The 221,232-nt window shown below is 44.5% G+C and overlaps 9 protein-coding genes and 1 non-coding gene across 21 annotated transcripts; 5 read left to right on the top strand and 5 right to left on the bottom strand.

The window, feature by feature from the left end:
* The first annotated feature begins 6,835 nt into the window (after window positions 1-6,835).
* LIMD1 (LIM domain containing 1) lies at window positions 6,836-41,069 on the top strand. Its single transcript, XM_049816804.1, has 8 exons — window positions 6,836-8,091; window positions 17,490-17,591; window positions 28,851-28,918; window positions 30,216-30,278; window positions 31,755-31,885; window positions 33,009-33,060; window positions 33,751-33,819; window positions 34,793-41,069. The coding sequence occupies exons 1-8, from the start codon at window positions 6,927-6,929 to the stop codon at window positions 34,928-34,930; spliced, it is 1,788 nt and encodes a 595-aa protein (XP_049672761.1). The 5' UTR covers window positions 6,836-6,926; the 3' UTR covers window positions 34,931-41,069.
* Window positions 41,070-41,923: 854 nt separating this feature from the next.
* Window positions 41,924-41,996, bottom strand: TRNAR-ACG (transfer RNA arginine (anticodon ACG)). The gene has a single exon. It is a non-coding gene; the product is annotated as a tRNA-Arg (tRNA).
* A 329-nt stretch (window positions 41,997-42,325) lies between these two features.
* SACM1L (SAC1 like phosphatidylinositide phosphatase) lies at window positions 42,326-74,262 on the top strand. 3 transcript variants are annotated; one of them, XM_049816533.1, is made up of 20 exons: window positions 42,326-42,537; window positions 50,154-50,251; window positions 51,928-52,002; window positions 54,492-54,619; window positions 55,598-55,747; window positions 58,299-58,358; window positions 59,973-60,006; window positions 62,754-62,855; window positions 63,666-63,751; window positions 63,941-64,027; window positions 64,487-64,555; window positions 64,665-64,744; window positions 66,743-66,841; window positions 69,505-69,643; window positions 69,870-69,939; window positions 70,029-70,101; window positions 70,560-70,653; window positions 70,736-70,828; window positions 71,484-71,541; window positions 72,221-74,262. In XM_049816533.1, the coding sequence occupies exons 1-20, from the start codon at window positions 42,485-42,487 to the stop codon at window positions 72,355-72,357; spliced, it is 1,785 nt and encodes a 594-aa protein (XP_049672490.1). In that variant the 5' UTR covers window positions 42,326-42,484; the 3' UTR covers window positions 72,358-74,262. The 3 variants fall into 3 exon arrangements, 2 of the variants coding, with proteins under 2 accessions (XP_049672490.1, XP_049672491.1); XR_007508080.1 differs by lacking the exon at window positions 72,221-74,262 and having other exon boundaries at window positions 70,736-71,017; XM_049816534.1 differs by lacking the exons at window positions 71,484-71,541; window positions 72,221-74,262 and adding an exon at window positions 70,999-71,017.
* Window positions 74,263-74,615: 353 nt separating this feature from the next.
* On the top strand, window positions 74,616-80,897 carry SNRPD1 (small nuclear ribonucleoprotein D1 polypeptide). Its single transcript, XM_049816508.1, has 4 exons — window positions 74,616-74,808; window positions 75,283-75,359; window positions 77,814-78,005; window positions 80,446-80,897. The coding sequence occupies exons 1-4, from the start codon at window positions 74,795-74,797 to the stop codon at window positions 80,520-80,522; spliced, it is 360 nt and encodes a 119-aa protein (XP_049672465.1). The 5' UTR covers window positions 74,616-74,794; the 3' UTR covers window positions 80,523-80,897.
* Window positions 79,838-101,016, bottom strand: SLC6A20 (solute carrier family 6 member 20). Of its 4 annotated transcripts, XM_049816504.1 has the most exons (13): window positions 99,270-101,016; window positions 98,721-98,881; window positions 98,424-98,634; window positions 90,440-90,580; window positions 89,747-89,838; window positions 88,922-89,149; window positions 87,505-87,615; window positions 86,875-87,116; window positions 85,799-85,961; window positions 85,118-85,322; window positions 84,177-84,336; window positions 82,971-83,136; window positions 81,284-82,025 (listed from the first exon to the last, which is right to left on the bottom strand). In XM_049816504.1, the coding sequence occupies exons 4-13, from the start codon at window positions 90,552-90,554 to the stop codon at window positions 81,876-81,878; spliced, it is 1,632 nt and encodes a 543-aa protein (XP_049672461.1). In that variant the 5' UTR covers window positions 90,555-90,580; window positions 98,424-98,634; window positions 98,721-98,881; window positions 99,270-101,016; the 3' UTR covers window positions 81,284-81,875. The 4 variants fall into 4 exon arrangements, 3 of the variants coding, with proteins under 3 accessions (XP_049672461.1, XP_049672462.1, XP_049672460.1); XR_007508077.1 differs by lacking the exons at window positions 98,424-98,634; window positions 98,721-98,881; window positions 99,270-101,016 and adding exons at window positions 79,838-79,849; window positions 94,464-94,930 and having other exon boundaries at window positions 81,424-82,025; XM_049816505.1 differs by lacking the exons at window positions 98,721-98,881; window positions 99,270-101,016 and having other exon boundaries at window positions 98,424-98,695.
* A 704-nt stretch (window positions 101,017-101,720) lies between these two features.
* Window positions 101,721-112,500, bottom strand: LZTFL1 (leucine zipper transcription factor like 1). Of its 2 annotated transcripts, none has more exons than XM_049816506.1 (10): window positions 112,379-112,500; window positions 110,746-110,870; window positions 110,074-110,268; window positions 109,521-109,581; window positions 108,601-108,669; window positions 107,158-107,223; window positions 106,944-107,021; window positions 103,466-103,639; window positions 102,904-103,007; window positions 101,721-102,089 (listed from the first exon to the last, which is right to left on the bottom strand). In XM_049816506.1, exons 1-10 carry the CDS (start codon window positions 112,379-112,381, stop codon window positions 102,071-102,073), a joined length of 894 nt encoding a protein of 297 aa, XP_049672463.1. In that variant the 5' UTR covers window positions 112,382-112,500; the 3' UTR covers window positions 101,721-102,070. The 2 variants fall into 2 exon arrangements, with proteins under 2 accessions (XP_049672463.1, XP_049672464.1); XM_049816507.1 differs by having other exon boundaries at window positions 103,466-103,624.
* Window positions 112,501-121,990: 9,490 nt separating this feature from the next.
* On the top strand, window positions 121,991-123,669 carry CCR9 (C-C motif chemokine receptor 9). Its single transcript, XM_049816871.1, has 2 exons — window positions 121,991-122,008; window positions 122,506-123,669. Exons 1-2 carry the CDS (start codon window positions 121,991-121,993, stop codon window positions 123,667-123,669), a joined length of 1,182 nt encoding a protein of 393 aa, XP_049672828.1.
* Window positions 123,670-130,664: 6,995 nt separating this feature from the next.
* Window positions 130,665-182,326, bottom strand: FYCO1 (FYVE and coiled-coil domain autophagy adaptor 1). Of its 5 annotated transcripts, none has more exons than XM_049816465.1 (18): window positions 181,649-182,326; window positions 171,557-171,741; window positions 169,921-170,027; window positions 168,655-168,780; window positions 164,883-164,989; window positions 163,875-164,018; window positions 163,017-163,110; window positions 159,982-162,603; window positions 158,831-158,923; window positions 157,681-157,799; window positions 156,096-156,263; window positions 155,515-155,664; window positions 153,836-154,041; window positions 153,347-153,491; window positions 136,211-136,306; window positions 133,923-134,133; window positions 132,513-132,622; window positions 130,665-132,086 (listed from the first exon to the last, which is right to left on the bottom strand). In XM_049816465.1, exons 2-18 carry the CDS (start codon window positions 171,609-171,611, stop codon window positions 132,011-132,013), a joined length of 4,629 nt encoding a protein of 1,542 aa, XP_049672422.1. In that variant the 5' UTR covers window positions 171,612-171,741; window positions 181,649-182,326; the 3' UTR covers window positions 130,665-132,010. The 5 variants fall into 5 exon arrangements, with proteins under 5 accessions (XP_049672422.1, XP_049672425.1, XP_049672426.1 ...); XM_049816468.1 differs by having other exon boundaries at window positions 161,551-162,603; XM_049816469.1 differs by having other exon boundaries at window positions 161,719-162,603.
* CXCR6 (C-X-C motif chemokine receptor 6) lies at window positions 142,565-148,706 on the top strand. Of its 2 annotated transcripts, XM_049816470.1 has the most exons (3): window positions 142,565-142,899; window positions 145,695-145,762; window positions 147,061-148,706. In XM_049816470.1, the coding sequence occupies exon 3, from the start codon at window positions 147,084-147,086 to the stop codon at window positions 148,119-148,121; it is 1,038 nt and encodes a 345-aa protein (XP_049672427.1). In that variant the 5' UTR covers window positions 142,565-142,899; window positions 145,695-145,762; window positions 147,061-147,083; the 3' UTR covers window positions 148,122-148,706. The 2 variants fall into 2 exon arrangements, with proteins under 2 accessions (XP_049672427.1, XP_049672428.1); XM_049816471.1 differs by lacking the exon at window positions 142,565-142,899 and having other exon boundaries at window positions 144,920-145,762.
* Window positions 182,327-191,974: 9,648 nt separating the features above from the next.
* XCR1 (X-C motif chemokine receptor 1) lies at window positions 191,975-192,991 on the bottom strand. The gene has a single exon (XM_049816751.1). The coding sequence runs from the start codon at window positions 192,989-192,991 to the stop codon at window positions 191,975-191,977; it is 1,017 nt and encodes a 338-aa protein (XP_049672708.1).
* Window positions 192,992-221,232: the final 28,241 nt, after the last annotated feature.

Below are 221,232 nucleotides of genomic sequence, written 5' to 3'. Positions count from 1 at the left end.
TTTAGCGACGTTGCAGAGAGAAGTCCTGTTGGCTTTTGTTCTACCTGCCAGCCTTTATGTTGGCCATGGGACTGGAAACTCAGTCAAGGTCAAGCAGATGCTTGTATTTGTTGTCAGATGAACATGGCCCAAACCTGTGAGAGATTGTGATCACAGGAATCTCATCAAAAGTACGCCCCAATATTGAACACCCAGGACGTTTTCTTGTATGCATGTCTGCCTGCACCACAGCAATTTGCTCTCAGTTTTAGGCTGCCAAATTGCTGGCTCAGCAAAGGAACATGTAAATGGGAAAAGCTGAAGTATAATGAGTTTAATATTCACATTCTTTCTGGTTGCACTTGTGATACTCAGCCTGGGACATTTGGGGCATAAGAAGTTCTTTTATTTGAAGAGCCTGGTCTTCTTCAGTATAACTCTAAGCAGAACATGTACATGTACATGAACAGAAATGTGTGCCTTTGTGCTTGCTCTCTCGGATAGAAACATGCTGTCTGGGCTGGCTGCAAGGGGAAGGCTCACACTCACATCTAAGGCTCTGAACTTCCTTAGCTACCAGTAGTTTTTTACACATGGCAAAACCAAGCGTAAAAGGTCCAAGGTTCTCCCCGTACACCCACCTCCCGCTGCCAGAAGAGATGCGCAAGCTGCCGAGCAAGGAGAGTTGCTCTCCAGTAACTGCACTTGGTGCCAACAGTATGTGAAGCGAAATACATACAACAGCTGTAGATGATCCAATGCACTGATCAGGAATAATAAACACAGGAGACATAGCAGGAGCAGAAAGAGAGCGGTTTAATAAAGGATCGTGACACATTACTGGCAATGGCAGCCTGGGTTTGTTTCTGATGAAGATTAAGAGAACTGGCTTAACAGGAAATTGTTTTCTGCTACAAGGGGAAATCAATTGTCTTTAAATACACAACAGTGTAATTAGCAAATCTTACTAATTGCTGCAAAACAGAAATACAAATGTGCATTGCCGGGCTGGCTAAGCCAAGAAAGTATTGTGAAAAAACTCATAAAAGCTTTTAGAAATGAATATTTTTCTTAAGTACGTCTCTGTCCCTGGAGATCCACGTGGCTGGATGAAATAGCAAGGGTGCAATAAAAATACATACTTCCCAATTTTCCCATGTGAAAGAGCATTTAGGAACATCTGTTAGTCAGAAAGCTGCTCCTAGGACATGCACAGAGGAATGGGGTGGATGTACTGACTGCATCTGGCAAGTCCACTTGAAGCCCACCAAGCCACCTGAAGCCGATGATTGATGGCAGGATGTCATCTGACCTGCGGAATGCTTCCAGCCCAGGATTACTAAAGGCCATGTATGTTGGTTAAACAGGTCATGGTAATGTTTGCGTTAATGCGCTGATAAAGAGGCAGGGAAACGGAGCTGGAAAATTCTCCAAGCAAGTTCTTGTCCTGATAAAAGGCTCTTTTTAGTAGAGAACAAACTGTCCCGTGGTCTTTTGAGCAGGAGTAGGAAAACCACCAAAGCCGCCTGCGTTATTTTGGTGCGACTGCAGCCACTGAAAGCAAGTGTTTGGCCCCATGAAGCGACGGTGAAGGAGACCGGGGTCTCTGCCACCACTGATGGCACCTGGAGAAACTGAAGCGAGGAAAACGGAGGGCATCCTCTGCCCTGGAGCAGCTTGGCACCCGGCTCTGGCCTTCCTCGGGGAGACCAAACCGCTGCAGCTTCGGGGATTCGCAGCCTTTTCTCTCGCTGCTGCTGCCGCCTGGTCTCCTGTTTGGGATCTCGGTGATTCCCCAAGGCTCCTCCCGCCTCCCCAAGGTGTGCTCTGCCAGGTAACCCTTCCCTGCCTCAGTTTACCCACCTGTGACCCGGGCCCGCAGCATCCCCACTGAACTGACACTGCAGGTACAGTTATTTAAGGAACATGGCCCTGAAAGCCTTTCTTGTGAAGCATCTGTACCACTCTAGAAAGGCAGTTTGCAAAGCTGTCCCAGTGCTGCCCCGGCCCTTCTGTGCCGTTTGCGCTAATTAAATGACTCTTACTGTAGTTCCCTGCAGAGATCGTGCCCCGCAGCAGGCAGCCGTACTGCAACAGAAGCAAAACATCCTAGTCTGGACCCATTTCTGCCCTGACCCCGGGGGCAGGGGATGCACGCTGTACAGCGGAGGGCACCGGCCTGCCCCTGCACCTTGGGAGTTAGAGGTGCGAGCAGCGCAGGCAGCAGGCAGGGCAGGCCTCCCGGAGGAATGCAAACTTTTTGGAAGGCGGAGGCTGAGGTTTGGCCTCTCCACCTCCACAGCGGCCCTTTCAGCAGCCCAGCCCCCCTGGCTTGAGCCCAGCTTTCCTGCCTGCAGCCGCCCCAGGGCTCGCCTCCCGCTGCCGGCTCCTCCATCCCTCCCTCTGCCACCCTCCTATGTACCCTACAGCCCTGTGCATCATCTTCCCGGCAGAAAGCACCCAGCTGGTGCAGATAAACTGCACGTTTATCAAAAGCCTCTTTAGAAAACTGGAAGGGGAGTGTTCATCGTTTCCCCGTGCAATTCCCTGTCAAGAGTTCGGGGATGCTGCGGCACTGCCTGGCGAGAGCCAAGAGATGGGTTTGCTCCTGCAAAAGAACCAAGCCAGGCTCCATCCCGCAAATACTTCTGCCTTATAAATTGTGCGCTCTATTTTATATCCTAGCAACAAAGCCTTTATTACTTTCCTGCTAAAACGCACCAGAGCACGTATCTCGGGCACTGCAGAGTGGCCTGCGTGGTCCAGGCTCCTGCGGGAAATGACCTGCCTGGGAGAGCTACGGCCCAGGGAGGCACAGGCACCAGGGATTAGACCTGGAGATGTTCACAAAGAAAGTGGTATGCTGCCAGCCACTGGTGCCTTGCACTAGTTTGGTTGCAAATAGGTAGCATGAGTATGTGGTAGTTGCTTTTGGGGAGACATCTAGCTATAAATTGTCACCCAGACACCTCCTCATCATCTTTGTCCATAAACTGTACAGCCCCGTGCTGTCACCATGCTTCAGAATCTGAGGGCATTTTCTCCCAGACAGAAAAATGACTGGGGGGGGTGGGGTGGGGTGTGGATTTCTCCGCATTTTCTCCATCTCTCTGCAACGTGAGCGCAGAGCCAAACATGGCAGCAAGACAGACAGACAGATGATCCCCTCCCCACTCTCGTTCACAGCTTCCCTGTTTACCCAGGCAGGCAGCCCTTCGCCCCAGCCCACTGGCAGCCGCAGCACAAGGCGATGTGCCCGGTGCTCCCACCGAGATGGGGCCGAAATGGGGGAATACAACGCAGGGCCGCATCTCCCCAAGTTGCTGCCTCCCTCCGCCCAGCGGGCAGCTGTGCTCGCCACGTGGAGCAGGGCTGGGTTACAAGCTGTCAGCGTTATTTTGCATGAGTAAACACAGCGTGTAAGCCTTGCCCACAGGAGCAAAAACAGATTAAATGAGCAATGGTTTCCTTCTTCAAGGGATAGGGTTTAGAGTAAGTCACTTCAAATTGGCACGTAGATTTTGGTCCTGTGCTACGACAGCAATCGTGGACCCCTTAATTTCTTAATAGGCATGGGCTGTAAAACTCACAGGAACTATAAAAATGTGGGACAATATCTAATCGCAGCAGAAGGGTCTGCAAGTCAGTGTAGTATTACATCTCCAGTCTAATAGAAAGTTCAAGTTAATCATCTGCTCGCTTGGGAACACCCCTAGCCCAAGTCCCACAGAACGAGTAAATCCAAGCACAAAACTTCAAAGGTATTTTGCTGCCTAACGTCCACTGAAAGCATTGCAAATTAAACACCAAAATGCCTTTGAATCACTTGGCTGTGATTCCCCTTCGACGGAGCTTGCCATCAAAGCCTCTGCTCATGCGTGCAGAACCTGGAAGGAGGCCAAGCCCAGCGCGATGATTCCCTATCCGAAGGGCTTTGGCAGCCTTTTCCACGTCGTCCGCACAAGCATTGTTCTGCAGACAGCTGATTTGATCCTTTGGCATAGGAAGGAAATGTACTTTACAGAGCTGGTGAAGGTCAGCAGCATCCAGAGTGGCCATTTGGCAAAAAGGCTGCTTCCCCCCCCCCCCCCCCCCCCGCCCAAGGTGGTGAGCTTCTGCAGGCCTGGCTGTAAAATGACTTACAGATGTTAGATAAAAAGTAATGGCAGAAAATGTATGCATGACCCTTAAGAAAAAAAAAGTCAGAAAAACCCCATGGTCTGAGGGAAGTTTCTTCCTTGGTTGGTTTGTTGAAAGCTGAAAGCAGAGATGTCTATTCCCAAATATTTCTGTTCCGCCAGAGGGTTTTGGTTTCCTAGAGGTCTGAAGAGCCTCATCTGAGTGTGTCTGAAGAAAAAAAACCCAACAGACACCACCTGAGCCTCTGATATGCTGGATAGGAGCATGCCTCCCCTTGATTAACTTCACAACCTTTGGCGAAGAGGGGGATGAAGATGTGAGAGTGCTGTGTAATTTCCTTTTCGATTGCTCTTTGTCCGCTAACGTCACAGATTCCTCCCATGAGTAAAGCAGTGGTGGAGTTCACGCTCCCATCCTTACCTACCTGCTGCTCTCTTTCCTTTCTGTCATTCTTTTGGGCCATAAGACTATGGACTCAAGCAATCCATTGTTTGGTCCCAACTTTGTTGCTCATCATTTTAATGTTGCACTCCCCCCATTTTAAGTGAAAGTGGTGATACTGAAAACTCAGCATCTCTGCTAACCTGGTCTCCAAAAGTACCCCGAAGCCATCGGGGAGGAGGAGGCACTCCACGCTTCAGCCACTTGCCGTGGTTCCCCTCATCAGCCCAGGACATCGCCAAAACCGGCCTTGCACTGCACTAGCCCTTTCCGAGGATGCTCTTTAGACATTGAGACTCAGTTTTAGCTTTCACTGCCCCAGCGGAGCTTAACCACAGACTCAACATTTTCGCTCAAGTCCCTCAAAAGAGGTAGTCGCTCTCGGTAACTGGTGGCCTGAGTGTACACCTGCCCAGCACCAAGCAGCTGCTGGGGACCACCATGGCCTCTCCCAACCACAAAACGAGAGGCAGGCCCTTTCCACTCCAGCCAAAAGAGCCCTGGCATGGGCAGAGGCTTGCTGCCCTTTGCATGACGGACATCCAGGTGCAAGCTAAACCCTCCTGAACTGCCAGGGCTTTTGCAAAGCGGGGTTTAGCCCCCAGGCACCCAGCTTCTCCCAAAGTGAAGCAGGGCTTGTGGGGGTCAGCCTGGGGAAGCTGTGACCTCCTTCATTCCCTCACCCCCACGGCAGAGGAAGGCTTGGAAAGGTCTGATAGATGGGATTCCTTGACAGATGGGATGTTTTCCTGATACTGTGTGAAAGCTCCAGCACTGTTGATCCCTTAAACACTCGGCAGGCGACGGTTAGTGACAGCACGTGCTGGGGTCCCCCTTCCCCGGCTCCAGGGGACTGGGGGAGTTCCGCTGCTGCACTTCGCCCTGTGCTGGGACTCCCGCCCACCCGCCTCCCCTAGAAACCATCAAACCCCTCATCTAACTCTCTGCTGTGGCCAGGCTAACTTCTGCGAGTCTGAAGTTCATCTGCTCAAGCTCGAGCTGAAGGCTGTTGCTGCAGGGACGAGCCACTTGGTCTCGCCTGGAGCCTCTCCGGAGGCTCCAAACCATTTTGGAGGTTGCTTTGAGAGAAGACAGGCCCCTTTTCCAGGGGCTCACAGTGCTGTGATTTTTAAGCGTGTTGGCCAAAACTTGCTGGAAGAGTCAGGCTGTTTTAGATCTGGCCTCAGTTGCTCAGCAGTGCCTTTGTAATGGGCCTGGTCAAAGACGACAGGGGATTTTTTTGGTTTCTGACACGTTTTGGTCGCAGTCCAATTCATGATTATTAAAGGCAGCGAATTTCCATGTTCCTTAACACCTGGCCCTCCCTCCTGGAGCCTGGGGGAGAATTAAAACAAGTCCTGGGAATGCAGGACACGTGGCTGGGCCCATAGGATCAACTGCACCCATTGATTTACTCGGAGGTGCCACGGCTCCCTACAAACCGGCCTCTCCCCCGAGCCTGGCAGGGATCCCCTCGCAGCCCACCATGACCTCCGGGCACCCCCAGCTGGGTTTTGCCACGGAAATTAGGCAACTGGGCCTGTGCCGACAGAGGAGAGAGGCCGGGACGCGAAGTATAGGATCAGGTGGGTAAGTCTTTCATCACACGCATGAGGTGTGCTGGTCACATTGGAGCACCCCGAATGGGGTTTTACAGACGGTCCTTGCACCTTTCAAGCACTGAGGTACAACACGATGGGACCAATTGCTATGTAACACGCCCACACCGCCGTTTGCCAAAGCAACTGTCCTTTTATGATGTCATCACCCACCTGCTTCTTTCTTGATCTGAATTATGCTTCGGGCCGGGGGCTGACCTTCTTGCAATGAGCCGGGGTCCTTCAGTCACGCCGACTTAAGCATGACTACGCCGCGTACAATATAAAATACATCTAAACGAAGAAAATTCGTGCAATTTCCTGCTATAATGGCTAATTGGCACGATAGTTACGGCGCGGCAGTTTTTCATGGGCAGGGGCTGGTTTTTTCACAAAGGTGGTTTGGTTTGTTGTTGTTTTTTTCTTGCTGGGTGCAGCGCGCTACGTGCGCGCGTTACGTCGCCGGAGCCGCACGTGACGCCTTTCTCCCGCCCCGCTGACTAGTGACGCTTAGCGCAGCGCGGGGGCGGAGTCAGTGGGGCTGGGGCGGGGCCGAGAGGCGGGGCGGGGGCTCTGCCCCCGCCCCGCCTCTCGGCCCCGCCCCTAGCCCCGCCTCTCGGTCCCGCCTCTCGGTCCCGCCCCCGCCGGGAACGGGCGCGGCGGGAGTGAGACGGCGCGGTGGGACGGCCGGCAGAACCCGGCGGGAAGGAGGAGGAGGAGGAGGAGAGGAAGGAGGAACGCGGGGGTCAGCCCGCTGAGCCGGTCAGGATGGAAAAGTACGACGATCTGGGTCTGGAAGCCAGCAAGTTCATCGAAGACCTCAACATGTACGAGGCTTCCAAGGACGGTCTCTTTCGGGTGGACAAAGCCGCCGGCAACAACCCCGAGTTCGAGGAGACCAGGCGGGTCTTTGCCACCAAAATGGCCAAGATCCACCTCCAGCAGCAGCAGCAGCAGCAGCAGGAGGAGATGCTGATGGCCGCCCTGAACGGAGGAGCTGCTTTCAACCCCCCCCGGCCCAGCCCGCCGGCAGCACGGGGTGCCAAACCACCCCCGGCCTCCGCCGCCGAGGGGCCTCGCACGAGGCCGTACGATGGTGGGGAGCGCGGCTTTGGCGAGAGCGGGCCGCGCGCCGAGGCCCCGGGGAGCCAGGCCGGGCGCCGGGGCTGGGAAGCGGAGCCCGACAGGATCCCCAGAGTGGGGGGCTCACGTCCCAGCGTGGGGCATGGGGAGCAGCAGACCGGGAGCCCCGGCAACCCCCAGCCGTGCCGCGGCGGGCAGGAGAACGGCAGCGAGGGCAGGCGGTGTGGCGGGGGCCGTGACCCGACGCCAGCCGGGCAGAGGTCCTCCTCCTTCTCTCATGCCCGGACCCCCCCGGCACCCTCGGCGGGTACAGAGGAGGGGGCACTGCCGCAGCAGAGGTCATCCTCCTTCTCGGCCCCCTCGGTGCAGCCCACCCGGGGGTTTTCGGGCCCCGCCGAGCCCTGCGGTCCCAGGGCCGGAGGGGACGGCAGCCAGCTGTGGTACCAGGGTGTCCCGCTGTCCTTTTCCTCCAGCTCTGTGCCCGCTGCCCCGAGCGTGGACTACCAGCACACCACTGCCTACCCCAGCCCAGCTGGCCACTTCGTGGCCCACGGTCAAAACCACCGGCCCAACGGCAGCGGTGCGAGCCCAGAGCCGGGCTCCTCACGCCTGGCTTCGTGTGGGCTGACGGCTCCGGATGCTCCACAGCCGCTTTTCCCGGAGGGTGTGAGCGGCCCGCGGTCGGACGCCGGGCACCCGGAGGGCTCCAGCACGGCAAAGGTGAAGCTGCCCTGCCAGACGCTCCTTCCGCAGCCAGAGCAAGGGCCGTCGGCGGCTGAGCTGAAGCTGGAGGCACTGACCCAGCGCCTGGAGCAGGAGATGGATGCTCGGCCAAAGGCCGATTACTTTGGTAAGGAGGCAGTCCGCCAGTCGGTGTGAGAAGCGTTCGTTGTGAAGTGTCACTGCAGGGTTTGCACCTGCAGGGTTGCCTTTGCCTGTACGCCTGCTTCATTTTGCTTTTTCAGCTGCTCAGGTGGGGGTGGTTGTTGTTTAACTTTTATTTATCACAAGGACTGGAAGCTCTTCCTCCTCCAACATTTTTTTCTTTAATCCTACTTCTTAACTTTTAAAGCAAAGGTAGTTTAGCAGCTTTGGAGAGGACAGCACTGAGAAGAAGCTGGAGCAGCATCTTTCAAAGTGAGTGCCTTTCGCTGCCGGCAGGGAGGCACTTCACTTTTCTTGACAGTACTCCTGGTTCTATGCGTCTTAAAAGTATGCTGCCTGACCATGTGTGGGTGAGAAGGCAGCCGTCCAGCCTGCGTACGCTGTGGGCATGGAGAAGGACACAGAGTTCAGGGGAGGCTTGGTGGTAGCCCCCCCACATGGAGGTGGCCGTGGCCAGGTGTGCTTGCGAGATCTGTTGAAGAGAAGTTTCTTGGGGATGGGAAGGGTGGTGGTTTTCCAAACTTGCCAGGATTTCCCCCAGCCTCCAGTGCTGGTCCCCATCAGCTGTGAAAGGATGGGTGCATCCTGAAGGTGGCAGAAAAACAGGCCGTAGGCACATTCCTCCCTAAATCTTGGGTCCGTGAGTATTCCAGACCACCAGAGGTTATCACCGGCGCTTGGCCCTGAAAAGGGACCGCTTACATGCGAGGATCTCCCAGTGAGGATATTAAATGTCCTGCTGGATTAAAACAATTTACTACCCCAGGATGGCAGAAGGTCAGGAGCAAATTGAGCGTTTCCTTTCCCTGTCGTGCCATTTTGCCGTTTCATAGCAGGTGAGATAGTTCAGCTTTTGGGAGAAGGAAACCCAAAGTTGCTGGGAAGGCCGAGAAATCCACCATTAATTTAACAAACATCAGGAGCAGATCTAGTGCATGGATTTTCCTCATGATTTTAAACCCACGGTCACAGAAGTAGAAGCAGGGGCAGATTAAACTCTAGAACCTGGTGTGGAGGAAGGTGTTGCAGCTCGGGCTGCACAGGTGCCGTTGCACAGGGTCCTGTCCGGTGGGGTCGGTGGGTGGCTCAGCAGTGGTCTGTGCACACAGAGGCAGCCGTGAGCTTCACGCCGAGCTTCAGGGACATAGCTGGAGGGACCACCGAGTGCTCAGTTGCAAATTGCATAACCAAATGCATTTCTTGGCATCGGGCGGTGGTACTTGCCCGCAGAGGGCTGTGCTGTGATTGTTTATCTTAGTGTCTGAGACTGGATTCAGCCTTGTGGCAGGGCAGACGTGTTTTTATTCTCTTGCAGAAGAGTGATGTGTCGAGTTGCTGTACTTGGAGTGTTTTGGCCCGGAAACATGTTTTGGCACTTTCTGTCCTGCGCGGGCGGCGCGCGGTTTGAATGAGCTCAGGGAGCCTCATCAGAGCGGGGGGCAGTGCTGAATGCCGTGACAAGGAGCTGATAACGAAAATGGGGTTGGGACAACAGTCTGGTGGGAGGCGGTGCTCAAAAATGGAAATATTTTGCTGGAGGCGGCATTCGGTGTCAGGGGTCTCTCCAGCAGACCCTGCTGCGTGTGTCTTCTCCTCACGGTGCAAGTAAACCAGCTGGACCACCATACCTCATCCAAAACGTGCATGGGGATGGATGCAGTGAGACAGCAGAGGGACCTAGTAGGTGGTTGGATTATTTTTACATTTTTTGTCACAAAATAGGGCGTAGCGCCAGGGGGAGGCTTTCGTCCTGTGGGAAATCTGTGGTGAAGCAGGAGTAATTCTGGCAGTGCGGAGAATGCTGCTGGTCAGGCGGCTGAGGTACTGGTGAGCCCGGTGAGGGAGGGAGGAGAGATGGAGGCTGCCTGGTCCCCAGTGAGGCCTTTTGACATCGTCCTGGCAGGAGGTTTTACACCAGGGTGTAGCATCTGAGAAATTTGGGAAGGAGGAGAGGGGAAAACAAAACGATGCAGTTGTGGCAGAGGAAGAAGTCAATTTTTATGGAGCCTCAGCTCTGTGGGGGAAGGCTCAGCAGATCTGGCTTGTGGAGGACCGAGGAGCAGGAAGGGGCAAGTACCGAGGCATTTTAATTCTGGGTCTCCTCCCCTTTTCTTTCTCACTTTTATTTTCATTTTTTCAGTTACCTTACTTCCTTTGGAGGAATAAAGGACCCGGCTGGTCTTCTGAATCTATCTTGGCTATGCCCTACCCTCAAGCTAGCAAACTTTAGGATGGAAAACAAATACTTTTATGCAATAGTGATAAAAAGGATCAACAGCTTGTTTTGTTGCAGACTTTCCCCCAGTGAGGGGATGGCTAGTGTAGCAGCTTTGCGGTACATCGGAGCCAGGAAATGAAACCAGGACTGAAGTGCAAATGACCAAAGTATTCTATCTAAAATGCTTTCACCTCTCCTAATTTTGGGTGCTGCTTCTGTAACAAGGGGATTTTTTTTAAGATGGGTCTGTCTGTCTTGTTAACATACAGTCCTTCAGTCTGTCTCGGTCTGGACCAGTTGTTTATCACAAGCAACTAATTCTGATCACAGTAAAAGAGCTGCTTTTTCCTTCACTATGTGAAAATGACTGTTTGTAAATGAAAGCCTAGGAAAGGATAAGCTAGGGACTAGGCATAACACAGGTAGGATCTCTGCTGAGGAGTAACAGACGGTCTGGTTATCTGGCAGCACCAGTTGGTGTACAAAATACTTTTGTCTGCTCAGAATATGTGTAGTAAGTGAAAGGAAAGAAGCAAACACAGCCAAGAATTTTCTTTTTTTTTTTTTTTTTTTTTCTAAATAGTGGCCTATGTGCGAGCAGCATGGGCTGCATGTGTCTCTGGAGGAATTTGGGCTCTCCAAGAGTGCTTTTGAAGTGCTGACTTGATTTATGTGGGCTGTCGAGGAGGGTGTAGGGAGTCTCAGGTATCACCCAGGTCTTAAGCTTGGGGAGGGAAATCCTGAAATCACTGCCTAGAGGGGCTGGTTCCTGTGAAGCAGAGAAGGGGCCCCATGTCCCTGGGAGGTGTCGCCAGAAGCCAGCTTAGGTCGTATTCAGGTGTTTGGTGTACCGTTTCCAGGGAACGTCCAGGAGTGAGGTGCCTGAACCCCACTGATGTTCTGTGGTGTTCTTTGGATGCACCAGCCTTCACCTCCACTTGGTGAACGGGAAGATTCATTGAACAGGAGTGAGTGGGAGAGCTGCAACTCCTCCGCTAGCAGCACCCAGTGCAACACAGACGTTTTGGGTTGGGTGAGGCGGCACCATCCTGAGGAGTGGTGCCGGATGAGTTTTCGGGTGAGAGCTGGGCAGGTGCACAACCAAACCAAGCGTCTGCCTGCACTGTCTGGAAGTGACTTGGTAGGGGAGAGGCCTGGGGTCTGCAGGGAGGTTTTACCATTCCTGTTTTAGCAGAGCCTGTGGTACCATGCAGTTCCTTGGTCTGCAGGCACAGATGGGTGCTTTTAGAGGTGTAATGTGTAGCATCGTGGTTTTACCAATGCTTATTTCATACAGCTAGGTGGAAATCTCCATCTGATGAATGCTATCTACACCCTTACCAAGAGCTTTTTCTAAAACAATTTTTATAAATGGTTTTCTTGTTATAAATATTTGTTAGGTGTTAAGTTCTGACTTCCTTATTATTTCGAGCAGAGCTGATAAGCTGCAGGTATTTTAGGAGAGCCCCAGGCATCTTGTTTTGCAGTGAAATACTGGGATGCTTCCCAGCAGTCTGGCAGAGAAGATCTCATGGCTAAGTCTGCAGATTTCTTTTCCCCTTGCCAGAAGCAGAGCAGTAGCTGAATCGCTGAACTCTGTGGAGACCTGGAATGCCAGCACGTTTGAATGGGTGCGATCGGCTTGAAGGCCAGCAGCGCTTTTTTGAAGTCTAATGCATAGTGAAGTTAGTGCTTTATCATTGCCAAAACCACAATTTACTTAACTTTCAGGCTGTACGCACCTGCAGACTTTACTGAACCCTGCTGCTGATGGTGCACCAGGGTGCTTCAGCAGCAGCAAGAGTAATTTCAAGGCTGCCAAGTGGAGAATTTCTGGTTAAAATGAAAGTTCTTCTGAGGTTTGTTTTGTATGTGGGTGATGATAATGGCGTTGTTTCCACCAGGAATGAGCAGAGGCATCCCTTGCTGCCTGCTTCTGGGAGAACACCGCAGCTGGAAGGAGATGCCTGCCTGCAGCGGAGAGGAGCAGGAGGCAGGGCGAGATGGGTCTTGGTGGAACAAGGAAAGCTGGAAGGATTACGGCATGTGGACTAGTGGGTGTGTGCAGATTGCAAACCTTATCTCGCTGCGAGAAACCAAGCAAATAAGTATTTGCCTGGGATACAGCTCTTCAAGATTATAGCAGCGTGCGCTTCTCCTCCCTTCCTCTTGGGAGCTCAGCTGCGTTTGCAAGCTAAGGAAAAATCTACGAAAAGGAAAGAAAAAGGAAGGAGTTGAGGCAGAGAAGCAATAGGTCATTCAGCCAGGATACTGTGGCAGTGGAGACTGAAAGGAATAAGGAGCCTCATTTATGTGGCACTGGAGTTAACGTAATCTCTGACATTGCTATAAGGTACTTAAAATGTCACTGATGTGAGTTTGATGGCATTTTTGTACTTCGCTCGCAGCGTGTACACGACTGTCTACAGCAAAATCGGGGGTCAAGAACAAAGCATGCAAAAATGATACAGAAAAATTTACCAGCTCTCTGGTTCTTTGGGCAGGGAGTACCTGTACATGTTTGCTACCATTGAGTCACCCAGTCACCCAGTGGAGAATGGGACCAAACTACCCAGGTTTTCCAAGCGCTCAATCTCACCCAGGCCTCCAGATCTCCTTGAAATCAGCTCTCCAGCAAGAGCAATTGCACAGTAGTGGTTAACAGCATAGCGAGACGCACCATGTGTCTAATTTAGAGTTTGACGTAGAAAGTACTTGGTTAAGGTGAGCCACGGGGAGGTGGCATCAGGTTCTGGAGAAGGTCTGAAGTAAAACCTGAAGAACTGAGCATCACGTTGGGTATGACAGGGCGAAGTCTTTTTCTCAGCGGACAGTCTTTGAAAAATGGGTGTCAAAGTGGAGGACTTGGTTCTGCTGTTATGAGTAGGTGAGTTGGAAATGCAGAAGCTGTACCTTCACAAGGGTCCTCCCCATCAGAGCGGGAAAAGAGGAACAAGGTAAGAGTTCCCCTGCCAGCTTTCCTCTTGCCCACTCTGATGGGGAGGACCCTCGTAAAGCTACAATTTCTGCCAAGAGGCATCAGGGTCTACTTCTGGACTTAGCCACGTGCGTGTCTGGGCAGATGGGAAAGATGATACCAGAGGTATTTACGTGCAAAGGCGCTGGGGGTTCTTCAGCATAAATCCAGCCTCCTGTAAGGAGGGGGCAAAAACCAAGTTATGTGTGATGGAGAAGAGTCAAGCTGATCATGGAAATGTGGCTTGCCTGGAGTAAGTGGAAGGGGAGGACAGACTTACTCTTCCAAGTGCTGTTTCTGCATTAGCTATGTATGCAGACCCACACCACCAGAATCATCCTGCTGCTGCACTGCTTTTATCTGAGACTGGATTGACATGGCGAGGAAATCTCACCACTGAAGTAGCAGACCGTCACATTTGGCCCTCCAAAATTAAGTGACAGTCTTAGAAAACCCGACCAGGAGCATATGTAGGAAAGCTTGGCTGTCCTGGATGTTGCTAGAAGGGGGATGCTGCTGAAAAAAAGGGGGGTGCTGCTGGAAAAATCCACAACTGTGTTCCGGGTTTGTAGACAGATGATGTCTGGCATATGGAAATAAATCATACCGACCAGTCCCAGAAAATGCTGCTCTTCAGCATGGTTTGCGTTGGATTTTTAGCGAGTGGGATATAGTAAGTAACTGAGCTCCTTCTGGTAAAAGTGAAATAGCAACACTTAGAGGAAAAAATGTCTCTCTAAAGGCTTTGAGTCCAGCGGTAAATGGAAATGCACTTGTTGGACTTTGAGGGTGGGACACACATTTCAGACTGAGCACCAGGTTCACTTTCATTTCTGACAGCCCTTGAGGTCTGCATCGGACCTGTGAGCCGAGGCTGTTCCCGGTGGCAGCCCTCCTTCTGGCTTGCAGTGCCGAGATGGAGTACAGCGAGCGCTGGGAAGTGGCTTACAGGGCATGTTTTCGGTCCCAGTTCTGCCCCAAAGGTCCCTTTGTTCAGGCGCTCAGCTGCAGCGCGGGCGGTTGCTTGCCGCATGATGCGAAAGGGAACAGAGATTTCTTTGTTGTCAGGGGCCCGGCTGCCCTGCCGGCAGAAATTGAGCCGAAATCAGCAATTTCCATCCCTTTCCCTTTCCAAATCTGGCTACCATTCTGCCGGTGCGCTCGAGCGTGAATTTACCAGCGCTGCACATGTGCGGTACTTCGGGCTCGTCGTCCCAGTGGCAAAAGAGAAACCTTTAATTTCTCCTTAATAACGCCTTAATAATGTCATCTGAGGTTAAAAGTTGTAATTTCGGAGGGGATATCTGCTCAAATCGGTGCTTGCATAAGCGCTCATTATGTGCAGCAAAGTAACGGAGTGCAGGAATTGGGCATCTTGCTGAGCTGTGGCTACTTGGGATCCCTCTGCTTCGAGCTAAGGACAGAAGTTCTTGCTAAAAGCTGCTCTACGCCAAGAAAATTACCCAGAGCTGCTGACTAGTGTCAGCGGCATGTGAGGCTGGACTGATGCTGCTGACATTTTAACTCTACACCCTGGCTAGCAGAAAGCACGCTCAGCACTGTTGCGGGAAATAGTCGTCGGAGCTGGCGTGGAGCAGGGCGCGGAGCCTGTTTTGCTGCGGGATGGGGTTGGATGTGGCCTGTGCTGCGCTGCTTTCCTTCAGGCTGGCTTCACACACGTGTTGCCGAGCTCAGCGACTGGCTGCTGTCAGCAACAGGTATCGCTTTTTCCTTGCGTAGCCTAAGCCGAAAGAACAGGATCATTGTGGCAGCAGGAAGCGAATGGGAAAAAGAAAAAAGTGGAAAGGAAAAATCAATAAAAAATCACTTTTTCCCCCCCTTTCAGGCCAGGTGTGCTGAGTCAGAGATGAAGGCTCAAGCATGTTGCTTAAAATACTTCAGAATATTATATTTGGAAGAAGCAAAGACTTATTTCTAGAATAATTCCAATTGCTACTGAGATTTAATTGGCTTTCAAGTAAAATTTAGCAGATACAAGTAAAAACATGAACTGTACACAGATTTGCCATAATGCCATTTTCCAATTGTCAGCCTTGCCACAGGACAGCTATAAATATTTATAGCATGGTTATTACATAGTTGGGTAATTTAGCACATTATAGTTTTTATAGACAACATTGTCAATTTATTTTAAAGCCCCTTTCATTCTGTGACTTTATTTTCCATGTTTTAAAGGCCTAAATATTGAAAGAAGTGGATAAAAGGGTTAAGCAGGGGATGAAGTGGAACATGTACTGAAAGCAGGGAGGAAGGATGGGGGGGTCAAGGGGTGGATGATGGAAGAAGGTTTGGGTACAGATGCGGGTGCGGGAGCCCGGGCAGCTCCTGCAGGATCCGGCCGAACTATCATCTGTCCCGTTGGGGAAACCACAGGGGCAGTGCCTACGCTCTGAAGCTTAAATGGGATGGACAGGAGACAGCAGAAGCAATTTCTGCCCTCCATGGGATTTGCGTTCCAGTATTTTGTAGTGGCTTTAGATGCCTGCTGACAACTTTACCAAGTGCTGTGCCTGCACTCAGCTGCTGTGCCTTCTCCCTCCTGCTTCTTGCTGCTCATCCATATTCAGTGTCACCCGGCTGCTTTCTGGAAAGGAGGAAATCGGAGCACGCTGGTGATTTTTTCTGGAGCAGCTGCTCATTGGCACAGAGAAGGGGAAAATGCAGCACTTGCAGTGCGATAAATACATTGGTTCTATGGAAAGCCTGGTGAATATCGTGGAAAGAAGGCTTCAAGCAGCAAAAATTGGCAGGTTTTCCATTCTCAAAACTTTCTGCTCAGCATTGCTGTAGTCGGGAGGGAGTTTTGCAAGGTAGCCATTAGCTCTTGTGTCAGATGATTTGCACAGCATCTCAGGTTGCCGCTGAACGTATGCATTCCTGGGAGGACACATCCATTTGAAAAGCCAAATGCTCTTATCTTTGTCTTGTCCTTTATTTCCTTTTTTTTTTTTTTTAAAGCCTGCATGATTTATCTTTTGCTTTCTTAAAATCTTTCTTTCAATAAATGAGATAAATCTGCTTGGTTCAAAGAGAACCAGCAAGTTTTGCTAACTTGTTGCCAGACTGCGTGCTGGGGTGGACCCGCAGCCAAGCTAGCATTTTAGTTCAGGTCAGATTTGGACAAAACAGAGCAACTAATTATTCTCTGCAGCCTTCTCTCCAGGTTTGTGTCAGTTTGGACTCTGGCTCTGAGTGCAGAGGGCTTGGAGCAGCGCTAGGATGGCTTTCAGCATGCTGGTTGAATGCATGCAGGCAGCTGCAGCACAGAGAGCCAGATCCGCCCCGGGAAAATGAAGTGTCTGCTTTTCAGCAGCCAAGTGTGCACGGCTACAAAGGGCTCCTGAGCATTTTTATCCCTGTAATGTGAAAACTGGCGGCTGCAGCTATCTGCTGCAGGAAGAAATTGTTAACCACCCTGGGAGTGCCAGTGTGGTGCTGCTGGAGTTGGGAGTTACTTTTCAGTGCTGTCGTAAGTATGTTGGGCTTCTTCCTAGCTTTCACCAGACCTTTCCAATTACTCCAGAGCTTGCGGTGCCCCCAAAGAAGTGAAGTTTTGTTAACCACGGCATGACTAAGGATCTCCAGCAAGATAATGCTTGGGTAGATCTGTGTTTATTTGCTTAAACACAGATTAAAGTTGCTCATTTGGAGTAGTTAAAGGGTGATGCTGCTTTAAAACCAGTCTGGCACAATCACAGGGTAATGCCTGAAGTACATACACAAGCTTGATGTGTCATTTTCCTTGGACAAGGACTTTCTCTCCCCGGCCACTACTAGTGGTTGCCACTACTAGTGGTTTTGGGCAGCCTCGCTGCGTTTCTGCCTGCATATATAAAGGTTGCGGGGAAGGTTGGGAGAATGACGGAGATGTTGCTGTAGCCAGACACAGCTGTTCTTGTTCTTGTGCAGTTTACTTTTTTGCAAAAGGCTTTCACCATGGAGGTTCGATGGCCGTCGTGACCACTGTTAATGGCATCTCTCAGGGTGGGTGACGCTGATGTCACCTACATCTCATGGCTTCAGTGAACCGCCTGGTCCTCAGCTGCCAAGCCACCGTGCTGAATTACAGGTGTGGTCGCCCAGCCATTGACCCCAGCTGTCCCGCCAGGTCCTGCTCCTCACCTCTGTCTGCTTCTCTCTCTTCCAGGCACCTGCGTGAAGTGCAGCAAGGGGGTGTACGGAGCAAACCAGGCTTGCCAGGCCATGGGCAACCTCTACCACGACGGCTGCTTCACCTGCGGAGCCTGCAGTGAGTACCTCCTGCTGCCGGTGCCACCAGTGCTGCCGGTGCAGGGCCCTGGGGCAAACTCTTCAGGCTTAGCATTTTTCTGGCGTAAAGAGGGAAAAGAAGGAGGTGGTTATTGAATTATCTGTCAGCTGGAGTCTCCCACAGCTGTATGTCTTGGTGGCGGTGGTTGCTGTTTGTTTTTGAATGGATTCTTGCAAGGCATGTAGAAAAGATAGTTTGGACTGTGCCGGCCGTCTGCCTTCTGGTATGGGGGACGGTTGTTTTCATTCCTCTGCCTCTCAGTTACAGCCACATTTTCTTACTTACAAGAGTATTTTTTTCAAAGTGGCCGTGAATATGCCTTAGCTAGCATGTAGAGGGTTTTTTATTGGTCAGCTGAGACTTTCCAGCCTTTCTGGCCTTTCAGTCTGCAGACCCCAGGGAGAGCCGCTGGGTCGGCACCGTGCCGAGGACGCAGGCAGGGCGCGAGCATCGGCAGCGGGCTCCGTGAGTGCCAGAGACACCTTTTCACATGGAGCTGCTGCACGGTCGGTCCGGTGACGGTGCTTTCACTGCATGCGTTAGTTTTACGTGCTAAAATGATTTTGCCCTTCTGAGGGACCTCTCGTCAAAGCATTTAAGTGCATGAATGACCCAGGTTACACATCTTGCTTGTTCTTTCTCTGGAGAAATGGAGAGATGCCCCGAGATGAGGGGCATGTCTCTGCCAGCTTGCTTTCTGGTCACTGCAGGGAGGGAGCTGGTTATTGTGCCAGAGGTATCAGGCTGGGAGCAGCAATGATGAGCCCTCTGAAATCTGCCCAGGAAGCAGGGTAAATAGTTCAACTGGCCCTGCTGAGCTCCCTGTCGCTTGTCAGACCCACATGTGAAGGTTGCTGGTGCATACAGCATGCTGCAACGTGTGGATCCTCCTAAGCGGCTTTTCAAGGAGGTCTATGATGGAGCTGGGGTGAGGAACAGGCCACGTGATTTCAAATCATGGCTGTGTTTGTAAAACAGTGGTTTTTCTATTTTGTTGTGTTTAACTCTAGGGCTAGTAGAGTATTTTTAGAAATGGAGCTGTATATGTGGTGGCAGAAAAAATAGTAATAATCCTTCTAGCGCCTTTGTATATATGAGTTTGGTTTTCCCAGATGAGTCTTAGGGTTTTTCTCCTGCGTTGTATTTAGAGTTGTAAACTCATCAGGACTGCATGTGTTTTATTTGGAGCTGTAAAGTGGGAATAAATATAGAAGGATGTGTATGCTTTTTAATAATAGCTGAACCTTGAACTCTGCTCATTTCCCAGCTGTCCAACACCAGCTGCTTGCCTCACCTATGTTTTCAGTAGAGCACTTCACCGTCATCTGACCGAAGACAGAAAAATGGCAAAGAAAAAGTGGTGTTTGCACGTGGTGGCAGTTGCCTAAAGGCGCAGAAGTCAGCAGCTCACTCTTTTGTCTTCTCTTATAAATTAATTTGAACTCTTCTCCCGCAGAGAGGATTCCTGGCTGCAGCCGGGGCTTTGCTTCAGGGAGCTCTTGCCCTCCATGGCTGGGCAGCCTCCGAACTGCCCTTGCACACAAAGCTCCTGTTAAAAATAATCCAGCAGCAGGTTTGAGCTGTCTTAAATTTCTAAAATTACTACTGTGCAGCTGGTGCTTTAGAAAGAAACACTTTCAATCCCCCTTTTAGAATGGATTTTACCACCTTTATTTGGAGACAAGCGCTAGAGAAGTATTTGCAGTTGCAGAGGTATCAGCGGTTACTTCCGTTTGTCTTTGTTTGTGTTTGGTTAAAAAATAGCTTAATCAGGTTTCTGATGAGGTGGGTTGGTGAAGGCTGAAAGAATAGTTATTTGCTGCTTATTCTAAAAGGCAACCCTTTCCAAAGATTTCCAATGCAAGATGAAAAGGTGTGGGTGTCAGATGAGACTTAAAAAGATGGAAAGAAGCTAAGTTTAGCAAAGTGAAGCCCATTTTCTGTCTTACCCAGGCTGTAACTTAGAAGTGTGCTGAAGAGATGTGCTGGGGCAAAGGGTTTCAAACGGAAAGTAAAAAAAAAAAAAAAAAAAAAAAAGGCTTGTAAAAACACTGTGTTTCGATACAAGATAAAAAAGGGGAACGCAAGTCACGGGAGTATAAGCGAGAGCCTAATTCGGCTTGTTACGCGCGGGAGAGTAGTCGCTCCTGAAAGCTGAAGTCCTTCCCGTTGGGGCAGCGGCCGTACTAAGGCGGAAGCTGGACGCGGCGGCGGCCGGCAGGATGGCGCGGATGGATGGAGGGGCTGGTGGCGCGGGATTCCCAGCACTCGAAGGAGAGCGGCCCCCGCAGTAGCGGCGTTTCCCTCACACGGCACGCGCCTCTACGAGTAGCAAGGCTGGTGAGAAACCCTCCAGCACAGGGGGTGGTTTCCTGCGCTGCCGCCCCTGCGCTCTACAGGGGCTTCGTGCACCAGTCGCTTGCTCCGGGGCTTCGCTGCCCGGCTGCTTGTGCTGGTAAAGGTGTAGCTGGCTGACTTTTCACGAAGCCTCTTTGCGTCGCAGCTGCTTAACTGATGCCTGGGGTGGTACGTGCCGTCCTGCCCTGCGCTCGGGGAGGACACGTACCCGAGGGGAATCCCCCCCTTTCACAGACTGAGGTCATTTCCCTGACCCCCCCCCCCCCCTCCCGGACCGTCCGCTGCTACGGGGATGAAGGGCACGCAGCCCTGTCGTTTGCCCGGAGAGAGCGCGTTGCCTCTCTGCAGGCTTTCTGTCATTTGGGTCGCTGCGGTAAATAGGATGAGACCACTTTATCTGCCAGAAAAATACCTATTTGTCTGGACGGTGTTGTCTGTCTAGCTGGAAAGCACGTCTTTGAGCAGTCTATGTGGAAACTCTGATTTCTAGCTAAAAAGTAGGTAGTGCTTTTAAGGTCAAGTGGAGTTCATCTTGAACGCTATCCAGTACAAACTTGTCTTTGAGAAGTCAAGGTCGACCACAATTTCAATCCTAAAATTTCTGCTCTGGTGGAACGCTGAATATCTCCACTCCAATAAATAAAATACACAAAATTACCTATTAAGGTAAAGCATATTGTCCTCCAGATATTTATATCCGCTGTCCTGCTGTTTTCATTTTAGTGAGGATTTCTAATTTTGCTCGTAGTTGGATTTGTGTCCAAATGTGCATTGGTTTCCCAGATACAGAAAACTGAGAGGGTCTAAAGGGGGCAGGGGGTGGTACCTCATAGTGCCAAATTTCCTACACTCTCTGTTTCCTGATACACATATGTTCAAGATAAATGATAGAGCAATTTGTTGAGCAGAGCTGCGCATACGTTACAGGGTTCAGTTGTCAGGAAAAAAAATGTACTGTTTTATCTGAGACACTGGCATGTAATGCAGAAAATTTGGCTTAGAGGTCAAAACAACAGATTTAGAATGATTACTTTGGCATAAATGTCTCATTTATCTTCTTGTTTGTGACAGGGCAGAGACACAAACAAGGCAGCTTTTTGCAGAGGAGGAGAGGAAAAAACTTCGGGCTCTTTCTGCAGGATTAGTAATTATATTTGCTTTACAGGAGGGCCATGAAAGTAGGTTAAAAAAAAAAAAGTCCTCGAAACTCATACAGCTATTTCCTGCAAGCTCAAGGTGTCCGTTTCTGTCTTGAGGTTGTTTTTTTTTCTGGGGTTGGGGTTTTTTTTCAGTTTCTTGTACAAACAGTTGTAGTTATCAAATGGTTTGTTACATATTAACCATTTAAGTTGAATCACTACTTTATACCTCCTCAGAACACAAAAGATGCAGGTGTTGATACTTATTATTTAGGTAGTAGGGAGACCTTATAAATGATACAGATTTAACTAGACAGTACCACCCTAACCTATTGTGGTGTTTTAGTGTTTTCTCTAGGATTCAGCCAGGCTTATATCCGACTGCCGCAGGTTGCCTGGAAAGCAGACCTTTTTAAGCTCTGCTAGCAGCATAATTTAGAGCATAAGGGCCTTGTACTTGAGCCTCTTGGTCCTCAGAGGAAATCTGAAAGCTAAAAAAGTGCAAGGGAAGCGTTAGAGATGACTGAAGGAAATCAGTAGGCGAGGAAGGAAGTCTGAAAGAAAGAACTGATTGCAAGGTGGCTTGAAGGAGCATTCAATGTTGAACTACAGCAGAAGGGCCAAAACGACGACCAGATTTTGGCCCCTTATTGCAAAGAGGTGGAAACCTTGCATATTTACCAGGTTACAGAATTCGATCTTTGACATGTCTGCATTACTTTCTTTTTCTTTTTTATTCTTTTTTTTTTTTTTTTTTTTGTAAGCTCAGATTAATGTTGATGTCTACATAAGGGTAACAGGCTGCTGTTCCAGTGTCAGAGTTTGAAGTCACACGAGCTGGCTGTCTCTTGCCACCCTCTGGGTATATATATTTTTATTTAATATTTCACAATGTAGTTGTGTTTAGAGGTATCAAGGGTCGTTTACTAAATGAGGTAGCTAAGCTATCGAAGCAGTATTGTCTGCGAGCATAGCCCTCTGCTTGGGCTAATTAGTCTTGCTGCAGTGCTTATAAAGCATGGCTACTTAGAGCAATGCAGTTCTTGGCGTCTTTGGGCTAATTATGTTCAATAAGCATGTCCTGTACTGGTATATAACCCCTGGAACAACAAGGCCATGGTTTTTATTGGCACCGCTAAGTAACTCTACTAGTAGAAAGTCACCTTTTTCTGCAAGCACGACTTAATCCCAGACAGCAGGACAGCCAGCCTTGCCAGGTGAATTTCCCTGCAACACATGTGTCTGTATGGTTATCTTCAGATGTAGAAACTGCCAGCTTTTCTAGTGGAGGCAGAATTTACTGCCTGTAATTGGATATAAACCCACTACATGGATTGACACGCGTGAGAAACATGCAGATCATCACAGTATTGCCAGTAATCCTTCCTCAGCATCCCTTTAATAAAATTATCATGCCAGCGTCCATGTAGTAAATAATATATATTTTTTTAGCAAAAGTAATGTCAGAAAAGATTCAGATGTACCTGGCTTTACAGTTTGGGAAACAGGGAAAGCATCAGTGTGTGTTTCCAGCCCAAATTGCTGCTTTGTTCTTGCTGACTTTTTGTCTTCAGTCTCTCAGCTCACTGGTGAGAAATCCCTGCTGTTTGGCACAAGAAGTGCTTGCCGTAGACGAGAAAAACCAGGGCAGCTTTCACAGTAGGATGACGGTACTTGTTCCTCTCCTGGCCAGATTTCAGGGCAGTAGTGCTTTGGGGTCTGAGCTGAAGGGGCTTTGGCATGGTCCAGGTGTCCTCAGTAGATATCCCTGCTGGAAAGCTGCAAGTGTTTAGCTCACACAACAGGGGATGCAGTCAGGGCTTTATCAATATGCTAGTGGTCTGAGTTGATTGCATGTGTTTTAGAGCTGGCTGAAAGTCTGAAATCATTAGGATAATGTGAGAAAAAAGGTTGAAACCTTTAATGGAATATATTTCCAGTCTTTCTAGTCTTTTTATTTTATAACGTCATCTTCAAAGTACTGGGTTTTGTTAAGAACAGGCATAGGATTAATTGTGCTGTAAAGATTTTAGAGGGTTTCTTGTGATGTTTTAATGGTACCTGAGAGTAATTTCCTGAGTAGTGGCTTAGTAAGCACTGAGGCCTCTTCCATACCTAGAGAAATTTAAAAATTGCTCTCTCTTATAGTTTCGATGCAGAGTTACATTCACCGAGGACACAAAGATTGCCTCCCCCTCCTTCCTCCTCTAAGCCTCTGGGCATTTTGATGACCGTCGGTGGGTGATGGGGTGGGAGGCCAGCTCCGACAGCCGCCTGGTTTTGGTGCATTTTGGGGAACAGGGCAGCCGTCCCCGCAGCGATGCAGAAAGCGGCTGGGCACTGGGTTGAAGACCACTCCCTCAGCAGGGACTGCCTGGATCATAGCACTGCTTTGTCCCAGGGTGACTTTATCTTACCTCTGAATTTTGAAGCTTCTAAGGGGTTTTCCCTAAAAAGAAAAAAATTTGAATATCTTCTTGCGACGGTTTGCCATCAGCAAAGGAGAGGTGTTGCTCAGTTGTGTTGCCTACTGTGGTTTCACAATGTTTCCCTCTGAGGAGCCATTTCTGCCTTCGCCTGTGGTTGCTTTGCCGTTAGAGGCGGCTGACCTTTTCTTACGTGTGCCAGAGCATGCTTTTGGCTTCCAGGCATCAGGTCTTTTTCTCAGAGGTTTTTGTTTTTCCGCCTCAAATGTTTGGTGAGAGCGCAGAGGGTGTTGTTTGCAATTTTACAATACAGCTGGTACAGTTGAGAGACAGGTCCTAGCGCAGTTTCTTCTAAGAGATATCCTATCCTCCAGCCCATGGTTTCAGCAAGACTTTGGTCTGACGTGGGGTGTCTGCCAGTTGATTGCAGTCTGAGTTTACCTGATTTAGAGGACGTGCAGGCATCTAAGTGACCCTTTTGTGGAGCCCCAGTTCAAGAGCGGGTTGGAAATATTGACACTTCTGTGTCAGCCTCAGTGCTGCATCCAGCTTTAAGGGTGGCTGACAGACATGGGACAGATGGCAGAAATGAAGTAGAGCTCTCTGATGCTTTACCTAGTCTGCCACGCATGGCAGGATGCCACACTGCTTGTCAGTAAAGTATCCATGGAGGGCTCCAAAAATGCACGTGCTGGGCAGGGACCGGTGGGTCTCACGTACTGCTGAACTGTGGGCAGCAGGGACTTCTGAATGGTACAGGGGAGCCAAGGTCTCTGGGCTCTGCCTGTGCCCGTCTTACTGCCAGACGGACCAGCATAGGTTCTTCGATCCGAACCTCCTTGCGGCTTTATGTGGTGGAAGTGAAAACTGGGGAAAGGACTGCAGCTTGAGCCAGAGCCACCCGGGACTGAGGAGGAGCTTGTTTCAGTCCTTAGCAGCTAGATGGATTGTGTTTCCAGCCTGCTGTCCCACTGGTGTGTCAGGAGGTTACATCCAGTGAATCCAGAAACTGAAATCCTTTTGTATTTAACCTGCCATTAATAATTGCATGTCCAAATTTATCTTACAGCTGTGGTGCTCTAAGAAGGACAATTTTTGTAATGACAGAGGCCCAGGGCTGCCAGCGCGGAAGGGACCCAGAAGCAGCTGCCAGTCTGCAGTGGTTCTCGCCCGTCTGCTGTGCAGATACCACAGGGAGCTCTGCAGTGCCTGGAGAAGTGAGGTCCACGCTGCCTCCCCGGCGATGCTGGGTCCTGGTCACGTGTCCCCGTAGAGCCATGGGATCCTGACCTGGCCTTGTACCATTATATGCCTCGAGAGCAATATCTTGTCTTTGAACATGGGTTTGTGACCCCATTGTCCTTTTAATAAGTAATGGAAAAGCAACTTCAAAAGAGAAAGTTGGGTCCGGCTCCCCAGCAAGCAAATGATGCATCTCCCAGCATCCTCCTTGGCCGTTGTGAGTCCCTGGTAAACCCCTCTCTGTATGAACTTCAAAAAGAGAGAGCTGTCGTTTGAGAAAATTACGGACAAAAGCACTGGCATCCTGGGAGTGCAGCCTGATGGTATGCCTGTTATCAGCTGCTAAGCAAAGTGTGTTTATTTTAGCACAAAGGCACTAGTGACTAAGCTTGAAATATTCTGAAATTGGTGCTGAAATGACCTCGAGGTCATCCTGAAGGTCCCACAGCTAAACAGATTAGACAGATTTGTTAGGGATGAGCCATACATAAAAGCTCAGGGCTCAAACCTCCTGGCAGGGAGAGGAACAAGAAATCTTCTAACAATGACTGAAGACAGTACGGTTGAAATGGCGAAGAATTTTAATTGTCTGAATTTTTTCAGGTGAGCGGTTAGCTAAATTCAGGGTGAAGTGAAAGTGAAATATGGTCAGGAGCCAGCAGCTTAAGACATGTAGTAGAGCAACTGATCCTGAAAGCAGCAAGCCACGCATTGATATTCCTGGGTTTATCAAAGGATTTTGCCTCTGTAGTCACCATGATGCATATTTAAAGTAATGCATGTTTAAAGTAGGCAGTGATCAATGTGTGATTCCTTATATGCCATTTAATTTCTCAATCCCTCCTTTTGGTGAAAGTATGACAGCATCTCTGCGTTAAAGTGAAACCTGTGCCAGCCTCTGCAGGCACGCTGTCAGAAGTATCGCTTTTGAGAGGGACTTGTTTAATTTAAGGCACTGTCCTGTAGCAGGGAGTTCAGCGCAAGGACAGAAGCTGCGGCCGTCCTGCTCTGCGCTGTGGGGCAGTCCCAGCGCTGTTTGTTTTACTTCTGTGGCTGCAGCCAGAACATGCATTTCCCAGCTCCACCGGGATGGTCCCCAGCACGGTGTGGGGAAGTGACCTTTTCCTGCATCTTGCTTTCCCATGTGTAAGATGAGGAGATGCTTCCTCGCCTCAAAGAGATGTTGGGAGAAGTCCATCCCGATGTGGGCAGGGAGAGGCTGAGAGCAGCAGAGGAAGAATTCGGTTCTGTTTGCGTGCACCACTCCCACGGTGGCTGCAGGGGCACCTGATTATTCCTGGGTTTTGGCAAATTTCCTTTTATACCTTTCCTTTTCTGCCGGAGGCTTAAAGAGAGTCATGGAGAGGAGCTAAAAATAGTCAAAATGACCACCTCTTCCCTAAAGAAAGTAATTAAATCATCCACCCCCGCCCTCCCTCAAAGTGCTTTTGGTGTCAGCACCTCTTCTTCATGGACCCACATAATGCCAACAGCCAAATTATAAATCCTTTATAAAGGGGTTTATCCCTCTGCTGAATGAGCTTGCAGCAGAAGCCCAGACACAACGTGCCGGCTGTGGCACCTTCTCTGAAGGTCTGTCGCCATCAATCTTGACCTAATGTTAATGTCACGGTGTTAAAAATACACTGGGTGCAAATGGCCGGTAAATGCTTTTTTTGTCACCGTGGAAGAATGATGTGGTGGCAGTGATCCAAACCTCATCTCTTCTACTGGAATGGCTGCTTATGCACCGGCCAGAGCCTTCATCCGAAGAAGTGTCTCCTCATTGCATAGCTCCACGTATATGTTTTTCCTCACCACTGCCAGCTTGTCTTTAAGGAGAGACATTGCATACAGGTGGAAAGTCACTTGGGCACCTGCCCATTGCACTCAACTGGACCCCATGCTACCACGTAAATTAAAATCAAAGTTAAATGGGTTTTGTTTGGTTTTCATTTTTAGGAGTACCAAATCCCAATGCTGTATTTAAATCAGCAGGAGATTTTCAGGGGTACTTCTTGCTGCATCAGGCTTCTTGTTAACTTGCTTAGGACCACTGTTGACAAGGGTGCTGCAAATCCCAGGTATCCCCATGCCTCTCCTTCCCCTCCTCAGAAATTGGGGCTCTACAACTGCTGGCGAGCATGCCGGGCTTACCTGCAGACAGGCAGGCACGCAGGAGGGGGTCATCATACAAGTACGCACCCTTGGTTATGGGCCACAAAGCTAACGTGTCCAAGATCAGATACTTTTTATTTTGGGCTCTGGGTCCTGTTTTGGTGTCAGCAACCTTGGCAAAGCATCAGGGTGGGTGAGAGAAATCAGAGTGAGATGCTTTTGGGTTTGTCAGGTTTTCTTCCATGTCCTGTCTGATGTCTGCATTGGTGCAAGGATGGGCTGGTGCCCTGGCTCATCTCTGACCTCCGGGTAATGCAGTTATCCCCATCTGGGATTAGAGGAGAACAGGGGATGATGAGCGTGTTCGGGCAGCGTGCGTCTGGCTCCTACGCCGCCCACTAAACACGCAGCTGAGCAACGCCTGCAGCTTCACCACGAAGCTGCTGCATGTGCAAACTGGGGTTTGTTCCTCGAGAAACACGCTGCCACGTCCTCCACCTGCCTTCCTGGCTGAAACCTGTGCAGGGTACCAAGGGCTACTGGTGAAATGTTGGTCTGCCTGAAACTTCAGAGCTTCACTGGAGCATCTCCATTTCCCAAGGAGGAGCGGGAGTTGTTTCCCCGTCTGAGAGTGCCCTCTGGTGTACTCAGGAGACAGTAAAGATTGTAGTTTATTGAGGTGGTTTTACTCGGCTTCCTCCTTTTCTTAAAGCTTTGCAGCCATCATGGTTATTCATCGAAGGCTGCCAGGTAGGCGCATGCCATGAAGCACCAAGATGTGACCTCCAGACCAGTGCCCTGTGTCGTCCGCATTTATAAACCCAGCAGCCGATGATGGCTTTTTTTAACGATACTTGCCACGTGCAGCATATCAAGCAGGAGGCTTGATTTTCTTCCAGTGATGCCTGGCAGGTCCCTGCAAGCAGCCTGTAGCAGGTCCTGCTCCAGCTGTGCCTGGGCAGCGCTGCTCCCCTGCCCCAGGCGCTGCCTCCGGGCACACACCTGGGGCTCCCTGACCGTGCAGCGCAAGCAGAACCGCTCCAGTTCTAGGCTGCATTTCAAACCCCTGGGTGAACAGGGAAACCAGGCTGCAAAGACGTAGGAGCAGCTTTTTATAAATAAATAAAACCTAGCCCTGTTCTCCGGGTGTTTAAAAGTGGTGTCAGCAGGAGCATGCATTGCCTTAGTTACGTGGAACTGAAAACAGACAGCAAGCATGAGGCATAAACACAAAAGCTGCAGTAAATATAAATCTTCCCCCACATGTAGAGTCCTTTCTTGGAAAAACTTTTCATCTTGACTCTGTTACAACATTCTGGTTTGAAAAAAAAAAAAAAAAATCTTTTTTAAATGGTTTCAAACTCATGTTGGCAACTGCAGTAGCAAATGTGCTGGTAGGGAGCAGAGGAGCGTGTTGAGCACTCCGGCGTTGCACTCTGCTGGGGACAGACCAGGTGGTTGGGTATTGCAGTGGCTTACCTGGCAGCTGCTAGTTGAAGGCACCTTCTAGCAGAACAGCACAGGTGTGACGTTTTGAGGAACGCTGTCCAGTATGGATCACTCTTTGCATGCCCTTTCTTCTTTCCTCCTTGCTCCTCTCCTGGGGTGTTTTCCAGCATGAGTCAGACTACCCTCACTCGCTCTTGCCTGGTTATTTTGTGTTGTAATCTGCCAGGAGGTGGTCCAGGCTTGCAAAGCTACCTCCTCCTGCCCGGAGGTGGGACTGTTGTCTGGATCCAGCTATTGGCGTTCATCAGTGACTGCCGGTGGAAGAGGAGATGGGGTTAGTCAGGCTGGAGGCTGAGAAGACCCATGCTGGGGTTGGGTGCTCATCTCCAGCTGTGCGGCGGCCATGCTCGGATGTCCTAGTTCGCTTCTCAGCAGCCAGTTTTTGCTCACATTTTCTCCCTGCTCTCTGCTGACCTTACTCTTCTCTCCCTGTTTTTTTTCCTCAGGTCGAAAGCTGAGAGGAAAAGCCTTTTATTTTGTCAACGGCAAGGTGTTCTGTGAAGAAGATTTCCTGGTAAGCACACAGCTGACCCTTGTGCTGGCACGTCTCAGCCTCCCTGGCAGACACGCAGCCTTTCTGCCTGTCAGCTTTGCATGCATTTTGCACAGCGCTGGTCCAGCATCCTGCCTGGCCCTTCTGCTCCACCGTTTACCCAGGATCAGCCCCAGCCATGGTGGTTGCCCACACGTGGTGCTGGAAGTCACCAAGTGAGAGGCCACGGTTTTGCAGTGCAGAGCACCTAGTCGAAGCCGTGATCTCTTGCAATGGCTCCTTCAAAGCCTGTCTCTGCGGCCATGCTGTGGAGGCTGGAGCGAGATGAATGGCTACAGAAGAATGCATGAGTGAATTTCTCTTTCCAGTGAACTGGGTTTGCTTGGGCATCTTAATGGATATCTTTGTGTTGCCCTCAATGGATTCTGTGTGAACGTACCTGAGCATGAAGCAACCCCACGGTCCTCTCCTTGGCTGGTGGCGATAAAAAGCCATATACCATTCTGTCCCTGAGTCCTGAGAGATGAAGCCTTCATTGAGACTTGAAAAAGTCATAGTTGCCGACTTATTGGGGAAGTCTAGTGATTTCTGTCAGAGAGAAGTGAATTAATCTTTGCTCTCATCAGTATATTCTATTCAGGCTGAAAATGGAAAGATTGGTTAAATGCATCTAAAATATTTCATTTTTCCTGTTTGCATTTCCACCATTCAGATAGGACTGAAACCTTCGACAGGGTGTTGTGCCTGAGGTGCATGTTGTGGATGTGACAGGCAGTTCCTTACCATTAGATCTCAGCAATAGCAGCAGAAAAGTTGCTCTGGGCCAAATTTGATTGTTATACTAACAGGGAGCTGGGACAATACCACTGACCTCGAAGAAGCTTCAGTAGACCTATAACAGTGTAACCAAAGGAAGAATTTGGCTTTCCAAGCCTATATATACAGATACTGTGATGTGATAAACACAAGTAAGTTCCTGTCTTGTAGATCCATGTGATCAAATAAGCATGTAAGTCTTAGTAAATGCCTTATTTGCATGTGCATTTATGGTATTTACTGACATACTCAATTAAACTTAAATTTAGGACTTGGAAGTTACAGGAACTTGTACTCTTTCTGAACCCTGGAAGTCTGGTGTCTTATTGAATATCCTCTGGGAACCCATCCACAGCTTCATGTGCTGAAAAAAGGCACTGGGAAGTTTAGCTTGTGTAGAGAGTACAGAAAAAGGCCATGCAAATAACACCCCACAATACATTGTTGTTTATGCTCGACTAGCCTTCTGAAATTTTAAGCCAATTCTTTTTTGTCCTTGCAGTATTCTGGTTTCCAGCAGTCAGCTGACAGGTGTTTCATTTGTGGTCATTTGATAATGGACATGGTAAGTGATAATTGCTTTAGGAGAAAAAAATCCAACAGCTTTTTAGAAGAATGCATCAAAAGCAAAATATATTCATGTCCAGTACTGTCTGTGATCAGCTGGTAGTGTGCCTAGTGTTAGATTGGTAGCAAAAAGAAAATCCACTAAGCCTTTTGTTGATTTTTGCGAGGAAGTAAAGCTGGCACCCTGCTGTGTGTGGTGCAGAGACTTTGCTCTGCCTGTTTCCAGTGCACATTGAAAAGCAGAGCCTTCAGCTCCTTCATCCTCTTTCGGGCTTACCCTGGGCAGTGTATTCATAATCCTGTCGATGCTTCCTGCTCAGAAGTGCCATGGTTCTGCAGTGCTCCGCAGCTGTGGGGAATCGGTGCGGGTCTGCTGAGCCTGTCTTTCCTGGAGTCACGCTGAGACTTCCCACATACCTTCAGGATGAAGCTACTGTCTTGTTGCTGGTTTTTGTGAGTGGTGATGCTCTGGGGAACAGGTTTGACCCAGAGTATGTGATCCAGACCTCAGTTCAGATCTGCTCAAGTCCTTGCAAACTCTTCAGTAGATGCGTGGACATCCTGCTGAAGCAGGCAGCTCTCATTAGCCTACAGCAGGTACTCTCCATCCATTCAAGATGTGCATGGAGTGGGTCATGGCTCAGGGGGTCAGCTGGCCTTTAGCCAGCACCGGGCAGCATTCAGCTGTGGGTGATTCAGAGGGAGACAAATTCATGATCGTGTAGCTGGTGGTGTAAAACTACAGCTGAGGCAAAGAAATTAGGAATTTCTGGGTGGTCAGTTCACAGTACGCCTCCCAAGATTTTCTAGTGCTTATCGTTAATTATCTTTGCTTGCCTGCTTACACTGGAAAGCACTAAAATTGGAAAAGCTATTTCATACTCGGAAGTCTGATTGCTTGGCTGATGGACCATGGTATTCCAGGTAGTAATTGCTGCCCCAAAGCCAGCAGGTGAATTGCAGCTGTTGAGTTCAACGCAGTTTCCATAGTCTGTGTTAGTTAGAAAGCCAGGCTAGTGAGTACAAAGCTTTTGGATATCTAAGGAATTATGAAAACTTAGCAATAGTATTTGTTTCAGCCTCTCATGGAGATTATGAAGATGTATTTCCTTTTGTTGTCCTGCTACATCTTGCCTTGTGATCCTGCTAAGTATTCTCTAGCTGTTGGCTTCAGAAGTTTTCTTTCCTTTAAATTCTGTCACTTCTGTGTTTTGTAATGCTAAATACCTTGACTGAGACTCTAAGTTGTTTTCTTACCCATGCTAATAATTAATTTCTCTGGAACCAGGTGATATATACTGATTCCAGCTGCCCTTTCCATCCCTGTTAGCACATTTTTCAGATGAGGTGCCTGAAAAAAGACACAGGCCCACTGATGAATAAGCAGCATTGCCTGGCATAAAGCTGTGTGTTTATTATTTTCACCTTTATTGGCTGTTCACATGCATTTTTCCTGTCTCTTCATTTGTTGCAGATCCTGCAGGCTCTCGGGAAATCATATCATCCAGGCTGCTTCCGATGCGTGGTCTGCAACGAGTGTCTGGATGGTGTGCCATTCACTGTAGACTCTGAAAACAAAATCTACTGTGTCAGAGATTACCACAAGTAAGGACAAAATAAACAGCAGAGATGCTCCAATCAACAAGTCTCTAATTAGCTTTTCAGCTAGTTAGGGAGTGTGGATTAGTAAAATAGGAACAGGGTTAGAAGCTAGAAGTTTGAGGATGGGACTAGATCCTAGAAATCCCCAATGTCTCTCCTCTTGTCCTGCTGTTGACTCCTGTGTAACTCTGAGTAAGTCACTTAACTCCTGGGCTTTGGCTGCCCCTTCTGCAAAGCAGTGATAGTGAGAAATACTGCTCATGAAGTGTTCAGTAATGTAAGAAATCAGTCCACTCTAAAGAAAGACTGAATGCCTGTGGAAATCAATGTGAGTTACTTTTTGAGCAGCTGAAGGGCTGAGTTTGACTTTCAAGGAATCGCCACTGAACCTGCAAAGCAAAAGTTACCCAGCTCTAAATTAAACAACTGATAAATCCACTTAAAAAATCACTTGGCATTTAGACAGTAAAATAAAATGGCTGTGCTCTTAGCTGGTAGTTATAATACTAGAGCTGCATACATTTTGAGTGTCCTGGCTTGCTTTGCTCCTTGCTCCGTTTTCCGAGCAGGCAGAGCATTAAGTGTTGCTCAGGCAGCCCCTGGAATTGTTCTGTGTTGTGCCAAGATTAGAGTTGCCTCCATATGCCACTGTTGTTCTGAAATGATGCATATTTCCTTGCAATTTAATTTAATTTAATTATTTATTTATTGTGTTATGTTGTGTTACAAGGCCTTAAGGAACCATACAGTCTCACGGTATTTTCTCTGAGGTTTCCTGCCCCGAGGCTGCCAGTTCTTTTGATGTGTTTTTCTGGGGAGAGTCCTGCTCAGTTTCTCCTCATTCTCTTTTCCAAATCTCTCAGTAGCAGCCAAGAATTTTACAGTGGGTTTGGGTTTTTTCCGGCACTAAGTGTAAAACATAAGGTCTCTTTTTGCCTGATTGAGCAACGTGTGCCAAGCATTACTTACAATCAATGCTAAAATTAATTTTTGATCTCGGGATGCAAAGCTTTCCTGTGGATAAGTGATTTACAGCTGCAGCTTTTCATCTTATCACCAAGAACTTACAGGCCTCTCTTTTTATGTTGATCTATAACTTGCCTTCAATTTCTCATTGCTCTTCCAGAGTTTTAGCTCCCAAGTGTGCAGCGTGTGGACTTCCCATTCTGCCCTCCGAGGTGAGAGCCTTTAATTCCACATCCCCTCAGGGGAGGGAGCATCATGTCTCAGGTCTTGTTCTCTTTCACACTTGACCCTGTGCCAAGACGAATGTCCTTGCGGATGGAGAGAGATGATCGCTTCCTCTGGAGTGCAACCTTTTGACCTAAACTCAAATGCTGTTCCTGAGATGTGACCCTTTTGCTCGATAATGAAGCTTATTCTTGCTGGGCCAGGCTGTTTTTCTCACCTCCTGCACTGCTGCTAGTTTTATTTTTGGGATACCTTTCCTCCATGTCAATAAATGCTGGTGGCACTCATGAATGACTTCTGTGTGACCCCTCTGGGACTAACTCATTTTAATACTTGCAGGAGATGCATCTTGGGCAAAACCAATTTAAAATGCTGAGAAATGTGATATATTGAAATTACTAAATCATTAATGCATGACTGGAGATAGATGTGACTGTTAAACAGAGAGAATTTTACATTTCTGATGTTACATTTTAGAGGATATCTGCAGTCAGTTGATGATGAAGCTTTACTGTAAAAATAACTGCAGGTGGCAGGATTTATTTGTGCTGTCCAACCAGCAGCCCAAATGCATTTCCTCAACGTTCACGTTCTTGCAGGAGGCAATCTACAGAGAGTGCATGTGTCTGATCCTGCTGTAATCCTTTGTCACTTCTCTTTTGCTTGAATGCTTACAGGGTTCTGATGAGACCATTCGGGTTGTGTCCATGGACAAGGATTACCACGTGGAATGTTATCACTGCGAGGTGGGTCAGCAACTTTCTCAGGGATTGGGCACTTAACAGTGAGAACTAGTATTATTTTTAAGAGGCAAATAAATCTCCGCCCTTTCAATGGCAGCAGATGAGCAATTCAAACTTTGCATTGTGCAACTCTTTCTATCCGTGGCTGAGAAATTTCCAGTTTGAGGACAAAAGTTTTTGCAGCAATGTGTCTCAGCAGTTTCATTTGCTATCCGTGAAGTTATGGGCAAAGAGTTAATTACCACTTCTCAACTTGGCAGTTTATTTATTAATGAAGGAAACGTGGTGACTTAGTAAGGTTTATTGCTGCCTTTCAGAAGCCTTGAGCTCCAGATCACATTACTGTATCCGATTTCCAAGTCAGGTTGTACAAAAATGCTAAGGTGATGACTGAGCCTGTGCAGTGTAAGTTACCGTCACTCTCATGGGAAATGAATGTGTCGTCAGGGCTGGAGGAAGGATATGGCTGCAGAAAAAAAATCCCAAGAGGTGCCAGCTCTTAAACACTGTTTGATCTCCGTGCAGGGCTTCCCAGAGAGCCTTCATACTTCTGTGCTGTGAATTAAAATAAATAGATGGCTTCTCTCACTGTGCTCATAATGCAGTGAAAAGAGGCCCTGACCCAGCAGGCTGGTTTCACATCAGTACAGCTGCAATTAATGTAATGTGAAGAGGTGAATCCTACCTGAGAGTGTAAGGAGACATGAGCACATTTAAAATACATAGGGTTGTACCTCGCCACGAGATAAAGCTTATTCAGTAAAACTGCTTAAGACAAATTTATACAAGGCTGCCCCTCAAAATGCCAATGTCGGATGCTTTCCTTCTTGTGGCACATGTTGGACTTACTGGGAAGGAGCTGTTTGGCTGGGTGTCTTCTGTCCTTGTCACAAAACCACCTTCCTGGAAGCCAGACCCCAGTTGACACTGGAAGATGAACACATGCTCTAATAATTTGCACGGCCTCTCTTTGCAGGACTGTGGGATGGAACTGAACGACGAAGACGGGCATCGCTGCTACCCACTAGATGAACATTTGCTTTGTCACTCCTGTCATCTGAAACACATAGAGAACGGCACAACCCCAGCAGCTGCGTACCAGCACCACTACTAGCCAGCGTGGCCGACGTCAGAAAGCCGGGACAGAAGACTTGTTATATGATCTCCCTCTCCCCACCCTCAGTTGATTTCCTGTGCATGTTTTTCACCAGTCGACAATGTTCCTGTAAAAGGATATGAGAGATTTTTGCTGGATTCCCAGAGTTTGTATGCTTGTGAGTTCCAGCTGTATCAGACCATGTCTACTTGACCAAGTATGTGGCATGTTATCTAAACTGATAGGTTTACGTGCCTTTTTCTGCTGACTGGAGATTCCTCTTGGCTCATTTTGGAGGATTCTTCAGTGAAAGCACAATTTGCTGTCGTGCCTATGAACTCAGATCGTGCCATGCACAATTAAAAAGCCAGAGGCTGGCCTGCCTGCCTGCTGGGGACATCCCATCAGTCTACTAAGTGTTTCCTGACAAGCACATTTCATCAGATTCCCTGAAGGACATCAACCTATTAATACCAGTTTTTAGACTCTCTCTCTCTTTTTATTAATTCTTTAGGAAAAGAAAAGAAAGGGGTCTGTGCAAAATGGCATACTCAGACCTTCCAGTTAATTCCCCGAACTCCGGTGTCAGGTCTGCTGTAAAAGCACCAACTCTTTGAGCACAAACCAGGCATGCTGGCTGGCAGCTGGAGGCCGACATCCCATTTCAAACAGAACAAAAAACTGGAACAAGCTAGGCTGAGCTACTGCGATGACTTGGGGCCTAGGTTTGCGTGTCAGCGTGATACACAGGGCCCAGTCTGCTGTGTCAGAGTCTGAATAGTGGATCATATTTGGAAAGGAAAGGTCGGGATGCTGAAAGCGTGGACACGGGGGAAATCAATCTTCGTTCTTGCTTGCAGAGCTCGCTTTGGAAAAAAGCTCTCCCTATGCAGAGACTTGCCTGAGTTTTCCAGTTTGTCCCCACAGCTCAGCCCCCAGCCTGGCCACTCCTTCTTGTGGTGTTTACCCAGCACAAAGCCATTTCGTAATGGTGCTTATTTAGAGCTCTGGGAACAAACTTGAGATCGTTACAAAGGCTTTGTTACACAGGGATTTAGAGCCCAGCTCCACAACCTGTACTCAGATGAGTATGTTGGTATAAACAGATTTGCTCCCATGAACAATAACAGCTTATCTGAGCAAGGGGTTAGAGAGTTTGACCCTTACTTTCTGTTCTGCTGAGAAAGCAGGCAAATTGTTTCTCTTTTTGACCCCTCCCTGCTTTATAGTCAAAGAAATCTGCTCCCCCAGTATGTGTTACATGTATGATAGGTGTGCCTGCAGTGCATGTTCTGCAGGTACCAAAGCTGTGCAGACCCTCATGTACAGGTACAAAGTTTTTGTTTAAGAAAAAGCTCTTAATTTAAAGCCTCAGATGCAGCTGGGGATCTTAACTACCCTTTCCAACATATTGTGGGGAAAACTAGTTAAATCCTCATGTATCTACGCTGAAGACATAAGTTTGGTTCTGGTTGGTAGAGGCTGCAATGACATTCTTGAAAATCTTTTTAGTGAGGTAACTACAACAAAGTAGTTGAGCAGTGGCACTGGGACTCCTGAAATAAGCCCATGTTGAGAACTTGCTATGGTTCAACCAAACCTCTTTTCCAGTAGCAGGGATGTAGCTAGGCAGCTGCTTGAACTTCACACCATGTAGTCAGGCTGCCTAGTGTACCCATCGGGACCAGCACAGGCACCGGGTAGCAGCAAGCTGCTTGTCTCTGCCCATGCTAATAAATACCCCAGGCTTCCATTTTGCGTGGTGCAAGTTGCTGCACTAAGTATTAAACAGAGGCACAAGCATCTGCTGTAAAACAAATGGAGACCAGTGGCCTGTCAGCACCCTCCTGCACATCTGTATCAGCCTGCCTTGCCTGAAATGTGAACGTCTGAAACTGCCCAAGCCTCAGGAGCTTGGTGGTTTTGGCATGGAGTTTCATGGGGGCGACAGACCATCCAGCCTGCTGCCCCATCCAGCCGTCAGTGCCTGCGCCTGTTGCTGCTGCTCTTCAGGATAGGGACAGCAGTACATGGCAGGAGGTCAGTCCTGCGCTGGAAACCATCCGGAGCTCCAGCTTTGCTGTAGCTTGGCTCTGCCGCGCTGTTTCTCCTGGGGACATGCAGCCCCTCAGTGAGTGACCGAAAGCTCCAGGCTTGGGGGGAGGGGGCTTTCCCACTGCAGTACACATGGCTCTGAGGCATATATATCTTTGGAGAGTTTTACCTGTGATTTTAGAGGAGGTAAAATTGACCCCAAATACATGGGGTCCCTCGAGCCTTAAATTTAGCCTCCAAATGCTGGATAGTGAAGGGATGGGAGCTGACGCAAAATATAACTGGTGCTATATCCAGGCAGTATGGATCGGGGGCAATGAACCAGCTGGGGCAGATCCTGCAGTGCTCTCACCCCGGAGCATCGCATCAGCTTGTGTCCTGCAGTGCAGCTAGGCCTGGGGCAGGGGCGTTTCAAGGTATGACTGTGATCTTAGTACTGTCTGCAGGGACTGAAGTGGGAAATAATGCCAGCTGATGTCCCTGGTAAATAATTCAGGGAATCCTGGGCAGGTGGTTCCTCTCCCTGAGCTTCTTTTGGCAGCAAAGGCAGCAAGCTACCAAAGTGGCTTCTGGAAGTAAGCTGGAAACACCAGCCTTGCTCATCTGTTGCTCCGTCTCTGAGAGATCAGCTGCTGTGTGGCTCAGGCTTTTGGTAGCTCTTGATTTTTAGAGCAACCCCTCACGCACGTTTTCTGGCCTTCATTTTGGAAGGAGCTGAAAACACTAGTGGGATTGCTATTTTCCTTTTAAGCTGCGGTTTAAACTACTGTTTCACTCTTGCAGCCTCCCCCAACATAAACAGGAAAGAAGGGGAAGGGGAGAAGGACAATTTCCCTTCGTGGAAAGCTTTGAGCAGCCTGTTTGTGGCGAGCTGTCTTGCAGGAGCCTCCTTTGCATCACCGGAAAGTTTGATCTCTGCCCCCACAGTGTCTTGTTACTCCTGTCAGCCGTCCCGTATCCCTCAGCTCTGGGGAAGTGAAGGCTGCCCTACTTTCAGTTTTGAGGTCCCGTATAAATTATTAAGTACCAATGCTCTCCTTTCCTGTATTTACGAAGAGCTAGAAACAACAATGTGAAGCTATTGAAAACAGACGGCATGAGTTTGTAGATTTGAAGCTAAAGCATCTACTGCATTGCTCTGCTCCCCTACGCATGCTAACTCGCACTGCTTTTGTCTTTGGGAGCTTGAATTCATTTAAGCTCATTATTATTTCTCCTAGGCCGTGGGTGTCTGAGTCCCTGTTGATTGTCCCCAGCTTGTCCCTGGCTCTGCAGCTGCCTGACGGTGGGTCCGGGCTTGAGGGGGAGGCAGGGGCGCCCTGCACAGGGGAGGCTTCTGCTCTTCCTGCTCCCCCGGCAGACATCTGTGGAGCTGCAAGCCCTCACTGCCTGCCTTCAGGCAGCTCCCCCAAAGAGAAAAACAGGCAGCCAGGCACCCCTAGAGCTGGAGGTGCAAGGCTTTGTGTCCTCTGCGGAAGAATTTCAGAAAGCGTGTTAAATTCTGCCTATCTCCTGGCTGATACGCACTGGGTTTTGCTGTTCACGTGAACCTTGTCTATTTATTGAGGTGCTGAAACGTGCTATGAAAAGTTAGTCTTAGTTCCTCCCCCCCCGCATGCTCTTCTGACTGGTTTTAGGGTAAGGGAGCCTTGGAAGTCCCATTGTGCCGGTAATGAGTAACTCGGATGCAAATAGTTAAGTGAATTCCCTGAAATTTGCTTTCAGGACCTGAGCTTAATAGATTTTTTCATTCAGATCATGCTGTTAAATTTCTATTGTTTAGAATACAGAAACTCATTTAAATAGAGATGTTTGCATAAAAGCAGGGGAAAAGCCCCAGCTATAGAAGAAGCAGATATTTTCGTGTAATTTGAAGTGTAAGAAACACCCATGATCAAAGTGATTTAGGAAACTGCCCTGATGTTAAACACGGGGAACAGCAGTTTCAAACACCCCAGTGAGGAGCATTTGATGAGGTCTGTGGCTCTTCAGTTTCTGAGTTTCATTTGGGGGCTTTTAAAATGTTTTCCCAGTCTTCCAGGGTTTAAATGACTTTTTGATAGATCTTTTTACTACAGAGTAAATAGCACCTTGGTCTGGGAGTGGTGGAGTTTCGTCAGCATCAGGTGTGCTATGGAAGCCTTGAAAGGAGAAACTGCGCTCGTAAGAGCTGGTATGGGTCTGGCTGGCCATTCAAAAGAAAGGGTTATCTTTGGCTGCCGAGAGAAGAAAGTAAATATCTTCCTGTGCTTTCTCCTTGTGCTGATTTTTTAGCACTGGGCAAATCTTTGGCATCCCTGAATTTCAGTATTCGGGTCTGTTCGTAAGCGTTGCTGTGACTTCCACCTCTGTCTCCTGTGAGTTCACAGCCCTGGGGAGAATCGCAGGCACAGGCTTCTTAATGAATTTAGTCCCTATTTTAAACTTCCCTGGAAATTTTACCACTTTATTATTTCAGCAACAGCAAAACTGAGTCCTTGCTTCAAGGAAAATTGACGCATGCTCTCCATCCTTACTTGAACGCTTTGACCTGATCCTCCAAATTACCTGACTATCAGCCTGCTGCTGGTCGATGCAGTGGCAGCTTTGTACTCCGCTGCTGTTGCTGAGAAAATCACATGAAGGACTCCATCTGCATTGAACTTCAACTGCGCCGGCAGTCCCACTGAAACCAATAAGGCTGCGCATGTACATGAAAATCAATGTGTGTGTGTAGGTCAGTGTTGGATCAAGGGCAGAGTGATGTTATTACAGACAAGGCATACCCAAGGGTGAATCTGTGGCAGTGTGCAAGTTGTCTTGAAACGATGGCTGAAATGGACTGCCAACTTTTTTGTTCAATAAACAAAAAGATGTACTGAAGCAGTGGAGGTGCATGGAGAAAGAAGGATGTGACTCAGAAGATAGAGTAGCTGTAGGGAAAAGAGGGCAGGTGGTTACAGAGAGCAGGGGAGAAGGCAGCATGGAGGGGATTTGCTTTGGTTTATTGTATTTCTGGACATTTATTAGAGGGGGTTTTGAGGGGTAGTGCACCTGCATGCACCTGTCTGGACTGTGCTTCTCCCATGTCAGCCTTGGCTGCGTGCTCTGTGTTTGCTTTTAGGATGATGCATGCTGTCTTGCCTATGCACATGGACGTGCGGCACGTGCTGCCTGCGAGAGACCTGCCTTTCACACTTCTGTGCCCGTGCCAAGTATTTGTCGGTGCATTTGAGCAACTTTTTGTGCGTGAATATAAGGAAAAGTTGACCCAGGCTTCATCTCTGGGGAAACATCTCTGGAGTCAGTACCTGCGGGCAGGGAAGGGCTATGTCCAGATACACATCCCTTTTCCCCCATCATCTGACAGGGCCCAGTGCCTGTCTTGCTGGGAGGGGGTTTGCTCCTCTCATCGCATAGTGTTTGTGCATTCATTTCTCTTTTCCGTTTCTGTGTCCTGCTGTTCGCTGGCTGCAGTGGCACTACGTGTACTTACCGGTGCCAGTTGGGCAGGCATCCTCCTGCCATGAGCCCAAACAGAGCCTGGAGCTGCTCACCCACCCCTTTCCTAAGGAGAAGCAAAATTAAGATTTTCTGAGCAATAAAAATCCTCACACCGCTTTCTTCCAGGGCAGCCAGAAGCTTGCATGGCAATATGCATCAGTAGCCCGCTAAGACAAGATGAGAGTTGGGAAGAAACTATCCCCACATGAAAATACATGGCATAGAGCTCCCAAAGGCACACGACAAGGATAGCCCAGTGGCAGGATGACCAGGCTGCGGTTCTCAGCCCTCTTGGCATTGACCCTCGTCCCCACGCAGCAGGTCTGCGGTGCACAGCCGGACAGGGACCTGGGCACATACACACGCAGGCTGTGGCTTTCTGTATCTGGAAAGCAAATCCAGAGCCTGGCTAACGATACTGAATGGTACTAATACTTTTATGTTTCCTTCAAAGCTCAACTCCAGGAGAGAGTATTTTAGGATTTGTGCTGGTGTAACTAACCTTAGCCACCTGTGAACACAGCCCTCTTCTTCTGTGCTGTTAAATATTTATAAAGAATGAAGGCCGGCAGCAGGGGCGAAGCCTCTGGCCTGTTGTCATTTCAGTCATTAAAGACAGTATCGTAAAGCAATGCTCAGCATCAAGTCTTTCCTAAAATTATGATCGTTGTCATTGCCCCGAGTCCACGGGGAGGGAGTTACGCTGTGAAATGATGGTTTCCCAACCTCTGCCTTTCTCGTCTCCCCCGCCTCAGTGGCTGAAGCAGCAATGGGCGGGGGGAACCTCCTCGGTGGGGTTCACTGGGGGTTTCCAGTCCTTCGCAGGCGGCTGGTATTTGCTGCAGTCCCATCGGAGGCCGTCCTGCTCCGGCGTCCCTCTGGGGAGAGCAGGGTTCCCGGGGTGAGGAGCTGAGGAGGGATGTGGTACGGGTGGAAGCAGGCTCCCATCCCAGCATGGGCGTCTCCTGTACAGCGTTGGTGGGGATGGCTTCCTTAGAAGCTTTTGGGGGGAGTTCCTGGGGCTCTGGGAGGCAAGAAGCTGCCCAAAACCGGGGGATGATACCCAGAGTGCTGGATCCAGTGAGAAATTGGCCAGGAGGTGCCCCAGGCCTGCTCCGTGCCAAACCCCCAGACCTGGGACCCCCACTACAGCCCAGACAGGGTGCCCAGGTGGGCACCAGCCTCCCCTCCAGCAGCCGTCCCTGAGGTGGTGCGCATGGTGGGGGGCTGCCAAGGGCCATGCAGAAGGGCACGAGCTCCTGCAATGCCACCCAACCCCGGGGTGCTTTGGAGGCCCCTGCACCTGGCGGAGTCCCACACTGGGGGCATGAGGGTGGCCGGGGTGGGTCTGTGCAGGAGTAGGGGAGCTGCCCAAGAGCAGAGGTGGTACAGGCAGCACCCTCGGGCTGGAGACCAGGAGGAAAAAAAGAGAAGGGGGCGGGGAGAAGGTGGGAAAAAAAAAAAGTGAGCAGCCGAGCCAGCCAGGAGTCGAACCTAGAATCTTCTGATCCGTAGTCAGACGCGTTATCCATTGCGCCACTGGCCCTGCTCGTGGTAACTGTTCTTGCCCACACTCACTTCACCGCAGCTGTCCCGCCGGGGCGGGGCCGCTAGCCGGAGAACAGCCAATCCAGCGCAACCTCTCGCCGACGCTCCTCCTAGCGGCTCTCCTGAGGCGTGCCTTACCCCTCCACCCGCGCGCTGGCCAATCCCCACCGACTTCCTTCGAACGTCTCCGCCCCTCGCGTCACCGTTTCGCTGTGCCCTTGTGGCCCCCGGCGCGCCGGGGGCGGGGTTAGAGGCCGTGGCTCAGCCAATCGCCGGGCCAGAGAGTCAGCCTAGGCCCGCCCCCTTCTGCCATAGGTGGTGCCCCGCCCTGTGGCTTTCGCTAACGTGCCCGAGGAGGTTTGTCCTGTGTGGGCTCCTGTCCCTCACGGCCGGGGGCCGCGTCAGTCAGTCAGTCCGGACGGGAGGGAGCGGAGGGGGCGAGAACGACGCGGAGCCGAGCCGGCGGCGGCCGGACGGGGGGGACGGATGGCGGCGGCGGCAGGAACGACGGCAGCGGCGGCCTACGCCAGCCTGAAGCTGTGAGTGACCTGCCGGGAGGGGGGGCGGGGAGGCGGCTCTGTCACCGGCCCTACCGGAGGGGAGGGGAGGGGAGGGAGGGGCCGGCCGTTGGAGCAACGGTCGCTTGTCCTGTCCCCTCACGGGCCCGCACGCCGCTCCCCTCACGGTGCCCCGCGAGGGGTAGGTCCGACCTCCCTTTCCCGACACCCTTCCCCCCCCCCCCCCCCCCCCCCGCCGTTCGTCGGCCCTCTGATAGCGTGGTTCCGGGTAGAAAGGCTACCGGCGGCTGGCGTGTCCGTCCCGTTTCTCTTCCACGGGTACGGGAGCGCTGATGGGTGCGGGTCTGCGCCGGTGACCAGCCTGGGGCCGCCTGTAAGGGGCTGGGCGGGGGGGTGGCGGGGGCCCTCGGCCGCCTTGTGCTCCCTTGAGGTGGGGGGGGCCTCCCGTAGAGCCCCGAGCACCCGTGGGGCGGCGTGAAGCTCCGTGGTAGCATGTATCTCCGGGCAGCAGAAGGTTCCATATCCGTCAGTCTCTTGAGGCACTGGTGGGGGGTGGGTCGGTAAGGTTTTGATGCCAGTTCATGGCTTTTTTTAACTTTTGGGGTCTCTCCTGCGTAGTGCTTGCTGGGTCTTGTCAAATAAATCCTTCTAACCTCTTGCCATAGTTTTTTGGTTTGGTTTTTTTTCCTTTAAAGCAAAGGTTTTAGGGGAGACTGTAACCTTTTGAACTTGTCTGTGCCAGATGTTTGCTTGCTGCCTTTTATATAGCAAAAGAAGTATTGCATAACCGAAGCAATACAAAGTTAAAACTGAAGAGGTGTTTCCGTTGCAAGCCCTCATGCTGGCCAGTTGAAACTCCTGAGAAAACTCTGAGCGTGAGACTCTTCATGGCCGTCTGAAGCCAACAGTGAAATGTCCTTGTGTGTCCTAAAGGTGTTCCCAGGCTTTTGACCTCTAAATATTAGCCTGAAACGCTAATTGAGTTACTGATGCCATTTTCAGGCAGCAGTATCTGAAAGTGATTTTTAAGCCTGATTTAACTGTACTTAATGCTCTGTTAAATTTCATTTGACAGTCCTCTTTTGGATTCAGAGCAAACATGCTTAGATCTGTCTCGGAGATCTGTATCAACAGTTTCTCGTAATGCTGTTACGTGTTTAAAAATCACTGGGCTTCTTTCCTTATTTTGATTAGGTAGCTGTGTGAGGGTACACAGACACTGTAGATAATTGTGTATTACTGAAGAGTAAGATCATCAGTGGTGGCTGAAAGACTCGCTTGTTTGGCAGAAATCTTTTTTTTTTTCTTTCCCCCCTCTTGTCACCTAAACAGTATTTGTCTTTCTTTAAGCTGAACTTGTGATCTTTTTGCCTGCAGAGGAGAAAAGGTGAGTTATACGAGTAGCAGTTGTGTGGCTTGTAGTACACAGTTGTTCTTACCAAGAGTTTTAAGTAAAAGCACTTTCTGGATACAGGCTAGTAAAGAATTCTCTCATTTAAAGTTTAATCTTGACTAAAAGTAAGCCTTGATCTTTTTAGAACAAGGCTGTCTCAAATGTTGTTTCACGCAAATTTTTTTTTTATAAACTTGAAAACAATTGGTTTGCATTCTGAAAAACGGGCTTTTTTCCTGTTATTACACCAAGTTGTAGTAATGCCTGTGGACTTTCTACCAAGCATTTTAAGATATAGTGCCATAACTTGGGTCATGAGTCAACCCTAGTAGGTTGGCAAGGTCAAAGGAGAATGTTCTGAGGAGTTCAGGCTAGGCTTCACCTTGGGGATTTAGTGGTAACAGTGTTTTGGTTTGTGTTTTTCGTTTTTTTTTTAACTGACTTCTCATTCTTGCTACGAAAAGGTCAGATTTGGCAACCGTACTTCTTCTGGTGGCCCTGTATGGAGCTTCACTGATTGTAGCACTCTGCAGGGTCCCATTCTGTACCTCCAATTGCAAGTTCTAGCTTTGAATGCAAACCTCTTGTGTTTCTCATGTTATCAAAAGTAGCGACTCAACCGCTTTGTGCCTTGACCAGTGTCATCTGTCAGGTTCAGGTGAACCAGTGAAAACGCTGATGTCTAGTGTCTGTGCTACTGCTGGAGCTAATTGAGTTACACCAGCAGTTATAGGGGAGGACTATTAACGTGAAAACCACTATCCGTAGTTGTCATCTGCGTCACTGCTGTGCTTATTTAACTTCCTCTCATAGCCTCAGGAATAAATTGTAAAATTCAAACGGCTATTGCAGGTAGCAAGCTAGTGGATGGTGGTAAAACTACCAGTCCAATCAATAAAAACCAATTGGTAAAGCTGTCTGCAGAATAGAGAGAATCCTGGCTGTTATTTTGGCTTGCTCAAAATCACTTTTTTCTTTGTGCTTGGGTGAAGGCTTAGCTTGTTGATAGCCTTCTCAGTATCCTGTGGGTCTCTGACAGTAGCTGTGTTTCAAATTTAACTCCTCCTGCCCACAGTTATGCCTACATACTTTTTGAAAGTACTTGTCAGTTGTTAGTACACAGTGCCTTCCGCCTGTCTGTATTTGGGGACAGGCCCAAAAGTGTGTGTTGTCTTTGTGGGTTTTTTTTCCCACTTGTTTTTTAAATTGAATTTTAAGAGTTTGGGTAATACTTCTAGAAAGAACAGCTATACCTCCTTTTTTTTTTTTCTGCTTAATCTAAGTGGCTGTCATGGTGAAGCTCAGGAGGGCATTAACTATGCAGTAAATTATTTGTCATCTTAATAACTATTTCCAGTTCAGCTTCACTAATGAAGCTATGCCTTTAATATGTGCCTTTTTTTTGTTGTTTTTAAATGATATTTCCATTTGTGTTTTTTTTAATCCTGGGATTATACTCCCTTTCTTCTCCCTGCAACAACTACTGCTCCATGGGACATGTTCCAGTTCCTTGAGCTGTTTCTGCTCGAGGAGTAATATTTATTGTAGATGTATAATTAGCACACTTGCTCACCTAGAAAATCTGGAATCTCTGGAGTGTTGAAACCATCAGCGTGTTAGCACTGTTACTTAACACGCTGTTGGGACTCTGTGCATATACTAACATCTTTCCTATATCTCACTGCAGACCACTTTGGTATCATGAGTACAGCAGATGCATTGCTGCACAGTACAGGATGTGCTTTTGGCTTGCTTTATTATGGTATTTAGAGGCTGACATCAAAGAGTTTCCTGCATTAGAGCAATGTTAAGTATTTATGGTGAAATAATCAATTACTGAAGTAAGGGTTTGGCTGTTGAGGCCCAGAAGGCTTAAGTGATATTGAGTGAACTACTATCTTTAGTCGCCACTAGAGCATGATGGGTCCTCTTCCATGCTGTATCTGAACACAGGAATAATCTTGTCTGTAAGATCAACCTAATTAAAATGTGGGATGCAACTCTGCATCATCTTCATGATATACAACACTGCTTTATAATATAACTAATGAAGAGAAACTTCACAACAAATATACCAATGAAAAAACCACCTATCTCACTTAACTGTAAATGAAGCTGACTTTACACTTGGGGTGAGCAAGCAGTGGTTTGGTTGGTTTAGGGGTGTTTTTTATGTTTCTGTTATCTTGGGAATCAACACTTTCTCAATCTTGAATTGTATGAATAAAATCTACTCAGTTGCTTTATCTCTTGGCAGCAATCCACACAGTTTCAATTGGAGAAGATTTTCAAAATGAGATCCAAGTTACCTTCAGCAATGCTTGAAACATTAATTTGGTGGTTGCAGTTCTTCAATAACTTTCCTTTTCTTGAGTATCATGAGTTATACTATCCATGTCAAATGTTTCCATTTATCACTCCCTTTGTTCTTTAGCAACACTGAGAAATAGTCCATGATAATGGTGGTCAGGGATTTTTTCTTCATATTAAAAAAGTAAATGAGAGGAACTCAAATTTTGTGAAGATTTTATGTGCTGTTAAGCTGTAATGAAAGCAAGATATTGCTGTTAAGAGTTCTTGATGGTTTGGATGGTTATAGGTGGTAGTAACGATGTAGCCAAGGAGGAGGCAGGCTCCAGTGTCAAATGTGAAGGTTATACAAAAGCAGAATATGGCCTGGTATATGAAAACCAGTTTCAAAAGTAACTACAGACATGATGGGCTTCTAGAAAATACTGATTTCTTTATTATTATTTTTAATATAATAGTAGCACTACAACTTTCATCTGTTCCTTATTTCATTGAAAGAATAGAATGAATCTGTCTGCAGGTTCCTAGTCATTGTGAATGATCCTTCTTTCAGCATTTAATCAGATCAGTAAAATAAGCATTTGTGTTATCTTTCTAAGTTTGTGATAGACATACAGACTTGGTTCTGAGTAGAGTCTGTGGAAAAACGTTCTTGCATGTGATGTTCATCAGCTTCCTTCCTGAAAGAGAAGTGAGAGGCAGTCATCTTAGTTATAGCAATCTTACAGTTGAAAAGCTCATCTAAACAAGAGTGAGACTACTAGCCTAGTTCTGGTAATCAGTAAGTTGGTAAAGCAGCATTTGGGCTGAAACCTATTTGAGTCTTGGCCTCTTCCCCAACTATATTTATTTTAGAAAACTTTCAGCTATTTACACAAATGAAGCAAGGACTAAGTGAATCATCTTTCTGGTAAAAACTTTGAAGAGCACTAATTCTCCCACTTCTGAAGCAAGGATTTAACATTCTGCAGGGCTTTAGGCTTTTCAGTTTGTTTTGGGTTGTGCAGTTGTATTTTGGCAGTTTTTAATGGTGATCCCAACAGAGAAGTATTTAAGTTCTCTCAACTTCTTAGACTGGCAACTTGAGTTCCTCCTGCCCCCCTGCAAAAGACCTCCAAAACAAAACTACCCAAAGCTCCAAAACAGTCAACAAGAAGACTGTTCTCAGTGTGCTGCAAACTGCTGAAGCCTAGAGCCAGTTGGGTCCATTGAGCTGAAAACGGGGATCACTTGTCTTGTGTTCTCTGTGACACTTTTGTCACCAAATCTGGTTTTGGAAAGGACCATGGGAAGGAAGATTTTGATGGCAAAGGTTTTTTGTGTGTGTGTCCAGGGTGAAATATAGTTTAAGAAAAGTTAGAAATGCACAGGCATTGTGTAAGACGAGATAAAGGTGATTAAAAAAACCTGTTAAAAGGGCAATGGTAGTGGCAGGAGACAATATATGGTCTAGGATTTGAGAGAGAGAAATGCTGGGGGCTGATCTAGTGAGGCAGGGTGTATGACACATACTGAGAGACCGGGTATAATTTGCACTGGCAGCCTTAATTCTCTCATTTTTCTTAACTTGAGGATGATGAGGGTAAAAGACTTAATGTTCTTCAGGGAGAAAATATTATTCTTGAGTGCAGTAAATAGAAAATTTGTTTAAATGACAAATATTCTACACCTGTAAGCTTTTTCTCAGCTGTTTGAAAACAGGCTTTAAATAATATGCAAGTGAATCTCACTGCTGAGACTACAGTACAGTCATGGCCATGTTGCACTTTATATTGAAAAGAGCAGCTTTTAAAAATACTGATCATGGATGGAAATGCTCAGTTGTGCTTTGTACTGTCAGTGTAGGTGTGTGGTCTATGTTGTGTTCTTTATACAGAGTATTCAAGAACTGAAACTGTCATTTTCACTACTTTGGACACTATTTTACGACCTGCTATATTCAAAGATTTCCTTCCAGCTTATTTTGCTTAAGATAGATGAGTAAGAGGGCATAAGGGTCTATGTTAAAGGTCCAATATTGAACTTTGCAGTGTCTTTTCCCCAGTTTTTTTTAGCTGGAGTCTTGTGTGTCAGCTGACCTCCCAGAAAAAGCTGGCTGTTCAACTAAACCAACAGAAGTTAAGTAGCTGCAGTTATCTCTTGTGAAAAAAATGCCTACTTCTGTCTCCTGCCAACTAGCAATAGGTTTCTGACTGTACCTTAAGTAGTACCTCCTGATTTCTTTTTAAGTTCCTTAATAAACAGGGCTTATAAATGTCCTTAAGCTTGTCTTGCCCGTTCTATCTGTGTAAACTTGTTTGCTCTTCACCATTATTGTGATGAACCCCCTTAGAGAGCCATGGGTGCACATGTGCGCTTTGTCAAAACCAGGAGCAATGAAAGCAGAGTAGAGGCTTTAAGGCATCAGTGTTCAACAGACTGCATGTTTGTATTTCTGATGTTTTTAGTTTCAAAGATAAAGCATTTCATATGCTTTCACATGAAGGCTGATTTACAAAGGGAATACTGTTGAAGTGGTTCCCACTTTAGGACCCATAGACTAATTTTCCTTTAAAGAAGATAAATTACCTGATGAACAGTTAACTATTGATTGCTTTATGGTTTGTTATGTTATGTTGGTTTTGGGGTTTTTTTAGTTCAGTTAAGCATTTGGTCTCCTCTGGCTTTCCTCTAATTGCCCAGAGAAGTTGTAGAATCCCCATCCTTGGGGAGAGTCAAAACACACCCTAAGAAATAGGGTTTAATTTTGAAGTCAGATAAACTTTGAAGTTGGCCCTGCTTTTAGTGCATGGAAGGTGGGGTGTTAGACATGTTAAAAGATGTCTAGCAGACCTCTTTCAAAGGGCTCTTCTGATCTAAATTAGGATTCTAATTCAGCTTTCTGAAGGATTAAAAAAAATACAAAAGATGTGAGGAAATGCAAGATCTATTTAGGGAGAAGCAGCCTAAAAATATCTATCCTGTAGAGTAAGTTTCCAGAACAAGATGTTTAGAACTCTGACCCCTGGTATTGTCAAGCCTTAAACTAAGAAAAATCATTATGAGAGTTAAGAACTAGTTCAAGAGTGTTTGGGGCTCTGTTTAGCATTTCCTACCTACAGCTACAAGTCATTTCTGCATACCTCTTGCATTGCTGCACAGTGCAACATGCTTGGCTTCTTGCAAGTATCTCAGCAGGTGTATTTTTAAGGGATATTTCTGAAAACTATGTTTAATTTTATGGCTAGTGTTGTACTGCATACAGTTTTTCTGAAGGGAAAGAGCTGTGAAGTCTGAACAGGATGTCAGCATGTGATTTGGCTGATGTGTCAGATGGGGAGCATACCGGTTACCCCATGCATGTCATGTAGACCTGGCTAACAAATCTGGGGAATGGTAATGTTGAGGCACCTGCTTCAATAAATTTGTCTGCCACTTTTACTTTTCCATTTTTTCTGTGTTTGCAGTGGATTCTTACAATACTTGTAACACTTGTGAAACAGGTGTTTTTACCACTTTGGATATTATTTTTTCCTAGACTTGCATCAGCAATGTGGTCCTTTATTTTCTGATATATTAGAAAGTGTTTTGTTAAAAAAAAAAATTCTGATTTTGAAGGTTGGTTTTGGCTTATCAGACTTCTAAGTGACATAGTTCAAGCTTACATGAATTAGAGTGGACCCCTTTGTACACAAACTCACTTTCATGTCTCTAACTTACAGTAATAAACAAGAGTTAAGATTGTTAAACAAGCCATGGATTTTGCAGTAACTGATTAGCTTGACTTGCTTTCTTTGCACTGTTATCATTACTGTCTGGGAAGTAATCAAGTGAGAATTTTGGGTTTTGCAGATGAAATAAGGTTTAAAATTGGTTGATTCAGGTAGTGAAGAATAAACAAACCCCAAGTAAGTGTTGCTAAACAAACTCCTTTTTCCTATCCATTCTCTTAAAGGCATATAACACCAGAGAAGTTCTATGTGGAAGCTTGTGATGATGGAGCAGATGATGTGCTTGCAATTGATAGAGTCTCCACAGAAGTCACTCTTACAGGTACTCTCCTTGCCAGTATTTCTCAATATAGCGTTCCTTGTCCTTTTTGTCTGTTTTGCTCTAGGCACCCCCAGAACATCTTCAGAGCCTTAAGCTGATACTGGGAAAATTGTTTTCATCTTTAGTTCCTGTTTTTAAAATAGTGCTTTGTGTTCTGTCCTACAAAGAACTTTGAAATGCCTTTTCACTGTGGGATTGGTGCTGTGGGTAACCAGGGTGATAGTGCTTGCCTCTTTTTGGCAAGACTGCCCATCACCACAGTAAAAACTGACTCATCCACGCTAGTTGGGGTTTGTGCTACAACTCCAAGATCAAACATGGAAAGGGTTGAACACTGGGCTTCTGCAGCTTTTGCCAAATTGTCCCAGTGCTGTCTTTTATTTAATACTGAAACCTGAATTTTCATAAAGCCTCTAGAAACAACAACAGAAAAAAAAAAAAAACAAAACAACAACCTACCTCACTGTAAACGTAGTTCTGTGTTGCAAATCTGGATTCAAATGTCAGTGCAAGTAGTTTTAAGCACGCTGATGCTGAGATGTTCAAAATTTTACTTGAATTTTTTTAAGAATTTGAAATTAATGCATAAAAACAAAGTACTTGCATTAAATGACAACATGAAATGAAGGTGATGGGTGACTTCTCTTTTGATACTTCAGGAGTTTGTATCTCAGTATTACTAATCTCTAAACAGACAGAAATGCTGCAGTAATATTAATATAAAAGCTGACATTCTCTTTCTTTTATTAGGCCTCTTGCATACTTCAGGTAAGAGCAGTGTACCCATCCCACTGACACTTTTGGTGTAGTACAACATTTCAATTTCTATTTTAAAGTTGTCCCTTCAAAACTGTAAAGATAGCTATCCCAAGTCTTTTATTAGTCTACATCTGTTCTCATTGCTGGTGTTTTATCAGATGAACCTGCAAGGTGTTTAAAGCAGAGGAAAATTCAGGTGCTATCTTTTTCTGTTCTCTAAGCTCTGGGGAAATGCTTTACTCTGGTGTGGGTGTTTTGTGGTAGTTTGGGGTTTTTTTGTTTTTTGTTTTTTTTTAAAAGTTCTCCAATATCCCTTCTGTTATTCTAGAAATGTGGATAGATGAAAGTTTAACATGCTAAGACTTCTAATTGATATTTGGATACCTTTTGGATTTCTTGGTATGTTGCTTGGAATACTGTATCCCTTGCCACATCTGTGCTGTTGTTGGTAGTGTTGCAGAGATAGACCAAAAAGTGAACGAGGTCTTCTGAAATGGGAATAGGTGGAGGTTCAGAAGAAGCAGTCAAAGTGGGAGGCACAAGCGTTTATGGTTTGTTTGTCCTTGATGTCTTGATGGCTTCAAAATAAAAAGCTTCTGGAAGCTGACAGGACAATACATTATTGAGGAGGCTACTTGCCATATTATCATGTGAATGATCTTGAATTTATTCAATTGAATGAATGACTATTTTGATTAAACATGAGCAACTGGGTTAGAATGCTTCCACATCCTTCCCCCTCAACCCCCCCCCCAATCAGGCTTTGAAATTCTGATGCATTCCTTCTTATACTTCAGACTCTAGCAAAACTTGAGGTTTGACCAAGAAGCTTTGACAAACTTAGCTTAATAGTTTTCCAATGTAGTCATGAAAGAAGCAGTCTGAAATCCTGGTGTTTTTTTTCTTCTGCTTTTCAGTTAAGAAAGATGTTCCCCCTTCAGCCGTTACAAGGCCTATTTATGGTATTTTGGGAACAATCCGATTGGTGGCAGGTAAGGAAGGCAGAACTATGCTCTTTAAAAATACTTAGGCCAGCTGTATTGCTAAAGTGTCTGAGGTTTGCAAGTGTCTGAGGTTACACTTTGATCACTATGATGGACTTTCCTTATGGCTGCTAGAGGATGGAGGTATCCAAATACAGTTTATCCTGAATGTTCATGTATCTCTTAAACCTGTAGTTGCTCTAAAAGTAGGGTTAATTGACAGCTTGTTGAGTTTTAAGGAATGCATTTCAAATGTGTGCAAAGAACTTCATCTACTTACTCTTCATAACTGTTTTAATCTTAGCTGCAGGATTTGATGCAACAGTCAAATACAGGGTTGTGAAGTTTGACTTTAAATCAATAATCTTGGTACACAAATAACTGAGAGTGACAGGGTGCTAGATTAGTAGATGCAGCTGTTCAAGTAATGATTGTGTTCCAACTATCCTACAAATAAAAAGAAAATTCAGTGTTAAAAGGAAAAGGACAGACTGGGACTATTATGAATTTCAGGGAGTTGTAGGATAAGGTAAGAATAGGCTGTCTGCTTCTTCCAAGTATCTCAGTGCTGTTCAGATCTAAACAGTCACTGCCACAAATAAACCTGATGTGTAAAGTCTAAGCTTCCAGGAAAGTTAAGTGTTGCTATTCAAAAGATAGAATTTATTAGAGTTTGGAACTAAAGTAGTCTGAAAAATGATGTAATAAGGAGCATGCATACTGAATAGAAGTCTCCATACATAGAAAGGGTTTAAGTTCACTCATGGAAGTGTTCTCAACTGAAGCAAAGTGTCATTGTGTTAAGTGCAGTAACTTCTGGCAAGATCTTAAACTACTGAATTTTATATGCTCATATTCTAAAGAATTGTGGATCTTGCAGAGTAAGAGCAATGTAATGGACACCTGTGTCTTAGGTACTTGACAAGCCTTGACTGTTTTAAAACTGAACTGCCCCAAAGGGGAATTTTCACAGCTTGGAGGCTTGGCAATGACTTTTTGTTCATCTGACTGAATATTAGATAAAATATAGAAGTATGTAACTTCTTTTAATAGCCTGGTTTTTTTCTTTCCACCCCCCACAGCTTTGCACTGATAGTTAGTATACAGCTGTCAAATAAAGATTGTATCAGTTAAAGTAACTGTTCAGCTAAGTTGTTAGGCAGTTCACTGTTACCTGTTAACTGTAAAATTGGTTCCATATATAGCAATGCAGTGTCTTTAACAAGCACAAATATTCTTCGCCTATTAAAGTATTAAGGGGGGAAAAAATTGCTGAAGTAATATCTGAAGCTCTGAAATCTCAAGCAGAAGGTTGCAAGATTAAACTTATCTATTTGTGCAGCATCTTTTTGGTATAGTTGTGAATGTAATGTGCTGTTTTTATAACGTATGTGGATGCTTCTGACATAGTAACCAAAAGCAGTATTTTAACTCAAGATGCAAACATGCTAGAGCATTCTCAAGTGCTTGAATATTCCACCCAAATAAAAAGTATAACACTAGAGCTGCAGAGGTTAAAGTGGGGGTGGTACCTGTGACTAACTATAGACTAGATACCCCATATAATAAATCACCTGTCCATAAAACTTGGGGTATATCTAGGTATAGTAGTAAATATAAACAATGGGTAAACTTACTGCACACAACATGAACTGTTCCTGCTTTGGCATTTATACTTCTTTGAATGCTTTAGTATAAAAATGTACTAGATTTGTGGTTCTGTGCTTCTGCATGGCCTGCTCATTGCTTTGCTCTATTGAAGTTGTAAGTAAGCATATAATGGTTATAAGATGTAGATGATAACATATTTTTATCCATCAATATCCAATTTAATAAAGTAACCTTTTTAATCAAAACAAAGATGGCACTGAAATACGATAGGCTTAGAAATAAGGCATGTTGTTTTTACCAACAAGTGTAAATTAATTCTTTTGAGTGAACTGTTAAGATTATGGATTTTTTGCTTTGTTGCTTATGCAACCAGGAAAACAACAAACTTCCTGTCTTAAATTATTAAAAGAAACCCCTTCTCTTTGCTCCATTTTGAACCTGTTAGGATAAGCATTTTTTTCAGCATAAGATGAATAGGCTTTTTGGATTCTGAAGCATGCTTCATTTCATGTATTTCAGACTTGGTCTGTGCTTTCCAAACCACATTCAAGACCACTTGCCTCTTTCTGCATTTGCAAGCCTAAAGACTTTCAGACTGTCTCGGGTCTGAAGTAAGAGTAGCTGACACTATCTTGTCCATTTTTTTAATTCCTTAAACTTATCGAGTACCTCAAGATCTGTGAGCACAGAGAAATGGGTAGCTTAGCAAGTGCATTTTGCTTCTGTTCCAGCCCCTTACTGTTAAGAACATAAAGTCCTAGGTGTAACTTGAAGAAAACTCACTCTTTCCTATTGGTTTCAGTTTTCTGGTATGGTGATAAGCTGCTTTTCTTAATATGCATGTCTGCTTTGGTTTTTTTTAAAGTTTGCTTTTTTCTGATTTACAGGCACATATCTTATTGTAATAACAAAAAAGAAAAAAGTAGGTGAGATTTTCAGTCATGCAATCTGGAAAGCAACAGACTTTGACATCCTCTCATACAAAAAGACCATGCTGCACTTAACTGATATTCAGGTAGGTGGATTGATTAGGGGAGTGTGGGGGAATGTTACCTTATGTTAATGTCCATTACCACAGGACCTAATTTGATGAAACTATGAAATTTTTTTTAAGCAGCTCTTTGAACTATACTTTTTTCTTTGATTTGTTCAGGCTACTATACTTGATGTAATATTTGGATATAGATGTATGTTAAGTTATGTCATTCAAGATAAGAAACTCACACTGTGCAACTTGGAATATCAGCCCCAGAGTTTGATCTGCATATTGTGCATTTTTGCTCCTTTATAGATGGCATACTCTTCCCAACACTCTTCCCCTTAAGTCTTTCTCACAGCTTTACTATTCTGATAGCCTCTACAATAAGCTGCCTTGTTGTCTTCTAATTATCTGTCTTAATTTATGCAATTGTTCAATTACATAATTACCCAGCAGGGAAGAACTAAATTTTTTTGAGGGAGGGAAAGGATGATAATTGCTTACAATGGATGTGTTGTGGATTGATAAAGAGTAGTAGATAAGGGTGTCTAACCAATGGAGTTGAAAGGGAATCTGATGCTCTTTCAGAAAAGGAGTGAGGTTAACTAAAATTTGAACCAGAAAACAGATTAGTTATTGGGTAATCTTAACAGCAAGTTATATCCTTTCTTTTGCATTGCCATGTTGTCTTGGTTTTTTTGACTGAATGGTTTTCAGGGAAACTAATGGCTTCCTTTTTGCTTGGAAGTCGCTAATATTAGTTTAATACTGTTCTCTGCTCTCCACTGTTCTTGCAGAATTTGGCTGCAGTGTTCTAGCTGTAAGTTACCAGTGAACTGGTATCAAAATTGCAATCTTACAGTTTCCTCGTATGGTAATCTCTGGATGATGTCATATGTTGCTAGAGCACTAGCAAAGTTCATCTCATCACTTCACAAAGTAGTGGTAGCTTATAAGAATAAGATATTTGCATGGTAATAAATGAGAGCTCTTCTGTCCTTTTTTTCTCAACAGTTGCAGGATAATAAAGTATTTTTATCAATGCTTAATCATGTCTTGAGCGTGGATGGATTTTATTTCTCAACAACGTACGACCTAACGCACACTCTGCAACGGTTGGCCAACACGAGCCCAGAGTTCCAGGAAATGAGCCTCCTAGAGAGGGTAAGGATTTAATTTTGCTTAGTATCTCTGTCTCGGACATTGTCAATCAGTTCTGTGTGGCTTAAGTTTAGTTTATACAACTGATGTTTAAATGATGTCAAAACAAACTATCACAAACTAAAGGAAACTTTATGTAAAGTTTAGGATGCTATTGCTGAAGTCTGTGGTCCTGTTACTCTTGAGCTTAAACTTTTTTTTACAGTGAATTAGTATGCTAAATGGTAGCATATACTGTTAGTGTTTGTGGTCCTCTGTTAAACTAAGAATGGCTTTACTGTTTTAATCATTAATTTAAACTAGTGAAACAGATTACATGTTGCTTAGATGCAAATCCTTATAATTGAACTGGCAAAAAATAGCTGTGTAACTAGACTATCGCTGTGATCTTGTTAATTGAGTTGTACTGGGGCAGTTCTCTGGAATAAGAAGCCAACAGTGAAAGGAAAAAGAAGCAACCAAGCAAGTGTGCAAGGTACACTGACTGAATCAAGTTACAGTTTGAGTTGCTTTGTAGGGTGCTCAGAATAAGGGTGGAAATTGCTGGTCTGTAATGCTTCAGTACACAAGTTTGTTCAGCACTGCAGCATTTTATGGAAACTGTTAGGGCTTGCAACTGAGCATACTAGTCCACCCTTCCTTAAGTCTCTTAGCTTGTGAGCAACATGAAGTTCCAGAAGTCTGTTCTGATGTGATGTCAGACTTCTAGATCAGGCAGTTAAAAGTACTTTCTGCACTCTGCTTTAAATGGATTAAAATTCAAAATAAATGAAAGTTCATCTCTGATTTTAATATTGAACGCTTCTAACTGCAACAAGAAGAAACTAAGTAGAAAAACTGTGAGAAAGCAAGTCATTCCTCTGACCTAGAATCAGGGGAAGAAGAAAAAAACTGAAGCAGAATAAATGGCACTTAACTTTGTATTTTCTTCCAGGATAACATCGAACAGAACTGTGGGTTTTATGGCTGTTGGCCTTGGGATATCGTATTCTGTCTAAACTATGTCTATTCCTTATGTTTGAAGCATGAATTTAATACGCTGCTTTTGTCTTAAAGACAACAGAATCACACAGCCAAATGCAATTTGAGCTTGAAATTCTCTTGTGCCTCTAGAGTTCCAGAATCCTTAGTCTGGTAACTTACTATCCTGCAGTGTAAACAAGGTCTAAACTGCTTAGACACTGAAATACTGAAACCTTGGAAGTCAATAGCACTTTTTCTTCCTCTGCTGAAGAGGTGGCAGTGGAGTCACAAGATGTCATCTCTTAGTTACTGAAGCTATCTAAGCTGGGGAAGCAGTATGCTTTTTCAAAGATTTAATTAAAAAAAAATAAATTTAAAAATCATTTTATAGTTGTGGACTATTTAGCATTATCAAATGCTGCTCTGGCAGTGCTCTTGCCAGGGAGAGCAGCTGCTGACATGAAAGGTTTGGTTTCCTTAAAATTGTGGCACTTCAGAAGGTTGTTTGAAAGGCAAAGTACAGTAAAAAGGTGTCACTTTTAAGTAAATTCAGATGTTAGACGGTTAAAACAATTTTAATGTACTTTCACACTCGTGGCTAAAGTATAATGCCTTAACAAAAGGGTGGTGGCAGTTCTGGGCATCTCCAGTTCCCCTCTGTGAGAGAAGTCTGGCCTGTGGTTTGTGTGAAGGTGTTTTGGTTTGATATTTGTGGGTGTTTGGTTTTGGTTGGGTTTTTTTAAACAATACTGGTAGAAGGAAACAGACCCAGTATAGGGGCACCAAAGCATCATATCATGTTCTTTTACTAGTTCAAGACACTACAAGTAGGATTTGAACAGTTCCTGGCAGATAGTTGTATTTATTGTTTTCTATTAGACAAAGTACTGTTCCAATGCTGAGCTTGAATTAACCCTCATCCTCAGTGATATATTGTCTGCCTGCCTCATCTTGAAGTTGAGATATATGGCACTTCCCAGAGCTTGCACTACGTTCTACAGCAAATGTCACGTTTGTGACTAATCTGGTAGTTTTCTGGAACATGCTCACCAACCTGCTCAAGGTACTTTTGAGGTGAATTAAGAATAGCAAAGAAGTGAAGATCACTTACACAGCAGAATATAAATACTTTTGTCTTTTAAACTACAAGTATTGTTTAACTTTCAATTCTCGGAATTGTCGATTATTGCATACGGGACTCCTTGCATTTTTACCTTCTGCCCATTTTAGGAGTGTTACCTTGCTGCTGTTCTTAAAATTTTGGGTAATTTCTTCAAGCCCTGTGTACTTAGGGCAAAGACTGGAATGTTCTTCGAATACTGCAGCTCAGTTGTTAATGGTTTGGCATGCCTGAAGTATCAGGGAACGCCCTTAAAGGTTGGAGGGAACTGTTCTTCTTTTACCTATTTTTATTTTATTTAGATTTCTAGTTGAGGATATGAAGGGTACTGATAAGAGAAGGGCATTCCATCTCCATATATACCTGTTCGCCTACACTTGTGTAATGCATGGATACAATAATACTGCCTTTATGTTTAATTCAACAGAACTGGCAGTCTCTAAAAGCATGTTGGCTTTTTTCTTGCTGCAGGCAGATCCACGGTTTGTATGGAACGGACATCTTCTTAGAGAATTTGCTGCTCAACCAGAGGTAAACACTTCATAATGATTATATTAATAGAGGATGAATGTACTTTTACTATAAGTATACAACAGTTCCCTGTAATTCTCTCTTGTTTCAGACAGCCAAAATCTAGTATAATGTGACTGTTCATCTTCTAGTTTAGCACAGTGACAGTATTCTGCTTTCAAACTTCCAATTTTATGTCAATGTCCTCAATAGTATATGTAGTAAAGCTGACTTTTGGAAGTGCCTGCATTTGAAGATACTGTGCTGAGATCATGCTTGTATAAACCAAAGGGGAAGTTACACTGCACAGCATATGCTTCTGAAGCTTTTTGAAGTTTAGCTACTTACTTCTATTTAGCTATAGGCAACGTATGGCTCATCACTTTTTTCCTCAGACTGGCTAGCAACTTTCTCCACAAGTGCAGTTTAAATTTCATTTGCCTAGTGAGTAGGTCATAAAGCTGATAATTAAGAGTAAGACTAATGGTTAGACCCTTTCAGTTTATGTCAGATGAAGACTAGCACAGTGTAACCTTTGAATTTACTTAGTCCAGCAAGTACAAGTGCATGACCATGAGCCACAACTGCAGTACCTCAATGGCCAGACTGATCTAAGCTCCTTCCTACTAGAGACTTCAGATGTGTGTTAAACTTCTTGAATTGTCTGTGCTACTACAACCTTTTCTCTCTATCAGTACTTCTCATTTATCGAAGTGAATGACACGCTGCTTCTATTTCTGTCTTGGTAACCTGTGGAGATGTGCTTTTACATTAGACAGCACTGTTCCAAAAGGCTGGATTGTGCAGTGCTTCTGGAATGTGAAGATAACGGCTTAGCAAAGGGCTGTTGTGCATATTCTGGAGGCATATGACTGGGTATTTAGTTTGCATAGTGCTATGCAATCAAAGCTTGGGAGATGAGAGAAGCTGTGGTGGGAGCAACAAAAATCCCGGTGTCACTGGTTAGTGAAAACAGATGTAGGAGGCAAAACAGAGAAGCTGAAAAGGGAGGTAACCAATGTGTGAGGGGAAGTGTGACCTAGTATTGACTACAGGTGACTTGCTATAGTAACAGTTTTAGGTAATGAGATGTGTTATTTCTGACTTCCAGTATTGGAAAATCTTAGTTTTATATTTTCTTGAAAGACCAAAGGTATGCAGGAGTGGCAGGGTGGGAAAAACCCTGGAACAAGCATTTTGAGTATTATTCACATGGAAGTATCCCTTACTGAAGCCCTGTGTTGTTAACTGCCATCTCTGCTTACATCCTACTGTGGAGGTACATCAAATAGCGTATCAAAAGGTTTTCAGTGTGTACTGCTTTATATTTGGCATGTTTGTAGAAGAGTAAATGCCATGTATAGGATGTCAAAGCAGCTTGTTTTTTGTCAAGGTCACTTAATTAGGATTAGATAGACTTTTACTTTTTCACTGCTGCTAATAAGGATTACATATGTTGCTGTTTTCCTTGAACTTTTTTTTCTCAAAGAATTACTATACCCTAAACAAAAAAGTAAAGGATAAAAAGTATATAAAACTATCAAAAAATATTCCTAGACAAAGCATAGTCACCCACATACCTCTTCTGGCTGCTGGTGGTTAATATTTTTAATGTGTGGTGTGTGTCTGTTTCAGATCCATAGGTTTGCTACACCAGTGATGCATGGATGTATCCTTCTACGTTGTAAATAAAGCTCAGTGCTGAATATGGTAGTCTAATAGCAAAATGGCTGTTGAGGAAGCTGCTCTATTGGCTGTGTTGGCAACTGTAACAGAACGCAATGTCAGAATTAAGGTGTAGTTCTTTCAGATATGAGCATTACATATTTTTTTGGACAGCCCACTCGTATGATAACTCACTTGAATGTTCTGCTCTTAAGGGTTAATGTATTTAATTTTACAGGCATGAATTGCATAACTCTTTCAATAGGATTGAAGGTTAAGATGAATATGGCAAATGCTCTTACATCAGCCTTAGTACTTTTTATCTTGCTGTAAGGATACTGTCATGTAGCATTTACTTTGAATATAAAATAATGGTGAACAGTTTTGACTTGAAGGAGTACTTATGGATGTTCCTGTTGGTGAATAAAAGGGTAAGGAGTTCTGCTGGAGGCTTGTGGAATGTTTCTCCTAGCCAGCTGTTTTTCCTGCACCAATGCTTTGGGTAACGGTCTTTTTAGCAGAGCAGTTATGAGTTTATTTTTGAGAAGGGCTGTATGCTGTGAATAAGCCTAATGCTTTCAGGAGGCAGTGGTCCTCATGCAGTCTGTGAACAAGAAGTCCCAGGTGCTCCTGGACTGGCAGCATGAGAAGGACTGGCAAGACTGGAAAGAGCAATACATGCTGTGTTTTCCTTAGTTCCTCTATCGCAAAGGCCCCTCAGGTGTGTGCAGGGAACAGCTTCCAGACTGCATCAGCTGTTCTGGTAGGACTGTTAGCAGCTGGCAGATCTACAGCCCTTCTTCCCTGTGACTTCATTTAATGGAAAATGTTGTGGGAGTAGGTGGAGAGGCAAGGAAAGATAGCAAAAGGGAACTGTCAAAACAACCCAGTCCTTATCCTGCAGGTCCTAGGTGAAAGAGTCTGAGTAGATTGCAATTAGCAATTGGCAGACTGCAATTAACACCTTCCTCTATCCTATTTAATTATATAAATAATTAGCATAAATAATGTATGTTTTACTATAATACTAACCAAACACCTTGGAGAACCCAGGAATTCGGAGAAACTAGGTTTTTAGTGATGAAATTACTAGGAAGAGCCCTAAGCAGACTGTTCCAGGGCTGCTAACAGTTACTTCAATAAAATAAGATTCTTTTTTTCCCCCCATATAAACCTAAATAGATTTTGTTCAGCTATCTAGGCTGGGATTCTAGTCTTGCAGTGATGAGAAATAATGGACTTGCTTGGGTAATCAAGACTGACCACCTAAAGCCTAAAGTAGATTTAATATTTCCCTTGCTGTTCCAAAAAGCCCCTTCTAAAGAACAATTGTTGTGTTTTCCTTTTTTGTGTGAGTGGAAGTAGCCAGTAGCAAGCTGCCATTCAAGTTAGGACAGAGATTGCAGACAGAAAATGGGCTGACTATTTCTAAGGAGCTAAGTTTAGAGGTAACCTTTCTTGCAGGAGACTGTTGGCTGTACAAGTGTTGAATTAAAGGGTGTAGGACCTGGCGGTAATTTTCCAGGAAAGCAGAGGAATAGGTCTTTTTCAGTCAAAGTTATGAATTGTGAGAACATTCTGGACTAGATAGGGCCAATTCGTATCATTTTTTTAATTCTTTACAAACAGTATTAGCACAAATGCCCACATAACTCAAGATGTTCCATATATGCAATCAGTGTGCTCTTTAAAGACATAGTGTAGGTGCTCACATGTGACACAGCTGCTTTATGTCCTATTTGATTCGTAAATGCAGAATCCAGATTTCACTTTAAAATGTGCTATTTTAAAAAATAAAATGTCTTGTTTACTTTACCAACCTTAAGACAAAGTATCTAGATTCCTCAAAGAATAGAACACTGCATGCTAATAGTGCAGCTTGCAGAAATTGACCATTTTGATCTTTTGCTTGCTTTAAAGTTGTAGGTTTCTATTTTTAGGGACAAAGGAAGAAAGCCTGTGAATCTACCTGGAGAAATTATTCACAATGAATACTGGTCTCTACTAGACTTGATAGTTTACTGTAGTCCCAAATAAAGGCAATTATAAACAGCACAGAACAATACTCTAAAACTGAAACTAGTTGTCAATGCCCAGTGTTTGTTGATTAGTCTCAGATTATGGTGTATCTGCCACTTTGGATACTTAGCCTGAGCAGGAAATCATGCTTGTGTAAAAAGCTCGCACTGGAGACTTGGTACGTGTTCATTCTTTTTCTTCACATGGATTTGAAAGCCAGTCTACATTACTGCTAGTTCTGGCATCTGTAAATCTGATGTATGTTGCACTTAGAGGTGCAAGGTATAACAGCCCAACTTAGTCATTCTTCTAAAAGCCTAGAAAAGAGTTTTGAAGTGGTATTTTGTTAAAAGCAATAGGGGCAAGAAACTGTTAAGATAGCTTAATAAAATTATGGATGAGATCAATGTAGCACTGAATAGAACTTCAGAGGTCAGTCCTTTTAGTGACCATAAGACCATAAGATCAGATTAATCTTTTTAAATCCTGTTTTTTCAAAATCATAGCAGTTTTAATATGTGATCATCAATATCAGCTACAGCCTGTCTTTTTGTGATGTGCATACTGATCCTAATATTAAGTTACTCAAGTTTTACGTTCAACTGCTACTGGTGTGAGATGTTTACAGATTTCTTTGAATATGGGTACTTGGTTCCTTGATGTTTCCTATCTCTTGATATATAAAAAATCTTAATGAAATTTTGGGTTTTTTTCCTTAATGTTAGTCATTAGTTATTACTATGCATTCTTGTTCTATAAATGGCAAGTGTTTTGACTGGCTGCTTGTTTCCAGAAGAAGCTGTTTCAGGGCTGGTGTACGCTATTATGTAAGAGGTAAAATAGCAAATTGATTTATTTTTAAAATAATGTGAATTCCATCTATACATGTGACTTGCCTTTAAAGAATAATTGCTGTATAATGACTTGCACAAAAAAATGCTTGTAATAGTTTGTCTCACGAGGTCCTTGCTCTAAAGAAAACCAAAGAAAATACTAGGAACCTGTATGATGAATAGAAGCATGTTCTGGTATTTGTTAAAACCGACTCTTCTTTATTCCTCCTAGAGATAACTGCAAAAGTTTTTTTTATAGTGTTTTTTTTAACACTTTACTGTTTTTATTGGAGTTAAATGCAAGTGTGTAATAGCCCTTTTGGCCTAGCAGTAAATGCAACTAAGAGCATCATTGGTGCTGGTAGGGGAGCTCTGAATAGTGGTGTTCTCTAATTGTTTCAAGTTAAAAAGTGAACAAGGAAATGGATGTAAATTACCTTCTCTGTTCTTAGTCCCAACATACATGCTTTTGAAGCAATTGGTCTGTTTCTGCAGTACTGTTGCTATTGAATTGTGAATATTTTGGTGTCAAAGCACTGTGTTTTATTTTGTACTAAACCCCTCAATTTCTAGGGCTAGAAATATCAAAATGTGCTAAGCACAACTGTGCTTCTTCAAGCTAAATTTCCTACAGATCGTGTTAAACTTTTTTGCCAAAGGTGTGTTTAATTTACCATCTTGAGGTGGCTTGGTGGTATTTTCATGCTTTCTGTGAGGGCTTAGAAGGCATGGGTAGGAAGCCTTTTGCTGATATACTGTCACTGTTCTGCAGCTGGTCTGAGCTGGTTAATGCGGTCTTTTTTCTACATAGGCATTGATTCAGAAGGACATGCTGCAAACTTTGTTGAAACGGAACAAATTGTGCATTACAAGGGGAGCAAGGCATCATTTGTTCAGGTAAAGCCAGTGTAAGGAACTGCTCACTGGCTTAAGATGTATAGATAGATAGCTCTGTGTTTCTAAACATAGATTGTATATAAGATGTGCATGCACACAAATAAACAAACCAAACCAGTCTGTTTTATTTTTAAATGGCAAGTGAGTCTGTAAGTTTTGTTGTTTAAAACTATTTCCATTCTTTTGTAGACCCGTGGATCAATTCCTTTTTTCTGGTCTCAAAGACCAAACCTCAAGTATAAACCAAAGCCACAGATCAGCAAGTCAGTAAATCATGTATGTGAGTGTTTGTTGTGTCTTGGGGTTTTAATATATTTCTGGGCTCATGTTTGTGTGATAGGGTAACAAACTGTAATCAGAAGAATAAAAATCAGCAATACTGGATTGAGCTTTGTCCTTAAAAAGTAGGCAAGAAGCCTTGTACTCCTTAGGATGAGTTCAGAGCCTGAAAAAAATCCAGACATCAATGGGGGTAGTTTCTCTTTGATTCTTGTTTGCAGCAGTTTTAGTAGCTGTACCATACTCGTTATCTGTGGCATGTTTAATAAGGAGAGCTGAATGGACTGGGGGGATTGAAAGTAGAAATGTACTGGCACAATAGAGAACATCAAATGCTTTTCTTATTTATAAAACTATCTGTGTGGTATCATCAAAATGATGATTATAGAGATTTCTTGTAAATCACAGATCTCGATAGCAGTGTACATCTGTCAACACATTTCCTTTCTGTTCTAGATGGATGGCTTCCAAAGACATTTTGACTCACAAATAATTAGCTATGGAAAGCAAATGATTGTCAACTTGGTATGCTTTCACTTTTTTCTTCCTGAAAAAGCTGCTGTTCTTTTAAGCAGACTTTTGAGTAATACTGTCTCTGGCTTTTTTAATATTTTTTTTTTATTCTGTCTCCCAGGTTAACCAAAAAGGTTCAGAGAAGCCTCTTGAGCAAACATTTGCAAAAATGGTAAACAGCATGGCAAATGGAATGGTCAGGTACGTGTGAAGTAAAATGATACATCCTGTGTTGAAAGTTGAGCATTGCCTCAGACCCACAGATTCATCAGTTCTTTGGGGGCCTTTACCAACTGTCTGATTTGTTTGAGTTTTATTTTTATGAAGTAACTTGCATATGAGCAATGCCCCTACCTCAGAGCTCATATTTTAAGCAGAAATGAGACAGTGAAGTGTGTGAGACAGAGAAAAGACAGAATAAAGGGAGCTCAGAGACAATGGTAATGTCAGTATTGGAGTAATAGTATGCTATGAGACCTGTGGAGATCTCCTGCATTTTAGGAAAAAGAAATGCTCTGTAGAACTAGCTTCTGGCCAAAGGGCTTGGTTACAATAATAAAGGGAGTGCTGAGTGTGAGCAAAGCAGTGTTGAGGTAAAGGAGGAAACAGTAAGGGGAACATGTAATTTAAATGTCTGGACCTCAGTGTAACAATGGGCCAAGAGAGCAGAGAATGCTCTTTAATCGTAAGAGAAATTCCATCTCTTTGTGGGAATCTTGAGCACAGTATACAGTTTTACAACCTGCCTGTGCTTGTTTTTACTAACTTCTAGAGGGAGGGCTCGCATCCAACTCCTGCAGATACTTAACCTCTACCTTTTCCTTGAAATTGCTGTATAGTATTCTTGTCACTCATTGTATGTCAAAGGACAAAATCCTACCTCTAAGCAAAAAGGCATCCTGTTTTAATAAGGATTCACTTCTGTCTAAGCATAACTATGGAATTGCAGAGTATAATCAAAATGAATCCTTATGAATCCTGACATACTTTGAATTTTTTCCAAGCTGTTTTCTGCTTGTATGATGCCCTGCTGCTGCCTTCACCAGGGTAGTTATGGATGTCTCTCTCACTTCTGTGTGCTTCTTTTACTACCCTCAGGGTGTGTTTGTGTCATTGGTGTGTAGGTGTGGATTTTTCTTTTGGTTTTATTAAAAAAGACCACTTCTGAGGTGAGCTCTTTGCTCACTCTCACACCTAGGCTGGTATTGATACCTTAGCTGGACAAAGCTTGTGGAATTCCATGCATCTTTGCTATAAAACCATTTGATGGAAACAAAGATGTAAAATTCTGTCAGGGTTTGTTTCAGTGATGCTTGTTCTGTTTGTTAAAAAGTGGTATTTGTCAGCCCCATCATCTTAATACTGCCAAAACCCTTTCTTTGTTAATCAGTTTTGATGGTGTTTACCTGCCAGACTGAGACTTGAGTCTTCAGAATATATATACCATCTTTCTTCATGCAAGTAGTCTTGAAAACTTGGCAAATAATAACATTTGCATTATGAATACTTGAGGGGAGGAATGTAATGCCCTGTAATTCCCAGCAAACGTATATATAAACACATTGAATCAAACACCACTTGTCTAGAGCACTTCTTGCCAGAAATGAATTGGCTGTTAAAATCTTGTTCCAAGTCAGTAGCTGTGTAATTTTCTTATGACAGAGTAGGTTAGCTGATTAAACAGAACCTGACTCAGGTTTCTAGAGAGCTATTGAGGGAATTCCGCTGCATGCCAGTAAAGAATGTTGCATTTCAACACCTGTGTCTATTTCAAAGTGAACTGAAGTTCCCAATGCAGTTGCTTGGAAGAGAGGAGGGCAAAAGAATCGGGGGGGGGGGGGGGGGGGGGGGGGGGGGGGCGGGGAGATGAAACCAGATGCGTATCCCTTCTGTACTTTCTGGAGGAAAAATACTAGCTGGAATGTAGAATGAGTAACTTGGAACTGAATGTGTGCTTCCCCAGACTGGTGGCATCTTGTAAAGAAATGTAAATGCTGTCACCATGCATGCTACGGGTGCGGCCTTGGGAAGATTACAAAGCACTGACAAAATCAACAGATATTTGCTGGAAGCCATCTCTAAAGAAAAAAAAAATCCTCTGTCACTACCTGTTTTATAGATCAGCCCTTCCCTGTGGGGTTTTGAGACCTTTACTATGGTATGTACGTAATCTGAAAAGATGCTTCTCTCTCTTAACAGATATGTAGCATTTGACTTCCATAAAGAGTGCAGCCGGATGAGGTGGGATCGACTTCAGATTTTGATGGATCAACTAGCAGAACAGCAAGATGAGTTTAGGTAAGGCTCTGCAGTTCTACTTTGCACTGTTAAAATGAGATCACTTTTTCATAGTTTCTATTGTCTTGAGTTAGGCACAGTAAAACAGACCTGCAACCTTCTATAAAGAAGATGCATTCCTATGCATTAGTGTTTCCGTATCTCTGATCTCTTGCTGATACTATGCGCAAGCTTAGAGACCTGGTGGTGGATAAGATAGAGCCCTTTTAATGTCCCAATAAAATGGTTCTGAGAATCATAGCAACCCTGTGTTGTGACTCGAGCTCCTTTTTTACCTTGGGTAAAAGGTTAGACAAAGAAATAAGTGTGCATATAACCGAAGCTATTTAAAGAGAAAAGTCTCCTTAGGTGATATGTGGTGTTGACAGCAAACTGTTCTGCTACATAGCATCAAATACTTAGTGCTCCTTCCACAGGCAGCTGCTGTCTTTTTAAAAGTGTTTTCTCTAATACACATTGCTTGTGGCATCAAACCTTGGCACTGGCACTGACTAACATAAGTAATCTTGCTAACATAAGTAACCCACAAAGAAACAAATTCTCATTTTGTTTAGTCATAAAAAGGTAGACTAAATGTCCAAATCAACTTAAATTTTTTAGTCCCACAAGTGTGTGGTTTTATGTGCTTCTTGGTCTTTGCTACTTGTAGACATGTAGATTGTTAGGGAAACTGTTTTTGTTCTGCTTTTCAATTGCTTCCTTCCTGTTCCTAAAGTCTTGTGTCTAAAGCACAAAGTAAATCAGCTAAAACATTACAAAACTGGTAGTGGTATATTCTATCTTTAAAAAAACAAACAAACAACCCAAAACACAAATGAGGTGAGCTGTGGACTAGAACAGGAGTCTCATGAATGAAATTGCTTGCCTGGAATGAAGGCTATGGGACTAGTATAAATTAATAAGATGATAGTGAATGTTGTCTGCCCACCACCAAAAAAAAAAGCCTAAAAAAACACATGAAGAGCTGAAGAATAACTTGGCTTTGAGCACTTCAAAGAAGGAGAAATAAGCATGTAGGTTTACTATACAGCAGGGATCCTTTATTATTAGAACAAATACTGAATCCTGTGACTTGTTTACTGTTGCCCGCCATTGGAGGCTTACAAAAGAACCAGCTTTCTTTGAAGTGAAGAAAGACAAGAAAAAAAGGCTATGTGTCTCTAAAACAAGATACAAAAATGAAGGCTCTTCCTCAAGATTACATTAGCTCTACCTTGCCTTGTTTTGTTTCATTTAGGGTGACTTTTGCTTAAATAGGAATGGAAAAGTCTGAGTTCTGATATTCTTAGAAAACAGTTCTGTAACCCTGAGGGAGGTAAACAATTCTATGGAGGTAAACAACTCTATTTTCTGCAGGTTAAATCCAGTTGTGAAAGACCTGTCAAAGGAGAGCTGGCTTGTTGGGTTTGGGGAGAGTGCTGGGTTGGGGGGGGTTGTTTGTTTTTAATTTTTTTAGAGCAATTATAGGAGATGCAGCACTTAAACTATTTTATTAACCAGAAATGTCTACTCTTCAACTACACTGATTATCCTAATAGCTCTTCTAGGCAAAGCTTGGGGGGGAGAAAGGGGAAAATGAAGATTTCACAGGTGCTATTGTCTCCTTTAATCATACAACAATGTAAAACATGGTTTAACAAAACTAATTCTCCAAGAATGACAAAAATGGGTCTTGTTAACACAAGGTTGATCAAAGTAAATGCATATGCTTCTAAGGCTCTTGCTTTTAGTACTGCATGACTCTTAAGACTATAACCTTAAAATGCTGTACGGTACCAGTGGATAATATGCTTGTTCACATTCAGAGTTCATAATTACATAATGGAGTAATCAAATCAACAGAATATGATCTGTAAATCTTTCGGCAACTGGAAGTTTCATGCTGTGGCAGAAGGACAAGCATAAGTTCTGTCCCATTCACACATCCAGCTGATAACTTGATCAGCATATTTGTTTTACCAGCTCAGTTATCAGAATACTTGTATGCAATTCAGTATTTAAAATGAGCTGTTTGTTATCAATTACTAGAAACACTTGGTTTAGTTGATTTTAAAAGATTGAGGTAACAGCATATGCCATTGCAAGAGGGAACATCTGGTTCCCCCAGATGTTTGTGTAATGGAAGAGATGAGCAAGTGTCAGTAGGAGATTTTCGGTAGTGGCCTTAAAAGATCTGACTACCTTCCTCAAAGATTTGTGCCTGACAGCTTATATGACTTTTTATGCAGTGGTGACTGTATTGAACCATGTGACCAGGTGATACACAAATCTGGTTACTTCTGCTGTTACACTCTACTAATGATCTTGATATCTGTGGAGCTAAGACCTAATAACTAAATAACTAATAACTAAAGAACATAAAATGTAAGTCACTGATTTTGCACCAGAAGCTGTTCTTCCCAGTGGCATGTAACTCAGTATTGCTGCTTTCTAAATGATAAGAGTAAATACTGCCCTGAGATTACTAAATGTTCATATATTGATGCTATTTTTCAGCATGGGAGGGGAAGAATTCAGGGAGGCATCAAAGTTCAAAGACATGGCTAAGAAGTCATTGTATACTTAAGACAACTGTCTTTTGGTTGCTAGAATATTTACTTCTGAAAACATGTGGTTTATATGGACTGTTACCTATAAATACTTAGGTGGATTGTATGTGTTAGTTATTTTCTAGTTGATTCCGATGGTAAAATAGTGACTCAGCAGGAAGGAATATTCCGCAGTAACTGCATGGACTGCCTTGATCGGACTAATGTGATTCAGAGCTTGTTAGCACGCCGATCTCTTCAAGCCCAGCTTCAGGTAAATATTTATTGTTGTTTAACAAGCTAGAAGAGGAGAGAGGCTTTCTGTTTGCAATGGAAATGTAACTTTAACACTAGAATAAGAGCTTGCATACTTGAGTTACTGTACTACTTACTTGAAATGTGTTGGCCAGACTCTAGTTTAATAAATATAGCTTTTTCTGAAAGCAAATCCTAATTTTTCTAGTGAACTACTGGTGAGCCTCAGTATGCTTTTGTTTTAGAGGCTAGGTGTTCTGCATGTTGGACAGAGAATTGAAGAGCAAGCAGACTTTGAGAAAATCTACAAAAATGGTAGGCTGTTTACAGAGTTCAAACAATCACTTTTTTCCAAACAGCGTACATAACTTCCTTAATCTTTCTTAATGTTTTCCTATTCACAGCATGGGCTGATAATGCTAATGCTTGTGCCAAACAATATGCTGGAACTGGTGCCTTAAAGACAGATTACACAAGGCAAGTCAGCCTTTCCTGTAAAGGCCTTCTGGGTTTTGGGGGATGTTTGGGATTTTCTTTAAGCCTTCACATCCGAGAAGGTTATTAATTTGGGGCCTACGCCATTAATGAGTTTTGCAGTGGTGCAACTGGTAAAATGTCAAACTAAAATCTACAGAACACCATTCTTCACTGTGTTTATATGAAAGGAGAAAAGGCTATTTGGAAATAAAACCAAGAAAATGTACCCCTTCAAGGCACATTTATATTGTGGGGTGGAGAGAAGTGTAATTTTACTTTTAAGCTTTGTTACAAGTATGTGTGGTAATAATGCAGGGGCAGCAGTAGATAAATGTATTTACATGCAGGTGTTCATTAAACATAGTACACATTTGAACAATGAAAGAACTGTAAATCTGAAATGGTCTTCCTGAATTTATAAATATATTTTAAATATTTCTCAAAACTTTCTGTTGCAGAACTGGGAAGAGGACTCAGTGGGGCTTAATAATGGATGGCTGGAACTCATTAATACGTTACTACAAAAATAACTTTTCTGATGGATTTAGACAAGTAAGCTAAGCTTTTAACTGTGGGGGGATGTTTGATAAACATGGCTGTGCATTTTAACTCTTGGTCTCCCTTTCTCTTCCAGGATGCGATTGATCTTTTTCTTGGAAATTATTCAGTGGATGAAGTGGAACCTGCTAGTCCTCTACATGTCAAGAAAGATTGGAAGTTCTTAGCTGTGAGTATGGAGACTTTATTCATGATTGGAGAAGCACATACCACCTTTTAGTCGCTTGCTTCATATGACTAAGTAGAACATGTCTATTTAGTAATGAAGTGTCCCTATAATCTGGTTATGTTTCTATGATACCTGCTTATAGGACTAAACACAGACTGTTCCCTTGACAGAAAATGGAGTGTCCTTGAGGTATTGAAAAACTGCTGCTTTTTTTTTTTTAAATCTGCTTCATCAAGTGGAGAGGGAGAAATTCTACTAGTCACCATCATGACTGTTTCCTTCTGCAGAAGAAGCTTATGAAGATCTCTTCTCATACTTCATGCAGAAGCATAGACTGTAACACAAAAAAACTTTTTTTTTTTCCCCTCCCCCTTCTATTTTGTGAAATGGGATTTGGGGACACTACAGGTTTAACTAGTGGCTGGTGTATTTTTTTAAAAAAACAAACCACCAACCTCTCAATAGATAGAAGGTGTATTTTAATTCTTAACCTTGTTATTGAACACACTTTTCCAAATTTTGGAGCTATCCAAAATTTTATTTAAGCAACTTCATTGCAAAGCAAGTAAATAGCTTTGCAGTATAGTCCATCTTAAAGGAAATTAAGGAATATATGTGCTGCTGTATCAAGTGATTCTTCTTTCTTTTTTCCCAGTTGCCTATTATTATGGTGGTTGCTTTCTCCATGTGCATTATTTGTTTGCTAATGGCTGGTAAGTCAATATTGAGTTTAATTTCACAAAATGATCTTTCTTGGGTGTGGACTTTTGGTATATGGTTACCAGAAACTATTCAGTATAAAATTGCTTCTCAGTCATACTAAAAGGTATTTGAGCATGGCTCTGGAGACTGAGGGTCAGCACTATATCATTAATGTGGAAAAAAACCTGAGGTACTACAGAAAACAATGTCAAACCTTCTGTAGAAGTCACTTAAGGGCCAGTTAATTGTGCCCAAATTTAGTTGCACCTGAGTAGACATCTAGCTTTATTATAGGCTGAATGAATACCTACCTAATTTGGGGCAGAAAGACAGTTCAGAAAAGTCAGATCTAGGCATAAGCCTGTTCTGTTGGATGTCCCCCTAACCAAAACCTGTGGTGGGAGTTGCGAAGTTTTTGGCCACCTGCTTTTGCCTTGAATTTTCTAACATTAGTGCCAATAGAGTTCTTGACTGACTTCTGTAGCTGTCTGTTCTAACTCTGTGGCCAACATAGTCTTCCTAGGTAAGAAAACAGAAAAAGAGAAGACCCCAGTACTTATGGAAGACTTCTAACTTCATTTGACAGCAGATCTCTGAGGGAGGGCTTGAAATACTTTGCTTTTGTACTAGAAAAACCTGTCTCTGGTAATTGGAGATAATGAATTAAAATGTGTATCTGAACCTTGACAGGTGATACGTGGACAGAGACGCTGGCCTATGTGCTTTTCTGGGGAAGTGCAAGCTTTGGAACTTTCGCCATCATCCTTTACAATGGCAAGGATTTTGTAGATGCACCCAAGCTGGTCCAGAAAGAGAAGATGGACTGAATTTGTGTGTGTGGAAAGCGGCTTGGTACTGAGGATTCCTCAAGCCACACCTGGAGTCTCTACTGACCTGCTTTCCACACCAATAGTGGTCTTCCTTAACCAGGGGGGGTGGGGGGGAGGAGAAAATCGTGTCCTTTGGTGGTGGTAGCTTTCAACTGAGAACTGACTCGACAGTCTTAGTTGCAGTGGTCTTTGGAATATCGCATTAGTGGAGGGGGCTCTACTCTTACTGGGATAATGCAAAGATGAAAGCCAGCTTTTTGGTGTCTGGTGTGTTTTAGGGCATATGTGGACTGCTTAAGCTCACAGTCCACCTGGGCTGTTTCAGCTCAATTTTTGGTCTCTGGCTTGACAGGAGAAAGCTCTGATGCTGTTCATGTGTCAAAAACCCCAGGTGTTGAAGCATTGAACAAATGGCTTCATACCAATGAAAAGTCTAGTTCTAAGACTTAGAGCTGGATTACATTTGTTGTGAGAAAGTCCATGTGAAGGAGTCCGTGCATATTTGTGTGTGGATTCTTTTCACTAAATATAAAAGATTTCTGAATCCTAATGCTCTTCTAAAATGAGCTTTTTGTCCTGTCTTGTTTATCTAGGACTGATGCAATATTCTACTAATCATAGTTTGGGTGAAAGGACAGTGTAATTGGATGTTCCTGAAGTTGCAGATGTCTTGCACTGTTTCAATACTACCGTCTCCAGATGATGATTCATTAGTTAGCAAGTTAAAATGCAGAGTTTTCTTTCTAAAGATGTAAATGAAATCAAAGAATGTAAAAATCCTTTGCAGTGTTTATTGAACCTTCCTTATGCTAAAGGTCCAAAGTACTCTATTACTTTAGAATGGGTCACAATGTAAAAGGTGAACTTCATATTGTTTTGCTGGTCAGCTGCTTCTATTCTTGGTTATGTTGAAATCATTTATGAAAGAAGGAATAACAACCTGAGGAGAAGGTGTTTAGACTAAACTCCATGTTTGCACTTGGGAGCAGCAGCTTGCTTTTCATGCATGATACTGTAACACACTCTTTAAAAAAAAAAAAAAGGAAAAAAAGCTACAGAATAATTTGTGCTGATTAATAATAAATGTGTGTCTTTAAATTTAGTGCTTCCAAGCTGTATAAAAATAAGTAATCCTAATCAAGGACCAATTTTAAACTATTTTGTCACTTATTTTATATGGTTTGTTCAAAACCAGACATGGAACTTGCTTAAGGCGCTGTGCATTGTTTAATATTTCCTGTAAGTACAGCTGTATATTCAGATTGTGAGTAAAAAATTTAAATGGGGGGGGGGGGGAGAAACATGTAGAATAAATACTAGAACTAGCACAGTTGTCACTATTGAAGCTAGAACACAACACACTGATACTCCAGTGTTTCCTTGTGTTATGACTGAAAATATGTACAGATTTTTGCAACTGTTAACTGTCCATTTTAACCTTGAATGTTTCTGGAGCCCTCTCTGGGTTTTGTGTAAACATAACCAGTTCATAAGCACTAGTACTTGCAAAGTATCTGTTTGCTTCTAGATGCTGTAATGGAAATACCAGTTGACGGTTAACTGGAAAATCCTCTAAAGGTTTTTTAAGGTGAACTCCATTATGGGCATGAAGTACAAGACCATCGTAGACCCAATCTTAAAAACTGTGGTTTGGATGGCTTGCTGGCAGGTGGCATCTGAAGCTCGGTTCGGTCGTCTTGCAGTCTAGAACTGAATCTTTGCATCTTGGCTGATGAACTTGTTGCAGCAAAGACCAAACTTGGATTGCTTTAAGACCTAGAATAACCGTGGGGTTTAGAAGGTGGACAGCAACTGTATTTCAGTGCTTTGCAAAGAGTCTGTATTTCTAAAATCACAACTGGTGTACTCGTAAATGACAATAAAACGTTCAACTTTTCTAGATGCGCTGTCTGGGGTGCGTTTTGCGCTTCGGAGCGGACCGTTCCCAGTTCCTTAGCCCCCCTTTCTCCCCGGGAGGACGCTCGTTGCCTGAGCAGACCCTGCTCTTTCTGTGCAGAACTGCTGCTGGCCTGGCACCCCGCCCTCCCTCGGCCTCTGCCCTCCCCGCCCTCCTTGCCCCGGCCGGCTCTCCGCCCGAGAACGACTCCGGCCGGACTTCTGCCACTCTCCGTCGGAGGCGGCTTTCGTTAGCGCTCACCCTCGCTGCTTTGTAAAGAAATGGCTGCGGCCTTCCCTCTCCCTCAGGGCGGCCTCGGCCCGCGCACGCGCTGCCGCTGGCCCCGCCCCTTCCGCCCACAGACGGCCGTCGGCGGCGGCCGCTTCCTGGCGCCAGCGCCGGCGCGGCCTGCTCCGGGGAGGCCTCCGCACCGCCAGCGCCGCCGGCCCTTTCCGCCGAGGGGCTCTCCTCTCCCCGCGGGCCGGCCGCCGCTCCCTGCCGAAGGCCGCCCGGCCCCAGCGCCGCCCTCCCGCCGCCATGAAGCTCGTCAGGTGAGCGGATGGAGGCGGATTGCCGGCGGCGGGGAGGGAGCCCGCGCGCCCCGCGGCCCTTGGGGCGGCGGCGGTTGCTCGGCACCCCGTCCCTTTGTGGGGGGGGGGGGGGGGGGGGGGGGGAACCCACCCGGATTCGGCTAGAAGGGCCCTCCCGAGGCGTTAACGAGTCTTAAAACGTCTCCTCTTTCGTACAGCAACGAGGGTTTCGCCGGGGGGGGGGGGGGGGGGAGGGGGCGCGGGGTTCGGCGGTGTGTCAGCCGCCTCTGCCGGCGTCGGCGGGACGCGGGGGTCCGCCGGGTTCGGTGGCCGGTTCCCCTCGTGTCGCGCTCCGCTGAAGGCCTTTAGCAGACCCCGCGGGCGCGGGGAAGGCTGGGGAGCCGGGAGTGCGTGGTGCCGGGGGCTTTCTGGAAGAGGCTGTGCGACGCGCGCGGCTCTCCGTGGGAGTGAGCGGCCTTTGTGGTTCGTTCGCAGGTTTCTCATGAAGCTGAGCCACGAGACCGTGACCATCGAGCTGAAGAACGGGACGCAGGTGCACGGAACCATCACAGGTACGGCCGGCAGAGAGCTGCCCGTTGTTACCTTGCTGCTCACAGCGGGCAGCCGTGGTTCGGACTGAGCTTTTTTTGTTCCGTACTCCCTCTCGCGGGCACCTTCTCTGTGGGATGGGGAGATGTTCCTGTTTAATTCACGTCTTTACGTGCAAGCGGGAGGTGTGTTCGTTACACTGGTCCTTGGCAGAAGCTGTGGGGGACAGAGTGCAGAGCGATGACCAGCCAGCTTTCCGTAGGCAACCACGGGAATACGTGGAAATTCCAGTCGGTCACGGATAATCTGTTTATAGGGTGCTGCTGGGAGGCAGTAAATTCAGTGTCGTCCTGGGAGCCGCTGAGCCTGACTGCAGGCTTTGCTTACAAACAGGCTTGGGGGTGAAGGAAGGAAACCCTTCCAAACCATTGGCAAAGCTGGTGTAAGCACGGTGTCCTCTTAGAATTTTAGCAGCACGATAATGGTGGTGAGGTAGTTTTACTACTGTGTCAAACTGGTAGTGGATATACAGCTAACTTTTTGTAAGGTGTTGAAGTACATCTGACTTTCATTTGTGAAATAAGCAATAAAGACCTTGCAGCTGAATCGCCAGAAGAGGGGCTTCTTTTTTTAATGGTAGCACAGATAAATGGCAGATGTTAAGTGCTGATACAGTCTTAAATTGGTTATATTTTGTGTGTAGGCAATTTTAATTTAAAAAATGAGTTATTTCTGTTGAGCATGGTTTTGCTCTGAACATGGTGAACTCTTATGGAAATGAATCTTTGCATATATTTGCATTGATTCCATTAAATGTGTTTGAAAAGACATAGCTCGATGGGGGACACAGGGCCAAAAGGAATCCTGGTGTTGACAGTCTGGTCCCCAGCTGTTGCCAAAGATCCGTCATACAAGTTTGTGGGTGTTTACTGTCTGGTGGGTGCTTGGTTGTATCACTGAACTGAAAGTTGTAGCAATAGCCTTTGTGGTTTGTTATATGGTCCTCATATGTACTGAAAAACATGCAGACTGTTTTGTTTGCTTTACGAGTATTAGTAAGGGATGTTGTTCTGAGAACATTCATGTTAGCATTACTTTAGAGACAATCGGGTACATAGGTGGGGCACATTCTATTTAATGAAGCAAACCCTCACAGTTAAGCTAATGAATGTGCTTGATCTCCTTTCCTTTACTCACCACAGGCTTCTTTTAGAAGTTTTTCTGCCCATACACTGTTAAAAAAATAAAATTCAAACTTGGCAGAGTTGTATTCCAGAGGATTGCTTAGGTGCTTTTTTGGCCAGTAGTAATCTGCTGAAATTTGGCAAAGCTCAAAACGGGCATTATTTTGCAGCCAGATCCATCAGCTTTGATTATATCTGACTGCACCACCCTGGTACCTGATTGCAGCATGCTCTGTTGAACCCAGCTAGGTAGGAAGAAAACAAACTGCTTGTCTCCTGACCTCAGTGCTCTTGCAGGCTTAATTGTTGGGCAAAGTCTCTCTCCTTTTCTGCTAAGAATCTGTAAAAACTTTGAACGCAATCCATATTTCTAAAATGACAATCTTCCCTTTGCGCTGGTGCATGAACTGTACAATCTCCTCTTCCCCGTGGTGTGTCGGCCGGACAGAGCAGGCTTGCTGGAGGGGCAGGTTTCATGCAATGCACAGCTTACACAAACCGAGGGAGCAGCTCAGGTGGAGCACAGGTGCCAGGCAGCTGTGTAAAATCTAGGAGTAAGGGGAGAGGACAGGGAAATATATGGAATAAACACAGCACAACAGTTGTTCTGGTTCTGGCCTGCAACTCTGGGTTATTTACCTTGGTAAGATATCTTACGGTTTGTCTTTCCATGATACATACATCCAACTGAGACTTTTTTCCAGTTTCGGATTACACACATAGCACAGCATAGTGGGCACGGTACTGATTCCATACAGCCCTTACATACTGGCTTTTCACGGAATTTGTAACCACAATGATTGTTCCCTACGGTGGTGTATTTTCATGTACTTTCAAGGAAGATATCACACTAGTATTAGACATCTTATCAGAAAATAAATGCTGCTTTGGCAGTTGGATTTTTCTAAGGCTTACACAAAGAGGAAATGATCAAGTTCTTTTTCCTTCTCAAAGGTATGTTTTGCTTCTTTTTAAAGGAGTAAAAAGACTAGGATTAGGCTTCTGTAGTAAGTGGCAGTTTATTTGTTGTTCAAAGGAATTGTTTTAACTGTTTACAAAATTGCTATTGCCAGGACCTAGATAAAGATCTCTACCGATGAGGTGTTAAAGGCAGCAATTGATAAATTAGCGAGCCTAATTTGTTTCCTTCAGTTAGAGGCTGAATTAATGAGTGGCAGAAGCCAGTGTTAATGAACACGACAAATCTCGAAGCATGTGCACACTTAAAAATAGCCAACAAGGGATGGTCTTATATGCTTTCATCCTTGAAATATGAGACTTGTGTTGTTTCAGGAGTAGATGTCAGTATGAACACACATCTCAAAGCTGTGAAAATGACACTGAAGAACAGAGAACCTGTGCAGCTGGAGACGCTGAGTATTCGAGGGAATAACATCCGATACTTCATTCTGCCAGACAGTTTGCCTCTGGATACTTTGCTAGTGGATGTTGAACCAAAAGTCAAATCCAAGAAGAGAGAAGCAGGTCAGTTGCTGCTTTCCTGGTTTGTGTTTGTTCTGCCTTTGTATGCATTTTAGTACTGTGAATCTGAAGGCATCTGGTTCGAGTGTCTTAATACCTGCATTTGGCAGCTAGTTCTCTCATCTTTGAGGGTTTGATACTGAACTGGCTAAGTCTGCCTTGCCCCACCTTCTTGGCATCTGCAGAGCTTGCTTTCATGTGAAATGATGTGTGTGGCTTTTCACACATCTGTTTTTAAAAATATAAATGTTTTGAAGCTTGAGTAAATTTTAACCTATCACAGGCTCAGAGCTGACACCAAAGAGATTTACATTTCCTCTTCTCCAAATGTCTACTGTGTTTCCCCGGTTTGTATGGGGGACTTCACATAGCCTAATAAGAAAGTACAGAACAGCCTCTTAAACAGTGCTGAATGCTTCACTGAAATCTCGCTTGGTAGTGGATACAAATAATCTGTCGGAGAAAGGAATTTGAGAGATTTGAGGAGCTGAGGAAGTCTATGCTGTGTTTTGATGAGCAGCTCTGTAGCTTTGGCTCCTAGTAGTGTTCCACTGTGTGCTCTTCCTCAAACTTTTTTTTTCAAAAGGCTGTTGTACAAAACCCCTTTCCCTAGAAGCCTAATGGTATAGAGAGCAATTTCAATTTTCATCCACACTATTACAGATTAATATCCAGTAAACCCCAGAAAATCTGTAGCTTGTCTTCAGGCGGTATATATTTTGCCATCTGTGTATTTTTAGAATGGTAAGTGAAAGCTAATTGTGCTCTAAAATAATGTTGTACCATTTCTCCTGTAATTAGCGTTTAAGTAAATATTTGGATCTGTGGTCTTTGATCCATGCATATGTTATGAATTGGTGTGCTTACCTTGACTGAAATGGTGTAAGGAACCCTCAGGTGTGTGCATCATGAAGTGCAGGTGCGGCTGCTGTCTTCACAGAGAATAAGGATAAAGCTCCTGAAAAGTGTTTTGCTCCTCTCATGTCCCTTAAAAATAATCTGACCACATGGAGAAATTAGTGTGGTTGGACTACTTTTTTTCTGAACCTCATGGTGTGATGTGAACAAGAACGTCACTATTTAACTTTGAAGACAGAAGAGGAGCTGTGATAGCACTGTTTACCTCAGTTTAATACTCCTTGCGTGTTGCATGTACTGAAGCATTCTTGTGCTGTGCTTTGCCTTAATCTGTAAACAGCCTTGGGCTTCAACAGCATCTAACACGTGGTCTGTCCTTGGCAAGCAGAATCATCAGTGGAAGGCAGGACAAGAGATGTAGGGGGCACATGTGCCTTGGGCCCGAGTGTGCTGTCACTTAGTGAACACGACTGTCTGCTGATGCGGGTAGATGCTGTAATCTTTTAGTCAGGTGTTGATGCTCAGGTGTATTTTACAGAGTCGGTCTATTACCAGCAAAAGAAATGATGCCTTGCTTCTTACAAATTTCTCCTGTGCCTCTGCTCTTGCTGTCTTTACTGCATTTCTAACCTAGGCACTGTCAGATGGAACAGAGTAATTGTTACAGCCTGCTGCGTGAGTGGGGATGCTGCTGTGTGTCTCTTACCCAGCCACCCGCTTCCCCAGAATTTTAAGTACCTTTTTGAGCCCTACACTGACAGACTTGTATGACATTAACCAGTAATTTCAAAAGTTTGTAGGGTGGCCTTGCAACCTGATGGGACAGGTTGTGTTTCTTTAGGAAAAAGGGGTGAACTGACATGTTATCACCATATGGATCATATGACCTCCAGCAGTGGCTTGCAGCCTCAATTATTCTGTGATTCTCCCTGCCCTTTACCGTTAAATAGCAGCATTTAAAAGCAGGAGCACACAGCCAAGACTTTGCCCTAGGAATCACGTCCAAAATTGGCAGAGTCATCATTGAAAACACTAGGGACTGTTTGGTGGTGGGATCTGTTCGAAATGCTGCCCTTTCACTTGGTGCCTGAGAAAGGCTGAGCTTGGGAATCTCACAGCATGTTAAAACTCGCATTTCCCTTCAGCGGAGTACTTTATAAAATGCAGTGCAAGCTGTGGCAAAAAAATCCATCTCTTTGCCACTGTAACGAACAGTAACAAAATACTCTTGTCTTGCATTTGCTTTTTCTGATGCCTGAAAAACTAGATTTTTATCCAAAAAAAAAAGAGGAGGAATCAAAGTTGTCTGTCAGACTTTTGGGAGCAGCCAACTGTTATTTCCCCTCATTTTCTGCAGTGAAGCCAAAGACAGACGGTAGCCTGTGGAAGTTGCATAGTGAAAAACCTAATACAAAAGTTGAAAATGTTGTCTGAAACTTACTGAGCATTAACAGCCTTAATATCTGACTTGATGTCTTGTCACAGGGAAGCAGTGTGTTGTTTATGCTTGATACAGAATGTTTTAATGAAAATGAAAGTATTCCTCGGTCTCATTTGATTTATCCTTTTTGTTTCATCTGCCAAGTTGCTGGAAGAGGCCGTGGCAGAGGCCGTGGCAGAGGCCGAGGCCGTGGAAGAGGAAGAGGGGGCCCAAGACGATAACTTCTCACCACGTAACCGTTACCAAATTCTGGGCAATTTTGGATATTTTTTTGTACAGGTCTTGTTTATGGTATCCATTTTTAATAAACGTGAAAATGTGAAAAAGTAATCTTTACTTTGTTAGTTAAGTCTGGGGAGGGAGGCATGTCCTGTTTCTAGAGCCTGTTGCAGACTAAGCATGCCTTGTTGGTGTTGGTTGTGTGTGTCAAGATTTCACCCACCCCTGAAGGCTGTAACAGCTCTTGCTTTTTGCCCCAGAGAGACAGACTTGTGCTGGTGTGCTTTAACAATGTTTGCTTGAAATTAATACCTCTTATGAGGCACTTGCCATCTTCTGATGGTTACATAGTTAAGACACTATATTAAGAACCCGCATCCTGTGAGTGTGTCTCTTATGTTGTTCTTCAGAGTGACCTCGTTAATGTTCATAGATATAATTTTACTGGTTTTTTTTTTACTAAGCTTACAATTTAAACGTTGTTTTCTTTATAAAATGCTCACATAGGGAAGTTAACCGGTTCTGTGGAACTGCTGGATTATTGCTACATCTCATAATTAAAGTATACCTGGATATGAACTTTGTCAGAGCCAATGATATGGCATATTTTTGTTTGGGTGGGTTTTGTAAAGCGTTTTATCACAGATTTCTTCTGGTGTACTTGAAGCGCATCCCTAGAAAATACAAAGTACAGCACAGTGCACAATTACATACTGGAAGTGGAAGTTTACTTCTTCTGGAGGTGAGAGAATTTCTGCAGCTCATGTATGTGTGTGTATATAGATAAATATCTATAAACAAACTGCTTTGCTGGACACAAGTATGAAATACCATCAAATACCATCCTACTGACTTTTCCCTTGTAGGAACGAGACTATCACATTTTTATTGCAAGACTTTGACAGTTTCATCTGTTGATGAAATACAGATGTCATTTCAAAAACATACATGCTTTAAGCGTGGCTTTCTTGAATGGCAAGGGTGTTTGCCAGTACTTTGGTGCAGGAACATGCTTAGTTGGTTGCTGATGTTTCCACATAGGCAGTGCTACAACAGAGTGGAAAAGAATTATCTAATGTTGTGTAATGGGTTGATATGCACTAGCTAGCATTTTGTGAGCTGCTCTTCTGTTTTTCCCTCTCTTACAGAGGCCATTTTAAAGCTTCATCTTGTTAGAGAAGAGCTTTTTTTTTCCAAACCATCGTGGAACCTCCTAAGAGCACTTTTTGTCAATATAGCACCCATGATTCTCAACTCTATAAATAGCTGCTACAAATAATGGTTGCTGCTGTCTTCCAGAAGTGCCCAGTCACTGACGGTGGGGGTAAGGTCTTCCCAAATCCAGCTGTTGGCTTTCACGCAACAGTTGAAACCCTTTCCCTCTTCAGTCTCTTCCTTATAAAAGTTAGTAGTGCTCCCAGGGGTATGCACATGGTGGATGCCGCCACCAGCAGCCCGATCACGGCTAGGGCATAGCTTGGATAATCCTTTGTCACCAGCTGCCCCTGCAAGGGAGAGAAGCAACGTTGGAGTTGTGGGATCGGTGGTTCTTAGGGTCCTGGAGCCAGGTCTGGAGCAAAGCTGCACATGTGTATATAAGCAGGACAGCGGAGAAGCATGTGCAGGTTGTAGCAGCCCATGACTGTCCTCGGTGCTTTTCTTTGTCCAACCATACATGCTTAAAATTGACAACAAGAACAGAGCTGCTGACGAAAATAATGGGGAAAACTTCTGCAAGCTTTGGTAAAGAGCAGATTTTGGCTTGATTTGTGTTTCTTAATGAGATGGCTCAGCCCTGACCTCTGTCAGGTCTCTGTGTTCCTCTCCTGGAGCCTGTGGGCTCATGCTGACACCTAGTCAACAGGGCAGGCCTACTGTGGGTCCCAAATCAGCAATAACATGAAAACAGTGTGCATAATTTGTTTCTGTGTGCTAGGAACATTTCTACAAAAGGTTATGAAACCAGTGGTTACTTATCCAGTAGTCATTCCTCTGTGATAAATACACAGTTCAGTATTCGTACAAAAGTGTTTTGGCCATGAGGAAAAACGTATATGGAAATTAGTGAAGACTATTATTCCAGCAGCAGCTCAGTTCTGTTAAAATACCACTACTTTTGTTCAAAATGCCATAGTTTGAAAGTAATTTTTCTGTTTAAAGTGTATTTTTTAAGATGATACTTGGGTCTTCAACACAAATACAATTTTACTGTTTGAAGGGGTCAGTTAAGAATCATAGAGGGAAATGAGCCCATTTTACAGAACCATTGTTGTCACTAGGTCAAGTTCTCCCCATTTTACCTTACCAGGGATGGCCCCAGCTCCAGCTGCAAGCTTTCAGAAGGCAGTTTTGTGGAACAATGTAGTTAGGAAGGAAGGCTGTGTCCTTGCAGGAATTAAGGAAAGTTAAAAATAAATTAAAAAAAAACCAACAAACCAAAACTATTTTACCTGTGTGGCATCCCATGCTTGGTATTGTAGCGTTCCTGTGAGGATATAGTCAGTGAGGTAAAATATAAATAGGCTTATAATTAGCAAAGGACTAGCAAAAGCCCACATAATTTTCCAGTACCAGTTTGGCTTGCGTCCAATCATGGTGTAAAGATCTTTCTCAAATCTGTGTTTAAAAACAAAACACATATTTTTGAGAACAGCTGCATACGTTCAGTTGATAACTTGATCTGAGTTACTTCAAAACCACCTACAGAATTAAATATATAAAATAGGAAAGGGGAGTACAGTTGGCCAGAAGAATAATGAGCAGAGGGGTCTTATCTGAAGAACTGGATCATACAGTGAGGCTGAAATCAAATAAAAAGGCTAGCGGGGCTTCCGAGAGGATCCCAAACTGCAGAGCAGTAGCTAGAAACCGGTAGAGCAGGAAAACCCCAACCAAATTCTGCCTGGAGTCTAAGTTCAGACTGTTATTGGTGTAAGCTGACAGGGAAAAGCAATGACACTTCACTACTGTGGAGAAAACACTGCTCTTTTTTGTGTAGTTGAGTTGTTCTCAGCACTGTTATGTGACTCTCTTTGAGGAAGTACTGATGCTGGGGATGGTACCTAAAATCACACAGGAAACCTGGATCTGTCTCAAAGACTTTAAACTCATCAAGGACATAATACCAGTATAGGTGCCTGTACACATACTGTGCAGCAAATAGACAAAAGACAGAAAATACTAAAGCTTTTTCCTTTAGCTGCCCTGAGCCCAAACACCTGCCTTTTAAAACCTTTCCTGATGCTGATGCTTGCTTTTACCCACAAGGGATGACTTGGGAGACCAGTGATGTGCAAGGTGACCATCTTTGAAAACAGACTTACTGGCACTGTTGTGCTTGCACTGAATTGCTGTGAAAGGAGGAGCAGAGTTTTGGCAGAAGGTACTTTTGAGACCAAAGCCAAGAAGAGCAGGGAGCGGTGTATACAGCTCATTAATACTCCCTGGCCTGCAGAGAAGGTGTCAGCCCAGCCTGGCCCCCGCGCACCCCTGAACCTGAGGCCCTGGAGGAGGCTGCAGGGCAGGGGGCACACCCATTGCCTTGCTGGTACCATAGCGTAGGAGAAAAATATAGCCCAAGGTAATATTTTTATTCTTGGCCAGTGGTCACTTCCCCAGCTCTCCCACGGTGAAGAAAGGAGGGTTCAAGCTTTTACCTTCTTATCCCGTAGATATAACACACAGCAATGGTTTCTACCAGCACGATGAGCAGCAGTGAGAGGGTGGCTGCGTAGTCATTGAATATGTCAAACCAATAATTTCCAGCCTCCATGGTGAAGATGAGGCCAATCACACAGTTAATGAAACACACAACACCTGTGTGGATAAAACAGGGACCCTGCTGTTACACCTGGAAATCTAATTGCATGGGGGAAATGTCATACTTCTTGTGACTAAAAAGCTGGTGGGATTTCTACTGATTTCTGCAGGGGAGCAGCTTTGTCAGAGGAGGAAGGTAATTTTTTTCTTTTCCCTTTGGAAAAGACCTGTCTCTGTGTGTGTGTGACTATGCTGGTGTATCTTTAAACTGCTGCTCCTTAGACGTGCACAGTCACAGCACATCATCCCAGCAGGGTCAAGACAACCAAGTCTTGGCTAGAGCCTTGTCCTATGTGTGTGCAGCATCTGCTGTTACTGCTGGGCATCCAGCTAAAACAGGTTTTAAGGTGGGACAAACGATTTCTGTGCCCAAATGGGAGCGCGTATCACTTTTGGCCAAAGACCGAGGTGGTTCACAGTTGGGATACTGGTGATGTGACGGAAGAGCCACTCACTGCAGGCGTCTTGACATTTTTCCTGGCCCTTTGAGTTTCACTGGGCAGTAGACACCAGTCTGAAGGAGCTGGGGTGTGTTGGGAAGCCTGCAAATACACAGCCATGATTGCTCTAGTGCTTTGAGAGCTCCCAAAGGAAAAGTGCTGTACAGGCTGGGCAGGATTTCCCAAGGGCAGGCAGACCCTTCTGCCAGCATATTTGATATTCCCCTGCTCCACCTGAGGTCAAAAGAGGGACCCTCCACAGCTGTGGGGCACCAAAGCTTTTGCACACACGCATGCTCTCGGTGTGTGGCCTACACTGTGACATGGCGGGTGCTTACCTGAGATCACCTCCTTGGGAAAGCGGGTGGCGATGACCCTGCTGTCGGTCAGCGGCGTGAGGATAGCGGCAGTGTTTCCCAGCATGCTGCCGATGCCCAGCATCAGCAGCATGACAAAGTAGAGGACAGAGTACAGCTGGGGCACCTCCATGTTTTTGATCGCTTCAGAATAGACTATAAATGCTAGTCCTGTCCCCTGGACAGCCTGCCAGCAAGAAGCAGGGAAGAAGTGAGTTATGGGCAGCACCTCAGCCCGATAAAGGACATAAGAACAGAGATGTAAGAGACTGACCCTCTGCCATGACAAAATACACCCACAGTGGTTTTTACACAGCAGAGGCAGATGAGATCTTCACCAGTTTATTCAGACTGCGTGGAAACTGGTGTAGTGCTGCTCATAGCAAAAAGATTCGCCCTAAACCTTTGCAACCTGCCCTGTACCGCAGCTGGAGCCCGCAGTCCTGCTGCATTGCCACCCAGCTCAGTTGTGAATGGCCCAAGTGAGCCCTTTGCTAGTGCCCCCTGCCCCATCCTGAGGTGTAGAAATGAGCCCCACCACAGCCTCCGGCCAGGTGGCTCCTGGGGCTGCAGTGTGCCCATGTGGGGCTGAGGGGCTGCCCGGGCTCAGTGGGAGGAAAGGAGAGAGTGAAGCCCAGTTGCCAGCACAAAGCAGTGACTCACCGTATCTAGTTCAGCTTCCAAGCTGCAGTTTTTAAGCTGTGGTGATAGTTGGGCATATTCCTGTGGGTGGGTGGCCATGAGGTAGTCTTTCATCTCGTTGAGGTTGTCTGCTGTTAAAGAGCCTTCCTCCAGGTCGAAAGCATTCAGCAGCAGCAGGATCACCCTGGGGAAGATTAGGGGAATTTAATGGCTTTCAAGCCACAGTATAAAATTAAGCCTGGCTTCACGCCTTGTCCCCTTCCCCATCACCCCACCACCACCACGCAGGGATGCTCTGCCAACCCCAGGGCTCTGATCTCCCCAGGTGGGAGCTGTGGCACTTCCAGCACAGTGTTGGGACATGGGCAGCCTTGCACTCATCTCTGCTTCGGAGGGAGCAGCTCCTGTGCCCACGCTGCTGCTCCCAGGCAGGTATTTTGGTTGCCGGCCAGTGCTGGCTGGCGTCTCTTCCCCTTTGCCCTCTGGTCTCACGTCCACACCCCACCAATTTAACGAGCCTTTTGGCAACAAGCAGGGACTAGCAGCTCTGATTTCCTCTCTGATCAGCAGATAGATTGAAAGCTGTAAAAAAATATGAGTAAAAGTGTAACTGCCACAGGCCCTGTGCCAGGAAGTGCATGTGAGCTTGCTGCCCTGGGGCACAATCCTGCAGGCTGCTGGGCACCTCCAGACCATCGCTACTGAGGAGGCTTAGCTTTTGGCCCAGGGCTTAGCCTTAAAGGGGGGGATCTGCGCATTGCTGCATTTTATTAATCAGCCCCCACCCCTACTCCCCTGGAGCATGTGCCAGGACCAGGGCACAGGGGAAAGCGCCACTGTGACTTGCCCAGGCAAACGCATCCTCTCGACCTGGCCCATGCCTGGAACCGGCACCCAGGTGTCAAAAAGCAAGCCTGCCCTGACCTTTCATCTCAGCCTTCATCGCTTTAAATAGCACCATTAGCTTTATTAGAGCACTATCAGATCTGATCTCGGGGCAACCCTGGCAGCACTGCATGCTGTTATTTATTTACCTCCCCCCTTACCTTCCCCAGAAAGGCTTGCAGTGAATAACAAGTGAAATACCAGGCTCTTACTTGTTTATACAGCTTTCGTAGTTAAACGTCGCCTTGAAGCCATAGATGGAGAAAGTCACAATGCTGGCAAATATGGATGTGGTGCTGTTGATCAGCGAGACGATGATGGCGTGCCTCTCGCAGTTGTTGGTGGGCTCATTGTAGCTGGCAAATGCAATGAGGCTCCCGAAGCCTAGGCCCAGTGAGAAGAAGATCTGTGTGGCTGCGCTGATCCATGTCTTAGGGTTCGACAGCTGCTCCAGCTGCAAAAAACAGATGGGGAGAGCAGGAGCATGAAGCTGCGGACAGATGCCTGGTACAGCCTGCAGGGATGGGGATGGGGACAGGCCCCTTCATGCACCCATTTTAGCTCAGGGGTGTTTTCTGGGCAGGGTTACTGCTCAGTCTGAAAGTAGTATGCTACAGGTTATGTTAATGGGCAGGTCTTTTTCTGCAAGAGAAAGCAAGCAGCTTATGGGCACTATGGCAGAACAGCCTCCAGCCACTCTCAGCTGCAGTTTCCAACAGCCTGACCTAAGCCACTGCTGCAAAAATTCAATATAAGGAAAAGGAGCATCACCACCTTTTAAAAACCTACATATTTGGTAACTAATAACATTTCATGAAAAATTCAGTATGATTTTTCTGTACCTTTGGTGTGAACATGTAGACAAGCCCATTCACAGCTCCATGAAGTGTTAATCCTCTGATGAGGTATATGATGAGAACACAGTATGGCAAAGAGGCTGTTACGTAGACAACCTGGGGGAAGGAGGGGGAAATACCTTGGTCTAAAGAATACATAAAACAGAGCTAATCTACTATGGTCAGTCCAACTTACTTTACATAAATAGTTTCCACTACTGTGTTTGTTACCTTGTATTAATCTTCAAAGAAATATTTTCAGATAAATCTAACTTTAGATCTGGGGTTTTGGGAAACAAGTTTTTATAAATAATGAAGACCTGTGCTTCTGTTCCCAGGGTCTTCTCTTTAGAAAAATAAGAACAAAAATCTAAAATATTTGCAGTGTTTACAAACTCAGTTCTGCATCATTTAGTGGAGTAACACCAGTTTGCAACTATCTACACAAACTCATTAGGCAAAGGTTATCCATCCTCTGTTCTGGAGGAAGGCCTCATAAAAGGTGAAAAATCAAACTATTTTAATTCAGATGGGAAAAAGACTTTAACTTAATGTAACCCAGATGGAGGATGGGGGGAACAAAGTCTTTTAGTTGTCTTCCATGAGCTTTTGATCAAACCCCTGAATTTTAATCTAACTGTTCAATCTCCACATTGGAAAAAGCCACTTGCAGAAAAAAAAAAAAAAAGGGGAGAATCCAATCACCTTCTTTTTGCTGGCATGTACCTCAACAGCTCACCCAGAAACTTAGATAACCCGCTGCTGTTCTGGCACAAGGGATGCAGTGGAAGCCCCCCCGTGCCCTCCCCAACAAGACCCTGCCTTCATGATGCTGTTTCAATGCTCCTTGGCTATTTATTTCTTTTTTGCCCCCAAAGCCAGCTGCAGCAAATTTAAGAGGTTATTCTTAGTTTACAGTCTCTTGGCTTTCTGCGTTTGGCTAAGACGATTTGGGGATTACAGCCCTCAGCTTACTTCTTAGTGCAGGCTCAGCCAGGAGACTTTTTTTTTCCCCCTTGCCCATAACTTCTGCTGTGAATAAAAAGTGAGCAAAATGCCCAGTAAATGTTTTTTTGTTTGTTTGGTTTTTTTCTTGCAAAGACCGAGGAATAGATGTCTCCTGATACAGCTCTGCTGTGGCAGACAGCTTTCCACAGGGCCAGCAGCCTGGTAGCTGGTTTTGCAGCAGAGGTGGCTGCAATTAAAGGATTTTTCTGGACTTTTTTTTTTTTTAATATTGCTTAGTTTTTTGGTTGAGCCTTCTTCAGCTGCAACTTAACAGGGTGGCAGAGGCAGCGGGGCTGGCTGCTCCAGGGGAAATGCCATAACCCCAAGTAACAGCAGCCACGGCCACTGCCTTCTGGCACTCATTTATTCTCCCCAGGCCCTGTCTGGGCTCAGTGGGGCTGCCCCCACCTCTCACCTTGCCAGTGGACTCAGTGCCACGGAGGATGCAGAGGTAGACCACCAGCCAGGCCAGTGTCAGGCAGAGCGCCTGCTCCCACTGCACGTTCCCACTGGCCTCCAGCGACGGAGAGATATTCAGGGTCTGCCGGTACCAGAAGTACTGGGTGGACGACGTCTTCTCACACTCCTCCTCATAGCCGGTGCGGTTGCTGTTCAGGGGGCAGGTGGCCCACGGCAAGGGGTCCTGGGAGGGAGGGACATGCGGAGAGCGCCTGCTGTCAGCACAGTGGGGAGAGCCAGGGTGCCACCGGGGGACGGGGGGATGAAGGCAAGGAGGGTGGCTTTCTGCCCTGGGGCTTGCTTGTCTCCACATTGTGCTGCTGGGAGCTGGGGATGACCCTTTCCCCCTGGAGATGATCTCTTCTGACCCTCTCCCCAAGGGCTGATGGTTTCTGACCCTCTCCCCTGGGAATGACCCTCTCTGATCCTCTCCCCCAGGGCCAACCCTCTCCCCTGCCTTCAGACAGACCCATCCCAGGGTGCAGGACCCCATGGCTGCCAAGGCATATGTAAGCAAGGCATCATGGGCCTGGCCTCAACCTGTGTTTCGTGGTGAGGAGAAGACACCGCAATGCCCCTGGGGAGCCCCCGGAGGGGGACACCACTGCCTCATTTTTCCTCCCAGAAAAGCGCTTGGAGGGTTTCTGGAGCTTTTGCCCACCCCACCCCCTGATCCCAGTTGACGATGGTGCCATCATGCAACATCCAGCACCAATACAATGCCACTGCGACCCTCTGCAGCCACAGCGGGGCCGAGCTGTGCCACCAGGCACCCACACACCTGGAAGGAGTGGAAGAGGTACCAGAAGGCCCAGGCATTTATCACGTTGTAGTACATGGAGAGGAAGAAGGAGACAACGACACTGGCAACACCTGCAGGCATGGAGGGAGGCACTCGGTCAGTGGCAAAACCCCCGGGGAGAGGCACCGTGGTCAGCACAGGGCATGCACCCACCACTGCAGCTGCCTCTTCTTCCCGTCGGGTTTAAAAATAAAATGTGTAAGCAAATTAACGACAGTTTGGGTTACCAGGGTAATTTAATAACCTAACAACATAGCTAAGAGTGGACATTGGTAAATGGTAGGCAGCAAGTGTAGGAAATTAAGGCACTGTTTTATCACTCCATGTTGAGCTTATTGGGAAGACGCTCTTGGGGTCAAAGCCCAGTGCAGGCAGCCCCAGGGGCTGGGTTTAGTGCTGGCCTTCACACCATGATTTTGGCAGTCTTCCTGAGGGCAGGGGGACTCACACCAAGTCCAGGGGCCCAGCACAGTGAGCTGGGGTCTGGCCCAAATGCCCTTCAAGCAACAGGGTGAATGCATGCCATGAGGTGTCTGGATAACTGCTTTGCTCAGCCTGGTGAGACTCAGTAAAACCCCAGCTCCTGCCTGGTTTCTTCTCTGGAAGACAAAGCTCTCCATTCAAAAATTACCTGTGATCCCCAGACACTTAAAACTAAAGATGAGAACATACCAACACCGCAGAGGTAGGGGCTTATTATTTTCCAGGCACCGATGCTGCCCCGACGCATGCGCTGCCCCACAGCCAGCTCCAAGTAGAGTAGTGGCATCCCCTCAGCTATCAGCATGATAAAATATGGGATCAAAAAGCCACCTGCAAGAAAAACCCAACAGACAGCCTTCAGCAGATCCGCAGCATAATAAACATCATGTTGCCCTATTTGTGGTCAAATCGCCCCATCAGTGTCCCAGGAGCTGGCAGGGGCTGGGTCTTCTCCGGGCACCTTGTGTATTGAGGGCACAGCCCAACCCTGAAGGACATTTGACAGGGTTTCAGAAGGTGTCCCAGGTGCTGGTGGGTGCTGAGCACCTGGGCTTGGGGAATTTTCCGCAGGCACTTGGCAGAGCTGGGATTTCTGCTGTTAAACTGTGCTGGTCACCACTCTGGCATGGCAGGGCTGCTCAGGTGTTTTGCGGGCTGTTTGAGCAATGTTCGGGGCCGGGGCTGTTAAAGGGTAACTAACCCCCAGCCAAACCTTGTAAAAGATAATGAGAGAAGGAGGACAAGGGAAAGATTTACTTAATGTGTGGCCTTCAGTGGCAGAGCCAAAGTGCTCAATGAAAAAGTAACAGCAACATCTGTGTTGAATAGAGAGTTTTGAATAACATATTGAAGTCTGGCCTGGCTTAAAAAAAACACAAAAAACAAACCAATCCCAAAAGCTCCCCAAAATTCCCATGCAAAGCACCAGCAAAGGGATGAAGGCTTTTGCCCCAGGGTCCCACCTGCGGGAGCAGACCCTGGGAAGGAGGCATACAGCCTCCTCCCACCCCACGTCTGCTCATCCCTGCTTCCCCTGCACGGAGAGCCACAGGAATGGGCACGTTAGCAGTGAGGGAGGGGAAAGGACCTTCACACCTGGCAACCAGGATGCACTTTGGCTTAAATTTCTGCTGGGGAAAAAAAAAAAAAAAAAAAAAATAAAATATATCCTTGTCCTCGACTTGGGGCTCACTTCAGAAAGAGCTGCTGACTGAGTCAAAACCTGGATTTTTGTGAAGGCTTTCCTGCTTCCCTTTTTACAGCAAGCCAAAAATATTTACGTAAATATCTCTTATTTAGGATTTAATCTGCAGCATTAACATTCCTTGCAATGGGCTCTGTGCAGCACCATGGAGGAATGAACTCTGGGGAGTGACTGAGGCAAAGAACTGGAAATAAACACCGAGCAATAATCCGGTTTATTCTGGGAATTAATTTCCCACCTCCTGGCTCTCTTGTTATTAACAACCCCTTTGTTAGTCTGTTAGATAACTTCCTATGCCGCAAGGGAGCTGTTGGAGGTTTAAGAGCTCCCACAGCCGCTCTGTCCCGGTTGGGTGCGAGCTGCCCCAGCAGCCGCCGAGGGGAGTTTTGCCACATATGACGGGGGCAAATCAGCATTAGGCCCTTTGCAAAGGCTTTTTCACCCTCCCAGTAGCATTGCCACATGCTTGGCGTTGGCTTTGCCACCTTGCAAGGAGGAAGAGTGCCTTCAGGCTTGTTCTTCACCCCAATGTCTCACTGCAGCTGGGGGTGCCGGGGCTGAGCCCCTTGCCCCTTGCTCTGCACCCTGTTTGCACGCAGATCTTGCTCCCAACACTACTTACCCTACAGGGTTGAACCAAAATGGCTCATTTAAGTGACACAGGGCAGCCATATGAACCAGCCATGAACCAGCACAGCTCCACTGACCTCCCTGCTCATTTACACCCAGCATTTCTCCCTATGGTGCCAACTGCCTACAAAAACCAGCTCCCATGCCAGACCCCTGCAGTTGGCACAACATGTGGAGTGTGCCGTGGGTCTGGTCAAGGCACTGGGCTTGGCCAGCGACACCCTCACCTCTGCTCAGCATCCCGCCTGGTGCCCAGGGGGTTCCTCACTCGGGGCCAAGCACTGCTGAGCACCCACTCTGCTGTAAACCCACCCCAGTGTCACTTCAGCCTGGCCCAGCCTGCTTACGGGCAGACTAACTGCACCTACGAGGTCTGAACCCCCACCTCTGCCCAGGTCAAGCTCTCTGGAGGAGAGCAAGGAGAAAGAGATAATGTGCTGATGAACAGAAAGACAGGAGGTTGTAAAGTCTGCAAATATCCTGTTTACGAGTATCATCAGCAATAAAGGCCCTATTGCTCTGCTGGGCAGGGCAGGACAGGGACTGGCTCTGTGCTTTTCTACAAGGAAGATGCCAAACAAGCAGTTGCTGGCATCCCCCCCGTAAGCTCAGTGTCTGGCATATCCAGCTTTTACATTCCTGAAACAGTGTTTTGTCTGCATGGGTTTTGCAGACCCCTGGAAAGCTAACGAATCCTTTTTAAGAGGGCAGCGAAAAACAATTAAGAAAAGCAAAGCCTGCTGTCAGGATTTTTAGTTACACAGTAGGGACAGCTGCCTCTCCCCAGGGAAATTTAACCAGGGAGGAAAAAAATAGTGGAGAAACTATTCTCATAAAAAACATGCTTTTCAGAAAATACTTGGGTTCATTTAGTCTTTTTTTTTTTTTTTTTCAGGTTAATCAAGTGTTCCAGTTTTGGTTGCATTTCACAGAATTTTCACCATCTACTACACTGCTGATGGCTGATAAGCTAAACCATGCAAAGCCCCCACTGCTGCCTTCAGGATGTCTGCAGGATAGGCTGCTAGTGAACTAATCACATGCAGTTTAACTGCATACAGAAACACTTGCATTTTAAGCTTTGTGCTAGAGTTCACTGTCAGACATAAAGTCTTTACCCTCAAAAGCATCTGTGTAGAGGAATACACCCAGAATCGCAGCACAACTGTCATGTCTGCTACCTGAACCGTCTAAGAAAGCTTCAGCCACTGCAGCATCTAGCCTGTACTGTAACTTCACCCACTGTATTACCTGGATTTTTCTGACCTGATCCCAGAGAGCAGCTCTGATGCAGTCCCAGCACCGAGCTGGCTTTTCAAAAACCAGCATGAACCAACTCCTACCACCACATAAGTAAGCTACAAGCCAACAAAACAAGCAAAAAGCACTCAAACACCTTCAGTGTGTGAAAGGAAGAAAAGGTGGAAGCAGACCAGAAGCAAATGAAGCAGATGCTCATCATGTCACTTAATGCCCAATTGAGATGAGTCCAACACTATGACAATGGATGCAGGGTGAGAAGCAGTATAATACTGGGATGTCTTATAAAGACAGGATCTTTTTTAAGGAGTATTCAAAACATGGTCATTAACCAGTGGTAGCTGTATACTAGAAGAGATTATTAGTGTTCAGTTTTAATTAATCTAATTAGCTGACTTTTGATTTCTAAGGAAGAACATCTGTGGCTGGTATACAATACAGACATCACCTTTCTTCACTTTGGACCTTGCAGAAGGATAAACTTTCAAAGAGCTTTTTTCTGGAGCCCAAACCAATTTATTCCCTGTTTTCAAAGCTTCCTAGGAGGCTTTAGCTGCGGAACTCCTATCAATTAAGGAATTTCAGCCAACTTCAAGGCAGATTTGCAGCCAAGTTATCACCTCCTAAAGTAAGGCTTTGTATAAGACAACACATTAATGACAGAAACTTGAAAGGATACAGCTAATCCTTAAATTAAATCAGCGTAACCATCTCCCCTTCTCAGTATGTTCCAAGTCCCCATATGTGAACCTACAAGGAACTGAACTAGTTTCTGATGCCTTCAGAATGGTTCAACGGGGCAAGAAAGTAATAAATTAACACCATGTAGACCCACATCTCTCACTCTACCTCCATCCTTTAAGAAAACATGGGCCTTCCCACTGTTTCACTGCACTTCTAGGAAATGAGTGCCACTATATTGGGGCAGCTGTCAGGTAAAAGCCTTATACTAAAGCATATGTAAAATAAAGCAGCAATAGAAGAGATTGCACACCAACAGAAAGCCTGACCTCCTACTCTGCCCTGGACTTTGCTGGGTGGACAGCGTGTAGCATGGACTGTTGGATTTAAAGCTTGCCACACTCCTCGAGGGAAGCAAGAAACATAAACCACACTTACCTCCTCCGTACATCTGACATAAGTATGGAAACCTCCACACATTTCCCAGCCCTACGGCATAGGAAATGCAGGCAAAAACAAACTGCAGAGGATTGTCCCATAGCGGCCGGGATTTCTCCATTGCCTACTTGCAGGCAGAAGTTTCAGCACAGCCTTCCTGCCTTCACTCCTTCAGGTACTCTGCCAGCCCTGCCTCAGACTCCACGCCAGCCTGGCTTGGAGGGGAGGGAAAGGCGGAGAAGCTATGCTTGCCAATTCCTATCAAGCTTTTTAATTACTAATCTTATTAACAGGCACATACTGAAGTAGGAATGCTGGTAAATAGATTATAGACACAGACAGAACTATAAAATTGGTACTTTGGGTGAATAGCTGCTTGGGTTTTGACTGGCATTTCTGGGAAGGATGTGAGCACAGGGATTTTTATCAGCTCACATGCTGACTTGACACTGGGAGGAAATAACGCTGGGGCTGCAGTTTGGTTTTGGAAATGGGACACTCCTTCCCCACAGGGCTCTCTTCCCTAGGAGTGGCATTCGTGTGTGTGTGAGGCAGCAGCTTGGATTTGATAACATAGGGAAGGGGTTCCCACACCATTAGGACTGGGCTTAGTGACTGTCAGAGCTGCCTTTTATTCCCAGTGTCCCTTGCCCTAAACAGGTCCTCAGACATCCCATCACTCGCTTGTGCACTGGTGCTAACCCCATCCAGCCCAGCACACTCCCCAGTTCCCAAAGTGGCCTTGAAACAGTCCCTACCAGCCATGCAGGTGCCCAGCCTGCTGCAGCCTTGAGTACAACACTCAAGTTTGACCCTCCAGGAATACTACCCTTCCTCTACATGCTCTGCGTGTGTATGAGAGCCTGAAATAGCCCAGTCTCTTTTCACTTACCTTCATGCTAAAACTCCACTGCTGCAGATGAACTTTTCTGAGTGGTTGCTGTTTTAAAATACTTTCAAGCAGCAGGGACCAAATATATACAAAGGCCACTGGGAGATGGTGTCTGTGGCCCACTGTGGAGGCAGAAGGACCCAGGAGGCTTTTGGGTTGTCTTGAACGCACACTGAGATGCCAGATCTCAACATGAACCCTGGGACCTTGGGCCCCTGCCAAGGCACACTTTGAGCTCAACCACTTCAGACAGGTCTCCCAGTGAAGGAGGCTGCCGGCAGCATCTGTAGCAATAAAAAGGGACTGAACAAGCCAAGGATTCAGCCTCCTTCCTCTGTCTAAATGTGGGGTTTTTTCAGGCCAGGACTGACCACCTTTCAGGTCCATTTTACGAGTAAGACTCACTCAGCTGCTGTCAGTCTCACTCCTCCAGCACCAGGACCTTGCTCCCTGCCAGCACTGTGTGTGCTGCTCCAGCATCCCATCAGGCACTGGAGAGCCGAGGCATCCAGCTGCAGGTGCAGGTGAGGAACCCCTACCATGGGGCCTTTGGACATCAGCCCAAACTGCAGAGTATAGGCTGCATTGCTGTGCAGCATTGCTGAGGCCAGGAGAACCAGTCTGGTGGACTTGCTGACCGGCCACCTGTAGTAGCAAAGTCACAAAGCGGGACACTGCTTTTTTTGCATGCTAGAAAAGGTGACTGCAAGAGGTTTATGCATCTCCCATGAGTGAATCCATTCTTCGCAGCATGTTTTTGTGCTGCTAGAAATGGAGGTTGTCATTGGAAAACATCAGGGTTTGCCAACCCAGAATAGTTTTGAGGGAGCTCGTGGCTCTTCTGCAAGCTCCTTGCAGTTCTTGTCTTGCCTGCAGAATTGCAACATGCCAGCTAGCCCTGGAAATATGTCTCATGGGTAAACCTGAATTGTGCTGGAAGGAAAAATCCAAGGTAATTTTAGATCCATAAGCTATTAAATTGAAGGACGTACACTGAGAAGCTACAGATATGTTAGCTGTCCCATATCACACAAACTTTTGCAAATTATTAAAAAGTTAAACGTCCATCACTGCCAGTGGGATTTATTACAAATGATGCTTATAAATAACTTACAGCATTTAATAACTCACAGACAGGACAGCCTTAAAAAACCAGCACATCACTAGCACTTGGGATGCTTCCGTATGAATAGATTACTGCTACTGATGAGCATAATCAAGTTAAACATTTCCTTGGCTCTGTACCTCCTCCCCATTACATTTCAAACTAGTTTACTAATGGACTGGGGAGACTGTGCAGGCAGAGGTGTAGTGTCCTCAGCTCGGGTCAGGCCAGATCAGGAAGTTCAGATGCAATGAAATGAATCCTTGCCTCTCTCACAAATGTCAGTCTCATAAGCAGCTTGGATCACAAACTACTACGAGGGTTTTTTTATGCTCATAGGCAGCCAGCAAAGTGCCTGTCATCTAGTGGCTCCTTGAGAGACAGGCTTAAATATATTCAAAGGTATTTTAACAGGTAACACTCAGGAATTCTGGCTGTGGAACTTTTTCCATATACACCTCAGATGATAGATAATCAATATGCTATTTCTGATGCTATTCAAGATTTTATCTCCTTTGAACTTCTTTCATTTGGTTGGGGGAAGACCTGGGCTTTATCTTCAGGGACAAAGATAAGCCTCTAATAGACACATGGCAAGAACTTTTGATCATTTCACTGCTCATGTTAAAGGAAGATTAGAAAGAATTTTTTTCCCCCAGTACCTAACAAATTTGAGAGTGTGAGGTTTGGGGGAGTGGGTGAGAAGGGCAGTGGTTCACTTCCACAGCAGGCCAGGGACTGATGGGACAGCATGAGAACTGCCCTGTGTAAACCTAATCAGAAGCTGGTAAACAAAGCAGAGAATCCCATTTCTCACTGAAGCAAAATTAGAAGTACTTAGGTGAAGGTACCAACTAAAAATCCTGGGTTTGCGTCTCTTGATGCCAGTACAGTAAGAAGCCAAACGCCTCTGCCAGCTACTTAAAATCAGACAAAAAGGGAGCCTGGGGTCCTAGCAACAGGTTGGGGACCATGATTTGAGGGTGTGAGAGAAGCTTAACAGTTCTATTGGCAAAAGAGATGGAAACAAGGGAGGAAGGAATAATAAGCAGCAGTGGAAGAAGTCTGGTATAGACAAATCCTAGATAATTCTACCAGGTAGTCTGGACTTTATTATGCTACACCCAACATGTAGCATATAACCCCTAAATTTAAAAAGAAACCCTCTGGGCTTTTCTTGATGAGCCATACGTAGGAGAGGGACAAAGTGTCAGCAGGGACTAGCTCTGGTGTTTAGTATCTGCCATTCCTGGAGGCACCCACTTCCAAATGGAAACATGCTGGCTGTTAGCATATTAGATGATCAAAGGGAAGTGATGGAAGAGTCTCCACAACTTCTGCAAATCTTTAGTGATGCTATCAAGGGAAGCAGAAATACAGCCCAGAGAGTAGCAGCTCCTACTTACAGTTTTTCTGTTTGTTTCTGTTCACAGTTGCTACTCTAAGCTACATGTTTCCTTACTTTAGGAGAAAAAAAGAACCCAGCTGGATTTCCAGATGTTTGACAACTCATAGACCATGACAACTGTTGGGTGACTGCTCTATGCGTTATTGGAGATTACAGTTAGTCCTCTAAGCAGTTATTAGGATTGTGGTTATTCCTTCCAGCTCATCACTACTACTTGCTGCTTGGTGCCAAACTGCAGATGATGCCTTTAAGGTCTGTACCCTGAAGTCATATCCAGCCTCTTAAACACCCTTAAAACTGTTTTGCGTTACCTCAGTGTCCCAAGAAAAGCATGCCCGAGAAGAGTCCCTCTTTTTATTTTTCTTGCTTTTCTTTAGCACCACAGCTCTATCCATATTCTGACTGTGCGGGTTTTTTAGGGTACTCCCTGCATGAAGGGGCACTCAACGCAGTTCTGATTCACAGAACTGCACCCAATTCACCCAGACCTCAGAACTGGCCTGTGTAAAACAAAAAAGCCACAAACTGGCACCTCACTAAAATAAAAAAAGATACCTGGCTTATTCAGTCAGTTCTTCTGCTTGCCCTCTGCCAGTTCATGCTTTCTCTCTGTCAAAGCCTGCCTGCAGTTTGGGGAGGTCTCTGGGCCGCTCTCTTATTCACCAGCAGTTGTCAGTCGTGAGCTGCCCTGTCAGAGTCCTGCACCAACCACTCAGCATCACCATCACTTAAAACAGACACTCCAAGACACTACATTAACAGGTTCCTAAAAATAATAATGAAAAAATAATTTAAAAATAAAAGTCTACAGATATTAAGACTGCTGAAATAGAATGACATTTATCTACCCACCTTTATTTGGAGAAGAGTTGACCCCAAATAGGCTGCCTAATGTTTCAGGATATGTCTGAGAGGAGACTCTGATAAGGAGGGCAGATCTAGGTGCCTTCAGGGAAAGTCTGTAGGCAGCCACAGCTGGGCAGGAATTCCGGGCCAATGCTTTCACTTGGACACTGTCAAAATTAACAGTCAGAGGGTAACTCCCACGGGCACATTCTCTGCTCAATGCCAGTTAGAATCATTTACAATAATAATTACAACAACAATTCTTACCTGCTCACATACAAACTTACCTTCAAATTACATTAAATTGGTTTTTTAACATGTTTTAGAAGGCACATCCTCCTAGAACAGATCAAACTTTTTAAGCTTAATCCATTCAGCCACGTGACATCCCAAGACAATTCACGTTTGTTTCCTGAGGCAGTAAGAATCATTTCACTGTGGTCTGACAGTATCTGGTATCACGCAGAAGCCAAGAGCCATCCTTGATAATGCCAGAATAGGGAAATCAAACTGAGGAATCATAAGAACTTTTTGTCTGGATTGAAATTTAAGTACCTGGCAAATGAGTGTGGGTTTCCCAAAAGCAAGGTATGTGGGAACTGTCCAAATTGCAGCTGTCCTTACATCAGTCTATCAGATAAAGAGGAGCGCTTGCAGTTTAAGTGTTAATACATATTAGCATTCATCTTAGGACATTTAAAAAAATGGCTATTATCTACAAGAGAAAAAACAGATTAAGGAGTACTTTATGAACAGTTAAAGAACATCGGGTAATGTACTGTCTCATTAAGATGGTAGCATGCAGCACTGCTGGCTCATTTATTAACAGTCAACCTCTGAACTCAAGTCACAGTTAGAGCATAGGGTTGGCTGCTAGCTGTCAGAGTCAATACTAGTGAAGATGAGCTGCCTAGATTTCATTCCCAAAGAAATTATTCTTCAGTCTGCAAGCAAAAAAAACCTCACCCAGCTTGAAAGAGATTTGATCCCTCCTCCAGATCAGCCAGTTATAGAGAAATTTTCTTTTTAAACATTCCCTTCAGGCACAAGTCAGGAATTAAAAGCTGAAGAGGAAGAAATGGATGGTGTCTATCTGAGCACTATAATGAAATTCTGAAGAACAAAGGCTGGTAAAAGCAATTAGAATTTACACCTCAGGGAAAGAAGTGAAGTTTTAGAAACATCAGACACTGTCAGGAGAGGTTCAGATGTCATCTCCATCTTCAAAATATTGTACCTATCTCAACAAAGAGAGAATCGCTACTGTATAATGCTCCAGGTCTTCTTTGACAGGTACCTCATCTTTGACAGATGATGTATTTTTCATCAAGAGCTCTACAAGACCTTTACTTAGCCATTGTACAACACAACCAATGAGAGCATCACACTGATCTCATACTCACTAAACTGGCAATCTGCAAATAAATCAAAGTAATCAAAGTCAGGGTTTCAATTTTGCACTGCACAGTCCTCTACAAGATTTGCCTTACTCATTTGAGGAGATAACAAGGTCTGTAACCATGCTTGCCTACAGCCAACTTATTTCATTGAGACCTATCCATATACTGAAGTTGATAGTGTACTTTCTAGTTGAGATGGTTTCTAAGCAGATAACAAAGGCCTATCACAGAGTCAAGATTCTAGCTAAGTCAACAGCCAAAGATTTATCAGAAAAGGCCACCAGAAGTCATGAGATTCTCTGCCTTTCTTCACCCTTTACCTGCCATTTAAGAAATATTAAAAAGAGTTTTATTACAAAGAAAAACACAATATTCACCCAGGTAAGTACTCCTGTTGGTGTCAACGTAATTGCTCTGAGCAAACACAGGCCAGAAAGCTCTTTGGCACATCCCTATTAAGAACTTAATAGTTTAGTGACTGTACAAGGGGCAAAATAATACCTTTCATGAATTCCTGCATGAGGAGTATGTCACCCCATAAAGCTCTACTATTGTGCTACAGGAATATCATGCTACAGACACAGGACTTCATCCCAAACCAATCTTGTTTAACCAGTGGGGGGAAAAGAACAACAAAAGAATTTACAGACTGCAAGTGTATGGCAGACTGGAATGGCACATCACTGCTTGAGCAATTTTAACAGCTTTGCTCGTTTGAGAAAGAATGAGGAAAAATGATCCATTTCAGTTCAAGCAGCTCCTGAGACGAGCACTATTAAATGCCAGTTTCTGTAACGTGCCCCCCCACCCCAGCCTTTTCCCAGCCATGCCACTGGTACACGTTTTTACAGCTGTTTGATGTGGTGTGGCTTTGAGCATGAATCTGTAATTTACATGTTTGCATTTCTAGCAAGATTCGTTACTGATCTGCCACTCCTATCTACAGATATTTAAAAAAGAGCTATACAAAACAGTCTTATAAAAAAACCCAGCTCCTTAAAGATTAAATGTTTGAAAAACATAATGGTTTTATTTGGAGTAAAATACAGCATACATATGAACAAGTAGAATGCACTATTAAGAGGCTGCCAGATAAAAGCAAGGCAGAGGATTACAAGTAAAACACTTGAAAGAAGTAAGCCATTTTCTGGTAAGGTTACATTAAGAAAGGAGATGAAAACATCTAAAATAAGTTATTTCCCAAGAAAGATGCTCCATTAGGAACTTCCCTATGCATTTTCAGATTATCATCTTAATGTTAATACTGGCAAAATCAGAATCTGCCTTCTGTTGTTCAAATCTGTTCCAAATAAATTCAAGTGAAAAAGCATAACTTCAGTTAGCAGCTTTATTTGAAAGGATCCAGCGCTTCCACTATAAAGAATATTTACCTCACTATCTAATGAACATCCTCTAGCAAAACGTCAACAACAACATTTTGGTGAGGTGTGACATGTCCAGTGTGAAACAACATTACAGAATCAGCGTGTTTCATTTTTTTCTTCCTACTTATTACTTCCACTGATGGAATTTTCACACACAATGCCACTTCATGGCTACATTAACTATGCAAAATAACAACTGGAGTTTCCACCTCAGAGGCATCAAAAAACCTTAATGCTTTTTTTTTTTTTTTTTCTTTTCTTAACAAAAATAAACTCCTTTCATTGTAGAGAATGACCTCAGTTCTTCAGTAAACTCCTGTTTGCTATTTTTCAAGGAATGTTGATGGTTAACAATTAAGAACATGACTACAGAAACTAATACCCATAAATTGTAGGTTTACAATGAAGTAAGGTAGGAGTTTCAGTGTGTTATTAGTATTAATAAAAAGTTATTTTAAGCACTAGAAGCAAAAAAATATACCATTCGAAACAAAAATTACTGAAAAATAATACCAGTCTACATTTTCTTGCTATGGCAGCTTCTGCTAGATCAGATGTTTTTGGTATTTTTTTAGTCCTCTGGCTCATACCTGAGGATTAACAAAAAAAAAAAAAAAAAATAATTAAAACAGAGTAGAAAATATCGAAGAAACATTTTGTCTCTAAAGAAAATATGAAATCCAAGTAATAAATTACTACCACTAGTGATGCACTCCTGTCAAGGTTCACTGTATGACTTCGGGCACAGACAAATGTATATACTTTTTAGACTATTTTCTCCTTTTAAAATTGGCCAGTTTATCAAACAGTAGAATGAGGGAATGGCCAGGAACCCATCCACAAATCCCTAGACACAGGCAGAAATTTAAACAGAAGTTTTAAGTTCCACCTCTGTCCCCCTACACCATAGGTCTAAGGCATCCATGTTGCCAAAGCTCACTTGACATTTGCAGAATGATAGTCTTCTACGCAACATAATGGCCAGGGTGCATCTTTCTTTACTCAATACCCTGTTTATATATTGTGGACTTGTCATTCCCATAAACAAGTGTGGAAGAAATAAGATAATGCCAAAGCATCTGGTACATCTCCCGTCTCTATCTCTGTGTGTAGCACCTGGGGGCTTATCTGCAATATCCATGAATATTTTGTGTCCTCTCCATACGAAATTCTCCCATTACTTGCTACACGGTAGCTGCTGTTGCACATATCCGTCCTATGCACCTAGCATCCATTAAAAGGATTGGCTTGTCAAAAATCAGGAACAGCCTAATAGAAATTCTTTTTAAGGGAAAATTTATAGTCTGTTTTAGACACAGCTTCACATTTATAAAAACAAAATGGGAGCAGAACATGGATCCAGAAGAAGGATCCTGTTTGGACAGACAGAACAGCACCACTTACTTGGAAAGCTTTTTACGTAGATCCTTTATCTGTTCATTCTTCTTAGTGAGAATCTCTTTCATGTTGCGATAGGCAGATGTTTGCTGAAATTTCTTCTCCAATTCCTACATAACAACATCATCAACATACTATTTACCAATTATGAAAACCAGCCTAATATGCTTTTTAAAAAAGATTACTTGCTTTTCCTCCTCAAGTTTCAGAATAATAGCTTCTCTACCTAATTGAAATTTAGAAGTCCACTAGTAGATTCAAATAAGATTACTGGGAGAGACAAAGAAACACAAACTTTATTTTCTAATAAAATCAGGCTACAAGTCTTCTGAAGACTGGGAATACACTTTTCATTGAAAAATTTATGTGGAGACAAATGTAATCATGCAGTTAGTTGTTGTTTTGCTATTTTACATATAATGCGTGTGTTTTCCACTGAAATAACAAAAATACTCAGGCACAAGTGTGACCCAGTAAAGTCTGCATGCTGTAGTGTATCCTTGTTAAATTACTAATTGGTTAAAATGTGAGTAAGGATCTCATCTTTACATTACAATAAAACGCTAACCTTTTCAGCTGTGGATAGCTGATCCTGAAGCTTAAGCAAGTCATGTTTTGTTGTCACCAAGTTCTCTTCCAAGAATTTTTGGTTTGCAGTAGAGTCATTCAAAGTCTTCTCAAACTGGCATTTCAAAGCTGCCACCTTATTCTCCAATTCAGTGATATCCTGGTTTGCATTAGTCTTCAATAGAAAAAATATTTTAAATATGTCAAATGCAAGAGAAGAAATATTTAAAAGTCAAGTGCAAAATTCCACATAAAGTTGGTACATCTTAATTTTTAATAATTATGTTCACATTATTCCTACTAAAAAAACTAGTTAAAGCACTAACTAATTTATAACTTTAAAAATTTGTTAATAAATGCATTTTAAAGATGGCTGGAATGTCTTCTCTGCTAAGTTGAGATTTCACGTTCTTGTACTTCACTTCTTTAGGAATTAGGTGAAGCCAGAGCATGAAGCATATCAGAAGAAGTTACTTAACATACTGAAATAGTAAATTACAGTTTAAGATCTGAATGTCTACGCTAGAATGTATTTTTAAAGCAGGTAAAGGATCACAGGCATTTCAAAAGCCATTAGCGTAATACAGGTAGGAAAAGATGAAAGTGTTAAGGCTCATTATCAATCAGGTACCGATATTGCACTGTTCTCAGATACATTATAAAAAAAGCCTCCACAGTGGCTTGTGAAACAACTTTCCTGTTTCCTTATGAGAAGAAACAACCCAAACTCTTCTGGCCATCAGTTCTGGGTCACAAAACATTTTATTCATGTAACTGTTCTACGGATTTCCATTAAAAAAACCAAAACCTCTCAGGTTTAAAAGCTCAACTTCAAACTCTCAAAAGTATAATGACTCAGGTTGAGGCCAAACAAGCAGCACCTTAAAAAGAACAAAAATCTAAAACTAAGGAAGTTCTGCTCCTTTTTCCATGTGGAGGTTTCGTGGTTTAACCCCAGCCAGCAACTAAATACCACGTAGCTGCTCACTCACTCCTCCCCACTCCCAGTGGGATGAGGAAGAAAATCGGAAAAAAAGTAAAACCCATGGGTTGAGATAAGAACAGTTTAATAACTAAAATAAAATAAAATATAACAATAATAATAAAAAATATAACAATAATAGTAATGAAAAGGAAGATAACATAGAGAGAGTGAAACACAACCCAAAAAAAGACAAGTGATGCACAATGCAATTGCTCACCACCCACTTACTGATGCCCAAGCAGCGATCTGCCCCTCCCAGTCAACTCCCTCCAGTTTATATACTGGGCGTGACGTTCTATGGTATGGAATATCCCTTTCGCTAGTTTGGGTCAGCTGTCCTGGCCATGCTCCCTCCCAACTTCTTGTGTACCTGCTTGCTGGCTGAGCATGGGAAACTGAAAAATCCTTAACTTGGGGTAAGCGCACCTTAGCAACAACAAAAACACCAACACTGTTCTCACACTAAATCCAAAATACACTGTACCAGCTATTAGGAAAAAAATTAACTCTATCCCAACCAAAACTAGAACAGGAAGGTAAGATTTGACCATAGGAAACCACCTGATAATAGTACCTGTACAGAAGGAAAGTTTATTTTGAATTTTGAGACAGAGTCCAAGGCTGCAATGATGAAAACCGCTACATCATATAATGTTTCAGATCGGAATAGACAGTGATCATTTTTCTCAGCTGTGACATAAGTCAATTATGTAAAAATTAGAAATCCTCAAGTTAAACTGAACCAAAAGAGCAGTCACTCCCAAACCGTGGTTCACACTTGGTGTGTGGAACCATATTAACTATTAAAAAAAAAAAAAAAAAAAAGCCAAGGAAAGAAAAAAGGTAGAAATCTGCTGAGCCAAGAGTTGGTCCTTAAGAACCATTGTGGTTTGGCAGTCATTTGTGTGCCCAAAGAGTTTCAAAACTACTGCCTTAATGAGCAGCTGGGTTCATATGATTTTATTGACACCCATCCTATAAAAATACAGAGTGAAACCAGATAAAATTCAGCATTTTCTCCAAACAACTAACACTTTAATTGATTAAATAAAGTAGTACATTTCAGCACTATATCTACTAGCTAGTTTCAACAACATATATACCCTGTAAATAGAAAATGTAAGAGCTGGAGAAGAAAGTGACAGATTATAGAGAGCAAATTAGGACATGAAAGCTGAAGATACTCAGCAGCCCTGACATTGAGGCCAATTCATGTTTAACCAGAAAAGTAGGATGAGATTTGTTTCCAATCTTTTAAAGCTACAAACACTATTATCCAGGATTTAATAAACCCCTTTAATATTTTAAACCCTTAATAATTCAAGGCTTAACAAAACAGATAAAGAAAATATTTGCCTGATAAATCAAGTTCCCTATTAAGTAATATTATTGAATACAGATTTTGAAAGTTACTAGATAAAATTATAATATATTAAGCAAGCCAAGTACATACCATAAACCAATAGAAAGCAAAATAAAAAGAAATTAGGATTAAAACAGGAAAAAGTAAAGTGAAAATGTTTTATGACATTGAACTTCACTTCCAAATCTGTAAATGCTGCCGGAATTTTAAAAAGTCAGTTTCTCAAAATAATGGGATTAAAGTGTTCTAATTTTGTTAAAGTTTGAACTGAAATATTTTAAATTTAAGAAACAATCACACATGAACAAACTTTAGAAAATTCTAATTATTGACAAAATAAAGGTAGAAACTTAAAATAATACTAAGGTGACCTGAACAGACTTATCTGTGTCAACCTGCATGACTTCTAGCTTCTTATGGTTTTTTTTCTGCAGTAGCAACTCACATTTGAATCCTCATTTACAAAAAAGATTAAGAACCTTAAGTAGTAAAAATAAACAGTGAACCATTTTTGACAGTATGCTGATATGGGTAGAACAGCATAAAATCAAACATTTGCCATCTGACCCACTATCATTGACATTTGTAGCAAAATTTCAATTGCCATTTAGGAGTATAGGACACTGGTCAGTTAGATATAAGTATTTAGGTATTTAAAGTCTGAAGCAAGAAGCATCAAGTCTGGCTTGCTCACATCAATATCAAATGTGACAAATGCTGGAAATAATTAGCATTTTATTGTTGTTACAAAACCCACGTTAGATATCATTCTTTCATTAGTAAATGGGAAGAAACAAACAAACAAATCTGTATCTGTTATACAAATATCACCTCTGAGAATATGAACTCTGGAATACTACTTCCCAATAGTACCTGGAGTAATACTTTCCAATAATAATTTACCATGGTCTATGTGAGACAAAATACATGCCATAACATCAACTAACATTCTGGATTATCTGCTGACTGACAGAGCAGCAGGAAGAGAATGTCAGCAGGAACATGACAATACGAACTTTAACTTTTGTATTTCCAGAAGAGAAACACACTGTACAGACCAACTTTGTAGATGTACAGGCAACAGTTGTGTTAAACAGGGGGGGGTGTGGGGGAAATCCTAATTATATTTACCTTTTGATCTCCTTGGATCATCTGTAAATCCTTCAGTGACTTCTCTAGCTTGGACTTCTCATCTAGTGCAGCTGTAGCCTGCAATACATTGAAAATGTAAAACCTCAAAAACACATTTTAGTTGAAAACACAAGAATAATAACCATGGGATTCTTATTTAGATACTTTTTAATATGTAAACAGCATTAAGTATCCAATCTTACAGGGAATTTACCTGTGTTTCTATGGTCTTGAGTCTGGTCTTCAATTTTTCATTTTCTTCTTGGAGACAAGCAACTGTCTGGGTTAATGAATGAGAAGGAGTTTGTGAACACTTGTGCTATTTTGAATTTTCCCAATACTGCAGGTAAGAAAATATGCTTCATAGCTTAGGAAAGCAAACAAGCTTCTAAATGTTTATAAAAATGGCCTTCATAAGAAATCAGTAATCCATTTATTTATTGTGTTTTCTGCCTCAGTCATCAGAAATTACTTCACTTAAATTTGGCACATGCTTTACTGAATTAAGATTAGTGAGCTCAGCATCTTGTTAGTATCAAGATTCACAATAAAGAAAACTGTGCGTTCAGAAATTCAAATCTCATCACTGCTCATCATTTGTATTTTCAATCAACAGACAAGTAAGAATTGATTCTTAGTTCCTGTTTAAAAGGGACAAATACCAGGTTATTGCATGTTCTGTGTCACAGGAAATAACCATGTTTTATCAGTCAGAGTAAATTTACCATATAAACTTTGAATTATTTTTGAAAAAAAAAAAAAAAAAAAAAGACATCAGATGCACATATTCAACAAAAACTGTTATGAAACAGGTTTGGAAATTATTTTTGAGAAAGAACTACATTGAGCTAAGTAAAACACAAGTCTGAATTCTTGAATGCTTTAATTATCTTAATGACTAACAACAGTTTGATTCAGACACTATACTTGACAGATCATTTTGGTAATGCAGGCTAGAAGACAGAAAACGCAACTCCTCGCTAAATATCTTCATTGCTCCTAACTTAAAAGCATATTGTAAGAAGTGTGGCATTTTAAAAAAGTTCAGTTGAACTAAATGAGTTTAACACCTAATAAAAACTATCAATGACATTAAATACTGGAATGTGTTTTGTAATTCTGAAAATCTCTTGCAAGTGGGAAGTCAGATGTTTTCAGAACTAGTAAATCCCAAATTCTTTAAGTGTCTGTTTCTTTAGGAGGATTTAATCAACTGACATAAGAAAAAAACTGAATGTAATAAGATTGACTTTGGGTGATACAGAAAATGTTTGATAACCTAATCATTTCAGCCAGCTACATATTTTAATTTACTTCCTTGTTGGAAAGCCAGCCAGCTGCATGGAACAACCTGAATACTGGTTTCTACTAATTTACTTCATTAAATGGAAAAATAAATAATTACAAAGGCCAAAATGTCTTTGCAAAAGAAATGTCAATATTGCAATACGTTAGAGATGATAAACGCACAATAAATTTAAGCGGCTTTACAATATTTATTAACATATTAGCATTTTCCTTTACATTCTGGGGTATATTACCTTGACGTATATATAGTGACAGGCACAGTATACAAATACTACTGTACAGCTATCCAGTTCAGTTGAATAAGCAGAATGGTCATTGACCGCAACCACATGAACAGACAAGTTCTCACCTTGTTTAGCAGCTCTGACCCACCTTCATTTAATGGAGCCAGTTTTGGTTTAATGAGATCTGCACTGGGCTAAAGAAATAATAAAGGTTAAAAATTTAAATTATACACATTTCTAGGAGGAAGAAAAGTATTCCTTTAGTCTGCAAGATAGCTACTGACAGTCAATTCAGCTTTCTTTTGTAAAGCAAATTAATGACCTTGTATTTCAAGTTCATTTTTTACTGGTACCTTGGCTCCTAAGTTATATACTTCACTTTCAGCTAAAGTTAAACAAAAGTACTGCAGAGAGACATAAAAGGATTGCAAACTTGAATTTACAAAAGACTACCGATGCTACAGCAACCAAAGACAAAGGAGCAAGGAAAACAGAAAAAAGAATTTGAGTGATTGTAAGAGTAAAAACTATTTACACAGCTCCAAATAATTTTCTTATTTTAAGTATTCAAATATAATATATATATTAACTAAATATACCTTTACACTACAAACCAAATAAGGTGCAACCATAATCATACAAGATAAGCTAGAGTGACATCTGCATTGTGGAATCTTCTCAGCTGTTGACTCCATGTTGGGACAGCAAATGTCCCAGTCTTATCCCAGTTTCCAGGAGGAAGGGAACTCGGGAGCAGACGCTCCAACACATCCCTGGTCTGGCTGACTTTGGGATGAGCATTATGAGACATGCCCTGGATGCGCAGAATCTGCAATCTGGAAACAGCCAAGGCAATTCAGCGTGAGCCTTGGTGCCGAACTGCAAAATGCTCGTTTTTGAAGACTTTCAAAGATTGTTTTGAAAAAAGCGTGGGGGTTTTGTTTTGGTTTTCTCTCAAACACAAAGAGTCAGTACTAAGTATTTTAAACATCTGTCATGACTCCACATGACATTTGATTATGATTTGATTAAAATAAAACTCTACCTTCTTGTTCGAAGATGTAAATTCTGACTTTTCAAACTCAGCAACCTGTTCCAACAATTCTCTTGAAAAGAAAAATAAAGGGAGGCATTTATTTACTAAAAGAGCTATGCTATGAAACACACTTTACCAGGCTGATGCTATGCTCATTATCCCATGTGAGATTCTTGTTAGAAGTACAGAATGAAGTTCTATGCAAATATAATAAATGCAACAGATCATGTCATGCAATGGTATGGTATATGCATTAGAACTGTCAAGATTTAGCATCCTTGATTAAAATATAATCTACTCAGACAACAAAGGCTTTTTAGTCAAATCCTGTCACCTGCTCTTAACTGATTAATTAAAGTAAGAATATTACCAATAAAAACATCTTCCAGACAAATCTGAAATCATTATGTATCTTGCTACTTTATAGATGGAAGACTTGAAACTAACTGATCATCAATACAATAGTAAAAGGTTTCTATGGTTAGGAAAAGAATGCAAATATTCAACACTTTGAAGTTTTCTTATTATTGAAAGACATTCTGTATGTCCCAGTATATGTTACCGATTCTCCAATTCAGAGACGTCTGTCTGTAACTTAAGGTACCATTTCTCAGCCTGCGAAAAGAGCTGCCGCAGAAGTAAAACATTGGTGTAAGTTGTATTTATGAGCTCTGACTCCACTTCACTGTGTACAACAGTCCGCAGTTCATCCAGCATGTCTATCACCTCATCGACTGTGAAGGTCTCCTCAACAAGTCTAAACAGAGTAGTCAAGATGAGTCATGTAAGATAAAGGTAACAATTTTGGATTGTTAATAGACTTCGCTACACAGGTATCCCTCTTATATAACGCCATGTCCTTCTGAAATCATTCACTGTCAGTAGTTATTAGATGACCACGGCACTACTAATTGGTTATTGTATTTAAATTTTCTCTTGGAAACATTACAATCACAAATATTACTTCAGCTATAGTCTTGCATCAAATTTAGAAATCAGAAGCAAAGTATAAAGCAATGTCATGCTGTCGATACCTATGTCAATTCCTAAGAATTTGAACAACTTAGTTTTACAAGGACTTGACTTGTACCATTCCAAAAATTATTGGGTGTTTCTTCCTCACTAAGAACATACAAATGTAAACAAAGAAAAGTCGTCCCATAAAGCGTTTAAACCTGCAATTGTTGCTAGCATATTTTGCTTTATTCTTGCTCAGAACTGCCCCCCACGGTACCTGCTGTCCTTAAGGTCCTGAAAACAAGAATCCACTGTTTTGAGACACAGGCCACGCTTAAAACGAGCAAAGCGCATGTAGTTGATCACTTCATTCTGGTGGTGCTCATTAAGGCCTAGCTCTGCCTGCCAATAAGGATATAAGCACAAAGACAAATGCACACTGAAGTAAGTAAAAAGGAGCACAAGCATCATGAAGACTTGCCTTCCAACTAGTTTCTGTGCTTGCTTTCATAGTGTTATCATGTTAACTAGTATGTTAAAAAACAACCATATTTTCATACATATAATCCCTATATACCTCACATAAGTGCACCGCCTCTAAAAGCGCCAGTGCTTGGAAGCAAGTCCTCAAGTGACCAGTTCCCTCGGAAAAGTCACACAAAATCAGAGACAATCAGAGGATCAGAACCAGAAGGACTGTAGGGGAGAGGAAGCTCTTGGGTAAATTTGTATTATGTGTACATGTGTATAAAGTAGCCAAATGATGTATCTTTTACAGACGTGCTAACAAAAATACACAGGAAAGTATGTTATGTTTCTTTGCTAGTCTATATGTAAAATCTTGAGACTTCTTATATAATCTCAAATGATAATCTGAATTTGTTTCTCAACAGCCTATTGCCCAGAAACAAATATTCCCAGGGCAAATTAAGAAGGAAGTGTTTTTAAATCTGGCTAACTAGCCCTTCTATGCATGCCTCTATTTCAAAAGGAGGAGTATTGGCATGGCCAATTATGTTAGAATAAATCTTGCTCTTGCAGGTAGCACAAGTCACAAGGAGGCACAACAGGGCACAAATGGGAGTTTATCATCACAGTCCCTGATGAGCTGCTACAACCAAAGGTGAAGTCTATTTTGTTTACTCCAGTGTACTTAGTATTGCTGGTGTTGGAGACAGCAACGTAGCAATTCAGACAAACAATCTGATCACCCAGTCCTTATTAAACCAACTGCGCAGGGTAGCTCCAGTCAAAATGCAATACTGCGATAGCTGGATGAACAATGCTGAAAACGTGAGCGCAGACCCCAACTGCCTGGAAAGTAAAGGCAGCGTAGGAAACAGCAACAGCAGTAAAGAAAACAAGCTCTCACAACATGGTTGCGAGTCCCACATCTCCCACAAAGTCCCACATCTTACAAATGAGAGATGATAGGAAAAGCTCCATTAATGTTCTCTTTGCTGTTGCTAGGTTTTCTTTCGGTGAAAAGTTTCTATTCATTACAGACAGAAAGGCAGACAGTGCTGAAACCTCACAATCTAGAAAACAGCCTCGAAAGGAAATTAAACCAGTAAATAAACATATCGGCGCAGGCCAAAGCCGCTCGCCATCTCTAGGCCCGCCGCGCCGAGACGCCCTTCAGCAACCGGGGCACTGGATCCCGCACAAACCCCCAGCCCCACTGGTCTCCACAGGCGGCAGACCTACCCGCGCCCCCCCCGGACGATGGGCCGCCTCTCCCCGGTGGGACTTGACCGGGCCGCCGCCCTGCCCGAGCCCTGCCCCGGCGCATGGCGACGGCCGGCCGAGGCGGAAAGCCTCCTCACAGCTGCGGCGGGGAACAAGGCCGGCCAGACGGCGACGCCGCCCCCCGCCCGGGAGAACTGAGGGCCGGCGGCGCTGCTACTCACCATGGCGGCCGCTTCGCCGGCGCTCAGGCAGCGGGGCTGACGGTTGCCATAGAGAACGCAGCCTCGCGAGTACCTTCGCTGCGCTCCTATTGGCGGCGGCTGGCGTACGTCACTCGCACCGCCCGCCCCCTCCTCAGGGGGTTGCGCAGCCGCCCTGCCAGCGCCTCGCGCTCTCGGCGGGCGGTGGCGCCCGTTTCTCGGGGACAACCGCCGTTGCCCGCCGGGAGCTCGCGCTGGGCCCGGACCCCGTCTCCCCCCTGTCACCGCCTGCGCATGCGCACCTACCCCCCCCCCCCCCCCCCAACTGCGCGGTGGCCTCTCAGGCCCGGTTGGGTGATGGGGGCCGGTCGGTGGAGCTGCGGGTGCCCTCCTTCCCGATGGAAACGGGGGCGGGCGGAGGGGGGAGCAAGCAGGTGGGAAGGTCTGTGCGAGGGGCTTTTTGCAACATTTGGGGGTTTGGGGTTGGTCGGTTGTTTGGGTTTTTTTCTTGGTGCCATCAGGAAATAAAGGAGTTGTTCAGCTTTTGGGATTCTTTGCTTCTGTCACTGTTAAGATATGAAAGAGGGAGGGAGTCTCCTGGGGAGGGAAGACCTGGCAGTTGGATGGAAGTGAGCAAAATGAATGGGAACCCCTTAAAATCATAATAAAAGGGAAGTGGGTGTGCCTTGATGAGGTTTGTAATTGGTAAAGCAGTTTCATTTAGGAGCTCCGTTCTGCCCTGAGATCTTCACATTCGGTGTTATCGCACGAGGTGTTGCAAATCTGGTCTGTCCTGGTTCATACCACTGCCGTAACCCTGTGACACCCAATACCTCCCATTCTGTAGCCTAACGCTCCGAAGCTGCTCTGGTGTAACAGGGTGGACGCTTGGATCGCAGGGTGACAACATGGCTGAGGCTGGCAGGGACCTCGGGTTCATTGGCTCCAACCCCCTGCTCAGGCAGGGCCACCTGGAGCTGGTGGCCCAGGTCCGTGTCCAGACATCTTCCGAATTTCTCCAAGGAGGGACACTCCGTGGCCTCTCTGGGCAACCCGGGCCAGCACTTCATCACCCTCACAGTGAAAAATTGTTTCGTGGTGTTCAGGGGGAAACTCTTGTGTGTCAGTCTGTGCCCCTCGCTTCTGGCCCTGTCACTGGGCACCGCTGGAAAGAGCCTGGCTCCATCCTCTGTGCACCCTCCCTTCAGGTATTCATATAAAATCAGTAAGATTCCCCTGAGCCTTCTCTTCCCCAGGCTGAACCATCCCAGCTCTCTCAGCCTTTCCTCATAGGAGAGATGCTCTGGGCCCTTCACCGTCTGTGTGACCTTTTGCTGGACTCTTTCCAGTATGTCCATCTCTTCTTTTGTACTGGGGAGCCCGGCACTGGACCCAGTACCCCATGGAGCTGCTGGAGTCTCTTCTTAGGGAGACCATGGTGAATTCTTGAGTTGGACAAGATTGATAGCTTTTAAATATGGACAAGTAGCCCTTACATGACAGAACCTGAAATTGTTTCTAAACAGTATTGTGGGATAATTAGAAAAGTAGACACACGATGAACAAGAGACACAATGGGACTGTTCAATCTGTGAGCCAGAGGCCTCTGCAAGCAGCAGGCCTCAAGGACGCAGCGAAGGCTAACTGTTGCTACAGAGTTTGATGAAATAAGCACAAAAAGCTGAACAAGTTGGGCCTACGTGACTGAAAGCAGGACACCAGGCAAGACACAGACAGGAGGAATCATTCGCGTGATCAGAAGGCCTTCCCAGTCGAACTATTGCGTTAGGTGCGTGAACAGCACATGTCAGCCAATCAGTAGATGGCTTGCGCATGGCTATGGTATATAACCGAATGTTACGCAGCAAATAAACGGAGAAATTGCTTGATCCACAGTATCTGTGTTGGTCCATTTCTCCCCCGGGGCAAGTCCCTGGCAATGCGTCGTTTCTCCTAGATTGTCGCAACGGGACAGTATAAACTTGTTTATAACGTTCTAGTGTTAGACAGATGCATACAATATGGTGAGTGCTTAATAAAACTGAAACCTGGACACTCCTAAGTTTAGTTTTGCTTGTGCTCCATAATGCAAACAACCAAAACCAAAGCAGCAAACAGAAATCACAGCGATAATTATCTTTAGAAACAGACGGATGATACAACAATGAAATAAATGTTATTTTCCCAGCAACAGCACCATGTATGTGGACTCAAGTACAAAGAGTTTATGCAGTGTGAAGCATTTTAAAAAACATGGAAGGATCAGTCTCTTAGTCATATCATGGCCTTACAAATTGATTTTAATGGGCTTTATTCATAGGTAATAATCTATTTACACATTTTTTTTCAATATTTTTTCACAGCAGCCATAAAAAATGAGTGCTACATTTTTTTTGTAGAGATGGTAGAAATTAGATAGTATATAATATAGCCCATCTGTTTGTAATGTGCCTATTAGCAACACTTGTTAGTTCCATATGCAATGCACTATATGTATCTGTGTTCTTTACAGTTATTATAATGGCTTTGTCTTCAAAATAAACTGCAATAATGAATACATTAGTCCATTGACATGATTGGACTTTTAATCTTTCAATTTTTTGATCAAGGAGCACGAGAAGGACCCTCTGTTACAACCGTTGATTCCTTAAATGCAATCTTAAGACTATTTACCTATCTGTTTTTACAACTGACAAAACCTATTGGCTTTGGCCATGATATGGTCTGTTACCATTCACTTTTGAGTATTTGTACACGCAAACCGCCCCTGTGCAAGCGCACTTAATTCACAGGTTCTGCTGTCACAAGTGTGATTTACCATTACCACATCACCAATCTCTTATGCAAAAGCATTGATAATATTGTGCGTGCTGACATCATTCACTGAACTAAACCCATTAATCCTCCTTACTAGAAATCATGTTTGGCCCTGTAAAACATTTCAATAGATACAGTTAGTAAAACATATGTGTAACCAGGATGATCTGATGCAGTTTAAAATGGTGAAGCCTAAATAGATTTTCTTGAGTGAGCAAAGGCTTGGAACAACTGTGCAAAATTAATTTTGAAAAACTCATGGCTAAATGCTTTTTTGAGAATTTGAGAAAATGAGACCTCATCACATCTAGAAAACCACAATCTAGCCCCAAAAGAACACCTAATCCATCTACACTAAGAGTTTAGTAATTCACAGATTTCAGCACCGTTAAACAGGTCAAATCTGTCTTTCTTGAAATACCAAGTCAGAGAGAGAGAGAGATGGGGCTTTGCAACCAAGGCAGCCCAGCTCCCTGCTGGAGGATCTAACCTTGCGTCTGCTGAGGCGACCTTCTGTGGCAGCGGGGAGGGGGACTCAGACCTTTGTCGTTGCAGGTGGCTGCGGGTCGTAGGTACCTTGTTTTCTGGAGACCCAGTGTGTTACATCTGGAATCAGATTCAAGGAGTGCTGCCTGTGCTTCCACCCGCAACTGGGTCAGTTGGGGGGAAGTTAGGATAACGCAATGTACCCTCAAAAAAAAACAAAAAGAAAAAAGAAAAGAAAAAAAAAGAAAGCAACCAAACCAGGCAGGTCTCACACATCTCAAAATTTATGTCTGAACTTGCAAACACTTTGGATCCTTGTAATGACTCTGTACACCCGCTAGAAATGGGAATAAGAACACCCTTTTGTTGGCTTGGTATGGAAAGCCTCAGGAAACCCTGTGAGTAGTCTACCTAAGCAAGTAACCTGGCTGAATTGTGTTATTGATGGAATAAGAAATGCTGAAAAGATCTACAGAACCATGCTTTTGATTTGCAAAGTGTTTGCGAGTGTCTAGGGTGGGGATGATATTATGCAGGGTCTTCTTTTCTTTGCTCGAAGATGTTATTACTCAGTGGAAAGCAACTCTTGCTTGCCAGGAACAGCCCAGGTGCTTTGTCTTGCCTCACTTTGGGGAAACATGGAAGAGCTGAGGTGACTTGTCATGTCCAGTCTTATGTTCCTAGGACTTGCCTCAAGTGTTTCGATCTATAGAAAGTTCCTAGATAACATTATTCGCTTGCGTACATGAGGCACCGATCTCCCCAAGTGAAAATATTCTCCTCATAGAGGATGGTGAATCGCGACCACAGCCTCTCCTGAATAGACCAACTGAGGGGCTGTTGAACCAGTAAAACAGCCTGCTCAGAGAGAAGCAGGTTAATGTCCTCCTTTTACCTGTGGAGGGGAAAATAGGTATATTAAATGACAGATGTTGTGCAAGCACAGTGCAGTTTTCACTGTGGTTAGCCTCAGCAGAGGGTGTAACCCCAAGTTCTGTTCTATTTCTGCCAAATCTTTCCAAGCACCTGATCGGCACATCAAGCTGAGTATGTCTCTGCCATTAGTACATGCGCTAAATGAGAAGCTTAAAAAATCATCCCCAAGTTGTGCTTAAAAGTAAACACCCTGAAGTTAAAAAGAAGACATCTAAGAACTGCTGGTGGTTTTCATCTTCCCTCTTACTTTAAACCAAGAAAAAAAAAAGTGTTACTCTTGCAAGTTCTCTTGGCAAGCATGAAAGCAATATATTTGTAAGGAAAACAGAGATGCTTAGTTTTGTAATGACGTGAGCTGGAGGGAAATCACAGGTTATCTCACAATTCATGCTGGTATCACAAGAACTGACCGCACCAGCTCTGTTTTGGTTCAAAATGAATTAACTGTGGACGGCACTGAGCAAGGATGCAAATAGGGAACCGGTTTGGCAGAAATTTGGCAAGAGGATTTGTAAGGTTCCGGCTGTTCTCCTGCTTCTGTTCCTACCGCTGGGGACAAAAATGCCATTGCTGTCAGTGACACTTACTTAATAAATGGCATGTGGCAGAAAAAGAACGAACAGGATGAGTAGCTGCCCATGTTCTGGTCTGGAGATTTATCTGCCCAGGGACTTCTAGGACAGTGGAACTGGCTGTGTGAAGTGGGTAGGTTAAGTTATACTTATTACTTTGCTTCTAGGGAGAATTAAGCTAAGTCTAATTAAAGTCACTTAAATCCAGAACGTGAGGGCTCACATCCATGAAGGAGAGACCAAAGGATGTGAAGACCCTTTGCATCAGAGGCTTTGGCCACGGGCATGCCTTTACAGTACTGCAGTTAATGTAGCTCTCCCAGCGCTGAATCACCTTGCATTACACCGAGCGACAAACTAACCTGAATTAGGGGTAACCATGGATCCGCTGGCAGGCAGCCATTTGCCAGGCCGCAGTAAGTTGTGCCTGAGCCCAGAGGCTATGCCTGCGCTTTCACACCTATGCTTTCCTTAGCAGGTGCCCAGGGTTTAGCTGAGAGCTGTTCCCCCCTCGCTGTTTTCCTACCCAGGGGTCCAGGAGGCAAGAGAGGCCACATGCGTACAGAGGTATCATTGCATACAAACATATGCCTGTTTCAGGAAGAGTTTCAGGATGACAACTAATTATTAAAGATATGCAGACACCTTAGTGGGGGTTTTGCAGTGGAGTGTGGAGCATCCTGGGCTCCTTTCCCTTGGAAGGGGATGCCACGCTGGAGCGTGGTGCCAAGTGGCAGCTGAGTCCAACCTAAAACCTAGCTCGAATCATTGTTTTCTCCATAATTAGAACTGAGCCTGAACTGCAATTTGGAAATTTTCTTGAAGTGTGAGTCAAACGAGCATTGGTCACAGCTGAACACCATCCAGCATTTAAGCAAAACCCCATGGTGCTCGGACCTCCTGCAAGAGAGGGGAATTAAGATCACTGTGATTTGCATGCCACCTTGCCAGGAGGAAGACATAAGATGTGCAATTTCACATACTTATTAAACACTTCTCACTGCCTTCCTCTTCAAAATATTTCCTGCCACACTCTTCTGGATGGCTGTCACATAGGATGTGCCACCGGCAGGGACTTTATGTGACTGCCTGCAGTCCCGCCCTTGGGTGTCCCCAGTTTCTGTGGCAAGAATAGCTTGGCCTTTCATCTTGAAGCTGGTGTCCTTTCATTTTGCTTGCTTCTGCTTGCAAAGCACCTGGTGTTGCGGGGCATCACGCAGACCCTGCGATCCTGGCCCCTGCTTGCTTGCAGCCTTGGTGGGCAGCTGTGGGGAGCTGTGCCTGGGGGCCAGCTTGGAGTGGGCAGCACTAGACCTGGCTCCTCACTCCTGTCCCAGCCTCCCCAGGGGACACTGGTGGGTGTCCAGAGGGACCCAGTTCTTGTTTGGGGATTTATTTTCTTTTCCCCGGTGAAAGCATTTTCCAGCAGGACACAGCCACGCCAGGAGCAGCCTCTGATTTGCCCTGCACTAGATGATCCACATAAGCAAAAAAATGATGGTATGAGAGGTCTTCCCTTTGCTATCAAAAGAGCTTACCAGGAAAAAAACAAAGAAAAAATAAAGAAAGAGAAGATTGCCATCTGTGTTTGAGCCACCTAAACCATGGAAACCACAGACAAAACAGCCTGTGAGAGGGCTAATTAGGCTGGGGTCCTGGGAGTACACACCCACCTCAGCCTACAAAAAGCCCAAAGCTTAAACGTGGGTGCAGAGAGCAAACACTGTGTGCGGTGGTGCGACTGCTGGGTGCGACATCCAGGCTGACCCCCCTGCAGCGACCATCCCGGTGAGTCCCCTCCTCCACTATTCATGTTTGTCTTTCCACATGCAGCCTCCGTGGAAAGGAAACCAAATTACAAATTGATTTAAAAAAAAAAAAAAAAAAATCGCCATTGAACTCATCCAGTTACAATGATCTTTTTGATTGCAATTTAAGGTATGTCTGATGGCTAAAAGAAAATAACATAAAAAAGCCCCGGGGGATGCGCAGCTCTGCATCCTTCAGCAGATGCTGCAATGATGTTTTGGAAACGGGTACCAGGGAGAAAGCAGTAGCTTGCTGCCTGCCTGCCACTGGCCACCGTCACCTCTGGGTCATATGTGGCAGGTCTTGGCCTCGACAGCCAAATTTTGCACTGTTGTGAGGTGGACAAAGCTCTGCTGCTTTGAGACTTCAACTTGCTGAGGAGTTTCTGAAGCATGGCATTGCAGCAGGTGGAGCACGGCAGGTCTGACATTGCCCTGTAGCTGAGAAGGATGAGTCACGTGCTTAGCGCAGCAATTCCTGAAACCACATTCCCCCCCCTCCAAAATAAGCAAAAAGGGATCAAATTCATTTTGATTAATAAGCAGCCCCTCCTTATCTCAAGAGACAGGCTGTTGCTTGTCAACTTTTAGTGTGCTGTGAATTTCACCGTAGGAAAAAGTCAGGTGCTGGCTAGAACATCAGAAAGCTCATTGTCTCTGGCCCCACATTATTGTTGCTATTAATATAGCCCGTAACAAGCGCAGCAGCAACGGCAAAGCAAAACCCCAAGACAAGGCGGCCGCCGTGGTTAGCACGCTGCCTCCTCTGCGCTGCGGCTGAGGTCGTGACACCTCGCTCCTCAGGCTGGAATTCCTCGGTGGGAATCCAGCTCGGCTTTCGGCTCGCCCTGTATTTACCATGATGTGCAGGAGCCTGCCTGTGACGAGGGGGCTGGGGTGGGTGCACCCTCGCTGCCGGCACCCAGCGGGGTCGGTCATCCCTCCGGCCCGCTGCTGCGCCCGCACTACTGCCTGGGCTGGAGCCAGACGGGGATGGGGATGGGGACAGGGACAGGGACGGGGACAAGGAAAAACCCTTGTGGGGATGTTGTCGCCAGAGACTTTGCTGTGTTGTGTATTTCTTGTTTCAGCAGACCTGTCCAATATCATTTGTATATGTATGGCTATGACTGGTCTTAATTTCTACATCTTAGTATTTACACGTGGTGTATCTGATTTATAGGTCTTATACAGGTGGTTTCTTTCTGTCTGCTTGCATGTTTTTACTGGCGTAAATTCTGCGTCATGCTGTAGCATTAGTATGATTGGGCCACTTACTTTCCTTGGTTGTCTGCTTTGGAAAGAAGTCAAATAAAAATGTATTTTGAGTTTTGCGCATCAGAAATTCAACTACTATGTACAGAGTACAGGTGACACTGTTAAATCCAGGTACTAAATTTGTATCTGTACTTGAAACTCCAGGGACCAGCATAATTCTGCGTGGACACCTGTATCTTGATAGAAAACTTAAAAACTAAGAGCACATGTTTATGACTGGTTTTATTTCTTCTATCTATTTTTAAGCAAATACTCTGTACCTAGACTCAAGTTCTTTTATTGCAAAGCTGTCATGCTGCCAGCCTTGCTCCTAAATAATTCATATTCATTAAAGTCGCTTCATGAAGATAGAAAATGGAAGGATTAGTCCCTAATCTGTGCTTTCTGAACACACTCATTTCTAAACAGACGAAAACAACCGCATTAAATTTTTTTGACCAGATGCCAAAGCCCTGCAAATACTTGCTGCAAGCGTCCACTTGGGCACTGAGAGTGGGCGAAGGGATCAAAGGCAGATGGGGCCAGTGGGTGCCACAAACACAGAGACGTGGCTGCAAGCGCACTCGCCAAAGTAGCCTAAAAGTAGCTGCTTACAGTAAACTGGCTTTGTTGATGAACTTGCTAACTCAGCGAACCCTAAGGCAGGCTGGGGAGGCGAATGGCATGGTGCGTCAGTTCGTGCCCCAAATAATACCAGGGAAGGGGCTTTTAGTCAGTGCACAACGAGCAACCGGAGGGAAGGCAGAGCGTGAACATGGGCTGCTTCCCCATGGGGAAGGTTTGGCTCCGTCCAGCTGCTGCTGTGGTGAGAAGTTTGGCTCTGCGAGGTGATCTCTCGGTTGTCTGACCTGCTTTTGAAGCCACTGATGACCAGAGGAAAGGTCTGTGCTAGCTGAAGGTCCCCGGTAGCACTGACGGGACCGTCCTCATGTTGTCCCTGGGCTTTATCCCCAGGCACTAGCACAGTCGGGCTGGTGCAGAACAGGTTGAAAGCTTAGGATTGTGTGACTTATGTTGAGCCCACCAGGCTCAGCTACCTTTGGTGCTGGTGCTGGTAGATGGTAGACTGACTTGAAAAGCAACCTGCAGCAGGGAAAACCAGTATTTTCTTGTTTACTGAGGCATAATGAACTGCTTTGCAGACCAACAGCAATGAGCATCACACTTAAACTCACAGATAAGAAAGAGATGTTGCAGGCAGAGATTATCAGTCACTGCAGAGGATGCAAATAGTTTAACACTGCAAACTAATACTAAAGGCAGGTACTTTTCCTTGTTAATTTAAGAGACACATTTCATTTATTCTCACGAATCTTTTGGAAGATACGGTGCTTTCAGATTACTTTCTTTTTTAATGTGCGCACTGGGGAGTCTACATCTTATTAAAAATGAGATCAGAGTGACTCTAGTACATCAAAGAACTTAATCAGCACAGTGCCATAGAGAAGCTGAAGAGCTAATGGAGGCTAAATGTAAATTTGTAACATGGAAGCAGCTAAATAATCAAACCAGCAATATCAATTTCTTTGTGGTTTGTTCATCTCCTGGCCAGACACGTTTCAAAGGGTTGAGGTTTTTATTTGAAGAAGAAGAAGAAGAAGAAGAAGAAGTAGGAGAAGAAGAAAAAGTCACAGTTCTTCTTCAAAGTTGTTTTAAATCAGTTGTTTCCCCCCCCCCCATCTTTCCTCTCCAGGTTACGGAGCCTCCTTTAAGACTGAGTAAACATCTGGCTGAAGATGGCAGTTGCAAGTGTAGTGAGTATACAGTGATGCTGCTGTGTAATCTCAGTTTTTCTTTCCCCCCTCTTTGCCTCCATCACTTTTCTGCCTCTCTCTTGCCAACAGTGCCATCCCGCCATAGCAGTAACACAAAGCCTTCTTCCCCACCTCTTTCTGAGTTGAGGATTTTGCATTTTGTTATGTATTTGAAGCTGACAAGCCAACAGTGTTTTGAATGATCTTGGCAGAGATAATGCTCTCACCACCTGCCATTTTAAGAACTGAAGTTGGCTGGAGGTGATGAACTGCTCTTCTGTAAAGAGTTTGTTGCTCAACGGGTCATTTTTATAAGCCTCTGCTGTGCCACAAACTTCAAGCAGTCTGAAACACACTGTGTTTCGCTGGCAGCCTTTGCACTTTCCCATCTAAAATGGAATATATTGGGGATCTTCAACTGCATCTGGTGGAGAGGGGCAAATTTGTGCTTTACTGAGCCACCTCTCAACACAAATTTACCTGCTGACCCATTGCAGGTCACCCACCCTGGCAAGACCAGCCTGGATTACTACAGGAACGACAGCACGGTGCTGTCCCTGGATGGAAACCTGGTAAATGACACAGATTTCACATGCGACAAGAGGCAGGTCAGGCAGTTCGCTCGAGCCTTCCTGCCAGTGTTTTTCTGGCTCATCTTCTCTGTGGGCACAGTGGGAAACGCCTTGGTCGTGCTCGTCTATTGCAAATACCGCTTCAGGAGGAGCATGATGGACCGGTACCTACTGCACCTGGCCCTTGCGGACCTGCTCCTCCTCTTCACCCTTCCCTTCTGGGCCAAGGCTGCCTCCGATGGCTGGATCTTCAAGAACTTCATGTGCAAAGTCGTCAACAGTATGTATAAGATCAACTTCTATGGCTGCAGCTTGTTTCTAACCTGCATCAGCTTTGACAGGTACATCACTATTGTCCAGGCAATGAAAGCTAAAACTGCTAAGCAAAGGCGGCTCCTGCACAGCAAACTCATGTGCTTGGCTGTCTGGCTGACATCCATGAGCCTGTGTATCCCAGAAGTCCTGTACAGCCAAAGCACGCAGGTGGGTGACATAACAGTTTGCAAAATTACATACCCATCAAACATCAGCACGATCTTCAGAATTACTGTCCTGACCTTGAAAGTCACAATTGGATTCTTCTTCCCATTCCTTGTGATGGTTATTTGTTATGCCCTTATCATCAACACCCTCCTGCAAGCCAAAAGATCCCAAAAGCAGAAGTCGCTGAAGATCATCACCATGATCATCACCGCTTTCCTCCTCTCTCAGTTCCCGTACAATATTGTTTTGCTGGTCAAAGCCATCAACACCTACACCAGGGTGGCGTACAGCTGTCAGGCTGCCAACCGGCTGGACATCGAGCTGCAGGTCACCCAGAGCATTGCCTTCCTCCACAGCTGCCTCAACCCCTTCCTCTACGTCTTTGCTGGAGAGCGGTTCAGGACAGCGCTGGGCAGGATGATGCAGAGCAGCGGCTGCTGCTGGAGCAGGGGCCAAGAGCAGTGCTCCTCCGCCTGCGACAGTCAGGAGCACAGCTCAAACTGGTCCTTTGCCATGCTGGGCAGGCAGCGGGTGAGAAGCTCCCTGACACTCAGCACCCACTTGACCTCCTCCGGTATGCCCGCACCTTGCCAAGTCCTCTTGTAAGTTAGTCCCTCCTCTCTCTCCCCGCCAGAGGAGCACCAAACTCTTTGGAAACTGTCCGTATATCCCAAAGACTGTCTCAGAGGAGCGGGGAGGGCTGGGGGCTCCTCACGCAACCCGTCCTCGCCACACGGGACCCAGCCTGGGCTTGCAGGCTGAAAGGAAGAGAAACCTTCGGCACAGGGCAGCAAAATGCAGCCACACTTATTGTAAGCAGAACTTACAGAGCTTAAAAGCTATCTTTGTGACAGCCGTAAATACCCGGCCCACCTGTGGCTCAGACCACAGCCTGAAATAACAGGCCTCGCAGAGAGGTGACAAGCCCAGCTATGGCAGCAACAGAGGCAGATGAAGCCAGATGAACCACCCATCCCGCCCATAGGAAGCAGCAGGAGGGTGTTCAGCCTTCGTTTGCTGTCCAGCCAGGGTCTCCTACAGAGGTGGCTGGACCCGGGAGCTCTGCCTGCACCCACACACCAGGTCCCCTCCGCTGCAAAGGACAACAGCCTTTAGCTCCTACGCTGGTTTATTGCAACAGTCAAATGCTGCTTTCTGTGCCTGTGCAGACATTAAGTCTGTTTTGCTGCATGTGTGGTTCTTCTTGCAAAGGAAAGCCAATCGTTCGCGTTCATAAAGTGGTCATTACAGAATTAGATCTATCTTTCTCCTATATTTTAGCTGTGTGGTGTAAGGTGAAATTGGGTACAATTTATTTGCTACAGCTCCTGTTTTGATACTGGTATTTTGTGCGGTTCCCTGCATTGACAAATCGCACCTCACAATAAAAATTCAAGGGCATCAAAGACGTCGAGTTGTCTGTCCCGGAGATATCTGCCATATGGTGCAAAGCCACAGTAAACCAGAATGCAAAACCCAAACCCATGGTTCAACAGACCACTGGTTATGCACTGATATCTTTGCTAATGGTTAGAAAATATATTTAGCCCACGACCAGTAAGACAGAGAGTAATGAAGTGTCAAACCTAACCTGAGGCTGCAGGGCACCGCGTGGCCATTCCCCCTCGCTCGTCCCCTCCCAGGGACGTGACATCGCCTGTCCTGCCTGACTGTAGCCTGCACCTCCCAGTCTTCCATTGCAAGTTGTAGTGCTCAGGGGGCTTTCTTTTAAATAATCACATTTAACCTAGTTTGCCTCCTGGTAATTATTTCTTGCAGGAAGATAGTATTTTCATTGTGCATTAATCATTAAAGCGCGTCAATAAACACAAGCTTTCTGCAAGGTTTGGCTGCTTTTCTAGTTAATAGGGTACATCTGAGCAGATAAGGTTCTAGTTTTGTATGTGCTTATTAGGATTTAAAAACAATTTTTAACCTTCTCCTTAGAGGAAAAAATGGTGAAAGTTGTATGTACTTTTTACTATAGGTGTAAGAAGGGTTTGGGGGGGGTTTCGCAATTTGTGTCGAGCTCAGTGCGAAGGGAAGCTGAAATTCCGTTAAATAAAGGCACCGCCACATACAGCAAGGGGATGAACTGGTTGTTTCTTGCCCACACATCCTTCCCAGGTTTGGGTCCGTACACATAACCTGTTTCCAATGATGGGACCTTCCCCTCCCGAAAAAGACCAAAGGAAAACTTTGCTAACGGGGTTTACTTCACATGTCTAACCCTTCCTGGGGCTGAGGGTGGTCCCACCCAGAGGGTCCTCCTGGCCCCAAAAGAGCCCTCAAGTCATGCAAACAAACAAACAAGCGTGCAAACCTTTGCTGCCGCCGACCTGCGGTCCTGCCCGGTGGCCTCACGCTCCTCTTCCCTGCACAGCGTCCCGCCAGCCCCGGGAACTTGAATTTTGGGGCCTTCTCAGAGAAGGTAAAAGCTTCTTCCCTCCACAAAACGCTGTGGGAAATTTTCATGCTTGGTCGGTGAGTGAAACTGTTGAGGGTGGTGAAACGGCGATGAACTTTCAGCAGTTTGGGGCGGCAGGGTCGTCCCGGGGTCACACATGTCCCGCTCTGAGTCAGGCTGCTCCCTGCTGCTTTGCTGGGGGGTCCAGCCTCTCCCCCCCAGGGTGGGTTTTCCCTTGTGGGATCTGTCCCACCAGGGCTGCCTGTGGTCCAGCAGCCACTGGTGGCTTCCCAGGCTGCTGGCACCCCCCAAACTGGCGGGGAAGCTGCTTCCCTCCGGCTGCAGCCTCGTTCCCGGTGGGGTCCCTTGTTGCCGGCCACCACACAGCAGGGACTTGGTCATGGAGGTGTTTGCTACCATTACCCCCAGAGGCTGGGGGGACCTCTATCTGCCAGCAGCACAGCTCCTTGTGGCCAAGCCCTCCCAGGGCTCATCTGTCCCTCTGCCCTGAGGTTTTAGCTGGATTTATCCCACCGAAATCCCTCTTGTGCCTCCCTAGGGTGTCCCCAGGCTTAAGCTGATGCTGTCTCCCAGGAGGGGAGGTTTCCCGGAAGGTGAGGGGTGTTGCCTCCCCTGCCCCACAGCCCCTCGCACCTCCCGTGGGACACTGCCTGCGCCTTACCCACAGCTCCAGCAGGACACTCACCGAGCCATTGTTGGAAATCCCGGGAGAGGCCTAAGATCTTCCACAGCTCCTCTCCCCTCTCCTTAAGGTCATTTTTTTCCCCAGATATTCCCAGTTTTGGGTTGAAGTCTCCTCTGCTGTCCCTGTTCTTCAAAGGAGCAGCTCCGCTTGTCTCTGCCCTGAGCGTTGCATCGTCACCCTGAGACCCTTCATTTCAACTCCTAGTCCCCATCTCAGACTTCAGAGAGCCATAAGCATGCCAGGACCCCAGATTTTGCCCAGGCGGGAACTGGGCCAGACCTGCCCGCTGGTGTAACGCACTCAAACTATGCAAAGGCTGGGAGCCAAGCTGTAGCAGGGACAGCCATGGCAGTAGCTTCAGGTTGTCATCAACGCGCTGTGGTCAAGGGCTCAGAGGTAGCTGTGACCGTGGTGCAGGCAGTCACATAGCGTGGCACTGGCCTACTTGTGGTACAAAGAGAGGAAGTTAGGAGAACTGATGAGAAACTTTCACTCTCTCTGCAGGCAAACCCACCTAACTGATGCCTGCTCCTGCCTGAGAGAGAGACGTGCTTTATAGAAGTGCCTCTTCCAGAGAGCAGAAAAACAATGGAAAGGTGTGAGAGACTGGTGCAGCAAGAATCACTGAAGTCGTGGTAGATAGAGTAGCCCAAAACCAGAACCATCGATCTGAGTTAGGTGTATGCAAACGCACCATTTCCAAGTACAATCTGGATCACTTATCCATCATTGAACTGACCAGACACTGTTGTCCCAGCACCCCCCAAGTGCTGCTTGTTTTTTCCAAGCCTCCTGGGCCATATGTGTTTTGAAACCTTGTATTTGGACTTCAGAGTGTCTGTGTGACATTTCAAGGGCTAACAGAGAGGATACTGCTGTCTTGTGGCAGCTTCACATGGTCACCACAGCAGAACGTCATACTGAGTGTGCCAAGGCCAATTCTTGGGGCACAGGCCAAGAAAGAGGTGGGTTAAGACCCTCTGTATGGCAGCACTAGGGCTGTAAGCGCCTTGCCCCTAGCACCAAAGAAGAGAGAAGATATTGTCTGGTATGGTTAAACATGGATTATTGGAGATGTAAACAAAGGCTTTCAACAGCTAAAGCCTCCCTTGCAGAGATGTTGTACAGCAAGGCGTGGTCACTGACACAGGTACTGCAGGTCTCTTGTACTGCAGGCTAAGGCTTTGTTGGAAACCTCTGTCCCAGCGACAAGCCTCTGAACATGGGGAGCAGGGGCTGGTGCTGCTGCTGAAGCATGGGGAGGGGAAGCGTCACAGCCTCCACCCCAGCAGGAAACTCCCATGAGGAAACAGAAATCACTGATAAAAGCAGCAATGACTGGTCTTGATGGGGCCTGCGTCCTCCTGACCCCATTCGGATGGCCGTAGCAGTGCAGACAAGCCTACACGTTTGCCCCGTTCCCCAGGGCTGGGACTACAGATGCAAACACGGAGGCGACAGCAACAGGTGAAGAGCACCTGCGACTCACACAGCGCTTCTTTCCCTCCCACAGCCATGCAACATAACCCAGGCATTAGAGACCTGGCCAGCACCTGGGGAAAACCAGATGGGAGGCCCAAGCTGAAGGACAGTGCTGACTGGTGTCATGGATGACAGCGAGTGTAATTGCTGTCCTTAGGGCTGCTTTGTTTTTACCTCCGAGGGGAAGCAAAGGCGGACAAAGGTGTTTCTCAGCCACAGGGCTCTGCTCTTGCTGGGGGAGGCCCAGCTGCTCCAAGCCACCAGGACAGGGTGATATGTCCTCTAGCTTGGGGACCGGCTCACTTAGTACTTATTTAAGGATAGCCGCTGTTGCTCTGTTGTACTGTACAGACGTGGCCTTTCTCCACCAGCATGACAAATTATTTTCTATTTTCCATATTTTGTAAAACTTTTTCCTGCTTAGAAGTACATCATACAATCAACTGATTTATCTTCCAGACAAAGCTATCTCTATGAGGCAGAAAAGGGACACATTCTCAATGATACAGAACTTTATTTTTTTAATTCCTGAGGTTAAAAAAGGGAAAAAAAAAAAAGCATCAAGAAACATTCCAGTACACAACCATCTACATCTCTGTAACTGTACCAGACGTTGGTATACATAAATCTCTTTTTCCCCTATCTGGAGCGTGAAGCTTGATGTGAATGGGGTTTGCAATTCTTTGGCAGTTAAGACCAAAAGATGCTTCTGAACAAGTTACAGTCTCAGTGATTGAGCATAATTAAAACTGTAGTGCAATTTAAATTTTAAAAAAGGAGCAAAGTCAGGCTTTTGTAGCTTTGCTATTTTGTAACGTGGTACACTCTTGTGCAATACATCTCAGTGATTTTTCATAAAGCAACATTGAGGAACATTGAGTAAAGGAACACTGTCATCTTCTTAAAGCAACTATGTTCTTGCCTTCGCATAAACCTCTGCATAACAAAAAATACTACCTTCCGTTGTTCCAGCACCCAGAAAAAAAATCCAATTGCTTATACTGACCACGATGCATACTCTCTTTGTCCCATGAGTGTTACATCCCCTTAAATTAACTTCATGATCGATTTTAAGTATTTGTTTTCTTTTAATGGCATTGCTGCAGATAATAAAAGGCCCAATTCAACTAATCACCTGAGTACCTGTAAATAAACAGATTTATCAGCGTTCCTGGCACAGCTCATATTAACAAGGGCTTTATGAGTGGAGGTACAAGGGGCTCGAATGAAATAATCTCTTGCACAAACCTACACTTGTGCCAAGTCCTTTATTGGGTTTCCATGGCCCCAGTAATAAACCGTCTGGGACATTCAAACAAAAGGTCAGTACGAATGACAGGTTCTTTACTGTCTTCTCTGCACAGCCTCTGAGGTATAAAAGACTCCATGATGGGATTCCTGTTCTTCAACAGCCAATTCGAACAGTTGCACTCCTGTACCTTACCAGACTGATTACTTCCTCTTTTGAAACCTTTTCTCCTTCTTAAATATTCTCCTTGGTTAGAAGCAAACCTTTTCTTTTCTACAGGTTCTGGTTCCCACTCTTAGTCCTCTTTCAGAGAGGAAAACAGCCATAAAACTACTCTCACAGGGCAGGAAAACTTAAAGAAAAGGTACCATAAAGACTCAAATGCTAAATAAAAACAACCCAGTGTTTTTATTCCCCTCCTCCCAAACATATGCTTCAGCCAGCCTCAGGACTGTCTACATGAACAACTGTCAGGGAAACATCTGGCTTACTAGATGGAGCCAATTACTTTAAGAGCTACATAAACAGTGGCTTAAAAATATTTGACACAGGATGAAAAAATGTTAAGAACTGGGATGCAGAGAGGAAATCCAGAGGCAAGTCTGTCAAATGATTTTGAATGGAGATATTTCAAATACTTCTGAGCAGAGTTGTCATATTTTGGCCTAAGATAGTTGACAGTGTCCCTCTACCTTACATTTGGCATTTTAAGAAAGATATCCTAGTAAGATTAGTATTCTAACTAAAACAACAGCAAAATGCTTTTAAAAACCACACCTAAAAGCTTAAAGGAAAACTACAGCAGACTTCAGTAACACCTCAGTGAAACTGCATAGCATATGGTACACAGTAGTCCATTTTTAAGCAATAAATAATCTCTTCTTGCCTAATTAAATATAAAACATAGCTTCAACACTGAAATATGCCATAAGTCATGAACTGATCTGTGAGCCCACTTCAGTCTCTTGTCCATCTCATTTTCATGCATGCAGCCAGGTAAGGGTTTAACTGAATTGCAGCCTGTTCCCTCAGGAGGGGGAATAAACCAGCTCACACGTTCCACTGACCCCTCTGCCTGACAGAGGCTGGGGAGCACCCCACCAGTACACGGAAGAGGCATCTGAAGGGAAGGGAAAGCTACCAGTGAGCCAGACATCCTAGCTGAAAAGGCCACCTGATGTCAGCTTGACGCCACCCAGAGAACAAAATTTGCTCTGTTAGAAAGCCCTCTACAGGTAACCTAAAATCTCGGTGCTCCATGAAGGGTAGTCATTCTTTCACAGTCTTTTTCAAGATCACTGTATTTATAGTGTTAACAACTGGAATGAATGATTAGCAACCTTTAGCTTCATCTGCAGTATTCTTTTCTTTCCCACTATCAGAAATTTCCCTCCACCTCAGCTGCTACTACGTAAATGTCCAACACTAGTCTTGTGATCTCCATCTTTTAAACAACCAGCCTTTTGCTGTAGACGAGATCCCCTACAGGTAATGGATTGGACCAGCAACACATAAGCACCAGCCGGACTCTCCTGACTTCCTTCCCTAGTCAAGCTGATCCCTCCAATTCCCTGCCCTTGTTTTTGCATTTACAAGTTTGCCCCTGTGCTTTCTTTCCCCTCCCCTAAATCATTTGCTTCAGCTTGTGCTTGCCCTTTTTTCTTCCTTCCCCTCATGTTTTATCTTCTGTCTCCCACCATGACCCCTGCATACCAGCTACAGCTGCCACCAAGAGTCTGCAGGGTTCCTGGCAGGCTGAGCTGGTCTGCTACCAACTGCTGCACTAAAACCTTCCAGGTCTGGGGTTTCCCTAGGAGAACAATAACATTAGAAATCAGACACACCTAAAATGATGAGGAGGGCTGGTTGGGAGAAAGAGCTTTTGTCCTTTCTCCTGCTAAAGTTTTGCCTTTCCATCAGAAGATAGGAATTTTTAAGAGAAAAATCTGCTTTCAGATATTTTCACAAAAAGTTGAAATTCTATATAGAAAGCAGATGGTTTGCATGGAAATTCTGTATAAATAAGAGCCTAGTCTTCCTTAAAAGGCAATGTTTACAGCCAGCTCTGTCCCCAAATCTGAGATGGAAAGTTAGCAGTGGGGCAACTGCAAGGGTTATAAAAGGGACAGAATACACTAACACTGGGTGGAGAGCTCATCAGGGCTGGATATGCATTTGGGTTTGGATGGAGTTTTTCAGACCAACTCAAACATTATTGCTACCTTCCATGAGGTCTAAAGAGACAGAGACTGCTGACCTCCTCAGAAACTGTGCTTTTCTGTGAATGCTGATGACTAAGGTGCTAAAGCAGGAAAAAGGAATGCTCCTCTTCCTAATATCAGACAGTGAGTGGTACTTTATTCTGCAGATTATACTCCTGATTCTGTCACTGGTACACACCATAACAACTGGTTTCTGTGGACCAACTTACAGAGTACGGTGAGCAAAAGTGAAAGGAGTTGCTGCTTCATGTTATATTGTTTTGTAACTGGTATCCAGTACCAAAGCATTTGTAAAAGCCAGTTAAGACTTACCAAATCTTAGCCCAAAATGTAAAAAAACCCTATGTTTGCTGTTTATAAAACTTGAAAAAGATAAAAAATTCTAGATGGATTACAATATATGCCTGTGAAGACTGAAGTATTGCATAGTTGTTGTTCTGACTGTAAGAGCATTAGAGCAGAACAGAAATGGTTATGTTTACTCCTCAGTGAAGAGGTCAACAAAAGTATGCATTTTTCTTTAAATTTCCTTTTGAAGGATATTTTTGGAAGAAAAGTAATTCAATTTTCAGTACAGAATTTCAGTTTGCATTTAGACACCCCACACTTATTTTTCTCCCCACTGAAAAAAAATTTGGTTGGAACATTATTTGACCTGTTAAATCAAACAACATGGCTTTTGAGCAATCTGTACACAGTACAGAACCATTAGTGTTCCTAAAAAGGCTTCCGTTTTTTAGTGTATATATGTTCTCTAAGTGCATTATAGCTATTGCATAGTTTCAAAGTCTTCAAACACAGTGGTAATCGTAATGCTTACATGTACATAAATAATAGCATTTCTTAAAAATTTAATTAAAAATAACACAGTATATTCAAGGCTATGGAAAATCACTTCCATCATAGATGACAGGTCGCTCAACAGCCAAGTGATAAAACACTCTTTTTGAGATAAACCTGTCAAAAAACAAAAGAGTGAGATGATCACATTAGCTGAAGTCAACTAGACAGGAAGCCTTAAAAGTGTACTCAATCCTTCAGTTTATACTCAGGCAAAAAAAAGACTGGTGTTAAAAAGCAGTATGCCTGCGCAAGGGCTGTCAGGTCTGTTATGAGTAAGATGACAATCCTGACTAAACTGTCCTGGAAAGAGTCACAAAGTACTTGCTCGCTTCTGTTTACCTTCTCAGAGGCTGAGATAGAAGAGTGGAATTCTGCTATGGAAGGAACAAAAACCCACAAGAACTAGAACCAAAACTCAGGCAGATGATCTTTGGGCAAGCCAGGACCAATTTCTCATACTTACTACAGAAGGACAGAATAATGGTATATCTGATCAGTTTCACTGTCTGTAAAACCAAGCTTTCAACCTTTTACACTCACCTAGAGAATGTGTTGTCAAATATCAGCGTGTAGATTCCACAGTTTCTGACCTTCACCTGTCCTCTGATAGTTTCCTTATGAGAGTTGCAGCGGGTCATAGGAATAAGAACCTGGAATCCAATAAAAACCAAAATGAAACTTGCTATTTGTCCTATAAATTGACATTTGCCTTCAGAAAAATATTTAGACTTGAGCTGTCTTGAAACTCCCAAAGTGCATATGTGCCTGCAAAACTATTTTCACTGATTAGTATTAAAAATTCACCCAAACTCAAGTCTTACAGTGAGATATCTGTCTTCCTTTGACAACCTCTTTACAGTGTTAAGCTATGGCTATAAAACTCTGCTTTAGAGATAGAATCAAATCCTGATCTTTTCAACATTAATCTAAGCAAGTTTACTAACATCAGCAGTGCTACATTAAATCTACAGAAATATATCCAAGAGCACAATTTAGCTAAATATGTCTTTTAATATATGCTTTTATACTCTCTGTATTAAAAAAATAAGCTTTCTCAGCAAATCTTAATTGTTTATCTAAGTTTACAGCAAAACTGTGTATAACCATCTATCTTACTGTAAAACCCTAGCAAAGACAGTTGTCAGAACAGCAGCTGACGTAGATCAAGGATAACCCTATAAAAAACAAAGTTCTATCAAATAGATAGATCAGAATGGAAGCAACATTCACTCTTCATTTGGCCTTCAGCTGAAGAAAAAAGGAGATTTTACATGGAGTTAGTTACCTTGGAGTGAATTAACACATGCTAAATAAATGTCTTATTCCCCCAGCAAAATCACAGCCTTAGGGCTCCCCCTACCACCTGCTGGTTAAACCAGCAGCTGCCTTGTCTTCATTAAAACTGCAATGAGCCGAGTAACATAGATTCACTTAATCCATAATCCTCACGAAATAGGGACAGCGCATATAAAAACTAGTACCTTGGGCACTGGCAACGTGATTTCGCACACTATCAAGGCACTTAAATACATGCTTCACTGCAAGAAATGCAGATAACCCAATCAATCTATCTGCCTCCTTGTGGCCCCTGCTTAAGAGCCTGGCAACATCAGCTCTGAGTAGCTTACAAATTAAGTAATACTGAGGAGGGAAAAAAGAAGAATTTTGCAGGCTTAGACTTTTATTTTTGCTTAATAATAGCGGGTGAATTTCAGATGCAACCAATAGAAGCTACAGTGCTTTTCAACTCAACTTTTGCAGGCAACATCAAATAATTCAAGGTGTAGCTCTACCTTCAAAAGAACTATGGCTTAATTGGAGAAACAAGTCCTTAATGCAATAGCAACTGGCATTCTTGTGGAGACCTTCTAGCTATACTTGCTGATTCCTCTAGGCAGCTGATTGTAGTATACTACAATCTCTAAGGTAGTAAAGAAACAAAGGCTTTACTTTGCACTGATCCAGTGGTGTGTCTTCTGATTCTTGGTAGACGACGCTGAAGGATATGCTTTTAGGGTCCGATGAAAAGATCCAGCTAATTGTTAGCCCCATCTCTGTCACTGTGATGGGAATGATACTGTAGGTGCTGGATTTAATGAACAGCTCTCTGTTACCTTCCCCAAAATTTAAGATCTCTTCCACTGTAAGGGGTAATTTGATCCTGTGAAGGAGAAAAATACAATTACTTGAAGAGATCCAATGTTCTTACTCAGACAGAAACAATAATCATTGCTTTTTATTTTCTATCTATTTGAGGCAGACTCCACAGCAGCTTTGGGAAAGGTCCACAAGATGTGGGGAAAAAATCAGCCTTGGATGAAAGCATGAACTACAGAAAAGATGACTGATATCAAGCACTTTCACTGCTTTGGCAAATGGGGATGTTACTCATTTATTTCATTTTGACTAGAAAAATCTAGTGCTTGAAGAAAGCTTTAAAGAGATACTACGATTAAAAAAAATGTCTGCTGCCCTCTACTGTTCTTTTTAAATAAGAATTAGTCACCTAATTTACTCGCCTTTCCAGGTATCATTTGTACAGGAAATAGGGATCAGCAGTACAGAGGGGACAGATGGGTAGAATGTGAACAGCAGCTCTGTTTAGATCGTCTGAAGCACCTAATGCTACAGCTTGGTCTGCTTTGCTGAAGCAAGCTACATAAAAGCTGACTCAAAGTACTTCCAATTAAAAAGGAAATTCTCAGCACCCAGATGATCCTGAGTCATGAAGCATTATATTAGCCTGCCTCCTTCTAATATCTATTTCAGACCGCGAACAGTGAGGGCCTTAAACAGGAGAATGCTGCTTGCCTTCTTCAGGGGAAACCTGTAATTTCTAAGAGCTGTGGATCTCACCTACATTACCCTAAGTAAAACTCATCTAACATATCACTCTTTAGGCCAAAAAATTGTTTCCAAATCAGTGAGCTCACAGTAAATCACAGTATTGTGATTTGTTTGACAGCAGCTATCAAAAATCAACACATTTACCAGAAGGTATCACACAGTCACCATGATGATTTGCTGTTCTAGAGTAAGGAGGAGTTCAGTTTCCAACCATGACTACACAGTGGTTAGGGATCACAGCTGATTTACTATGATGACTGTTGTACTCTGGCCAGAGGAAGCTTTACATTGTCTTGCTTACCTTGTTACGTCCTCCTCTTAGTAACTGCTGGGATGTCTCAGGTGATCAAACTAACGATCACTCTTGGTTTTGCCCTGCAGCCCAGCTATGATTTTAGTTACTGCTTCATTCACTTTGTTCTCTGAACAGCAGCAACAAGGTTGAAACATGGATTAATTTATCCCCCTGCAGGCAAAAGTTTAAAACCTTCCCCATAACTAAGCCAAAATCTCAAAGCTAGACTTAAGGGTAGAGTGAGCAAAGGGGAATTTCTCCAAGTCACAGCATTTTCATATGTTAGATTCCCTCCTTGGCCGTGCAAGTGACAAGCTGTATTGCTACTGCACGTAACTATTAATTTCAGAGCAGGATATGTGCAGAGAATTGTGCACACACAGTTCACAGAGGTTGAGCAAAGGCTCAGATGAACATAGATCATACATCCTAGAATGGTTTGGGTTGGAAGGGACCCTAAAGATCATCTAGTTCCAACCTCCCTGCCACGGGCAGGAACACCTTCCATTAGACTAGGTTGCTCAAAGCCCCATCCAACCCGGCCTGCAACTCTTCCAGGGATGGGGCATCCACAACTTCTCTACAACATTTTATGCTATGGCATATATCAACCAGAGCAGGCAAGACAGTTTCTGTGAGGCTGGCAATAAATAACAGACATGTGCTCCAAAAGGCCATGAATTCTCTCCCCGTGACAAAGGTCCAACTAGCACTGCACTCCCTGACTTGCGCTTGCAGTTTCTTCCAGAGACTACTAGAACTTCACAGGCTTCTCTCTCAGCCCCCTACCTGTTCACAGCACCTTCTGCAATAAGAATAAGGAAGGAGGGTTTTGTGATGTGATGTGGACCCAAATCTTCCCTTCTTATTCCCCACTTGGACGGAAGTTTTGCAGGACTGAAGGGAGAGGACCTAGCTCATTGCTGCTGCTCAGCGTAGTTGAGCTATACTCTCTGCTCCTCCTCAGCCCAAATTCTACTGTGCCACACAAGCGATCAGCTCTTCCAGGAGTCTGTAAGACTTGTGCTCACATAGCTGATATCTGAGCTCAGCCTTTATTCTTTCAGCCTGGTAGTAATGAAATTGTTCTGCTTACATGATTTCTCCTGACTTCAACAAGCATATCTCAGCATCTTGAGCAACTTGCCACTCTTCTGATTCATCAAAGGTTGAAGAATTACACGTGCTGTTTCTACGACAAGGAAAAAAAGGAAAGCCATGATTCTGAGTAGTATGTGGTCAAATACCATCTGCATGCTGACCCCTTCCTAAAATAGAAACGTTTTGACAGTCATGATGCCAAATTCTAGAATTCTTATTTTGCACATTATAGTGACAAAACTGCCTGGGCAAAACTGCAGCTCTGTTCTGCTAACCACTGTGCATAAATGTAAAATTATTCCTATGCTGGTTTCATGAGATAAGAGGAATACATACATCCAGAACATCTCTTCTACATTCTTAAATTCCCTGTTGAGACACTGCCAGGTTTTAAAGACTCCCTGGCAGGTGGAAATCTTGATCAACAGCAGACACAAGCAGAAGAGTCTGGACTTGTCCCTTAAACAAAGCTTGCACAGGGATATGACATTTGCCCTAGATTTTATCTGTAAGGTGTTTTACAAACATATTACCCAGTTCCTTAATCTGAGAAGGGTACACAAAACATATTTTATCATTGTAGGATCACCACCATTTATTTTCTTTTCATACAAGAAATACTGGATGATTCAAACACAAATACACCAAAGAAGCTATTACGAGATGAAGCAGGATGCCTCCTCCCCACCATGATGTGTCCAGGAGAGCAGAGGAAGTAGATGGAAGAACCTGCCGTCCACTCCTTACCTCAAAAAGGGTGCATGCTCTGGGTGACCACTGGAGTAGCACCAGCTATGAATTACGGGGCTGGGACACAGAGAAGAATGAGTCTGAGAGTCGGTAAACAGATGCTGGTAGTTTCCAAGTAAGTTAGAGCTTTTCTAACTGATACTTACTTTGCTTCTCTGCATCTCAGCAGGTTGATAACTGAGACAATTAGGCTGTCATTCGCAGAAAAATGCCAAGGATTCTTATACACAGGGAACCAACCTTACAAAAACTAGTGGAATCTAATGAAATGTAACATCACTTATATGCGCTTCTGAACCATCAAGTGTAATCATGTAGCAAGGGCATAATTGCCACACAATCTGTATACCAAAGTATGAAAACCAATGCACAGTTTAGCATTTTCTTTAAAATACAACAGGACCTTGCTCTACAAGCAGCACTGCTTAGTAGAAAAGCAGGAGAAAACGTCTCCATGTAAAAGCACCTTCAGCTGGTCATTAGCAGCATCTGAATATACTGTGTCAGCACATGCAACCACATGCGAGTCTAGTGGGGTGACATTATTGTTTGGAAACAGGAAGAATTTACTGTTATAACTGCAAATTAAACTGCACCCACTGTCTACATGTTTCCTACACTTATAAAGCACTGTTATCAGTGGAACTCATGTTCTCTTATTCTTGTAGCCTCTCGGGTAACTTTTGACTTCTTCAGAGTCATACCACTACTGTTAACACACTAAGGAGACAGCTGTGACCTGCAGGGAAGACTCAAACCTGTGACTAAGTGCCAAAACCTCAGCTACAACCAAGCACTACCTGCCAACTGAAGTGTAGCAATGACACAGTACATGTTGGTCCATAAAGGTTAATAAAACATCTATGCAAATACTTAGCGAGTGATACAAATAATTTAATTGTTAACTATCTTTATTCAACTATATAAGAAAACTGATTCTGAAAAAAAACCCTAGAAAACTAAACTTGTAAAGCTATACAGATATTTTGCTTGCACAGTGGGAACAGCAACAGACTTCATGCTGTGATCCACAGAACGATCCCTTCCATGATAGGTACACAGCCTTGAATTCATACAGACCAAGAGAACTACAGGCCTACAGGCTTCCCAGAAGTGTCAAACTCCATGATTTATTATGCAGTGCCATTAGAGTTCCTTATTTAATCCATTAATTTCTCCTTTCTTTTGGGACCCTGAAATGTAGATTAAATCCCAAGACTAATATATTTTTCACGTTCTCCTCTAACGTGATTTTCCTTATTCCTGCTGCTGCAACCTAGCACTTGGTTAGGTGGTTAGCTTTCCACTTGGCTGCTCTAACCAATAAATTCACCTACTCACTATAGGCTAAGGGAACACTAGGTCTCCTACTTTGTCTCTGAAACCCAAGCGCATTACAATGACAAAGCAAATCCTCCTTCTCTTTATGATATCCCATTGAGTCCAACGGTCTAAACTGAGGTCTGGTAGCCTATGTAGAAAACATAAGAAACACAGTCTCAGGATTTAAATGGAACTCTTTCCTCCCTGACAGGAGAATTTACTCTTGCATAACCTATTCGCTCTAGGTGGCAGCATTAAGGATGATCCTGCAGCTTGCCAGGTCCCCAGCTTATAAATAGGCACCCTCTGGTGTATCTATTAAAACAGTCTGGTCTGTTTCTCTTCTTTTTAAGAGTGAAATGAAGTGGGGCTGAAAAGCAGGAAGAACTGAAGCATGAAAAAGACACTACAGCAAGAAGAGAACAGCTCTGGTTCAGCAAATCCTGGAGATACAGATCATTGGAGGCTGGTGGAGCATTTTGAAGAAGCATGATTGTCCTATTCTTATGCTCTTCCTCAGGCATCTGCTGTTGGTCACTGTCCCTCAGCTGGATGGTCTGGCCAGTGTGCCTGTTCTTATATATGGAAAGCATTTCTTACAAATGATTCTAAAAAAACTGTGACCAACATCATGAATGGCTTTGTGAGTTAGAAATAAGAAGTCCCTTTCAGAATTAAAACCCAAAGAAAGCTAGTTCAACTCTGCCCTCAACAATTTCCTGTTTTCATAAACACCTGAGCTCTGGCAGCTGTAGCTATGGATCTGAGGTACTGAGTTCATGTGGCTGAGTAGTGAAATCCCATAAGCATCTGCCTGTCAGCAGTGCAATGGTTTCTGGAGAGAACTTCAGTCATCCAGGGCCAGAACTTCACTGAACTGAGTGAAAGCCAGAAACCTGAAATGGAGAGTGGAGGCTGTACAGAGCCCCTAACAGCTGCTTAGCCCAGAAAGCACCTCTGCAAATGTCTCTAGTGCCAAGAAACAACTGAAGGTGTTATGCTGAAGTGCACCAGTGATTTCATGGGCCTGCTGTTACCTAGCAGGTCATACTCATCCCAGGCACCCTTCCTCTCCAGCCCAACAAGAGAAAGAAGAAAAGAAAGAGGATGGTGAAGGATCGGAAGAAAGGAAGTGCAGACAGCCCTTGGCATGGGCAAGAAGAGAGTCATGATTTGGGATGGAGGATGGGGGATACAGAGTTCACTTAGTTCTTAACAGGGTGCAAGACGGTATCTTGCATGAAGGAGTGTGTATGGGTGGGAAGGGGATGGAAACATCATGGGCAAACCCTGACATATGTAGGGATGGGAAAGCATCATGCTGACAGCTGATGAAAAAAATAATAATGGATGGACATGAAGATCCACCACTATGTGCTGTGGATGACCTGCATATTGGTACATTGGAAATCCCAGCCATTTCTCAAAAAACCCATACAATTTAACTATGCTACATCCTGTATAAAAAACCCCAAACAAACAAACAACAAAACCCAAAAGGACTCCCCTGCCTTAAAATTGGTTACTCCCTATCTGTAAGACCAGAGGCAACTGGTGCATACAGAGAAAGCAAGCTAGGGAAACAATCATGACAAAGGTTATTTCTGTGCTCCAAGGGACAACATGCAAAATCGTTTGAGATTTTTTAGTATTGTGATATGAAAGAGGTTTGGCAAAGGCTCTGAGATGAAGACACCTTTCAGTTGTCAGTCAAATGCTGCATTTGCAAGAGGTTCCAGGTAACAGGTTTTGAAATAAGCAATTACCAGGGTGCTCTCAAGTGTCCTCCCCAGCAGGAGGCAGCAAACAGATGACTATCAGAGTCAACACTAGAAATACTGGCAAGCCGCTCCCCCAAAGATCCTAAATACTGCACAGTCTGTAGGTCACCATGGTTACAGCCAGCTTTATGGGTAACCCTAGCTTTTTTCAGTGGTGAGGTATCTGCTCCCAAAACCGAGCTGTTTTTTTTCTTAGATACCTTCGAATTTTCTCCTTGCACAGTTCTTTAGAGGCTATTACAGGGAAACTGAGGCAGAATTATAGGAGAGGTATAGCAGAGGCAGTTTCTGGCTTGCATTCACACCAGCAGTAGCCCCAGGCCCTTTCAGCAGAGTTGCTGCCCAGCCTATACCTCTGCAGAGGCTGCTCCACCCCAGGGCCTGCAGGTTCCTGGCAGCCGGTGGGGTTTCTGCACACAGGGGGCTTCACAACTATACCATTAAACATTCTTCAGACTGACCTGTCCAGGAGTAACAGCTAGCCTCTCAGCCCTCTCCCCGAGATAAACTCACACAGCCCACCCTTATTTTTACTATAATTCCTAGGTTACAGTGATAATTCAGTCATGCTAGAATAGGTATACCACAGACAAACCAAGGAAGGCCATCCAGTCTTACAGAGCTATGTGTATGCAGACACACACAGCAGCAGCCCTCACCATTCCTATGCTGAAGAGGGCTTCTTTGAGCAGGCCATCAACAAATATTTTATGGAAACACAGTTCATGAAACAAAGGAGGAAAGAGGTCAAATTACAGTTAGGCTAGGAAGCAGAAATAAAGTATCTGAGCTTTTTTTGATCTCGACTGCATGATAAAGGGTTGAATACTGCCGATACTGCAGTCTTCTTCGATAAAGTGTTTATTAAAAGTTACACAGAAGTGATCCCAGGGTTCCTTGTGTATGGATAAGGGCAAATGGATGTTGGGAGGGTACTGGTCTCCACGGGAAGGCCATCCCTGCCCATACAGTCTGAGAAAGGAGCATCTCTGGTGATTGAAGCAGCAGCAGTTGCAATGAGGTCACTGTGAACCAGGCTGAGAGAGTAGCTCAAGTGAGCTCTCCATAAATGCATGATTAAGACATTTCAGAAGTGACTCTGAACACTTTCTGGTTTTAACAAATTTAAATGGGCCTCATTGGCAGAAATGGCCAATTGCTGGCCCTCTGCAACATGGTGGGAACTTTATCTTTTCTCAAGGCAGACATTCACACCGGTTTAGGGTACATATACTACCATGTAGCTTTGCCACTGCTTTATCATCCTCATACCCTATTCTGCATCTGAAAATAACTGCTAAAAGCAGGTGGCTGTTGCAACCTATTGTTCCCCTCCTTGACAGGAACAGTCTGTGAATATTTAGCCCCTTGCTGCAGGTTTGTTTCTTGGAGACAGAGGAATTGCTACCACATGCAATGAAGCACAAGGGAGAACTCAATTTTAAAGAGCATTACAGTGCCTTACCTTTCTTGTGTTAAGTAGTCTTCTTTCAGCAAATGATGCTGTAGGGTTAAGTCAAATTTGTTGTTGTTGTTTTTTTTTTTATACACATTTGCAGGTACCAAATTCAAGTACTCAGAGGTACAAGCATACTGCTCTACAGTATGCTTGGGACAGAGCCCCAGAAGCATTCCAGCTACTGTACCACAGGCTGCCGCAAAGATCTAACTGCATGGGCTAGTTTCTCTGAATACTGACTCTCTTGCAGAATCTGTCTGTGAGTAAGAGTTCTACTTTTCTACACTAATCACAGCTCCTGAATATAAGTCTCCAAAGGCTATCAAGAGCAGTGAGGCTCACTAGGGAAGTGGGCACAGCTGATAAACACAGCTAGGAAACACATTTCAGGAAACCACCTGAAATGTTACATAAACTGCCTGCAGTGCATTGCTTTATGGGATGTGCAGGTACTGGGCTCCTCCTATGAAGAAATACCACAGTGAAGGTTAAATGAAAGCTACAGCTCACCCTGAGTTGTGGTGATGGCCAGGCATATAGTTTAGTTACAAGAAGTGCACAAAAGATGTCCCTAATTACAGTACTGTATCATTTCATTGAGCAGCATTGCCAAAGCACCTCTGCTTCCCTGCACCCTCTCAAGAGTCTCCCCGCAACTCTTCCTCTCCCAAATCTTGTACCCTTAGGCTGTAAGTCAATTCCCACCCCTGGCTTTGCTGCAAGTGAAAACAGTCACCCCTGCACAGGGTAGGCCCCCTCCATCTCCCTTGTAAATGTATAGAGGCCCTCCCAGCTTCTTCCATTGACTCTGAAAGAAAATTTAGCACATGTACTAATTTTAACTAGGGCTGAGATTGCCTTAAAAGGTAAAAAACTCACTTGGGGATGGTCACCAACACAATATATTTCTAGCCATCTCTAGTTCATCTCAGATGGGCAAAAAACCTGAGAGTATTTTTGCCCCAGAAAAAAATAGAAAAACTAGAAGGAATTGGAAAATCCAGTACTGTCACAAAATATATGAGGGGTTAACAAAACTAAGTGGTAAATACAGCTTAAGTTTTAATTCAGCAAATAATTTTTGAAAAATCAATTTGATTCTGGACATTTCAGACAATTGGCCACATGTAAGTGAATTTGAACTGGATCTTGAGAGGACAGCTTGTTCATACTATCATATCTGTAGTAGTATCACTCAAGAATCAAAACAAAGGAGTAACTTCACATCATATTGCTTTGGTCAGCAACAACTACGAAAGCTGTGAGGCAGTGGCAGAAGCTTCAGCACTGATAAATAAGCAAACTGCTGCTTTCGTATTTCCTTTTAAAGATAAGATGACTGCGTTCCTCCATCGTCTGTGACATCGTCTAGTAAGTGAATATTTTCTTGACTTCAGGTGAATAGGTAGACAGTTCAAAAAAACAATAACAAAGAAAAGAACCTTTAACATTTAGAAATATTCAAACCTGAAAGATTTTGTTAGTATCATAGATATCCTCCATCCTGATATGCAAAATTTAAGAGAAAGTATGGGGTTTCATTCAGACTGTTGAAGATACTGATTTTGCATTCTAGTTTTGTTATGAAATCTTTTCCAATGCCTTCTTATTGCAGTAGCTCTTTGGTTTACACTTGCTAGTTTTTGAAAAAGACCTTTAGACAAATTTTTCGGATATCTGGAACTCAGAGGGTATATGTTAATTATCTCCGTTCCATTTATGCTCCTGAATCTGTTTTTCCAACTGATATGTGCTTGAAGACCTCTCATCTCTTCCAACAAATATATATATGAGATAATTTCAGCTTTTCTGATTACAATCTCAAAACCCTTTTGTAATGTTTATTTCTAAGTAAGGTACATCACATGATGTTGACGAGCATTATTTGCCATTTTTCTGTTTATAGTCTGTATTTATTGTGATGGCAAATTATACTGTTTATGATTATATGTTAAAATTACTTTTATTTAGATTTATTTAAAAAAGATTTTTATATATTGGATTTTCTGTTTGGAAGCCTGAGACAACAGAAATGAACCAATGGCAAGATCATTATTACTGCTTTTTATACCCTGCTTTTCAGGTGCAGCTACTAAAGCAGGATAGCTGATCAGCACAACAGAAATTAGACCATGGAGACCAAATGGGGAAAAACCCCCTGTAACACTGAGACTACCAGCTCCTGGGACACCCAGTTCCCAGAGTGGTAGAAATGATAAGTAGCCTTTTTCTGGTGACAGGACAACTATCTATCTATGCATAGTGGGGCAAACCAGAATAGCATGTCCTGACTCTCCATTACTTGCTTGCATTTCCACTTCATCAGTTTGAGAGTTAACTGTAAGAGAACCAGACCTCAAAGCAAATCCTGTATTAACACACTGGACACTGCATGGCTCTCTTTAGCTCAGTTTTCTACCCGTGATGTTGTTCCTATCCAATTTAAGCTTCTATTAGACTTCTAAACCTTATTAGAACCTAGACTCAGTCCATAGAAACTGTAACAACACTTCCCTGCAAATAAACTCACCTGCTTGCTGTCTCCTGACCAGGGAATCTTCTTCCTCCTCCATCCCTCCACAACAAAATGCTTTGCTACTATGTCACTTCAGGTAGAAGGATTACTACTGTTCTTTCCTTTGAGGAAAGCTGGAATAACTCCATGAACAGTCTGACTAGGCGTAACAGCACTTACGTTTGAGACAACATACAATCTGGACTCTAACTTAGGTGTGTGAGTAACAAGCAGGATACTTTAAGAGTGTCTAGCTAGAAAAATATCAGGTAACATAGTTACAATGCATCATGAATAAATGAAAACTTTTTTAAAGGAAATCACTGGACTCTTAAAATTTACCATCCACTGGGGGGGGGGAGGAAGGAAAAAGCTTATTGATCTGTATTTTAGTGGACTGGAGAGGCTGGTCTGCAGAAGATAAGGGTCTCCCCCGATGTTTTTAACTTCCATACCACGTTATACACACTTGTGGCACATTTTCAGTAGCAAAGATTGAGGATATTTGGCAAGGGTGGTCAGCTGATCCAGAAACTGTTCAGCCTTATAATACAGGATCAGCTTTTAAGAGAGCCTTCTTGAACAACTCTGAGATGTAACTTCAGCTTGTCTGGAATGCAACAATTGAGATTAAAAAGTTTTCAGCTTTAGTGCCTCTCTCAGCTCCTTATGGCTCTCCAGAAAAAAAAAAAAAAAAAAAAAAAAAATGGGCTAGGAATTGCTACACCTGACTTTGCCTCAAAAATGAGTGTACAGTTCTGCAAGGTTAACCTATTTTATGCATGTAGGATTTTTTTTTTTTCAGCAGAGGAGTTGGTAATGAGTCAGGCATTTAAGACTCATTTCTCCTGCTGTCAAACCAAGAAGGAACTTAAATGACTATATTCAGACAAGAGAAGGAAGGAAAAGAAAGATGACTTAAGACCTTTAAGATCCCAAGAATGTAACAAGAAAATAAATTTCTAGAGCATCAGTTGAAAGGTCACTTTCAAAGATTCCCATTAATCCTTTGCCATCTGTTTGATGTTGTCAGTCACCTCATCTCTTTCCTAAAACGCGATCCATAAATTCAAAGTTTAGTAGCCCAGCTAACTGAGAAATATAAAAACACATGACATATTAAACTTTTTTAACTCAGAAAGATCTCTTCTGCAGCATCCTGTTCTCCGTCGATATGCAGATCTGCTCATGTCAGCATGTGGGGGAGACAACAATATCAGAAGCCAGTGCCTGCTATTTGTATAGAAGAAAATCCTTCACAGTGGGAGTTCAACAATTATCCTAGCCTGGCTTCCACATGAAATCCACAGTAAAACTCCCACCTGCTTTCACCAAAACCAAATTAGGGTATTATTACTGCCTGAATTTGAAAGTTCCTGTAAAGAACATCAATGTAACAGGAAAAAAATTAGTTAAATTTTAAAATATTTTGGTCTGTCCAGAGAGTGAATGCTGTATCTTATTATGGCAAAAAACTATTCTGGATTAAAAGCGGGTATTAAAAATTCTTTTAAAGAGTCAGTAAGACTCTCCTAAAGGCTAATCTCCAGTAAGCTTGGCAACCAGAAAGAACTGTAGTATTTTAGTAAGGCTACTAACGTAATGTTATGTTGTCAAACTACATAACTGAGTACCTAGTAATTTGTTTCAGCTTAAAGGAAAACACTTTTCCTTTACAAGAAAGAGGCAAGAAACGTCAGCTGACTGCTGTTGCAAAGGGTATGTAAAATAAAACACAGTGCTTCCATTTGTTTCAGTATACTTTTCCTTGATGTTGTTGAGCCTAACTTACTTTTGCTTGTTATCTTCATGCTACATTTGGCCTCCACCTGAATTGAAAACTAAACTATTTTATAAGGAGCCAGTAACTTTTCAAAGCAGCATACAGTCTTATAGTACTTATCTGGTGAGTAATAGACTGCACCTGCTCTGCTTCTTGGTCCCACAGAAAGTACTTTTTCAGTTAACGTTCAATCTGCTGTACATTATAACTCACACAGGCAAGATCTTTCAGCCAATCTAAATGATTCAGAGGCGAATTCTGCTAATCTTAGGCTGAGTAATACCTTGTAGTGGGATTAGTCTCACAGAAACATGTTCTTCATAGCTTAAGAGAGAGGACATTTAACTTTAGGCTAGATCTTTGAAAGCCCATTAACCTGTCTCACAAAAGATTTTGTTTACAAGGTAAACAGCTTGCAAATCTGGTCATTACTCTTATGGCCATTACTCTTATGTGCTGGCACAGCCCTGACAAAAAAACAGACCCTTGCCAAGGAGAGCTGACACTTCAATACTGCAGCAGCTCGAGGGGGTTGTGATGGAGGGGGGTTGACAGAGAAGTGGTCACTCCTCTCTCTGACAGCAATACAAATGCTTGAAACAGATAAACCAAAATCAAACGTGGAAGAGACATTAATGAAAATCCACCATGTTTCCAGTAAGTCACTTGAGAAGGGGAAAGGAAGAAGTGCCGCCATCTGATGATGTGACTAACATCTAAACAATGAGCTAAGGCTGAACTGAACCACAAGCTCTAAAGTGCTCGCTCACTGAGACTCAAATCCTACTTTGAGACAGGTCCCACCCAAGCCAAACAACTCTGATGCTTAGGGCCTGCAACCTGAGCTTAAAGGCTGAATTTGGCAAAACAAATTCTGTTTCTCTCATGGGTTTCCCCAGAAACCCTCAATACAAACACTAAACCAGTGATGTATTTGAAAGCTTAATCCATATTCTGCCTTCAGAAGTGTCTTTGTAATTGTCTTGTTTATTGTTTTGAGCCCCCATCAGTATAAATCTGGTAACAGATGATGTATTTAAATCCACCAGCTGTTGTGTTTGGGTCTTGACTGTCAAGACAATCCTCTTCAGCAAATGAATATATTTGCTTTTGTCTGTCATGGATGCTTTACTACAACTTTTATCTGTTAGCACTTAGGATTTTGTCTGTCTCCTCGATGCATTAGGATTTAATAATTTGCTGAGTAAAAAAATCTCAACGTGTCTCCTTACAGGCTGCCTTTAAAAAGAAGGCAACATGGCAACTACAGATACTGCCAACTTTTATTATAACTTCTCCATCATTGATGCCAATGAAAATGGAAGTGAGAATTTTCACACATTTACAAGAGTCTTCCTGCCCTGTATGTATTCAGCTGTTTTCATCCTTGGGCTAGCAGGAAATGCACTTGTTTTTGTCATACTAGCTTTCTATGAGAAACGGAAGATGCTGACAGATATATTTTTGCTGAACTTGGCTATAGCTGACTGGGTCTTCCTTTGGACACTGCCATTCTGGGCATATTCTGCTGCTCAGGAGTGGACTTTTGGCACCATGACATGTCGTATTATACGAGGCTTGTATACTCTGAACTTGTACACTTCAATGCTAACTCTAACGTCTATCACCTTTGACCGGCTTATTGCTATTACTTTTGCGACCAAAGCACGTATGTGTCAAACCAAACGAATGACATGGGGCAAATTAATCTGTGTCTTGATCTGGGTGATCTCACTAGCATTTGCTGCACCACAGTTTATTTTTAGTGAGGTGTTTAGTATTGATAAGACAATATGCCAGGAAGAATACCCAAACCATCACACAGAAATGGTTCTTGAAGTGATCCAAGTGACCCTTGGCTATTTTATTCCCATGCTAGCCATGATCATCTGCTACTCACTAATTATTAGAACCTTACTGCATGCCAGGAGTTTTCAAAAGAACAAATCTCTAAAGAAAATATTTTCTGTAGTTGCCATATTTATTCTTACTCAGTCACCCTACACTTTCTTGAGACTGATAAAGATCATAGACTGGAGCTTTAACCTGAACAGCAGCTTTGAATATGCAATCATTATAACAGAAGCTCTTGCTTATTTCCATGGCTGTCTTAATCCTGTTCTGTATTTCTTCATGGGGGTGAAATTCAGGAGGAACTTACAGAAAATTATTAAAAATTCAAGATGTGTCAAACGGCAAGTTATGGCTAAACAGTGGCAAACCACTGAAGAAGAAGGCTCTAAAACTTTTACTGCCTCAAATAATGCAGATGCAACAAGCATGTACCAGCTGTAAAACTGCCTAGAAAATCTGGCAGCTATTTACAGCTTTTTTTTTTTTTTTTTTTTTTTTTTTTTTTTTTTTTTTTTGTAAATAGTGAGATAGGTAGCTTGCATGAAAGAGGAAATACAATCCCATTAGTAAAGACATCTTAATCATGATACTTCAGCGTTTCCTGCTTTTCCTGGTCAGAGCTGATTCTGAGACAAAGCTGGTAATTGAGTTAACTGTGCAGAAGATCTTAAAAAGGTATAAGAAACAATGAGATAAAACTTAGTTCTTCATGACAATGCTAACTTGGACTTCATGGCTCCAGAGAGGCTGAAGACATTCACCAAACCTCTGGCCTGCTGGTTTTCCATGAAAGGTGTTTGTTAACCAAAGACTGTATGAGTTTTGTTTCAAAGATATTACAAATTTTAGTTCAGGTCATTCATTTAATGAGAATTCCTGGATTAAAGACATACATGTTTCAATCTTCATGCTGGGTTTCATGTGTGGTTGGGTTTTTTTATATTTTTCTACTTGGGAGAAGGTCTCCATGCACACTCCTTTAGCATTCATCTAAAATTTCTGTAATAAAGCACCTTTTTCATCTGCTGTTCATCTACTATCGGGTTCATGGTCCGAATCTCCCATACACATCTTTGTATCTTACTTCTGATAACAGAGCTCATGTTGCCAAATGACTAGATCCCCTGTCAACACAAGGGATATCATACCACCCACGGGCTCTAACACTGAGCAGTGTTTCCTTAGACGCAAACTCTCACACCCTCATTCCTACACATTCTTTGCACCATGACATCTTTCCAGTCTGCTTTTCCTGGCATCTCCTCAGCACCCTGGTTCCTCTAGTTGTTCACCTTCCTTGTTCCTGCAGTCCCTCCTTTCCACCTCTGGCCTTTTCACTTCCCAGTGGGAGGCAAAAAGGTGCACAGAGGGCAGTGCAGACAGGGGCAGAAAGTACACAAAAGCTCTTGCAGAGAGTAGCAGAACAGGGGTGGAGACTGGAGTAGGGAGAAGAAAGAAGGGATGTCGGAGAGGAGCAGAGGGAGGGCTTTATGTAGCTATGGGCTGCCTGTGGTGAAGGCAGTGTTGGGTCTGGCCCAAAGGCTGAAAGTCCTTTGTGTTACAGCTTTGAAATACCAGGTTTAACCTGTTTCAAACCATTCTTGCAATAACCATGCTCACTCTGGATGTTCCTTTTTTGCCCATTAACACTCAGTGCTTCGCTTCTTGCCAGATCACTACAGCTCAGTGGTACCTGACCCTTATCAGCACTATTGTGTCCACATCACCTTTTTCCGCTTTGGTAAACAGCTGCTTAGGCAATCCTTTCCTTACTACGCAATCTCTCCTTTCTCCCATAGTGAAATGGTGCAACACCCTTAAAAACAAAACTAGGAAGGAACGTGCTGGGCTTCCACATCTGTGTAGCAAGTAAAGCTGCAATCCCAACACACAGCTGAAAGGCAGGCTTTGCCAGCAGAGGGTGGCGAAAGGTGCTCCTGTCCCACTCCTCTCTGGCAGGGCAGCAAATGCTTCAGGCCACATGCAGTTCCCCCTTTTGGCTATGCTGGCACCCTGCCCAGCTGTGAGAGTTGTAATTAGGTCAGGAAAGAGCGTTATGAGTCATTAAGAAAAAAAGAAACCAAACCAAAGCAACCACAGTGCAGACAGGCTGAGATGTCCTTTCTACCAAAAGCAGTACCAAGGTGTGAATAAACTCTTTGTTTCCATACCAGGATAGTGTCACCTTTTTTTTTTTTTTTTTTACCCTTCTGCCATCTATGATCTTGATTCTGCTGCTGCAACATTTATTGCAGGCATGTAATTTCTACAATATGTTAAAATGGAAACACATTTTACTGGTTTACTCTGAGGACTTTGTCCCAGTCCTATACAATATCCCAGCCTTTTAGAACACAGTCTGCAAATGTGAAAGCTTTAGAAATAAAAGAGTTTAGAAATACAACACTTCAAAAGAGAACCCATGAGCCTTGAAGTAGCAGGATGTACCGCAATTGCACAGCTTCTCACCTTAAGATTTCAATCAGGTTGCTCCAAACTCACATAACAGACCTGAAAGCATGAAGCTACTGCTGCCTAATCCCAACCTTTAGGCAAGAGCTGCTTCAAGGTCAGAGTTATACCGGTACAGCATCTATCTTACCTTGCCACATACTTCTGCAGCTCATGACCAAGACGAGGGTTTTTTAGTTCTCAACTGACCCATACCAATACAGGCAGTCTCTCAAAATTTGCTGTTATAAAGTAATGCTGTCATAATCATTTCATGTCACTTCAAGGAAAGAACTACAGGGGCAGGGTTAAGTGAAGAGAACAAGCAAAAACCAGAGTAACAGTACAGTGGACACCAAAAGGGGGACAAATGGAAAAGAAAATGTCCTTTAAGATAATTCACTGCTTTGAGAACCAAATTGCATTTCCAGTCCAGCAAGGACTTACGCTTAGAATAAGGTAAGGTCAGTGTGAAAAATCTCAGCCAGACACTCAGACAGAGTAAGACTTTAAGAAACTCTGTCAACAGAGGATGTCTACCACAGATCCTCTCTCTGTTTGGACCAGCCAGCCTCCCTTCTCTTCCCTCTTGGCTGCTTATCTCCCTCCCTTTCAGAGCTGCACCAATTAGTTCTAATCTCTGGCAAAAAATGAATAGCTTGGACTATTTTCTGTAGAATTCTAATAAAGAAGTCTGGCCTGAAAACTTACTTATTTGTATGCATTCCTCAGACATCCATCTAGCAACCATGATCTTGCATCCTTTGTGTCTTCCCCAGGCACAATATCAAAGCAAATTCTACCCCATATATTCAATGTCATGCAAAGAGAACGTTATTGGGATGCCAGTGGATTATTATGTATACTTCAAGACTACCTGAAGTCTCCGCATAGGAATCAGGCCACATTTCACTGGACATTTTCAAAAAGAATATCAAAGGTCTATATGAAGTCAAGGTGGTCCACCAGTCCAGTACAGCCAAGAAATCTGAAGCAGTGAAACCAGTAGCCCAGAAAACCCCTGAAGTGCATATCCTTAGAAGGTGGGAGAAAACACTGGGAAATTATCAGTACATCTGCTATGGGCTGCTGCCAAAGACAGGACAGAGGGTCAGCAGAACTTTCGCTCATGTTCAGTATAGGGGCTCTGGCATGTTTACCGTCAAACACCCACGGTATCAAATGTCACATTATCTGCTCCTGTGCTAAGCTACACTCAGGCTTTGGGTACACATACACTCCTCACCACAAAAACAAGTGAGAAAACTTCTGTGCCGTCATAATCGCAGTGCTCTGCTTTTTTTCTTCAACACGTACCACAGATGCCACACCATCATCCGACCCATGTATCAGTTTCTAGATCTCTCCCGTAACACAAAACCACACACTCAATATGAGATGCTCAAGTCATCCACTGTGTAAGGCAGCCATTGCCCTCTCCAGTGTTCAGGCTAGTGAGACCTTTCAAACATTACAAGTGTCATGGGAAGGGCAGGTGTGGTCTGCATTCTCTGCAAAGTATGTCTCAAGCTCAAAGCCTGACTATAGTAAGACTCTCCCCCTGTACTTGTAAAACTGATGAACCAAGAGCAACAGAGGATAAAACACTATTTCCTGGCTTTCCTGCCTATAATCTGTGAACAACAGGAGATGGACAGCCTTTAAAAGTTTACATGGTGTGAGTAGGATGTTGCATGGGTGCCCTTCAAGAATAGTATTCCATCGTTAGTGGCAATCCTTCCTTTCAACTTGAATACTTTGTGGGACAAGATCAATCTAGCCCAACCTCAAATTGAAAAATTATTACTTATTTCTATTTTCCTGGTTGTATTCTCTAGAGCTAACTCACCTCTGATATCCCCTCTGCAGACAGCATGAATTCAAAGTAGTAGTACATTACACTTTTTTTTCTTTCTTAAAACCAACAAACAAACAAAAATCCACCACTGCAAACTGTCCCTTTGCAAAACAAAGGCAATACTAACTTCACAAGAGCATTATGAAGCTCAGTTCGTTCATGTCTGCCCAACGCATGATAAACATGAATATACTGTCAGTGTCAACAGTATACAAAATAGGCAGAATACACAGAACTTATTTACCAAAACCCAAAAATGTAGAATTTTGGAAAGTGTTTTTTTTTCCAAATAAACAAGTCTGTACAGTCTGCCTTCTACCCAAATTGCAAATTACTGTGGTTTACACCAGAAACAGGTCTGCCGAGAGCAAAAGAGTCTAGATCTGCTTTCCCAGCAGGAGGCTGGTTGCTCTATGGCTATTTTCAGTTTAGCATTCAGTTAGATTTATCACACTTATTTTTCTGCTCAGAAGCAGAACAAGTACAGAATTTGGGTGAAAGTGCTTTTTTTTTTTTCTCAAATACATAAAAGTTTTTGAAAGATAATATATTTTACAGAACAGAACTTTTGGAAAATATTTGAAAATATTTGAAGAATAGTAAAACAATGTCTTGTACAAACATGGATATACATTAAACTATAATACTACAACAAAGTTTGCAAACCAAGTACTCGGATATTAGATGGCCTTAGATCCTCTTCATTGCTAATTTATGTAGAAACAGATGTAAAAAAAAAAAAAAAAAGATTGAAATCTGCTTTCACTCTCATTTTCTTAAGAAAAAAAAGAACAAACTTGTGCCAGATTTAGCTACACAATTCCTGTTCTTTTTCTTTGCTGTAAGCTGTTATCTTTAAAGCAGTAAGGAATCTTACAGACACAGACCAGTTATTTCACATTCAGTTCAATGAAGCCTGTCATAAAAAGAGCACATCTATCCTTATCTTTTCCCTACCTCCTTGTTCTCTTGATATTAAGTAATGGTGAGTCTGACAGAGAGTATTGCTTAGGTCCTGTTATCAGTTAAGTGTGAATGACCAGTGATCCAGTATGGCCTGCAAGCTGATTTTAATGGTGACAGCTGGCCTGATGACAGCACAGAACTGGGACTACTCCTCTGTGCTGTAGTGAAGTAGGTGGAGGGAGAGAATGAAGCTGTTTGGATTTACTAGATTAGATGCTGACTGTGCAAATAGGCCAAAATTATTTTGTGCTGGTCTACTGAACATGTCGCAGGGACTAGAAGTGTCTTCTCTGTATGCAGAGGTTGGCTATCTCCACTGAATGCAAAAAAACCCCAACATTCCAAACAAAACCCAAAAGAGTCCCCTCTCCATGAAGCAGTGTTTACTCACAGATCTGTCATGCTTTGATCCAGAGACTCTCCCTCCATCTGACCTTCATTGTGGAGAGAGTCTGATTCCTGTACTTGGCACAGCTCCTCATCAGTGATTATATCAAATGCAGCATCATCTGGTGGTTTAGAGGCTTCACTTGCAACTGTGCCATAAAAGGACATGAAAAGGAACATAAACAGTATTAGCTGGTTGTCTGGAAAACAAATGAGCAAAACCCTTAAGGGGGAAGACTGGGTCATTCCTCTGCCTTTACAGAAGCATTAGGTAACTACTAGAACCAACCGAAAACCTCAGGCTGACTGACACTCATTTAATATACACACAAATTTCTGTCAATACCAATCAAATTCAAAGATGGGACCAGTCCCACCCTGAAAACACTCCAGGAACATGCAGGTCCTTGGATCAGGAAGTGACCGTGTGGTTTCTTGGAGAAGGTCCAAGAACCCTACTTATTTCTCCACAGCATGCAAACAACACACTAACCAAAAGCCCTCTCGGATGGTGACACAGGTGATTCCAATGACGCTGGTGATCCTTCCTGGTTGGCACTGGATCCAGAGTCATCTGTACTGTCCACAATGACTCTAGGCTTATTAAAGCAAGCTCTGCAGCAACGCTCCTTTTTTCCACCAGGCTTTGTCACCATGTAGTTGTTGCAGCAGTAGTAGCAGAAAATGCGACCACACATTCTAGAAATGATTTGAAACCAAAGGTGTTAGAATAGTACCACATACAGATGGAACATATCTACGTGACAGAGTTTGGGGCTTTGTCATAGTGGTCTTGTTCTCTGCAAAAGCCTGAATGCTACATTCACAGCAGAACTCATAATGCAGAGTGTGCTGCTTTCTGAGGTGAAGCAAGTTTTCTTGACAAACACAGGACAGAAATTCACATTCACACTTAATAAATAGGAAAACCAGAAAAAAAGCATAAAAATACTAAACACCCCCCCATGTTTAAATATAAAGACAGAAAACAATTAAATACCCACAAATATGTAATACAAATAAATAATAGTTATATTAAGTACATATGAAGGAAATGTACTTAATAATATTACACAGGCCAAATCTCATCCTCAGTTAGAGCAAAACTCTTTTTGATTGTAAGGACTGTAAGAACATGTCTGTTATCTCTCTATTTAGTAATCACTCCTCTCCCCTTCAGACAGGGAAGAAAAAACCATATTGGACACATATGTACAATCATTCCTCCTGCCCTCTCTGCTCTGCAGTTTCTCCGTATTAAACCTGTCAACTACTTTTTAATGAACATGTTAAGATTTTAATGAAGAAAAGCACCCAGCAGGGATGACTGTTACTCATGAGGCCTCACTGTTTTTTTCATAATCATTTAAATCATTAGTAGATGAAAACACAAGCAGCTTTCACGGATTTTAGTAGAAATGAGTAATTTGGAAGTTGTTACCTGAAATGACTTCACTATTCATTAATCCCCACCGAATGTTCCCTACATTCATCTGTAACTGAAACAGTGCCAGTACTATGTACCTTACACGATGAATCAGGTCATAAGGATAAAGAACAGTAAAGAGTCAAAATAAACATATCACTAAGACCCTGAAATGCATCCACTTAAATATATTTTAATAAATCTAGATAGGATAACTAATAACTCCAAGCAGGCTAACTGTATAGGAAATAATTTAATATTGACTTTTTAAAAAGATTACTCCACAATCAGTAATTATTTCTCAACATACCTAGTGTAAGCAACCAAATCTATAATTGCACAGGATATTGGATTTGTTCTGGAATACTTCTATCACACTAGCAAAACCATCTTAGTGAATATTGCTTACAGCATGCACAGAGCAGTGCATAATAAATATATTAAAAACAAAGCCCTTCAAAGAAACACACTATGTAGGGTGTGATTGTCTTTGTTTCCAGAAATGAGAAACTGACAGACTCCCCAAGTCAGAGTTGCATCCAGATCTTTGCCTTAATATATGTCCAGGGACCTTTCCATTAATGTCTTTTATCCCCTTGTGAGCTCATGTGTTCTTTCAGCCTGTACAATGTCCTGTATCAATGATTCTGACCAACGAACTGTGAACATTAAGAAGTATTTCATCCATGTAAACAATCATACTGATTTTTGCTTTTGCATAGCGTAATGGAGTTCAACAAACTGACCTGCAGTGGTGTCGGCGCACCATCCATGAGAACTCTCTCTGGCAGTCCAAACAATGATTAACCTCTGTGTCCCCTTGCCACCTTTGCTCTGCACTAAGCTTCTGCTGAAATTCCAGAGCATCTGATTTTTGCCACAAAGCATCCTTATCTCTGCAGAGACACAGTTAAAAGAAAGAAAAACATATAGAAATTACCAGTGCTGGTTTACTGTTAACCAACCTCAGTTTGAATGCTAGTGAAAGCTTCACGTAGAAATTGCTTTGCTGTAACTTCTGAGGAGGTTTCAGGAATATAGATAGATCAAGAAACCTAGCAAAGGTCTTTGGAAGGAGGGCAGAAAAAACACATGCCATGCAGAGAACTACATATTTTTGTAAAACAGACAGTAAATTAAGGAGGAGATAATATTGGGTGTTATATTTTTGAAGGCATTATGGAAATGCAAAATTTCAACTGCTGATGAACATGGCCATTACCCGTATCTTCAATTCAGGAATACAAGACTGAACCACCTAGGCAGTATCCCTTAACATCCTAAGCTAGGATTTTAATTTCTGCTTGCTGTTTATTTTGATGCCAACCTGATAAGTTCTATCAAACGTTCTTCGAGGAACTGCTTTGTTCTTGTCAGGTCATCCAGTTCAGCAAATAACTTCTGGTCGCTGCTATCTTTGTCTGCTGCCACCTTGCTGAGCTTCTCACTGTAATCCAGGACCTTCTCCTTTGCTTCATCAGCTTCTTTTTGGATCCTGATCAAATAAAATGGCAATTAAGAATTGTTTTTAGCTTATGCGTGTTCAAGTCTTCCCCATGGAAGAGAGGGGTCCTCCACCCTGATAAACAGGTAGTTTCAGTGAAATTGTTCTCAGTGTACATATTTTTTATAGCTAGACAGAATATCTCCAGTTTTCTGCATCACTGAAAGCGCACAGAGATCCATTATCTGGTGAATACAGTCAGCAATCAGCAATTTCTTGGATGCTCTGCTTATAGCAAAGCTTATGACAGCTACCACACTGGGAACAAAATTAGTGTCCTTGGAAGCAAAGATCATCAGCAGCTGCAAACTGAGCTAAACAGGTCCTATAGACACAGGTTGCCCAGCATTTGCAGACAGCACACAAAAAGGCCATTTAACATGTACTCCTCCATAGCCTTCATGTTCACAAAAGGGAAGCAAACCAGATTCCCACTATACACTTCTAGCACAGATGCAATTAAAAAACTAAAGGTTAAGACAACTCAGTTCATGGCACAGTCAGTGGAAAGAAGTGCCCCCAGGAAGCTTCCAAGAATTTAAGTCTTCGCTCGACGATATATATGGTAATTTCAGTACTGTGAGTCCTAGCAATGGATCAAAAATGCTCCAGTAACACAACATGAAGGGCTGAGCTGGTCTGAACTCATTCAGCCAATTCAGCTGAATTCAAGTATTTTGATGAGTTAGGTTTTATACTGACAACCTTCAGCATAGATAAAGAATCATTAGTCTTCCCAAAAAGACAGATGATATCAGCACAAAAATGTAAAAATACATAGGCTTTGGTTAATCCGTTAGACTCTGTGTGAGCCCATGTCTCATGAAGATCTATTTTGGACTGCCAGATAATCCGCACCACACAGGCCCACATTACAGACCTTGGAAACACAGCCTACGTTAGATACATGAAATTGGTAAGAAACCTGACAGACATGCAGGATGTGGTCCAATTCAAATAATTCTTACTGATCCCCTGAAACTTCATGGAGATGAAAGAAAAAACAAACTGTCAAAAAGCACAAATTTTCCATTCCTTATGAAAAAAAAAAAAGAAAAAAAGAGACAGTATTGGTGTTTTGATTTTGTGACTAACCTGTAAGGTAAAAGGAGGTTATAAAGTGTCTTTCAGTTTCATAAAGGAACACATATAATTAATTTATGTCATCAGCTAAATTCACAATACAATAAAACCTAAACCTTGCATTCATGCATGCTATGTAATTTACGTATTTCTCATCTGAAGTGTCAGTCCAATATTCCCCATCAGTGCCCATGCACTATTTACCCTATATAAGCCCCGTGGCATATGCTACTTTATACACCACAGCAATTTTCAATATCCCTTGGTCACTGGCCCCTTGCTTGGCTTACGATTAACAGCTTGTGTGAAGAACCCAAACTCCCACCTTTCCAAGAGTTCTCTCAGAGATGTCACCTCCTCTTCCTTCTGCAGCCGAGCAGATTCCGATTCAGACAGCTGCTCTCTTGCTTCATCCAGCTTTCTAGACAAACTCGTGTTTGCAGCCTAGTGAAATAAATTACTGTATTTCCTTACATATAAACCCAACACTTTACCAAGCATTGGACAATTACCAAGACACCTAAACAATGCTTTAAAAGAATCAGATAAGCCAAACCACCAATTAAGATATTATTGTATAGGCAGACACTAATTAGTTGTGTACTAGTGATTGATTACTTCTGTCACACTGAATAAGGGATAGACTCTAAAGTAAGACAGTATTAAGCCTTGTAATTCTTGTTAGTACACATCAGTTGAGCTTTTGCCTCCTTATCAAGGAAAATCTCTCAAAGATGATGGCAAAATACGCCCTAAAACTTTTTTAACCACCTAAAATTTTCAAAAGAAAAAAAAACAACTAAAAATGGGGAAAATGTTTATTAAAGCTATATGGAACATGAAGGACAATGGAAGTAAAAACTTCTTTCACAGCTAGCCTCTCCAGAGAAGTCTGCCAAACTCAGTCCTCAGGGAACATACCTAACTGCATCTAAAGGTGTACATATATTTCTGCTAGCAGGCAGGGCTAGGTTCAAAAACCTTTTCTTTTTTCTGGAGTCCTTACACCTCAGTATGACCCTCCTAACTCAACTGTTTGATTAATGCATTGTGAAAAAACTATTTTCTTCCATCTGTGTTATTTCTCAGCCAGATTAGTTCTCTGATTCAGTGTCCCTTGCAGCCTGCAAACAGATGGATCCACACACATGGCTGTGTGCAGTGGGCATGTAGGGCCTAAGACAGACACCTTTTAAACCTGCACCCCCATTTAAGAAGTGTACACATAACCAGGTCTTACATAAAATCTGACTAGCTTTCAAAGCAGGACAAATCCTATATGCCGTTATGCTTTTCATAATCTCTGTTTCAGTGGCCAACTTTCAGCTGCCAAGTATTTTGTCTGCAGCACCCATATTTATTCAAGGGCTTTCTCAGACCCACAGCCAGTCATCAGAAATGCTGCCTGCCTTAATTATAACACTAATGCCTGCTTACACAAACACCTCTGCCTTTTAATCAGATCAAGCACCTACTTGTAACTCCGCAATCTCTTCCTCTGCAGCATGCTGTTGTCGCTTCTGCTCCTCAAGTTGCTCCCTCACTTTCCCACACTCTTCACTGACAGCCTAGCAGAGATTGAGCCAGGAGTTAGCATTCCTTTAGCAGCCATACCTTCATCTACAAAATTCCCAATTGTGAATCATGAGTACTCTTACTGCCGTGTATGGGATAAATGCAGCACCACCATCAGGCTCAGGAAAGACAGCTAAAGAAACACCCAACTCATGGATTCAAGGAAACTCCCCTCTGTGGTGGCAGACCAGCTGTGTTTTGCTGTTAACTTCCTATGGGCCACTACAGTTCTCAACCAAAAGAAGGCCCAACTTGCAAAATGCTTTGGCTCAAGAGAGTGAGACAGCCCAAATCATACTGAGGTTTAAGAAGCCCTTATGAAAATGAAACATAAACAAATGTATGCTATTTTCTGAAATTTGTGGGATTTCTGCATATCACCAGTGGCATAAGCCTCTGATCAACTGCCAGTCTTAGACATTACCTCAGAATGGCAGAACAAACACAATAAAATCTTCAGCCTTTAGGTTTGCTATTTCACATTTACAGGGCTGACTCACATTTTTCTGGAAGCAAAACTTTGATCTTCTTGGCTGCTACCTTGAGCAGTTGAAAGTAAAAATACGTGAGGGAGTTAACTGCAAAAGTATCTGGTCTCAGTCTAAGTTTGTTTTCATCAAAATCAGTTTTAAGGAGTAGTATTACGGGCATGGGTAACAGGTCTTGCAACATTCCTACCAAAAAGGATAAAAATCACAGCTGTGACCAGAGGGAAAAGTTACAGAAGACACCACCTTCAGTGCCAACATAAGAAATCATCACCCTCTCCATTACTGGCTGCCTTTTCCATATCACTTGGCCTCTCCACTGTGCTCAGATGGCCATACTATATACATCTCCAAAAAACTCTGAATAGTTATTTTACCTCAGATAGCCTTAGGTCATGTGTATAGAGACATTTTCAGATTCCCAGGCTAAGGTTAGTTGTGTGCTAGTCTGAGAGCATCACCAACACAAACCTTAGGATTTCACGCAGTAATTGCTGCAGCAGGCGGTAAAGCAGGGGAAATCCTGCACAGCTCCCTCAGCTATAATAATCACATTAATTTACCTTGAATTTTGTTTGATAATTTAGAATCTCTGTGCTCATTTGAAATTTTATTGCAGACAGCTCTTCTTGGCTCATTTCTTGGAAACTCTGTGCCTGTTTCTTTACTGTCTCCAGCTGCAATTGCAGACTTGGGACAGCTGCAGCACATATTTGAGCCTCCTCTAATTTCTCTTGCAGGATATTGTTCTCCTGTCTCAGATTAAAGACATCAAGCTTCAGCTTCTCCTGTTGCTCTGCTGCTTGTTCTTCCAGTTCTTTGAGCCTTTCTGTGGCCTGGGCTAACTGCTCTTCTGCATCTACCTTTTCAGAGGTCAAGGCACAAATCTGAATACCAAGTTCAGCCATATCTGTGTTGGTCCTGTGGAGGAGATCTTTGTTTTCTTCATTTTCCATTCTAGCAACTTCCAAGTACTGCTTAACCTTGGATAGCTCTTCCTTCAGGTTCAGCAAATTATTTTCCAGGTCAGCTTTTTGATGGGCTGCTGTCTCCTGCTCTTTTTTCAGCACTGCTTCTCTTTCTTTACATTGGACCAGTTCTTGCACATGGTTTCTGTTGAGTGACTCACTTTGCTCTTTCAGCTGCTGGACAAGCACCTTCTGCTCACTCAAGACAGTCTCTGTGATTGCCAGCTCATGTCTCATCTGCTCTCTCTCATCAGTGGTCTGCTGAAGCTTGACTCGCAGGTCAAGGACTTCTGCTTGCAGCCTAGACACTTCACCTCGGTTGACCTCCAACTGCTCTTCACTCATGGCCAGTCTGGAGGCCAGCTCTTTTGCCTCCTTCTCCAGAGAAGCCACCTGTTGTAGTTGGTGTTTTTCCACTGATTCCTTTTCTGATGTGAGGGATTCAATAAGCTTTGTCTGATGAAGGCATGTCTTCTCAACACTGAGCTTTTCTACCTCGAGAGTCTCTGCTTTCTTTCTATGCCTTTCAGCTTCTGCTCTTAGCTGCTCACACTGGCTCTCCATGCCTTGCAGTTCTACTGCCTTCTCTGCAAGCTGTGACTGGAGACACCCTTTGCTTTCCTTCAAGGTACCCAAGCTTTTTTCCATTTGTAAACTACGTTGTTCGGCACTCTTCAGCTGTCCTTCAAGTGAGGCATAAGACTCCTTGGTGGTCTCTTCTCTTTGCTTTACTTCTTCATAGCCTGAGTGCAGAGCCTCTAATCTCTCCTCCAGAATTTGGCTTTGCCTCCTGGCATTCTGCAAGTCTTCATCCAGCTGTTTGTTCTCGCCACGGAGCCTCTTCTCTTTTTCATCAACTGACACCAGGGCATCATCTATCTCACTCTGAAGCTGTTTCTCAGAGGCTCTCAGCCTGGCTACCTCAGATTCCAGGGAAGCTTTAGAAGCTTCCAAATTTTTCAGCTTCCCTTCCATCTTCTTCTTGGACTGGTGCAAATTTTCATTCTCCACTTTCAGCTTCCTGCTCTCCTCACCCATTTTGCTCACTGCAGAGTTTTGCTGCTCCATCTGCTCCTCCAGCTCCTTGAGTTTCTGGCTGAGATGCTCTTTCTCAGCCAAGAGTTTCCAGTTTTGCTCCTCAAGGCTACACACAGTCTGACTCACCTTTGTTAAGCGACTCTCCTGTAGTTCAAGTGTCTCTGCTTGCGACTGCGCTTCCTGCTTCAGTGTTCCTTCCCTCCTACCATACTCCTCCTCAAGTTTCTCTTTTTTTTTCCTTACTTCCTCAAGATTTTTTTCCATTGACCCCACCTGAGCCAGCGACCCCATTACCTGGGTCTGGAGTTCAGCGATCTCCTTTTCTTTCAGGGTCAGGGCCTGCTGAAGTACATCCATTTCCTTTGCCATGGTTTCCAGGCTCCCAAGCAGCTTTTCACTCTCTTCTTTGGAGTCAGCAGTGAGGCGATTGTATCTGGATTCCAGTTCCTTCTGTGCCTCTTCTTTCAGCTGCAGCTCCTCCCTTGCTGCTTTCAGCTGAGATGCACGTTCATCATTGAGTTTCTGCATATCTGCCTTTTCCTCTTCTGTCTCCTGAAGCTTCTCTAATAGTGCCCGTACCTGGAGGGCAGAGTCACAGTGGGCTGTGGCCTTTTCCTCCAAGGCAGCATCAACTTTTGTAAGAAGGTTGAGGTTCTTCTGTTCTGTGGAACTCAGCTTGGCTTTGAGCTCATCAATGCAAAGATCCTTCATAGCAACCAAAGCCCTAGAGGCCTCCAGTTCCTGATTCAACACCTGCAGTTTTGAGGCACAGTCTTCCTTGCCAGTCACCAGCTGCTCCAGCTTTGTTGAATATTCCTTCTGTTGCTCCACTGCATTCAGTTCCAGTGACTGTAGGCACTTCTGCAGGTCATGAACAGTGCTCTGAGTGGAGTGAGAGACCTCACACTGCTTCTGTAACTCTGTGATCATCTTTGTCAGCCGGGAGTTCTCCTCACTGTAGTTATTGTTCTTCTCCTTTTCTACCTGTACTTGTTCCTTCTGAAGGCTGATAGCTGCCTGGAGCTCCTGGTTTTCCACTTCTAGCTGGTGAATACGATCTTGAAGTTCCCTCTGCCTCAGCTCAGCCTGGTCAAGTTCTACACGCATCTCTTCAAAGCCCTCAAGGTGTTCAGCATTTAGTGAGCTATTTGCATCAGGGCTGGAGGGAAACTCTTGGGCCTAAACAACAGAAGGGGAAAACCAGAAAGTTTAAGAAGTATTAAACATGTATTTAAATGGTGTGCTCCAATGAGAGCAAGTTCAGTTTCTTAATGCACAGTGACATTGTATGTTGCATTCACAGCACTACAAGATATCAACTTGTAGGAAATGGGGCTTGTTTTCACAAAAGATAAATGAAAATATACCTATCTGCAGGCAGTCTTCTGAAAATATTTTTTTTTCCTCTGCAAGAGTTGCATGTTCAGTTCAATCAGCTACTGGACAATTCCCTTTACTTTTAATTAAGAACTGTTTTTGCAGTTCACCGTTACGAGAGTCATAATCACTGTAAAACTACGAAGCTCTCCAGAACTATTCCATTAATTACATGTCTACCGTGCCATATAAACATTTATTTGTAATTTGCTTACCTGCAAATAATTGCTAACTAAACTGCTCATGCTGGAACTGCGACTTGGGGGCTTCCATAAATATGCTGAAGATCCAAGCGAGGACAGCGTCCTCCTGTTGATCACACACAGAAACAATATACAAGAGAAGTCTAAGCACACACATACATGTGTAAGATTTGTCTGGTTGTAACTACCACATACAAAAAGACATAACTGCACCTGGTGTTTGGGTCAACAACCACTGAAGTTGATGGAAACCAAAACAGGGATATCAAAGGCACCTAAAAAAGATTATGGGTTTGGTAGCTGTGACTTCCCACATTCACAAGAACCAATACAGCGTTGTTCTAAGAAATTGTATTGCTGTATGGTGGCGGCTCAACCAGATGGTGGCAGCATGCAGCCCTAGAACACTCCCACTGATACAAATGGATCTGGATCAGACCTAGTAGTTTTTGTTGTCCCCCACTTTGAGGTAGGATCAGGCTGTAGTGACCGCATATTGTTGTCTCTACCATTGCTGCAAGTGAAGCACACTGCTTGGCTCTTCAGTCACTACACGTCTCAGCTCTCAAAACAGAAGGAGCCAAGAACATTTCTTCTTGTGCCTGTGAAGATGAGAACAGCTTGGGAGCTGGGCCTACACTGCAGTTACTGGAAGTACTCCATTACAGAGCATCAACTCTGATCTCTGGTATACAGTACATTGAAGGAAAAAAAGGACAATTTGGTCAGAGACTAATTACATGGAGAAAGTGTATACCTGCTCTAACACAAGTATTCCTACCTTCAAAAGCAGAAGCTTTTACAGATTCCGTAGCAGGCAGATATTTTATGGCCCTGTTAATATAAAATGACAAAGTGGTTCTATCTTACCTGGCAAATGCTGGCCAAGCAGCATCTAAATCATAGCCTCTTGATGCCAAGTCAAACTGAACGTCAGTGAGCTCATAGAGTTGTCCCACAATGTCAGAACTCATTTTGGAATTCAGAAATGGACTTCTTGCATAGTACCAGTCACTTGAAAACAAAAAAAGAAGTAATACTTATGAATAAGTAAAATAGAACAGCAGTTTCACTTGCAAAAAACCCCACAACAACATTATTCACTCCACCCCAGAAAAATTATGATATGTTATTCTAAATGCAAACCTGAAAACACCCAGACCCATCAAACAACATCCCATCCCTTTGATGTGAATGAAATTAAACAGCTTCAATGCATTCCACATAAATATCTTTAAAGGAGCAAATATTTTTTGCTCCAGCGCTTGGGCAAAACACTGGCAAGACAATGTATTTATTATACACTGGATAATCACACAATAAATACCTAAAGCACACACTTAATACATCAAAAATGAGGGACAGAAAGCAGCAAATAGAGTTAAATACACTGTGCAAATATCTGACTGTTTCTAAAAAGCCTTACCAGTCCCCCTCCAAACAACTACAAGCTATTTTGGTGTTCCTTGGCCAGGGCAAACTGTTCCTCTGTGTGCCAGCCCAGAGATATATACAAATGCTTTCTAGGGCTTTGCGCAACACTTCCAAAGTAATCCTCCCTTATGATGTACAGCACAGCAGATTAAACCCAGGGCCTTCAATGCTTATAAAAATGTCACTGCTGAAATCAACATATAGAAGCATCAGCACCACCCACTCCATACACATTTAGCTGCAACAACTTTCAACCTTTACCAGCTTAAGATAGGTATGAACCATTGACCAAGGCCAAAAGGTCTATTATCCTTCCTATCCTATTACCAGCTCTCTAAGCCAACCATTTGGAAGGGTTTCAATTTCCTTCAATAGCTACTAGGCTATGTTGCTTGATCACACTGAGCAAACACCCATTAGTTAACAAGGTACTTTGCTATTCACCTGGTCACCTTGGTGTTCATAAAACATTGCTGCAAGGTGTCTGCTAGCCTTTGGTGAACCAGGGAGTAACGAAGAAATGCTCTTCCTTTTCCAAGAGATGTTCGTAGCTGGAAGGGAGAAATGACAAGAAAAGAAAATTCTAAATATCATTTGTAATCATGTAGACACATGGCCAGAACAGTCTACATACCGACACAAAAAACCCTCACAATAAGCCATTAGTTGTAAAGGAAGTAGTTAGAACTGCCACCAAGGGACACTTTCTCCAAAGACCATCATTGAATGGAATCTTTTTTGAATGATGAATTTGTACGTACAGCTGGCTGCTGTCCATTTTATAGTAATATAAAAGGCATCACCAGACCAATGAATCATCTAATACACTGAGTACGTGAGTACAGACTATGCTAAGGATGATTCCCAACATAAGGCAAAATCTCAATGTGCCCGGCAAAGCCAGAAGTGACTGCTTAGGTTACTTAAGATGCATTTGGCCACAGTGAAAAGCTATAGGGCAGATCTAGTCACAGAACAAAGATGTATACATATACAAATATACATCCGCGCGGACACAGTAACCCCAGACAACGCAAAAAGCCTTTCTTAATACTTAGCCATTAAGCTGACAAAAATCTAATTCTTACTTCAGACCAAGAGCAGCTGCATGACTGAAATTAATGGCTCTTTTTACGAAGACAGCTGTTAAATCAACATAAGGGGGATCACAAAACTCAGCACTAAATTTTGTTATAGCTTTTGACTTGGGGAATTGATGTTTTGTTTTGTCTTTTACATCTGAACTAGTTGCTGTTCTGCAAAATAGTGAAACACCGAACAGTAGTGTTTCATTTCACCTTTCCATCAAAATCAGCAATCAATTTAGGAACGGAAAATGAAAGTGATGAAAAGAATTTCTCACCAGTCAGCCATGCTCCTAACCAAACTGCTCATCCAACTCACACACCAAATATATTAATGATTTAAAAACAGCAGCCAAAAAAATATTAGAGGGGCTGAGGCTCAAGTTAGTAGGTTACTGTAAATTTTGCTTGAAAAGTTAGTCTGAAAGAAGGCTCAAAGGCCACACAAGGTTTTTTTCCTGATCAGTATTCCACTGTGGTGAAGTGAGAGCAATACCTTAACCCTCAGTTGCCTTGGTTTTGCTCTTACTGGGCTTCTGTGCTCAAGCAAGACACAGGTTCTTCATTTATCTCAGCAATCCATTATATACAAAAATGTTCCTTATAAACAGGATGATGAAATGTGGAACAAAGGAAGCAACACCTTTTACTGCTTTTTGTTTTGAATTCTACAGGACACAGTGTGAAATAACAACGTCCCCAAAGGCTAAGTGCCCCAGAAACAGCAAATTTAATTGCCCAACTGGTTTTCAGGCTCATTCACCCTGTAGATGGCTGACTATTTCTTCAGGGAGACGCTATGCCTGCCCTGTGCACAGAAGCGTGTAACTGTTTTTCCTAACTAGGTGTATTTAGTGAGTATCTTAAGAATAGTCAAAAATAAGACTGGAAGCCACTGAATTAATCCTATCCTTACTCCTATTGGTTTATCAATTTAAATCGCAAAGCCTTTTTAAAGCATGGAGATACTAGAACAAATGATGTGACGAGAAGTAGGGGAAAACATTTACATATACACAGCTACAAGTAGCCAAAGACTATTTGACTAGGAAGCAAAACCATGCCACCTATTGCTAGAGCCCTGCTAGAATTCAGGGAGGCAGGCAGTGTCTGGTATTGTCAGTGTTACCATGTAAAATGTAAAGATTGTAGCTAAGGTGCAATGTATGGCTGTAGCACCTTAGCACGTGCCATGTATGGCTGTAAAGACTTGGAAGATGTGTATTCAGCGTAATCACCTTTTGAAAGGTGAACTAGCAGAACTCCCTGCCCAAGGACAAGGCTCTCTGTTCAATTAACAGCTGGGTAGTTTCCAGGGTATTCCTATTTGCTTCCTTGCTCCATCTCTCTAGCATATCATTGCACCTTAATATTAGTAGCACTGCAAGCAAAGCAGAACAGAAGGCATTATGCTGTCAAATGTCTGACCATTCTTAAAACGCAACTGCCATTACTCTTTCCTCCTTGTTCACTTCCATCTTTGAAAGTGAACAAGTACTGTTCAATGAGAAAATAAATGACATTTGGAAACCTTTGTGTTCTATCCAGCTAGGTTCAAAAATTGGCTGCTGATTTCCATCTGTAATGAAGGAGAATAACCAACATGTTTTTCTGTCATTTCATTTCTGGACCTGAGTCTGCCAGCTTCCTTATCTGAAATGGTTGAGTGATATTTTTTTTTTAGAGTTCAGATTCCTAAACTACAAGCTAATACAGTTAAAAGAAGGATTCTACAAGCTAATTTCTATGGCTGCACATAAATTGAAATAGAAAATATCCTTCTTCCTAACAATAATTTCTGTCATCATGCTAACCATTAAACAGTCAGAGGTACTACAGAAGGAGAAAAAAGCAGAGAAGCCTTCAGATGTGGCAATATGCAGGTGACACTACAGGGAACAGACTGTTGAAGGCTACAGCACAGTCACCTTTGCAGAGAAATCAGATTGGCTACTGCTACTGAAAATTGAGGGGCCAGTATCCACAGTCAGAGGACCTTTCCTGCAGCAGCAGTCACTGTCCTTACTTCTCTAGTCTTTCTGGAAGTAGTGAGAAAGTCAAACCCAATTCCCATGGCTCTCCCCTGTTTCCCTTCCCAGTGGTAAAACAGACTGGAGCCCTTCTTTGGCTTGTTCACCTTGGAACAACACAATTCAATATTGCCTAAGTTGCCGAGAGAAGAAAGTGAGGTAGACAACACAGAGCTTGCCTCTGCTAGAGTATCTTGGCTGTCTTTCAGATGGCTCAAAACATTACCTAGAGCTGCTGTGGAGGAATTGCTATGAGAATAGGGAAATCTGCTCTAAGTAATAACTTGCCAATACAACTTAGCAAAGCTCACAGATAACACAGCTGAGCATCAGGACAATGCCAGCTGGCACCACCACCTCTTTTACCCACAAGGGAGGCTCTTCAAATAATTCTGAAGACTCAGACAGGATGAGCACAGAAAGCTTCTCAAGCACTTATTTCACCCACTCACTGAGCTGAAGACATAACATGGCTGTTACAAGATTAAGGTTTTATTACTACATCTAATAAAAATAAAGCTTTTTGTCCTATTCATGACAGCTTAGCTGAGGGAATAATGACAACCATCCTGAGCCATTACATTATGCATTTTAATGTGGAGGAACAAAGTTGAGACAGAAGATGAAATGCTGCTCTCAGTCAGTCCTCCTCAACTCTACTGACCTGCTGAAAAAGTATTAAGGCATGTCAGATATGGTGAATCTTTCCTCTTACACTTCAAGCCAAGTCCTGCTGTAAGCTGTGCTTAACGTGGTAGGCTCTATCCTTGACTTAATTTTTCATTCCTTTTTAGAGCAAATGGCACTAAGTTTATGAAAAGGCAGGGCACAACCAGAGACAAACAAGACCATTCACTTGTGTAAACAGTCTTCAAATTAAGTAAGAGTTAGGCTATCTAAAAAAATTCTATATAATCTAGTGCCCTAGTAAAAAGAGTAACCTTGCATTTTTATACTTAACATGAGAATTAAAAATAAAAATTCCCAACCTTTTTTTGCCATATGTTAAAAGCAGTCTATATTCTTTTAGTTTCTACTGCTCTCTGAAAAGACATACCAAAACATAAACCACATAGTATGACGCTTAACTGATATACTTACTTCCGTAATAGACTTGACAAAGCGGATTCCATCATTAGCTCCTTTGACTTTTGCCAGACAGTCGCAGAAATAATCCCAGTAGTCTTTTCTGTTCCCCAGCAATGTGTTTTTTTCTTTCTGGTCAAACTTAAACAAGGAAAACAAAATGCAATGAGCAAAACTTAAATATAGTTATATATAACTACTTAGAATTTTGTTCCTCTCCCAGCAACATGTGCGTTCATGACTCCTCTTAGTTTAAGCCAATGTATTCACAAAGGAAAGAGATACTGTGCTGTACTAATGCAATCCAGCAGTTACAAAAGCTACTTTACAGACATAACAGATAATAATGTTCTGGGTCTACTTAAAACACAGACATTCATTCAAAACTGCCGAAACAAAGATTTGCAACAGATTCAACAGCTGTTCAAGAGCAACACACTAAGAACCAATTGCTGAGAGATCTGCAATCAAGTGTGGAAATAGCACACATGTATGTACCAGAAAAACCTGCTCTAGCTAAACCACATTCGGAGCAGCAATGCAGCCAGGGTATGGACTGCAGCATGGACCATTCAAATCCCAAAGGATTCTTCAGCTTCTGCTGAAGCCTCTGCAACCCAATTAAAACTCCCTTGCCTAGATTAAGGCCAGATTAGCATGTCTTTGTTGCAATCAGTGACATGATTACAGTAGGTGTAGACACAAGACTACGCAAACTGAATTTCAGTTTGCCCAGCAGCGTCCCCTTTAACTTAAATTTTGAGGATGGACAAAAAGCAGAAATACAGCTTAAAAACCAGCCTTTTGCAGTAAGCCTTCCATGCAATAAAAATGAATTTCCAATGTGAAATTGCTAAAAATTTTGTAAATTACTCACACTACTATATTTGCACCATGAACAGATTACTAGTATTTATTTTACATTAAACTGTTGGTCAAGATCTCATTACAACAGTTTTTCCAAGATAATTTAGCAGGATATAGCTTTAAAATCAAGCTCAGCTCTTTCAGTACAATAAAAAAATGCCTTACATTCTTCAATCAAACTGCCAGCACTGGCTTTTGATTACATTTATTTACTTTCACTTGAAATAAGTACAATAAGCAGCACACATTTCAGTCCACTTACTGCCAAAAAAAAAAAAAAAAAAAAAAAAGAGAGACATAATTGGATGTTTATGATTATTTCAGCTAAACCCCACATACTGAAGAGGCTATAAAAGAGAACAAAGCCTAGCTTTGATGGTGGATTATAAATGACACACATCACTTTTTTTTTACCTGTAGAAGGTACTCAAGCTTGTACGAGAATTTTTGCAAGTTGACACTGTCATCTGTGATCGGTTCCCCTCCTTCCTTAAATTCTTTACTTAATTCAGTCACAGCATCTTTAAAACAAGACACCAAAATTGTTAACTAATGCAAGATATATAGCACTGGATCCATAAACAACTAAATAAGTGGGTTTTCTGCCTGGACATTATGCATGTGTATTCAGTTTCTTTCAGTCAAAATATCTTAATGACAGTGCAAAAAACTTATTGATATGCTTGCAGTTTAAGACCACCTACAAAAGAAACTAGAGCTCAGGTTATGTCAATCTGTTGTACAGACTACTTCTTCTTCTTAAAAAGAGCAAAACCTCCTTCTGACACTTAGCAAAAACTGGTAACTGACAATTGCTAACTGGTTCTTCAGCAGAGGAAAGAATTAACTTTTTGCTGTCTCATGTGCACATTAAGGTATTGCCACAGAACAAACAGAATTCTGATTAAAAAGGACAAAGCATGTAATCTGCTAAAGGGGATCAGTAACACGAGAACAGTTGTTCAGTCAGCACATTTATCTTCTCCATGCTTTATTCAGGAAGGTTCAGCTTGTGCTGGTTACAAACAGAAATGGAAAAAATAATTTACATAAAAATAAGCATATAGCAACTCCTCTTCCCTAAAACCTATACCCATAGTGGGTGAGGAAATTTCAAAGCAAACTCTGTTGTCTCCCTGGACACTCTGGCCCCAAAAAGGTGTACTTCCCAGCATCAAAAATTACTGATTTTGAGCTTGCTTTCCACTTGGTTTTGTACTTCTTTCAGGTGCCTAAGTGAGCCTTAGCTCCTAGACCCACTGGATACCCTTTGTGAATTAAAATCTCTACTTGTTAGCAGGCATGTAGATCTCCTTTTTTATGTTACAGGAAAATCTAGATTTCCAGCTTTGGTGGATATCATACCTTATATTTAATAAAAATTAAAGAAAAAAATATCTGGATCTTTGTATAGACAGCTGACCAGGACAGAGACAGAGCAGGAAAACAGTTATGATTCTACTGCCAATTTTGCCTGCAACAGAGCTGCAGAAAATGAGGTAGTGAAGGACTTCCTGCTAGTGAAGGACTAACTTGTTCTTGGTGCACAGAGAGCATGTTCTACTGCAGCAAGAACAGCAGATCCAATTCTCCAGCACTCTTCCTCTGAGTCTCCATTCCCAGTTTGGTTCGGCCTCCTGTTTTTTTTCCCTTCCCATATTAGCAACAACTCCACAACAGCTTCCTACTAAGGGTGGGTCTAAAAAATCAGGCCTTCTCCTTATCTCACATGAAGTCTTGTAACAGCATAGCTCTATTCATACCAACAAAGTCCTAGCTCACAATGCACACCCCATATACACTTTTTTTTAAATTGTAAAACTTACTTCTCATCTTGTATGTTTAAATTTGCAGGATTTAAGAATTTAGGATCCTGCAGAAGGTACAGCACATCTCTCAAAAAACATCAGTCACATCTCTATTGACTATGCTGCTACAATTGCTGCACAAAAGTGTTACCCAACTGAAAACACAACTCCTACTCTCTGTATCTAAAACATGGAGGATGCAGTCCAGCCTAAAGAATGAATCTGTCAGCATAGCACTGTACCTTGCAAGTCTCTGATAATCCGCTGCAGCTGGCTTTCACCACTAGTTGCTGCCATCTTGAAAACCAAAGGAGCTCCTCTTCTGGGCTGTTAACTTCTTCATCCATCTAGACAACAACTACAGAGCTCATATCCTTGATGACCATTGGGCTGACGAAGATTATTCTTCTCTGTGACACCTGCAATTCTGTAAAAGTCAGAAAGAAAATGAAAGTCTTTATTATCTCAAATGAGCAGAAGAGAGGTGCTTTAGCATTTTAGATCCTGTTTAGTAACAAATTCCCATAAGGCCAACTCTTTTCCAGGAACCTCCTTTGTATTTCCTTCTAGATTTCCCCTTCCATTTCAGTTATTTTTTCAGTTGCATCTTTCAAGACTATGAGCAAACCTCAGAGAGCAATTTTCTCTCACTGGAGTTACAACACAGTTAGTCTTATAGGCCAGCTCAGGCTGGCATTTCATGCAACTCCTCTTGTGACCCTGAGGGAGGTTCTGATAACACGGGACTTTCCCTCCCAAAATCCTCTGCCAGATCTTCCCTACAGGCTGCAGAGTAAAAAGATACGATGACTTTTCCACCTCAGGGAGACTTTCAAGACACAGACTAGGCATGGGCCAAGGAGTCAAAAAAATGATGCATGTTTGATTCTCTGGCATTGGAGCATATTTTTAACTCACAAGAGCTACTGAAAGATTTAGTACAGGAGTCTGGTTTTAGCACAAGAAACATCTCTCATTCCCTCCTCAGAACCCACTGTTCCTAACACATGTAAGAGGACACCACTTTATTTTAAGCTCTGTTACAGCATCCCTGGCTGGATAAATATACTTTGCACTACCTCCCTTGCTTAGAACAATGACCAGTGAGTTATACCTAGCACTCGTAGATATTCCCTTAATTAAAATTAATGAATTAAAATTAATTAAAAGCCTCAAACAGTTTACTAAAAAAACCATGCCTGGGGATTAAAACTTTGAAACATTAACCTGGGAACAATGGTTCAAAATAAGCCACATAGAAACTGCACAGGAAACTTACTAAGCATCCTGTTCAAAGAACTCTGCCTGCAATGGTACAGCCAATTTTTTAAAGGAAGCACAACACCCAAAGTACTGAATCTTTAGAAAATCAGCCATTACACTTCTGTGCTTTTATTATCATTCAAGGTGAACTATTATGAAATTAAGCTGTAATTAAAATCTTACAAACTTTTGAAATACAAACGTGGTTAGGTCAAATTATTATATCTCCTTTCTCTTTTCTTTCTTTCACTCCCAAAATAACTAAATTGGCATGGCTGAAGTAGGTGTCTGAATGAAGCAAATGGACCCTCCTTCCACCCTACGTATCAAGGTATTGTTTGGAAATGGTCCTGATGCGATCCTGTATTCTTTTTTTTGAAACAAAGCAAACCTTAACAAAGCCATAGAAACGGAAACATGGTAGGTATAAAGAAAACTCTGAAACTAGGCTTACTAGTATGTTTCTCTTAATAACTGTGTTTTGTTACCTGCTAGTTTCCATTTCCGTATTTTGATGGTAGTCATTATGTTATGACACAACTGTCACATGGACCATGTGCTGTCTGGGGAAGGGCCGTGGCCTGCCAAATCCCCACTGCAACTGTGCTGCTTCAGGGAGAGAAGGCCAGCACAGCATAGACTGGCCAAACACAAACACACTTTTTTTACCCCATATCAACAATATTACATACCCAAGATTCCTATCTTGATTCTACTGAGTGGTCATGTAAATTATCACACTTGCTGGCAACTTGCTGAGTTTGCGTATCAACAAAAAAAAGGCAAGAATAACAAACCCAGTGAGTCAATGTTTCCTTTTCTAAGCACCCACAGTAATATCAGCCATCTCTGTTCAGTTTGGCAGCTGTCACAGAAAGGAGCTTAAGTGAGAAGACTGTGCAATGGGAGGCAATGGAAAACCAAAATGTGTGGCCAAACAAAATGCTCTTCCTCACACAAATGGGGAAAAGAGCAAGGACCAACAAGGGGATCCTGCCTGTCCTTCTGAAAGGCCGGAAAAAGATCCAGTTCAAGGCTCCAGAAGCACAAAGACTATGTGAGAAGCATGCTAGGAAAACAGTGAACAGGCCAGCTGCAGGCATGTACGGAGAGCCTGGAAGAGAAGGCAGTTGGGAGTTGAGCTCTTATTTTGCAACAGCCAGCAGGGAGCAGGACATGGGGCATTCTACAGCAGACAGGCACAGCACAGGACACAGCACAGCACACAGCACAGCTAATTCCAGGCAGACTGCCCAAGCAGATACTTACTGGGGGAGGATTAAGGCAGTTTAGAGTTGCCCCAGCCCCTCTAGCACTGCTTAAGTTACTGCGTTTGCCCAGAAGTCACAGATAAACGACTACTGCGTGCACAACAGTTTAACGATAGTGTGCAACGGAAGACAGCATGTTCCCAACAGATTGATCCTGTTGTGCCAAAGCATGCACAAGACATGCATCTTTATTCCTGTCGGTATCTCCTAGGCAGAATGCGGGAACCCTGAACAGAGCACACAACTCAGGTGGAGGCATGTAGCTGCACAGCCTGCTCCTCTTCTCTCTCTGCTCCCAGTCACCCCTTTCCTCCTCAGTACAGGGCGCAAGGTCTCACAGCTTCCCCCTTCCTTGCATCAGCTCCCACCCATGAGACATGCATTTACTCCATATTCTTCCAAGGGGTGAAGGGGATCTTTCGACCTGGACTATTGCACAAGGAGAATGTGCTGAAACTTTTTCAACCTGCATTCTCCTCTGCAAAATGGGGAGAAAGGTACTTCTCTCCTCCATGGTCCTTCCAGAGGTGTACTTAGAAAACACAATCCATCCCACAGAAAGGTGTAGAGCTCTCACTTCTTATGGCAAAGAAAGCCAACATGTACCTTAACTGGTTTCCCAAGGTTTCAAAATAGGAAGAGCTTCTGTAAACACCTGATCTAGTCCTTCCTGATCACAGAACATTCTGCCCAGGATTGTTTAGAGCACAACCCTGTTCCTCCAGTATTTACTATTCTACTATGGATGCCTGTAAATATCTGCTATGTGAGAACAGCATTATACATGTGCCAGGCACGAGTGACCTGCTTTGGGTCAAAAGCTTTTTAGATGATGCATCACTACTTCTTATATAATAGCATTTGACTAAGGCTGACAGCACTAACTTGCACAACACTGCAGAGTTGCAATGACATCAGCGCGGTTACACTAAGGACCTGGCACAGAGTACAGCAGAGAAGGCAAGACAGGGCATGTCATCAGTGCCTCCTCACACTCTTGGGCCGTGCCTGCTGATGTCTGAAGGTGGCTGCTCCCTCTCCTGCTGGTCTAAGTACTAGTGTGGGGGTGACAATCTTCTTTACAGAGGAGGATATCCTGGAGATTAAAGAAAGAAGCAAAGGAAACAGCCCACTTACAGGAAAAGAAAAGATTTACCTGAAGGGGAGTTTGACGCATACAAAACAGTAAAGAAAATTTAATGACTGTAATTAACTTGGTTAGTGGGGTAGCTACAATGACCTACTTTTAATCTGATTTCATAAAATTCCTCTTTGTGTTACTGTAGGCATGTCTGCATCTCCAGCAACTACTTTTTTTTTTTTTTTTTTTAACTCATTGGTCAATTTTGGCCCATCTTGACAGAAGGTAGAGGTCTTCAGAATATTACATTCCTCCATGTGCAATCAGAACAGGAAGCTGGGAGGAAGTCCACAAGCAGAGTGATAAATTGATAAAAAGGCTGCAGTGAGACCTCTGCTATAGTCTAATATCAGAGAATCCACTCCCCACCCAAGTGCATTTTCAGCATACACTAAGAGCAGAGCTCACACTGAAGACTTGGGACAATTCAGTTAAAAAGTAAACTGGATCTGCAAGACAAATTCATTGGAAACCAAGGTCCACCACTCTCGACTGCTTACAGAAATAGTTCATGTTAACGTAACTACTCTGGTCTAGCCATTCCAAACAAGGGCACTTCATCACATGACCTCCCACTGGTATCACAAGACCTTTAATTATTTAGTGCCTGCAATTCTATACCTGTTTTAATACTCTATATGAAGCAAAACAGGCAAGTGAGGATACTGCGCCAACTCCTACATTCATGGGTGACACCAATTTTAACTGTGTTTCCCTTCTGTAACGTGAACATGATTTGTCCCATAAAAGCAGATACTGACTGATAACTGCAATGCACACTTTTGTAAAGCATGTGGAATAAATGACCTACAGTTGGCTACAATGACACACTGACAAAAGAACACTGAACACAAACCTCATGGCAAAGATGAAGGAAGAATGGGGAAAAAGGAAGTCTCTACCACTCAGGACTGTAACACCACTGACTTAAACAATTTCATTCCACTAATTGTCTGGAAAAAGTAGTTTGTACTTTGTTGTTGCAGGAAACACAGAGTCCCAGTGGAATTTACTGCAGCTGTGCTGCTAGCTTTTCTCACTTTGTACCATGCAGATACATAAAGCTACACAACCATAAAGCTAAAGAACAGTTTGCTAGAAATAAGGGTCCGAGGCAAACTGCAAAAAAGAGAGCGTGACTCTTCTGTCATGCACACACACATGCTTTTACTGGGCCACTCAATCCTTTGTGCTTTAACACTGCAAATAAAGGTATGTGACTGATAAAAATGCACACTGGACTACATTAAATAGGACTATTAAAAACAAAAGGCAGGCACAGCCTGAATGTCAGCTAAGGTCTCCATTCGGAGTTTTAAAGCTTGGTTCCATTCTGAGAAGTGAAATTTTCTTGCTAAATTAATCTTCCCCCTTCGTTTTCTACACAGACAAACTTTCACATTTCAATTACAAAAATACATTTTTGGAGGAATATTTTTTATTTCATAGAATCATAGAGTGGTTTGGGTTGGAAGGGACCTTAAAGATCATCTAGTTCCAACCCCTCTGCCATGGTTAGGGACACCTTCCACTAGACCAGGAGGCTCAAAGCCCCATCCAACCTGGCCTTGAACACTTCCAGGGATGGAGCATCCACAATTTCTCTGGACAACCTGTTCCAGTCTCGCCACGCTTGTCAAAAAATATCTTCCTTATATCCAGTCTAAATCTACCCTCTTTCAGTTTAAAGCCACTATCCCTTGTCCTATCACTACATGCCCTTGTAAAAAGTCCCTGTCCTTTTCTTTCAGTATTTCAAACAGGAGACCATGCTGCAAACCTTTGCTGGATTTCCCACACACTCATACACACAAACCTTGTTTTGAAGGGTTCGGGTGTATAAACATTTAGTAATAAAACACATCTTGCAGAAAAATATGTGTCCAGAAAAACAAATTCATGGAGTATCATAGCCTAGCAGAAGAGAATAGATGAAGTTGCAAATGCCTGGCAGAAAAGTAGCATGTTTATAGTTAGGGACTCCTTACAGTAAATCCCTTTTGTGGGGAGGCCCTTTGGATCTAGGGATATTTGCGTTTTACAGCATAAGATGACAAACTAATGACATTCACAAAATACTGCTTGCACCCCTAACCTGACAGGAGATACTGACACAAAAGAATCAGTAAAGTTTTGTATAATCTTTGTGCAAACTTCCCTATTCTGTGGACAACTGGCCTGCATTCTGCGCCCCCGCCCCCTCCCCCCCCCCCCCCCCCCATTCCTTGTATTTGCAAACTGTTCTTAGAAAAGGATCAAAACTAAGCAACAGATACCAGTATACAAGTGGCATGATAAGAACTCCATGAAACAGAGTTAATTTTTAACCCTGAGTAGGGAAAGCTGGCAACCCTAACAACTTCTTTTAATGCTGCACCTAAGGAATTGGACCTCCATTCTAAGACTTGACTTAAACCCCTTTAAAACATTACACTAAACTTTGCCAAACGGGACAGATGTGTTAGACCAGGGACACAGTTCCCTCATTTGGAGAATACAGCGCTTTGTCTCTGACACTCCTTACATCAGTAACTGTTGAACAACATGAACTCAAATGACCACTTTCCGCAAACACCACCACAGGGATGAGCTTGTACGTAACTCACAACGACAGCCCTGTATCAGCCCTGTCTCATGATGAGAAAAGTTGCCCATTTGAGGAAGCAGTCGGTTCACAAGGAGAAGAGGACTCTTCTTATAACAGGAATTGCACTAGTATCACTTTTAACAAACTCATCTGCCCTTTTTCCTTAGGACATGCCAGACCTTGCCCCATGTCAGGAATGCTGCACTCTGTTTACTAGCATCTGCAAATTAACCTAACCGTAACTCTCCCAGAGACTTGCTTCTCCTCAACTGCTCCCATCCTATTTCACTCCCCCTGGGGAAAGGTACCCCTGCTGCCTCAGTGCCTGTATGGTGAGTCAAAAAGATAGTTTCATTCAAAAGTGAAAACGTTTTTTCCCCTTCGTACTCTCATTCTTCCAAGCCATTCTCCTCATGTCCCTCTGTACCCTCCCTGCCACAAAACCCGCTCTCCTCTCCATAACTCACCCAGCTATTTAAATCTCTTACACGTTCTTCAAGCCAGGCACCTGATGATTGGACGCTACTCTGAGGAGCACCATATAGATTCCTACAGAAGTAGAAACACTAGAGGACTTCCAGCTGCAAAGGAGCATTGGTGATTCATGACACTCAACTCACTCATTGTACAAGCTTGGAGTCTTCAAAAAAATCTCATGTTTTTCAGGTCTCTGAAGTTGGTCTCCGAGCCTTGTCAACTTCCTCAGCAAGCTTGGCCTGACTAAAGTATCTTAGCCACCCCTGAGACTTTGGGATAGTTAAAAGCAACAACCATTTCATCCTAACTCTGAATGGGGCCTTTCCTTAGCAGGATCTTTTACCTCTGTATCTACCATTCCACACTGTCCCTCCAAGCTGAGGTTTCAGAAGTACTTGAAAAGGCTGCTTGGTGGCTGGGTGTTGAAACTTGCCCATCTGTAGCACTCTATCTGCCCTTCACCCAGCCAACAGCACTGGTAGCTCCCTAGGGCAAATCCTGGCCTATATGTAGTTCCCAGTAAACTAGCAACAAGCAACACTGAAAATTATGGGTTTTAGCCACGCACTCATAGATCAAATAGGAGGCGAGGCAAGCACATTAAGCAAAAACCACGCTGAGACAACCCAAACTGACAGGCCACTGAGTGCATCATGCTACCCCAGAGCCAACAGCAAAAACGCTTGTTTTCTTTCCTCTGCAGCAGGAAGCAGGGAGTATTTCTTCTCTCCCTCTTTTCTCATGGGTTTTCCAGCAAAAGTCACCATTTTGGGGGAAGGGGAAATTTCAGAGTTACAAACCCCAAGGATTTAAAAGCCTTCAGAAGAGAGGCCTGTATGAAACTGCCACTGCTGAGCCACTTGGGAACAGACAGGCTCACAGATGATGCAGGCTTGGCATAAGCCCAGTTACTTGGAGATATCCTGATCCAACCTGCTCACTTTCAAAACCCAACTTGCCTTGTAACAGTAGTAAGACCTCTCCTGTGCCCATCCTCCTTCCCAGCACTAAATTAAATGTCATGGTGGACACACTCAAGGGTTAACTGTTTACAAGTATCTTTGCTATACACATCAGCAGCCAGAGAATACTGTGATGGACGAAAGTATTAAATCAAAGGGAAGGGTGTACGAATCAAGGCCCTGTGCAGCAACAGTTTCCTAGCACTATTCCAAGCACTGAGACTGAGATGCCGTACATAAAAGGTTCTGCTCCTTTTAGCAGTGTTACTAAACGTAATGCCTTCTTCTGAATACATTTGGGCAAAATATTTAAAATTACTTTTATTATGCAATTTTGGACACAAACAACCACCACTCCCTGGAAAAACTGGAATTATTACTGGAAAATATGTAAAAGAAACAAGCTAGATACAAGCTGCTAAAAAAAGTTTCTTTGCATTAGCAAAACCAAACAGAAAAAAACTCATAGTAATATAAATAAATAAAAGTAATAATGTGTAACAATAAAAATACTTAGGGGTCTTACAGTTCCCTTCAGTTTAATAATCTCAACAACATCTAAAAAATACTAGAAGAGTTCAGCGTTCATTTGACAAATGGGCAACTGTGAATTTTTAAATGTGATCAACTAAGAAAAACAAATAACAATCCAAGTTAAAAACAATTTTCAGCACTAATTTTCCTTGAGTCTATTAGATAATTTCTGCAATTTTCCACACACTTTTCTCTACATTTTGGATAGTTTTCTCTCCCTAGTCATTCTGTTAGGTCTTGATCCCCCAGGGACCAAGTTTTAGCAGCCCCTGGCCTCCAAGATGTTAGTGCGAATTCCTGTTCCTTTTATGTAACCCTCTAGCAGTGGAGAGAGGGACAGCAAATACAATACACCCTTTCACTGTTACCAGATGGTGTACGTAAGAGGCTCCTTTATACATGAAAATCAGACTCCATAACTAACTAACCGGCTCTTCAGAAGAGGTAATGAAACCATGTTCACAACAAACACTGTCAAGTATATATACTACAACAAGAAAGGCAAAACCAACTATCACTTGTTTTCCATCATAGTATCTCAGACACAACTTTTTAACTGCAGTGCTGTCTTCTAAATGTGAATGTTTGGAGACACTGTTTGGAACATCTGGAACATTTTTAAAATTCAAGGACTCCCATGAGGATCATTGGAAGACTTCAGGAAATTGCCTTGTAAACAATAATATCTGGAAAACATAAAATTCAATACTGCAAGACACTTTATCTCTGCTGTTGCATGTCCTGCAACATCTTACCAGAACTGAAAACAAGAAAAACACCAACAGAAAACATGTCACCATGTTGCTGACAAGAGAGAGTCCATGTTTTATCCTGAACGTTTCATTCCAGCCTGCCTCCATGGGCACGGAAAGTCAGAGCTGGATAAAATCAAACACCCACTTTCACTCTTCAGCATTAAAGAGGCAAAGGCCTGGTACTCTTCCCTCTTTGTTTACACTTGCAAAGTAACTCAATTTCAAGTGAGAGGCTGAACTAGGAGCGTGACACCTACAGCTGACCAACTCCATACAGCAAGCAAACCTTTGCACAGGCAAAAATCAGCAGAAGGCTGGCTGCAAGACGCAGGCAGCAAACACTAGGGCCCTGAGCTCCTGAACAGGCAGCTGCAGCAGCAACAAACTCACCAGCCTCCAAAACACAGCACAGCCCCTCCACAGCCCGACTCACCACCACAGGACCTCTGCCCGAGTAGAATCCAGAGCCCACAGGCAGTGGATGACCATTTCACTAAAGCCTTGCCTTTTTTTTTTTTTTTTTTTTCCTTTGCTCACTCTGGATTACCGGGATCAACGTAAGCCGGAGGAGGGCCAGCTGCAAACCCTGCATCTGCTCTGGAGACAGACCCAGCCACCCCGCGTGCCAGCAAAACTCTCCCTGTCCGTCTGCCGGAGATTTGCCGACACAAGGGCAAGCGGGATTAGGGCCATGGCAAATATTTGCCCGTCAGCACTTTATAATGGGTGAGGGCACAGACACAGGCGGGTATTTGGTTTCTAGCAGGACCCCGGGTGACTCTGCTCCTCCTGCAGCTGCCGTGACTGGTGGGGAGGACTCAGAGGGCTGGATGACAGGGGAATAAACAGGGAGCAGGGTTTATGTTGGCCTAAAACCATCAATGGCCAGGTGGAAACCATGACACCTAAAGTGACCAGGCCTGGACGGCGGCTGCCCTCGCCTAGGCGCTAGCCCTGCTTTGGGGCTCCCCGCAGCTCCCCGTCCCTCCAGGCCAGCGCCTAGGTGGACACTGGCCACCAGCCAGGCCACCCCAAGGGTTTCTGAGTGCGGAGCCGGCCACCCCACAGCGGGCTGAGGTGACCCTGCCGGGCCCGCCCTCATAAGGCCGAGCCCTGCTTCCCCCCCCCCCCCCCCCCCCCCCCCGCAGGGCCGCTCCGGTGCTGAGGGGCCGCGGCGCAGCTCTTTTCCCCCCCTTCTCTCCGTCCCCGCTAGGGCTCCTCCCCTCGGAGCCCAGCTCCGAGCGGCAACAAGTGGAAGCCGCTGAAGTTACTTCCCGCTCCCCACCAGCCCCACCGCCCTCCGCGCTCCCTCAGGGGGTTGTGAGGGCGGGTGTCGCACGTTACCTGCGCGGCCCGCCGCCATGTCGCGGAGAGACGGGTCAGGGTGAGGCTCCGGAGCCCTTCGCCGCTCCCCGCCGACTACAACTCCCGTGAGGCCGCTGGAGGTGCCTCCCCCACCCCCAGGGCGGTGGCTGCGCGCAACGCCATGGGCTCCCGGCCGGGCCGGGCCGCCGTCACCGTCGCCGTCCCCACAGCGGGGCGCGGAGGGCCTGGCTGAGGGAAAGCACCGTGGCGACAATAGAGGGGTTTTATATGTCTTTGCGGGAAAAATCGCCGCTTTCCTCTACAGCTGCGGGCTTGGGGCGGTTTCCTCTCGGGGGTGGTGGTTCTGGTACCCTCAAACAAGGTCTCCTGTCAGGAAGTGTTAACTTTTTAATATCGTACCGACTGTTGCTTTTAGGACAGTTCACTATGTTGGGGTTTTTGTTGTTGGTGGTTTTGTGGTTTTGTTTTGTTTTTTAATTTTGTTTGTTTGTTTGCACATCAGTTCATCAAGCTCTTTGCACGGGCGACTGAAGTGAATATGAAAGCCAGGCTCGATAAATCCAGTAGGCAGCAGATTTCTCCTTTCTGTCCGCGTCAGTTGATGGAAGGAAAATCCTCTTTCCACTGCTGAAAGACGTAGGTAGGGATTAACAAAGGCCACGTACGGTAAGAGACTGGGAGAAAGTGGGTGTGAAACTGGAACCAGAGGTCTGTTTCTAAGGGGGGGGGGGGGGGGGGGGGGGTACGGGGGCACAGGGCTCCTAAGGCTCCAGCACCATCTCCCAGCAGCAGGCTCCTACAAGCAAGCCACTTCCACTCTTAAAATTTTAACCCTTCCATAACACATATGATTCTCTGAAAGGGCATTTCTTTCACAGCATATGAAATAGGCTGGTTTTGCACTTGGAAGTGTACTTTAAGTTCCTTAGCTTTTTTTCCACATTGCTTTGGTAAATAAATGACTTTAAATAAAACTTGTGACCAAACAGTTTGTCATCAATTCTTGCCACAATGCTTGTGACTATATTAGCATCATAAACTGCAGCTTAGGCAGCCATAATATCAAAGCAGCATATTTTAAAGACGCTTGATGAAATATACGTAGTACGCAGTCATGGACGTGTCTCCATCATCCTCATTTTTTCATCCTCAATTTCAGGATGACTAAGTGGCCTTAAGTTTTGGTGATAAATCTTCACCTAATGTATGGTTTTGAATAGCTCAAAAGCATTTTTAATGCCCTCAAAGGTGCAGGTTATAGGGCTAAGGATGTTGTGGGCACATGACTTGTGTAACGCAGTGGGATGTCTTGCATAGTTTGGAAGCAATCTTTAGGCTGACTTCTCTTGGCCTGCTTTGCTGCATCATTCAGTACAGGGCCAGGAGCATCTGCTGAAAACAAATGTTTGTTTTCCATTGGTCTGTAGACAACTGGGTGTTTTCCAAAAGTAACCTCAGGGTCATCAGTTGCAAATAATGATAAATCAAATCCCAGATAATTTCACTGCAATGGAGGTTTTTTTACATGTTTTCAAAAAGTGTTTGTGCAGTTTTACTTCTCACTCAGCAGTCTGCTCTGGAGACAGACCCAGCCACCCCATGTGCCAGCTACCTGTCTGTCTGCTGGAGATTTGCCAACACAAGGGCAAGCGGGATTAGGGCCATGGCAAATATTTGCCCTTTTAATTCCTCCTTTTATTATGTACTGACAATTTACTTACAGAAATGTTTAATTATTGACATTAATTATTGAATTATTGCCTGTTTATACATACATCAATTTCTTCAGAGAAAAGCATGCAGTTTCCAACTAGGTCTGTAGCTGACCAATGCTTCCTTAGAATTTTCTATATTCTTCATTTCTTTGCAACAAAAGAGGGTAAAGATTTTTGTTTTTTGGAAGCTGCCCTAAAAAAAAAAATAAAGCATTATTTACTCCATTTGTCTTGCTCTTCTTTATTTTTATTCTGATAAAGTCTGTTGATTAACTTCTTAAACTATGATAAGCTGGATGGGAATTATTGTCAGTTTTCCTAGCTCAGGAAAGGCAATGACAGTCATCCCAGCAAAAGGAAAGCCTTTGCTGGGTGTCATGGTTTAACCCCAGCCAGCAACAAAGCACCACACAGCTGCTCACTCACTTCCCCCTCACCCAGTGGGATGGGGGAGAGAATCAGGGAAAAAAAATGTAAAACCTGTGGGTTGAGATAAGAACAGTTTAACAGAACAGAAAGGAAGAAACTAATAATGATAATAATAACAATAATAAAATGACAATAATAATAATAATAATAAAAGGATTGGAATATACAAGTGATGCACAACGCAACTGCTCAGCACTCACTGACCAATGCCCAGTTAGTTCCCGAGCAGTGATCTGCACCCACCAGGCCAACTCCCCCCAGTTTATATACTGGACACGACGCCACATGGTATGGAATACCCTTTGGCCAGTTTGGGTCAGCTCTCCTGGTGGTGTCCTCTGCCAACTTCTTGTGCCCCTCCAGCTTTCTTGCTGGCTGGGCATGAGAAGCTGAAAAATCCTTGACTTGGTCTAAACACTGCTGAGCAACAACTGAAAACGTCATTGTGTTATCAACATTCCTCTCACACTAAATCCAAAACATAGCACTGTACCAGCTACTAGGAAGAGAATTAACTCTATGCCAGCTGAAACCAGGACACTAGGTAAAATCTTTTCATTAGCTGGTGGAATGTTACCCTTGTAATTGTAAATGTATGCCATAGAGGTACCCAACTCAATCAACTAAAACTACTAAGTTGCTACTTAACGTCTATTAAGGATCATTAAAGGATCATGCTGTAGGTTTTGTTCCATATGGCTAAAATGTAGGCCAGAACAACTATTTAAGGGCTGAAATCAACTTCTGACATCAGAAGTTAAAGATAATGCTAGCTGCAGTTCTTTTAGAGTGATTCTGAAAATACAATTTGAATGTGGGTTGGTTTGGGTTTGGGTTGGTATTTTGTTTTTTGGTGGAAGCCATTTCTATACAAAGTTTGCAAATAAGTATAGAATCCTTTAGTTTTAATTGTGATGCATAAATGTGCTCTATTTTCATGCGGGAAGAGTTTCCTCCATTCAGGCAAGCCAATTTACCTTCACACTGTCTAGTTCATCATTGTGACGGATGCCCTCCTCCTGTTTGAACTAACTGAACTTTGGTCCAGGCAGATGCTCAGCAAGTAGGCCTAATCAAACTTAATCCTATCATGTGAGACTATCCCTGAGAACTTGGCACCAAACGCCCAAAAAACGGTTTGGCTGGAGACTGGGCTGATAAACAGCATTAACACAGTGGAAAACCTGACGGCAAATCACCCACTTGACACTATAGATACCTGCAGTCATCACGGCCCCTTGAGCTCTCCCTCCGCAACAGCTGGCTGAGCAGCAGGGATCTCCCCTTGTGTAGGGACGCCCCTCAAGGTCACCCCTCGAGGCTGAGATATCCCTGACCTGACACCAGACGTTGATGGGTTGGTAAATGGCATTTTCTGCACGCATGTAACGTTTAAGATACATATGGTACACTTAAGCAATAATCTTTGCATCCCATACTGACTTTAAGTGTAGTAAATAGTATCGACTGCCAAGCCATCTGTACTTACTAAACAATTTACATACCTAAATTTACTGATTAGAACTCAATTAACTACTGGCTCGGATATGTCTGAGCGGTCTCTGACTCTTCTCCTGTGACAGTCATAAAGTAAAGTTATACGCTGTCATCAGTCATCTCATGCTGGCACCACTTTGGTGCCTCATTGACTAGAGCAGGTCTTTACTAAACCCTCTTAAATAACTGAGGTCTATCAAAAAAAACCCAGAAAAAACGTCTCCTGTGGCTGTTGGATTCCATGAATATTTCACAGTGGTCTCTGAGTACGTGTCCATTGGATGCATTCCTTCCATCTCTCTGACGTTATTGTTACATGTGCTACATATTTTCTTTTAATTTTTTTAAAGAGTTAATTGAGTTACATAATAGCTGGGGAGTGTTTTGCTTCCACTAGGCACTTGAGGTATTTTATGAGAGTAGCAAACTCCCAGTTTCCCTGGTCACTCTCAGGGGATTAACATACCATTGTAGCTAGACTGAACAACAGGCTGCTGTTCATCATCAGAGACCTTCTGTGACTGCGGGGAGAAAGCTTTGGAAGCACTTTTTGCATTTGTTTGCATTCTGTTTTGAATAGGTGGACAAATAATTGTCAGTAGGTATAAAGCTGGAAGCGGACAACATAAAAAGAAACAGCAAAGCTGTGGAAAACCTCTAGAAGCAAATTTGGCATTTTAGACAAGGTAGCTGAGGGGCTTGGGAGAATATTCTGCTAATACCAGGTCAGCTTCTGAGACTGACTTCCACCTGAGCACATCAGGGTTAGGAGCTATCACTGCTCACAACGGCCTGCATTTCACTCCTGTGTGGACAAAATCAGTACCAAGATTTTGAGCTGGTTCGGTGCTGGTTCAACTGAACCAGCAATGATATGGGAGAACCAGGACACAGGCTCTGGACTGTGCAGTTTAAATGAAGAAAAGCCTTTTGTATACTGTCCTGGTTTCAGCTGGGATAGAGTTAATTGTCTTCCTAGTAGCTGGTACAGTGCTATGTTTTGAGTTCCGTATGAGAAGAATGTTGATAACACAGATGTTTTCTGTCGTTGATAAGTAGTGTTTACTCTAAAGTCAAGGATTTTTCAGCTTCTCATGCCCAGCCAGTGAGAAGGCTTGGAGGGGCACAAGAAGTTGGGACAGGACAGAGCCAGGGCACCTGACCCAAACTGGCCAAAGGGTATTCCACACCGTGTGATGCCACATCTAGTGTATAAACTGGGGGGAGTGGGGGCAGGGGATCGCCACTCGGGGACTAGCTGAGTGTCAGTCGGTGGGTGGTGAGCAATTGCACTGCGCATCATTTGTACATTCCAATCCTTTTATTATTGCTGTTGTCATTTTATTAGTGTTATCATTATTAGTTTCTTATTTTCTGTTCTATTAAACAGTTCTTATCTCAGCCCACGAGTTTTGCTTCTTTTCCCAATTTTCTCCCCCATCCCACTGGGTGGGGGGGAGTGAGTGAGCAGCTGCCTGGTGCTTAGTTGCTGGCTGGGGTTAAACCACGACATATACACAGAGATGTGTGGCACGTGGATAAAGAGCATACTAAGGCTTAGGAGTTTAAGAGCTGGTTAAGATAGCTGGAAGGATATCACCATCAAGAAACAGAACTTGACTTCAGAAAGCAGCATTGTTTGGAGGAATGAAACAAAAAATATTTTGGATTTGGTATCTTGGGAGTTCCTGAATATGGAGAGAGTACTCCACTCTGTGCATTTTCCTTTGTCATTCTCAGTTCTTTGCTTCAGTCCAGCCAGGATCTTCTGTCTACACTGCGCTTCTGATTTAAAACTGAAGATGCATATATGTTGAACATTTACAGAGCCTAAAACTTCTATTTGAAAATGCCCACAATCTGTCAGAAGGGGCTGGCTTCCTTTCAGCCCTCTCCCTTGTGTACGGTACCTATTGAACCCTTGCAATAAAACATGCTGGCTCCCTATGTGGCAGGAATTTCTGGTTTACATCTCCATTAATGAATCATTCCAGGAACTATATTCCTTGCCATTTCTATACCTACATAGAAAAGCAAAATGAGACCTTTTTAAGTATTGCCATCCTTTAACAGGCATAATCTCATCTAGGAATCACTTCCATTACATGTTCATTGCACAGGTCAGTGAAGATTTTGCACATCAAAACCTAGCTTTTCAGTTTTGAATTTTGTGTTCAGTTCTCTTAGAGGACTATGTACTTCAGGCTGAATTCTGCACTAAAACAATCTTTCAGCAGCATTTACTTGGTTTAATGTTGCTTCAGCTACAAATCATAAAAATAATAGAGTAGTTTAAGTTTGAAGGGACCTCTGGAGGTCTCTACTCCAAACCCCTGCCTTACAGGTCTCTGTGCCTAGTAGCAGAGTTTGGAGAGAGGGGTAGGGTACTATCCACGGCAGAGGAGAGTTGCTTTGGGACTACTTAAGGAGACTGGACATATAGTTGTCTGCGGGACTGGGCAGGGTGCATGTGATGGTGCTGAGGGCATCGCCCAACATCATTGCAAGGTGCTGTCTATTGCCTCTAAAGGCCCTGGTGGTCAGGGGAGGTCCCTGATGATTTGAAAAAGGCAAAGTTCATGCCCATTTTCAAAAAAGGCAAGAAGGACAGTCCAGGGAGCTATAGGCAGGTCATTCTCACCCTTGTGCCCTGGAAGATGGTGGAGCAAATCCTCCTGGAGGCTATTACCAGACAGATGCAGGGACAAAAATGTTTGGGAACAGCCAGCACAGATTTACCAAGAAAAAATAGTGCCTGACCAACTCGACTGTCTTCTACAATGAGATGACTGGGTCTGGGGACAAGGGGAAAGCTGTGCGTATCATTTACCTTTACTTCTGCAAGGCCTTTGACAAAGTCCCCTGCAGCATCCTTGTAACTAGATTGGGGAGATATAGATTGAGTGGGTGGGCTACAAAGTGGATGAAAAACTGACCAGACCATCAGGCCCAAAGGGTAGTGGTCAAGGGTTTGACATCTTAGTGAGTGGCTGGTTGTGAGTAGCATGCTTAGAAGGTCAATACTTGGGCTGGTACTCTTCAACATCTTCATTATCAACCTGGATGATGGGACAGGGTGCACCTTCAGCAAGCTCATGCATAAAACCAAATAAGAGGGAGCAGCTGATACACATTGAGTTAGGCTGCCATGCAAGGAGACATCAGCAAGCTTGAAGAATGAGCTGACAGGAGCCATGGAAGTTCAACAATGGCAAATGCAAAGTCCTGCACCTGGGATGGCCTAACCCCCTGCAAAAGTGTGTGTGGGGGCACCTGGCTGGAGGTCAGCTTTGCTGGAAAAGATCTGGGGATTCAAGTGGACAACCAGTTGAACACAACTCAGTCATGTGCCCTTGCAGCAGTGAAGACTAACTGTGTGTGAGCCTGCATTGCCATCAGGTTGAGGGAAACCTTTATTCCCCTCTACCTGAAATTCATGTGGTCACATCTGCAGTAGCATATCCAGTTTTGGGGCCCCCAATACAAGAGACAGGTTGACTGACTGAAGTGAGCCCAATGGAGGACCACCAAGATAGTTAGGGAGTTGGAGCACATGACATATGAGGAGATTAGATTGGCTGGGGTTTGCTTAGCCCCAGGAAAAAAACAAGGCGTAGGGGAGATCTGATGGGTCTATTCCATTATGTCATGCAAGGATGTAGAGAAGGCAAGGAAGAGGCATCATCACCAGGTTGCAGCAAAAGAAATTTTGTCCACGTGGAAGGAAAAAAAACCACCAGGAGAGTTGTCAAGTTTTGGAACAGGGACCCAAAGGAGTTATGCAGTCCCTGTTCTTGGAGATTTTCAGAGTTCGACAAGACAAGGCCTTGAGCAACCTTGCTGAATTGGGAAGATAGAACTTCTGTGAGCAGGGTGGAGGAGTGGATGACCTCCAGAAGTCTCTTCCAAGCTAAATTAGTCTATGAAAATTCACAATTAGTTCTTCAATTGAAAACACCTTAAAAGGTGGTTATCAAAGGTGGAGAACAATAGTCACAGTGTACTATTCCACTGAATTTCTGAATGTTTATTAGTACCACTTCATTATATCAGGAGGGGAAATCTCCACATGCTGAATTACTTTGGTTATGGTAGGCAGCAGTACAACTGGGTAACATTAAGCATTCCCTTTACATGTTCAGATATACTATAACAAAATATGCTCAAGCTACAAACAGATATAAATAACTTGTTAAAAACTAGGCAGAGCAGGACCATTTCAATCTCTTGCACTTTTGTTATATTTCCTGACTTTTTTTAGATAAATGTAAAATGTATGGATAGCAAAGATTTCAGGGTAGTGTAGGATAATGAGCTGAATCACAGTTCGTTGAAATGATGTGCATGAGACCTTCTTTTACTCATTGTCACAGCATTTTCCTCTTGTAGACATTTGCTGGTGCCCATGAAGTGGTCCTGGCTTACCGGAACAGAAGAAGAATTTAGACTCATTTGTCCTTCAGTAGGTTGCCCCTTCATAATTGATGGTATTGAGTCCCCAGTCCAAAGTGTCTTGAAGTGCATAAAAGCAACCACATTCATTTAAAATGTCTCTTATCAGGAGACAAGAGCCAAAAGCTGGTCTCCACAACCAGACAAATGACAACTTCTACCTTTCCATGGTTTGTCTGAACACAAGTGAGTTCCCTCTGGGATTAATAAATAACCTTGACGATTTTTTAAGTTTTAGGCAATAACTGTAGTAATAGGATACCAGGACTGACTTGTTCAGAAAGGAGCATCTGATGATAAGGGACAAGATATGATCACTTTCTTCTGGCAGCTAAACTGAAGCACAAGCTAGAAACTATGGGCAAGCCCTAGGAAGACTATTTGGATATGTGTCATATGTGTTTGCCCCTGTCTTATGCTTTTCCCTAGCTATTCTTGCTTCTGGATACGATCAGAAATAGGACTTTGAACAATGGGCATGTCTGAGTTTCTGCTTTTTATAAACTACACAGCAGCTAAGAAGAATCTGTTGTCTGCTCCAGATGATCTTTAGAGATCAAACGAAATAGTGCAGAAACAACACAGACATTTTAAGATGGCTGCCCAAAAAGCCAAACTGTTGCTTAGAACCATTGCCAAACCATTTCTTGGTGCCACTGCAAATCTACCTTGCCTTACTATACAGATGCTAGGAAATTAAATATCCTGGTTTCCAGAGGCTTTGTCATTCAGCTACACTGGAGTACGCACTACATGTTACACTGCCCAAGGAAAAAAGCCCACCAAGCTATCATGAAGAAGAATATCACTTTCTGTGAGAAAAAAGCCACAAGGTTTGATTGGTGTAATCAGAATGTGAATGGTTTTGTTGCAAAAATGTGTGCTGTTGAATTGAATTCCCTCAACTTGCTTTTAGTTGGGAAATCATGTTTTAGTGGTCACGTAAAAACACTCCTGCACTTAACACAGCTAGCCCTCTTAGCAACATTTCCAAAGCTATGTTCATGCAAATATTTGCAGTTTCCTTCCCACCTGCCCACGGAGATGAGACGCATGCATGAAATGAAAGACTTGCGTGTGGCCAGGCAGCTGGTTAGACCAGACGCTCACACGCCTAAGAGATATGAGCATATCTGGTATTTAGACAGACGTGAAGCACGTAAAAAATAAACACATGGCTGACTTTGATGATCAGGTCTTAAGCAGAGACTTAAACATTTGTGTGAAGCAGTTTTTAAAAAGTTGTGAAGCAGCAAGCATCCAAGTATATAGGATAAAACCTGCTGCTCTGGCTTCATTAAAAAAAAAAAAAAAAGGCCAAACATTAATTTTACAAATAAAGCAAGCTATTTTTATCCTGCTATTAAAAAAAAGCCATTTGTTCTTGCACTATAACCTTTTTAGAAAGCTTAATTCTTCTCAGCACCATACCAAAAGGCGAAAAGGAGGGAGAGAGCATTTAGAGGCAAATAGACTCCTGCGTTGCTCGGGAGATGGGCTGCCAATCCACTGCAACCGCCTGAAGGGATGTTCAGAGACTGGAAGGTGCCTGCAGCAGGAGCAGTAACAGGAGAAAAACTAATATCCTAGTGAAGTATCTGCTTAACAGCTTGTGTTCCTTCTAGGGCTCTCCCAAACTTTCAATTTCAGACCCAAAAGACTACTTTTCTACTAAGCTAGTTTTATATATATTTATCTACCAACAGATAAAAGAACATTTGCACTGAGAACTTCATAGACTGTGAGGTCTTGTAGCTATTGTCAAGACAGTTAATCCTGAGAGCCCCAAAAAGAGAGAACCCATGAGTTCGGCACTGATAAACACTGTAAAGCATTAAAAGCTACAGAAATACATATGTGTCCATTGCTATATAGAATCCAAGTATTTTAAGTCAGGCAAGAAAGCAACATGCAATACCATTTACATTAAAATGTGATGGTTTAGCTCCCGAAGGAAAAAGCAAATTTTTTTTTTGCTTTTGAAAAGAAACTATAAATAAGAGAAAATCCATCTCACTGCACAAAACCTCATAAAGATAAGACTTACAGGCCAATGAAGTAATTTCTGAGCAGTCTCAGCTCTCCGTGCCACTGCAAATACACTTTTTTATTACTTTCCATAGACAGCATGTTTGCAAAGAGTAAATTTGTGTGTCTTTCTCAGGGAAGTGCCTCTAAGAATTAGAGATTATCCATGGCTTTTAAAATCAGAAAGTTCATCCAGGCTTAGTGCTAATAGTTAGGTCTCGCTTCAGTAGATGGACGCACCTTCATAGTGGAATTTGCCTTGAGAGCAGATCCTGGGACTGGAGACTTGACTATTGCCACAGGGTAAATACTGACTGCATAAACGTAACAAATGCCTCTTGAACTTGACTCCAACAAATACATAGAGCACAGGGTTGAGGCAGCAGTGGGAGAAAGCAATTTTACGGCTGATGTGAAAGGCAAGGTTGGAGTCTTTTTGATACTGACAGGTAGGTGGTGGAAAAGTAATCATAAAGCTGAGGATGTTGTAAGGTGCCCAGCTCAGGAAAAAAGCCACCACAATAATAAGGATGAGTTTCACAGTTCTGTGCTTTCTGCGAGATCTTGCTCCAAGCAGGATTAGCAGTATCTTGAAGTAGCAGAATACGATCACCCCAAAGGAAAACAGGAAGAGTACATTTCTCTGATAAATGTCCACCTTTTTCCATTTCCAGTCAGCATAATCACAGGTCTTGTCCCCTTCCAAGTTTTCTTGCACTGTGGTGTGAATTACCTCAGGAACGACGATTAATATGCTACCAGTCCAAACAACCAAGCTCACCAGAAAACCACAGCACTGAGTCTGGGATCTCAAAGTCGAAAGGGGGTTCACTATGGACAAGTACCGCAGGATAGTCATGAGAGTCAAAAAAAAAACACCGCTGTAGTACCCGATGGAGAAAATGGCATTCATCGCTTTGCAAAGGAACTCACCAAAAATCCACCCAAAGGACTGGTCCACTGCCCAGATGGGCAGCATGCAGGAGAAGACTAAATCTGAGACACAGAGATTCATGATGAAGATGTTCGTTAAAGATGTAAGGTTTTCATATTTGAATAGGATCCATAACACTAAAGTGTTTCCTAGCAGGCTGAGCAAAAATGCCAGAGTATAGAGGACAGTAGTGAGATGAGTGTAAAATACAAAATAGTCACCCATTTCGCAGATATTGCTTTCATTAAAAGAATATTCATATGAGTAATTATCATCTGAATTGGGTGGATAATGGTCTTCATCCATTTGTCTGTGCAAACCTTGCACTGTTCTCCAGCAGCTACTTTGAAGAACCGCAACAATCAAACCAAACTTTTTGTGAAAATCAACCCAATAACTAAACTCCCGCTGTGGGGGCTTCTGTTTTAAGGGACAAAAAGAAGCAGTGAAACTACCTTATTTGTTTTGTTTTAGGGAGAAAAAGGAGTCATTTCCTCTTATGATTAGAGCATGAACAGGTAGATACTAAAGATTTACCCTCAAAGCAACATCAAGATCTTAAATACTTAAGAAGTCAGAAACTAAGATGTTTCTAAACCAACACGGTTGGTGACAACTGCTAACTGTTAAGCTTCTGCTACGTGAAGTTTGAAGGTGCATTGTGTTTTAATGTAAGTATCTCAGGTACCAAGACTTTTGGATCTGCTACTATTTTTTAAGTTTTCTGGAACTGTATCAAATTCCAAAACACTTCACCATATACATGATTCTTTGTCACCAAGGTTCAGCACTGCATAAGCTTAAAAAGCTGTGCAGTACCAGTATCAACAAGCGTAAGCACTAAGAACGGGAAAAGCCGTGTTTCTTAGAGATTTTCGTCTTGAGGTTGCTTGACATCTAAAGATCTCCAAGCTGTGGTGGAAGCATCCCCGTGTTGGGTGCTCCATGCATCTCTGTGGTGTGCCAATTCTCAAGGACAGGACAGGAACAGAGTTCACATCAGACCCCTTTTCTGGGGGATGCTCCCCTCTGCCTGTCTGCAGGTAGGAGTTTAATCCCAACTGGGTGGTTAGTTGAAACTGGCCAACTATCAAAAGTTACTGGGGCTTGGAAGACAACATACAGTCAGGTGAACATACATGGTCACGGTAGCCTCATTTCTTTATGAAATTAAGCTAAAAAATAGGTATAGAAAAATCAGTAATGACTCCAACCAATGTTTTGGGGTCTAAATTAACATTATCCTGGATGAAGGCATCGTGTGTGGATTCTGATATGACTAAAGCCAGCGAGAGGCCTGCCACTGATTTCTTTGGAAGTACTGTTGCAAGAAAGAAACTCCATGACTCGGGCCAAAATTGTGCCGATGACATTTTCCTTTTTTGGATTAGCGAAGGCAGAATTTGCCCACCATGGCCAGGAAAAGACACGCTGCCTTTGGCGATCAGGAGGGTTATGTCTACACCAGGAACGCATGCCCAGGAGCGCTGCCTTTAACACCAGCCATGGGGGTAGGAGGTTCAGGTCGGCCAGAGCGAGGCACAGGCCAGGGACCAGCTATCCGTTGGGATGTGGTCACCCAGTTTTGGAGGCGAGGGCTGTGTGGGATTTAGCACTGTGACAGCAAGGGGCCCTGTCACGTTCATCAGCAGTCACAGTCCTGACTGGAAATTGTGCTTGCGGCCCTTAGTCTGTACCATGCTGCCATCTTCAGGCATGCAGGACAAGTCCCTGCCCAGGCAGCCACCCACTCTGCTTTTACTTGACGGTACAGATGACACTTAAGCAATGCATGGGTTAGACTGAGGTCTTGACCACCATCGTGTCCCGTTTCAGCTCAGCTTGGAGGCACGGCTCCTCCTTAGCAGCTGTCCCAAGGGAGCAGAGGGGCCTCTTTGCAAAGAGTAAAGGTTCTCCATGGATGAGTGTCGTGGTTTAACCCCAGCCAGCAACAAAGCACCACGCAGCAGCTCACTCACTTCCCCCTCACCCAGTGGGATGGGGGAGAGAATCAGGGAAAAAAAAATGTAAAACCTGTGGGTTGAGATAAGAACAGTTTAACAGAACAGAAAGGAAGAAACTAATAATGATAATAATAACGATAATAAAATGAAAATAATAATAATAATAAAAGGATTGGAATATACAAGTGATGCACAACGCAACTGCTCAGCACTCGCTGACCAATGCCCAGTTAGTTCCCGAGCAGCGATCTGCACCCACCAGGCCAACTCCCCCCAGTTTATATACTGGACACGACGCCACATGGTATGGAATACCCCTTTGGCCAGTTTGGGTCAGCTGTCCTGGCTGTGTCCTCTCCCAACTTCTTGTGCCCCTCCAGCTTTCTCGCTGGCTGGGCATGAGAAGCTGAAAAATCCTTGACTTAGTCTAAACACTACTTAGGAACAGCTGAAAACGTCATTGTATTATCAACATTCCTCTCACACTAAATCCAAAACATAGCACTGTACCAGCTACTAGGAAAAGAATTAACTCTATCCCAGCTGAAACCAGGCCAATGAGATGACAGTGCTGACCACTGCCTTCACCGCTCACGCTCTCCTCCCATGCTGGCAGCCCAGTGCCAGCAAGCCCCCAGGCAGGACTGCCCACCCACCAGCAGCTACACAGCTGGCCGGGCTGCTCCTCGCCTCTGCCGCAACTACTGTTGGCCCCCAACAAGAAGGGACCTTCTTGCAAAGACCTCGGCCCCGATCCCTGCATCTGCCTGGGAATTATTCTGACATGCACATATCTTGTCCCTCAGCCCCGCCACGTTATTCTGCTCTTCACACCCCTGCTGAAGGGCAGGCAGTGGTTAGAGAGCCAGGTACCCGCTGTGGAGCATTGCTCACCCTCCTGCTCGCTGTCAGGAGCTGAGCAATGCTTGCAAGGCAGAAAGTGCCATTTTGCAAAGGTATTTGGAGATTATGTCAGATGACAGTCAAGTCCCAAGTTAAAAAAGGATATGAACCCATCTATTTTCTCCACAGGTCAGGTGGTAAATTGTTTCTACAGTCCAAACAGTCTCCATTTTCCTGTGTCCATTTTCCCTGAGAGCACTGATGCTGAGTGTGCAAGCACTCGAGTCAGGCAGGCACATAGCTAAGACTGGAAACCCTGCCAAGAACTCCTGCCATGTCCATCTCCAGATCTCCCTGTGCCGTGGTATCTTACCCACCTGACTCAAAAGTCTCTGCCTTGCTCTCTGGGAGGAGCCAGAGGAATTGCTGCATGGGGCCAGGTGTCCTCCCTCTGATTTTGTGCTCAGCATGTCCAGAGAAAGTAGAAAAATGCTTCTGTAAAGGAGCTTGTTCTTGGTTGCTTCTTAGTGCTGCAAGATTAGCTCCCGGCTAATGCCCTAGCTCACAAAACAAGTTCATTTGTCTGTCTTTGATTTCCCCCTCAGTGTCGCTGCCAAAGCCATAAATCTGGACAGCCCCCATTTCAGCAGAGAAAGACACTCCGTCCGCGGACAGATGAACTTGAGGGCCACCAACGTGCCTGCACAAAGCTGCATGGCGAGGCGTAGTCCCTGCTGCCAAGAGCTCACCACCTTGGCATCCAGGGAGCCTGGGGAGGCCAAGGTGCACCGCAGCATCCACCAACACATTCAGCTCCTCAGTGTCCAAGCACCCACTGACTCCCAGGGGTATTGTCCTCGTCAGGTCGCATCGTCTCCCCGGCTTGCTCTTGGAGAGGAGGCGATGCCTCCGCTTACCTCAGCTGTTGCTCTTCCTCCCTCAGCTATTGCACCTTTTCCAGGATGGCGTCCTCAGCTTTCCTCTTCACCTCCTGTCCAACTGAGGAATCCGAAATAGTGCAATCCGGCTCCTGTCCTGTTTGCTGTGGTGTCAGGCACTGTAGGTGTGGCACCACCATTGTTCACACTGCCGGCAAGTGCTCCCAGTGCAAGTGAGACCTCGATGGAGGATCTCGCTGCTGACCTGCCCTCAGAGGTGGCTCATTGTCCTCAGGGTGAACATAGCTTTGCACTGTGGGCTTGATCTATGCGATGCAGCATGCTGTGCTGTGTCGCCTGGTGCAGGCTCCAAGCAATTACAGATGGAGGCTCCAGCCTAGAAATCATCAGACCTCCTGGATGGCTGGTCAGGACTAAGTATGTGCTTTGATATTATGCTTGTACCGGCTGGGCAGCCCTCCATCAGGGCAGTGATGGGAAGGAGCGCCTTGCGGGAAGCTAAGGCGCTTGGATCTTTTCCTTCTTCCTTCAGATTCAGTAAAAAACTCCTGGTATCAGAACCTGTATTTTTTCTCTGTTGTATTTTACCTCCCCCCCTTTCTACTCTACAGATGAGAAATGCTGTGCATGGATTTTCAGTTAAGACACATACAAAGGAGATAAAAAATTGATGCAATTGAATCAACAGGCTAAGAACATGTTAGCAACACACATGAAATACAAAACATGCAACTGTTTTCAGTATATACATAATGGTACAAGTGAGAGCAGAAGTTGGCTGAAAGATGGAAATTACCTTAGTTTCTGTTGCCAGGACAAATAGGAACAGAGGGAAAACACATCCTACAGTTTAAAGTCATCCCTGCCCTTGTGAAGAGCACTCAGCAAGGCATTCAACATTCATTTCACTCTTGGCGAGAAACTATTGCTTTTCCAGAAGCTGTCATTTTCTAGCAGTGCTGTTTTTTGCCTTGGAGCATCATGGGAAAAGGGATATTAAGACAGAAATGAGGAAGTGCTATTATTAGCGGCCTCTAGTTCAATTTCGTTTTTCTTTGAAAATTTACCTAGACTTCCTCTGTCAGCTGGAGATACATATTGTTCATCAGTTTATTTCTTCTTTAAACTGAGTGTTTGAGAGTGGCTGGGAGGAGTTGTCTGCTCCCTTTGCAGTCAGTGAGGGCACTGACAGGAGCCCCGTCCCCCCTCACTGAGTGTTCTACCAGCTGAGACAGCTCCTTTTGAGAAGATTCCTGGCATTTAGACAGACAAACTGAGGTTACGTTCACCTTAATTGGAAAGGACCAGGGGAATATAGTAGAGAGAAGCCCCCCTACCATATGGCATGCACTGATGGCAGCTACCTTGAAAGCATTTTTGACTCACTTTATTCAAACCCCTGCTAAAGCCTCCGGCCTTCACAGCTTGTTCTCCAGGTTGGGGGGGGGGGGGGGGGGGGGGGTTGGAGCTAGCTGGCTTTGAAGGCTGGTTTGCACTTTGGCTCCCCAGGCAACACAGGTTGAATCAGAAAATGAATTTCTGTTCCCCTAAACTGGAATTTATCTGGTATCTGCTTCTTTAACCAATCTCTTGTTCCAATTTGGGATAGGAAGAAAAATCCCAGATGTGACTTTTTTTGGCAGGAAGAGGTTTTAGTTTTTCAAATGGGTTTATGGAGCAGCCTTTCTTTATTTAAAGGAAGTTAAAACATGTTAAATAATGTTTCTCCTACACTAACTATGACTGGTATCAAGTCTTGGAGCACACCCTTGGAGTCACTCGTAGGAGATGAACAGCAAAGTCTGGAAGTCATGCCCAGGATGTAGACTTGGCCGAGAGCACAAACGTACTCCAGACAGTGTGGTCTGTGCTGCTGGGTGAAACAAATTTTTGTCTGCCTTAGAGGAGTTTTGCACATGGTAACAAACTCTTTCAGGCCATGGATAAAGCGAAAAGTCAGTAGGACTTTCCTTTCCCAGTTCAGTTTTGCAGAGCCCCAAGAAGCCCAGCTCCTCAATGAAACTCTTACCCTATTGTAAAGCAAAACCTGCTCTTGAGTTGGATTGATTTTCTGAGACCAGTGCTTCCACCCACACCCCGCAGGTTTCACAAGGCAGGTACGAGACAGGCGATCACCCAAGCTCCTTGGTGGTCTCCTGTTTCCCCTCGAGCTCTGCCCCTCAGTCCTGGTCATCAGCCCTGTGATAACCTCAGTCTAGGGAAGCAGAAACATCCCAAATTAAGAGCTTGGACCCCACCCCTAAAAGATATACACGAGTTCAAATTTACATACTACGTACCACTACAGCCAAGGCAGGATCAGCTTATGGTATCTACATAAGACACACAGAATCAATGCTTGTGGGACTTGCCATGCAAAGAATGGTATTTTTTAGAAGTGTTGCCACAGCTCTGCTGAAGCAGCAGCCCTCCTCCTCATCCAAAGTCGCGATGGGGGTAAAATTAGCAGCCAAGTCTGGTTTTACAATGAGGAAGAAGTTATGATGTTCTCTCCCTCTCCAGCTTCTCCTTTCCCAAGAGCTGCAAACACACCCTCTGGGCCCTTAATCACCGTTTCGCTGTAGCTTCCTCTGTTCCAGTGGTCTTTCTGGGGGAAAAAAAAATATCTGGCATTTACACTCAGGCAGAAGCAACCTCGGCCTGGCCAAAGAGGCTTGCCTGGTCGTTGGCATCCAGCCTGTGGTTGCCCGCAACAGGCTTTGAGCCAGTGTGGTTGCAGCTGTGGGTATTCCCCATGCTCCCCAAGGGCAAGGGGCAGGAGCAATCCAGCCCCTTAATTTGGCTGGATGGTGCAAAGGAGGGCATCACTCTCCGCTTGCAGCTGGGCAGTTTGGCCATGGTTTTCCTGGTAGTTCATGCAAAGGACGGGATGAGCAAGTGAGCACCCCAGGGATGAGAAGAAATAGTCCTTCAGGTAATAACTGGCTGGGAGGAGACAGCAAACTGGAGCTTTCTGGGGTTTTCTGAGCGGGAAAATTGTCAGTTTATTTCTATGATGTAGACAAGCAAGACTTTAAATGTATTTTTTGCAAACAAAGAGATTGCATCAATCTCTGCATCTGACATGTAATTCTGATTTGTCTTAATAGCAACTCTCCTACCAGGCACCAAACACCAGCACATTTATCACAGGCCAGAAAGCAGTGGCATGACTTATCACTTTCCCATCTGCTCCACAGAGAATATAAATGCTCCATTATTTGGCCGTGAAAAGAGCATCACTTTGGTTCTTAGTGGCTGGGTTTGTTGGCAGTTGAAACCAAGCAAATCCATTTCTTATTTTGATTACTAATGCAGAACATATCTGCAGGTTTCTGCTGCCAACAGAATGTTGCCACAAGCACCCCTTGTCTCCCTGTGTGTAGATGTACACATATCCTCCCAACCATATACTGCAAGATGGGGCTGTCTTTAACAGAACTCACCAGACAGCACACCATATATTTAATTAGCAATCTTAAAGCTGTGTAAGAAGTCTGTTAAGTAAAGTGTGTGTAAAGAAGCTGATTCTATTCTCTCACGAATTCTTACAGTCATAAAATAAAGACAACGATCAAGGCAAAGGAGCACATTGCACTTTTGGGAGAAATAATTGCATGTCTTCTCTCTAAAGCTTAGCAAAACTCACACCTCCATGGGAAGTTCATGAACTCATTTTTATTGCTCAGGGACAACTTGAAGAACAGGGTTGTATTTTTCTATAGAATTCCAGCCCCTCTTCTGCCAGCCTGAATTGCTAGCTGCTGTCTTGAATGGACACGCTGCAGCTCTTGTGAAGACTAAGACCTGACGTACGAGCAGCCTCCCGTGCCCAGAGGGAGAAGGCAGCGCACCGTCGGGCAAGTCACTGCACAGCGTTTACTTATCACCAGTTTAACTTTGTTGGCTGCCGCGTTGTCCCTGCTTTTTCTCAGGGCGGCAAGCTGCTCTGTGGTCTGACAGTGGTTTAGACGAGGCAACTTTTTGCACAGACCTGATGAAGCTGCAGACCCGAAGCGCTGCCGCTGCCATGGAGGTACAGGGCGTCCGGGCATGCCTCGCTGCTGCTCTGCTGCCCTCCCCTTACCGACTTACTGACCCCCCAAAATCGCCAATCCTCATCGCAGCCCGTGCAGAGGGTGATGCTAGAAAACCAGATGAAACAAGAAAAGAAAAAACCCAGAAACCACTCTGCCCACCACTGACCGCTCATTTCCTTTGAGTCTTGGAGAAAATCATATACAGCAAAAGATCCTCATTGCTCCCGGTGGCTCTGTTTCTGGAGAGTTCTTTGGGTTAAATTTGGAGTCAGAGGAAAGAGAGAAATACAGGGTGGTCAGGTGCAGAACAGCTTTTAAAACAACTGGATTGCAAGGGAGAATGGGGGAGAGGAATGACCTGAGGCTCAGTCGGGTTGATAATCTGAAGGCATCTCAAATGGTGGTGGGGGGAAGAGTCCAAGGCTCAGTCAGACTTTGGGAAAAGAGGACTGACTAGTGGAAGCAAAGCTTTTCATAACTAAAATGACGTTTTCTACAGAAGACAGGGCTGGAGGAATTTCCTTGTGCAAGGACGTTTCCAGAGAACAGCTGCTGTTTCCCAACTCTCTGTTGGATACACTTATGAGCCAAAGCAAAATAAATTGCATTTAATGGAAAAAAACCCAACCAAACCCTAGTTACATTCAGAGCACTGTTTACGTTAACCATGAGGCAATTAATAACTTGCACCAGAAAAAATTGACCGCAACCAAAAACACTCTTGTGCTGGTTTAGCCGCTACTTCCCCAAACCCCAGCACTTCCTCCTGGTGTGGCATGTCTGTTCGCAGGCCAGAGGCACGGCCTGGGCAAGGCGCGTTTGCAAAAGCTTCATCTGAAGAGGGGAGCCCATCCCCTCAAATATTTTCCCCCAGTTACTAAGATCAACTGTGGCAGCAATGGCTTCTCGAGCTGATCCTGCGGTGATTGCAGTTCAGGTGGCACTGGACTGCGCTTGGTCTGTGCCACAGGGCAAGACCCACCTCCCAGCAGACAGACTCAGTGCATGCTTTCCTCTCAATAGGCTTTACAGAGAAGAAATCCTTTCCGTTGGCTGCCCCTGTGAGCACAGCTGTTCCTTTCAAAGGTTTGGGCTGAAATACAGCTGGCTGAAACACTCAGTCTGAGCCCAGCAGTTAAGATCCTGCTAGACCTGGCTTGCTTTCACGCTCCCAGATCTTTTTCTCTAGCATTTTGCTCATTTCCTTATATTGAACATTCGCTGTTGTTGTAAGAGGCAGCTCAAAGCGCTTTATCTCTGTGCAGCCCTGGCACTTTGCAGAAGACACCTGCACATTTCCATCTGCCATGCCATGCACTTTGTGCGCCTATATTTCAGCGCTGAAGTATGAGCAAGCAGGTGGCCAGCAGCAAGTCCACCCAGATAAGCTGTTCTTTAGCAAAAAGTCAGCTGTAGCCCACATTCCACAGCAGGAGGTAATATCAGGAGCTCTGTGTGTGAAGCATGGGCGAACCGAGACAAAATCTTAATATTCCAGTTCCTGAGACATTTCATAATATCTCCGGCCATCTGTCCTTCGGCGAGATCTTGCGGTAAGTGCAGTGTGGGCAGACAATACTTTATGCAACAAGGGTTGTCACGCTCTTTCCCAAAAATGCTCCCTAGCTCCTAGATTGCACTACGTCAACTCTGAGGTAGCTCCAGTCATTCAGGCCATCTGTCCTGTTCAACTCACCTGGCAGAGGTATATTTGTCTTCTTTAGAGATAACTACGCTCAAACCATGTTAAACAACCAATGTTGCATGTCTCAAGGAACATCAAGTTTGTGAGCAGGGAAGTGTGGCCAACTCCTTCCCCAAATTAAAGGGCAGAAAACCAAAAGGCGAGAAGCTGAAGGCAGTAACGCAATTAGGAGCTGTTAGCATGAGTCTCCAGGCTTGTGTAAAGGCCAAATAATCTAGAAAGTGGTCTCCTTGTACACATTCCCTTTTCAAATTGTTCCTTACTTAAAACAGATTTTAAATACATTTGTGGATGATAATGTGGAAGTGAATTCAGGCTAATTATCCATGAATGACATGAAGGATCTGCACAGGACACAGGATTAATAAATACATTTCCGTTCTTCAAAGCCAGGATGCGATCCCACCTACTCCCTCTGTGTGCAAGGGTGCAGCTCCATGGTGTCCCAGCCCTGGGGAGCACAGGGCTTTCAGGTTCCCCTGCAAATGCTTTGCGACTCAGAGACAAATCTCTTGGATTTTGCTACATAGCTTAGCCACCACCCCCAAGTGACCAGCTGTACCTCCATACTTGTGTTGTCCAGAAGCCGAGCTGACTGCAGTGCGAAGAGCAGACCTTCACCCCTGCTTCCAGCAGGCACTTGTGAGGCTGTGCAGTGCCCACAGGACCCAGTGTGCATTTGCAAAACCATCCGGTGTGCCTGCCGCGGCTGCTCCTTTGCTGGGCGCGAGGCAGCCGAGCATGAAGGACACGTGCAATGCAAAGCACTTGGGGCCAGGGCTCTTTGGTGGCCTCTCTTTCTCGGCAGATGCAGCCAAACCACGGTGCTATCACGGCCGCGTGAAATGGAGCAAGCGTTTGCTTTGTAAAGCAAACTTTATGAACTGCTCCTGAGCTTCGTTTCAGTTCTTGTGTAACTCTGCTGTAAGGGGGGTCAGGACCCTGCACTGCCAAGCCCCCCGTTCAGCTCTGGATGCCAGAGCTCACTGGAAGCGCACGCCACAGCTGTAAGGAGCCAGCACTGAAACCTGCATTATTTCAGAGCAATTTCTGTTTTCTTCCTTTTTGTCACAAACTACCGCTTCTTTTCCTGAAACAAAATGCAGTTCTCCCTTACTTTGGAATTTCCCCCAGCACTGAAAAGCCTGTCTTCTGCCGAGCTGTACTGCAAGCTGCTGCTGCCCGTGGTGTATAAAACTGTCAGGAGCCCTAGGTGGTTGATGTGAGCAAAGTGAGGTTTGCCGAAGGAGGTTTTAAAGACCAGCTGACAGAGAATGAAAAACCAAGATGCTTGGAGAGCTTGCCTGCTTGTAGGTGAGCCTCAGCAAGTCCTTCACTTTCAAGCTCTCATCTGTGACTGAGATAACAAACAGCTCAGCTCTCAGTCCACCACATTGTCTCTTTTCCCATGGATGTCTTTTGTTCTAGCAGAAGATACTACCTATTGCTGCAGGTAACAAAACTGAGCCTTGACTATAGGGAATGAATTAGTATGGATGGATCATGACAGTAACTAACTGCAGCTTTTGGAGGAACTTTGGGGCAGCTCCTCCATTAAAAGGCAGTTACCAGGGGCTTCTCAGCTGAAGTAAATTGGTAGAATTTTTTCTGACTTCAACAGACCCCTTCTGATTCCTAGCAGCTAGCCAACTGTCCTTTTTTATCATGTTCATATTCTGCTGCCTTTGTGCTGGGAAAAAAAATCAGGGAGCTGAGTCACTTAAATCATATACAAGTCAAAAGTAATTCTGTGGAAATGAACAAAGAAAAAAAAGCAAAACCAAGATGAAAGCAGCGCCTATAGAATTAGAAATATATTTATCAGTCTGTAAAAATAAGAAGTGCAAGAGCCAGTAGCACTGTGCTTCCCTGGACTTCAGGTGTAATCCCGTTCCTTAGATCACATGCACAGTGTAGGAGACACCCTAAGATCCAGAAAGGTTATTGGGGTGTCTGCTTTGATAGCCGTCCTGACCGGCGACAACCCACCCTGTCCGTGCCCTTCAGCAGCAGCACCACTCTTCTCCATCCAGCTTAAGGACGTGAGGTGTGCGCCTGTTTAAGGAAGTTTTTCTGCATCTTTGTAGACATTATTGATTTTTTTTAGATCTGTGAGTAGAGCTGGAAAAATAAAAAGGCTCGTGAGCCAAGAGATTTGTCTGTTTTTTGCAAGAGGACCAGCTGATTCGAGAAGAGCTCCTCACACCTCTTGCCTGCACTGGCTCTGCCGAGGAGAGCAGGGTGCGGGCTGGGTGCAGGGGTGCGGGTCAGCAATAGGTGTCACACTCGAACAGGCCTAACCCCTGCCTCCCCCCCCAGAAGCCCCAGAAATGCCCTGCAAGGGATGCAGACACCCAAAGGGAGGCTTAGCTGAGCATCTGCTCTTCAGCAGGCAGGTAACATCCACACCTACGCCGGCCACAGGTAAGCAGAGCTGCTGGGAAGTCAGATTTGAGTAGGTCTCACATTTGGCTGTAGGTGAGTCCAGGCCCCTCGTGCTGTTTGCTGGGCCCTGGGGTGCTGGTGGTGTGTTAGGACAAGATCTTTCTTTTGTCTCCCTCTCCGTTCCCCTGCTCCTTTCTGTCACCCTTGATGGGCCCCTGCCGGACTCAATGGCCCATCCAGGCTGAAGCTCCATCACAGCAGCCTGGGACCGGCTGCTGCATCACCTCCTCCTCCTCCCTGCTGCCTTCAAACTGCCCGGCTGAGAGGTCACTGGGACCTGCGGGTCTACCCCAGGCAGCGGAGTCTCTCCTCGAAAGTGCGCGAGAGGCGCCAAGCACCAGGTGTATCTGCATCTGCATCAGTTTGTCAAGCTGGACCAAAACCTAGGCAGCAACAGGGTATTTTCAGGTTCACTTGAAATGAAAATGTTTGGGGTTTGTTCTTAGTGAAAAAGTAAGAAAAACACCCATCTGTTTGGGACCAAGATGTTTCATGGGGGAAGGCAGAAGGGCACTCTAATTACCTGGTGGTTTTCTCATTTTTCAAAGTGCAAACATCATTTTAAAGCAAAACCGCAAAGGGCAGAACACAAAGGCAGGCAAGCCTTGCATTTAGAAGCTGAAACCTCACGTCGACTTTTCATAACGTTTCCCCTTCTTTTTTTTTTTTTTTTTTTTTTTTCTTTCTATTTTCCAGCTGAAGCTATTTTGCTAAATGTGTGTCACCCACCGGCCCTGACTTCCCAAAGGCTGTTGGAAATGGCTCAGCGGTGCGTGGTGCAGGGCTGCAGCTGTGCAGTGGCAGATGCCACCAACTCAAACCTCCGCCTGCCCAGGCCAGACCCTGGCACCCCTCTGGAGCAGAAACCCCTTCTTCGAGCAGGCAAAGACTGCCCTGGCCCCGTGGGAGATGCAAGGCACCCTTGCTCCATCGTCTGGGTCGTGCACCCTTGTGCCTCAATGCCCCAGTCCCCCCAGCTTGCCCCCAGGCTGGAGGAACACCGGCTTGTCCACCTGCAACTCCTCCAAAAGCGACTCACTCGCAGTGTTTCAAAAAAGGAGGAGTCTGAAATGGGAGGCACCACCTGCTAAGTCTGATGGACAAAAACATAATGGTTTTGCTTGAATTTTAGATAAGAAGATAGCATGTTTTTTCATTGCAGCTCCCCCACCAACAGCCACTTTCACACTTTATCTGATAAAAACCACCTAATGTGATAACATGATACTTAGGTTTCAATGTTCAAAGGGAACATTGACACCTAACATTTGACACTCAAAGACACCCTTGATACTTTGCCCTTGGCTTCCACCTGGGTGCATCCATGGTGCTCACTAACAGTAATGACAGTTGTTCTTAAATACCCCCATGAGGCAGGTGATGGAAGGGTGCAGAAGCCGGCAAAAAGGGATGAAAGGATTTTGTCAGAGCTGCAGTTCTTAAGGCTTTATCTACCATGTAAGGGCAGTGCCTCGGCTGCAGCAAGATTTCTAAGATATCAAGTAAATAGCCCTGCTGCAGTCAACTGGAGCTCACGTGGAGGAGAGCTTAGATGAACTGATGAAGTCATCTTTTCTGTGATCCTCTGCTTACAAAACTGAGTCTCAGATCTCCATTTGTAATGCAGAGAGAGCACTATTTGAAATTTAGGTATTTTTGTTTCAATTCTTCATCTAGGATTTTATAAGACTGTCCCTGTAGGTTTCTGAGCAACAGGGTATAATTTTCCTTTTTTTTGCTGAAAGAGCAATGTCTATTTGTTTTTAAGGATGGCAGAGGAAAAATGACAAAGTTTGCACCCTGGCTTGTATATACATCCTTATGATATGTAAAGAAAGTTCAGAAATTTAAATACAGGCCAAAAGGAGGGGAAAAATTCTGCCTGTGTCCACAGCACATGGCAGGTTTGACTATTCTGGTTTTCCTGAAGTGCTCTGCAGCTGAGTGTGGAGATCTTCTGATATCTGGCAAATGATATATGACTAATTGAGATGGGAAGTGGTTTTCCTGCATGTAGGTTGATTTTATTAATATCTTTCTACCTCGAATGGCAAAGGAACACTTCGGAGAAAACATGTTTGTTAAAGTTTCGAGTATATTTCCACTTCGGGGCTGAGAAAGCTTTGGGCCTGGGGAAGCAGGGACCTCTCCTAGTTAAAAACAGACTTCTCAATCCCAGTATAGATGTGGCAGAGAGCGGGCAAGCCTGAAAAACTCCTAAAATGGCAGCAGCCAAAAATAAAGCCACACCTTGAAGAAACCACCCCTCCAATAAGCCTTTGCAGCTCCTGTTCAAAGTTTCTGGGTGGGGTTTTAGCCCGTTGGGCTCTTGGGGGCTTTCATGCCCTGTCAGGGGAGAATGGATGGAGCATCATACAGTCCAGGCTGGTCGTGGGCGACCCTTGGGCAGGTTCTCCATCCCATGGTGGGATGAAATATGTGCTCACATCTCCGATACAGCTGTGCAAAGGTCAGGTGGCACAGCTTAAATGGGTGAGGAAAAGGTTTAAAATTAGTGCCCAGCTTTGCCAGCCATCACTGAGCACCCTGCTTTGTTGCTTTGGCACAGGGGGTTGGAGGCAGGAATTTGAACTGCTGCAAAAAAAAAGTTATGAAGCTTCGACCATAAACAAAACGGGTGGTAGTTACCAGCTGATCTAGTTAAAGATCCACAAAACCATGCAAGTGAAATCTCGGTTTAAGTCTGGCTACATAGGTATGTATATACCGGCTTCATGCCTTCCTCCCGTCAAGGTAAGCTAAATTAATATAAGCCACATTTAGATCAGATTCAGTGTAACCATTTGTATATAGGTTTCTCTAAAACCTGCTTTTAAGCTGGCTTGAAGACAAAATGCCCTACTCATCTTTTCTAGAAACTGAGTCAAATTGTCACCGCGTGTTCCTGGAGCAGGTACATTTTTGTTTGCTTCCTGCACTTTTAGTGAAGTCATCATGAAACCAAGCATCAGAATTAGCTGAAATATTACTGTTTCCCCATTTCCCCCCCCCCCCCCCGTCCATTTTCCCCAGGTGCCGAAGACGGCAGAATGGACTCATGCCCTGTTTAGGGAACACCATGTGGACCTGACAGAGTGTGACTGTAATTGTAGCAATGTGTCGTTGTCAAACCCTATTTCACTTATCCCTTTTTGCTCTCCTTTTCTGCCTGGGCAGTTAAATAAAGTGAGGATGTAATCAGATTTGGGAGCCCTGTTTTCATCTTTCTTCCCAAGTTTTTGGCAGTGGAGGTTTCTTGCGTCTGGCCTTTGGTGACTGCCCAGGCGATGGGGCAGGCTGTCCTGCAGCAGAGTGGGGGGACGCTCGGCTGAAACATACCCAGTGCCTGCAGTGGGGTCTCTTCCCTCACCCCTCCTGGGATGTGTGAGGCCGTGCACGTGGGGCTGGTGATGGAGGACAGGGCTGGCTGCACCCAGAGCTCCCACACCTGACCAGCCCCTGTCCTTTAGGGTGGTTCCCTATGGGGTGGGTTGTTTTTTTGGGGGGAGGGTGGGTCGTGGAAGCCTGGCTGGTCCCACTGAGGCTCTGGGTGATGTCTGGACCTCTCAGACCAGGACTGCAGAGGGTGCTTGTGCACCATTCATCAATGTGACCCTATGGAGGGTCTTGTGCCAGTCCAAAATGGCGGCACTGGGGAGCACGAGACAGAAGGGACACCTTAATCTCTGCTGGCAGGAGTTGAGGATTGGAAAATAAAAGCTGTCCTCAGCAAATCACTGTTTCCCAATGAGAAACTCAAATTTGAAACCTCAGGTATGAATCACCTGCCCTTTAAAACCCCTTGGGGTTGCAATAATTTCTGCATGTGGGTTAAGGAGAAGGATCAGATCAGTGAGGCTGTCAGTCCCTCACCTTTGGGGTAAATAAAACACATCCGCATGCTGGCTTCCAAATCCGCTGTTTCCACTTGGTAGCTTTGTCTCAGGAATACAGTCAGGAATACGAAGAGCCCCCTGCTTGCATCAGACTAAGTTGGTGTAAATGATCTGCAGCAGGGGTGGGAAGATGAAATGAGGCCAGAAAGAAAGATCTCTGGAGCATTTCACCTGGTGCTTTGTGCAGCAGCCCCACTCTGGTCAGTGGAGCAGCCAAATTTGACCCTCTGGGTCTCTATCCTGCTGAGCTGCAAGGGAAAAAATGAAAAGGGAGGAGAAATACACCGGAGTGAACTGGAATCCTGCTGTGGAATTGGAGCCATCATGATGATCAAAAATAAATATTCTTAATTTTACAAAAATAAAACCAGGCACGGACAATCTGGGCAGGAATGATCTGGGCCTTAACACATCTTCCTCTTCCCAGAGCTTCCCTTCCACGCTTAGCTCTGGCCCTCTCCTTCCCACGAGCTGTTTTGTAACCTCTGCTCCTTGTTGCGCTGTGTGCCACAACACAAACAGCCCTGTGACGACAGTTGGGTTCTAATGCCTCATGGTGAACATTCAGGGTAATTCAATAGGGTGTTTTTTGGGGTCAGGACCTCAGGACAGATGCTGTCTCCAAATCTGGCTAATTTGCACGCTGTCCCATCTCTTCCTCCTCAGTTAATTTGAGCCACTGGAAATAGGATCAGGGCTGGAGCCCCCCCATGTCCTGCTGTTCTTTGGGACTGCAGCTGGATCCTGGATAGGGTTGTGAGCTGAAAATGTCCCCAGAAGGCAAAGCTCTTGCAAAGACATCCTTAATTCATCTCTTCCTGAGATACCTTGGCTTATTTTTTAATGTTTTCTTGGAGAAATGAGTATGTCTTAAGGGTGCCACAAAAATATGACTGCAGAATGAATGGCTGAGAGTGAGATGCAAGGATGGGAGACAAAGACCATGGGCCAAGGCATAGGGAGGAGTTTGGCTTGCTCCCAGGATTGATTACACCCTTAGTTACCATAACCTAGCTGAGGTCCCTTGTCTCCTGCTGGGCACCACTCATGGGCAGGTCTGATCTTCACAGTACTTTGCCTACGTAGCTTTGGAGAGCTACAGGGCAATGGGAAATAGCATGCATGTTTTGGAAGACTTCTCCTCTTTTCTGGAGGGACATGGAGTAGCAATTCCAGGGCGTGTGAGAAGGAGCTGACAAGAGCTGGTAGCAGAGCAGAAGGTGTGCGGGAGTCCTGCCACCAGCTCTGTAGAGCCAGAGAGCTATGCAGCTGCAATGCCAAAAGTGGAAGCTGGGGCATGTAGTCAAACAGGCTTTGCGCAAAGGGGAACCGGATGCTCTGGGGCCAGATCCTGCTCTTGGTTTACAGCAGGTAAAGTTAAGCATTAGCTAGTCGCAGAAGACCAGCTCCATGCCCAGCTGGTGGCACTGGCAGCAGAGCTTGGTTCCTGGGGTCAGTGCAGTGCAGCAGATGAGGAAGCAGCACTGGAGCACCTCAGGGCACAAAAAAAAGAAAGATCAGCTCAAGCATGGCCAAGGCTAAGGACCGTGCAAGATGTTCATCCTCATCACCTGCTTTCTGTTTCCCTCTCGGTGCTGCGCTGCCCATCCCACCCTGTCCTGGCCTCCCTGGATCTCCCTTCACCATGCCCCGAGCTTCTACTCCTGCTGCTTCACTTTCTTTACCCAGGTTCACTGTTCGTCTCAGCTCTTTGCCTGTTGTCTGCAATTTGTGGTTGACATGCTACACCGGATGACAGAAAAGAGGAGCTAAGGTCCCTTTGAGTCCTCTGCCGAACCCACGCTAATGAAGGCAGCAGAGCAGCTGTATGCACACGAAGCCCCCTCCTCCCACCCGTGAGGGGCTGGCAGGGGAATGGCTGCACTCACTGGACTGTCACCCTGCGCCACAGAGATGTCCCACGCTGGAGGGCTGCAGGCAGCAGAGGCACCTCTTGGCTGGATTTTGCTGTGGGCTGGTGAGCTCCAGGACCGGTGCCGTCAGCACAGGCTGTCTGTATCCCTCCTTCTGCTGCTCTTCTTGGCGAGCCTGGACTCCCCTTGCCATCCTCTGCTCGTGGCTGCCCCGACGTCCTGTGCTGGTCCCTGCCATCCCATGGCAGCCCCTGCCTCCAGGCATTTTGGCATGCTGGAGGTTGGTGCTGGCTTCCAGGGAAAGGAGGACCGACGTCTGAGCCCTGGGTGAGAGAAAGACTTAGATGTGCCTCTCTCATGGCTGCGGGGGTGCTCTGGCCAATGAGGCAGAGCCTGGGGGGGACACCTCCAGCGGAGATGGAAGGGCTCCCCAAAGGGGGTAGCTGGGGCACAGGGCAAGAGGCTGTGCAAGGGGAAGAAACACCTAACATGTAGCTGTCTGGACTGGGGAATCCACACTGTGCTTCCTGCATTGCTCCAGCATAGACCATTTTACCCATTTTAATGGTGTAACATGAAAACCAAGGGCACTCTAGCACCCCATCTCGTAATTAGAGGCAGAGAAGCTGGCTGACAGCTGCAGCAGTTAGAGAGACAACGGCCCTCATATATTGAAACATACAGAGGCAGTCTTTCCAGAAAACTGGACTAAATCTGACTATTTGGTGAGGGGGGAGCCTCGATGCCCAAAAGCAACCCGTGCTGTCCCCACGCCAGCCTCCAGCTCCCACCATCTGTGCATCCCGGCAGCCCCAGGAACCAGCAGCTGCTGCCCCACGCCACTGAAAGCTGCTCTGTCCTGGGCTCCTGCACCACTCCTGCCAAAGCGTGTGCCGCCGGCTGAGGAGGAGGAGGAGGAGGAGGAGGCTGAAGCAGAGCTGAGCTGGGAGGTAGGTAGTGCTCACAGGCATGGGAATTTGTTTTACCTACCCAGCATTGAGGAAAACTTGCCCAAACCCTAGCACTTTACTACAAGGGGACTGACCGGTGGCTGTATTTTGTCTTTAGGACATCCTGTCCTTTTCCTTCTCGTGCTCACCTGTTGCTTTTTGGACTCCGTGAAGCCCAATTGTCACTGCATGTCTTCTCCTCCCACAGCTGTATTTGCACTGTCTTGGAAGTGGCTGTGCTGAAAGTTGGTCACTCCTTCCCCCCTGGCTGATCCCTGTATTTTTGCACCCATGGCTCTGGGTGACAGTGACCTGGCGCATCTGTCAGCCCTGTGGCACTGCTCACCTTTGGTAATCCTGTCACTAGCACCTGCACCAGAGACGAGAAAGGATTTGAAACATGGGCACACTAGGGAGGGAAGAGCATAGAGGATGTTTTCAGCTCAGGCACTGTGTGTTCACACTTTGGTGATGGCCAAAGGGCTGATCCTTTCTCACCTGGCTGGTTGTCTGAAAACGCTTCAAAGGAAACTTGAGACCTCTGTATAACCCCTGGTATCCCTGCCTGCCAGCAGAGCTGGCTGCCTTTTATGAGAGCATGATTTTCTCTCCATGTGCAGCAATTCCCTTGCCGGTGCTCTTGCACTGCAGGTGAGCCCCCTCCTTTTGGCACCCCATGCACTGCGCTGCAGGCATGCAGCAGGAGCCAGCTGTCAGGGCAGCAGCGGGCAGCGGTGGGCAGTGGCTGCCTGCCCAGCCACCTCTCTTTCCCGCTGCCTGCGGCTCAGCTCTGCACCGTGCCGCCCCGTTGCCGCACAGTGAGCTGGCCACTTTGCTGACACCGCTGAAAACGTTTTGTTTACTGGACGATCAGGTGCCTTTTCTTTTTGCATTAGATTGATTGTCAGACACAGCAGCAGACCTCTCTGTTGTGCTCCTTGTAATGCGTGGTTCGGGACGGCACAGATGTGCTGTAACAGGAGTTGTGTGAACTGTAGTTATGGCTATGTTTTGCTAGACCAGCATCTCCGAGTCCTTTCCAGGTTCCTCAGTTAGATTTTCATTGGCTGCATGCATACCCAAAAGCCTACATGAATTTATTTCCTGAAGAGTTTCCTGGAGGACCACCAAGCACCCTTGGGATCAGCATTTTGATGACAGGTGATGAATGCTACTTCTGACATGGTTCTGTAACACCTAAAAGCCACTTGCATGATCTTGTTGGCCACCAGCACCCTCAGACCATAGTTTAGGAACCTAGACCTAAGATATACCAAACCCCAACTTTGTTTTGAAAGCCTGTTTGTATGTAGGGCTTGTAGATGATTCCCAGGGCTGAACTTTTAACACAGCAAGTGATTTAATGACCCTTTTTTGTCACAGGTTTCTAGAGAGCCTGGAGGCAAACGTGTAATTTCTCTGTGCAGTCGCTTCCTCTACTTGTGCAATGGGGTAGTAAAAAGATGTGTTTTATGCAAAGCTTAACACTGAGAAGATAAATGAAATCATGTTGGGAGCACACTTGTATTGTTGAAGAGAATGCCTTACTGGGAAGTAAATTAAACGTTAACCTCCTGTGGTATATGTGGTCAGCTGCTGGTTCATATCTTATCTGATACCTATTCACATTTCAAAAGGCAAAGAAAACCCCAAAATGCTGTGCATCTTTGTTTTACAATGTGATTTCACTTTGCTGCCTTGGACTGTGGAACTATTTTATTGCACTACAGTGGAGACTTTCTGGTCTAACTTTCTGTTTTTAATTCTCCAAAACTGGAATGAGATATAGTAAGAATAAATGGGGGTTGTTCTGTTCCATCTTCAGACCCATTTTACTGTTAAAAGTCTTAAGTAATCAAAAAGAAAAGCCTTATTTGTCCCAACTTACGACAATTATCCTTGGCAAAGTAAGGTGTGAAGGTTTCCCAGTGCTGACTGCTCCTGCCTACGCTCTGGACTCTTCTTTAAGGAAAGCTCACACCGGGAAGGGTTTTCAGAATTACTGAATTTAGACTTTTGGAATTACTGGCTTTGCGTGTATGTGACAGAATAAAGATGAAGGAAGCAGATCAGCATTTGGGGCAAAAGAAGAACAAACACCTAAACCATTCATTTTTCAATACTATTTGAGATGAATTCAAGAGCTTTCTTTTTCTTCAAAGGTTGCCTAAAGCATTGTGGCTCAGCTCTTGACTTCAGGATTTCTCAGATGTCCTTTGCTCTGTCCAAGAAATGCAGGCACATTGCTATTATTCTTGTCTATAAAAGCTGGTCTTGTGTTTAGTCCTGGATAGAAAGACACATTCACACCTAGCGATTTCAAAAGGTTAACGAAACTTCTGACTTTTTTACTCTTCTGCCTACAAACCTATAAGAGGGGAGGTAGGAAATATTGATGGTTCTTGGAATTATTAGAGTGTATCAGAAAAGAGTCAGCAAAAGAAATTCTGTGTGTTGTAAAAGGAAATACAGATTTTACCTATGCAGTGACAGAAGTTTATCGGTTTTGTCCCACTCATTTGAAACCCACAAGAGCCCCTCTGATACTTTCAGTACACCAGAAAAACATGAAACTGCAGTTTGGTAATGAGAAGAAAACCTTCCCCATGCATCTGCATACTGGAAAGACACTCCTCCATTTCTTTAACCCAACTTCTCGCTGGATCTGGTATTTTTCAGAACATTTGGGGCTGTTATCTCTTACCTTCATTGAGCTGTGCCATGTCCATTCCCAGCCCACAGGAGAGGAGGACAGTGTAGGCAGTGGGAGTGCAAGCTCTGCTTTACCCTGGCTAGCCTAAGGGATCCTTCTCGCTGCTAAGATGGAGAGCAGGTATGAAGGGCTGATGCATAAAGCAAACTCCTTCCTGTCAGTGCAAGGTCAGCCATGCTGCAGCTGAAGCCACGCTCGCGGCCCCAGGCTGTGGTGGGAGGAATGCCTGTCCCCTGCCCCGCTCCTCACAGCTTCACCCTATCCTGCCAGCATTATTGCTGGCAAACCTTGGCATGTCTCCCTGGAAGCAGCAGGGGCTTCATTACCTGGTCGTTTTCTCAAGCAGTGCCATGCAAGATCAGGAGAGAGTTTAAACACGGTGAGCACTGATCCCTGCAGGTTTTGTACCTGCGCTGCTGCCTGCAGCCTAGGGCAAGCCTAGGGTACCTGCTAAGTAGCAGCACTGTCTGTCCTGCTTGCCCCTGACGTGTCCAGATGACTCGCTGGGTCCACGCTAAGGTGCTGAGCACGCGCGTGGCCGTCCCTCTCCCCCAGCAAGCTCTGGCAGGTGGGCTCAGCGTGGCTGCGCTTGTTTGCCATGGCATGGCGTGGGTGGTGGATGTGCCTGGTGTGGACAGCAGGCTCCCTGCTGAGTCTTCGCTGTGGAAAATGAGTTCCCCGAGAGCCTTGTGCTGCAGCTCTGGAAAGAGACCTATGCCCCTGGCTCTCCTGATCAGAAAGGTTTGAAAGCATTTTCTGATACCAGTGAAAAGCCCCCAAGTTGCAACATCTAATCATAGCACAAAAGTCTGTGTCTCTATTCTGCATGGTCAAATCCTTTTAGCCTTACTTTCACCACTGTGACTTTGACCTGTGGGCTTCCAGCTTATGCCAGTGCAATTGCCATGCCCTCATTGCCATGCCTTCATTGCCAGGCCTTTTGACTCACCACCTCTTGTGCAGCGGGTTGAGCTAACCATGAGGTTTTCAACACTTTTTGTATCTTGCATATTTCCTGCAAGAGGTGGCAGAAAAATCTGTTTCCTGAGATGAAGTAAGCAAAAAGAATAGCTACAAAAAAACAGATGAAAGGAACCTAAAAAAACGAGAGAAAGAATAAAGCTGTTCAGCAGCTTCCTGTTTACCAGCGGCTCAGATAGAGATTTATCAGCAGCGTTGCTGAGCTCTCCTCACACCTTCTCTTGGACCACAGCACTGCAGGAGTTGTGTGTTACCCCAGCAAAGCCTCTCTTCACACCCCCGGTGAGAGCAGAGCCTTGGGGGAAAATGCGAAAGACAGGACAACACTGTGCAGACATCTGCTTTGAGATCGTAGCCACTGCCGTCTAGATGGGAAGTGCCAGCGGGATGGGACCGTTGCCCAGATTTCACTACGAGATGCTCATGTGCCAAGAGCTGCCTGCCCTGGGGCACGTCGCTAAAGGCACGCGACCGCTCTGAGGGGACCCGCTGCCAGTGGCAGGGTGCCGGTTTGGATCCAAGGTCCCCAAGTCACGATCCTGGTCTTAAACCACACAGGCTTCCCTGTTTTAAGAGCGTGGTTTTGAATGTCAAACCCCTTTTTTCCTTTTAAAATCTGATAAGCCTCCAGAGTGGCTTCCACAGGAGGCTCCTGTGGTGAGAGCCGAGCTGTGCTCAAGAGGCGGTCGTGGGTGCCAGTGGCCACACAGGGAATTTCCCATCACGCAGCCCCCCTGGTTCCTCGCAGCCCCCAGTGCTGGCGCAGCCTGAGGCCAGCTGGGAGGCAGAAGCGGTGCAGCCATGGCAGTGTGGCCTGAGCCCTTGCAGGGGTACCGTGGCCACGGCCGGGCACCAGCCTTGCACCCAGGAGCAAGTCTGGTGGTCTGCACTGCATGCCATGGCTCCCAGAGGGCAGAAAGTGCGAATGGGGCCAAGCCCAAACCCCGCAAGGAACCAGTCTAGCCATTTAACTGAGCAGCTAATTGAGTGCCCCCACCCACACCTCAGCCCCATGTGGTTTATCTGCATTCCACAGAGACAAAAAGCGTTGCACAGGGTTAAGTGGTATGGCTGCAGTGGCAGGAATCCTGCCCGGTTTCTGTCCCGGAGCTCGCAGACTTCACACCTGATGGGTCAGCGAGCCCTGAGAAGAAAGCCCTGAGCCTCGGCAGGAAGGCGCGCAGTGGTTTTTGGTACTCGCTGCCTGGCTGGGCGCCGGGAGCAGAGCTGTGCTCTGGCTGGGCAGCGAGGTTGCCCCCTCTGCAGAGCGGGGCACCTGGGACTGTGTAATGCTGGGGCAGGGCGCTGGCTCTGGTGGCCCTTTGCTCCAAACCAGTATGGCCAATGCCAAGCTCTGGTGGCAAGCACTGGGCAGCCAGCCAGCATAGGATACTCTGGTGGGGAAACATCAGCTTACGCCAGAGAGGGAATTGCCTGCCAGTCAGTGTAATTACAGTTGCTGGAAAGCACGAAAAGGATTAAGCAGCCTGCAAGAAAATAAAAAGCATAAAAGCCAATACAGATCTGTCAAGGAGCATCTCTGTCAAATCAGCCTCAGTTACAGCCTCGTGACAACCAGGCAAAGCAGTGGTATCCCGTACCTTGGGGCTAGCGAGCTTTCTGAGCGTATCAAACAACCTTTACGTGGGTGCACAAGTGGTCAAACTCCTGAGCGGTTGCTGCTGGACAGGAGAGCTGCCCAGAAGCGTCCTGCAGCCAGGGCTGCTCTCTGCCCTGGCACAAGCGTTACTGTTCTGGATGAAGGGCTGGTGCATGGTTCTACTATTTTGACACATGCCACCACCTTGGGAGGGGGTGCAGATGTAGTGGGGGACAGAATGGCTGCTCCAATGGACCCTGACAGACTAAAAAGCCTGGGCTGCAGTTCATTAAGGATGAGTGCTGGCTTCTGCACATGGGCAGGGTCAGCCGAGACCACAAACGCAGGATGGGGAAGGCAGTGCTTCTGGAGAAAAGGATCTGGGGGCCAACGTCCAGCACAAGAGAAGCATGAATCACCAGTGCTACGTGACCACAAAAGAAGACAGCCACCTCAGGCAGGTGACTCCTCCAGTCTGCTTTGCCAGGGGTGAGGCCACAGCTGGGGCTCTATGTCTAGTTTTGGGCACTGCAATGCAAAAAAGATTAAGGAAAACTGGACAGCTGCCAAAGAAGAACAGTGGCTACAATTAACACTTTAGAAAACATAACCTAAAAGGAAAAAGATGATGGAATATGAGCTATTAAGATCGAAGGGAAACACGATCTTAGAATATTTTAAGGCAAGTAGAAGAAAGTAGGAATTGTTCTTCCATGGAAAAGATAAATAACTGACTCAAATCATACCAGGAGAGTTTTAGGTTAAGTATTAAGACAAATTTGTGGGGAGTGAGTCTGGCGAAGCACTGGGATGGTTTGTAAGGAGGAGCTGAGGGGAAAGCAGAGGCTGTAAGAGCAGGCTGAATAACTGCATGGCAAGAATCACAGGGGGACATTGCCCCTGCCTTCAAGACAGGGGATGGACTACATGATCTCCCTGTGTCCCATCCAGCCCTCTTTTCTGTGATTTCTCTGTTCTAACTCACTCTCGCTTGCATCCTTCTCTGTTCTCCACCCTCAGGCGAAGCAGTGTCAGATGCTTATCTGAGAGGTGCCCGTGCACTTGTGTACTGAAGGCATGGTACAGCAAAGGCTTAAAAACCTAAGTGCTTTAGGGTGAGAAAAAAAGCATCAGATAAGGGACAGATGGAGAAAAGTGAGAATAATGAGAATAACTCAAAGACTCCATATGCAACAGATGTATTTTACTTCTTTCTGCCCCATGATTACTGTCGCAAAGCATGAGTGAGAAAATTCCACTCACTGCTGATGTTGTTATGAATGAGTTGCCGTGCTGGGAGTTTTGCAACGCACTGATTTCTGCTTTGGTGAAACTAAGCGATTGTGCAAGGCCGCAGCTGTCAAAGCCATAATCCGTATGGCTTTGGTGCTGGCAGTGAAAAGCAGAGCATGGAGCAGAGTGAGCTGATCCAGACCTCACCAAGCACCTCCAGCTGCTTCTCCTGTACAAACTCAGCAAGTTTTTGGAGGACTTTCTGGCTCACAGCCTTTCTTTCTCCACTGACCATCTGCTGCAGGAGAGAGCCAGAGCAATGCCAAATAGGTTTTTCGCATGCACGCTTGTACATGTCTGCATACACAAGCACTGTTACAGTAATACTACTCCACTTTGGTGGAGGGTGTCAATATTTTTGCTGACCAAGCTGAAAAGGAAAATAAAAATTTCTGTCTGCTGTCAACAAAACAGACACATCTTAGTTCTACTGGAAATTTTTTTAAGCTTTGAAGTCTGCCTGTTTTTGAAGAAGGGTTAGAAGAAGAGGTTATTTATTAAAAAAAAGGTATATTTGAAAATGACACATTTAAACCAGAAAAATGGCAGTGTTTTGTCTGGAACGTGTCAGAATAAAGTATTGTGACTCTTCCTCATTTTTTTCCCTCTAATTTGCAGGGGTGGAATCCCACCCCCCCCCAAACAACTTGGCACTTTCAGAGATATTTTGGTCAACCTAAATATACCTTTTTGATGACAAAAAACCCGATCACTCAAAATCTCACCCAGTCACAAAATCCCACCCACCTCTTTGTACACAGGTGTACAAATATGTCATCCCCATTAAGAAAGGGAAACAAACCATTCTGCCACATGGTGTATTTGTACCTCTACACTGGCAATGGTCTGATTAAACAATTTTGATTAAGATGATGTGGCCCTAAGATGGTGTGTTGACAGCTGATGCTAATAGACCCAAACATTGTGGTAATAACTGAAACAGGCAATGTTCCTCAAAAGACGGCTCCTATGTGGGGTTTCCTTCTGTACCTCCCAGGTGACCACCAGCCCTAGGCACCCAGGGCTTGGTGTACCCCTTGCCCGTACCTGCTGCCCCGAGGGAGAGGCGTGCAAGAGATTCACTGAGGGTGCTATGGCTGGGGAAGGGCACTTGCTGGGCCATGCCGGCAGCAGACACATGGGAGAGGGTTGTTGGGGCAGAGAGATAGCCAGGAGGAGGAATTTGGGGTGGGAGGTTCATCAAGGTGCTTCCTGCCACACTGCTCCCACACTGTGGAGGGTATGCTCACCCCGACCCCCCGCCTCTACCTTCTCCTGCAAAGCCGAGCTGCCGTCGTTGTTCTTCCCATCAACAGTGATGACTGCTGGTATTTTACAAGCCATTTTAGCTGAGCAACCCAGCATCTCTGAACATCACATACCCCCTGTTGCAATTAATCCTGGTTTTGTTTCCTCTGCTGAACTAAGTCACTTCTTCCCTCTCTTCTAATATGACCCTCTGAGAAGTAAAGTGAGGGCTGATTTGAGAGGAAAAGGCCTCTTTTTGACTAAGAAGCTGCTCTTATTTTGCTGTCCAGCAAAGGCAGAGGAAAGTACTCTTCTCAGATAAGAGTGCCTGACTTGGCTGGTTACCATCGCTTTGAGATGGGTGGAAGTAGAGCATCACATCGAGGCAAACTTGCCCTCCACTTTCCAGCTGGGTGCTATGATAGCGAGCAGATCCAGGAAATACTTATTTTTTGCTTGGGAAATATCCTACCAGGTAGGGTATCTTACTCTGCTTTTGTTCCCATCTTTTCCTAACGGCTGCTGCACCAACACCAGAGCCTGTGCTGTTGTGTCAGAAAGGTGCCTCCCACGTGCCTTACCAAACAGCCAGAGCAATACCAGGGCTCACGGCTGGTGCTCCTAAGGCCAAAGCAAGTTCTTGCTGGTGGTATCTTCTGTTGCAACCACAGTTTCCTTTCTGTGTTCAAACTCAACTCATCTAGACCTCCATAGGAGGAAGGAAAGGTTCCTACAAGAGCAGGCATAGCGGTTTTGCAGCAGCTAAGCTGGCTGTCACCCCCAGGTTGAGGAGCTGCAGTAGTAGCACAGGATAAGAAAACCCTCTGGGACTAATGTTGGAGGCTGAGCTACCGTGCACGGGTCATCTCCTGGAGCCAGTGAGTATGTCTGGCTGTAGGAGCTGCAGATATGGCCATGCCGTTTGCCTCACAGCAAGATTCATTTTGGTTGTGTCATTTGCCACAGCCTTTCCATTTAACATGGGGCTTCAGCGGAGTATCACTTCCCTGACCTTGGGGCTCAGAGTAGTTTGCAGGAGTGGAAACCTGTGTTACTCTGATGTGCTGGTCACTTTTAGGCTGACAGTGTCTTCAGCTGTATGAAGCATTGCATGGTTTTTTTCCTCACTGAACCAACTTTTCTGACAGAAGATAAACCAGCAGAAAATGTAACTTCAGAATGCAAATAGAAGAACCGCTGCGGTGGCGATGGCAGCAGCCGCGGCTAAAGGGGAAGCATGAATGGTGTGGTGCACCGTCTCTTGGTGTGCGACTCCCCAGCACCTGCCCGCTGCCTGGGGCCACTGCGGCTGCTGCAGGCTGACCATGACAACCACCATCAAAACTTAAGAAGACAAACCAGAAGGCTCCTCCCACAGTGACATTCTCCCTGTGATTTTTAACGTGAGTGGTGACTGAGATGCCTGTGCACTGGCAGTTTGACCAAGGTGGTAATGCCACACACCTCTTCCCTCCTGCAGCTCACAGTCCTGGCAGGGTGGACAGAGCCTGGCACATGGCACGGCTCTTGCACCCAAACTTAAATTGGTCATAAGCTGGAGCACCGCAGATACCAACAGTCAGTTGTCTCTGTTTTGCTGTAAGGTTTTTCTTTCTCACAGGAAAGCTCACAAGACTATGAAGAGATGTTGCTAGTGCTGGTATTAGTGTCAAGCTAAAACTCAACTGGAAGGATGCTGCAAGGCAGCAGCCAGGGCTGCTGGAGAAGGGAGCTCTAGGGTAGATTTCCGATGGGTTCTAAGCAAACACATCTGAGACCTCCCGGCCCTCCAGCTCCCACCCAGCACCTTGGCAGCACCCCCAAGGCCCCATGAGGGACTGCCTGGTGCCTGCTGTCCCGTCCCCGACTATGAAAGCCCCCGGGTCAGGCATCCTCTTTGCACACTTAACCAAGGACCATGTTACACCGGCTGGCTTGCTCTCCTCCCGCAGGAAGGCTGCTCCACAGCCCCAGCACCCCACTAGCAAACTCCCTTCAGCCCAAGGGACAACCTGTAAATACTGCTCTCATATGCCTGTGCTTTCTGTAAGGCGACACAACCCTTCTTTTCCCCTGGCCATTTCCTCACTGGGTTG

Source organism: Accipiter gentilis, chromosome 14, assembly GCF_929443795.1.
Source record: "Accipiter gentilis chromosome 14, bAccGen1.1, whole genome shotgun sequence".
Taxonomy (NCBI): domain Eukaryota; kingdom Metazoa; phylum Chordata; class Aves; order Accipitriformes; family Accipitridae; genus Astur; species Astur gentilis.
The sequence above is the reverse complement of the archived record's forward strand: the minus strand, read 5'-3'. Positions and strand labels throughout refer to the sequence as shown.

Excerpts from the sequence above, each read along its gene's own strand:
- SLC6A20 (XM_049816503.1), bottom strand. The coding sequence starts at position 94,584 with ATGGAGAAATCCCGGCCGCTATGGGACAATCCTCTGCAGTTTGTTTTT. Across the intron at positions 89,839-90,439 it reads CCCCTACCTCTGCGGTGTTG|GTGTTGCCAGTGTCGTTGTC; the intron begins GTATGTTCTCAT and ends CCATGCCTGCAG. Across the intron at positions 85,962-86,874 it reads TACGAAAGCTGTATAAACAA|GGTGATCCTGCTGCTGCTGA; the intron begins GTAAGAGCCTGG and ends AATCTTCCCCAG.
- LIMD1 (XM_049816804.1), top strand. The coding sequence starts at position 6,927 with ATGGAAAAGTACGACGATCTGGGTCTGGAAGCCAGCAAGTTCATCGAA. Across the intron at positions 30,279-31,754 it reads GTCATTTGATAATGGACATG|ATCCTGCAGGCTCTCGGGAA; the intron begins GTAAGTGATAAT and ends CATTTGTTGCAG. Across the intron at positions 33,061-33,750 it reads TTCCCATTCTGCCCTCCGAG|GGTTCTGATGAGACCATTCG; the intron begins GTGAGAGCCTTT and ends GAATGCTTACAG.
- XCR1 (XM_049816751.1), bottom strand. The coding sequence starts at position 192,991 with ATGGATGAAGACCATTATCCACCCAATTCAGATGATAATTACTCATAT.
- FYCO1 (XM_049816465.1), bottom strand. The coding sequence starts at position 171,611 with ATGGCAGCAACTAGTGGTGAAAGCCAGCTGCAGCGGATTATCAGAGAC. Across the intron at positions 164,990-168,654 it reads TTGTCAAGTCTATTACGGAA|CTACGAACATCTCTTGGAAA; the intron begins GTAAGTATATCA and ends TCTCCCTTCCAG. Across the intron at positions 153,492-153,835 it reads ACCATCCGAGAGGGCTTTTG|TTGCAAGTGAAGCCTCTAAA; the intron begins GTTAGTGTGTTG and ends TTTATGGCACAG.
- SACM1L (XM_049816533.1), top strand. The coding sequence starts at position 42,485 with ATGGCGGCGGCGGCAGGAACGACGGCAGCGGCGGCCTACGCCAGCCTG. Across the intron at positions 60,007-62,753 it reads TACACCAGTGATGCATGGAT|TTATTACTATGCATTCTTGT; the intron begins GTATCCTTCTAC and ends GTTAGTCATTAG. Across the intron at positions 69,940-70,028 it reads TGAGAAAATCTACAAAAATG|CATGGGCTGATAATGCTAAT; the intron begins GTAGGCTGTTTA and ends TCCTATTCACAG.
- LZTFL1 (XM_049816506.1), bottom strand. Across the intron at positions 110,269-110,745 it reads CAGGACCTTAAGGACAGCAG|ACTTGTTGAGGAGACCTTCA; the intron begins GTACCGTGGGGG and ends TACTCTGTTTAG. Across the intron at positions 103,640-106,943 it reads TGATCCAAGGAGATCAAAAG|ACTAATGCAAACCAGGATAT; the intron begins GTAAATATAATT and ends TTTCTATTGAAG.
- CXCR6 (XM_049816470.1), top strand. The coding sequence starts at position 147,084 with ATGGCAACTACAGATACTGCCAACTTTTATTATAACTTCTCCATCATT.
- SNRPD1 (XM_049816508.1), top strand. Across the intron at positions 75,360-77,813 it reads GGTGCACGGAACCATCACAG|GAGTAGATGTCAGTATGAAC; the intron begins GTACGGCCGGCA and ends GTGTTGTTTCAG. Across the intron at positions 78,006-80,445 it reads ATCCAAGAAGAGAGAAGCAG|TTGCTGGAAGAGGCCGTGGC; the intron begins GTCAGTTGCTGC and ends TCATCTGCCAAG.